Source organism: Spermophilus citellus (assembly GCF_964194105.1).
Source record: "Spermophilus citellus genome assembly, chromosome: 2".
NCBI lineage: Eukaryota > Metazoa > Chordata > Mammalia > Rodentia > Sciuridae > Spermophilus > Spermophilus citellus.
Window position 1 is genome coordinate 190,440,318 of NC_138183.1, and position 231,725 is coordinate 190,672,042.

Here is a 231,725-nt window from a genome sequence, read left to right on the forward strand (position 1 = left end):
CACATGTCTACATGTGAGGCAGGAGGAAGGAGGAAAGAGAAGACAGAATTAGGAAGGAAAAAAATGTCTCCAGAGAGCTTCCTTTTTTTCTTCCTCTTCCCCTTTTCTCCCACCCCTTCTGTAAAAATTTTCTGTTGCTTGGTTTCAGATGACCACAAACTTAGTAGCTTAGAACACAAACATTTATTACCTTAGTTTCTGTGGGTCAAGAATCAGAAGGGGATTAGGTGTGTCTTTTGCTCAGGGTGTCACGAGACTGCAGTCATGGTGTGGGTGAGCCACGGTCTCTTCAGAGGTTCCATGTTCCTCAGGTTGTTGGCAGAGGTCACTTCTTACAGCTTTAGAACTGGCAGCATACTTCTTCCAGCCCAGAGAGTGAGAATACATCTTCTTGGAGTTCTATACACTGAGAGGGCCTGGGAACACTGGTATGCATGATAATGAGATTACCTAGTGCTTAAAGTTCAATATTTAAATACCAATCCTTCCTTGAAAGGAATCAGAGCCTTGGAGAAAGAGCATATTTGAAGGCTGGCTCAAAAAAAAAAAAAAAAAAAAAAAAAAAAAGAGAGCCTTGAACATCTTGGATCAAAAGCAAAGAACTGTGCAAGGAATGATGGGAACATATCAAAAGAGCAGCAAATAACACAACTATTTAAAGAACACTCTGGTAGTTTCTTATTAAGTTAAACATGAACGCATCCTACAACTCATCTATAACACTTCTGGGTATTTATCAAGAAAAATGAAAACATGTCCGCACAAGCACACATGCACATTATATAACAATCATTGTAGTCTTTTCTTTCCTTCCTTTTTCTTTTTTCTTTTTTTTTTTGTTATGGTACTGGGAATTGAACCTAAGTGCAGTCTATGACTGAGCCATTTCCCAGTCCTTTTTTTATTTTTATTTTGAGACAGGGCCTCATTAAGTTGCCCAGGCTGCCTTTGAACTTGTGATCCTTCTGCCTCAGCCTCCCAAGTCACTGGGATTACCCATGTGCACCAGTGCAACTGGTTCATTGTAGCTTTTTCTCAGTGGGCTAAACACTTGAAACAGCTAAACAGATAAACAAATTATGGAAAATCTATACAGTGGAATATTATTCAGCAATAAAGGGAATACTGTCTAAAATATGAAACAATGTAGATGATCTGAAAAACATTATGAGACCTGGGAATGCAGCTCAGTGGTCCTATGCTCACCTAGAATGCAGGAAGACTTGGATCCAGCATGGGGAAAAAATTATGAAAAGAAACCAGACACAAAGAAGTACCTATGGTATGATTTTATTTATATGAAATTCTCGGACAAAGTTAATTTATAGTGACAGAGTAAGCAGATTGACTGAGGAGACTAACTGTAAAGAGGCTTAAGGGAACTTGCTAAACAGATGGGGTTTGCATTTACATGGTTACATACTTTTGTCATAACTCATGAAGCTGGGGCTGGGGATGTGGCTCAAGCGGTAGCGCGCTCTCCTGGCATGCGTGCGGCCAGGGTTCGATCCTCAGTACCACATACAAACAAAGATGTTGTGTCCACCAAATACTAAAAAATAAATATTAAAATTCTCTCCCTCTCTCTTACTCTCTCTCACTCTCTCTTAAAAAAAATAACTCATGAAGCTGAACACTTAAAATGGATGTGTTTTATTAACTGCTGTTATATTTTAATAAGGTTGATATTTAAACCTTGGGCAAAAGACCTGATTAGATACTTCACAAAAGACCATATCCAAATGACCAATAAACTTATTCACAGGTTTTCAACCTCATCAGTAATCACAGGAATGCTAAGTAAAGAAAGAACACAATGTCACTACATACTGCCCAGAATGAGTAAATTAATATTGATAATACCAAGTGAAAGTATAGAATAACCAAAACTTTCATACATTGCTGGTAGGAGTGTAAATGAATTAAATGATTTTGAAAAAATAGGTTTGGCAGTATCTACTAAAGTTGGTTTATAATGTGAACCTACAAATGAAACCTAACTAGTTTGTGGCAGACACTTCTGGCACTTCCACATTCCCTTAGCCCATCTTTGATTTCAGTGGCAGCTGTAGTAGACAGTTCCAGCTCTCATATCTCTCTTTACTCTGCTTGGGACCTTCTTTGGCATATGTGGTAACTTGCTAGATAGACCTGTAAGCAAAGCCACAAAATCCAGGGGAATCAACTGCCCTGAGGACAATACTCACCCAATCAGGAATGGAAGCCAGCAGATAAAAGAGCTCTCATCTTTCAGGGAGTCTATTTTGGAAGGCATTCTGAGTACTTCTCTTGAGATTCTGGCAGAAGTGAGACCTTAAATACCACAATCTCCACTGACTTTGCCCTTTCCCCTCTCTAACTCCGATTTCTTGGGATCACCTCCTAAGTAAACATCATGCTCTTGAGTATTTATCTCAGGTTCTGCTTTCTGGGAAACCCAAAGTTAGGTAACTGCTACCAGGAGAGAAGTTGGACCTCAGGATGGGATTCTGGGACTGAATCAGTTGTGATCAAATGGCAACAAAGACTCCCTTATTGATAGTAACTTGAGTAGTGATAACCTCTGACTTATTGTACAATCATAATAGCTAAAGCTCTTTACCTACTGGTAGATTGAAGTATAAGTGGGAGGAATACATTATATTATGCAATACCCTAGGCACAGGGGTTTCAACCTTATTTGTTATTGCCCTCCTAAAAATATTAAAGTCTTCCTACTTAGAGATGAAATACTAAATGTAATTTTTGTCAAATAGTACTGAGAGTCGGAGGCCACAAACCACTATACTATCTAAGGTTTCCTGCCTGTAAACTACCAGTTTCTTTTCCCTTGGGCAAGATACCAGACCCATTGAGTAATCCTGCTCCAGCACTTGAATGGTATGGGATAATGTTAATTAAAATTTCACAGACTTGACTGGATTTTGTTAACTATTTTAAAATTTTTGAAGAAAGAGAATTCTAGGCTCAGGTCATTCACCTATCAATTCAATTCAGGACAATCTAGAAGACACCCCATGAAAGATTTTTGAAAAGCTCTCCTGTGGCCAAAGAGCAGACTACACTGAAAGTGAGGCCCAGAATGTAAAGGGGTGCCAGAGATGTCATGACTGCTTTTTTTTTTTTAATACTCAGGATTGAACCCAGGGGTACTTATCCACTGAGCCACATCCCCAGCCCTTTTTATTTTTTATTGTGAGACAGTGTCTCACTAAGTTGCTTAGGGTCTTGCTAAATTGCTGAGGCTGGCTTTAAACTTGGATCCTCCTGCCTCAGCCTCCTGAGTTGCTGGGATTACAGACGAGCACCATCACACTGGCCATGACTGCTTTCTTATGCCAAAGTTAGGATCCTTGTTGGTAGGAGTGGGACTGTTAAGACATGGGATGAAGACATTTGGATGGATGCAACTTCTAGCAAGTATGCTTTTTCCACTTATTAATATAGAGCAGCCCTACCCTTGACTAGAGATTGTATTAGTTTCCTACAGTCGTTGTAACAAATTATCACACACATAGTGGCTTACAACAACATACATTTATTATTTATCTGAGTTTTGTAGCTTGGAAGTCTGCAATGGATGTCAGTTGGCTAAAATTAATGTTTTGGCAGGGATGTTCCATTCTGGAGGTCCCAAAGGAGGACTTATTTTCTTGCCTTTTCCATCTTCTGAAGTCTATTCCCAGAGCTGGGGAATTCCTCTCTCTAAATCCTTAATTTAATTACATCTGCAACCCTGTCATCGAAGACACCATACTCATAATTCCCAGGGATGAGGATGTGAACATTCTGGAGGAGCCATTATTCTGCCTACCGTAGAGATGATACAAAGAGAGTATAGATTAGAATCAATTTACTGGGTTGAGATCTTTGGTTATTACATTATCCCTTTTATGTCTCAGTTTCCTCATCAATAAGATAGATGGAAGAAGAGTAGTATCTATCTAAAAGTGTTGTTAGAAGTTAAGAAGTTGCAAAGTTCTCAGAACAGTATCCAGCACATGGAAAGCACCATATAAGCATTTATTAAATACATTTTAATAATGGTTGTGTTGCCATGTGTCAAGCACTGTTCTAGGTGCTGGAGACAGATCTAGAAATATGAGTTGTTCTTAAGGCACTGATGGAGTCACATACATAAATGCAGTTACTATACCATAAAGGCATGTAAGTACTATAGGATTACAACATTGTTAAGCTCAAGAAAAGTCCAGAAATATTAGTTGAATGAATACATCTGATATCTAATTGAGTCGAGCTTTGTAATGAATGGTGTTGGCAATGAGACATGAAGAAGTATGTGTTCAAAGAAATAAGTAGTATTTTGGTGTGGTTGGAGCAAAAGATATACAGTGTGAGACCAAGCTAGTAAAGATGGGTGTAAGCAGCTGGGTTGTGAAGTGTCAAGAAGCTTGGACTTCATCCTGAAAGAAATATAAGGTTTTCAGACTGTTTAACAGGGGAGAACATCATCAGCTTTGTGGTTTTAAAAGGCTACTGTGGTGACTAGTGTGAAAAATAGATTGGCTTTGGAGAGACTGAAGGTTGTTATAGTTGTCCAAGTGGTGGATGAACAGAAGGGCAAGGACTTGAAAAGTATTTAGGAGAATCCATAAACCTTGGCAACCAATTTCATATGGACGTTGAGAGAGGAAGAATGGGGACCTATGCCTAGATTTTTGGCGTAGGAGTCAGCTGGGTTGGTGGTCCATTCGCCAAAGAAACAAAAGAGAGAGTAACAAGTCTGTGGGGGGAAATGGCAATAGAAATTGCCAATATTCTAAAGGACCTAATGCGGCTAACTTTAAGTCATCCTTATTATGGTAAAACTGAGGCTTAGGAGATAAGGATACACAGATATTACTACGATGTTAAAATTATGGCTTATAAATTTTAAGGTTTATTACTACCATCGGATTCCAGACTTTTAGTGGATAAGGCTACCTCAGTTTTGGACTTGATGAAATGGTCGTACAGCAGGGTACGAAGAAACGCTGTTTGGGAGTTTTAGGAAATGCAGAGTATGAACTCAGGAGAAAGGTTTAGGTAGAAAGCAATTTCCGTGGCAAAAGAACAGGAAAGGGATCCCAGTTTTTTCCTCAGTTTAGGAAAGTTCAAACTTCTCCATTATCATTTTTTCCCCCAACTTCCCGTACCCTTGCTCCTAAATCCTACCCGCCCTCCCGCCCCCCCCCCAAATAAAACCCAGAATAATATATTTCTGGCTCTGAGATCACAGGAGATCCGCCAGTTTTCAAATTCAGCTCTTGGCAAAGAGCTAATGAACGTTGTGGTGCTTTGTAAGCTGAAGACCAGCGGGTTAGCGTCTTTTCCGATCGGGACTGTACCCATCTCGAAATCATCCAAAAACCTCTCAGAAGAAATGCCGCTTCCAAAAAGACTGCAGCGGGACACAGCGCAGGCGAAGGACCGAGAGGTGGCGCAATGACGTCACGGACAGCCCGGTGATTCCCTGGACTCTGGCGTCATGCGCCGATGACGTCATCCAGGGCGCCGGCATCCCTAGCGGAGTTGGCCTAGCTCACGTGGGTCGTCCAGCGCTCCCCGCCCCCTCCCACCTGCTGGAGGCGGGGCGGACAGGGCTCGGCCGGCGCCGCGGCTTCGCCGGGAGGGGGCGGGGGCTGGTGGGCGAGGCGGTCCGGCCCAGCCGCGCTGCGTACAATAGTGCGGCTGCGGCTGGAACCTAAGGTGCCGACCACACAGTAGCCGCCCCTCGCGGTTTCCCCCACACGTCCCCGCCTCTCTACTCGCCCTCACGCCTCCTGGCGCCTGGGTCCCAGGATCCACCATCCTACTCCTCGGACGCTTTCCTCTCACACTTCTCTCTCTTTTCACGGAGCCCCGCGCTCTCGAGATTCTTCCGAAAGAACCGAGTCTCCCTCGACTTCCCACCTCCTCGCGTCCCCGCCCTCGCAGATCCCAGGTCCTTCCCCAGCAACACTCCTCAGCGCGCCGCCCCGTCCGCTCCCGCGCCTCAGCGTCTCTTCCCTTGTCGATCCGTGGTCCTGAGGGGATCCCCGGCGCGAGCGGCCTGAGAGAGGCTCGGAGCGCGCAGCGGCGGCGGCGGCGGGAGGGAGAGAGTGAAGCGGCCGCTCGCGTACACTCGCGCGCTCCGGGCTCGGCTGCAGCCACCGGGGTGGAGGAGGAGGAGGAGCTGAGCGGAGCCGAGCGAGCGCGGAAGGTGAGCCGGCCCCCTGCCCGGTACCCCTGGTGTCGCTGCTGCCGGGGCTGGGACGGTGCAGCGGGCAAGCGGGGTGGGTTGGAGGCCTGGGCCCATTCATTCTCCCCTGGGGGCCTTCCGCCTCGGCGGGCGGGCGGGCGGGGACTCCAGGTAAGGTGAGGCAGGCGCCGCCCCGCAAGGCCGAGTCGGGCCAACAAAGGCCCCTTGTGCATGCACCGGTGCGACCGCAGGTCTCTGATGCTTGGGCACTTCTGGGACCCGAGAGTGGGGCAGGGCGGAGGAGGGGTCGGGCTGGGCCGGGTGCACGACAGGACCTGGTCCCGGACCGACTCCCTTCCGAACTTCGCGGTCCTCCGACGTTCACCCTAGCCGGCTCCGGCAAAGCCTAGCAAAGCAGCGGCTGATTCATTCTGCATAGAGATTGCCCGGTCCTGGCTGGGGGAATCACTTTTAGGGTTCGACGCCTTGAAAAAATAAGCTCGGTAGTACTTGACTTGGGCAGCCCCTCCCCCACCCCGGGAATACTCCGTAACTTGGAAAGTTAAAGCCAGATGGGGAAAGGAGTATCATAGTGTTTCACGTTCATTATTCCATTTCAAAAAGACATGATTATTACAGCCTTCACTCTCTTGAATCTGGGAGTGTTTTGGAAGAACATTTGAGAAGTATTGGGTGTTTCTTTGGTGTTGTGAGCAAAGTCCTCTTGGATAATTCATTGTCTTACCCTTTATTATATATCCAGCATTGTGAGATGTGAAGGGAAAGGTTATCATTGTGGTTACCAGTAAAAATTAAAGTTCATTAGTCTTGCCTTTATTATGAGTTGTTCCAGAGAGAAATCTTTCAGTTTCACCTGGTAAAACTCTGGGCTCTCTCTCAATTGTCAGGAGAGAACAAGTCAACAATACAGAGATACCTCCTTTGTCTTACCGTGTGGCCTCACCTACTAACTTTGTGACCTTAAGTAGGTCACTTCCAGCCTCAAAGCTTAAGGAGTTTGCTTTTATGCTGCAGACACTGAGGCAGGTAGCAATCATCCACTCACCTTTCAAGATTCCTCTCCACTGTGAAGTCTATGCTGGCATCCCCTCCCTCTGGGAGAGAGCTGACTTCTTCCCATTGGGGCCTTCAGAGGTCTATTGGGATTTGTACCACTGCACTTGTAACATTTTTGTTTCAATTTGGAAATTATAAATCAGTTGCAACGAAACCCATGCCACCTCACCTAGAAGTGCTGCTTCTAAGGGCTTTGGGAATGTGTACCCTGCAATATTCCCTGAAGGGAATGAACTGCATGAGCCTACATGAACTCATGGGTCTACCTGGTCAATTTGCTTTTTCAGTCATTCTTTTATCCAACATTACTGGAGTCTGGAGAGCTATTATGTTTCAAGCCTTCTGCTAAAGGCTATGGGAATTCAGTCTCTGTCTTCTGAGAGCTCAAAGTCTAGTGGGTGAGGTAGACATGTAAACAATGAAGGCCCTCTGGGGGACTCCAGTTGTCCCAGGAGTAGTGTGCAATAATTGAGGTTGCTGGACCTGTTTTACAAGTCTTGTCCTGGCCAAAGTGAGCCCTGCAGAGAAGGTAACTGGCCCCTCATCCATAAGAGGGCACTTGATAAGTAAACTTGTTCATCTCAACTTAATATGCATTTACTGAGCACATATTTTGAGGTCCAGTGCTAGGCTTGGAGGACACAAAGGAAGGATTTTGTACAACAAAACTTAATCACATCAGTGTCTCCTGCCGGACCCTTCATTGTTGAAAGATTAATTTCAGACTCCTTAACATGTAATAAGAAACTCTTAAGAGATTAGATTACTGCCTGCCTTTGCAGCCTCACTCTATATTCTCCTCTCACATCCTCTTTTTGCATGTGCATGTGGAATGCCTGCCTTCTCTTACTTGACTGTGGATAAGTCCTTGTTGAATCTCTGGAAAGGGGTCCCTTAGTCTCTCCCTCTTTCCCCCCATGGCATGAGTTGTTTTTGTATACAGCGTTTTTATAACCTTTTGTAGCACTTCTCAGCCTTAAAGTTTTAGGAGTTTGCTTTTATGCTCCAGGACAGGCAGGTAGCAGTCACCCATGCGTAGGAGTTTGTACCTTTTTCCATTAGCCTGTGAATTTTTTGAGAGCAGAATCTGTTTCGGTTTTGTGCCTAGCTAAATTCCTGGAACTTTGCATAAGTGTTTGAATGAATGTGTGTGAATGAAGAAGCAAATCAAGACCCATGAGCCAGGTTACCTAATCCTTTGGGTTGAAACAATTAATTTTCAAAGTATGGTCCCTGGACCAGGATTATCAGCATAATCTGGGCATTTGTTGGCAAATTAATGGGTCTTATCCCACACCTACAAATGAAAAACTGGGATTGGGCCTTAAAACCTCTGCTTTATCAAGTCTTCCAAGTGATTCTGATACTTGTTAAAGTTTAGGAATCACTAGGTAAGGAGATTTGATCCTGAGAAAATCTGTATCCTGCCAGTTAGCTTCCTCCTTTTTTTTCCTTCCATAGTATTTACTGCCTAGTATGACATCTCATCCCACACTATATCCATCCATCTATCCGTCCCCCATCATCTTTTACAACTAGAATGAAAGCTTTCTTTTATGTTCTTGGGGTTTGTATTCAGGGGTGCTTAACCACTCAGCCACATCCCCAGCCCTTTTTAATTTGAGACAGGGTCTCACTAAGTTGCTTAGGGCCTCTTCAGGTTTTTAAGGCTGACCTCAAACTTGCAATCCTCCTGACTCAGCCTCCCAAGTTGCTAGGATTTCTGATGTAGGCCACCACATCTGGCTTGAATGAAACCTTCTTGAGAGCAATAAGTTTTAACTGATCAAGTTCATTGTTTTAAGCCCAGTGCCTAGGATAGTGACTGCAAATAGCAAACATTCAAATATTGTTGAATGAATAATATGATTGTCCTATTTACTGTCAGCTGCTGCAGGGGGTTTTTAGTCAAGAATGATTCTCAGGAGGAACCACATTCCAGAGTATAGATCTAGGGGGATTCTAACATTTTTGGATTAATTAGCTAACATTTAGCCTGAACTTCGGTGTCTTTCTACAACCGAAGCCCGAAGGGTTTTTCTGTGTGTGTGTGCGTGTGTGTGTGCGCACGCGCGCACGCAAAGGTCCTGGAAACTGTTGAAATATCCTAAGCTAGGTTTGTTTTTTGCACCTTAACTTTTGAGTCTTTTAACTTGAAACTGTCTCTTCTTGGTCTCCTGTGTTTTTGTCTTCCTTCAGTGATACTTAAAACCATACAAGGGCCTATTTGACTCCACACAAAGGTTTCTCTTCCTTATGAAGCTCTCAAAATGCTTTGTTTCTTTCACTTTCTTATTAGCCCTAACGTACCATGCCCAGTTTTTCCTTTCCTAACTTCCCCTTGAGAGAGTGTCTTCATTTGCTCATCCATTTCCTTATGAACAGTTATTGAGTCCTTTTCCAGTTATTTGAGTCCCAGTATATGATAGGTACCAGGTCCTATGCTGGAGCAGGACGGTCAGCTGTATATAGGGTGTAGCCCAAGTCCTAAAGGAGCTGAAGATAATGCAGCATGATTTGATAAGGGTTTAAATTATGAGATAAAAGAGAAGAATATGAGGGGCTGGGATTGTGGCTCAGTGATAGAGCGGTCGCCTAGAATGGGTGGGACCCGGGTTCGATCTTTAGCACCACATAAAAATAAAGGCATTGTGTTGTGTCCATCTACCAAAAAAAAAAAAAAAAAAAAAAAAAAGGTTCTCTCTCTCTCTTGCTCTTAAAAAAAAAGAATATGATTGTATAGGAGGGAGAAAGCTGTCTTTGTATTATTTTTTTCTTAATTTAGGGATAAGTTTTTCAAACAATTATTTTGGTAAGCAAATTAAAAAAAATAATTTTAAGCATTCACTGGCTTTGTTGGGGAAAACCAAAAAACCAAGGTAGAATCAATAGTTGCCAATTTGGGACAATTCTGAATTCTACTATTGTTGTTTTTAATGAATTTTCTCTTTCTTCTTTTTTAAATCTTTCTAAGTCATAATCAGAGAGTTTGATGTTTAAGGTGATCCAAAGAATATACCTCTTCATAGATATTTTTATTAAGGAGTAATGTTATAATTCATAGTGGGGTAAAGTTAGGGGACCTTAATTTAGTATCTGTCTTACTGCATGACCTTGTAGTTTTATGTCTTTTGTCCTAACTCTAAGATGGGAATAGTAACAGTTGCTGTGGCTAGCTTACAGGGTTATGAAGCAACTAAATAAAATATTGAGTATAAAGAAACCTTTGAAAACCATAATTTATTAGCTAGTTTTTAAGTGGTAATAACTATTAAGAGTTGCTTACATTATTGAACACCTGTTCTGTTACAGACACTCTGTTAGCTGTTTAACAAGTTTTTTCTAATTCTCTGAATAACCACATAAGATGATTGCTGGTATCTTTTATAGGTAAAGAAGCTAAGGCTCATACTGGAAAAGGAAACTTGTTCAGGCTTTTCTGCAAGTAAGTGGCAGCCTATGTCCATCTGACTTTGGCAGCTATGTGCTATTTTCAGTCCTCAGGTTGCTTTCATATTTCCATATAGAGGATATAGGAATGTTTTACAAATATGTTGCTGTGAGAGTTAAAATAAAATTTCTTTCCATTTAGTCTGGTCTCTTTTGTGCATTGCAAAGATTGGTGAAGATGGATTTGTATTTTTTACATTTATCATTCACACAGGAAAAATAATATCATTCCTGGGTGTTACTTTGTTCAGTCTTCTTAGTAGCCCTGTGAGGTAGGTATTCCCATTTTATGTGTTAGGAGACTGAGGATCACATAAATGTTGGCTTATTCAAAAGCTCATAATTAGCAAGTGCCTGAATATTGATTTACAAACACATTTTAAAATTCTAAATGTAGTACTTTACTTTTGCCACTATAGACTGACTTTTGAACTCTATCAAGCTAAACTTTGGGGCACTCAAAGCATCCTTTTATATTCCTTCTTTACTTTTTCTCTCTAAGAAAACCTTAATTAAAGTCCACAGTTTAAACTAGAAAAAAAATTTGCTGATTAAACTTTTTATCAGATGGTCATGACTGCATACTTTGAAGATAACATTTCTTTACAGAAGCTATAAGATTAGGTTTTATACAACATTCTGAGTCACCTGTGACTGAATGTTCATTTCCTTTTGCCATCATGAATTTATTAGCATTATGTATTGCATTTTTCTGCCTTTAAGCTCTTCCTCTCATGAATAATTTGTTTTCTTTTACTCTTCTATCTTTGAGATGGGGGATATCATTTATTCTTCAGGATTCTCCAGATTATCCCCTCTTGAAGAATCGTGTAGTAATAAGTCTAGAAAGAACCAGAGGTTTATTGATCTCTCTTTAATTAATTTTGTATTGTATTGATTAATTATCTAGAATTGATCTAAGTCTTAGTTATGTAAGTCCATTATGTCTTGGCTCTTATTCATGGAGTCAGGGTTAAGTAATTTGCATGTAGCATTCGGAAATCTATTCTTACTTATGGGGCTTTCTTCCTTGACCTTTCCACTTCCAACCCTTTCCAGTGTCCTTTTTCCTTTCATACTGGGTAGGTACCAACTGAGGCTGACAAGAGCATTTTTCTCCTTTATAGAATCTGCCTTTTGAATCTCTGGGGATGATGAATGGCAATGCCAACATATACATGGCTTCTCCCTCATCTGTCTGCCTATACTAGATCTTCAGGCCCAGCCTCCTATTCCCTTCCTGATTCCCACAAAGCTGGGATTGATATATTTCTCATTTGAACCCTTGTCCTTATAGAACTTTGTGTATTACTGCAATATTACCTGCCATTTTCTAGAGAAGGAGATAGATGTAAACAAAAAAGCACTAAATTTGAAGTGAGGCAAAGAGCAACTTTTATACTTATTTAAATCTCTATTTCTTCATTTGGAAAAAAGATAATAATACACAGAGTTGTGAAGATTAATAAAATATGTGAATCAATGTTGAGCTATATAGATGTGTGATGGAATAGTTGTAATTTTATGACTTAAAATTATGTATAGCAGTGTTTTGGTTTTTTTTGAGAATTTTAATATTTATTTTTTAGTTTTCGGCGGACACAACGTCTTTGTTTGTATGTGGTGTTGAGGATCGAACCCGGGCCCCACGCATGCCAGGCGAGTGCGCTACCGCTTGAGCCACATCCCCAGCCCTTACAAAGGTTTTTTTAAAAGTTCAGTAGCCTGGTATCTATCTCAAATTTACTTTAAAAAAGTTTACAGGGGATTCTAATATGCAAATAAAGTTGAAAAGCACTGTCTTATAATATTCATGTCTATTGTATGAAAACAAGTGATTTCATTGCCATTTAAAGTTCATTCATTTGCTAAATGTATATTAAATATCCGGCACATTAGATATCCGGCATTGTCTCTCGCTCTGAGGAAATAGACAAATCATACCCATTTCCTACTCTTGAGTTTATCCTTTCCTAGAAGCAGACATGTATATAGACAATTATACTCTATTGAGTCAAAAATGACACAAGGTGATATGTGTGGGTGCAGTGTGGACACAAAAGAAGAGCATCTACCCTACTTAAAATGGGGGTGGCCTAGAAAGCCTTGTTAAAGGAAGTGACACCTCAGAAGTGTTCTGAAACACCAACAGGGGTTAACCAGGAACAGTGGAGGAGGGGTAGCAACAGGGGAGAGGAAGGGCCTCTAGAAGAGCAGTTAGGAGAGCCAGAAGATTCAAGAGCCTGTGTGGGGAACCCTGAGTAGTTTAGAATGCTTAGATGGTGGGACTCAAGGTGGGGAGTGGTGAAAGCAGAGACAGGATCCAGATGATGAAAGGCCTTTTGTATAGTGTCTAAGGTACTTTCACTAATAAGATCTCACATTGTTCTTCAAACAATTCCCTAGGTTATCTAGGACAGGTGTTCTTTTGCCTTCATTTTATAGAAAACTGAGAGGTTAATTTAATTGCCTGAGGCTATACATCATATTTATGATTTGAAGCCAGATCTTTCTGACTTGAACTGATGTTTCTCATTATGCCATAGCTGTCTCACTCCTTTACAGGATTGTGAGAATCAAGCTAGCTCTGTGAATTTATGTATAGCAGTTGGTAAGCTGGAAAGTGTTTGGCTGATATTGGCTCTTAGCTGGAAGTTTGTAGTAAATGACCTCCAAAGGTGTTTTTAAGTTTGGGGTTCTTAGAATTCTTAATTGCTAGGATTTTTTTTCCCCCCCCAGGAGTTAGTAAGCAGGGTCCAGCAACCTAAAATATTTTCAGATACTTTCTCTTCCAAGTTGAGTGTCTACCTAAACCATCTTGTTTGTCTTAAAGATATGTTTATATTTCTTTTAGTATGAAAGAGTAAATTTTTCTTACACAAAATTTGGAGATTAGAGATTAAAATACCTCTAACAAATTCATCAGAATTTTATCATACCAATATTATAATTTCATCTATTTCCTTCTTATCTTTTTGAAAAATGAGTTTGGCATAGTGATCTCCCTGTTTCCCAGTAACCTTTGCTCCTTAACCTCATTGTATTTTGGGGATAAATGAGCTCAGGAACAAATCAACATCATCAGCTTCATTGCCATGGAACTTAGAACACTTGCCTAGCATGCTTGGTCCTACCACTGAGCTACACCCACATCCCTTCAAAAAAATCTTTTATTTATTTATTTTTTTTCATACCGGGGATTGAACCCAAGGGCGCTTAACCACTGGACCACATCCCCAGTCTTTTTTTGCATTTTATTTAGAGACAAGGTCTCAATGAGTTGCTAAATGTCTTGCCAAGTTGCTGAGGATAACTTTGAATTCACAAATCCTCCTTCCTCAGCTTCCAGAGTTGCTGGGACTGGGTGTGAACCACCACTCCCTGCTTCAAATAGTCTTTTACTGAATGAAGACTTTCATAGTACCAAGCACTTTATATTTGATTTTTTATTGAATTCTAAAATGTGTGTGTATACTTTTTTCATTCCTGTAAGAGATTCCTTTATGCTCTTGTACAACTGAGGCAATTTGGAGATATCAAGCTGGAATTTGCAGATATTTTAATGATTATTTATTGTGTGATTATAGCGAGTCAAATAAGTCACCCTAAGCCTCAGTTTTCCTTAGGTGTCATATAGATCTGTTGACTTTGATATCAATTTCCCCAGCTCAAATATTTGTAACAGTGATTCTTAACCTTCTGCCATCACCCTTTCCCTGTAATACAGTAGGACATAGTCCATCAGTAACAGCATTTCACTATGGAAAGAATTCCCAGTGGACTAGAAGAGCACAATTTATAAATTTCCAGGTTGGGTTATGGGTGGAATGGGACTTTATATAGTTGGACAGACTCTTAATCCTCTATCACCTGTTGGATAATTACTATTTCATACCATTCTCTTTTATTTAAAATTTTTTCTCATCTGGAGTTGTCTAGCCCAGAGTATGAGGTTTTCAGGGTAGATTTTTTTTTTTTTTTTTTAATTTGGCACTGGATGTTGAACCCAGCTCATCAATGTGTTCTACCACTAATCTACCCCCAGCCCCTCAGAATGGATTTTATTTGATATTTTATTTGATAGTTAATCTCAAGAAGATATCTATAAATTTATAAAGCAACTTAAGAATAAACAAAAACCAGATGATCAAAGGAAAAATCCATAATGATATACTTTTGAAAATTTAAATTTCTTGAGTAGCCTAGAGATATTTGATGTGTGTGTGTGTGTGTGTGTGTATGCATATATATATATATATATATATATATATATATATATATACAGTGACATACATACACACACTTTCACATACAGTCTCATAATTGAATTCTGCTCTAAGATACTATATTTTTACAGATGAAGAGATGTTAGGTGGCTTGTGCATGATAATATAGCTGAGAGGTTGCAAACTGGAATCTTTAATTCAAATCTTCTGTCTCCAAATCTGGTGTTTGCTCTTCTCCTGATCATTCATTTGTGTACTCCCTTGACCAGTGGCGTTTCCTTTATTTTCCCTTGACTTCTAAATAATTCCAGGTTTAAAAAAAAATCCAGGTTCCTGAGGCAATTAGTAATTGCCAAAGCCTTCCTGCAGTCCCCCACCATAGAGAATCAAAATAAGGACACGAACCAGCACTTTTAAACATAGTGTCTTGAGAGCAGAATATTCTTTTGTCAGTTAAAACAAACACACAGATAAATATTGAGGAACAAATTGATTATTTCAAGTTTGTAAGTGGTCTTGATCCTGCCTCTGGATATCCTTAATACAATAGATCTAAGGTTGAATTCCACAATTAAAAAAAATTCTCCTTTGAGTTAACTCATCTTGAAACTTCTGTTGTAAACTTCTTTCAACTTTTATGTATGTTTCAAAGTTCTTTTTTAAAATTTTTTATTTATATGTGACAGCAGAATGCATTACAATCTTATTATACATATAAAGCACAATTTTTCATACCTCTGGTTGTATATACAGTATATTCACATCAATTCGTGTCTTCATACCTGTATTTTGGATAATAATGATCATCACATTCCACCATCATTATTAACCCCATGCCCCCTCCTTCCCCTCCAACCCCTCTGCCCTATCTGGAGTTGTCTATTCCTCCCGTGCTCCCACTCTGTATCCCACTATGAATCAGCCTTCTTATATCAAAGAAAACATTTGGCATTTGGTTTTTTGGGATTGGCTAACTTCACTTAGCATTATCTTCTCAACCTCCATCCATGTACCTGGAAATGCCATGATTTTATTCTCTTTTAATGCTGAGTAGTATTCCATTGTGTATATATGCCACATTTTTTTAATCCATTCATCTATTGAAAGGCAACTAGTTTAGCTATTGTGAATTGTGCTGCTATAAACATTAATGTGGTTGTGTCCCTGTAGTATGCTGTTTTTAAGTCTTCAGGTATAGAGCAAGGAGAGGGATAACTGGGTCAAATGGTGGTTCCATTCCCAATTTTCCAAGAAATCTCCATACTGCTTTCCATATTGGCTGCACCAATTGCAGTCCCACCATCAGTGTATAAGTGTACGTTTTCCCCCACATCCTCATTAACACTTATTGTTGTTTGTCTTCATAATAGCTCCCATTCTGACTGGAGTGAGATGAAATCTTAGACTGGTTTTGATTTGCATTTCTCTAATTGCTAGTGATGATGATCATTTTTTCATGTATTTGTTGATTGATTGTACATCATCTTCTTAGAAGTGTCTGTTCAGGTCCTTGGCCCACTTGTTATTGGATTATTTGTTTTTTTTTCGTGCTTAGCTTTTTGAGTTCTTTATATGCCCTAGAGATTAGTGCTGTATCTGATGTGTGAGGGGTAAAGATTTGCTCCTAAGATGTAGGTTCTCTATTCACCTCACAGATTGTTTCTTTTGCTGAGAAGAAACTTTTTAGTTCATCCCATTTATTGATTTTTTATTTTAATTCTTGGGCCACAGGAATCTTATTAAGGAAGTTGGGGCCTAATCCCACACGAGGGAGATTAAAGCCTACTTTTTCTTCTATTAGATGCAGGTTCTCCGGTTTTATTCCTAAGTCCTTGATCCATTTTGAGTTGAGTTTTGTGAATGGTGAGAGATAGGGGTTTAATTTCATTTTGTTGCATATGGATTTCCAGTTTTCCCAGCACCATTTGTTGAAGAGGCTATCTTTTCTCCAATGCATGTTCTTGGCACCTTTGTCTAATATAAGATAATTGTAGTTTTGTGAGTTAGTCTCTGTGTCCTCTGTTCTGTACCATTGGTCTACCAGTCTGTTTTGGTGCCAATACCATGCTGTTTTTGTTACTATTGCTCTGTAGTATAGTTTGAGGTCTGATATAGTGATGCCACCTGCTTCACTCTTCCTGCTAAGGATTGATTTAGCTATTCTGGGTCTCTTATTTTTCTAGATGAATTTCATGATTGCTTTTTCTATTTCTGTGAGGAATGTCATTGGAATTTTGGTCAGAATTGCATTAAATCTGTGTAGTGCTTTTGGAAGTATGGTCCTTTTGATAATATTAATTCTGCCTATCCAAGAGCAAGGTAGACCTTTCCATCTTCTAAGATCTTCTTTAATTTCTTTCTTTAGGGTTCTGTAATTTTCATTATATAGATCTTTCACCTCTTTCCTTAAGTTGATTCCCAAGTATTTTTTTGTTTTTTGAGCTTATTGAAAATGGGGTGGTTTTCTTTGTTTCCCTTTCTGTGGATTTGTCACTGATATAGAAATGCCTTTGATTTTTGGGTATTGATTAAAAAGTTCTTTTTAAATTATAAAATGCTAGGGTTGTGGGTATAGCTCAGTTGGTAGAGTGCTTGCCTTGTGTGCACAAGGCCATGGGTTCAATACCCACCACCACAAATAAATAAATAAATAATAAAATACAGGGATGGGGAATATGTACACGAACATCTATTATTTAGATTCTATGATATTTTGCTGTATTTGCTTTATTGCATGTCTGTTCATCCCTCAATGTGTTCATTAATCTGTATTATTTTGAATCATTTCAAAATAAGTTTCAGGTATCAGAATACTCTACTATTAAACATGTTAGCATATACATAGAGCCATACCTGCTTGTCTATGGCTTTATTTGATTAATGTTTTTTTGCCCTACTAGATCCTAAACTTCAGAGAATCATTTATCTTTAAGACATGGCTCTTAAAGAGAAAAAGTTTTAATATAGTACCCTTTTCCTTAAAATAAAAGTATCTTTTTTTTTGCTTCACTGTTGTATTTCCAGTGCCTAGCATATAGTAGGCACTCATTTTTTAAATGAATGAATGAAAGCATACACACAAACTCTGATCCACACCTTTTCTTTCTTTCTTTCTTTCTTTCTTTCTTTCTTTTTTGGTCCTAGTGGTTGAACATAGGGCCTTGTGCATGCATATGACTTCTTTAGTAAGAAATTTTTTTTTCCAAGTTTAACAAATATAAAGGAATCCTTTTAGTATCTGTCTGAGAGGATAGAAAAGAAGAAACCTCAATGTGCTAAATATATAGCTGCCTAGTGCAAGTAGGCCTAACCTGAATAAAAGTTGAAGGCATGCCCTGATGCTTTCTAAAGTGTGGATTTTTTTTTCTTTTTTTTTTGTCTCTCTAAGTTGCTTAGGGCCTTGCTAAATTGCTGAAGTTGGTTTTGAACTTGCAATCTTACCTGCCTCAGCCTCCCATGCGCTGGGATTACAGGTGTGTGCCACTATGCCTGGCCGGAAAATTCTTAAGATCACCAACCATTCTGGGTTTTTTTTTTTTTTTCATTTGAATTGAGGAATTTCACATTACTAATAAATGACATTAGATTGAGGTCCTTTGCCTTCTACAGGGTCAGTTCTTTATACCACAATTCAAGTCAGTCGAAAAACAGTGGCAGTTTTCTTTTAGATTAGTATTATTTTCTTTAAAGTGCCTCACATTTCTAAGAGTTAACAGACATAATATTCTTCCATTAAAATAACAGAACTCTGTTCTACACACTTGCTTTGTAGCACTTTTAATTCATTTAAAATTCAGTTATGATACTTTCACTCTAACAAGCTCTGTTTCTCTTTTTTGGTTTATATAAACATACATCTTTGCATAGCTATAATATAGAGCAGAGTTTGCCCTTTTTTCTTGTCCTATAATTATTCTTGTCATGTTACTCCTTCATTTTTACTATAAAATTTAGGATTACATTTCATAATTATCCTCAAACTATTTTGTCAGTTGGGGTTCTCCCAGAGAAGTGAAACCAATAGGGGAATTCTTTTTCAGGGAAACCTTAGTTTTGTTCTTAAGGTCTTTCAACAGGGTTACAGAAGATACCTAAGGTCAATTGATTCTACACATTAATTGCATCTATATTACTTTATAGCAACACCAGGATTAGTGTTGTTTTTAGTTAATTAGTTAGTTTATTTATTTTTGGATTGAACCTAGGGATGCTCAACCACTGAGCTACATTCCTGGCCCTTTTTATTTTTTATTTTGAGGCAGGGCTTTGCTAAATTGCTGAGGCTGGCTTTGAACTTGCGACCCTCCTGTCTCAGCCTCCTTTGGATTAGCATTTAATTGAATAAATGGAAACTAGTCTAACCAAGGTGACACATAAAACTATCACAACCGCTTATGCTTTTTTTTTATTATAAATTACATTGATATACACATATCAATGTGTACAGTGTACAGTGTTTTTCCTATAATCTTGCATATAGCTTTCTCCTTTCAGAAATTCCTTTAGAATACATTTCCATAGGTAGGATTATTGGATCAAGGGGTACAAGACCTAATGGGCTCTTTGAGAGGATTTAATATTTGCAAACTGAAAATAACTCTGCAGCCTTTTTTTTTTAATGATTTCCTCAGAAGTTGTTCTATTTAATTGATTCATTTCCCTTTTCCACAAGCTATGTATCTCCTTGTTTTCTAGCCCTGAAAATTGCACACTTTTCTTCAGTTTTTCCCTGATTCTTCACCTACCACCTTCTTTCTCTTCTTCTCACTTTCCGACCCCATGCCCTGCCTTGTCCTCACATATTATAGATGAAATGGTGCCCTGCATTCCCACTGTTTAAAATCTAAAGATCTACTTGTATTTGTATCCATTCTTGCCTCTGCCCCTTTGCTATGGTTTGAATATTGTCTGTCCTCTACAAAACTCATATTGAAATTTGATGGCTGTTGTGATGTTGGGAATTGGGCCTTTAAGGGATGATTAGGTCATTGAGAGGGACTAATGGGACTGGATTAGTTATTAGAAGAATAAGTTGTTTTAAAGGGAGAGTCCCTTGTGTTTTGCCTCTTCTACACTTCCCTGCTTGCCCTTCTGCCTTCTGCCATGAGTTGAAGCAGCATGGAGCACTCACCAGTACCCTGCTTTTGAATTTACTAGTCTCTAAAACTGTGAGCCAGTTAATCTCTGTTTTTTAAAAATTACCTTGTCTTAGTTATTTTGTTATCAGCAACAGAAAACAGACTAAGACACCCTTCTTTGATGACAAAAGAAGTGATCCCTTTTCTAGGAAAGGGCTCCACATGCTTTCGGATTCCTTCCCATGGTCCCTTTTTGGGAATCTCTTTATGTCTTCTTTAAATTTTGTTTTCTACAGAGTTTTTATAGCAATATTCAGACATTCTATTGAAAGGAAAACAACTTTCTTCTTCTCCACGAAACGCAAGTGTTCCTGAGATCCCATGTCAGACACTAGCTAAACCCTCTCTGCTCTCCTTCAAAGTTAGTCATCTTAAGTAGCTGTTTACAACTGCTGCTTCTAGTTCTTTACCCCTGTTTAATCCATAGCCTGTTTCACTCTACTTCTACCCCACCACCTCATTACAAGTGCTCTTGCTAAGGCCACTGATGACCCCATTGTCTATTTAAAAAAAAAAAGCAAACAAAAAAAACCATAGCTCCTCTCCTCCATACTCAGTCATTCCATAATATCATCAAAATATTCAGGTGTGCTGGGCATGATGGTGCACACCTATAATCCCAGTGATTTGGGAGGCTGAGGCAGTAGGATCATAAGCTCAAAGCCAGCCTTTGAAATTTAGTGAGGCCCTAAGCAACTCAGCAAGACCTTGTCTCAAAAAAATCAAAAAAACCAAAAAACCAACCAACCAACTAAACAACAACAACAACAAAAAACAAAGGGCTGGGGCTATCGGTGGTAAAGCACCTTGGGTTTAATACTTGGTACAAAAAAGAAATTAAGTTGTGATTCAGATGTCATGCTGATTTTTATTTATTAATCAGTTTGGAACAAAACCAAGTAAGGCCTGCACGTTACACATCTTTTGTGTCTTTAGGTATCTCTAAATTCCCTCTCAATCTCTTTTTCCCCCTCCTTTCAATTTATTTGTTGAGGAAATCACACTGTTCTGTAGGTTACTCCTGTGGATTTTGTATCCCACAATTTTACAAGTTCCTTGGTCCTACATATTTCTTGTAAATTAGTAGCTATATTTATAAGTTTGATTGCTGGGTTGCACGTGACTAAAACACTCAGGGGTCACTCGAGGGGAACTGGGCTAACTGGGCTGTGTGAAATAATCATACAAGAGACAGAAATAGCTGGGGGCATAGCTCAGTTGGTAGAGTGTTTGCCTAGCATGCACAAGGCCCTGGGTTCAATCCCCAGTACCACCAAAAGGAAAAAAAAATAATAAAGATATTGGGCTGGGGATGTGGCTTAAGCGGTAGTGCGCTCCCCTGGCATGCGTGCGGCCTGGGTTCGATCCTCAGCACCACATACAAACAAAGATGTTGTGTCTGCCAAAAACTAAAAAATAAATATTAAAATTCTCTCTCTCTCTTAAAAAAAAAAAAGAGACAGAAATACCTTTTTCTTTGAGGGTGCTGTGACGCTCTTCTGACCTTAAGGGCAGACCCCTTTTATTGATAAGTTATTCAAATGAGGCACTGGGTCAGGTTTCAGGGGGTTGAGTCTAGCTTCATAATGTCTGCTGTCAGCAGGTTGACTGCCATCTAGGTAGGCCACACCCAAGGGCAGAGTAAGAGAAGGGGACACACAAAAGGCATTTCCATGGAACATTCTATCCCAAACAGGGCAGGGATAATATTACAAAGGAATAGGTGAGCATAGCTCCACTCATGGGGATGTAGGAAGGCATGCCCATGCAGGAGACACAGTCACTCGCTGGAACCCTAGAAGACCAGGGCTATCCAGCAGCATGACCGCAGGATGCCACACCCCTCAGTAGGGGAGACTGACACGGTCACGTGCTAGTTGGCCTCCCACACTCGATCAGATTTAGGTTTTTTGTTTTATTTCATTTTGGTTTGCATGGCCACTTCATAGGCACTGATGTATTTTTTTCATCTAGAGGCTCATGGTTCTGGGAGTGTTGGCACACACTGTAATCCCAGCGGCTCAGGACTGTGAGGCAGGAGGATCACAAGTTTAAGGGCAGCCTCAGCCACTTATCAAGGCCTTAAGCAACTCAATGAGACCTTATCTCTAAATGTAAAGTAAAAAGGGCTGGGGATGTCGCTCAGTTGTTGAATGATCCTGAGTTTAATCCCCAGTTCCAAAAGAAAAAAAAATGGTTCATGGTGCCTGGGTATCCCATAGAATTCCCTTTTCATTATCATCTCACTGGACCTCTCATCAGTTTTTTGTTTTGGCAGTGGGTGGGGTGTGTTTTGACCACTGAGCCACACCCCCAGCCCTATTTTTTATTTTATTTAGAGACAGGGTCTCACTGAGTTGCTTAGCACCTTGCTTTTGCTGAGGCTGGCTTTGAACTCTTGATCCTCCTGCCTCAATGTCCTGAGCTGCTGGAATTATAGTGCCACCTCGCTGGACCTCTCATCAGTTGCCATTCTTGATTACTTCCTCTTTATAATGGTGTTCTCTGCTGGGCGTGGTGGTGGCTACTTTGAAGGATGAGGCAGAAGAATGAGGCAGGAGAGCCCAGGAGTTCAAGGCCAGCCTAGGCAACACAGCAAGATATCACTTACCTTGTTGTTTCCTCTTTATTGCCTTTTTCTACCTTGAATTTAAATGTTAGAATGCCCCAAAGGGAGAATTCTCTTCTAGTCTTCCAGGATGTTCTTCCTTCTTGATTTTCCTTGTTCTCCTACCTTTGGATGTTTGTAGATAATGACTCCTTTATTTTCTTGGATGTTTCTAGCCTGAATCTTTCTTCTTACCTCTAGACCCCTATGTTCAGTTGCCTGCTCCATAGTTTCACCCAGAGATCAATGTCTTTTACTTACTGTACTTTAAAATCACATTCTTCATCTTGTCCTATTAACCTGTTCTGGCCTCGTTATCCTGGTTTAGTAAGTGACATCTTTATTTCCTTAGTTGCTCAAACCAGAAGTTTATCATCACTGACATCTCCATCTTCCTTTTCTTCTACATGTACTACATTTCTAGTCTTGTCAGTTGTATTTATTATGCATTTTCTTATTCCATCTGCCTCTCCTGTCATCACCCCTCTGATCCAGATTATCTCAATCTTTACCCCTGGACTAGTACACTAACCTTTTAACTGAGTTTTTCTCCTTAAAACTTATTTAAGGTTTTTTCCCCCTTTCATTTAGAAGAAAATAGAACATCCTATACATGATTATAAGATTCTGAATGACCTGGCCCTTACTTTTGTTTTTCTAACTTCTTTTTGTGCTACTCTCCACCTCAGTGGCTGTGCTTCAGAGTGACTAACATTTTTTTTTTTTCTCTCTCTGTTCTACAAAGTTTGAGAAGGTCTTTCTTCTGGACCTTCATACTGCTGCTCCCTGGTAATGCTCTTCATAGAGTCTGACTTCTGCCTCCTTCCGTCTCTTCCTTTTGTGAATAAATATTCAGTATCTACTTTGATCGAGGACCTTACTCATCTAAAGAAGATCCCCTTTGTTTTCCTCTTGCAGCATTTTGTTATTCTCTGTAATGGCATTTGTAATGATTTGTATATTGTAATTGTAAATTATAATTGTATATTTACTTGACTGTTATACATCAGGACTTTCAGCTTAATGGAGTTAAGAGTCATGTCTCTTTTGTTTACTCTTGTACCCCATCACTTAGTGTAATGCCTGGAACATACCAGTATTGGAAGTACTTGCTGAATTAAACCTATAATATCAGTAAAATTGATTATTAAGCCTTGTCAGTTTAATCCCTGAAGTGTTTTTTGGAACTTCTTTCTCTTTCTTTGTTCCTTCTGCTCAGGTATAGGCTATAATCATCTGTTCAGTTGCTTTTAGTAACTTTTTTTTTTTTTTTTGGTATCAGGGATTGAACTCGGGGGCACTTAACCACTGAGATATCCCCAGACCTTTTTTTATTTTTTAATATTCTTTTTTAATATTTATTTTTTAGTGTTTTAGGTGGACACATTATCTTTATTTCATATTTATGTAGTGCTGAGGATCGAACCCAGTGCTTCGTGCATACTAGGCGAGCACTCTACCACTGAGCCACAACCCCAGGCTCCATCCCCAGACCTTTTTTGTATATTATTTAGAGATAGGGTCTCACTGCATTGCTGGCCTTCCTAAGTTGCTGAGGCTGGCTTTGAACTTGTGATCCTCCTGTCTCAACCTCTGGAGCTGCTGGGATTACAGGCATGGCCACCATGCCCAGCTTTTTAGTAATTTTTGAACTAATAGTTAGAAGGCCAGTCTTTCTGCCCTCTTATTCAACATTATTCTGCCTGGAATAATTTTTCTAATCCTGTAGCTGTTGGCTCCAAAGCCATCATTGTTGGTAGGAGAATATGCAAGTTAATTTGTTATTTAGTGAACTTAACAATTGGAACTTGTTACCCAGCTACCTCTTCAGCCTCATCTTTGCTGATCCTACTCCATCGTCTAAAAGGATTTTCTGTTTTTTTCAATTTCACATCATATCATCCTATTCCCTTAGCCTGGAATTCCTTTTCTTCTCTGTTAAAACTCTTAATTCTTCAAGATCCAACTTGTATATCATTTCTTCCATGTGCGAATTCCCAGTCTTCATCACCATTCGTGATTATAAGTTCATAGAAGAGAGTATTTTGTTTCTTTATTTCTCAGTATCTTGAACCGTGCCTGACATGTAGTAGGCTCTCAATAGATATTTGTTGAGTTATTGAATAGAATAATTGTTAAACAAATATTTTAAAAGTTTCTTGAATTTCCATAGCACTTTCTTCATCTTTTGCACTCTAATTAGATGTATAGACATTTGCTTGATATCCATAGGGACTGACCATTTATATAATTAGGTACCACTCTAACATTCCTCTGTGCTCACTGTTAGGTTCTGTCCTCCTTACTCCTTTCATTAGTAAATGCCCTTCTAATGGCAGGATGATGAACATCTAACAATATGGTACTAATAGATTCTAAAATGAAAATTGAAGAGTTTTATGAAGTTGAAATAGAGTGATATTGGAGAATGGCTTGAACCACACACAAACTATTTTAAAATTAGACCACTTTAAAACTGAAGGAAATCCCATAAATGTGTGCAATTTTTATATTTTATTCATCAGTTAAAAACTAAATTTAAAAAACTGAAAGGGAAATTAATGTGGGTAATGACATAATAGGAGGGTCAGAAGATAATGATTTAAGTAACAGAGGATTTAAGAAAGACCCTTGGGAAAACTAGTAAAGCTCTTAAATGTTTTACATAATTGATCTTATCAACATGTTTTGAAAGCCAATGTGAAGTGACAGATGTTCTTTAAGAATTACTTTAGTGGCAATTATAACTTAAATTTTGTTAAATAATTATCAAAATTGCTTTAGATTTACCTTATAAATCACCCTCCCCCCATTAAAGATGCTCTCAATTTTGGGGGATGGTTTATTAGAAATTTTGGTACCTTGAATTTGTAGGTGCAGTCCTTAGTGGCAAGTGACACCTTACTGCCTTTATGAAGGTTGTCCTTTACACTTAAAATAACTCTCTTCTTCTTGCCTGTCCCTCCTCTGCCAGATGACACATTGTTCATTTTCTCTTAATAACATCTGGGTTTATATATTTCAACAACTTAAATCCTTTTTCTTTACAGTTGTTTATATGAATTTGCACTCTTTAAAAAATATTTTTAGTTATAGATGGACACCTTTATTTATTTTTAATGTGGTGCTGAGAATTGAACCCAGTGCCTCATATGTGAGAGGCAAGCGCTCTACCACTGAGCTACAATCCAACCCAGAATTTGCACTTTTTTTTTTGAGAATTTTAATATTTATTTTTTAGTTTTCGGCGGACACAACATCTTTGTTTGTATGTGGTGCTGAGGATCGAACCCGATCCTCACGCATGCCAGGCGAGAGCGCTACCGCTTGAGCCACATCCCCAGCCCAAGAATTTGCACTTTTGAAGAATAGTTGAAGTAGTGTTTTGGGGTACTAGTTATCCTTGGATTACAAGATCCCCTCTGTGTATGCTGGTTCCCCCATTAGATTTAGCTCACTGAGGTTGGGACGGTGCTTTATTCATTATATTTCTGTGATTCCTGTAATGTACTTACATAGAGATAAAGGAAGAAGTGAAAAACAATTGAGGGGATTTGGAAAAGCTCCTCAAAAGAGACTGTGTGAGAGGCTATCCTCAGCGCCACATAATGATAAATAAAGGCATTGTGTCCATCTACAACTAAAAAATATTAAGAGAGAGAGAGAGAGAGAGAGAGAGAGAGAGAGAGAGAGAGAGAGAGAGAGATTGATTGATTGTATGATCCAGAGCTTGTATGGCAGGTGTATGGTAAATGTTACACTTTGTTAGGTTGAAAAGGAAAATGTGTCTTGTTCTTTGTTTTGCCAGTTTCTGCCTAGTGTGCACTTTAATATTCAGAATCTGTTCTCTGCCTCAGTAGCTCTTGTTCTTATTGTAATTCTTCCTGGAGATTGAGATGGAAATGAGAGAAGCTTTGGGCTGCTGCCTGGGTATCCACATTCATGAGAACTTAGAAATGCAGAGGGACCAAATGCCAGGCCTGACCTAGCCAGCACCAGGTCAGCCAATCATTGCTTTCCTGCTCTCCCTTTGTTCTCTGTGCCTCCAGCCTTCTATCTGCTGGAGGTTTGTGCTACAGCTGTTTCTACCAATTAATGTGATGCTAATGTGCCCCTTAATGAAGCCGGGGAAGCACATGGTCCCAGCTAGTGGCTAAGAACTCCACAGTGGCAGCCTTCAGAGTACCTTTCCATGAATAATTGGTCTAGGTACCTGAATATTTTTTTGTATTCTTGAAATCATAGAAACAGAAACTGAACATGACATTAGCCTAGGGTGTCTAACCCCTTCTTATATATGGAAGAGGTAAGAAAAGCCAAAAACAAAAAAGGCTCTTACCAAATTAATTCCAAACCTCATATTTCACCAAAGCTCTGTGTCATTTGATTTTATCCTTTCTATGTTGTGTAATAGTTAAACCTCTGCCTCTGACCTTTGAATCCTGTGACCCTCCCATTTACTAACTGTGTGAATTAACCTCTGTAGTTTTAGTCTCTTTATTCTTAACTGGTACTACTAACACCTACTTCATAGGATTACTATTAGGGTACATGAGGTAATAATTGTATAATACTTAGCAGATTTTGACATATAACAAGAGCTCAACAAATTTTGGCTATCATTATTCCATGGGTAAAGAAGCTAAAATGATCCTCAGCAACACGTGTTTTTAATTTACAGTCCTGTCCTTAAAACCTTTGTTCTAATTCTCCTTCAATTAGAATACAAGCCTTGTGAAAGCCAGGACCTTTCTGTATCCTCAGCACCTAGAATTTTAGTGCGTATTAGATGCATAATATTTGTGAATCAATGAATTTTAAGGGGGAAGTTTTCTCTTAATAACATCTAGGTTTAGATATTTCAACAACTTAAATCCTTTTTCTTTACAGTTATTTATATGAATTTGCACTCTTTAAAAATATTTTTAGTTATAGATGGACACCTTTATTTATTTTTAATGTGGTGCTGAGGATCGAACCCAGTGCCTCATATGTGAGAGGCAAGCGCTCTACCACTGAGCTACAATCCAACCCAGAATTTGCACTTTTGAAGAATAGTTTTTGTGTTGTGCCTTTGTTCTTTTCAGATATCTTTCCTTCAGATATTTCCTTCTGCATTGTAAGCATTGAGGGGTTTTGATCTCTGCTCTAGGAATCTTCCACGTAGCTCTTAGTGGAGATTTTTTGTACACAATTATTATTTTTTAGTAAATTCTGACTACTGGTTGTAAAAATAACTTGGATTAACCATTATTGAGCAAAAACTAATGTATGCTGTGGTTCCAATTCTAAGAAATTGTGAATTTGTAGGTGCAGTCCTTAGTGGCAAGTGACACCTTACTTACTGTCTTTATGAAGGTTGTCCTTTACACTTAAAATAACTCTCTTCTTCTTGCCTGTCCCTCCTCTACCGGATAACACATTGTTCATTTCTTCAGGGCTGTCACCTCTGTCAAGTCTCTTTTCTTTCTTTCATCTGTGATCAACTCCTCTTTATCATAGAGGAAGTTCATAACTTTTGCAAATTGGATGATTTTGAGATAGGTACTCCACACTGAAGGAAGAGCTGATGCAAAGACACGGAAAGAAAGGGCCATGTGTTATGGGACAATGATAGTAAATATTGGGTTATCTTTAATGTTGGACTGTTTATTGGTTAGAGCTCGACCCCTGCCTTTGGTACTAGGAATTGAACCTAGGGGCACTCTATCACTGAGCTGTATTCCCAGCCCTTTTTTATTTTCTATTTTGATAAAGGGTCTCACTAGGTTTCCCAGGCTGGTCTCAGACTTGAGATCCTCCTGCCTCAGCCTCCTGAGTTGGTGGGATCACAGGTGTGTACCATGGTGCCTGACTTAGTTGGGGTTCTTACTATTGGGGCAAACTGAATTCATTGTATCAGAGAGATTAAGAATCTTGTTAAGGGGCGGTGGTATAACTCGGTGGTAGCGTTTCTATCTGGCATGCATAAGGCCTGGGTCTAGTTTCCAACAAGGGGAAAAAAAGAATCTTTGTGGGAGTTGAAGAAATGAACCCAGACTGACCTTCTAGGAACAAATTCTCCAAACTATATTAAAAAAATAGCCCCTAAGGATGCTGCTGTTTTTGCTAGAATCAGGAAACTATTGCTTCAACTGCTAGAACTAAGACTGTGCTGCCTCTGCTACAGTTTGTGTAAAAATCACTTGCCACTGAGGACTGTACCTACAAATTCACACTTCTTAGAGTTGGGAATAACACCACAACATATACTAGCTTTTGCTCAATAAATTAATGTGATATCCAAATGATTTTTATATTCAGCAAAAGGGATGTCCTGTGTTCAGTCTTACCCCATATTTGGCACTTTAGTCCCCAAGCTAGCTTTCATCATGGTAGTAAATTGGCTGATAAGAACAGTTAAGAAGATAAGCTTTATGGACGAGAAGGGTCAGTGAAGAGAATGTCTGCCAGCCACTGTCTTCATCCCCCAAAATGGACAAAAAATTCTTCTCTTCAAATTGAATTTGCCCATCCCTGAGCTATAAGAGTTTCCAGGGACATGCCAGGTGCTGATTGGTTAATAATAATTACTATTTAAGAACTCAGCATTGGCAAAAAGAATGAGATTGTCATGTTTGGTTTGGATGTAGAATCGGGATTTATCCCTGGAGCTAGGGATGGGGTTATCTTTTCCACAGACAGTGCGTTTTAAAATGTGGTCACTTAGGAACTTTATGAAAATGCAAATTCTCACCAGGTGCCATGGTACAAATCTGTAATCCCAGCTACTTGGGAGGCTGAGGCAGGAGGATTGCAAATTTGAGGCTAGCCTGGGCAAGTTAGTGAGACCCTACCTCAAAATAAAAATAAACGAAGGACTATATGTAAGTTGGTGGTAGAGCACTTATCTAGCATGCTTAAGGCTCTAGATTTGATCTCTAGTACCTGGGATCGTGGAGGAGAACATCTTAACTCACATCCTAGACCTGTGGGTCAAAAACTGTGCTTGTGCATCCTAGGAATCTGGGTATTTATAAACCATCTAGGTGATTTGGATTGCTTGCCAAAATTTGAGAACCACCTTAGTTACATAGGCTGATGAGGGATGAATACCTGATGAAAATCAGGGCTGTGTTAGGAAGGAAGAAGAGAGGAATGGATGTGGGGTAGGCAGCCAACAGCATCTATTTCAAAACTGTAATTGTAGATACGGACCAGTTTATGAGGAATCTTGAATGTCTATTTCATGTTCTTGTGAGGTATAAAACTGGTTAATGTGGTCTTGTACAGTGAAGGAAATAGATTATAATAGGAATAAGAGAAAAAAGCATATTGAATTTGGAGTTAAGAGTTTGGATTTTCATCTTGGTCTTTTTATCTCATTGAATTTCACACTCCATTCTATTAAATAGGGAATATAACCAATAGGATGTTGGGAGAATTAAATGAACAAATATAGGTGGAAATTCCTAGCTCATTAAGCATATTTATAAGTAAATATTTGCAGAATCTGAATGATGATGCTTGGCTAAAGTGCATGAACTTTATTCTGGGGATTTCATTAGGAATATCTCTTCTTTTAAGACAATTTCCTGGTTCTCAGTGATTATTTCGGGTCTTGAGTTCTTGATCATATTCCACTTAGCTCTGGTTTAGCTGCCTGAATACAGGTTCTGCCTCTGGGGTCTTATCCTGCAGCTTTACATGAATTATTTACTTCAGCTGTCAAAGGGATATAGAGGTTTCTTTTTGCTTATGTCTAATATGTATTCAGGGTGTTGTGGCCATACATATTTTATATTCTGCCTTGGCAGCATAACTCATTTCTTTATATTTTATTCTGTGATATTGTTTTAAATTTGTACCACAATACCCTTTCCCCCAAATTTTGTTTTTTTATACATTTCATATTTTCTAAATATAGAATACTTATTAGGGTCTAGTGAGAAAGATGTTTAGAATCAGTTTGGGCTCTCTCTTACTTATATTTAAAGAAACTAGGACACACAGGGAATTTGCCCAAAGTTGTGTGTATTCCAATTTTACCCTTTTCCAATTTCTTGGCAGGGAAAAACTTATATCTTGGGTTAAATGTCATTGTTTTTGGTTCTGTAACATTATTTAGTAAAAAAAAAAATTTGTACATTGTTTAGATCTGATGGTATTTATATTCTGCTATAAGTGAAGCAGAGCTGATGTCCCAACCTAGGAAGAGAGATTACTGAATAAAAATATAAATCCAGCAGAGGGAGAAAGGGCCTCACCATGAACACATCTTTCACTCCTTAGTGTGCTTGAAATGTTATTAGATTTGCCAACATTGTGTTATTAGGTGACTGTGGCCTTTTCTTTGTTTACATCTTGGGCATTTGAGGAAGGAAGGCATGAAATTCAATGGATAATTTCTACTCTGTAGTGCTGAGCACTTCCTGCCTTATCTATACCATAAATACAGTCATATTATTTTCTTTTAGAAAGTTACTATTGGGTGTCAAGGAAATTAAAGAAATAGCTTCTCATAAACTTGGTACAAGTTAGATTTCCAGCTGAAAGGAACATTAGGAATGATCTAATCCAACATCCTAATTTTATGGATAAGAAAATGGTGGTTAAGATAGGAAAAATAATTCATTCAAATTATATAATAAGTTAAAAGAGTCAGGGCCACAGCTCAGACTTCTGACTTAACTCTGTTAAGTGTATTTCTGCTGCACCCCCCTGCAAGGCACAGTATAAGATGAAATGTGGAATAGGATAAAGACTACAGATTTGAGGGCAAGAGATTTATGTACAAATCATGGTTCTGCCACCTACTGACTTGTTCCTGAGAAAGTAATATCACTTCTTTAAGCATTGGTTTTCTCCTTTGTAAGATGGGATTATTATGATATCTCTTTTACCTGCCTCATAGGGTTATTATGAAAATAAAATGTGAGATGCAATGCAAAAACCAAAATGATGACTTTAAAGTGGAGATGCCCAGTTTGCTTACAAATCAGCTTCATCTCTATTAGGTATGTGATTTGGGGGAATTCACTTCATTTCTACATACTTTGTAAAATTGGGATAATAATAGCTCCCTCGTTGTTTTGAGGATGTTTAAAAATTAAGGAAAAGAAATATCTTCTCTTCCCATTGTTTGTCTAATAGCAGAGGTCACTATAACAAAAGACAGATTAACCAGCAAAAACTACACAGGTTTATTTAAGATGTTTAAAAAAATTATTTTTAGTTGTACATAACACAATACCTTTGTTTTATTTATTTATGTGGTGCTGAGGATCAAACCCAGTGCCTCACACATGCAAGGCAAGCACTCTACTGCTGAGCCATAACCCCACCCCCTATTTAATGTCATTTTTTATGTGGCATGGGAACCTTAAGAAGTAAATGAAGACTCAAAGAAACAGGTTAACGTGTATATTTATGCTTAGGTTTGATGTTATTTTTATGTGGTGCTGAGGATCGAACCCAGTGCCTCACATGTTCTAGGCAAGCGTCTACCACTGAGTCACAGCCTCAACCCTCCTATAAAGTCTTAAAGATAGCCGAACTTGTTCTTCTGTGGTTTTATTTATTTATTTTTGCAGCAGTGGGGGTTGAACCAAGGGCCTTGCCCTTGCTAGTCAAATACTCCACTACGGAGTTACATCCCCAGCCCTTTACTATTGATTTTTTTTTTCCACCCCTGGTACTGGGGATTGAGTCCAGGGATGCTTTACCACTGAACTGCATCCTTAGCCATTTTTATATTTATATTTATATGTATCTTTACTTTGAGAGAGGATCTTGCTAACTTGCTGTGGCTGACCTTGAACTTGTGTTCCTCCTGCCTCAGTCTTCCAAGCATCTGGGATTACAGATGTGTGCCACTACAATCTGACTCTTCTTTAATTTTAAAAATGAATTTGGGGAGTTTAGTTCTGGAGCTGTAGGTGAGGTAAGGACGGGCTTTGCTGTTAGTCCAGTTTCTAGTCTAAACTCCAGTGGCCCTTACTCAGGCAAACTCTTCCACCCAGGGAATGCCCACTAGAGACAATAAGTTTTATTTTAAGTGGATTGAAAAGAGGAGGAGGAAATTTGGTAACTGGAGAACTTTGGAGGGAGAATGGAAATGGGAAAAATGGTACTACTTTTGGTCACCCCTGTGTGTAGACCCCGAATACCAATATATCAGGATCTTAGTGGTAATATTTTTTTCATTATGATCTCAGTGCCTGAGAATATAAATGCCTTCCAAGTTAGAACCATGCCTGTCTATGTTCTTTACTGCTCCAAACACTATGACATATGTACACGTGTGTGTGTGTGTGTGTGTGTGTGTGTGTGTGTAGACATTACGTGTGTGTAAATATACATACACACACTTTTTTTTTCTTTTTTTTTTTTTTTTTTGGTGACACTGGGTATGAAATCCAGGGCCTTACGCGTACTGGACGAGCACTATACCACTGAGTTACACCTAGCTGTTTATTTTAATTATTTTATTTTGAGAGAGGATCTCACTAAGGTGCCCAGGCTGGCCTGGAACTTGTGATTCTCCTGCTTGAGTCTCCCGAGTAGCTGGATTATAGATGTGTGCCACTATACCTGGCCATTGTTATATATTTTTATTGAAAGAGTGTCTGTCTGAAATAGAGAACTTTGTGGCTCATAGAATTCCATTAATCCCTAAAGGTTTCTTTTTTTTTTTTAAATTGTTTTGTAATATTTATTTTTTAGTTCTTGGTGGACACAACATCTTTGTTGGTATGTGGTGCTGAGGATCGAACCCGGGCCACACGCATGCCAGGCAAGCGCGCTACCGCTTGAGCCACATCTCCAGCCCCCCTAAAGGTTTCTAATCTCTCACTTTGCCTCTGTCTTGCAGAGATAGTTGTATTTAATCATGTTTTTCCAGTTTTTAACATTATTGAACCAGGCTTTTCTACTTTTTCATGTTATAGATTTGGAGGGTTTTAGGTCTTGGATTTTTAAGTTTTATTCCACTGCTGGTTTTCCTTTGCAAACTTGGTTGGGCCAGACACTTATTTCCTATAGCCATAGTCATTGTGTGGGACCTGCCAGTTTCCTCTTTCTGGTTTTTAACACTAGGGTAGGGTTTGTGGTGCTAATGCACAAGAGCCTGAGAACATGAACATTGTTTCCTTAAGGGGTCCAAGATTATGGGAAAACATAATGCTGAGATATTCTTTGCTTCCCATTACCCTCCCAAAGGATAATCTCATATAAGCCATTAATGTGGTAAATAAACAGAGTGTAAATTATGAAGTACACATTCTGCTGGGTCCTTTAAATACATCATCTCAACAACTACTCATAAGTAACACTTTAACTTAGACTGATGATATTGCCCTCAGTTTTACAGATAAGGAGTCTAGAGTTTATTTAAAGGAAATGACTTACCTTAGCTACTAATGGGTAGATCCAGAATTTAAACCCAGGCCTTTATGACTAACAGACAATCACTGATTGCAATGCCTGAGCAGAATGGAGCTCCTTGAAGGTAGGGATTTTGACTGGTTCAAATCTGTGTTCCCTTTCAGCATAGAGGGTGAAACAGTATATCGTTTCTTTTATTTTAAAAAATTATACTTATTCAATTATATTAAAATCATATAATGGGTCTCATTGTGGCATTTCCATACAAGCACATATCATTCTTTGAATATATCCACCTGCCTCACTGTTCTTTTTTCCCCTTTCCCTTCTCTCCTCCTGTCCCCTTCCCTAATAGTCTTGCCTTCTATTTCCCAGTCATCTTTTTTTTTCTTTTCTTTTTAAGTTTCCACATATGAGAGAAAACATGCAATGCTTATCTTTCTGTGTCTGGCTAATTTTGCTTAGCACGATCGTCTGTTGCATCCATTTTTCAGTAAATGATGTGATTTCATTCTTTATGAATAAAACTCCCTTGTGTATATATACCATATTTTAAAATCCATTTATGTGTTGATAGGTGCTTAGGCTGATTCCATATCTTGGCTATTGTGAATAATGTTGCAATAAACATGGACATGCACGTATCTCTTTTGTATGCTTCATTTCCTTCTGGTAAATATGCAGGAGTAGTATAGTGATGTTATGTGATAGATCTATTTTCAGTTTCTGAGGACCCTTCATTCTGTTTTCCATAGTGGCTTTACTAATTTAATTTACATTCCCCAAAATAGTGTATAAAGGTACCTTTTCCTCCACATCCTCTCTAGCATTTGAAATATATATATATTATACATATTATATATATATATATACACACACACACATATATATATACACACACATGTATATATATGAATATATATATATATATATATATATATATATGAAACAGAATACTTAATATTGGATGTTTACTACATTGGAGAGTCATAGACAGACTCAAAGTGTAAAATGCATTTGGAATGTAGGTATTGAGAAACTTTCTTAGTCCACATTATTTGCCTGGGGAAACCCTAATCGTCTAGTGAATTTTTTTGGGGGAGGGTACCAGGGATTGAAATCAGGGGCACTCAACCACTGAGCCACATCCTCAGCCCTGTTTTATATTTTTTTAGAGACAGGGTCTCACTGAGTTGTTTAGTGCCTCACGTTTGCTAAGGCTTTTGGAATAACCAGGTTTGAGCCACATCCTCAGCCCTGTTTTGTATTTTTTTTAGAGACAGGGTCTCACTGAGTTGTTTAGTGCCTCAGGTTGCTAAGGCTGGCTTTGAACTCACCATCCTGCCTTAGCCATCTGAGCTGCTGGGATTATGGGCGTTGCGCCACTGTTCCTGGTGTCTAGTGAATTTTTAAATGAATTATGGGACCAAAAAAAAAAAAAGAATTATTCATTCCAGAAACCAATAAGGGTAACTAACAAAACCATTATAAGCTTTAAGATCTAAGCTGAATGCAGTGGCACATACCTGTAGTTACAGTTACTGTGGAAGCTGAGGCAGGAGGATTGCTGGACCTTGGGAGTTCTAGGCTAGCCTGAGCAACATATTGAGGTCTTGATTCTCAAAACAAAACAAAACTAAACAAATAAGCAAAAACTTGGGGTGGTGGGGAGTTAGCCCAGTTATAAAGTGCTTGCCCGAGGCCCTGTGTTCTATCTCCACTATCACTAAAAAACACAAAACAACAAAAAGATCTTGGTGTTGCATTGGGAAAACTAACACTTTCACTGTGTTTTCTTGAGAAAATGCAACATGATACAACACTGAACTATACAGTGTTGTTTTAGGTCTAGTTCTACCTGCTGGGTTCCCTCTTTGAGCTTCAGTTTCTCTTTATGAATGAAGACTTGTTGAATTGAATGACCTCTTTGGTCCCTGATAACTCAAGACATTTAGATGATGGTCTTGTAACTGTTCCATTTCTTCCTCCATTAATATGGTAACAAGAGTTGATGCCTCTAATGTTCTGTAGCCCCTCTGTTCCCTTTAAGCCCACTGCCTAGTTGCCTTTAAAGTCCATTGCCTTCTTTCTTTCTTTATTTTTAAAGCTGTTTCTGTGAGGGCTAGTGTTCCCTTTTGAGGTTGAATTGAGTTGTGCAAGGCCTCAGGAAGTGGAGGAAGCACCTTCCTCAAACCTGGTTACACCAAAAGCCCATCAGGTCAAGTCTTGTCCTCAAAGAGGAAGAGAAAGCCTAGGTTCCTTAGCCAGTAGATAAGAGTTTCTCTCTTGTGGTCTCTGGGTTAATTTTACCACCTACAGAGAGGACATTTCCTTTTAAATTAATTTAATGACAGCATTTATTGTAATGTATATTTTGTATTATACTGCATTATAATTGCTTATTCATATATCCTGTCTCCTTAAACATTTCCTCAAAATAATTAGCCTTTCTAATGTTACAAGTACCCAGAATGTATCAGGTGATTGATAAAAGAGGAAACTAACATATATTGAGCAGTTGCCTCACTGCTGAGCAACTTGCCTAAGAGAGATTTTCACTTAATCTTCACAACAGGTCTCTGACATAGGCATCATGCCCCTTTTACATATGAGGTCATTGAAGCCCAGAGAGATAAAGAAACTTTTAACCTGACATTCAAACCCAGGTTTGCTGACTCTAAAGCTTGAGCTGTATTTAGGAATATTCTTCTGACTCCTAGTTCAATATTCTTTCTGTACACACATCACAGACACACAAATTGAGTATATAGTTGTGTTTAATTCCGTGATGGACAAGAATTCCGTTGGGCACATGGTGGAATGATTAGCAAATAGCTGTGGCACTTGTATAATTGCTATGTATTAAGAAATTGCTCTAGAATCTTTAATGCCTTAATTGGAATTGTAGGCAATCCTATAATTTTGGCATTTTAAAAATGAATTCATTTCAGCTGGTTAGCAGATGTAACAACACCTACCTCTTGGCATGTTCTGTTCTAAAAAGGGATGAAAAGCTGCTTCTTTCACACTATCCTGGGCAAGGTGTATGAGCTAAGCTTTGACCTGAAACAGTGTTAATGCTTCTGAAGAGTTTTGCCTCCAAGCTTTGTCATAATAGAATCAGACACTTGGATTATGGTGTTCTTATCCCAACTGCTTGAGCTCTTACCAGGGAAAGTCCAACACAAAGGACTTTTTCTTTTCTTCTTTCTTTTTAGGGTACCTAGGATTGGACTCAAGAGCATTCAACCACTGAGCCACATCCCCAGCCCTATTTTGTATTGTATTTAGAGATAGGGTCTCACTGAGTTGTATAGGGCCTTGGTAAATTCCTGAGGCTGGCTTTGAACTCAGGATCTTCCTCCTTAGCCTCCTGAGCTGCTGGGATTGCAGATGTGCACCACCGCGCCTGGTACTTTTTCTTTTCTTTTTGTACTTGGGATTAAACTCAGGGGCATTTTGCTACTGAGCTACATCCCTAGTTCTGTTTTATTTTTGAGACAGGATCTTGCTAAGTTGCTGAGGGTCTTGCTAAACTGTTGAGGCTGGCCTTGAATTTGGGATCCCCCTGCCTCAGCCTCTCTAGTCACTAAGATTACTGGAATGTACTACCATACCAGCACAAAGGACTTTTAAGAAATTGGTAAAAGGAGGCCCAAAATTAGGCCTTTGGAGTCATCTCTGCCTCCTTGTTTTGTAGCATGAGCTGTTGTTTTGTCATATATTCAGTGGACCCAGTAGCAGACATGGTATAAAAAGGTAACAAAAATAAGACCCGAGTTCAAACTCTTATTAATTGTGTGATTTTTAGCAAGTTATTTATACACGTTGGGCCCATTTCTTTATGTGTTTTAATCTGGTGATTCTTTTTTTTTTTACTTTTGATAAGTCTTTTTTTTTTGGTTTGTCAATTTTTTATTTATATATGACAGCAGAATGTATTACAATTCATATTACACATGCAGAGCACAATTTTTCATATCTCTGGTTGTATAAAAAGTATATTCATACCAATTTGTGTCTTCACACATACATTTTGGATAATGATGTCCATCACATTCCACCATCATTTCTAACCCCATGCCCCCTCCCTTACCCTCCCACCCCTCTGCCCTATCTAGAGTTCATTTATTCCTCCCATGCTCCCCCTCTATACCCCACTATGAATCAGCCTCCTTATATCAGAGAAAACATTTGGCATTTGGTTTTTTGGGATTGACTAACTTTACTTAGCATTGTCTTCTCCAACTCCATCCATTTTAATCTGGTGATTCTTTCCAGATGAAATAATCATGTCATCCAGGAAGCACATATCTCTGCTCCTAAGTTGTTGACCTTGAATTTGTGATCCTCTTGCCTTGGCCTCCCCAGTAGCTGGGATCCAGGTGTATACTACTGTGCTGGCCTGGTATTTTGTTTGTTTGTTTGTTTTAATCTGCCAACCTACATTGGAACAAACTGTAAATGAAGTTAAAGGAATAGAAAAGTTGCATTTATGCCTGAAGTGCAAAAACTTCACCATGAGAGTAAATGAGATGATAATAAATGTAGCTGGTTTCCCCAAAGAAGTATCTGAGAGAGGAGAGAACAACCCAAACAGAAGCTACAATGTCTGTTATAATCCTGTTTCAGAGGTGAAATACCATCCTTCCACTGTATTCTTTTAGTTACATAGACCCACCCTTTTACCAAATGGGATAGGGCCACACAGAGATGCAGTTTCCAGGAGGTAGGAATCATTGGATACCATCTGGAATCTGGCTATCAAAATGGTAAAGAAACTTTGAGATCTCAGCTACCCACATCATTTATTAAGGAGGTAACCTAACTAAGCAAATTCTGATTTTGTTCTATGTTCCAGGCTTAGTAGATATGGGGAGAATTCTTCTATGAGTTTAAGTGATGGTTTCTGGGGACGCAGGGAACAGGAAATACTTCAGAAGCCTCTTGGGTCTCATTTATCTATTAGCAATATTTCTAAGTTAGTAACATCATCGTTCCTGTTTCTACAAACAACCAGATGCTTTAATGAAGGATGGAAGGACCAGGGGGTTTCTTTGCCACTGGTACTACCTGGTGAAATTGTCCTAGTATGTCTGAGTATTTTGACTTTTACATATAGAGAAAATTAGAGAACTGCACATGCCTCCAGCATTTAATATTTTAACAATCTCTTTAACATTCATTTCCAAGTAATTCATCTCAAAGGAGTAGTGTGATGAGGTGGGAAATTGACTAGCTTTGAAATCAGTACATCTGGATTTGGGTTCCAGTTTTGCATTGACTGGGTGATTCTAGATCATAGTCTCTCTTGGACTCCAGTTTCCTGAAGCAAAACATGGGAGTGTTACACTAGAGTCTCAGGGTTTTGAAGTAGAACATCACAGGCTACTGGAGTAAGTTTGGGAAGTGGGAAGAGGCTGAGGAAGTGAACTTACCCACTTCAATTTTAACCAGAGCAACTCTACTTTTTATCTGTTTAAATATTAGTGTTATTTTAAGATTTGATTGGAAATAGATTTTGAGGCTCTACAAAAATCTTGGAAATGGCTTGATTGATTGAGTGATTTAAATCTTAAAGGATTTCTCAGTAGAAATAAAGGGGTCATTTTTTTCTGATGCCACTGGACCAGGTTAATGGGGGTAACCTACGTAGTGTGGGAATACTTCTTTTTACATTTCTACAGCTGGAGTAGCAGAGTGGTGGACCTAGATGTCTCCTAAGAAATCTAGGCTTTCCCACTCATCCCCTAAAAAAATTATAGATTTATATAGGTGTATATATATTATATGTCTCTATGTGTATATATATAATTTAAACAGTGTTGGCTGAGGTGGGCTTTAGTCACTAATGGCTGTATCTCCTGTCCCTAAAGTGGTATAACATCTTCAGGAACCAGGATCTAGGTCCGGTAGGTCCAGAAAGACCTTCCTTGGAAAGACTAAAATCATAGAACAAGCCTGCTGGAGAAGAGTGGGCTGAATGGGTCCTCAGTGGGTAAGAAGGGCTGGTCTTCTAAGTTGGCATCTGCTTCCTTGGATTATTTAGATGTGAACATACTTTTTTTTTTTTTTTGACCTTTATGTACCCAGATCTGTCTGTCTTTTGGAGAATAGACTAGTAAAGCTGGTAGAGGTGGGAGAAATTTAGATGAATTTTTCTTTTAGCAGATTAGAAGATCTCTTGTTTTTCAGTGAATCCAATGCTTACTGTATTTTGAAATGAGGCATAGAAGGAACTTACTTCAACACCATAAAGGCTATTTACAACAAATCCAAAGCTAACATCATAGCGAATGAAGAAATCAGAAAGCATTTCCTTTAAAATCTGGAATGTCAGAGAAGCCAAGAATGCTTACTCTTATCATTTCTATTCAATGTAGTACCAAAAATTCTAGCCAGAAAATTAGGCAAGAGAAGGAAATAAAAGGGATAAACGTAGGAAAGAAAGAAGTCAAAACTTCTGCATGGTAAAAGAAAGAAGAATGTGAATAAAGAGCCTACAGAATGGGAGAGAAATCTTTGCTACTCTTCTGACATAGGATTAATATTCCCAATACATGCATTACCAAAAAATAAAAAAAACAACTAACCCAATCAATAAATGAGCATATGAATTAAACAGACACTTTTCAAAAGAAGAAATATAAATAGCCAACAAATATATGAAAAAATGTTCAAATCTTTTGTTGTTAGGGAAATGCATATCAAAACTACACTGAGATTTCATCTCCCCCCAGTTAGAATGACATTCATCGAAAATACAAATATTAATAAATGCTCGTGAGATATGGGGAAAAAGGAATATTCATGCACTGTAAAGGAACATTGTAAATTAATACAACCACTATGGAAATCAGTCTGGAGTTTCTTCAAAAATCTAGGAATGGAATGTACCACTTCTCAGTATTTATCCAGAAGACTTAAAGTCAGCATGCTACATATAGCAATATATTCATACTCATGTTTATTAGCACAATTCACAATAGCCAGATTATGAAAACCAATCTAGGTGTCTGTCAGTGGATGAATAAATAGTGAAAATGTGGTACATATACACCATGAAGTTTTATTTTGCCATAATGAAGGATGAAATTATGTAGTTTACAGGAAAGTGGATGGATTTTGACAATATTATATTTGTGAAATATGCTAGACTCAGAAAGTTGAGCCTCATATGTTTTCTCTCCTTTATGTAAGCTAGAGAGAAAAAAGGAAAAGAAAGATGGGGGGGATCTTATAAAAATTGAAGGGAGATCAATAGAGTAGAGGAAAGGGACCAGAGGGAGGTAGAATGAGAGGAAAAGGGGAAATATTGGGGAATGATATTGGCCAAATTATATTATTATATATTGTACATATTATGAATGGTAACAGTTAATCCCTCACCATTATGTACAATTATAATGCACCAATAAAAATATGGAAAAAAGCAAACAGGTCTTTGCCAGTTGATTGAAGTTCGTCTTTACTCTCTGTTTTCTTACTTTCCAGGCAAATATTATATTTTTAATTAAAAGCCTAGAAATTTATGGTTTTCTCAAAAGAGGATTGGATTTAGAATCAGTTGATCTAAGTCAGGTTCCAGGTCCTCAACTGCCTGACCTTGGGCAAGCTTCTTAACCTTTCTGAGTTTGTTTTCTCATATGTAAAATAGGATTGCTCTGAAAGTTAAAGGAATAAGCATGTTAAATACTGCACTTAGTAAGTGCTTACTAGGTTTCAGGTATTTATTATTTCTTTGTGTATCTTTGAGAATTTAGGGTTGATGCTAATTAAAATTTAAAAAATACCATTTTATATTAGAGTAATTCAATCTGTACTAGAAGAAATTTTGCAAATCTTGTCTGATATATTCATTTCACACTTTGAATTGGGACATTTTATAATTGGGTTCTTCAGCTTCAAAAAAAGCAGTGACTGGCTCATGGTCATTTAGTTTATAATACCTGATTCTCAATGACAGAGGTGGCTTATATTAGTCTGGGTGCCTGGGAATGGATTAAATATCCATACTCGATTCCTAACTTTATGTTTTGGTGGCCATTAATCTGTGTGGTTACCTTGAGTTTAGATACTGTTGGGTAGAGCATTATCTTATACCTTCCATCTCTCCTTAGATGTTTTCCCTATATGGACCTGGGCACCTACCGGCAGGTATACATAAAGATTCTTCCCATGACAATTTAACCTTTCCTTTCCTCTCCATCAATTAGAAAAAATCGTGAAAAGAGAAGGCAGGTATAACATGATATCTCTGGGAGTGAATATCTTTATATTAAGGTGGAAATAGAAAGGAGGACGACAGCAGAATGGAAAGGACCAGAAAACTCCTTGAATATTTTTTTCCCCTCTCCAGAGCCTTCTTAGGGTTATTCTTTCTATTATTGTGTACAGAGAAAATTATAATTTCAGGACTAAAATTTCCCCTTAAGAGCTTTCAACATAGCCTTTACCCCATATTTGAATTCCCTCTGTGAAGTTCCTACCAAATAGCTTACAACATCTGCTTGTATCCTTTTATGATGGAGAACTCTTTACTATTAGAGGCAATTATTTTCATGGTTGAAAATTTTTTGGTTCTTTAAACTGAAATCGGCTACTCTGTGGCTTCCAGTTACATGAGGAAACCAAGGGTTAGACAGATGAAATTATGGATGTCAGGCCATTTGGTGTGTTATGGTTTGAATATGAGGTATGCCCCTAAAGCTCCTGTGTTAATGTAGGAATCATTAGAGGCAAAGTTGTTAGATTATGAAAACTGTAACTCCATTCTACTTTACATACACTAACTGGGTGATAACTGTAGGCAGGTGGAGCATTGCTGGAGGAGGTAGGTCACTGGGAGTGTACCCTGGATGAGTTCATTTTCCCCATGGCCTCTTATTCCCTTTCCCTCTGTCTCTCTGCTTCCTGTCCACCATGAACGGAGCAAAAGTCCTCACTATGCCCTTCTACCATGATGTTCTACCTCACCTTGGACCCAGAACAATGGAGTTGACCCACCATAGACTAAACCTCTGAAACTGTGAGCCAGCCTTTCTTCCTTTAAGGTGTTTTGGTATTTCTTGTCAAATATTTTGGTCACAGTGTTGAAAAGCTGACTAATACAGGGAGTAACTCTTCCATTTTGCCTCTAGCTAAGAGTTAGGCAAGATAGAGATCTGAAACTTAGTTCTAGAACCTTAAATTCATCTTTTGTGTCTTTGTGGGCAAATGGCTTTTTTAAAGATTATTTTTTTTTATGGACTTGCTAAATTTATCAGTAAAGAAATGTACTGGTCACCTTATTTGTTCTGGTCACTATTTAATGGATTAGTAACTGAATCTCAGAGAGGTAAAGCCGTCTGATCAAGGTTACACATGGAGATTCTGTGATAGAACTGGATAGGACTCTGGTTTTCTGGTAGCAAGTCCTGAATGTTTTTGTACAGTCAGTTCTTACAGAGTTACCAGGTTCTGAAACTGTGCATTTTAAGTGTCATGTAGCCTGTATGCCATGAGATTTCAGTTGGGAGTGGCAGATTCTCTTAAAAATACATATGTTTCAGCCAAGTGTAGTGGTACATGCCTGTAATCCCAGTGATTCAGGAGGGTGAGGCAGGAGAATTGCAAGTTCTAGGCTAGCCTCAGCAACTTAGCAAGGCCATAAGCAACTTGGTGGGACCCTGTCTCAAAATAAAAATTGTAAAGGGCTGGGGATATAGCACAGTGGTAAAGTGTCCCTGGCTTCAATCCCCAGTACCAAAAAAAAAAAAAAAAAAAAAAAAAAAAACCCTCATAAATTTCATTCTAAAATTGTCAAGCTGTAAGATAAAGGGTTTCATCCACATACATTTAAGCACCTATAGAAGCTTAAAGACTTATTTTGGAGGTAGGTAAGTAAGTAAGATGCTGCATTCCGAATCCCTTCTTCCTTCTGCCAAAATATGGAAAATCCCTACCTCAAGACATAACTCATAAATCTTCACTTTATTATAAAGTTTCTTCATATCCCTCTTCATCTCCTTATCCTTTACTCCTTGTTATAATTTAGATATGAGGTGCCCCCCGAAAGCTTGTGTGAGACAATGCAAGAACATTCAGAGGTGCAATGATTGGGTATGGGAGCCTTAACCCAATCAATGAATTAATCCTCTAATGGAGATTAATTGAAAGCAGGTAAGGTATGGCTGGAGGAGGTAGACATTGGGGGCATGTCTTTGGGGTATGTATTTTGTATCTGGCCAGTGAAGTCTCTTTCTGCTTTCTAATTATCATGACTTGAGCTGCTTTCCTCTACCACATTCTTCTTCTTTTTTTTTTTTTTAAAGAGAGAGTGAGAGAGGGGAGAGAGAGAGAGAGAGAGAATTTTTAATATTTATTTTTTAGTTCTCGGCGGACACAACATCTTTGTTGGTATGTGGTGCTGAGGATCGAACCCGGGTCGCACGCATGCCAGGGTGCGTGCTACCGCTTGAGCCACATCCCCAGCCCCACATTCTTCTGCCATGATATTCTGCCTCACATTGAGCCCCTAGGAATGGAGCCGGCTGCCTGTGCAGTGAGACTTCTGGAACTGTGAGCCCCCAAATAAACTTTTCCTTCTCTAATTGCTCTTGTCAGGTCTTTTGATAAAGCAGTGAAAAAGCTGACTAAAATACTCCTTATGGAAGTGTTCCTCAGTTTAGAAATTCCCATACTGCATTGGCAGTATGGTATGGTGAAAAAAATTTAGACAGTTGATTTAGATAGCAGGCCTGGGCTGGTTCTTGGGTTGGATCAGACTGTTCAGTACCTAAAATTTTAGCTAGTGTTATTGTAATTATTATTATTTTAAAAATATTTTGTAGTTGTAAATGGACAGAATGCTTTTATTTTGTTTGTTTATTTTTATGTGGTGCTGAGGATCGAACCCAGTGCCTCATGCATGCCAGGCAAGTGCTCTACAACTGAGCCACAGCCTCAGCCCTTTTGTAATTATTTTTGTTACTCATACCTTATCTTCCCTTTTGACCTGGGAGTTTCTCAAGTTGTTTTCAAACTGTAAGTCATACCCTTGAGTTGTGGATTTAAATTGTAGGTTGGACTGGCATTTTTAAAAAGTCATATAGAGGGCTTGGGGCTGGGGCTTAGAGGTAGCGCACTTGCCTGGCATGTGTGAGGTACTGGGTTCAATTCTCAGCACTATGTATAAATAAATAAAGGTCTATCAACAACTTAAAAAAAATTAAAAGAAAAAGTCAGTAGAATCCCCCAGAGAAAATGTCAGAATATATTGTATGTGGAAAGAGCAAGGATTATTTTGCGAAACTTTTGTTGTAGTTTTATGTTTATTGATTTTTCTGTGTGTGTGCGAGCACTTGCACACCTGTGTGTACTAATTACCAATATAAAATGCATTCTTATTGTAAGTTGGAGTCAAAACAATTTAAAAAACTATTTTAAGGAATAGACTGCCTGATATTTACATCTTTTATTCTTAGGACCTAGTACAGGATCTAGAACAAATTTTCTGATGCATGTGCAGCTAAGACTTGGTTATAAGAGTGAAAGACAAGGCTGAATTTAATTGCTTAATATTAACATATGATACAGATAACAGGTATAAAATGTGTTAAAAGAAGGGAAAAATTATCTTTAAAAAAGTTGAGTATTGGGCTGGGGATGTGGCTCAAGCTGTAGCGTGCTCGCCTGGCATGCGTGGGGCGCTGGGTTCGATCCTCAGCACCACACAAAAATAAAATAAAGATGTTGTGTCCACCGAAAACTAAAAAATAAATATTAAAAAAATTCTCTCTCTCTCTCAAAAAAAAAAGTTGAGTATTCAAGTACCTAAGTAATCTTTAGAAGGCCTTCCCAGTTCTAATTTAAACTGCTTATCACTAGCTTGATTTTGGTAAAATACTAATTTACCATTATTTGCTGAACGTCCACATCTTTGGTGTGGCCTTTATTTCCATAATCTGGTCTCAATATATCCTTTTAGTATCATCTACCATAACTATAGAGACTCCATATCAGTTAAACTTATCTGCTTTCTAACTCTAACCACAACATTTCTTCCTTGATGTCCTTTGTTTTTGTTTTTTAAGATAGTCTTGTTATGTTACCCAGGCTGGTCTTGAACTCCTGGGCTCAGAAGTTCCTCCTGTCTTGGCCTGTGGAATAGCTGGGGCTTCAGATGTGTGCCATGGTGCCTGTCTCCTTGAAGTCCTTGATTAGTCTATTATTTACTTTGTCTGGTGTCCTGTACCTAGCCACCACAAATGAGCAATATTGGGCTGGGGATGTGGCTCAAGTGGTAGTGTGCTCGCCTGGCGTGCACGTTCGATCCTCAGCACCACATAAAAAAAAAAAAAAAAAAAAAAAAAAAAAGATGTTGTGTCCACCGAAAACCAAAAAAAAAAAAAAAAAAAAAAAAAAAGATTCTCTCTCTCTCTCTTAAAAAAAAAAAAGAGCAATATTGACATCCTACCACCTGAGAGACTCACTTAACATTCCCACATCAAATGTGGCCTGATAATCCCCAGTAGAAAGTTCTATTTCCCTTTCCTGCAAGATGTTCGAGCTTCTCACCATAGGCAGAAAGAGCCAGGGCCAGTGACCTTCATATCACTATAACTTTGTTCACAGGGAAGACATATGATAAATTAATCAATATACAAATAAGGTTAAGATTTTGGATAACATTAAACTTTAGGAACTTAGGAGATGAGAAAAAACAAGTATATAAGAATCATGTGTTAGATGATGTGTTATACATGAGGAAATGAGGAAATGTTGTAATGAGACTTCAATATTTAATTTAATATTTGAAATATTCCGGACCCTCATGGGTTTTAGAAGCAGAGAGATTCTGACTGTATTACCATATAACAACTCTTGAAAGTCCATGCAGTATAAAAGGCTAAACTGTGGCTAAATACCTATACTTAAAAACAAACCTGTTTCCAATAAAATTAAAAACTTTTATTTGAAACAACAACAGAGGGCTGGGATTGTGGCTTAGCAGTAGAGTGCTCACATGGCATGTGTGAGGCACTGGGTTTGGTCTTCAGCACCACATAAAAATAAATAAATAAAATAAAGGTATTATGTCTGCCTACAATCAAAAAATATTAAAACAACAACAGTTTAAGTAGTTAAGAGCTATATTCGTCCAGAAAAACAACCAGTATGATACCCCTTACCCTGTTTTTAATCACGAATATTTGGTTCATGCAGTTATGGAGACTGAGCAGTTCCATGGTTTGCCATTTGTGAGCTGGAAAATCAGGAGAGCCAGTGATGAATTTTAGTCCAAGTCTGAAGACCTGGAGAAGAGCTGAGATGTCTCAGATCAAGCATACAGGCAGGAGCAAATTCAGTTCCTAAGCAGATGCCCACCTACACACAGTCTTCTGATTCAAATACTAATCTCATCCTGAAACACCCTCACAGACATACCCAGGGAAAAAAAAAAGCAAAACAGTTTAATCTGGACAGCCTGTGGCCAGTCAGGCTGACACATGAAATTAACTATCACAGGAGTTTAGTTTCCTGATGTCTAAAACATATGGGAATAAATTTTCAGCTCTGCTACTTGCGGTCTGAGTGACTTAAGGCAAGTTACCTAACTTCTCTAATCTCAACTTTTTCATCTCTAAAAAGGGAATAATAATTGCCTCAGAAGCTGTGAAGATTAAATGAAGTACGATTACTACATTGACTGGCACTTAATGAATATTTGCTTAATAATTTCCTTTTCCAAGAAGTGGGCATTTGTCCTTGAAATACTGGTAAGAATTAAATGAGAGAAATATTTGAGATGTCCAATATGTGACTGGGAGCTCTATAAAGCCCATAGCATCTTTTCTTTTATATATCCTTTCTCCAGTGTTTTTCTCACCAAGATACAGACTTTTTTTTCTCTTTAAAGCCACTTCCTGGGGAGAAAGTCCAATGTAAGCTGTTACAACTTGCCTTTGGCCCCTCCCTGAGCTCGGTTCATTCCTGTAGGCTGGGAAAAGGAAGTTAATTCACATTGTCCAACTCAAGTTAAATTTCTCTGGCAGAACGCCTGCCTGCCTAACCTTGGGAGAGATTAGTAGCCAGGTAAGAAAGGGGACCCCTGGGCAAGGTAAGTAGGAAGGGCTTTCTGTCCAGACTGGAGCCCAGGAGGGCAGATCCTTGGGAAAGTAGGCAACTGGAAGTGTGGGGAAAGAAGTCAGCCCTGTATCTGACTTCTGATTTTGTTAGAAAGGAAATAGATATTGATTTTTTTAAACCTGTGGAGTGGTAATGAGGGGAGGAAAGGGAGAGAGGAGAGGAAATGCTTGCAAGGTAACTGAGATGTATCTTTGGGTAAACTAATGGAAGGAGCACCAGCCTAAAACTTGGCTTCCAGTCCTGGCTTTTTCCCACAAATAATTTTGTAAATTATTTGTGCATTTGGCGTCTTGGTAAAGTAAGGGGAGAGCTAAAATGTTTATACCTGTTGAATAAAGTATAGAAAGAAACCCATACACTCTTAAGAGTTCAGAGGGATTCAGAAGATAGAAGTTCTGTTTGTTTAGTCTGTATTAGAGTTTCTCTGACTTTATAACTGTTGATATTTGGGTCTGTATAATTCTTTGTTGGGGGAATGTTGGAGATGTGAGACTGTCCTGTGCATTATAGAACTTTCAGTAGCATCCGTCTCCTATCCAATAGATGCCAATAGAATTCCCCATCCTCCCACAGTTGTGACAATCAAAAATGACTCTAGAAATTGCCAAATGTCTCCTGAGGACCAAAATTGATCTAGTTGAGAACCAGTGGCCTATATGCATATAAATTGTGGGGACAGTTAAAATATAAAACTAATGATAATATAATCTCTTACTTACATAGCACATATTATAACAGTGTTCTAAGTCTTTAATTATAATAAGTCATTTAATCCCCATAATAATCCTATGAGTTAAGTACTATTATTATCACTATTTTACATAGGTGAGGAAATTGAAGGAAAGTTAGTTGAGTGAATTAATAGCAGCTAATGTTTTTATAAGTATGTGTCAGGGACTGTGTTAAGTACCTTACTTGCAAGTTGTCTGATTTAATACTTGTAGTCACTCTGTAAGATAGGTTCTAATGTTATCATGGTTTTATAGGTAGGGAAACTGTTATGTACTTAACTGGCCCCTGAGAGTTTTTTTGTCTTCCTGATAAAACACTTTAATTTTCGGAGCACTTTTTTTTTTTTTCTATTTTATCCTCAGAACAATACTGTGAAGTAGGTAGTATTATTCCCATTTTATAGTTGAAGAAACTGAGACTCAGAGAGAAGGGAACTTGTGCTATAGATTGCATGGTAACTGATGGTATACATTTTATTTGTGGTTGACAATGATGTTTTCAGCTGTACCAAGTAGCAGGTAGTCAGGTGACATAATGAAAAGGAAACACTGACTCCTGATTGTGATGGAGGGAGAGCTGAGAGAAGCTACTTCTGCTTTGTAACCTGGGATTTGTTGGTAAGGGTTTCTTCTGCATATGTACTCTCCTGCCCACGTCTTACTTCCTGATGTGGAAGTCCTTTGCACTGATGGTGTAAAAAGTTCAAATTATGTTATTGGCTTGTTCATTTACTTAATATCCGAGATCTTCAGTATTCTGTCCTGTAAGCTCCATAAGCATAGGGACTCTGTTTTGTTCACCACAGTATTCCTACACAGTGCCTGTATACAGTAGTTACTTTATTTGTAAATATTCTGAATTAATAGGCAATGTTGTTTTGTCTCTCTGATAATGAATTAAGGGAATTAAGTTAGAAGAGACTGATTTATTCAAGATTATATAGCAATTTGGTTGTAGTTTCGGGACTAGTTTTGATCTACATCCCTATCCCTTTTGATTTTTTATTTTGAGACAGGGTCTCACCAAGTTGCTAAGTTTCTGAGGCTGGCCTTGAACTTGCAGTCCTCCTGTCTCAGTTTCCCAAGTCCCTGGGATTACACCACATTCAGCTTTACTTTTTATTTCTATAGATTTAATTTGCCTACCTTGGACATTTCCTAAAAATGAAATCATATGATATGTAATCTTTTCCATATTGTTCCTTTCCCTTAGCATAATATGTTTAAGACATACCCATATTTTTTAACATGTATTTTTTGTTACTAAACAATATTTGGCTTTTTTTTTGATGATTAATATTCCATTGTATAGAATCCTGTTTATTTGTATCTATGCAATTTTCTTTATTGCCAGATAATACTGTTAGATATACCACACTTTATTCATTGGTTAGTTGATGGCTATTGAGGTTGTTTCTACTTTTTGGCTATTATAAGTAATGCTAATACAAACACATTTAATTTTATGTGGATGCATATTTTTATTTAGTTATATCTCTAGGATTGTAATAGCTGGATCACATGTTAATGCTTTGTCTAGTCTTTTGAGGCACTTCTAGAATGTTTTCTAAAGGGGTTGCACCATTTTACAACCCCACCACACTATATGAAAGTTCTAATTTCTCCACATTCTCCTAAACACTGGTGAGTTATTACTTCTGCAGGTATCAGTGACACCATTTATACACAGGAAATTTGATATTATGATGTTTAGGATCCTTTCTAGTTATAGCATATTGTGAAATTACTTGGCTTTTGAGGGACTTTCTTTACTTGGTCCTTCTAAAGAGTTCCATTTTGTTGCAGCTACATAGATGACTATTCCTTTTCTAGTTCAGAGTGGGGAAAAGATGCCTTATTTATTTCTTAGTTGGCCTTCCTTGCATTCCCATCTCAGAGAGATTATTTGTCTTCTTCATTCCATATTCTGGTGAAAAGGGATAACTCGGGAGAAGGTCCATTTACTTCGGCATGGCATAAGCCCTGTAAGGGGGAAGGACCCCTGGAGAGGGAGTTGAGAAGACATATTTTGGCATTTAGTTGTTTATTTACTCACCGTTAAGATTGGTCAAGTCGGTTTTTTCTTTTTATGCTTCCTATCAAATTGAAAGAGAATAATATTTCTATTACATAATTTCTCAATGTTTATATGAGGTATAAATGATATTGTAGATGCACGCAAACCATATACATGTGAATTATTTGCAAAAATTAAGAGTTGCAAATATTACAGCAAAATTATGTAAATAATGTAACAAATAAGGCAAATACAAGGAATAGTGCAAATTATTAATAAATGTTATAAAAGAATGCAAATAATATAGCAAATAATAGCAAATTGTGGTAAATAATATAGCAATAATGTAGCTAAATAACTGCATTTTAGGCACTTTTGGTAGGTACTTTTAACATTTTTCAGCACTTCAAAATAGTTATATAACCTCATTTGATAGATAAGAACTTCTAGTTCAGAGCATTTAAAAAACCAGCCTAAGAGGCAGAGTCAGGAATAAAAAACTAGGTCTAACTCTAGAGTCTTTCTCTTGTATTTTGCTGCCTATTAGTAAAGAGATCTTTTCCTCTATTTCTCTCCCTTGTTTTGAAAAGGTCTTGATAATGTGGGTCACATTGGTCCACTTTAAGAAAGGATAAAATTTGCTCTTGTTGACAGTTAAGCTTGTCCCCATAGCCTAAACAGTTCTGAACGCTGGAGGAGACAGTAGGTCTGAGACTAATTTAGCCAACTGGTTATTCAGATACTCATAGGTCTGGCACAAAATCAGAACAAGGACTTTTAGAATAACAAGAGTCATTATCTCAGTGTTGAAGGAACAGTTGAGATCATTAAGTTTCATACCCATCAATAGGGGAGTCTCTGGATATATTCTTCACTGGAAAGACTGGTGTCTTTGAAATCAGTTTGACTCAGTTCAAGACTTGCCATCTTCTTTTTCTTCTACCACAACCTCTGACATCTAATCATTACCAGATGCGTAAGTTTTAGAAAATGATTTTCCTTGGCATTCCATGAGCTCTATATAGTAGTAAGGAAATATGAGGTTCAGAGTCTAGTCACAGCCTTTCCTCTAACTTCATTGTGTTGCCATGTGACCCTGGAATAATATCTCCTTTCACTACTTCTACTGTTACTGCTTTATTTCAGATCTTTGTCATTTGTTTTTCTTTTCCATTAAAAATTTTTTTTTGTAAATAATCAAAAACTTTTATTTTCTGGATTATTTGAGAATGAGCTGCTGTCATAATGCTCCATCAGCCCCCAAATATTTCATGTATAATAAGAACAGTCTTATGTAAGCACAGTGAAACCATCTAAATCAGGAAGTTAACATTGATCCATTACTACCATCTAATTGTTTTTTTTTGGGGGGGTACCTGGGATTGAACCCTGGGTGCTTAACCACAGAGCCATATTCTCATCTCTCTCTCTCTCTCTCTCTTTTTTTTTTTCAGTATTTTTTAGTTGTCAATGGACCTTTATTTTGTTTATTTTTATGTGGTGCTGAGGATCGAACCCAGTGCCTCACACATGCTAGGCAAGCACTCTACCACTGAGCCACAACCCCAACCCCCATCCCTTTTAAAAAAAATATTTTATCTAGGCGCTGGGATTGTGGCTCAGCGGTGGAGCGCTCGCCTAGCACAGGCAGGACCCGGGTTTGATCCTCAGCACTGCATAAAAATAAAGTCATTGTGTTGTGTCCATCTACACCTAAAAAATAAATATTAAAAAAAAATTTATCTAGAGACAGGGTCTTGCTGAGTTGCTGAGGCTGGCTTTGAACTCACAATCCTCCTGCCTCAGCTTTCCAAACTGCTGTGATTATAGGCATGTGCCACTGCGCCTGGCCCATTACTACCATTTAATTATTCCTCAGACCCACTCAAGTTTTGCCACTTGGTCCCAATGGCTTTTATAACAAAAGAATATAGTTTAGAATCATGTTACATTTAAATTTCAGTTTTCCCTTGACTTTGATACCTTAACATTCTTGAAGATTACAGGCCAATTGGTTCATAGAATATTGGATATTTCAGGTGTTTTAAGTGTCATAAGTAGTTTCAGGTAATACAGGTTTGGCAGGAAGTATTACAGAATCGATGCTATGTTCTTCTCAAAGCATCTTTTCAGATGGTGATGGTTTCAATTTGTCTCATTACTGTTGCTATTCATTTTGGCAACTTGCTTAAATTGGTGTCTGACAGGCTTTTCCACTCTGAAGTTACTCTTTTCTTCCGTATAATTAATATGTATTTTGTAGGGCAATACTATGAAATTATGTAAATCATTTTCCTTGCCAAACTTTCAAGTATTTAGTTATTTCTATCTATATTGACTTACATTATTCAATGAGTAATAATCTTGTGCTATTGTTAGTAATTATTATAATTATTTTTTGATGCTCAAATTTCAATTTGGCTAGTAGAATACCCATAAAGTTGGTCTCTATCTGTTTTTGACATGTCCCTATCAGTTTTTGAATACTTCCTTCCTGTTATGGTTAGGATCTAGAGATGTCCCCTCAAAAGCTCATGTTTTGGGGGCTGGGGATGTGGCTCAAGCGATAGCGCGCTCACCTGGCATGAGTGTGGCCTGGGTTTGATCCTTAGCACCACATACAAACAAAGATGTTGTGTCTGCCGAAAACTAATAATTAAATATTAAAAAATTAAAAAAAAAAGCTCATGTTTTGGGAGCTTAGACCCCAATACAGCAAGATTCAGGTGGAACATTTAGGCAATGATAAGAGCTGTAACCTCATCAGTCTATTAAGCTGTTTGATGGGTTAATAATTTGGATGGACTAAGGGTGGTAACTATAGGCAGGAAGGGTGTAGTTGGAGAAAGTAGTGCCACTTGGTGTGTGTCCTTAGGGATGGCATTATATTTTCTCTGGCTCTTAGTGTGCTTGTGTTCTCTTTCTCTGTCTCTGTCTCTCTCTCTCTCTCCGCCCCCCCTCCTTCCTGGATCATGAGCTGAGTAGTGTTCTTCTATCACATCCTGTTGCTTTCATGTTCTGCTTTACTCAGGCCCAGAGTAGAGTGGGCTGACCATTGACTGAGACCTCTGAAACTGGGAGTCCAAAATAAACTTTTCTGCCTCTAAGTTATTGTTAGGCATCTTGGTCATGGTAACAAGCTGACTAATACAGTTGCTATTGTGGTTTGGATCTGGAATGCCTCCCAACAAAAGCTCATGTGTTGAAAGTATGGTCCCCAATATAGCAAGGTTTTAGGTATTGATAGGATCATGAGGGTTCTGAACTCTTCAGGGGATTATTGATTATATCATTGCTTTCCTGGACAAAATTGGGGTTTATTTGGATGAATGGTTAAACATTTGAAAATAATTTGACTTTAATGCCTTTTAAGTGTATTTGTAAAAGTGTATTTGTATTCTGTGTCATTCCATAGAAATGTATGGTAGTGCCTGTTTTATTGAAACACAGCCTTATTCTGGGCTTAGAATATAGAATATAAGGAGTGACTGATTCTGTTTGAGGAGTTCTTGGAAGACTTGGTAGAGGTTTGACATTTGAGCTGAGTCCTAATAGACAGGCAGAGGGGAAATTGATGGGAGAGTAATTTGCTGCTTCATCTTTCCTGATGGAGATGATAATATCTCAAAGATTGTCTATTTCATTACCAGACACTTCTAATTATTGTAATGTTCTTATAGAATTCTTCACTCCTTTCCTCCATAATCTCTCTTCTTGGTTCAGAGGACACAGGTAGTTGATATGCCATAATGAGAATAGAGCCACTTTTTAGGTCATTCCTTGCATATATTCTTTTCAGGTCTTCAGCATTTTCTGTTTTTTTCCCCCCATCCTGGTCTTTCCAATTCCACTCATTCTTTCCTTCATTCATCCATTATTTATCCATCACTCCTGTAGGCAAGGAATAGTTCTGAGGTCTGGAGATGAAGACAGTCTTTGCCTTTTTGGAGGCTATGTTTTATTGGAGAGAATCAGCCAACTGGAAGGAAATATGTCAGAGGATGATATGTGCTAGGAACAAAATAAAGCAGGTGGTTGGGGATAAAGCATGCTGATAAAAGCCAGGCACAGTGGTACATGCCTGTAATCCCAGAAACTTGGAGGATTGCAAGTTCAAGGCCAGCCTAGGCATAACCCTGTTGCAAAATACAAAATAAAAAAGACTGGACTTGTAGCTCAGTAATGGAGGAGCACCCCTGGTTTCAATCCCTAGTACCAACAACAACAACAGCAACAAAAAGGGCTGATAAAGAGTGGAGAGAGATTTTTATCATTTTATAAAGAATGGGCAGGGAGGACTGGGATTGTGGCTCAGTGGTAGAGCACTTGCCTCCCATGTATGAGGCCCTGGGTTTGATCCTCAGCACCACATAAAAATAAATAAAGAAAAAATAAAAGTTATTTAAAAAAAAGAATGGGCAGGGTATACTTCTGATAAAGTAATATTAGAGCAGACACCTAAAAGAAAGGTGGGAATAAGCCACGTGGCTATCTGAGAGAAATGTGTTTTCAGGCAGAATGACCTGCCTGAAAGGCCCAGAGGTGAGAGTCTACATAGCCTTTTTGGAAAGCCAGGGTTCCAGGAGCAGAGTGAGTAAAGGAAGGAGAAGTAGGAGTCAAGGTTAGAAAAGTACTAGGGTGGGATGGGGGAAGGAAGTGGGGGGATGAGGTCAGATCATATAAGACCTTCTAAATTAAAATAAGGACTTTGGCTTTTACACTCAGTGATTTGGGAAACTATTGGAAGATTTGAGAAGAGAGTGTTGTTTTAAAACTTAAATTTTAATTTATTTTATTTTTTTTAAAAAGAGAGAGAGAGAGAGAGAGAGAGAGAGAGAGAATTTTTTAATATTTATTTTTTTTTAGTTTTTGGCGGATACAACATCTTTGTTTGTATGTGGTACTGAGGATCGAACCTGGGTTGCACTCATGCAGGCGAGCGCGCTAACACTTGAGCCACATCCCCAGCCCCAAAACTTACATTGTAAAGGAATCATTCTTGGGGGCTGGGGTTGTAGCTCGCACTTGCCTTGCACTTGTAAGGCACTGGGTTTGATCTCAGCACCACATAAAAATAAATTTAAAAAAGAATTACTCTTGGAGGCAAGAGTAAATTTAGTTTAGTCTAGTAATAGCAATATTGTAGGTTAAAATTTTTCAGTAGTGGTACTATTAACATTTTGGGCTGGATAATCTTTGTTCGTGTTTGTGCATTATAGGATGCTTAACAACATCCTTAACTTCTAACTGCAAGATGCCATTTGCATCTCCCTAATTGTATCAACCCAGATTCCCATTGCATTGCCAAATATCCCCTGGGGAGCAAATTCCACCCCTATCTCACCACCCTTAGGAACCAATATTCTAGACAAAAGTTGCTGGTGATTTGGACAAGGTTTAGATATTAAAAGTGATAAAAAGTGATTGGAATATAGCTATATTTTAAAAAAATTATAGTTGTACAATACCTTTAATTAATTAATTAATTAATTTTTATATGGTGCTGATGATTGAACCTAGTGCCTCACACGTGCTAGGTGAGTGCTCTACTACTGGAGCTACAGCCCCAGCCGCAATATAGCTATATTTTTGAAAGTAGAGTTGATAGGATTTGTTGTTGAGTTTGATGTGCAGCTCCTAGAAAAATTAGAGTCAAAGATGAATCAGATTTTTTCAGCATACTACAAGTGATATAGCCACATCAATATTTATAGCAGCACAATTCACAATAGCTAAGCTATGGAGCCAACATAGATGCCCACCAATAGATGAATGGATAAAGAAATTATGGCATATATACCCAATGGAATATTACTCAGCCATAAAGAAGAATAACTATAACATTTGCTGAGAGACTATCACGGTCAGTGAAATAAGCCAAAAAATCAAAGGTTAAATGTTTTCTCTGATATGTAGATGCTAACCCACAATAAGGTCGGGGGTTGTGGGGGAATAGAAGTTCAGTGGCTTAGACAAAGGGGAATGAAGGAAAGGGAGGGGGGATAGGAATAGGAATAGGAAAGACAATAGAATGAATCTGATGTAACTTTCCTATGTACACATATGAATATACCACAGTGAATCTCAACATCGTGTGTATCCACAAGGCTGGGATCCTAATTAGAATAAGATATATTTCTTTTTTTTTAAAGAAATATTTATTTATTTTTTAGGTATAGATGGACACAACACAATGCCTTTATTTTTATGTGGTGCTGAGGATCGAACACATACGAGGCGAGTGCTCTACTGATGAGCCACAATCCCAGCCCAATAAGATACATTTCATGCTAGTGTAAATATATCAAAATAAATTCTACTGTCATGTATAACTTAAAAAAAAAAAAAAGAAAATTAAGCCAAAAAACCGATGAATCAGATTTTTGGTTTAGTAACTGAGAGTAGAATTGCCATCAATTGAATTAGAGATATAACTGAAGGAGGAACAGATTTTGGACCTGTTAAATCTGACAGTCAGTGACACAGCAGGTTTCCTATTGTCCTTGAGGATAAGAACTAGGTCTTATCATCTTTGTATACATGATGACTAGCACTATGTCTGGTGTGTAGAATATGTTTATAAGTGGTGAATGGATGATGAGATTATTTATGTAATGTGGCTAACAGGTTTGGAGGGTTTAGTCCATGGATCAAATTTGCCATCCTCTTGCCCCATCCTCGCAGGTAGCTGGAAGTACAGACCTGTGTCACCATGCCTGGCTTGATTACTGTAGTTTTGTAATATGTTAAAAAATCTGGTAGCATTATGTCTCCAACTTTGTTCTTTTGGGTCATGATTGCTTTGGCTGTTTGAATTTTTTTTGTGATTTGTTACTGCTTAGAGTATTTTTAAAATTTATTTATTTTTTGTTATTTTATACTCCACTTCATTTCAGATAGTGTCCTTAAGAGGTTAGCGGCCCTTCCATCTAATTACTACAAGAAATTAAATATGGCATATTTAAATGGTTATTTTAAACCCCAAATCATCATGGGTTGACTGACTTCCTTTATCTGCTGGTATAAGTTTTAAATTTTAATTCAATAAATGTATTGTTCTACAAGTTTCTTTGTGGTTGCAAAAGAATCAAATAAAAGCAATCATTTTCAAATTTATAGGCATTTCAGTCAAAGTAGTTGTCAAAGATATAAGCTATTAGGTTGAAAGCTGTACCCTATAAATAAAATTATGATAAGTGAAATAAGTGGTGGAGCACTTGCCTAGCACGTGTGAGGCACTGGGTTTGCTCCTTTCTAATTAATATTATTGATTATTAGCTTTTATAATAGTTAACAGGTTTTGCAAACTTATAAGTCTACAGAGGTCATATATGTTACCTAAAAGGGCCTACTTAGGCCTCAGAAGATTCCACAAACAAAAGACTACTGGCCAGAGTCCATGGCTAGTAAGAGTAATATGTGAATTATTTACTTTGTAAGCCAAAGTATTATATAAATGCAAGGAGTTGTTGCACTTAAGACAAATTAACTTGTAAAATTTTTAGCGAGTCAATTGTTAACTCTAAAATTTAATTTCTTTGTATAATTTCTGGCAAGTCAATTGTTATCTCTAAAATTTAATTTCTTTGAATGTGTGGCTTCATCTCTAAAGTCCCTTCTACTACCTCATTTGATTATGCTTTTTCATTTCTTTAGCTAGTAGTTCCTTCCTTGATTATAAGCTGTTAGCCTTTAGTAATAAATAAAATTGCTGGCATCTTACCAGTATGTCTCAATTTCATAAGTCTTGTGTTTCATCAGAGGGAGCCAAATTTAGCCAAGTTTCCTATAGCAGCACCCATGATTGGGGGAGAAAGAGAATGAGAATGTGAGGGGAGGGGTGGGTGGGGGGAAGCCTTTTATAACTAAACCAGCATTTGGATTTTCAGAACTAAAATCTAAAATAGAATATGTCTCAATTTGATCTTTCCTGCTGAAGGTATTTGTGGTCCTGCCTAACACTGTGTGATAGGTTTTTTTTTTTTTTTTTTTTTTTTTGAGGGTGAGGTCTTTTTTTCTTTCTAATTATAGTTATACATCATAGTTGGGTTTATTTTGACAAAAGCATGCATGCATGGTATTTGATTTCAATCCCTGTTTTCCCACATTTCCCTCCCCTCTTCCTATCCCCTATTCTCCTTCCTCTACTGCTCTTCCTTTCACTCATTTATTTATTTTTGATTGGTATTTTCTACATATACACAAAGGTAAAATCCCCTGTGTTATATTTATATATGCATATAATGTGATTTTGTTAAATTCATCCCATATTTCCTCCCCTTTCCTGTTCCCCCATCTCTTCTTTCTGTTCCATTGATCTTCCCTTCTGTATGGCATCAGATCTCCTCACTCCACATCTGCCTTCTTTCCCTTATTTTGTTCTTGGTTCTACATATGAAAGAAAACAATCCGAATTTTCTGAGTCTGGCTTACTAGCTTGGCATGATGTTCTCCATTTTCTTCGATTTACTGGAAAATGCAATAATTTATTAAAAAAATCTTTAGTTGTAGATGGACACAATACCTTTATTTTATTGATTTTTATATGATGCTGAGGATTAAACCCAGTGCCTCTCGTGCTAGGCAAGTACTTTATCACTGAGCTAGAACTCCAGCCTGCCATAATTTCATTCTTCTTTATGACCCCATAAAACTCCATTGTGCATTATACCATATTTTCTTAATCCATTCATTTATTGAAAGGCATTTGGGCTGATTCCATAATTTGTCTATTGTGAATTGTGCTGCTATAAACTTTGAAGTGCTTGTATCCCTATAGTATGCCAATTTTAGTTCTTTTGGATAAATACCAAGAAGTGGAATAGCTGGGTCATATGATGGTTGCATTCCCAGCTTTTTTTGAGGAATCTCCATATTGCCTACCAGAATGGTTGTACTGATTTGCAGTCCCACCAACAATGTATGCATATACCTTTTCTCCTGCATCGTCCTCAGCATTTACTATTATTTGTGTTCATAATAATTGCCATTCTGACTGGAATGAGATTAAAATTTTAGAGTAGTTTTTATTTGCATTTCCCCAATTACTAGAGATATTGAACTTTTTTTTCATATATTTGTTGGCAACAATATTTTTCCTTTTTCTTTTTGTTACCCACCATTGAACCCAGAGACACTTAACCACTGAGCCCCATCCCTAGCCCTTTTTATTTGTTTATTTAATTTTGGTGTTAAGTTTTTTGAAAACTTAACACTGAGGCAGTTCCTCCTGCCTCAGCCTTCATAGTTGCTGAAGTTCTTTTTATATTCTGGATACTAATCCTCTGTCAGAGGAGCAGCTGGCAAAGATTTTTTTCCCACTCTGTAGGCTGTCTTTACATTCTTATTTCCTTTGCTGTGTAGAAGCTTTTTAATTTAATGCTTCCCCTCTTATTGATTCGAGTTTTTTATTTCTTGAGCATCAGGGGTCTTGTTAAGGAAGTTGATACCTGCACCTGAGTATTTATCATATGATTTCTTTGAGCAGTTGCAAAATCTCTAGTCTAATTCCTAAATCTTTGATCCATTTTGATTTGATTTTCTGTGCAGTGTGAAAGATAGGGATCTAGTTTCATTCTTTTACATAGGGAAATCCAGTTTTCCAGAACCATTTGTTAAAAAGGCTATCTTTACTTGCAACATATTTTTTGGCACGTTTGTCAAATATCAGATGATTATAAATATGTGGGTTTTTTTTCTCTGTGTCCTCTCTTCTTTTCCACTGGTCTTCATGTCTATTTTGATGCCAATACCATGTTGTTTTTGTTACTATAACTCTGTGGTATAATTTGAGATCAAGTATGGTTATCATGCTCAGGATTGCTTTGGCTATTTTGGATCTCTTATTCTTCCAATTATTTTTTTTTATTCTGATGATTTTATTTTGAATTAGCTTGAGTAACATATTATTTTTAAAATGTCCATTTCATGAGAATTTTTAGATTAATTTCAATACAGTTGTTCATCATATTTATTTATTTATTTTTTAAAAATTCTTTCTTCCTTCCTGCCTTCCTTTCTTTCTTTCTTTATACAGGAAATGGAAACCAGGAGTACTTTTACCATAGAACTACATCCCCAGGGGTATGTAAGAAAGGAAATATTTAGAAAAGTAAATAAGTTTATTTACTTACTTATTGAGAGTCTTGTTAAGTTGCTGAGGGGCTAACTCAGTTGCTGAGGCTACCCTGGAACTTGGGGTCCTCCTGCCTCAGCCTTCATAGTTGCTGAAATTATAGCTGTGTACCAACATGCCCAGAAACTTACATTTCTAATTCTCCATAACTATTATACTACTTCCCTCTTTTACTCCTGAATATTAAGGACATCTATCCTTTCTGCTAGAGTTTATTAATTTTCAAAATATTTTAAAAATTAGTTGTAGATTTTAATTTTCCTTGTTTATTATCAATTTTATGAATTTGTGATTTTATATGATTATTTATTGTATTGTACTTACTTTGGCTTTAATTGTTCTTTTTTATTTGTTTGCTTTTTTAGCTTTGTGAAGTAGTTTAAATAATTGCCCTATATGTATATTCCCCCCTTCTTATGTAGACATTATTAAAGCAATAGTTTTTCCTTCAAGTAGTACTTTGCCTGCACCTAGACACTGTATATTTTATATCTACATTATCCTTCAGTTCAAAATTTTCTTTCATTATATCTTTTAGTCAGTAGTTTTTAATAATCTGACATTGATCTTCCAAATAATTTAAAGATTGTTTTTTCCAGTTCTTTGAAGAATGTCATTAGTATTTGATGGAGATTCCATTGAATCTGTATATTACTTTTGGTAGTATGGTCATTTTGACAATATTAATTTTGCCTGCCATAGATATATTGTTGCTTCTTTTACCTTATCCTATTTATTTTATTCAGTTTTCTAGGGTAGCACTTTGTAGTTTAATATATACCAACCTCCCCTATTAGTGGTGATTTCCTGGAGGTATAGGTCATTTTTTGGTGATCTTTAATTCCCAAAACTTAGGACAGATAAGAGCACATGATAAATGTTTAATAAATACTTGAAGAATACTTACTAGATTTGCAGGTGACATTGTTTAGAAGGGAGAACTAATATGCTAGTTGGCAGAGGGAGAGGGTAAGAGCTTGAATAGATGGGCTAAAGCTAGCAAGATGAAATTTAAGAGGATGAGAGTAAAGCTCTGTATTTTATGGGTCAAAGAAATGGCAACATATGAGCGGACTAAGAAAACTTAGCATGATTCTATTCTTATGAAAATGGTGATTTTGGCTGCCTAAGCTCAATGTCAGACAAAGGCACTGCAGTGGTTAAAATTCCAGTGCAGCTGCAGACTGAGTTATTGGAAATACTAAATATAATTAAAGGAGGTGATTGTCCTACTATATTATGCTGGGGTCAGAACAATCTCAGAGTTTTATGTTCCTCTTAGGGGTACTAGACATTGAGAATCATTAAAAGAGGACTCTGTTTAGTGGAGGTGGCCCTAAAACACTAACTTCCCAGTCTGCAGTGCGATAAGCATAGAAATTGTGAGGTATTTAGAAATGTTTATAGCAATTTGACAGAGTAGCTTTATGTCTAATGAATCTAATAAAAGAAAGTAACCTTCATCTTATCCTTTTTTTTCACTTGATATTTTCCCTTTGTTTATTTTATTTTAATTGACTGTTTTTCAGAGGAGTTCTGGGTTTATAAAACAATTGAGCAGAACATACAGAGACCTCTGTGCATCTTCTGATTTCCTTTAATCAACATGTTGCAATAGTATAGTATTAATGAACCAATATTGATGTGTTATTATTGATCAGAGTCTGTAGTTTATTTTATAGTTTATTCCCTGTGTTGTATAGTTCTGTGCATTTTGACAAATGCATAATGTCACGTATCCACCATTATAGTATAATACAGAATATTTTCATCATTCTAAAATGTCCTGTGCTTTACCTTTTTATCCCTAATCCATTTTTCAGATTGACTTCTTTCACATAACATTCTACATTTAAGAATTTTCCATGCCTTTTTGTGTGGCGATAGTTTCTTTTTATTGCATATTCCATTGTATGGACTTACCACAGTTTATTCACTCACCTATTGAAGAACATCTTGGTTGCCTCTAGTTTTTGGCAATTATGAATAAAGGTGCCATAAACATCGATGGGCCACTTTTTATATAAACATAGTTTCTATCTTATTTGGGTTAAATATCTAGAAGTGCAATTGCTGGATTATTTAGTAAGTATATTTTGTTATGTAAGAAACTGCCAAATCATCTTTCAAATTGGAGTCCATTTCCATTTCTTTTTTTTTTTTTTTTAAAGAGAGAGAGAGAGAGAGAGAGAGAGAGAGAGAGAGAGAGAGAGAGAGAGAGAGAGAGAGAGAGAGAGAGAGAGAATTTTTTTTTTTAATATTTATTTTTTAGTTCTCGGCGGACACAACATCTTTGTTGGTATGTGGTGCTGAGGATCGAACCCGGGCCGCACGCATGCCAGGCGAGCGCGCTACCGCTTAAGCCACAGCCCCAGCCCCCATTTCCATTTCTATTAGCAGTGAATGAGAATTCTTGCTGTTCCATGTCACATAATCATTTGGTGTTGTCAATATTTTGGATTTTAGTCATTCTAATAATATCACATTGTTGTTCTAATTTGCAGCTCCCTAATGACTTACTTACTATGTTGAGTATCTTTTTACATGCTTATTTGTCATGTGTATATATTCTTTGGTGAGGTATTCGTTCAGATCTTTATGTAGACCATTTTTTTAATTGGGTATTTGTTTTCTTATTGTTCAGTTTTAGGAATTCTTTGTATAGTTTGGGGGCTGGGGCTGTAGCCAGTAGCAGAATGCTTGCCTAGCATGGGTTCAATTATTTTTAGCACTACATAAAAATATATATGTAATTACTTAAAAAAACAATAAAAAGAATCTTAAAATAATTCTTTTTATAATATGGATACAAGTTCTTTATTAGATGTGTTTTGCAAATATTTTCTTCTGGTTTGTGCCTTGTCTTTTCATTCTCTTAACCTTATTTTTTGCAAAACAGAAGTTGTAAATTGTTATCAAATCCAACTTGTCAATTTTTTCTTCCAAGGATCATATTTTTGGTATTATATCTAAAACGTTATTGCTAAATTCGAGGTTATCCAGATTTTCTCCTGTGTTATCTTTGAGACATTTTATAGTGTTGCATTTTATATGTAGTCCTATGATCCATTTTGAGTTAATTTTTCTGAAAAAAATCTGTGTTTAGATGATTTGTTTATTTATTTCTATAATGCTAGTGGAAAGTGATCTCCCTGTTCCTGTGTATATTCCAGCAAAGCCTGGATGACCATCTATAAGAGGATGCCACATGGGGTGGAAAGTTGAATAAGATGACATGGTGTGATTATTTATAGTTTAGTTTGAAAAACTGTGTCCAAGTCAGAGAACTTTTTCTGTTATTTATTCTGTAAATTGGTATGAAAGATAGTGTAAAGTCAAGGTCTTATACTATCTTTCATTTCAATTTATAGAGTGAATAGCAGAAAAAGCACTTTGACACTGAGTTCTCAGAATGTAGTTGATCTCCTCATCTTTATTATTGTGTCAGTCTAGGTGTCTTCAAGAAATTTCCTCTACTAAATTTGAGATCTCTGTTGGTTGGAACAGCACATGTCCTCAGGGCCTAAGAAGGGTGAATAAATACTTTTAAAAGTTCCTTCTTTATTCATGGAGTTCTTCCCTAACATCCTCTTCAGTTAGACTAATTTGGGCATACTGAATGAAACTGTAGATGTCTGTCAAGAAGATTGATTCATACCATAAAAATCAGGCTTAATGCTGGTTACCTGCTCTTTGCCAGGCAGTAAAGAGAGAGATATTGCAGTTAATAGAGGTCTCATGTAACACAGTGATCTCATGTAAAACAGCATGGCAGACATAAATAAATAAGCAAGAGAAATAAATTAAGCATAGGTTTAGGAGTTAGACCAGGGCATGGATACTTTAATCTTTTACCAGATGTTTGATCTTGGTTAAGTCACTGCTCTCTCTTATTTCATTCTGTCTTATACCCATTCTGCTGCTGTTTCTACTAAGCTATATCTTTAGAATGAGGTTATGTTTTCATCTTATTTTACATTAGTCTAAATTATTTTCTATCACCTGAGCTCTATAGGAATATACTAAGTTGTTTTCATGTCCCCTTCTCCATGGATCAGTCAGTGATCTTTTTAAAATATTAGATCTTGTCATTCTGCTTAAAAACCTTCCAAAGTCTTCCTGTTGAAAAGGGGAATGAAATCTGAACTCCCAGTTATGACCTGGAAGAGATAATCTGTGTAACCTGACTCCTGCCTTGTCTTTCAAGAGCAAGGGTGGGTTGGGTAAGAGGGGTGAATAATTAAGTAATACTGCCTCCTAAGGAGCATTTGACAAAGTGTGAATGTGTTTTTTTTTCCCCCCAGTTTTTGGGAGACACCCACTAGGGGTGTGTCTGATCTGTAGTGTGTTGGTGAATAATTTGTAGTGTGTTTTTCAGCTCAGGTTCCATCTGCATGCCTGATACACAATTAGGTGCTATAGAAATGTTGTATGAGACTACATTTTCCTTGACCTCATTTTGACATATGTGATTTAATATAGTGCCTCCTTTATAAGATAGATGTGAGTTTTATAAAGCATATGGTACACAATATAGCTCTTAATGACTAGGTAGCTATTGAGGTGTTTTTTTGTTTGTTTGGTTGGTTTTTTTTTTTTTTTTTTTTTTTTTTGCCTACAAGCATTTATGAGAGCCCACCCAGCCTTTTCCTGGGACATCATTTTTAGGAGAATAGAGTAGGGGGATAAGGTGAATCTGCATCTCTTTCCGGGGGCTAACTGTGATAAAGAGTTCTGAATCTGATTTGAGGTCTAGAAGACTCCTTTGTGCCAGCTGCAGAAACTAAGGCACCCAGGAGCTCTGGTTCTTTTTCCTTGACTCTGGGTCTCACCCAGGACTCTGGCAGGCCTTGGAAAGCTTGGCCCTAGAGAGAAATTACCTCCTACCAGAGAAGGGGGTGGGGTGGGGGGTGGAGAAGAGGCAAGACGTGGGAAGGGAGCCGTCACCACCCTCAGCACTTTGCAGAAAGGAGAAGCGGCGGCCTCATCCCGCCTCCTCCCTCCCTCCTTCCCCGCCCCTGGTCCCTTCCTTCGTCAAACCGCCGGGGCGCCTCTTCTGCTGCTGCCTGCGAGGGCGCGAGCGTGCTGCACCTCGGGAGCTGGGCGGCTGCGTTGCCAGAGCCCGGCCCAGACAAATCAGGCGAGCTGGTGGAGCCCGGGCTTTGTGCGCACCGCTGGGCGGCTAGAGGGAGAGGTGCGGCTCTGCGACAGAAACAATCGCTAGAGATGCCGGGGCCGGCTCTCCGCACCAGGTAATGCCGCCCCTGCCTGCGGTTTGCCCAGCTGGGCTGTGCTCTGATCGGGTCTCTGCTGGCTTCCGGGAGTGGAGATGTTGGGGGAGTATTACATTCCCCTTATCTTAAGGGACCCTTAATGAAAGAAAGGGCGGAGGGTGGAACCTTCACTTGAGCCCACCCAGGGTTAGGCCTTCACTGGAATCAGAGATCTGGCCAGGGAAGGGTGTGAAGGGGAAGCTGGGCTTTTGGGGAACTGTTCCGCTTTAGGGGGCCCACTCCTTTGTAAGGACTCCTCTGCTTGGTGGCCAGGCTGATGCTTTCCTTGCCTTGGCTGACAGCCTGCTTGCTGGGACCCAGGCCTGTGGGGATTGTTTTCTGATAAGAAGTGGAGGGAGCTGGGAGATGGGAGACCTGGGTGCTGGTGGCCTCTGTGAACCTCAGTTTCCTTATCTGCAACCAAGGGCATGACATTCTGTTTGGAACTCTGGCTTTCCCAGGCTGTCAGTCTTTTGGAAAGGTGATTTAGTTAAAGGGTTTGAATAGGTTGTACCGATGTCCCCCAACACTGCGGGAGACCTAGGTGAACTTGGTACAGGCAGACACTGGTATCCTGTCTTTCAGCCAGCCTTTTGTATGGCATCTTGATGGTCTGTTTAGAACCCAGTGAGTTCAGGGGCAAGACAGAGGCTGAGAATGCCAATGCTTATATTAGGGTTGACTGTGGGTATGTTATGGGTAGGGAGGTGGCGTTGAGAAAAAACAGGTCAAAGTATGTTAATGTTTTTTCTTTGACCTGGCCAATTCTTCAATAATTAGATATAAAGCTGCTTTAAACTAGGCTGCCTTCTCTAGAGCACTCTATTCTGCTAAGTAAATGACAGACCTTGAGACTGGGTAATGTCTAGATCACTATAATTCTTCCCTTCTTTATTATTTGGCACCAGGAAACTCATGTCAGGCCTGATACTAACCTGCTTGATAATTTTGAACCTCCTTTCTTTTCCCAGTTTTTCTGTGACTCTTCTATCTCTCCTTCCTTTTCTTTCTTTCTCCTCCTGGTCATTTTTCCTGTCCCTGCCCCCACCTATCCACCTCTCTTGTTCCCTTCTTTCTGCTCTCCTCTTGTTTTCCTTTTCTCATCTCTCCACCTTCATAAGCTTTTTTTCTCTTGGGTCCTCTGCCTCTTGTTTAGACTTTCTTCTCTTTTCCTCTTAGAATTTTTGGTTACAGTTTCTCATTATATAGGTTGCTTATTTATAGGGTCCTTAGCTGTGGTGTTTGTGAGGCCCAAACATTCCTTGTTTTCTACCCAACCCCCTGCTTTTAGCTTTCACCTAAATTTTATCTTCCCCAAATGTCTGTCTCTCTTTACTGCCCCCATGCTTTGCCTTGTGCATGACAATAAGCATTCCATCTTTATGGATTTGTTCCCCACCTTCTTCCCTTGAAGTGTGGAGGGCAGCAGGTGGACAATGGGGGAAGAAGTAAGATTGGAAGTGGGCAGCTTTTCAAAGCTGGAGTTGGAGGTAAGCAAGAGTGTCAGGTAGGGCTGGGCAGAGGCTAAAATTCCCTTTGAGATAACTGACTGGGAAATGACCATTGATTCTTTGGCAGTTCAGAAGAACTGTGACTTGGAGGAAAGGAGGTTGACCTGTGAGTCAAGGGAGAAAAAGGGAGGTAGCAGGAGTGGGTGGAGAGAGAAGAGAAGGAGCAGTCCTGGAGGAGAAGACAGTGGTTTTTTGACGAAGAAGGTGACATGGGTACCTGGGTGGATGGGGTGGGCATAAAAGGAAAGATTATAGGCTTGGAAAGGGGACCATATAAGTTCATTCTCTCTACTCTTAAGACTGGCTATTAGGGCTTGTTTATATTTTTATTCAGCAAATTTTTCTTAAGCAGTGGCCCCAAAGTGAGGGGTGAGAGGGGAAGCAGATAAGAATGACAAGACTGCTGTTTTATTGGCACTCACTGTGTGGAATGTGGAATGTGCATGTTTCAATGTGGCACCCATTCATTCTATGAATCATCATCTTTATACTAATTATACTAGTATTGGGGATACAAAAGTGGAAATTGATCTCAGTTACTACTTTCAAATTCAGGTCAAGGATTGTGGAAGCTCATGTGATAAGTTTTGTAGAGGGAATCTCAAGGGGGCTGTGATAATGTAGGGGAGGGAATTTTAAATTCAGCAAGTCAGTGGCAAAGCTGGGATCCAAACTCAAGTCTACTCTAATGGTGATATCAATGCGCTTACATCATGTTATCAACCATGTATGTGCATAGAGTGTGCAAAGAGTAAAGTGCTATACAGATGTTTTTATGGATGTTCCTGAATGCATTCTCAAGCAATGAAAAAAATGTTCAGAGGCTATAGCCTGAAAGCCTAGTGATGCCACTGACTAGTCTAAAACTGAGCCTCAGTTTTCAGTGAATAAGGGAAAAAGGACTACAGAAGGTTTTAGGACTTGATAATTGAGCCCATGTTTAAAAAAGCAGTCCAAGAGGTATATAAGAGTGCTTTTTTTTTTTGAGTGGCAAAATATAAAAGATATTATTTTTAATGACAGTGATATAGCAAACATAAAAAAATAGATAGGGAAGAGATTAAAGTAGATTTGAGTTCAATTCAAATCCTAATTTTACTGTTTACTAGTTATCTGAATGTTAGTTTCTCTAAGCTTCATATATAAAATGGAAGATATATCTATCTTGAAAGGTTATTATCAAACTTAAAAGTAATTATATAAAAAAGAAATAATAATTGTATTTATATTTTTAATAGTTATTCTTTTTTTTTTTTAATAGTTATTCTTATCTTATAAAAATAAACTCTCAAGTCACCTCTGAAGAAAGTCTTCCTTGACTCCTAGACTTTTAAGGGCCCTTGTCTGGATTCATTTAGCATCTTTGTGCTTTTTCTCAACACTCATTACTGGCACTTTTTAAAAAATACCTTTATTTTATTTATTTATTTTTTATGTGGTGCTGAGGATGGAATCCAGTGTGTCTCACATGTATTAGGCAAGTGCTCTACCACTGAGCCATAAACCCAGCCCTTGTGACACTTATATTTGGTGTAGTTATTGTGATTTATGTGTCTGCTTCTTCTTGCCTGTGAGTTTTTTGAGGGAAGAGACAGGGTCTAGTAAATCTTAGGGTCTACTGAGTGCCTACTTTTACCAACTTTTATTTAGTTGCTAAGTATATTTGGTAAATATAAGAGATTTAATTGTTACTTTGTAAAAGCTTATTGTCTATTGAGGGAGATGAATCATAACAAAGCAAATATAATTAAAACTCATGACAGATACTGTGAAAACCAGGAGTTCCATTTGGTCATGTTAGGTTTAACCATCTACTGGACAACTGCACCTGCATTTCTCACCAGTACCTCGATGTGGGTGGAGTTGTCTAATAGATAGTTATTAGTTTGAAAGAGCTGTTTGGCAAGAGAACAGGGGCATCATCACTATACCTATGGAATGTATAGCTATGGGAATGGGTGAGGGCATCTTGGGAGTGTAGTGTAAGAGTAAAGGGGATTCTGAGCCTTAAATGTGTGAGGATAACTGGAAGAGGGTCTACAAAGGAAAGAAGAGCAGACAGAAAAGTGGAAGCAAAGCCAGGAGAATGTGCTTCCCTAGAAGTCAAGAAAGTGTTTGAAAGAGAAGGGAAGGCAATTATGTTGAATGTCAGTTCTCTGCTCAAAATCCTGTAGTGTCTTTTGGTGGAATTGTAAATTAGTACAACCACTATGGAAATCAATATGGAGGTTCCTCAAAAGACTAGGAATGGAATCATCATACAACCCAGTTATACTACTCCTTGGTGTTTATCCTAAAGAATTAAAGTCAGCATACTATAGGTGATACATACATATCCATGTTTATAGCAGCACAATTCACAGCAGCCAAACTGGAACCAGCCAGCCTAGGTGTCCATCAGCAAATAAATGCATAAAGAAAATGTGGTATATATACACAATAGACCACAAATTTAAAGCCATAAAGAAAAATGAAATTATGTCATTTTCAAGAAAATAGATGAAACCTGAGACCATTATGTTGAGTGAAATAAGCCAAACTCAAATGTTTGTTGTATGTTTTCTCTCACATGTGGAAGCTAGAGAGGAAAAGAGGAAAAGAAAGGGGGGTGGGCAGGGATCTCATGAAAATCAAAGAGAGATCTGTAGAGTTAAGGGACCAAGGGATGAGAAGAGGGGATAGAGAGGGGAAGTGCCAAGGAGTGATATTGGCCAAATTATATTGTTATATTGTGTGCATGTATGAATACGTAACAACAAATCCCATCATTGTGTACAGTTATAATGTACCAATAAAAAATGTGGAAAGAGAAAAATACCTCAGTGTCTTCCTATACTTGCTACTTATTGTCTAGTCTTATCTAGACTTCTTATTGTTGCCTATGAGGCCCTGCATTATCTGAGCTCTGACTGTATCGCTAATCTCAGTCTCTTACAACATTTCTCTTTGTTCATTCAACTTTAGTCTCGCTGGCCTTTTGCTATTCTAGGTGCCCAGTATATTCTCATGTCTTCTTCTAGATATTATTATGATTTGTTGTTTCATTTAATTTAGGTCTTACATGTCACTTCCTCAAAGAATCCTGTCCTGATCAGGCCATCCCTGTGTTCACACATACGTATGGACTTGACATCATGTATTTATTTGTTCATTTCTTTGTTTACTTCTCTTACTAGACCATAAACCTAGTGAGCAGAAAAATTTTTTCTTGTTCACCTAGATTAGTAATGATGAGTTGTGTATTTATAATAAATACTTGTTGTGACAAAATTTATCAAATGACTGAATATATCTAACAGAGAGAGAAAGCATGATATAACTGAAAGAGATCATTCCAGGTGAGAAGGAGTGCAAATGAAGGAACACAGGGAGAAAAAGAGAATTTTTTTCTTTTTTTTTTGTGGTGCAAGCACTCTACCAACTGAGCTATATCCCCAGCCCAAGAGAATGGTTTTTGATGGGAGGAAGGACACCTTTGTTACAGTTAGAGGGAGAAGGAGAACAGAGGTACAGAGAGGCATAAAGATTTGGATGTGTAAGATGCAGTTTCCCTGCAAAAATTTCTGTTTTTTCCTTGAAAGTAAGGTCATCAGCTAAGGGGAAGGGTGAGTGGGAAGTCATAGGAAGTAATATAGGAAGTCAACTTTCAAGGGAAAGCAGGAAACCAGGTTTTGTTATATTCTCTAAGACACTGGCTGCTTCAGTATAGAGACAGTTTAAAGCACCAAGTTCAGCTATCCTAAAACTGGAATTTTACCAATTTAATTTTGGAAAGGGAGAGAAGGGCAAGTATTTGTTTTTGTTTTTTTATGTTTGAATAATTTTGAGAGACTATGATGAGGTAAAGAGAGAAATGATGGCGGGGCAACTGATGGATAATTTATTAAAACTCAAAATGAAATCTAGGAATTGTAATAGTTCTTAGCAAGTGAGCTGCTGTATTTGGAATATATATATAATTCATTTGTGATATTGGAGTTGATGGACATGTTAGTGATCAGGTCCAGGAAGTGATCATGGGACTATTGGCTAAGTTGGGCCTAGGGTCAGAAAATGAAGTGGTATTGATAGAATTGTCATTGTGGCTGTTAAAGTCAGCTAGAGTGATAACTAGACTGGTACAGAAAGACTGAGCCAGGAACTTAAAGCCTTTGAGTGGGAGTGACAAGGAAATATAAGCAGCAAAGAAGTATGGTAGCAGTCAGTGGGCTACTCAAAGGAAAATAGAAGTTTTTAGAAGAGGAAGGTAAAGACATCATTTGCAAATGGCACCTAAAATTAAGTATAAAGCTGTGACATGACTGAGAGAGAGAAGACAGCCTGCAATTGAGAAGGCTACTAGAGAAGTCTTTTCAAGTGATAGCCAGGTTCTTTTAAGGCAAGAAGTCAAAGGGGAGTTAGCCAGTGACAAATAGGAAGTTCCAAAGGAAATAATGAAAAGGGTTCCAGGGTCAGGGAAGAGTTAGCAAATTTCGTCTGAATAGAGGCTCTACAGAGAAGACTGGGGATGAGAGTTTGAGTGATCATGGATGACTGACATAAACAGTCACAGGAGGATTGATTGGCTTAGTCCTGATTATTTTTAAAAGAAAGAAGGGTGGCCCATTTTCATGCTGTGGTTATCAACACTTCAAGAGAAATTATTCCTTTGAGGCAACATGTAGCAGTGTGGGAATTATAGGACATGTTCAGGCAGAGATTAGCTGTAAGTTCAAACATCTAGGAGACAGCAGAATAAGAGTCCCCTGTTTCCTGGGAGGGACTACAGAGTCATGCCACCACACCTAGCTTAAATTTGAATTTTTTTGCCTTAACTGTTGGGAACAACTCAACTGGGGCTAATGGTCATGAATTTCCCAAGATAGTATGGAGAGGATTATAAGACATGTAAGTACTATTTTCTGCAAGTACTCTAGTTACTATCTGCAGGGATGTTAAAAGTGAGAAAGTGGTGTTTGTGGGAGGGGTGGGTATATAGGATTGGGCCAACCTATGTGAATTTAAATCTCTCCAAATCTCTCAGCCCTTTCCATCCCACTTTGTTCTCTCTCACATTTCTCTAATTCTGTAAGCCTCCCAGGTATAGCCCTTTGCTCACTCTATCTTAAATTACAGTTAATGTGGAAAGAATGTTTCTAAGAGAATCAGAATAATTAGAGACTAGTTATGTCTTTATCAATATTTCTTTTAGTGATCTTAGATAAATTATATACCCCTATGGGTTTCAGATTCTCATAAAATAAAGGTTTGGAACTGGCTGATTCTTTAGGATCCTTCCAGCTCCTTTGTTTTTTCCATGAAAAAACAGGTTGCCTTAGAAGATAAACTGTTGTTAATTACCTATTGTGTGCCATATCTGTGCTGGGTGGACCCTGGGGACATAGAGATTAAATAGACTCAACTTCATCCCTTGAGTTATTCATAGCCTGGTGAGGTCATGAATTATGGTCAATAAGATGAAATTTGGAGATTGCTCCATAGAAATATAAAGTGCTCTTAAATTTTGAGGAAATGAGGAAGGGGCTTCTGCAGAGGTTTCATGGAGAAAGTGAGTCAAGTTGGGGGGCCTTGAAGGATGAGTAGGAGCTTGCTTGGCAAACAAGTTGGGACAATTATGCAGATAGAGCAGTAAGGGAAAGACAGGAGCATGAAAGCATGACCACATACTGATGGCCACCTCTATTCTAGGGACTAGTACAGATGAACCTAGAATAGGTGGGGAAGGGAACAGATATTTATTGGATATCTATTTTGTGCCAAGCAGCATGCTGGTACTGTGTGTGTGTGTGTGTGTGTGTGTGTGTGTGTGTGTGTGTGTGTGTAGGCTTTTGAATTCTCATAACTCTATAAAATAGTTTAGCCTGGATTGTATTTTACATAAGAGGCAATGGATGAGGAGAAATTAAAGTAGTTTTTCTGAAAGCCCAGAAACAATCTACGATTTTCTTCTCTGCTGCCCCAGCAGTTATTTTCTTGTTGCTAAAGCAGAGCAAGTGGCTGGAGGTTGCATAGTGGGGATGTCTTTGACGTGTTAGAAGGACATCCCTCAGCAAATTCTAGGCTGCGGCATTCCAGTCTCCTGCCAAAGAAAACCTCTTGGCACAGATTAATTAAAGATCAGATTCTCATAACCAGGCGTCAAGGGCGTATAATACTTCCTAGTTCTGGGAGGAGCGTTGGTCGTGCCAGTTGTAGCTGCCCTGGGTTGTTCAAAGTAAGAAATGTGATTAGTATGTGCAGTAGGTCTCATTTCTTCTTTTTCCTTTCCCTCTTTCATTTTAAATAATGGCCTGAGAAATTACCTAGTGATATTAGAAGTGATCTAGTCTACTTCTTTGCCTCTCGAGGCAGCAGTGGTGTATGGTGTAGAGTTCTGTCGCCATGTAGACATCATTTCAGGTCCCTGCCTCTGATGCCCACTTGGTGTGTGGCCCTGGGTGACTGGCAGCATCTCTGAAACTTTGCTTCTTCATATTTGCTCACTGTTTTATTCCCTGCACTTAGTCTAGCCTGGCAAACAGTAGATGATAAATATTTGTTTTAATGAATGAGAAAAATGATACCAGCTAAATAGATTTCCAAGTTTTCTGTAAACTTCAAAGTGGATCTGATGTTAGTGATTATTAAAATATGAGCTCCAAATGATGACTGAAATCTTAGTTGTAAAGGTAATTAATCAAGGAGATTCTCTAGGAAAACAGTTTCTTAGAATTTTAGCAACTCTGTTAGGAAGTTTTGAGGTCCGTCCTAACTCCCTGTCCCATGCTGTGAGCTCAAGGCTCAGAGTCCTCAGTACAGATGGATAGCAACTGGTGTCTTTCCCCAGGCTCACTTCTTTTCTCTTATTGTTGTCTCTCCACAGCCTTGTTTTTTAATCAACAATGTCATCTATTATTTTTAAGATTGGGCATTTATTGCCCAGCTCTAGAATATCTTAGAAAAGATCATTTTTTCTGACCCATGCTATGTGTGGTACAGTACAGAAAAGACCCGTAGTGATATGCTGTGTCCCACTTTTTCAGTTTTTCACTGTAGTTAGCCTTTATGTTGCATTCTACCATACTGTACTCTCACATTCATGTTCTTCTATTCTCTAGGATGCATTTGCCATCTTCTTTCTGCATCAATATTATTTATGTATTTATTACCTGTTTTCTTTGGGCTAGGTATGATACTAATGATTGGATCTATCCCAGACCAATTAAATCAGACACTTAAGATCCAGATCCAGCCCAAGCATTAGTGTCTTTCCTACCAACATTATATTAGGAAAAATTTCGAACATTGAAAGGGGTTTATAGTGAATATTTGTGTACCCACCACCTAGATTCTGCTACCATTCACATTTTAATACACACTCATGTATTGCATAATGAATGACATTTTGGTCAACAAAGTAATTATGTGTAGTACATTATATTTGTTAATGATAATAAACAACTATAGTTTATGTATTTGCTATACATTTTTCCCTATTATTTTAGAGTGTACTTATACTTATAAAAATAAGTTTACTGTAAAATAATATGCTAGGTTGTGCTGGCAGCAGCCTTATACATCTTGAGTTTATCACATGTGTCACTCTCTCTCTTTTTGTGGTGCTGGGAATCTAAACCAGCTTTACACATGCTAGACAAGCACTCTACTGCTAAGCACATCCCAGCCCTACCATGTCTCTCAATTACGGTAAGAAGCCATGAGTGATTGACCCATACCATCTAGATTTGTATAAATATACCCTGTGATATTCATACAGGGACACATTTCTAGGACATATCCCTATTGTTAAGCAATGCATGACTGTACTTTATCGCATCAATTATATCTTAAACATTAACTCATGTATTACGTTATATCACATCCTTGTACTCATCTATTAATCTTTTTTTAAAAATGCATTTCAAAGTAAATTGCAGGTATTAGTACACTTTCTTCTAAGTACTTCAGCATTGGTGTTTTAAAAGCTCACAGGGAATAATAGTCCAAACCTGATAGTCAAGAGTTGGAGACGTCTAGGCTGACCTATTTATTTGTTAAGTTGCTGTACTTAAATACCACTTTTTGTGAAACTTCACTGATTATCCCAGTTCAATTTAGTCTTTCATTTCTGTGCTTGGACATTTTACTGTTCTACAGCATTGTTCATAATTGGCCTGGCATTGTGGTTTTCTAGGTCCTGCTTCTTGGCTTACTAGACTGTGAAAGCCTCCAGGGTTGGATCATATCTTATTCATTTGTTTATTTGTTCATTCATTTATTCATTATCTATTTATTTATTCCTGGTTTCCAACATAGCACCTTAAATGTAAATATTCAGTAAAAGTTTATTGATTTGAGGAGCTGGGGCTATAGCTCAGTGGTAAAACCCTTGCCTAGCAGGTGTGGGGCACTGGGTTCGATCCTCAGCACCACATAAAAATAAATAAATAAAGGTATTGTGTCTCTACAACTAAAAAAAAAAAGTTTTTTTCTAATGTTTATTGATTTGAACAGTACTCGAATGCAAAATCTGGAAATGCATCAAAGGTATACATAACTTTCACATGTCTTTAGTCACAATACTCACATTTATGGTTTTTTTTTTTTTTTTTTTTTTTTTTTTTTTTTTTTTTTAGTTTGAGAAGCATAAGTTCATTTACCTTTTATGGAATTTAGCTCATGTTAAACATTTGGTAAATATTAATCAAGTTCAACCCACATATGTTTATTATATTTTTATATCTCCCATTGCCAGTATAGTTGGAAAATCCTTTGGGAGAGAGTTTAAAGATGAGGTTTGAAGGGCTGGGGGTGTAGCTTAATAGAAAAATGCTTGCCTAGCATGCATGGGGTCCTGAATTTCCAATACTGAAAAAAAATTGAGTTTTTCTGTAAAGAATGAGTAAAAGATGAGTAACATTTTTATTTGTTTAGAGATGGTTCTATCTATCTTCAAATTGCTGTGTGACCTTAGTGAATTTCTTCCTATTCTTTGGACCTTAATATTTCTACCTTGAATATGAAGTGTTTTCATTAGATGATCTATCTCTAAGGTTGCTTCTGACTTTGATGTTAGGTACATCTTAAAATCTTTTTTTTTTTTTTAAAGAGAGAGTGAGAGAGGAGAGAGAGAGAGAGAGAGAGAGAGAGAGAGAGAGAGAGAGAGAGAGAGAGAGAGAGAATTTTTAATATTTATTTTTTAGTTCTCGGCGGACACAACATCTTTGTTGGTATGTGGTGCTGAGGATCGAACCCGGGCCACACGCATGCCAGGCGAGCGCGCTACCGCTTGAGCCACATCCCCAGCCCATCTTAAAATCTTTGATTTCCTTGTTCTGTTTAATAACAGTGGCTGTGGAATCCAGAGTTATAAAATGCAAAGAGGTAGTTGTCAGTGAACACACTCCTTCCCTAAATTCCTACCCACTTTTATTCAGTATGTAAAGTTGCTTACATATGGTGGCTACCTGAAAAGTGTATTCTCCTTTTCTTTATGTTTTAACATTGTACCTAGGCTTTTTATAGTGTGCTCAAAAGAGACAAAAGTTACTATCCCTCCTTAGTTGCCCCTTGACCAGTGTAAATCTAGAGATAGCACAGTGGGAAATCAAATAGCATCTTGTAGTTGTTGAGACTTCTGTAATAAATAACAGAGCCAGTACTTAAACCCAGTACTTAAATCTGCTTTTATATAGTCATCTTTTTACATATCACCCTACTAGTGGCCCTTTTGAAATTTCACAATGATCCTACATTTATTAGTCATTCAATGATTAATAATTAATTACTTCAGTATAATATTTTTCTCATAAATTATTAGGTTCCCTGAGTCTCTGGGGCATTGGTTAAATGTGGTCCAGTCTGTCTTTCTCTCTGTTGTCTGTTCATTGTTTGGAATGGATAGAAGACTTCCATCTACACTTTCATTATAAATGTTGTGGGGTCTAGCTTTATACTGCATCTTATCAGAAGGCATTGGTTTCTCATCCTACCAAGCCTGTTGCTTACAAGGATTGTTAGAAGACTTAAGATGTGTTTGCTATCCTCATTCAAGAGTTGAGTGTTTTTTCTTCTCCTTTCAGGACCTGTTTTCCTGTAAACAAGTTTTAAAATGTGCTAATCATTGTGCTGAGCATAGATGAACAAAATGACCAGTGAGGAGATCCGTGAGTGTAAAGACAGGAAAGACTGTGGAGCAATTATAGGAAAGGGCTACTTGGCCAGCTGCAGGGAAACTGGAAAGTAATGTACAAACCCTGAGTTCAAATAAATTCAAAGGACAGTGTTCAAGAAAGTACAGAATTGTGTTCTGGGGGTGTAGTTTGAAGGTGCTAGAAAAGTTTAGCATTCAGAATAGATTTTGGAGATCTTGAAAGCTTATTTCAAGTATCTAAAGTTCTATCTGGGGGAGAGGTAATAGACTTTTGTGAGTAGCTCTGAGAAATGGGATTTTTGGACTAACAGATGGAAGTGATTATTTTACTTTGTTTATTCACTTGTTTTTCTATTTCACCAAGTTTGTTCAACAAATCTTTATTGGTTGCCTGTTCTGTGCCAGGCCTGGAATTGGGGATTGAGAAATACATAAAATATGAACTTTATCCTTAAGGAGTTCATAGTCTGTCTGCCAAGGAGGAGAGTGAAAGGAGGGGCAAATAGAAAATTGAGATGCAGTATGAGATAGATAGAACTTAATGTATGTGAGAATTCTTTAAATGAGCAGACAAGATAGACAAAGCTATCTTTTGAAATTGTAAATTTCCTGTCATTGAAGTTTTTTTTTTTTAAGTACAGTAGGATAACTTATGCTGGAATGTGATAAAAGTTTGAAACATTAGATTTCAACAGATTTTAAATTATTAGTAAGTTGGAATCCTTTTGAAAATGAAGCTATAGCCCTGAGAATTCTCCAAACAGTGAAAGACTAAGACGTGAACAGCCTGTAAGGTTGATAAAGCCTTTCTGGCATACTCCTGAGCTGTGGGCCTGAAAGGAGTTACATCAACAAAGCCATTGACTGAAGGACCTGGAAATCCAGGGAGGGCTTGATTAGGGTATGAGGTGGCTGCAGGGGTATAATTTTTATACTGGCAGTTGGAATGGGAAGGTATACTTAAGAAGTGAGATAGTAGATGCTCTCTTTGGGTCGGGGCTGGGAGGAAAAGCAAAGGCAAATTTAGGAAGTGAAACTGGAAGAAATTGATAAAAACCACACTACCCAGAGAGTCAATCTAGAATAACAAAACTGTCCTTGCTTAATTGATTTCTTTTGCTCAAAAACAAGAGTAAGGAACAGTTGGTTTGCTAATGGTGGGTTTAGATGAATTATACAAATAAATGCATCTGAGTCTGACTTTAAAAGGTGAGTAAGATTTTTTTTTTTTTTTTTGGTGTTGGTGCTGAGGATTGAATACAGGGCCTGCTGCAAAAGATGAGTAATATTTTTATCAGTCAGAAGAGAGAAATCATTGACAGGAATCATGATGGTGTGTGTGTGTGTGTGTGTGTGTGTGTGTGTGTGTAAATGTATGTAACTAAGACTATTTGATGGCCTGGATTATATATTTCAGTGGTATGGCACATTGAACCCAGGTTCAGTCCCTAACACCACAAATACACACACATATACACACACACACACACACACACACACACACACACACACCTTGGAAAGTCCAGGAGAACAGATTTCTGAGGTGTAATTTGAATGTAGATTGTGTCTAGGTATGGTGGCTTAGTTTGTAAGGCAAGTGGATGTTGATTGTGAAGGACCTTGAATTTCATCTGTATTACTAAACTCCTTAAAGGCAATTTATGTGTGTATATACACACACATACACCTGTACAAGCTTTATTAATGAAAATATTCAGTATATTATAAATTAGATACTATATAGGGCACTGTTGGATTGTAGAGATGGAAAATTGGGTCCAATATTTGAGGGACATTCTGGCTTCTGGGGAAGACATACCAGTAAACAATTATAACATAGTAAAAAGAAATTTGATAACCTGGAAATGTACCCATTGTCTTGGAGCATGGAGAAGAGGACACCTTACTTCTTTTATTGGGGGTTACACAGAGACACTCGACCACTGAGCCACATCCCCAGCCCTGTTTTGTATTTTCCCAACTCTTGCTGAGTTGCTTAGTGCCTTGCTTTTGCTGAGGCTGTCATTGAACTCACTATCCTCCTGCCTCAGTCTCTTGAGCAGCTGGGATTATAGGCATGTACCAGGTATAAATTTTGACCTTAACCCAGCCATACTACATCAAACTTTATGGGGCCAGGCCATAGCATCTACATTTCTAAAACATCTTATATGATTATTATGGTTTTTATTTTGGAAGACTTTTATCTTTAAAGTACCGTTTGTTTGAATCCAAGGAGCTTATATTCTAAATAGTCATAATTAAAGATATAATTTCTACTTTAACACAAATAATGAGAAACTATGAATTCTGGATACATGTATGTTTCTCCACTGTCAAGGACAATTGCTTACTTGAAGGTAATAGTATTTGTCTTCCTTAAAACTATTGGTATCGTGTAATAGAGATTTTTTCCTTTAATTTAGATTTTATTTCATTTCTCAGAAGCATTAGAGATTGCCAATATATTCAGCAGGATGGTTACTACGTTGACAAACATATATATAGAATAAGATAGAATTTTAGAGGAGGGAGATACAGTCCAGGGAAGCAACCTTTTCCTGTAAAGGGCCAAAGAGTAAATATTGTAGGTTTATGAGTATACAGTTTCTGTTGTAAGTATTCAGCTTTGCTAGTGTAACCTAAATAAGCAAGAGACAATATATAAATGAATATGAATGATGTGATTGAGTTCCAATAAAACCATTTACAAAAACAGCAGTTTTGCTGCATCCTTGATGCAGTCAGTTCCAAAGAGGGAAAGTGTAACTTGCCTGAGGGTACAAAGTTAGAGGCAGTCAGAGAATTTACTTTGTGAAATTCTGTTAGCAATTGTATTTAACCTTCATATAGATGAATAAATGGAACCCAACAGTTTAAGACATTTCTCTAAAGCTAGTAAGTATTTCTGGGTTTCCCACTTGTTGTTGTTGTTTTTTTCCCCCAAGAATTTAACCTTTATTTATTTGTTTGTTGTTCTTTCTTTTTTTCTTTCTTTTTTTATGTGGTACTGAGGATCGAACCCAGACCCTCATCCATCCTGGGCAAGCGCTCTACCACTGAGCCATAACCCCAGCCCTTGCACTTGATTTTTTTTTTTTTAAAGAGAGAGTGAGAGAGGAGAGAGAGTGAGAGAGAGAGAGAGAATTTTTAATATTTATTTTTTAGTTCTCGGCGGACACAACATCTTTGTTGGTATGTGGTGCTGAGGATCGAACCCGGGCCGCACGCATGCCAGGCGAGCGCGCTACCGCTTGAGCCACATCCCCAGCCCTGCACTTGATTTTTGCTAGGACAAATTTCTTCTTTTCAGCTATATCACAATGGTTATCTGTGTTCTCTAGTGTTTTAGGTATGAGGCTGCAGAGAAAAGCAAGATACTAGTGAGTTTTTAGCCGTGGTTAGCACACAGTAGGATTTATATATATGAATATTATTGACTTGGACAGGCTGGAAATATTCGTGGTGAACAGTGGAAGGGCTGTATAATTTGGATTCTTGAACATTTTTAACATGCATTTCCTTTTGCTCAAAAATAATAAAAGAGTTATGTTCTTTCTTTTGATTCTAGTAGCTGCTGCTGGTGGTGGTGACAATGTCAAATAACGGCCTAGACATTCAAGACAAACCCCCAGCCCCTCCGATGAGAAACACCAGCACTATGATTGGAGCTGGCAGCAAAGACACTGGAACCCTAAATCATGGTTCCAAACCTCTGCCTCCAAACCCAGAGGAGAAGAAAAAGAAGGACCGATTTTACAGATCCATCTTACCTGGAGATAAAAGTACAGTATTTTCTTTCTTTCTTTTCATTTGTATGCTTTTTTAAAAAATAACTTTTTGTAACTTGGATAAAAGATCTGTCCTTCCTTGACTGAATTTTCCTTTAATACCTTTTATTTTCTTGTTAAATATTTCCCTTGTCTTTCCTTCCTTAAGTGGCAAAAAATGGAAAATAGTCCCATTTTGTACTGTTTAATTATATTTGAGCAAAATTCTAAGAGAATAATTATGCTTTTGCCAGAGGTTGTACATTCTGAAACCATTTGTGTTTCATAAACAATTGTCACAAAATATAAGGTATTTTGAAATGTCTATGTTTTTCCAAAATTAGTTTCATTTGGAATGCCTTCTTTCCAAATTCTTGATTGCATCTTCTTTATTCAGATCTCCTGGTCTTACACCCAGATTTGGGGATTAAATATCAGTAAGAATAGCAAGGAATGGCTGAGAAAAGGAAGCAGAGATAAGTAAGACTCATTGTGAGTTCACTATGAATCAGTCATACTAAGCAGCCTCATTTCTTTCTTATGAGTAAAACTTCTAGAAGAGTAATCAGGATTTTAACAATACATGTGAAAAAATTGTTGACATCCTTATGGATGAGGTGGTGAAAAACAGAGTTTTGGATATCCACATAGATAGCTTTTTGTTTCACCCTAAAAATGTTAACTGAGGTTTTGGTTGATCTGAAGTGAAGTTCTCAGTTATGCTTGCAGGTCTTTGTTCTTGTGGCATACCGAAGAAATTGGCTTTCTACCTGTAAATAGTTATCATGAACTTCAGATTTAGATAGACCTGTTTCACCACTTAACCAGCCTTATGACCTTAGGCAATTAGTTAACCCCTTTGACCTTTAGTTTCCAATCTTTAAAACTGACATAATATCTCACAGAGTTGTTCTGAAGATTACATGCAAATTTTCTGATATAGTACCTTCTGTGCCGAAAGTACTCAAATGCTAGTTCTATCTTTACTCCTTTATTGATGACTAGAAGCTGGGAGACACAGCTATGGATTACATGACAAATCAGAACTGGGATTCCGAAACAGTGGGGCAAATATAAAAAGCACAGTGATAAGATGGAGAAAATATCCCACCCATGTTTTAGACAAATATAACTGCATAACTGCTGATCAAGGGAGATGGTAGTTATTAGAATCATTAATCAAATGAGGAACATGGGGAAGAGGAACAAATTAGGATTGGTGGTTAAAGAGCAGAAAAGGTGATGTTTCAGAAGTCTTTATATTGACATGTCTAATAGGCATATTTTGCATATGGTAAATGTTTGTCGATTAACTTAAATGAACTGAAATGAATAACTAAACTTGAGGACTTTTAATGAGTTACTGTGGGATTGTATCTATGTGTAGGTATCCCTTCCTCTACTTCACCTTCATTGTGGGATTTTTGGAGGTCTAAACAGAAGAGAAGGTATTTTGATTTCTTGACTACTTCACTTATGAAGTGGCTGTCCGTGTCTTTAGTACAGGTGCTAGGTAATTTTTCCAAATTATATATTTTATAAGAGATTTATATCTAGGTAGTGTTACCCTTCCCTGAAACCTTCTCCCATATATATAGACAATTTTTTAAATCTCTCAATGTAGGTATGTGTTAATTTTAATATTGTACTTTATCAACCAATATTTTTGACTTCTGTAAATAATTAGGCTTTCAGCCCAAGTTTCCACAGTAGTGAAATAGGACTTTTTAAATTAAAAAGTTAAAATTTTTCTGACTCAAACTGAGAACTAAAATTTCTGCCATCATCAAAATCAAAAGTATTTGTGTTTCAGAGGACACCATCAAGAAAGAAAAAAAGGTAACCCATAAAAGAGATATAGTTTTCCCAAATTATGCATTTTAAAGAGACTTGTATTTAGAATACATAAAGAACTTTCATACCTCAACAATAAGAAGACAAATAACCTAATATAAAATTAGACAAAGGATCTGAAATATCTCTCTAAATATGTAAATATCTCTCTGAAGAAGATATGCAAATGGTAAATAAGCATGTGAAAAGATGCTTAATGTCATTGGTTATCAGAGAAATATAAATCAAAACCACAATGACATATTCTTTCACACCTACTACAATGGATGTCATGAAAAAGACAGATTATATCAAATGTTGGTGAAGGTGTATAGATATTGTGACTCACATAATTGCTGGTGGGAATATTACATGATGCAGTCACTGTGAAAAGCAGTATGGCAGTTCCATAAAAGGTTAAATGTTGAGAGATACTATAATCCAACAGTTCTGCCAAAGAGAAATGATACACAGCCACATTAAAAAATTTTACTTAAATGTTTGCAGCAGCATTAGTCATAATAAGCCAGAAATATAAACAACTTCCATATTCATCAACTAATGAATAGATAAATATTATTTGGGAACAAAAAATAAAATAAAATCCATGGTATAACATGGTGAAACTTAGAAATATTGGGTTAAATGAGATAAACCAGTCATAACGGATCATGGTATATGATTCCATTTATGTGAAATGTCCACAAAAGGCAAATTCATAGTCAAAAAGCTTATTAGTGCTTGTCTAGAACTGCAAAGGCCAAGAGGCAGATGGGATTATGGGGTGATAGCTAAGAAATGTGGCTTTCTTTCTGCCTTCTTTCCTTTTCTTGTGGTACTGGGGACTGAACCCAGGAGTGTTCTGTCTCTGAACTGTATCTCTAGACACTCTGCCCCCTTTAAAAAAAATCTTATTTTGAGTCAGGCTGCCTTTGAACTTGTGATCTTCCTGCCTTAGCCTCCTGAGTTGCTAGAAGTACAGTGTGCACCATTGTGCCTGGCTCTTGGGTTTCTTTCTTTTTTTAAATTTTTTTAGTTGTAGATAAACACAGTACCTTTATTTTATTTGTTTATTTTTATGTGGTATCTGGGATCGAACCCAGAGCCTCACACATGCTAGGCGAGTGCTCTACCACTGAGTCACAACTCTGGTCCCTTGGGTTTCTTTTTGAAGTGATGAAAATGCCTTAAAATTGATTGTGGTGATGATGTTTTCCCAGGTCTGTGAATATACTAAAAACCATTGAATTGGGGCCTGAGATCATGGCTCAGTGGTAGAGCACTCGCCTAGCATGTGTGAGGGGCACTGGGTTTGATCCTCAGCACCATAAATAAATATATAAATAAGTTAATTAAATAAAGGCCCATTGACAACTAAAAAATATTTTTAAAAAATTGAATTGTGAACTATATATGGGTGAATTGTATAGTGTGTGAATTATATCTCAATAAAGCTGTATATACATTTTTTTAAAAAGAAGATTACTATCTGAAACAACAGATAGGAACCAAATCTTCATTGGAATTGAAGAGACAATGTTGTATGTTGAATGGGGACGTGAAGGTCTACATATCTGGGCTGTAGTCTCTCATACATTGGAGACCTAATTTGGGTCAGTTACTCCTCTGTATACTTCAGTACGTTCATCTAAAAAATGAGTCAGAATAGCAGATATGCACAGTTTCTTTTAGCTTTGAAACCTTTTAATTATATAAATGTGGAATTGCAAAGATCATTGGATCAGGATTGTCTGTAAAGGTGAAAAGAAACTAGACCATTGTAAACCACCTTAATCAGTGATAGAGTTGTAGACCCAGAGTTCTTCTGGAAATTGTAGTTGAGTAACCCTGTGCCAAATCTGGTCTGAAAATAAATCTCATTGTCTTAAGATCAAAGCTGCATCTCTGTAAGTTGAAAGCATATAGTAGAAAACACAGTTATAAGAATTCTTGCAAAATGATCTATCTAGCAACTTCTCTTTCATTTCCTAGTTATGAATTTTATGTAAATTGAGCACATCGGTTTCACTCCTTTGTTTTAAGACCTTTGATGGCTATTATTAATGCATACATGGAAAATAAATATTTTTTTTCTTTTTGTTTGGAGCCTTTGCTTAACCAACAAGCTATTCAGCTTAGTCCTAGCAGGATACACAGCAGTGTTGGCAGTGTTGTAAGTGGTATGCCCTCCATATAGTGTTTGAGAATTTATACCAGCTTAAAAAGAAATGGTCTAGAACAGGACTTAGAGAATCTAGATTGAATCCTGCCCCTGGTATTTAATTCTATAATTTACTTTTAAAAAATATCCTTTAATTCCAATATCATCCTCTGTAAAGTAGGAATAATCCTAATTCCTGTATACTCTATGTCATTAGTAGGCTTTTGTCACTTGACATAGTGAACATAAAAATATTCTAAACTGTAAAACAATACAAATATGAAGTTTATTTTAATGAAATATTTATTGCTTATCTGATATCTACAATAGCTTTTTTGCTCTTGGGAAGGCTGAAGCTTAGAGAACAGTAAATTCCTCAAGGTCTTACATGTCGAAAGTGGTAGAGATGAGTGTGGAACCTATTTCATCATATTCTACTACTTATATCTCTGTTAATTGTTTTTTAACCCTTGTTATACATTGGACTCACTAATGGTACTTCAAAAATACAGATGTCTGGTCCCACCCAGACTTTTTAGAGTTAGAATTTCTACAGGGATAGTGTTATGTCTCTAGGGAGATGAAAAAAGAAGAGTTCTCTGCAGGCATAGTTGAGATTTGAGCTGGCAGTGGGTAGAATGTCTGTAGGCATTACCTAATGCTGACCTCCAGTATGGCCTCAATGTGTGCCTGGGGGTACATAAATGATTGGAAGGAGAAACTGTAATTGAAGGCCTGTAATAGTGGCGTTGAGTTGCAGAATTCCTTGTGGGAAAGTCTGGTTTCTGTGGTTAGGATCTGGAGCCTTTGGTTTATTCTAAGAAGTCTTGCAGCATTTAGTTTGGATCTTTTTCTGGCTGCATTTTCACAACCAAAGTAGAATTCTCTGAACTTGGGAAGAGTTTAGCAAAGTTAATTTTAACACTAAGTACGTCAGTGTTTATCTCTCCAAGTTTGGAATGTTTTACTGTCTTGTGCTCAGATTAGCTCAGCTAAGCCAATGAGAGGTATGGCTTAAAAATAATTAAAAAAAAAATAAGGCCAGTGATTTGTGCCGAAACTTTAATGGCTGTACTGAAACACAGGATTTTCCAGGCTCAATTTATTTTCTCAAACTATGAGAAATCCAAATGGACTAGGCCACAGATAGGGCTAAAGTTGGGATGGGTGAGGTTGCAAGCCTCTTTTCACTCTTTATTTCTGTAAGCTTAAAACCTTTAGTTGCATGAAATCAGGATGAGGATGATTCTTCCTTCTCTCTATCCTCATCCACATTTCCTTTGTCTTGATGAGTGGATTGAGAAATCTATTGACAGTTTCTTTATTATTATTATTTTAGTTGTAGATGGACATAATACCTCTATTTTTATTATTTATTTTTATGTGGTGTTGAGGATCGAACTCAGCGCCTCACATGTGCTAGGCAGGTGCTCTACTGCTGAGCCACCACCCCAGCCCCCTACTCTGACAGTTTCTAATAGTAATGATAACTCATTTTTGTGAGGTTTAGTTTGCAAAGCCATACATTTTTTTTTAACTTTTAAGATAACAATAACAAAAAATAGTCATGGAAATAACAAATAATAATAAAATAGTAATAACAATAATAGAGTAAAATAACCAGTTACTATTTATTGAATGCCTATTAGGTGCTACAAGTTAAATTAAGAGCTTTAATATTTGTGAAGTACACCAGTTGTTTCAGGTAGATAAATATTTCACTTTACTGACAGGTTCACAGTGATTAAATAACTTGCCCAAGGTAATCTAGTTAGGAAATGGCAGAGCTGGAATTAGACCTCTATCTGTCTGATTCCAAGGTCTTTTCCTCTATATGACACTTACACTCTTGGGCTTCAAGTATCAGTGACTTGTCAAAGGTCACATGCTGTGTAGTTGCAGTTCATGAATTCTGAATTTGAACCAATGTCTTTTGACTTCTGAACTGTAGTCTTTCATTCTTTGAAGCATTTGGATACCACATTTGATTTGAATTTAACTAGCCTTGGGTTGTTCAGACTAGTGCTTTCAGTAGAAGTTATTTGGCTGGTTCTTTGAACTCTTTAAAAAAAAACAATTTGTATTTAATAGCATTCATTTTGTCACTTACTGGCATATTCAATTAGTCTGTTCTATGGGGAGGGCACAGTACATATAGAAACTGTGAAACTAGGCACAGTGGTATGTGCCCAGCTACTTGGGAGGTTGAGGAAGGAGGATTACTTGAGCCAAGGAGTTTGAAACCAGCCTGGGCAACACAGACCCCATCTCTAATAAAAGTGAAGCTGTGCCAGGAGTTTGAGTGCTTGAGGTTGTCACCAGTCCTATTACTGATTGGGTGAACTTTGGTAAGTTGTTCTACCTTTAGCCTCAGTTATTTTACCTGTAATATGTGTAGATAATACTATTTATTTCATGGAGTTGATTCAAGGCTTATAAGATTACAAATGTGAAAAGTGTTGTGTAAACAGGTGTTTTTAAGAGTTGGTAGTAGTTTTGGTAGTATGGTCATGCATTATTATTTCTTATTATTGCTTGGAGTCATTATTTTCTTTTGGAATCTGTTATTAACACTTTAGAATTGTTATATGATTTACAGAATAACAAGTCTTAACAGGATTCTTCCAAGATGAAATTAAAAATGGTCTTTTTTTCACTGAATGCCGTGGTGCAGGCCTGTAATCCCAGTGGTTTAGTAGGCTGAGGCAAAGAAAATCACAAATTCAAAGCCAGCCTCAGCAATTTAGTGAGACCCTGTCTCAAAATAAAAATAAATAAAAAGGGCTGGGGATGTGGCTCACTGATTAAGCACCCCTGGGTTCAATCTCTAGTACCAAAAAAAAGAATGGTCTTTTTTTCCCTCCCCAAATATAGGTTGTATTTCCTGTTGGTTTAGACAGAGGTAATGGGAAAGACAGATTAAATAATTTTGGGCACTAAGACTAAGCAGACCCAGAAGCACATTTTGCCAAGAAGTTATTCAGAGTTCTCTTCAGTGTCAGAAGTAGGATTGTAGCTCTGGATGAGCCTGGAGCTCTGGGATAAAGTGAATCTGAAGCCCCCAAAATAATCACATCCTCTTAAAACTCAGATCTCAAATACTGTTCATTTACTTAACCATTTCCCATTTCCCTTTTCTTTCCTTTCTTCCTCTGTACCTTCTGTGTTCACATAATTAATTTATTTGTTATCAGTAAGGATTGGAAACACTGATATACATATGCTATACTTGGAATTAGATTTAGTGACCAGCTTTGTGTTGAACATTTTCCAAGGAAATACTCAGTGAATCTCTCTGGGCTTCAGTTTCTTTCTCAACCTCATAATTAATGGACTAACTGCTCTGTAAGATGTAAGTTGAACTAAATGCTCTGTAGTATCACATTGAGCATGATTCTTATGTCTTCCACTAAATTTTTAAATCTTTGTATAGAAAATTACATATCTTGGAAGTATACAATTCAATGAATTATCACCACACCTATGTAGCTACTACCCTGATCAAGAAATAGATCATTACATTCCTTGAAAGACTCTGCATTTTCCTTTCCAGGCATTAACATCTCTCTCCTTTCCAAAGATAAACATCATACTGAGATTTTTTTACTTTGTCCTTGACTTACATAGAACCATATAATGTATATTCTTTTGTTTGCTTTCATTTGATCAACATTATTTATGTGATTATTCAAATATTCTGTCTCTTTCTCTCTCTCTCTCTCTTTTTTTTTTTTTTTTTTTTTTGGTACTGGGGATTAAACCCAGAGGTGGCTTTACCACTGAGCCCCATTTCCCAACCTTTTTTATTTTGAATTTTGAGAAAAATTCTCACTAAGTTACTTAGGGCCTTGCTAAGTTGCTGAAGCTGGCCTTGAACTTGCAATCTTCAGCCTCCTGAGTCGCTGGGATTACAGGTATGTGCCACTGCATCTGGTCCAAATATTTTCTTATATAACTATTTCCCATTGTACTGTTGATAGACATTGGATTAATTTTAGTCATCAACTCTTATGAATGTTTTCTGATCTTTTTTTTTTACATTTTTAAAAAATTGTTGATAGACCTTTATTTTATTTATTTATACACGGTGCTGAGAATCAAACCCAGTGCATCACACATGCTGGGCAAGTGCACTACCACTGAACCATAGCCCTAGCCCTTTCTGATCATTCTTGTACATACCTTGTTACATATATGTACAAATTTCTACTGGTTATATGTACATAGTAAAACTGCTGGGTAATGGACATGCTCATGTTACACTTTGCAGATAATACTAGAAGTTCGAATGGTTGTTTCAATTTATATTACCAGCATCTACCAATGGTCCTTCAGAATTTCAGTTATTCTACTACTCTGTCACCACTTAGTACAACAAATCTTTAATTTTACTGATTCTGTTGTGTATGTAGCCTGGTTTCTGATTACTGATGAGCTTGAGCAACTTCTCATGTGTTAATTGGCCATTGGATATTCTTTCGTTGTGAAGTTCCTTTTCTCAAGTCTTGCCCATTTAAAAGTGTTTTTTTTAATTGATTTGTAGGAGTTTTATCTAGATGTAGGGTTTTTGTCCATTATATGTTACAAGTACCTTCTGTTATTCTCTTCATGGTATCTTTGCTAGATGGTTGGCACAATGTTTATAGACTTTTAGTATAGTCAAATTTATTAATTACTTTCTAATGTTTGTTGTTTTATTTTTGAAATATTTGCCCACACTAAGGCATGAAAATATTTCTCATTTGAATTTTTTTGCATTCATGTACTTGAACACATTACCTACAAATTATAATAGTTTTCTTTTTTTCAACTTCTCATCTTTTTCTTATCTAATTGTACTGGCTGATACCTTCAGTACTCTGATGAATACAAGGACCTACAGTACTATGATGAATACAATTAACTTACCTTTTTTTAATTGTGGAGGAAAAACTTCTAATTTTTTAAAAATTTTTTTAGCTGTTGATGGTCCTTTATTTTATTTGCTTATTTATATGTGGTGCTGGGAATCGAGCGCAGTGCCTTATGTGTACAAGGTAAATGCACTACCGCTGAGCTACAAAACTTCTAATATTTTATAGTTAGTATGATGTTTGCTTTAGAGGTTTTTTTTTTTTTTTTAAGTTGTATATGGACTCAATGCCTTTATTTGTTTTTTGTGCTAGGATGGAACCCAGTGCCTCACACTTACAAGGCAAGGGCTCTACCACTGAGCTATAACTCTAGCCCCTGCTTTGGAGGTTTTGATAATTAACTTTTGTTAAATAAAATTCTTTGTAATCTTGGTTTGCTAAGAGTTTTTAATCATGAATTGTATCACATTTTAGCAAAGTGTTTTCTACATTAATTTAATTCATTATATATATGCATAGAAACTCCTTTTTTATTAATATGGTCAATTACATTTACTTTTTTAAGAAATTGAAATACAATTTATATACTATATAGTTTATCATCTTAAAAACCATAATTCTAAAAAACATAATTCAATGGTTTTAGTAAATTCACAAAATCGCACAATCAAGGGCTAGGGGTGTAGCTTGGGTATATGTCTAGCATGTATGAGGCCCTGGCTTGGAGCCCCAGCCCTGCAAAAAAAAAAAAACAAAACAAAACAAAAAAGTATGACTGTTATAACTAATATCAGAACATGTTTATCACTCCCAAAAGAAACCCTGTATTTGTTAGCAGACACTTCATTTTTCCCTTTTCTCAGCCCCTTAACAGCCTCTAATCTACTTTCTGTCTATGGATTTGCCTGTTCTGGATATTTTATATAAATGGAATTATGCAATATGTGATCTTTTTTGACTTATTTCTTTTCACTTAGCATAATGTTTTCAAAGTTCATTCATTTTGTAGCATAGATGAGGACTTTTTTTGTCTGGATTTCATTATAGAGATATACCACATTTTATCTGCTCATCAGTTGAGGGACATTTGTGTTATTTTCACCTTTGAATACTTTAAAGTTTTTGTGTAGATACATATTTTCATTGGGTTTCTCTCTAGTCATCATACAGGCACACAAAAAAAAATTGTTACGGCAACCTTCACCCCCCAGGGAAACTAAAGTTTGTGGGATATGGGACCATCAGGATCCTGGGTTTGCTTTATTTTTTTCCCACTGTATCCTTAATCCCAAATTCAGAGTATATGCCTAATAAGAGATTTTGGAATTGGGATGGCATGCTGGGCAGGTGGAAAGCCAGAAGAAAGATCATACTCTTTACTCCTATGGCCCTTTGCACATTCTGTTTCTTTCTGGAATGATCTTCCCCATTTTTGCCTAGTTAACTCCTATTTATCCTTCATGACTTTTTAAAAATATTATCTTCTCCAGATAGTAACTTGTTGCCTACCTTCATCTCTATTCTAAGCATAGGTCATTGTCCTGTTTTGCAGATTGAGGACTAGAAACTCGGAGACTTTCTCCCAGGGTTACACAGTGAGTTAACAAAAATGATAATACTGAATCCCTCTTCCCCCGACTCCTATTTCAAAATTATTCCTACTAACAGTCTTTGGATTCCCTCACCTTAGGCTTTTCAGCTATAAAATGTTAATCCATATTGTCTGGCTCCTTGAGTTTGTTGTGAAGAATCAGGGAGACAGTGAAAGGGCTTTATAAAGAGTTATGCACATATGAGGGTGGTGGTTGTTACTTCTAAAAAGCAATTAACTGAGTTCCAAGTGGCTATGGGACTACATAGCTTTTTCTTTAGTTCTGTCTTGCCTTCCTGACTCAGGAACCCTGTTTCCAGCTGGTGGTCCCCAGCTAGTGAGTATTTGGCCAAAATCGCACAGCACCCAGCCTCCATCTGCCAGCTATATTTCCCTTTTCTCCTTATTTTCTCCTTCTCCTACTTTAGCCAGGGTCTTCCTCTTCTCAAGTCTGGTTTATATTAAACCATTATGCAGTTAGTAGTTGCTTTCATTCAAATCAATCAGAAGGGATCAGGGGTATAATGAAGGGTAAAAGACTTGATCAGGTAGACTGAGTCTTATCACCATGTGCTCTGTGACTCAGGGCAAGTCAGTTTACTTTTTAGGGCCTCTTCCTTCAGGGAGTGGAATTAGATGGTCTCTAAAGTCATTTCCTAGTATTTTATGGGGTTTTCATGAATTAAGTAAACTCTGTGCTGGGTTTTGTTTGAGATTCAGAAATATAATGGTCATAATGAGAAACCATGATTTTTTTTCCTCAGCTTACTATATTTTGCTTTTTAAAAATTCATACAAGGGATCATTACAAGATAGGAAATGACTAGATGGATGGTGGTGTAACAGACTCAGTGCCTTGGGAATTCACAGGGAGAGGAAAGGTCAGGAAATCCTTCCTGAGAGAAGTCTTTGAAAGACAGCTGAGACAGAGAGAAGGAACATTCCAAACAAGGATATTAAAAAACATAAAATGAGCACAAACGTGGAAGTAGGAATATGTGAGGTATATTCAAAGGTCATGGGGTACCTTATTTCCATTTCACAGACTTGGAGAATGTAGGAGCTGGAAGGTCCTTAAGTCCATCCTTCTATGATTTCATTTCCCCTGGCTTTTTCCAATTAGCTAGTCATCCTCTGAGCCATTCTCTGAATCTTCATTACCAGTTTCTTCTGGACTTTACCATCCATGGTTATGGTATTATATTGTGTAGTCTTTTAATAATATGCAACAGAAATAATGCATAAAATATAATAAAATATATAAGCATAAAAAACCAAAATAAATAAAACATTAATGTAGTTTTACTTCCCTAAAATCTTTTAAGTGATTTAAGTGATCAGAACAGAGGGAATTTAGAAACAGAAAGCAGTTTAGAACAGAAAGCAGTTCTAAAGCCCTGCCACATGTTCTACATATTCTAGATGTGAGACAGATGGAATTATGTCTTAAATGACTGCTTGACTTGGGCCCTGGTATAACTCTTAGCCTTCTCTTTCTCAAAGCAGCTGCTTCTGGAAGAGAAATTGCCAACTACATAAATAGCTTAAACCCTAGCAATTGGCATGTGGGCAAATGGTTCTTATAATGACACTAAAGAAAGACCTTTGGAATCAGACCTGGATTCAAATCACAGCCTCATTAGAGGCTAAGAGTGAATTATTTAGTAGTAATATTTATTAGTAAGATTGTAAGAATGAAGGAAAATAATGTATGTCATGGTACATATACATAGAAATTTCTTAATGTTATTTCTTCTCATTATATCAAAGTATATTTTCTTAATTCAACTTGAAATTCTTTAGGGGAGACAAAGTAGTAGAATGTAAAAGACCTTGCTTTGATTTCATTTACTTAAGATGCTAGGCAAATCTGTACCACAGTTTCCTAATCTACAGGTAAAAATTGCTTCTCAGAATTATGGTGATTATGTGAGATAGTATATATAAAATGTCTATTAAAAACTGTGGGAGGGCTGGGGATATAGCTCATTGGCATAGTCCTTGCCTAGCATACATGAGGCCCTGGGTTTGATATCCAGCACCACCTCCCCCCATTCCCCTGCAAACAAACAAACTGTAGGATGACATCTAAGGAACAAATATAGAGCTTTGAGAGTACTTATTTTTCTGGTTTCATAGACTCACCAGATATGGGAGTTAGAAAGGCCCTTAAGATCATCTAGTACATTGTAGCTGGGCCCAATGGTGCATGCCTGTAATCCCAGCTATTAGGGAGGCTGAGGCAACTGGATCACAAGTTTAGGGATAGCCTTAGAAACTTAGCAAGACTCTATTTCAAAATAAAAACCAAAAAGGACTGGGGATAAAGCTCTGGGTTCAATCCCTAGAACCAGGAGATGGAGATCATTTAATTCATCCTCCCCATAGTCCACTTGGGAAAGCAGAGATACTGGACTGTATACTATGATGAGGTAGAAGTAAAACTGACTTGTACTCTAGATCTTGTTTTTTTTTTTTTTTTCCCCATTTTATTGCCTTTAATCAGTTTATGCTGGTTAGTGGGAGGCATGAGGACTTCAGAATTTCTTTTGGTTGGTGTGCTGGGCTGCCAGCTGCTTTAAAATAAGGTTAATGAGGGCTGGGTAATCAGTTTCATAGAAGTTGGCCAAGCTGGTGAAATGAAACTTTTATTCCTGTCCTGGAGAGAATTTGCATATCTTAGGCAGGTTCCTTAGACTGCTTGACCAGTTGAGGTAGGTGTCTGATCATTTGTTCCTTTCTTCACTCACTATCTTGGCACCTATTTTGTGCCAGGTATGTGGTAGCCCCTGAGAATTGGTGATGAATTGGACATGGCCCCTGCACCTGGAATTTAGTCTGGTAGAGAAAATAAGCACTTAAAATAGTCAATCACTCTGTTGGTACTGTGGGAACAGAGGAGAAGGTAAAGAACTGCCCAACCTGGAGATCAAGGAGAACTTCCAGAAGAGGACTTGCTCTATATCAGCTGGCTAGTTAGTGGTAAAATCAGGACTAGTAACTATGACAAATGTTCCTTCTGCTCCTTCCTTGCTTTAATTCAGGAAGAATTCAGTTTTTAGACATGTATCTACTCTAAGTCAGGTTGTAGTTAGGCTCTGTAAATACAAATGTAAGTTGGGACAAATCTTGTTCTCTAGGGGAGCCTACAGCTCAGGAAAGAGCTGAAATAAGCATTAAAAACCTAGTAATACCCCTCTTCTAAAAATTTCCTCTTCCCTATTTCTCTCACAGCAAATAAAAAGAAGGAGAAGGAGCGGCCAGAAATTTCTCTTCCTTCAGATTTTGAGCACACAATTCATGTTGGTTTTGATGCTGTCACAGGGGAGTTTACGGTGAGTCCTGGTTTACACAAAGCCCTTTGGACCTTTAGAGTTCTGGCTGTGTGCTGTTAGATTCAATTTTTTCTCACCTTGCTGATCCCTTTTTCTTTGCCTGAGACCCTTATTACTGTCTTCTTAACATTCACAAGAGGAGCACTTTCCTATCTCCAAAATTGTATATTCAGAGAATCCTTTTGATTTTCATTCCTTATATAAACCTTTACTGAGGGACCCCATGCAGGCTCTGTGTATGACATAGAGGATGTAGGAGCAAATCAGACATGGTCCTTGCTTAGAAGGAGGTATAAAATGGTAAAGGAGCAAACATATTAAAAAACAACTGTTAAGAGAGGTGTTACAGAAGAGGCTTGTGTAAACTTTAAGGGCACAGAGATGAAGGAATGACTAAGAAGCCCATCTTTATTCAGGGTCCCCTGTAACTGTTTCTTCCTGAAACCCTTGCATGTCTGTCTTACAGGGAATGCCAGAGCAGTGGGCCCGCTTGCTTCAGACATCAAATATCACTAAGTCAGAGCAGAAGAAAAACCCGCAGGCTGTTCTGGATGTGTTGGAATTTTACAACTCAAAGAAGACCTCTAACAGCCAGAAGTACATGAGCTTTACAGGTAGGAGGATTATGTCCACATCAGTTGTTGCAAAAGAAGGTTTTAATCTGGGTGGAAAAACTCCACATATTTATTGGTCTGGAGTGAAATAAGAAAGTGGAAAGAGCAAAAGATGGTATTCTCACTAAGATGGGATTTGGGAATTTGACAACCAAGATGAAGTTTTTTTCCCATCAAACTTGTCTTATTCCAAAACTGCATGTTTTTTAAAAATAGCATGGTGTTATGTAAAAGGAATACTGGCTTTGTGCCAGAGGTCTCGATTTTGACATTCACAAGATTCTATAGTCATTTCATTTCTTTGCGCCTCAAAATGGGAATAATCATTCTGTTTTATTTAGGTTTTTGTTCCTGTGACCAAAATACCTGACAAAAAATAACTTAGAGGAGGGAAAGTTTGTTTCATAGGTTCACAGGTTTAGTTTATGGTCAACCAACTCCATTGCTCTGGGCCCCAGGTGAGGCAGAAGCTTATGGCAAAAGGATGCAATGGAGAGGCACTGCTCACTTCATGGTGGCTGGGAAGAAGACAGATGGCACAGGAAGGCATCACAGGAAGATGAATCCCCAGTGATTCACCTCCTCTAGCCACGCCCTTCCTGCCTACATTTACTACCCATTCAGTTCATTCAAACTAGGATGGACTTATTGGGTTTCAGATCTCATAATCTAATCATTTCACCTTCAAACATGCCTGCATTAACACAGTTGCTTTAAGGGGGACACCTTATATTTTAAACCATAACAAATTCCTATCTCAAGAGGTTGTAGTGAGAAGTAAATGAGCTCATTGATGTAAAAGTTTTTTATAAGTTATAAAAGCACCATAGAAATGTGGCTATCATTGTCATGATTATTGTTAATATCATTAGTTATTTAATAACATTAATCTGTATCTTTTAAGTTGGCAAAGCCAGTTTCTTCTTCAAGGGACTAATTTTTATCTATCAAATGAAATAAAGCCAACAATTTTAAATGATCCTTAGATATACACTCTTTATAAGGGATTATGTTTTTTATAGCAGAATTGGGATTAGAATCTAATTCCTACACCAGCATCTTTTGAATAACTAGTTTTCTTTAGTAATTTTATTTGGAGCCCCTCCTTCCACAGCAGAGAAAATTTTCTTTTCCTAGGATAACTTATGAGAAGTCTATATTTTTGGAAACTTGCTTTTTATAGCATCTTAGAATGTTAGAGTAAGAAGTACCTTTGTACATACCAGCTCCCCCTTGTTTTTTAGTCACATTAGGAAGACATAGGCCTTCCTAATGTGGCTAAAACAGTAGCAGTGCTAGTCCCTTAGTTCCAAGCCTGGTGTTCTTTGTTCATGCTACCTTCTTCAAAGGGCAGTATTGTTGGAAAAGGTGAGAATGAGGATGAACTTGCTGATTTTGAAGGATGCTTCCCCTGCAAGTATCTGGCTTGTATCAAAGGGCACAGATGGTGGAGATGACAGACTGCAGCTTCTCTCATTCTGCCATAGTGGTACCCAGGAGAGGGCCATGCATCTACCCAGCAGTATTTCCTTCCTCGCGTCTGTCACTGCTGGGTCTGTCTCACTTCCTCACTGGGTCATTCCAAGGAGGAATTGGGGTAAGGGGATTCTGAATGGGAAGGTTTTCTGGTAGTCAGGAAATTAAGGAGTTTATCAGAGACATCAGATTATAGACTATCTTTGAAATCCTCAGTAGTAAAGTCTTTGGAAGAATCTATTTCCTGCATGCATGTATGTTTGTGTGTGCAAGTTATAGTATGCATATGGAGACATTGCCCAGTGGGTTTGCACATGTTTGAAATTATAGTCTATGTAAGTATTCATGGATGAATATGTATATGGACATGCAAATTCAGATAATTATGTAACTTTCATCTGTACATGCATATATGAACAGTATTTAATATATATTTATAAATATGTGTGCATCTATTTTTGTGTTTGAACCAATATACACATTATTTATATGTATGTGCAAGATTTTAATTTAGTTGTAGTTGGACATAATACCTTTATTTTATTTATTTTTATGTGGTACTGAGGATCGAACCCAGGGCCTCGCATGTACTAGGCAAGCGCTCCACTGCTGAGCCACAACCTCAGCCCTGCAGGATTTTAATTTTCTAGAAGTTGAAGATGAGGGCCAAGTCTAGGCAAAACTGTATATTTGGTATACTTTAATTTTAATGTCATATCTCTCCTTTCCCTGTTTCTCCTTCTCATACAGTTAGTTATAGTAACACTACCTCAATTTGTGTATTATCTCATGTGAATCTCATAATGCCTTTGGGAATTGGCAGGGCAAGGACTATTATCCCCATTTTACAGACTCAAAGAAGTTTATTAGACTTAGAGAAATTAAATGTCTTACCCAAGGTGACTCAGCTGATAGATGATGGAAGTGTGTTTTAAACTTGGGCCTTTAAACTCAGTGCTGTCCCTAACCCAAGCACAACTCTCCATGTCATTTGGGGGTGTTAAAAATCCTATTTTTCAACACTAGATTTTCTATTCCAATTAGTAGCTGATGTGTTAGAGAAAAAGTAGGTTAGATTTACAACTTAGTTGAGTATTAGCCCTACTTTGCCACTTATTTATGTGACTTTGAACCAGTCTCTTTCTTACTCTCAACCTCAGTTTCCTCATTTGTAAAATGAAGAGAATGGAATACTTTCATCCTGTCATTCTGTACTTTGGAATTTGATTTTGAAATATAGAAATTATATCCATGATCTTTAACAAAAGCAATGTTTACTTGTTTTTTATGGCAATAATAAGTATGTTATAACCAGAATACCCAATCCTCAAAAATACTAGCAGCATGTAAGATTAGGGGCAGTGCAGTGAAGGCATGGTGTTGCACTCCACCTAAACTGATACTCATTTAGATAAGAGAAACAAATGGATTATGTTTAAATTATATCATGAATTGATTTCTTCAAGCCATAGCAGATGATTCAGGGCTTGTTTTAAGAACATATTGCTAGGACTGGTGTTGTAGCTCAGTGGTAGAGTGCTTGCCTGGCATGTGTGAGGCACTGGGTTTGATTCTCAGGACTACATATAAATAAATAAAACAAAGGTCCATCAACAACAACAAAAAATTTTTAATTAATTTTTTAATTTATATATGACAGCGGAATGCATTACAATTCTTACTACATATATAGAGCACAATTTTTCATATCTCTGGTTGTATACAAAGTATATTCACACCAATCTGTGTCTTCATATATGCACTTTGGATAATAATGTCCATCATATTCCACCATCATTTCTAACCCCATGCTCCTTCCCTTCCCCTTCCATCCCTCTTCCCTATCTAGAGTTCGTCTATTCCTCCCATGCTCCTTCTCCCTACCCCACAGTGAGTCAGCCTCCTTATATCAGAGAAAACATTCAGCATTTGTTTTTTTGGGCATTGGCTAACTTCACTTGGCATTGTCTTCTCCAATTCCATCCATTTACCTGCAAATGTCATGATTTTATTCTCTTTTATTGCTGAGTAATATTCCATTGTGTATATATGCCACATTTTTTTATCTACTCATCTGCTGAAGGACATCTAGGTTGGTTTCACAGTTTAGCTATTGTGAATTGTGTGGTATACCTGTAGTATGCTGTTTTTAAGTCCTTTGGGTATAAACCGAGGAAAGAGATAGCTGGGTCAAATGGCAGTTCCATTCCCAATTTTCCAAGAAATTTTCCATACTGCTTTCAATACTGGCTACACCAATTTGCAGTCCCACCAGCAGTGTATGAATGTACCTTTTTCCCTACATCCTCGCCAACATTTTTTTTTGTTTATATTCATAATAGCTGTTATTCTGACTGGAGTGAGGTGAAATCTTAGAGTGGTTTGGATTTGCATTTCTCTAATTATTAAAGTGATGAATATTTTTTCATATATTTGTTGACAGATTGTATATCCTCTTCTGAGAAGTGTCTGTTCAGGTCTTTGGCCCATTTATTGATTGGGTTATTTGGTTTTTTTTTTTTTTTTTTGGTGTTTAGCTTTTTGAGTTCTTTATATACCCTAGAGATTAGTGCTCTATCAAAGATAATACCTTGTCTTTAAACTTATTTTCTTACTGAAATTTCCATTGGGTTTGTGTTTTATATTTTGGCAAGTCCAAGATATCATTGATTGAAGGAGGCACTATTCTTTTATTTACCAGTATGGCCGGGGAGGGGACCTGCCAACCAAACCATGAAATGCCTTTAATTGTAGGAAACCCCTCTCCATTTTAGAGCTCTTAATGTGAAAAATATATGAATTAGAATCAGTGAAATCTGATAATTATTTCATTGGAGGCACTTGATTGTATTCTTAGGAAATAAGTTTTTGCTTTTAATTAGACTTCACATGATTAATCTCTCTTTTCTTAGTCTTTCTGGCCCTGTGGGGAATGGGCTTGGATGTACAAGGATCCTTCGTGAAAGCTGAAGCTGTGGGTTGACCATGATTTTGCATAATGGCTCAGGACTGTGCCTTGGATTCCTTTCCTTTGGAACTTCTCTCTACCATTAAAGCCTGCTGATGATATAGCTGATGATGTGGATACAGTTCTAGCATAGATTTAGAATTAAATCATAATTCGAATCTTGAATCCTCTATTTAACCTATATAAACCCCAGGACAAATCACTTCCCTGAATTATAAAATTGATAAAAGTGGATATAATGATAATACTCAGAGCCATAGTGAGGATAATATGTATAAGGTGCTTAGCATGTTATGTGGCCCATACTATCATTCATATTATTATTATTCTGTGAACCTGAGAAGTGCTTGATCAGGTAGACTTCCTTAGCTCTCAAGAAAGGATTAACCACAATTGTTTACTAAGTCTTTTGTCTTTGTTCCTTTGCAGATAAATCAGCTGAAGATTATAATTCTTCTAACACTTTGGTAAGTCTTTTTTTTTTTTTTTCTCTCTCTTCTGAAATAGGCAGGTTCAGAAGTAAGGGTCAAAAGATATGATAAGGATAAAGCCCAGACTGGGAGGCACTCATCTTGGTCACTCCTACATTCAGCTTCAGAACGTCTGTCTATATAATAAAGGAATTGAACTAACAAAAATTGTGCATCCCTTCCAGCTTTAATGCTCTAGAAATTGAAACCTGGGAACCAGAAGATGTGATTTCTAGGCTGTTTTTCGTAGGTAGCTTTGAACATTGGGAAAGCCAGTTTGTCTTTCTGTGCTTTAGATTCCTCATTAATAAGATGAGATATATCTGCCTTGCCTGGATGTGTTTTTAGACACTTGAATTTAGAAGAGTTCCCTCTTTTCAGTAAGGTCTGCAAAACTAGGATTAGAAATTAATTGTTGAAGGGAGCAGATTCTTTTCACTTAAGGTCATTTATTCTGCCTTCTGAAGTTGTAGTGATGTCCTGTAATTTGAAGTGATATTATAGGAATCATTGACAAATTGACTGGGAAGTAATACTAGCTTAACTCCACTTTCGGATTGTATTTTCCAGGGCAATTATGAGTATGAAATGAGATGTTGATGTTTGAAAGGGTCTTATTATAATTGTGACACATATAAGAGAATGTCACTATTCTTTATATCTAATATTTTCTCTTATAGAAAAAGGTGGTTGTGCCATGTTGATTTACTAAATATTTACAAGAGCCCCTACTTTGTGCCAAGTCTTGTATAGAGTAGTGGTGATACAGAAATGATACATCGTCTCAATGCCTGGGAACCTTTCAGTCTTATGGAAGACATGAAAGTACAGACAGTTATATTTTAGCATGATAAACTTCATAAGGCCAGAGGCTATGCCTATCTTGTTAATTGCTGTATCTTTGGCATCTGACAGGTTCCATGTTCAGTAAACATTTATTGAATGAAAGATTGGATGTGTCAGAGAAAGCTTATTGATGGTAAATTCTGCACTGAATGAGTTAAAATTAATTCTAGGGCATAAATTAAGGAGGATGAGGATATTCCAGACAGAAAGATAATTGTATGTGCATGGACTGGAAGTTTATAAGGGAATTGCAAGTGGTTTAATACTGGAATGTGAAGTGTGCAGGGAGTACACGTGGGTGGTGAGTAGGAGTGGTAAGTAGGCCACATCCTGTAGGATTTTGACTTCATCTTAAAGGTAATGAGAACTTAAAGACTTTTAAGCAGGAGAATAGTAAGGTCTAATGCAATACTGAGTCACCACCAAAATACTTTGAACCATGTTGCTAGCACTGAGAATTGATTGATTCTGAGTCATTTATACCCTTATCAGTTATACTAAAAAAATGTTGACAAGCTGCCTTGTAACATGACAGATCCCTTCTTATTCAGTATCTCTTCATATTTGCTGAAGCTTGATGATGTGGGTTATTACCTATTATTTTATAGGTTATAAAACTGAAATAGAAAAGGTTTAAGGCAATAGACATCTGATTTTCAGTCTGCACTGCTTTCCCTTGATTCATGCTGCCTTTCATCAAATGGAAGAAATGTGAATAAAAGATGGGAGAATTTGCAAATGTAGGTGTTTGAACAGTAAATCATTGAAGAAAGGGCCTAACAAAGTTGAGTTGTACCTTGTGATTCAAATATCTTTATACATATATAGGAAGAGTGGTAGCTATCGTTTATTAAGTGTCTATTCTGTAATGAACACTGTGTAAATAACTTTCTATATGTTAGCATAATTAGTCCTCACAGTTTGCCTCGTGAAGGAAGTAGTATCCATCCCCATTTCACAGGTACAAAAACTTTCCTGAAGATTCCTAATTAGTGGGACTGGGGTTGTGGCTCATTGGTAGAGTGCTCACCTAACACATGCCAGGACCTAGGTTCAATCGTCAGCACCACACAAATAAATAAATAAATAAAATAAAGGTATTGTGTCCAACTACAACTAAAAAATAAATATTAAAAAAAAAGATTCCTAATTAGTACCAGATTATAACTGGAGTCTTCTGAATCCAGTCCAGGGTTCTTTTCATTGTGGCAAGGAACAGAGAAAGATGTCAGAGAGGTCTTATAAAGGAGAATGCAGTGTGTTGTTTGCTAGTGTGGAGGAAGTGCCCTGGGGCTCATGCCATATGGCAGAGAGGATAACACCTGCTTGGTTAAAAACCTGTACTGGTTTAGTATCTACAAATAAAACCAGTCAGGCTCTCAAGGACATTTTCTCCCCCAATTCAGAACATTTGTCCCTCTAGTTCATTGTTCTATCTTTATTTCCTAGTTTTATAGAGAAATAGGATTTTTATTGTGGTAGCATGTCATTGTTCTCCATTTTGGATTCACTTAATTTGTGAAATAATCAAACAGAATTATTATCTATATAATAAAGATTTTAAAAATTGTGACTCAGAAACATTGACTCTGTCCCCACTGTTGATGAGTTAGTAGTAGAAATCCGTTCAAAATTCTGTTCTCCTGAGTATTCATCTGTTCGTTTATACTATAAATATTTCCTTAATATCTTTTTTGTGCCAAAGTATAGGTGACACAAAAATGAATGTGTGCTACCTTGAGAAAAATATTAATGACAGACTAGGAGGATAAAAGCTCCAAGATATGGCTGCATGAATAATGTGCAATGAGGTCATATTTGATGGAATGGTTTATTCTGCCTGATAGTACAAGGAAAGTTGCACAGGGTACTGGGTCCTGAAGGATTATTCATTTAACAAACATGATCTTTAAGGTTCTTTCCTGCCTAAAATTCTGTTATCTGGGTCTGTGACTTGACTCTAAGATTTTATGCTATTTTAATGCCTTATTCTCATTCATAAAAAGAACATCTACCGTATGGTAGATTCTTTGGGTGCTAATGAGTCAAGGGCTAGTAGGGTCTTTGCTCTTGATCTCACACGTTAGTGATGAATCAGAACATGTAAGCAAACATTTACAAGATAGTTGTCAGATAAACACAAGTAATTAGAAAGGGGCAATGCTTTTCTGTCTAGGGATAGGGTGAACAAAGCTGTACTGTTAAGTTTCCAGTATATCGGGCAAGAAAATTTGAACTTTGTTGTTAGAGTTGAACAAGTATTGTAAATAAAAGACTGAAATAGTTGGATGTGCATTTTAGTCTAAACTAACGTCTCAGAAATATTACTCTGGAAATTTATTCATGCTCATGGACTAAATTCATATGCCTATCTCTCTTACTAGCCTAAATTTCTTAATTTCAGAAAGACATATTAAAAAATAAAAGCAGCACTTTAGAACTAAACATGACATAAATCAACCATTGTGAGGAATTTGTGGAAGATAAAAAGTAGGTAAGGTCAGATTGATCAGAGCAGAAGCAGTCATAGCTTAAAAGTAAGTGGAAGAGAAAAAAGTAACTTCACAGAAAATGAACTAAAAGAATCTATACATGAAGCAGAAAGTAGTCTTCGATCATCTTCAAGAGTATTAATTAAATTCTACATTTGAAACATCAGGGGTAGTCTCCTTTTTACAGTGAGCAAAAGGCAGCAGATGTATTTGTTTCTAAGCTAAAATCAGGTAATTTTCTAAAGAAAGCTGCTGCTATGGGCGCAAGGGCCTGAGAGAGAAGCAGAAAAAAACCCAAGTTCATTGCAGATTTCTACCATAGATACAGAGGAGGAAAAAAGTAGCTTTTGCAGCAGAAAAATACATTAAAATTCTCTATACCAAGAATTTCTCATACTTTGATACTTGGGAGGGAGGACTCTCTACACATATCCTTTTCCATACCTACGTATCCTACAGTAACACTTGCTGGTACCTGCCTATATGTAACCACAGACTGACTCAGACCTGCCATTCAGAGAGTACAGTGGAGAAGCATACTTACATAGTAGCAGGAAAAACTCATGTTGATTACTTACATTGATCAGTCTAGTCCTTCACTTGTAAATATGACCTCTAGATACTTGAGGGAAACAAAACTTTAGAGAGGGACTAAGATAAAGAAATAAAACTAGCCTCAGAGGAAGTAGATAATTCAGGAAAGATAATTGTTCACAAAAGTTCTATAGATGTTACATCCCCCAAAACACCTGCATTGGAGCTATCAGGGGATAGAAGAGAGTTCTTAGAAATTAAAAAATGTAGTCAGGCACAGAAGCCCACACCTGTAATCCCAGTGACTCCCAGTGACTTGGGAGGCTAAGGCAGGGGGATCACAAGTTTGAGGCTACCCTGGGCAATTTAGCAGGACCCTGTGTCAAATTAAAAAATAAAATAAAATAAAAAAAGAGCTGGGGATATAGTATGAGGCCCTGCATTCAATTCCTAGTACCACATGCACACAGAAAAAAAGTGTTAAGAAATAAATTCACAGGGCTGGGGTTGTGGCTCAGGGTTTGATCCTCAGCACCACATAAAAATAAATAAATAAAATAAAGGTATTGTGTCCAACTACAATTAAAAAATAAAAATTTAAAAAGAAATAAATTCATATAAATTAAATGCATATAAGAGAGAATTAATGATATAAAGTAGAAAAGCAGGTGGAAATTTGAAAATAAGGGATAATTCAGGGTTAGTTAAGGAGATTTAAGATGACAAATTAGAGAACAGAGGCAGTGAAGTGGGAAAAAAATAATTAAAAGAATAAGAGAAGAAAAGCTCCTCAGCTAAAAGAAAGTCTTGGGTAAAAGGTCTATCAATCACCAAGTCAGACAACTGAAAGACACCCAAAGATAAAGAGAAAAATCTTAAAAGAGTTTCCAAAGAAAATATACAGCCACTGTCCAGAGGAACAGTAGCATCAGATGTCTCATTAGCAATAGTAGATAGAGGAGCAACATTTTCAGAAATATGAGGAAAATTATTTAATATCAGGAATTCAATACACAATCAAACTAGCATTCAAGCACCAAGTCAAAATAAAAACATGTTTGGACATGTGAAGATCAATGTTTACCATCCACACATCATCTTTGAAAGATACCAAATGGTAACAGTAATTACCTCTGGGGTTGATGGTGATTAATAATATTCACTTAAAATTATTTTTTTCAAATTCAGATTAAAAATCAAATAGAACTAGAAGTCGTATAATACATAGATGTCATTCTGAGTTCCTCCTTTGCCATTGTCTTGGCAGTCTCTTTGCTTTTCTGTGTTGGTATTTCTATTTTCTCTACCCCAGGCCTCCCTTTTGCATTTTGGTAGTATATGTCCTCTAGCAGTTTTGAGGAAAATAAATGGGAAATAAATATTAAATATCTTTCAGGTCTTAATATGGGAGTTTCTCCATTTTGCTCTCAAATTTGATTAATACTGCTGATTATAGAATTCTAGACTGGGAATAATTTCCCATCAGATATAGAAAACATTGCATTTCCTTTGTTTAGCTTTCAGTATTGTTAAGTCCAAAGTTATTTCTGCTTTTTTGTATATGACCTACTTTTTGCCACATGGAAAGCTCGTAGGATCTTCTTTGTCATTGTTTGGAAATTTCATAATTATATTCCTGTCTTCATCTATTTATTGTTCAAGGAGCTTTGTGAACTCTTTCAACCTGGAAACTCAAGGCTTCAGTTCTAGGAAATTTGCTTGAATTATTTCATTGTTTTCTTCTCCTACTTTCTTTATTCTGTCTTTCTAGAGCTCCTATTTATTTATATTTTGGACCTTTTAGACTTATTCTTAATTTTTCTTACATATTCTCTGTTGTCCTGTTCTTGATTTTTGGGAGACTCCCTCATCTCCATCTTTCAATTTACCTATTGACCTTTCACTTCAGTACTCATGTTTAATTTCCAAGTGCTCTTTCATTTTAAAAAATTACAGCATTGTTTTCTTGTTTCCAGAATTAGTATCTTCTCTTATCTCTGTGGACATTTTGTGGGTTGGGTCAAATCGTTTTCTTGAGGGGATTGGAGGTTAAGGAGTTAGTACTGTAGTGCTGAAAAAGACAATAAAACCTGATGTCCTCTGCAGGGCCAGAGAGGACATTAATGATAGGCTTTCTTTTGATGTTTTCTTCTCCTTATTTATTCTGTCCTCACTGCCACCCCTCCACCACCATCTTTTCCCTAGTTATTTTGATTTCTTCCATGTTTGTGGGAGCTCTTCCTCATATATTTAGCAATCTTTGGAGGTCTACTCATACTTGGATTATATAAGAAGCTTGCTAGAATTTCTAGCTCAGTAGTGTGGTATTCAGTTAAGTGATTTTAATAAATTTATAGAATTGTTCAGCCATCACCATAATAAAGCTTTTTTTGTTTGTATCACCATAGGATAATTCAGCTGGACTATTTGGAGAAAACTCATATTTTTGACTTTAGAACTTTCCTGTTAGGCAGGTCAGATCTACAGAAGAATCTTCTAATCTGCTTTGATAATGAAGATCTGACTACAAGTATTCTAGGAGCCTAGTAAGAGAAAAGGTCTAGAAGTCCCAGCATTCACTATGTTTTTTGCTTTGGTACTTTTATGTTTGTGCTTGGCATCCCTAATCCAGAAATCCTTTTTTACCATCTCCAGGGACTAAACCTCTAATCTTCAACTAGGGAAGGGAAGGCAGTCACCTACTGGTTGTAGAGCAGGGAAAAGAGATTTAGAGCCTAACTGCTGCTTAAATAGCTTTCAAGGACTCTGCCTTTAGTATTCTTCCCTCTTCTCCACTTTATCTGTAGTTCTGGAAGTATATTGTATTAGCATTTTACTTTAATTTTGAGAATTCTGCAGGCTAGACATATAGATTGGTTTTCAAGCTTTGCCCACTTGCAGCTTCATACACAGTCTCCTTGAGTCCTTTCAGCTCATGCCATCTGCTTTGCTTCCTTTTTTGCAGTTCTTGCCTTCTTTTCCTGTTGCCCCCATCCTTGTGAATATAATGTGTTTAAAGGACCATTCCTGATGTTAGTTTTAGTGAGATTTCAGGAATTAGATTACATATATCAATTCCTGGAATGTTCACTTTTTGCTCCATGTATTTCTGTATTTTATTACCTAGAATTTATAATGAGAACCTATTGGTTTTACATATAATTTTTTAAGTTTACCTTTTATTCTTTTTTATAATTTTATTTATTTATTTTAATTAGGTATATGTGATAGCAGAATGCATTTTGATTCATTGTACACAATTGCAGCACAGCTTTTCATTTCTATGGTTGTATACGATATAGCCTCACTCCATATGTGCAGTCATACATGTACCTAGGGTAATGTTGTCATCTCATTCCACCATCTTTCCTGCCCCCATGTATCCTCCCTACCCTCACCCCCTCTTGCCCAATAAAAATTCCTCCATTTTGCCCAGCCTCCCTGCTCCCCATTATGGGTCAGTATCCACTTATCAGAGAGAATATTTGGCCTTTGTTTTTTAGCATGATATTCTCCAGCTCTATCCGTTTACCTGCAAATACCAAAATTTTATTCTCTTTTTTAAAATATTTATTTTTTGTATAGACACATACCTTTAATTTTTTATTGATTTATTTGTGGTGCTGAGGATCAAACCCAGGGCCCCTCATGTACTAGGCAAGCACTCTACCGCAGACCCCCAACTCCAGCCCCTTTATTCTCTTTGAATGCAGCATAATATTCCATTGTGTATATATACCACAGTTTCTTTATCCATTCATCTATTGAAGGGCATCTAGATTACTTCCACAGTTTAGCTATTGTGAATTGAGCTGCTCTGAAAGTTGACTTGGCTGCGTTACTATTGTATGCTAATTTTAAGTCCTTTGGGTGTGGAGCGAGAAGTGGGATAGCTGGGTCATATGGTGGCTCCATTCCAAGTTTTCTAAGCAATCTCCATACTACTTTCCAGATTGGTTGCACCAATTTGCAGTCCCACCAGCAATGTATGCGTGTGCCTGTTCTCCTACATCCTCACCAACATTTATTGTTGTCTGTATTCCTGATAGCTGCCATTCTGACAGGCATGAGACGAAATCTAAGAGTAGTTTTGATTTGCATTTCTCTAGTTACTAGAGATGTTGAACATTTTTTCATATATTTATTGATCAAGTGTATATCTTCTTCTGAGAAGTGTCTGTTCAGGTCCTAAGCCTATTTATTGATTGCATTGTTTGGTTTTTTTGGTGTTAAGTTTTTTGAGTCTTTATATATCCTGGAGCTAGTGCTCTGACTGACGTGTGTGTGGCAAAAATTTGCTTCCAAAATGTAGACTCTCCATTCACCTCATTGATTGTTTCTTTTGCTGAGAAGAAGCTTTTTAGTTTGAGTCCATCTTATTTATTAATTCTTTTTATATTTTTATTTTTTAGTTGTAGGACACAATACCTTTATTTATTTATTTATTATTTTATTTATTATTTATGTGGTGCTGAGGATCGAACCCAGTGCCCCATGCATGCAAGGCAAGTGGTCTATCTCTGAGCCACAACCCTAGTCCCCCTCACTTATTTATTTTTTTATGTAATTTTTTTATTTATATATGACAGCAGAATGCATTACAATTCTTATTATATAGAGAGAGTACAATTTTTCATATCTCTGGTTGTATACATAGTCTATTCACACCAATTCATGTCTTCATACCTGTACTTTGGATAGTAATGATCATAACATTCCACCATCATTAATTACCCCATGCCCCCCTCCCTTCCCCTCACACCCCTCTGCCCTATCTAGAGTTTGTCTATTCCTCCCATTTTCCCCGCTTCTTATCCCACTATGAATCAGCCTCCTTATATCAAAGAAAACATTCGGCATTTGGGTTTTTTGGGATTGGCTAACTTCACTTAGCATTATCTTCTCCAACTCTTATCCATTTACCTGCAAATGCCATGATTTTATTCTCTTTTATTGCTGAGTAATATACCATTGTGTATATATACCACATTTTTTTTATCCTTCATCTATTAAAAGACATTTAGGTTGGTTCTACAGTTTAGCTGTTGTGAATTATGCTGCTATAAACATTGATGTGGCTGTGTCCCTGTAGTATGCTGTTTTTCAGTCCTTTGGGTATAGACCGAGGAGAGCTAGCTCCCACGCCCATTTATTACTGATTTTATTTCTTGCACTTTAGGAGTCTTGTTAAGGAAGTCAGGGCCTAATCCAACATGATGAAGATTTGGGCCTCCTTTTTCCTCCTTTTTCTTTGGACTAATTTCTAGGTCCTTTATCCACTTTAAGTTAAATTTTGTGCATGTTGAGAGATAGAGGTTTATTTTCATTTTGCTGCATATGGATTTCCAGTTCTCCAAGGACCATTTGTTGAACAGGCTATCTTTTTTTTTTTCCCATTGTATATTTTTGTCTAGTATGAGATAACCGTATTTATGGGGGTTTGTCTCTGTGTCTTCTATTCGGTACCATTGGTCTACATGTGTATTTTGGCACAAATACCTGTTTTTGTTACTATAGCTTTGTAGTATAGTTTAAGGTCTGGTATTGTAATGCCTCTTGCTTCACTCTTCTTGCTAAGGATTGCTTTGGCTATTCTGCGTCTCTTATTTTTCCAAATGAATTTCATGATCGCTTTTTCTATTTCTATAAGGAATGATGGGATTTTAATTGGAATTGCATTGAATCTGTATAGCACTTTGGGTAGTATGGCCATTTTGACAATATTAAGTTTACTTTTTAAAGCTGTTCTATTGAGGTATGATTTACAATTTAATTTTAAATATAAAATTCAGTGATTTTAATAAATGTATAGAGTTGTATAGCCATCACCCCCACAAATTTTCCTTGTGCCCTTTTACCAAACTCCCATGCTCAGCTACCAGTTGCTTTCTGTCTATAAATTTGCCTTTAGACAGTTTATATAAATTCATATATCGTGTAGTCTTTGTGTACAGCTTTTTTTTTTTTTTACTTAACATAATGCTTTTGAGGTCCATCCATGTATCAGTACTTCATTCCTTTTTATATTTAAATAGTATATCATTGTAAGGATATCTTACATTTTATGTATCCCTCATCAGATGATATCCACTTTGACCTGTTTCCACATTTTGCCTATAACGCATAATGTTGTTGTGAACATTTATGTTCAGGCTTTGTGTGGATAAATGCTTTTGTTTCTCTTGGTTATATACCTAAGAAGTAGAATTGCTGTGTCATAGGGTAACTTTATGTTTAACTTTTTGTGGAATAGCCAGACTGTTTTCTATAACATTGGCATCATTTTACATTCCCACCAGCAATTAAGAAGGTTCTAATTTCTCTACATCTTTGCCCATACTTGTTATTTTCTGTTTTTTGATTATAGTCATCTTAGTGGGTGTGAAGTAGTATCTCATTGTGGTTTTATTTACATTTCCTAGTGAATAATGATGTCAAGCATCTTTTCATGTGCTTATTGGCCATTTGTGTTCTTTTTTGGAGAAATGTCTTTCCCATTGTTGATCTCTAGTTTAATTCCATTGTGTCAAGTAATATATTTGAAGTGATTTCATTTCTTTTAAGTTTATTGAGACATGTTTATGGCCTAGCATATAATATAGTTTATCTTGGAGAATGATCCATATGTGGTTAAAAGGAATGCTTTGTTTATGTCAGTTATATGTAGAGGTCAGATTGATTGATGGTGTTCAAGTCTTATATATCCTTGCTAATTTTCATTCTTGTTCTATTAATTATTGAGTATAGAGAACTGAAATCTCTAACTGTAATTGAAATATCTATAATGAAATTGCTTCTTCCTTCAATTATGTCATCTCTTGCTTTATATTGTTTTATATGTCTAACTATTGTGAGGTTTTTGTGTGTGTGTGTGGGTGTGTATGTGTGTGTGTGATTGAACCCAGGGCACTTAACCACTGTGGTACATTCCCAGCCCTTTTTTATTTTGAGATGGTCTTGCTGAATTGCTTAGGGCCTTGTTAGATTGCTATTGCTGCCTCAGCCTCCCTAATGGAATTACAGGTATGAACCACCGCCTGGCTTGTTTTGACTTTTTTTTTTTTAATATTTATTCTTAAACTTTAGGTGGACACAATATCTTTATTTTACATTTATGTGGTGCTGAGGATCAAACCCAGTGCCTCATGCATGCTAAGGGAGCACTCTACCACTCTAGCCACAACCCCCGCCCCCGCCCCTTTTGACTTTTTAATTGTTGCTAAATATCCCTCTTTTTCTCTAAAAATATTTCTCTTAACTTTTTTTTTAACTTAATGTAGCCATTTAGTTCTCTTATGACTACTGTTTTCATGGTACATATTTTCCCATTGTTGTTCTTTGAACTTATTCATGTCTTTGAAAATGTAGTGTCTCTTGTAGATAGCATATGGGTAGATCTTGTTTGTCTTTTATTTTCCTTCCAGTCTGACATTTTCTGCCTTTTGTTGGAGATGTTTTGTTCACTGATATTTAACATAATTATTGTTGTGTCTCAGTTTATTTTTGCCATTTGCTAGTTGTTTTATTTATGGATCTTGATTATTTTATTGGAATTCATAGTAGTATTAAATCAAATTTCAATAAAATATAGAAACTTTGCCCAGTATACCTCATTCCATGCACCTTTTTTTGTGCTATTACTATCATTCATAAATGTGTTGTTTATATAAATATGTATACCCTATACGTACATTAAAAGCCCAACAGTACAGTGTTATAATTATTGCTTTATACAATCTTATTTTTTTAAAGAGATGAACAGAACAAATCTAAAAAGGTATATTTATAGAGTCATGTCAATCCATATGCTTACTATTTCCTCTGCTTTTCGTTTTTACTTGTGGATTTGCTATTTTGGTATTAATTTCCTTTCAGTTTTATGGACCTCTTTTAATATTTTGTTCTGCTAGTAATAAATTCTCCTTTTCTTTTTTTATTTTTAATTTTTATTTTTGCAGAACTGGGGGTTGAATATAAGTGTGTTCTACTACTAAGCCATATCCCCAGACCTTTTTATTTTTATTTTAAGACAAGATCTCCCTAAGTTGCTGAGGCTGGTCTTGAATTAACAGCCCTCCTACCTCAGCTTTCCAAGAAGTTGGGATCACAAGCCTGCCCATCATGCCAGCCTCCCTGTCTTTTTCAACCTGGAATGTTTTCATCATCATCTTTACTTATAAAGGATATTTTTGTTGGGTATGGATTTTTATGATGGCAATTTTTAGAAGCGTTAGCTCTTTGACTATGCCATCACAGTGCCTTCTGACCTCCATTATTTCTAATAAGAAGTTTTAACTGATTTTTAAAGTATACTCAGCCCTTTATATCCAAGGATTTCACATCTATGATTCAACCAACTATAGGTCAAAAATATTCCGGTGGAAAACTGCTTCTATTTTGAACATGTATAGACCCTATATAATACAGTATAACACATTTACATAGTGTTTGCATCATATTAGGTATTATAAGTAACCTAGAGATGATTTAAAGCAAAGTATATCAGCCATAGGAATTATGGCACATGGAGCGTGATTTACTTGCAAGGCCTTGCATTACAAAGAGTAAAGAAAGTATGCTGAAGAAGGTATTTAGGTTATATGCGAGTTCTGTGCTGTTTTATATAAGGCACTTGAACATCCACAGGTTTTCATATCCACTGTGGCTCCTGGAACCAATTCCCGACTGTTAACTTTGAGAGAGAACTATATTCTGATCAGAAGTCAGCTATTAATCATATTGATTTTGTGCATGATGTCATTTTTCTCTTGCTGTTTGGAGATCTTTATTGTGTCTTTGGCTTTTAGCAGTATTATCATGTGTCTAGGTTTGGATCTTTCTGTGGTTATCCTAGTTGGGATTTATTGAGGTTCTTAGAACTGTACCTTACTTTTTTTTTTTTTTTTTAATACCAGAGATTGAGCCCAGGGATGCTTAAACACTGAGCCACATCCACAGCCTGTTTATTTTAATTTAAAATTTTTAATTTTGAGACTGTGTCTTGCTAAGTTGCTTAGGACCTTGCTGTGTTGCTGAGGCTGGCTTTAAACCTGTAATCCTCCTGTCCCAGCCTCCCAAGCCACTGGGATTACAAGCTTGTGCCAATGTGCCTGTTATTTCTTTTTCTTTTCTTTCTTTTTTTTTTTTTTTAAAGAGAGAGAGAGAAAGACAGAGAGAGCGAGAAAATTTTTTTAATATTTATTTTTTAGTTTTCGGTGGACACAACATCTTTATTTATTTATTTTTTTATGTGGTGCTGAGGATCAAACCCAGCGCCCTGCGCATGCCAGGTGAATACGCTACTGCTTGAGCCACATACCCAGCCTTGCCTGTTATTTCTTTAGATATATTTTTCTGCTCCATCTTCTTCTTTACCAGGGATTCCTGTTTTATGTGTATTGGTGTGTTTTATGTTGTTCCACAGTTCTTTGATGATCTCTTAGCTTTTCTTCAATCTTTTTTTTTTTTCCCTCCTCTGTTCTTAAAATTGGATAATTTCTATGGGCTCATTTTCAAATACACTTATTCTTTCTTCTGCCATATAGTCTGTTGTTTATCTTCTCTAGTGAGTTTTTAATTTATTACTTTATTCTTAACTCTAGTATTTTCATTTAGTTCTTCTAAAGGAATTTCAACTGAGAGTCTGTTAATACATTGTTATATTTTCTTTTTAATTCTTAAAACATGGTTCCTTTTAGTTCTTTGAATGTATTATTATATCTGATTTGAAATTTTGTTTCTAAATGCAACATCTGGAGAGTCAAAAAATTTTTGTTAACTGCTTTTTTCCCTCTGAGTGTATTCTGCACGTGTCTTGTAATTTATTACTGTAAACTCAGCATTTTTGATAATATTCTGTACCAGTTCCAAATACTGGTTTTTTATTCCCTGGAGGTTGTTGGCTTTATATTAATTTTATAGGAATGAATCTGTAAAATATGTCTCTATTGGTGTATGTATATTGATGTTTCTGCTCAGTTTTTTGGTTTGGTTTTTAGTATTATTTTAATTTTATAACCTGGTTTTCCTAGCTTAATGGCTAATTACTGGACAGTTGTGCTCAAAAACTTAAAGTAAATAAAGTTTCTTTACTCTGCTGATGGATTTGTGTTTAGGTAGTAGCGTATTCATTATTCAGACGTGTCATTTCTGTCCAGTTTTTATTTTATGTTGGACCCCTTTGAATCTTTTAATTGCATGTATATAGCCAGGCTTGTGTGACTGTTGTGGGACCTTTCTAGTGTCTGCTGTGTCTGTGAGCAACCTCAGCCAGAAATTTGTTTGTCCTACTCAGGATTGCAGCTTCAGGCTAACAGAGCTGAGCAGTTGGCCCTCCTCTCATGCTTTCACATTTGGAAGTTGCCTCTGCTGATAGTGGCACAGGGCACAGCTCAAAATGAAAGTAAGCAATTTCATACCATGCCAAGATAGCCTACAGTGCCCTTGTGGAACACCTACATTGCTGGAGCTGGAGGTGTGGTGGATGGGAGAAGCCTAAACCAGAATTTCAGACATTCTCACCATTTCTACCAGAAACACAGCAGTTTTTAATCATTGACACTTCTCAATATTTTGTATTCTTTTGTTGGGTTTCCAGTGTGTTGAAATGTTTTTGTAAATTTTGACCAGATTTATAGTTGCCTTTTGGGGAGAAGAATTGCTATCTCTCTGTCATTTCTGGCAGTACTTTAATAATCTTTTAAAAATAACAAAACCAAAAAGCTGGGCACATTGGTATTTGCTTGTAATCACAGCTACTAGGGAGGCTGAGACAGGAGGATCACAAATTAATAGCCAGCCTGAGCACTTAGTGAAACTCTTCTTAAAGAGAGAGAGGAGGGGAGGGGGAGGAAGAGAGAGAGAGAGAGAGAGAGAGAGAGAGAGAGAGAGAGAGAGAGAGAGAGAGAGATTGGCTAGGGGACTAGGGATTTAGCTCAATGGTAGAGCATACTGGGCTTAATCCCCACTATAGATGATAGATAGATGATAGATAGATAGATAGATAGATAGATAGATAGATAGATAAGTAAATAAAAGAACCAAGAACTAGAATCCCAGAGTTATAGTTGCAAATTTTCTTTGGTGCTTTTTTACTGTTTTGTTATAAAATAGGAATTTGGATTTTATTACCTATGATAAAGAATCTTTCCTCTTTATTTGTGATAAATTAATAAAGTACTTTAAAAAGCAAAATATAGGGTTGGGGCTGTAGCTTAGTGGTACAGTGCTTGCCTCACATGTGTGAGGCATTGGGTTCAATCCTCAGCACCACATAAAAATAAGTAAATAAAGATATTGTGTCCATTTACAACGAAAAGAAATATTTTAAAAAGCAAAATATATATAGATTTCATCACTATTCTGCTTGTTATCATCCAGTGGCTTCTTATTCTAGGCATACTTTCCAAAGTTTTTATCATGGTTCCAGTGACTTTATGTAATCTGGTTCCTAGCTTACTTTCTGGTCTTGTTCCTTTCTGTTAGGGTCTATAAACAAGTCAAGATGGCGCCTGGCATTTTGCCAGAGGGAGTGGTTTGTGAAATAATGCCAACGAGTCATTAAGTGTGGAGATTCCTTATTGGTTGACTGCTGTATCTAGTTTATGTTAATTAAGATAAGCTGTGTGGAATGTATATATACCCCTCCTGTCCTACAATAAACGGCTCCCACTCCTGCTGTATCAATGTACACAAGTTGTTCGTCACCCCCCGGTTATTTTGCTGCAGCCGGACTGTGGCACCTTTCCTTGATTCCTCTTGCTTATTGTTACAGCCACTTAGGTAGAATTCCTAGAGGTTGTGGGAACATAGGCAAGCATGTTTTTATCTCAGGTTGTATTTTCCCCCATCTCCTAGGAATCTCTGTTTCCCACAGAGCTTATGGCTTGCTTTCTCAATTCATTCAGATCACTGCTTACCATGGCATCTCATTAGAGTGGACTTTCTATGACTGTGCTTTCTAAAGTAGTGTTTTCCCCATCCCTCAATCTCTACTGCCATACGTTTATCTTATTACCACCTCATACTATAGTGGCTGTTTTGACTGTATTCTCTTCTAGAATGTGAGTCATAGAACCAGGGACCTTGTTTATTTTTTTCTTCGGTAGAGATCCAAAACCTAGAATAGAACCTGGCACACAGCTAATGGATGGATGGATGGATGGATGGGTAAAGGTGGGTGGATGCATGATGAATTGGACTTTCTGATTTTGTTTAAAATAGAAGTTTGTGGTTATTGGATATAGTAAGTTTTAGAAAGCCAGCAAACCTAGTGTTTATAGTATACACCAGTAGAGTCCCAGGCTTACCAGATGATGAAGATGCTGCTGAGTTAATTTTATTCCCACTTTATGTTCATCATTAATTTTTTTTTTTTTGAGTACTGGAGATTGAACTCAGTGCCAGTTGACCACTGAGCCACATCTCCAGCGCTATTCTGTGATTTATTTAGAGACAAAGTCTCACTGAGTTGCTTAGTGCTTTGCTTTTGCTGAGGCTGGCTTTGAACTTATGATCCTCCTGCTTGACCTTCCGAGCTGCTGGGATTATAGGCATGCACGACCACACCCAGCTTCTTCATTAAATTTTGCTTGGTGAAATAGTAAGGAGAAAAGGAATTAGAATAGAAAAATACCAGAATATATGCTTTGACAGGGATGAATTTTAGAACTGAAAGTGACTTATATTCCCTTTCAAAATTACACCGCCTTCAATTTATAACACTCTTCTTCCTTCACATTGCTCAAGTGATAAAACTTCAGACCAAGAAGATAGACCACATTGCCTGTGGTCACCACAGTTAATTGGTTATGTGTCCTGCAACTGTCAAATTTTAAATTATGCCCCATACTGGAGGTCCTGTGAGAATCTATGAGATTTCCCATTTCCCTTAGTATAACAGATATAGCTCTAGTCCAATATTCCTTATTTCTTCCATTTATCCCATGTCTTCCTGACTCTTGGGTTTCCTTTCTCAGAAGCCCATGTGGTAGGTAGAAGGGGAATTCATCCTCTTTCTGTCTCTTATACCAGATGGACATGGACCATCTTTTTTATCTTGTACTTTTATGTCAACGGTGTCCATCACAGTATCTTACTGAGTACAAAGTATATGCCCTGAAAATATGTGAAACTTTTGAATTATATCAGTATATATTAAAGGGTTCCTATTGCCTAAATGGTTCTAATTCTAGAAAATTTTTATCACTAGTTTTGGAATCACTTTGTCTCTTGAGACTGTGTGATAAACAGTAATAGTATATTACTTTTGCCTGTATCTGACCTAAAATCTTCTAGTTCTGTTATGGTTTGCAAAGAAAAATCAAGTTACTACAGATTTAAAGCAGATCTAGTCCTTTTTTTTTTTTTTTTTTGTACTGGGGATTGAATCCAAAGGTGCTTAACCACTGAGCCACATCCTCAGCCCTTTTTGTATTTATAGACAGGGTCTTGCTGAGTTGCTTAAGGCCTCACTAAGTTGCTGAGACTGGTCTTGAACTTGTGATTCTCCTCTAACAGCCTCCTGAGCTGCTGGGATTACAGGTGTGTGCCACCCCACCTGGCTCTAGAACCTCTTAAAAATTGTTTTTCCAGTGCTGGGAATTGAACTCAGAGCCTTGAACTTGCTAGACAAGTGCTCTACCACAGAGCTACACCTTCAGTCCCCAAAACTGATCTAATTATGGTACTGGTAAAGTTCATCTCAGGGCAGGTGAGAGGCTTAGTGAAGTAGATAGAATCCAGTTTATGGATTCGATCCTGATGTTCTGTATCTTGAGACTGAGGCAAGGGCTTCTTATGACATAATGGGTCCAGGAGGTTGGTAAAAAGGAGAGGACAAAAGTCTGTTCAGAGAAGTGACGGCTTAAGAAAGAAAAGCTGACTGAGTACCTGAGACTGGCTACGCAAATGTGGAAAGTTTAGAGGCCAATATACATTTCACAAGTGGTATCAGATGAGGTTTCTTCTGGGGAACTGGCAATCCTGATATAAACGGAACCAGGTAAATTTGGCCTTTTTTCTCTACATAGAATGTGAAGACTGTGTCCGAGACCCCTGCAGTGCCACCAGTTTCAGAAGATGAAGATGATGATGATGATGCTACTCCACCCCCAGTGATTGCTCCACGCCCAGAGCATACAAAATCTGTGAGTCTGTGGGGACCTGAACAACTTTCTGATTTATCAGAATGAGAAGGGGAAGAGTGGATTAGTATTGAGACCTAGAAGTTTAATATTCTTGTAGGGATCCTTAGATTTTGGAGATAGTGAAATCATTTAACACCTTTTCTGACAGTATTTTTTATGTGATTAAAGACAAGAAGGTATATTTATTTTTGGTTTGCAGATAGTCCCACCATATCCTATTTAATTGGTGTTTATGTCAACCCAGCTTTGGTATACTGTTTGTTCTCCACCGATAGCACAGGAAGATACATAGAATTGGTGTAACTTAGTTCAGAGCTAAAATAAATTATTCCAGTCTCCTGGGAAGTAACAAATTGTCTTGCCACAGATCTTTTTCTTCTCTGTTAAATGTGCAGTGTTCAGCCTCTTACATCAACATTGATGATACTGACAGACCCAAGAGAATTTATAAATACATTAGTGCTATTAATATACTGTACATCAGGAGTGCATTTTGATGCCGGATGTTAGCAATGATGTCTTTTAACTTCCTTTGAGGTTCTTGCAGCTCAGAATAGTCAAAGTCCCTGTGTCCTCACTTTGCAGTCTAGTTCCTGTGGATTTTACTTGATTTAGCATCATTGAGCACTGACCTGCCATCAGATGATAGACTACAAATGTTTCTTTGTTTGGGCTTTTTATTATGAGAGTTCCATAAGGAGAGAAACATCTAGGACTTAAGCTCTCTGGTAATGCAAAAACAAAAGGCTCTCTGAAAGAGAGCATTCAGAAAGTGTTCAGGCAGAAGTTGGTTGAATGAATTTAGGAAATATAGTGGAAGAAATTTGAGGGGGTTAGATGACCACTTAGAGTGAGAAATTTGTGAACAGAATCTGCAGAATCACCTGTCTATAGGTCACAAAATCACCTTAAGGAAAAATGGGCTTTAAAAGTAAATGTTGGGGAATCACACCCTTTGGGACAGGAGTCTCCTGTGTTTCTCTTTTGCTAGCAAAACAATAAACTGTCTTTTTCCTTTTTTTCAAGGAAAAAAAAAAGTAAAATTGTCAGAATATGTCACATTGAGCTAATTGGTTTACAAGCATGTTCATTTAAAACATTTTTCCCCTCTATACCTTGAACTCTTCTGAAATAGAGGCAATCTAAATATATGTACTTTTAGTGCTTAACATAGTTCTTGACAGATTTCAAAGTGCAGTAAATATTGAATAAAGGAATGGATTGATAAATTTGATTTCATGGCATTCCTTTCTGAATAGGTATTGTTGACTACTAATTTATAGAAGAAGCAACTGAGATTTGGGGAGATAAATTGATATATCCACAACTACTTAGTAAGCAAATGAGCCAGGATTTGAAAGCAGGTAATTAACCCCAAATCCCAGTTGTTTTCTACCATAACACAGTGGCATTTTTGTGTGTGCTGAAATCCAGATAAGGAGAATATTAGAAAAGGAAAAGTCAGGGTTTTACTTGTTGTTGTTATTGTTTTGTTGTTTTCTTTTTCCTCTCAAGGAGCCATATCAGGAGAAGCAGAGATATAGGACAAGGAGTATAGTTGTAAATGCCTGGAATAGAGTTTGTCTACATATACGAGAATAGGAAACTGAGAAATCATTATGCTAGAGTAGTCAGGAAGTCAGACCAGCTGAAGGATCTCATTTATTTATTCATCAATTCCATCAAACATTATCTTCATGCTTACTTAGGTAGGTAAGTGGTTAGATAGAAGAACTCAGAATAAGTAACATACATTCTGTGTCCTCATAGGATAAACTATCTAAAAGATAATTATGATATTTTTCATGACAAAATCTGATAAATACTTTGAAGCAACTCCTTGGGAAAGGAAGTGTAATTTAGGATTGTTTCTTTTGAAATAGTGTACAGTTTCTCATTTCATGTTACTTTTATCTGTTTCTCCTGTCACTTTCTTACCTCCTTTACCAGAATGAGAGTATATGGGCAGTGTTTTATATGAGATTAGGCTTAGAGTAGATTTGCAGTAAATGTTTGTTAAGTAATGAATGAATAAGAAATAGTATCTTCAGAAGCTAAATTTTAAGTGCTTAATTTCTACTGGGCATATTTCTAATCATTTCACTCATCAATGTATTTTTATAACAAAGGTGTAAGATAGGCATCATATCACCATTTTACAGATGAGGGAAATCAAGTACAAAGAAAAGTAGCTTGCCCAAAGACATGCATATGATAAGAATAAGAGTTGGGATTTAAGCCCAGGTAGTCAAGTTCGTGAGTCTGTTTTCTAAATCACCCTACTGCCTCTTGAAGAACAAGAGTAGTCCTTCTCTGTAAGGGTTCAGTCTAATGAGGGAGTAACACAGTGGCAGAAAATGTTAAGTGTTATTAGCAGTACAGAGTGCTATGGGAATAGAGGATTTCATTTCATCTTGGGAAAACATATTACAGCTGAGAAAGATTCCCATCTAATGATGGAATCTCCTCTAGATAATTTCTACTGAGTGTTGTATAGCCCTTTCAAGTGTTGTCAGTGCTGAAACTCTCACTAATCCCTGTTATATACATTGAGAGCAAGGAAGGCTATTTCACCCCAAGCAGATGGGCCTACGCACAGAGGAAGAATAATACAGATTTTGAAATATGAGAAAGAATGAATTTGGGGCAATTTGTTCTGTGGATATTCTAACTGCTCATGTGGAAGATGTTTCCCTATGCTAACAAAGGCTGGCTTTGCCCAAATTTTACACCAATAATGCAGGTATACACACGGTCCGTGATTGAACCACTTCCGACTACTCCAACTCGGGATGTGGCTACATCTCCCATTTCACCTACTGAGAACAACACCACTTTGCCAGATGCTTTGACTCGGAATACTGAGAAGCAGAAGAAGAAGCCTAAAATGTCTGATGAGGAAATCTTGGAGAAATTACGTAAGGACTTTGTAGTTTTCTGAACCTCCCTTTTGTCTGTGACTGGTCAAACATAGAGATGGCATTCTATTACTATAAAAGATCTTGATCCTAGGTTAGGATAGTGTAACTGGCTGGCTATACTTGGTGTCATAACCTTGCAGATTGTGCTTGTCTTCACCCTGCCCTTCCACCTCACTTTCCTGTCTCATTAGCTTTGATTGGATACCATGTTAGGATGGAGATGTGATAGGAGAGAATGTGGATAGCTCATTTTGAGGGCAAGGCAACTCTTATCCCTAGGCATGTCATGGAGATAAGTAGCTTTTATCCAGTAATAATGTAGGAAAGTGTGTTGAGAAAGATAGATACCTTGCCTATACTTGATGGAAAGCGTGCTATGATTAATTACAGATGTTTATCATTGACTTAGAAGAAGACAGATCTGCCATCATGATTGCAGGAGAGAAAGGAAGAGAAGCCCAACATTTGTGAACTGTACTATGGAATCAAATCTTGATTTTTATTTTCATTTAATTCTCATATTAACCCTGTGAAGACAGGCATTATGGTCCTTGTTTTTACAGTTAAGGTTTTTTTAGTCCCAAAGAGGCCAAATATCCTGACCCAAATCACACCTAGGAAGTGGCAAGGCTGAGATTAGAACACAAGCACGTAAGACTAGGCACGGTGGCATATGTAATCCCGGCAACTTGGGAGGCTGAGGCAGGAGGATAGCAAGTTTGAGGCCAGCCTGAGAAATATAGCAAGATCCTGTCTCAAAATAAAAATAAAAAGGGGTAGGGCTAGGGATATAGTTCAATTGGTAGAGTGCTTGCCTTACATGCATAAGGCCTTGGGTTCAATCCCCAGCACCACAGGAAAAAAAGTGGGGTGGGCTGGGAATGTGGATCAGTTGTAAAGTGCCCCTGGATTCAGACCTCAGTACCAACCAAACAAACAACAACAACAACAACAAAAATGGAACACAAGCTTATATTCTTATGAATAGAGCTCCTTGCCTCTTTCTGTGAGTAGACACTTCCATTTCACTTTATTTTAGCAGTCAGAAATGAGGGTAGTCTGTTTCTGTGTTTCCATAAAAGGCAGAACTATACTAAGGGAAGGACTAGGTTAATCTATTGACTTGGAAAAATCATTTGACAAGGGCCTTGGATTTATTCACTGTACCTTCTTACATCCAAAGAGGCTTTTGTATGACTTATTTGGCCAAGTTTGCAAACTGGCATTGCTTTCTAATGCTCTGGTTAAGCAGCTCTTTACTTCTTCCTGATAATTGTTTGACTTTTTAACAAATTTTGCTCTTAAAAATTGCCCTCGCCTGGGGCCCTCATCAAATGATTAAGTAAAAGCCACTTACCTAGTCATTATTTTACTCCTATATAGATCTTGTTCCCTAAACCAACCAAACACACACACACACACACACACACACACACACACACACACACACGGAAAAGCATACTGTGGACAGAGACTAAAAACCAAACTCCTAATCTTATCTCTGACACCAGTTTGCTGTGTGATCCTGGAGAAGGAGGTTCCCTTCCGTGGGTCTTAGTTCCCCTCTATAATTCAAGTTGTGAAACCCACTGAGTTCTTTCATACCACTGTGTCTTTGCACTTGAAGTGTCCTGTTTTAAACTTCTCAGCTTTCTCTCCCTGGCTGGCCTTCTGCTTATCCTGTAAAAGTTGGCCCAGATGGCACCTTTCTGGAGTCTTTCCAGTCTCTTTTTTTGTGTCTCTTTCTATATCCCATTGGCATTTATCATAGCAATTATTATGTTTTATGGCATTTTATGCTTACTTGCCTATCTTTTCCATAAGATTGAGCTCCTTGAGAGACTTTCTTAACTGTGCCTTATCTGTTTATTCCTATGACTTGGTACATACCATGAATAAACATTTATTAAATGAATTAAAAAATTAATATGAATGGCTCTTAGGAGTTTAGAAATGGAATAGATGACTATGAATAAAAGCAGTCAAGGAGATGAAACCTCGGGTTGGGCTTCATTGAGGAAAAGCTATGAGCTTGCTTAGTATGCTTTTTGGGAATTAGAGACACTTCTTTAATCCTTGTCAACTCCAGGGGTTGAGGGGCACATGGGGTCTGTTTTGTGTCTTGATCTGGAAAAAAATGATTCATGGTCTCTGTTTCTTTCAAAGGGAGCATAGTGAGTGTGGGCGATCCTAAGAAGAAGTATACACGGTTTGAGAAGATTGGACAAGGGTTAGTAGGGGCATTTTCTTTTCCTGGAGAAATGACTTAAAACTGTGTATGTTAGCATATAAGATTCTGCTGTGTTTTGCCTCTCATGAACTTTGTTCTTCTTTCTTTACCTCCCCCTCTGGTGGTGTTATGTCAGGCTGACATCAGGTTTGGTACTGAGAATTATGCTTAAGATGAGAGATGTGCTATTCGTTGACCATATTGCAAAAAATTCCCCTGCAGTGAGAGTAAGAGAACCATTTTTATTTAACACAAAATTAGTTTCCTAAATTATACTTGGTGCCAAGACCTATTAGCACTAATATGAAATGAAAAACCCAGAACTACAGATCTTTCTGCTAGTGTAGTAGCACCTGTTTTTCTAGGTGGCTGTCAGAATCCATGACTCTTCATCTGGGTTCCTTTTCTGCAACTTATATGCTGCCCTTAGTGCCCTGAACTCAGCAAATTTTAACTGAGTTCTTTTCATGTGCTAGGCTTTATGAGTACAGCTCATCATCAGTGCTGAAATCTCTGCCTTTAAGGAACTCAGGTCAATAGAAGGAGATAGACAAAGAATTATAATATATTGTGCTAAGTCCTTTAAAGTATTTGGCCATTGAGGCTAGGGTTGTGACTCAGTGGAAGAGCACTTGCCTAGCATGTGTGAGGCACTGGGTTCAATTTTCAGCACCACAAATAAATAAAATAAAGGTCCATCAAAAACTAAAATTTTGGGCTGGGGATTTGGCTCAAGCGGTAGCGCGCGCTCGCCTGGCATGCGTGCGGCCTGGGTTCGATCCTCAACACCACATACAAAGAAAGATGTTGTGTCCGCTGAAAACTAAAAAAATAAATAAATATTAAAAAAAACTAAATTTTTTTTTTAAAAAAGTATTTGGCTATTATTTTGAGCCCAAAAAGCAATACATAAAAGGTCAGATCTGGTATGACTTTATTTATATGAAATCCAAGAACAGGTAAAACTACTATATAGCAGTGGAAGTCAGAATAGTGATTACTTCTGAGGGAGGGACAGTGGGAAAGAAGTATGAAGGAACTTTAGAGGAAACTCTTGGCAGTGAACAAAAATCATCAAGTGTTACACTTAAGATTCGTGCAAATTACTCTAGGAAAATTACATCTCTGCATGAAAATAATGAGATTTCTGCATATTACCAAAAGAGCTGAAATTTAAGGAAAAAACCCCGTAAACCTGACTTATTGTAGGCTCTGAATGTTAGTGGAACAGAAGCATTGTTGCTAATGAAGTATTGAAAATTTTCTGTTTTAAATTCTTTCTTATAATTTTCCTTCTGAGAATAGGAGAAGAATTGCATAATGTAGGAATGTTATGATTATGTGTCATTTCTATAAGGTACATATGTTATTTACGTATAATGTTTGGTTTAATCCTCAAGACAACTTAGGGTTGAGTGGATCTCACATATTTTTTCCTGATCCCATTGTTTTTCCTACTAGATATGCTTTTGTGAGTCTGAACTGGTATAAGTTGAGAAGAAATCATTTTGCTTGCTTCAGGGTAATATAGAAGGCATTTCCTTTAGGTAGTTAAACGGAGACCTTAAGAGTGTAGGCAAAAAGGTACATGGACAAGTGTGGACAAATCAAATCCCTTCTCTGAATTTGAATTTCTTTGTCTGTAAAGGAAGAAGGAATTGAAGGATTGTGGATTAATGGATTTTCACTTTCACATCTGTAAAAAGTTTTTCTTTTTAATAGCTGTATGAGATCTATTCAAAACTTTCTTTCCTGCTTACTTGATAGATCTGTTATAGCTAAGGCAAAAAGAAAATATTTATGAAGCACCTATGCTAATGTTTCTGCATACCATAATTTAAAAAAATATAAATGCCACCCCAGTATGTTGAATTTGTGCTATAATAATTTTTGCTTTCTTCCCCCCCCCAGTAAGACCTGAAGTTTACTATGCTTCAAACCTGGTGTTCATATGCCTTGACATATGAGAAATAATTTATGACTCAATATGATTTCAAGGTAGAAATAATTATGTACTAACTGGTGAGCTTAGTAGCTTTCTAGAACTTTGTAAACATGGCAACATAGTCCAATCTCCTGAAACTTGAGCATGTTTGTCCTTTAAGAATGGTGCATCTGGGGCTGGGGTTGTGGCTCAGTGGTTGAGCACCCCTCCTAGCATGGGTAAGGCACGGAGTTCGATCCTCAACCCCACATAAAAATAAATAAAATTGTGTCCATCTACAACTAAAACAAAAAATCAAAAAAACAAAAGAATGGTGCATCTGGTCAGGTGCAGTGGTATATGCCTATAATCCTAGCAAGTTGGGGGACTGATGCAGGAGGATTGCGAGTTCAAGGCCAGCTTCAGCAACTTAGTGAGACCCTCAGAAACTTAGCAAGATTCTGTCTTAAAATAAAAAATAAAAAGGACTGGGAATAGTTCAATGGTAAAGCACCCCTGGGTTTAATTCTCCATATGAAAAAAAAAGGAAAGAAAGAAAGAAAGAAAAAAGAGAGAGAGAGAAAGAAAGAAAGAAAAGGAATGAAGGAAGGAAGGAAAGAAAAGAAAAGAAAAGAAAAGAACATCTGATAGGATCAGGAGGGGTATGGGAAGAAGATAGATACCCACTTTGTGGCAGAGGATGGCCAGGGATTGGATGATAAAGCAGTGAAGAAATAACTGCCAGTGCAAATAAGCCATTCCTCATTTGATAATCAATATCTTATGATCACAGTTTTCCAGTTATATAGCGGGACTCCCAACTAAAGAGTGGTGATTAGGGAGCTGGTGATCATAATTTCTAGCTGGAAGGCATACTTAAAAGTGTCCTGATTTCTCTGGGAAGTATAACCTCAGGGCTTCAGTGAATGCATTCTTATAAAAGATCAGAATTCAGAATGTCTTCAAATTACATCATGTATATCTGACATGGCATGCGTAGCTACAAATATATGTTGTAATTACTCACATACAGATATGCAGGATTTGTGTTTATAGGCATAGAATGAGGGTTTTAGTTCTTTCAAATGAACACAATTACTTTCCTAGCATTATTTCTAGCATTTCTTTCTCTTACCCCACCCTGTTTGTGTGTGTGTGTGTGTGTGTGTGTGTGTGTGTGTATATATATATATATATATATATATATATATATATATATATATGTACATATATATATACACACACACACACACACACATGCATGTACATATGTGTGTCTAGTGGGGTTATTCTTATCTTGGGGTGAGGTAGAAATATCAAATTTTCTGTGAATATGTATATTTGAACAAATATATTTAATATCATTTTATGGTGAAAAATGAAAACTAAAAATTGATGTTCTCTTGGCAGGAAAAATGATTGAAAAGCACAGTTTCAAAGGGTCATAATATCATAAACCATCAGTGGAAAGGGTACTTCAAGATTATTTTAGAATATTCAGTGTGGTTTTTCAAGTTTTATAGTTTTTTGGTGTAAATTTTAATTGAAGATAACATGCATAAGTAAACAAATCAATGAATTTTCAAAAAATGAACATACCCATGTAACCAACATCCAGATTAAGAAAGAAAACATTACTAGCTGGGCATGGTGGTATATGCCTATAATCCCAGCTATTGGGGAGGCTGAGGCAGGAGGACTGCACATTTGAGGGCAGCCTCAACAACTTGGTAAGACCTGTCTCAAAATTAAAGGGCTGGGGATATAACTCAGTGGTAAAGTACCTCCCTAGCATGTGTGAGCCCTGGGTTCAATCAGTAGTAGAGAGGGAGAAGGAGACAGCTGGGGGGGGGGGGACCCAGGAAAGAAAGAGAACATTATTGACACCTCACAAGTCCATATACTTTTTTGATAAATATAAATAAGCCATCTACTCTGCCTCATTCTGAAATTCTCCCTAGGAGGCTTTCCTGTCCCACCTCACTCCCAGTTGAAAAATCACAGATTTAATTCTGTCCTTGTTTACAGATGAAGAGTTTAAAGCCACAAGACATAGCAACTTGCCAAGGGTGGTAAAGAAGAGGAAGGCAAACAGGAGCAAGAAACTTATGTACTTGACACCTATCATATTTTATTTTAGTCACGTGAACTAATTGATTTAAATTCTTATATTCATATTATGAAAGAGAAAAATGAAGCTCAGAGAAGTTACATAACTTGCTCAAGATCGGATAGCTAGTAAATATTAGGTAGAAGTTCTAGATTGAAACTCAGGTCAGTTGACCAGTAGAGCCTCTGTTCTCTTTACAATCACATATTGCCTGTCAAATATGAGGATTGGGAGGGCTGGGAACAGGGCGGAGGGGATTATTTTTGCTGTAATTATTATTAACTTAAACTGCCAGATTGTGTATAGAGCTACATTTAACAAATGGTACTTTATTAGAAAATCTGTATTTTTCTCTCTCTCTCCCCCACCTGTTCAGTGCTTCTGGCACTGTGTACACTGCAATGGATGTTGCCACAGGACAGGAGGTAAGTAGACACCACCAGTTCTTTCGTTTCTACTGGGTTTTTTTTATGTTTTTTTTTTTTTAATTTTTAGCCTTTCTTAGCTCAATAAGGACATTTCTAGTTTCTATCTATACCATACTAGAACCAAATAGCATGAGGAAACAAATATTTTGGAAGTTTTCTGCAGTTACAATATGGAGAACAGGTTGGAAAAGGTAAGAGAGGACCAGGTGAGTCAGGAGGTACTTCCAGGTGAGAGATGATTGTTTAGAGTAAGTTAATAGCATAGTATAGAATGATAGAAGTAGATGGATTTGAGGGATAATTTACAGGTAGATTTGATAGGATTTGGTGATGGATTGAATGAGAGAATGTCTTACAAGTGTGGTATTCAAGGACAAAGAAAAGGGGTATAAGTGTAGTTAGGAGGTTGGATCCTGCCTGAGAAGCTTTCTTGTAGCACTGCCTAGTGGATAATTGCTTATACAAACTTGGTGCTTGAGGGAGAAATCTATTAAAGGAGATTTTAGCCCATGTCTATTGCCTCCTCATCTAGTGGTTCTGCTGTTACTCTGTGCTCAGGATATGACTGGATACTAGAGTCCTCATTTATCTGGAGGCACCTCTTTGTCCTCATTTCATTAAGCCAGGAGAACCTGGACCTTATTGCTTAAAACTTACTGACCCAAGATATAATCTATAGCAGAAGAACAATATGAAGGGAATATAGAGCTCTTGGGATTTCTTCATAGTTTAGTCTTTGGCTGAAGATCAGGAATGTTGGCAGGTAGTCTGGGAGAATTTCTTAGTCCAAAGAGTGCTGGAACCCAGAAATTGAGAGAGGCACCTTCTCTTCCACTGAAAGTAGAGTTGGCCTCCTCAGAGTGAGGCTTCTAGAAACACACTTGTATATTTTTTTCCATTAATCAAATGTTTTCTTTTTAGATATACATGACAGCAGAGTGTATATATTTTGACATACTATATGTACATGGCCACGTGTATAATTTTGATGATTGAAACATTCTGGTATCCTGGAAAAGCAGTGTCTAATAGGGGAGCACATAGTTCACTAAACTCTTGTTAGGTTTTTGCAAGCGTTAAAGCTCCATCTAGGGTAAGTCAACTTTAAAAATCACCATTAAAGATAAAGATATATTCATTGTTCTTTGAGGTGAGAATCCAAAGACATAGATGCTTATCTTAAACTATTTATATTACTTTGGGTAAATTCATTTGATCTCTCTGAGCCTGAATTTTACTTATTTATAAAAAGTGTGCAATAACATATACTTGACAAAAGTGTTGAAAGAATTCAGTAAAGGAGTGTTTGTGAAAATACATCATAAATTTAAGAACCACTATCTTTATTCTACAAAGTATTTACTGAGCTTTTGCTTTATGCTGTACCTTGTGCTCAGAACTATATGAAAGATTCAGTCTTGTGCAAGCACTGCAACATTAAGATCATAAGTAAATGTAAAACACCATAATTTCCATGGTATAAATATATAAGTCTTATGGAGTTGACAGAATCTGCCTTAAAGTAAAATAGTGGTGAGGAAAGGAAGTATTAGCATGCCAGTTTTAAAGACAGTGAATTTGATGCCAAGATGGAAAAAAAAATTAAAAAGATTGTACCAATCCTAAAAAGAACCCTATGAGATAGGTGATGTTATCACCTTTTTATTGGTGAGGAGTGTTCCAGAAGAGTAAATAACTTTTTTTTAATAGGTTGTGCTAACAGCAATTAGCAAGGACTGGATTATAATCTTTTAACTCCTGGGGCTGGGGATGTGGCTCAAGCGGTAGCGCGCTCGCCTGGCATGCGTGCGGCCCGGGTTCGATCCTCAGCACCACGTACAAACAAAGGTGTTGTGTCTGCCGAAAACTAAAAAATGTAAAAAAAAATCTTTTAACTCCTAGTTCTATGCATTTTGGGCTGCAAAGCCACCACAGAATTGAGATTAGATGCTAGGGTCTCTTCATGTCATGTTTCTTAGGCATTATAGCCCTTGATATGGGAGACAGGCAAGTGATGGGGCTGGGGAGGCAAGGAGAACTCCTAGAAGCCCTGGAAGCTGCCTGTGTGAGGAGCTGGCTATAGGAAAAAGAAACTGGACTTCTTTGTATGCCTGCCTTGTGGTTACAAAACTATGAATGGAACAAATCCATTAGGTCGGCTAATGCAGTGTGATGAGGAAGGCCTTATTTCCTGCCACAGGGAGTATAGATCTTTAGTGGAGCTAGAGGGATGCTCTTAGTCTTTTTGAATGAGTGGTTATTGGAGGTTATCCAGCTGGGAAAAGCAGAGCTACTCTGTCACATATAGGAAGATTAGCATGTTGGTGCTGGGAAGTCTTCCAATTACAGATCAAACAATTATATTTCAAACCTGTTTTTAAAGTGAATGCATATAATAGAAAGATCAGACTGGAAAAGCCTTTAGAGTCTCATAGAGCTGAGAGCATTGATTATGATTTAGGCAATTTTCTTGTAAGTCTCAGGCATAATTTCTTTCCTGAAAAAGGAAATCATGGTTTTTGCTTTGTAGGGTAGTTAGGTATTACTAAAATAATATAAATAGATACTTAGCACAGAGCCTGCACATGGTAACCATTCAATGAACAGTAGCAGTGAGAGGAGGTTGGTTGGTTGTTGCTTTGGTAACTACTGCTCCTGTTTCATTCTTGCTATGCCAGGTACTTATCAAGTGCTGCCATTATTACTATGACTACTATTTTCATTGTTATCTTCCTTTATCACTTAAATCCTTTACTTAAATGAGTAACATGTTGGCCATTTTCTTACCTAAAACTCAAAACAATCCTTAGAGGAGGGGAATCAGAGTTGAGGTGATTATCCTCAATGTATTGATGGGGAGACTAAGAGAGAACTTGTGATTGGTCAAAGTCAGTAAATGACAGTTAAGCCTAAAGCTTTGGTTTTTGGAATTCAAGTCAAATTATGCTAGCCTGAATAGGTAGTGTTTGACTAGGTAATGGCATTTAGCCTGGACCATAGTTAGTCAGTAGCAAATGGAAAGAACTCTTGGTGTCCTGCTACAGCGTCCATATTAGCCTCTCCCTACTCTCCCTCACTTTCTGCTGTCTGCAGTGATCACTGTGAGGTCCATAAGCACCATCCCATCCTCTCTGAGGCCTGAGGAACTCCAAGGGCACCTTTCTGATACCAGTCCTAATTATAAGGATTTACTAAATGTTTTTAGATCAACATGTTGCTTTTCAGACAGGAAAACCTAATCCTTAGCTGTTACAGAAAGCTGCAGCAAAACCAGATACCTTACCTATTTGGAAACCCGCTCCAAAGTGATTTTTTCTAACTTGGGATAGGGAATGAAAGTGGCCAAAACGTTTTAAAGGATCATTTTTTTCTTTTTAATGATTGATTGGATCCTTTTTATTGGATGATTTTTTTTAAGGATTAACTGCAGCAAACTGTTTAACTTGAAAAAGTAATAGGGTTTGTTTCCATAAAAATTTGAATCATTCTTTCTTTAGATTTCTTGCTTCTCTGGAAAGACAATGTAGTTCTATTAGATGCTCATGTTCTTGTCCGCTAAGCAGGAAAAAGGGAAGACATCTCTGGGGAATGAATACTTAGCAAACAACTTAAAGCATATATATGGGATGTAGTAACCTATTGCTGACTTTTATGGTTTGAAGACAAAGTACTTTTCTACCCACTGGATTCTCTTTCCCTCTTTTCACATTCATTGAGCACCAAGTCTGTGTGTCAAGCACTATGCTTGGCACTGGGGATTCTGGACTTTCAGTCAAGTTCACAAACTTCTAGATACACACAGGTACATGTGTGCATGTGCACACATGCATAAACACACATACACAATTTTAACTAATCTTCATACAAGGTAGCATGTCATAAGTTCCAAAAGACAGGTAAAATTACGATCATATGGGACTTTAAAAAAGGGAAAAGTATAATTTGGTTTGAAAATGAGGTTTTCTTCAGCCTGATAAAGAGCATAAGTGTTTTCCAAATGTATGGAATTGATGCAGGATATTCCAGATGGAAAGGAGATCCTGAACAAAGGCAGGGGGAACATGGAGAGTATGCAGGAATACAGTGGGAGTAAGATAGGGGTCAGAGCATGAAAATTCTCAGTGTTGGGTTAAGGAATAGTTCTAGGCAATAAGGAGCCATTTATGTTTTTGAACAGGGAAGTTATCCAATGTGTGATAGGTAAAATTAATCTGGTTATATGTACAGAGTAAATTAAGATAAAATATGGAGGGCTGGGATTGTAGCTCAGTGGTAGAGCGCTTGCCTAGCAAGTGTGAGGCACTGGGTTCGATTCTCAGCACCACATATAAATAAATAAAATAAAGGTCCATCAACAACTAAAAAAAATTTTGTTTTTAAAAGATAAAATATGGAGTTATAATCTCGACTTTGCTATTGAATAGTGCATGCAAGTCACATATCCTGTATGATCACATTTTCCTCATCGTTTAAAGAGCTAGTGATACTTAACATACAGATGTCTCTGAGGATTAAATAAAATAACAAATTTCAGAATACCTTATATAGTATCAGACACAGAAAAATGGATGCAAAGTGCCTGGGAAACTGAAGTATACCTTATATTTGTGTTATGTGGAAATTTGTTTTACTTATACAAATACACTGTCAAGATCTTTTTCATACATAGACATTAGGGATCTCATTCCTCTTTTCTTTCTGCCCTACACTTCAGTACTAGGAATTGAACCCAGGGACACTCAATCACTGAACTATATCCTTAGTTTTTAAAAAATTTTATTCTGAAACAGGATCTCCCTAAGTTACTGTACCTAGCCTTGTACTTGTAATCCTCCTGCCTTAGCCTCCCAAGTTGCTGAGACTGTCAACATGCACCACAGTGCACAGCATCTTTCCCTTTTTTCTTAATTTGGTCAACTCTCATTTATTTTTACATATTACATTTTAAAAAATAACCTCCCCACTATGTGAAATTTCTGTACATCACCAGATTTGGTGTTCCTGTAGCTCTTTGCTTGAACTTCTTTTATAGCATCTTTTTTATTTTGTGATTTTAAAGTATTTTTTTTTACATTTATTATTAAACTTTGATGTATAACAGAATGGCATCTATGGCTTAGTTTCTGATTCAGTAGGTTTGGGGTGGAGCTTGAAAATATTTATTTCCAATGAGTTTCCTGAAGATGTTGATGAAAACCATTTGTCTGATAAATTATGAATTAGTTGAGGGCCCAGACTGTATCTGAATCTTATTCATCTTTGTTTCCTTAGTATTTAAGTTTTGATACTGAGTAAGTGCTCCGTAAATGCTGAATGACTAATTGCACGTCAAATATATTGGATTTCAGGTTGCCATAAAACAGATGAATCTTCAGCAGCAACCGAAGAAAGAACTGATTATCAATGAGATCCTGGTTATGAGGGAAAACAAGAATCCAAATATTGTGAACTACTTGGATAGGTATGGAGTGGTGGGTCCTGTCAAAAGAATGGGAACTTTGGAACCAATGGGTTAGAGGAGAGGGCAACAAAGCATCTGAACTGCTTCCATTTAAGTATTTATTGTGGTGCTGAGCTCTCCGAATCCCATCTCACATAATGCTTGATATCTCTGATTGCTGGAACATCCTTCTGGGTGAAGCTGAACCCTGCCATCCTGTATCTTCTAACAGTTGATCCTACTACTTCTTGTTCTGCATCAGGGAAACCCTATAGCTCATCTGCCTCTGTCAAACATCTGTCCTTCATTCTATATCCCAGACCTTTCCTTCCTTATCCTGCTCACCCTTCTGACTAACTCCTAGTTTTTCTTTATTCTTTTAAAATGTGATGCTCAGTATTAGATGTTTCATTTGAGATCTGACCACTATAGAGAGAGTGGGACTCTTTCTAAACTTAATACAATTAGATTTCATTCTTATTTTATTAGGATGCCTCTTTCGTTGTTGACTCCTGCTAAGTTTGTGGTCAACTAAAAATTTCTGATTTTTTCTTAAATGTAAGTGTGCGTTAAACTCTCCAGTTTAGAATTTTTATTTTCTGGTATAGAACTTTTAAAGCTATCTCCATTAAATGACATTTTTATTATTTCAGCCTATCATCCCAGACTGACAAAATTCTGTTTCTCATTATAGTAGCTAACATTACTTTTACCAAGAACTTTCACGAATGACACCTCATTGTGAGGTAGGACTTAGTCATATTGTACAGATCAGGAAACTAAGATTGACAAGTTAATCGCTGGTCTAAGACTAGTAAACCAGTAAATAGTAAACTAGGGTTTTAAATTTGAATATTCATAGGACCAATATCCATGCTTTTTCTATCACATCATTTTTCTTTTTTCCATAACTGAGAGTAAAAATTAAACTTCTTACCCAGGTTTTAGAGACATCATAGACATCTAAGCTGACAGTCCTGAGGAAGCACGGGGCATCACATGGCAAGAGATAGGGAGATATGTGTCTATGTCTGTATGTCTATTCTCTGTCTCTCCTGTCTAAGTACTAACCAGGCCCAACCCTGCTTAGGTTCTGAGATCAGATGAGATTGGGCACATTTAGAGTGGAATGGCAATGGACTTTGTCCCTTATAAAGCCACCAAGATTCAATGATGGGGACTATATCCTAATGAGTTTATCTAAATCCAATAACGTTCCAAAGACATCAAAACATCATAGTTGTTTAATGCCTTTTTAATGCCATTAACATATAATTTTAGGGATCAAGCCCTAGCATGAGTTTAGTGGGACAAACCATGTTAATAAATAACCATGATAGCTGTAAAAAAGGATATTATCAGTCTTATAAAACAGTGTGCTTCCCATTACTACTGAAATATAAACAATAAAATTCAAGACCATGTTATTGAAGGAATTTGTATTCTGGGAATGGATTAGAAGATTTATAGATTTACGTTTCATACCTTTACTGGTATTCCAGAGGCTTATATGTGGAATCAGAAGTAAATAGCACACAGTCTTTATCTTCAAACAGCACCTGATTTTGTAAAGGAAAAAAAAAATCTCTGTGTAAGCACAGAAGAGCACACCCTTAACCCAAGCATTCAGTGAAGGTGTTGTAAGTGAGGGTCTGTGGTTTTTTGTGAGATGTTCCATAAAATAAGTGGGACAAAATATGTGATATTTTTCCCAAAATGTATGTGTTACCTTTGAAATGGGATTTTTGAAGGCACGTTGACATAGCATGTAGCCACAAAGTGTTTGAGATAACCTGAATGTGGTTTGCATTGTCTTAGCTTTAACAGTGATATGTCAGAGCCAGGAAAATTGGCTGTGTTTGTCAGTACCCAAATATAGTCACTTAGACCTTCATATTCTTCTCCCAATTAGTCTAAGCTGACAGTTGTCTTTTCAGTATGGGTGAGAAGCCATAAATATGTGTTCTTCGTCAGGGAATGAATAGGCTCAGGCAGTGGAGGGTTTTTTACACAGTCTTGATTTTTTGGTTCATGTCTTAATTCATTTGGGATACCATTACAAAATTCCAGAGACTAGGTAACTTATAAACTACACAGATTTATTCCTTAAAGCTCTGTAAACTGGAAAGTCCAAGATCAATGTGTCAGCAGATTCACTGTCTGGTGAAGGCCTAAGGCTGGTTCATAGATGGTGCCATCTTGTTGTGTCCTTACATGGTGGAAAATGTGAGGCAACCCTCTGAGGCCTTTTATAAAGGTGTTAATTCTTTATGGGCCTTAATACTTAAGACTTGGGCTGGGGATGTAACTCAGTGGCAGAGTCTTTGCCTAGCAAGGGTGAGGCCCTAGGTTTAATCCCCAGCATTGCAAAAAAAAAAAAAAAAAAAAAAAGGAAGACAGGAAAAGATTTTAAGACTTAATAGTTAAAAGATCAAGAGATTAGGATTTTAGGATTCAATCATACCTTTTGCTTGAGACCAGTTTATCAAACTTGAAAAACAGTTTCTCCTTCTGCCTGGCAGTAATCCTGTTATCAGGAAGAAAAAAAGATGACATACTTCACAGCTCAAGCCAACCCAGGAAATGTTTTTCCAGCCTAGTTTCTTTGTCCAAGACTAACAGAAGAGTTTGTAGGGCTCTGAGCTAGCCTTGTTTTTATTTGTCCTATTCTACAGGTGAGAAAATATTGATTAGATAGGTTAAGTGACTATCACATAGAAGTGCTGAGTGACCCAATCCCTGAGAACTATCAGTTCTAACTCATGTCAGCCCATAATTTCTCCAGGGAGATGTTAATAAACTGTAGCTTGGTTAATCAGACTGGAATTTTTTCTTTACAGATAACTTTTTTTTTTTTGAAACTCAAAAGTTGAAGTCATTGGCAGCATAATAATGACTATGTGTACAACACTATAGCTTTTAAAATAATTATTACCATTATTTCATTTAATATTTACAATTATCTTATTGTACTCATGGATTTTTTCAGTAAATATGGGTATCTGCTGTGTTGGACTCTGGGGATAAGTCTTAGACAAGACCTAGTACTTAATCTCATGGACCTCAGATCTGGTAGAATTCTTAGGAAGGTTTAGTGGTTCTCCCTAATGTTGGTAACATGGACTCCAGGTTTCATCTTTTTTGAATATTTGCATACTCCCTATTTTTTGAATATTTGCATACTCCCTACTTGGATGCTTCTAGAGATGTAGAAATCATGCCAGTCCTTTTAATTTTAGTAGGTATTTGTGTTGTGCTCAAATGTAATTTTATTGTCTCTTCAACCTGGTTTCCTTAGTTCTGCCTTTCGGGGCTTCATAGAACATGTATACTTTTTTTTCCCCCTCCATGAGCATTCTTAAGAGATTTAAAGTTAATGATTCTGACTCCCAGATTCCTCTTTTCCCCAAAGTAAAGAACCCTAAACTTTTCCAAAACTGAGTGAGGTAGCATCATTGTCCATGTGCTTAGCCTTTGAAACCCAATGCAGTGGCTCTTTGTACTCTGACTATTCCTTCTCATGTTTTTTCTGTATTCCTACAGTTACCTTGTGGGAGATGAACTGTGGGTCGTCATGGAATACTTGGCTGGAGGCTCCTTAACAGATGTAGTAACAGAAACCTGTATGGATGAAGGTCAGATTGCAGCTGTGTGCCGTGAGGTAAGGCCAAGATCCAGCCTTGAGCAGGAAATAACTTCTATGATTCTGGCCATGAAAGTTCCACACCCAGTGAGATTTCAGCCCTGACTATGTGGAAGCAGAAGAAATTAATGTTGACATGATTTATCATATTCATATAATATCTGTATAGTATCTATCATCATGATTTTTTTCTTTACAGATAACTTTATTCAGCCCATTGTAGAAAAATGAGAAAATACCAGGAAGTATATATTCAACCACTCAGAATTTCAGTCTTTAAAGATAACTACTATAAACACATCATAATAGTTTCTTTATTTCTTCTCTATGGACAGATATTTTAATCATAATTTTATTCTGCTTTTCTGCTTTATATGTGTGACATGAAGAATATAAAGCAGGATAAGAAGGTAGTGGTAGGGAAAGTACTATTTTATTTTTTCCATATCTTATTGGTTTATTATAATTAGACATAATGATGGGATGTATTGTTATATATTTGTACATACACACAATATAAAAATATAATTTGGCCAATATCGTTCCCCAGCAGGGAAAGTACTATTTTAGACAGAGCAGTCAGAGAAGGTTTCACCATAGATGTGAGTAAGCATCTGAATGGTTTGTAGAAGCAAGCCAGCAAAAATCTAGAATAAAATACTTTGGAACAAAACAAATCAAAAACAAAGCTTAAATATTCTCCTTTCTCCTTATTGCTATTACATGTCTAGGGTTTGTAATATGCTGGTGTAGGAGGAAAAACAAAAAGCACTCCACAAGGCTTCCAAGAGAAACAGTGTTCTCAGAGGATAGCCAAATCTTTACATTTCCATTAGAGAAAGAAGATGAAGGAGATATTCAGAGATGTTGAGGATATTGGGTGTTTTGCTGTTGAGAGACTGGAACTTTCCAATGTGCAATAATAGAAAAGTTAGGAAATTGGGGAAAGAGTAAAGGATTAACTGAGTTCCAAAATTTTACGAGTCTGAGTATAATAGGTATGATAGATCTGATATTGTATATTTAGTTAATGTTAAGAAAAATATGTGAAATCAATACTACCCTAGAAAATATGATCACTTTTGCATTAATAACTTTGGGATATGGAATGCACATAAGTAAATTAGTGGAATTCATATCAGGCCGGAATTCTTTTTTTTTTTAATTTTTTAGTTATAGTTGGACACAACACCTTTATTTTATTTATTTATTTTTATGTGATGCTGAGGATCGAACCCAGGTCCTCACATGTGTTAGATGAGCATGCTGCTGCTGAGCCACAACCCCAGCCCCAAGGCTGGAATTCTTGAGAGTTCTTTCTTTGCTCTACCACCTAATGCAGTGTTTCCCAACCTTCCTATCTCCTCCTTCAGGAGCCTTTTCAGATGTTTTTCCCCCTCAGTCATACCCTCCTCTCATGAAAATTTAATACCATAGATGTACTGTATAATTGTGTACATACTATGACCCTCTGCAGGGTCACAAGACATTATAATATCCCAGAAACCAACTTTCACTGGTTCAAAATGCATGCACGTGTGTACTTAGAGAAGTTATTTTGCTTCAAATTATTTTATCTGTAAAGTGGAAATTGCAAAACTAACATTGTATATGAATCAGAAAACATTTTGAAAAAAGTTTAAATGTTTAACATAAGTAGGTGGTATTACTTTCCTTAAAATCTAATACACATTATTATCCCCTTTTTTAAACTGCTTATTGAGTTTTAATTCATATCTCATATTACTCAACCATTTAAAGTATATAATTCACTAGTTTTTAGTATATTCATAGTTATACAACTATCACCATAATGAATTTTAGATCATTTATCTCTCTCCAAAAAAAAAAAAAAAACCCTTCAGGGGCTGGGGTTGTAACTCAGTGGTAGAGTGCTTACCTAGCACATGTGAGGCACTGGGTTAGATCTTCAGTACTACATACAAATAAATTAATAAAATAAAGGTATTGTGTCCATCTACAACTAAAAAAAATAAATAAAAGAAACTTCATACCCAGTAACAGTGTCTTCCCATATCCTAACTGCACCACAACTAACCCTTTGCAACCACCAGTCTGTTTTCTGTTTCTGTTGTTTCCCTGTTCTGGAAATTTCATATAAATGGAATTCTATAATATGTGCTCTTTTGTGACAAGTTTCTTTCACTCAGCATGTTGAGAAGATTCAGCCATGTTGTATTATGTATCAGTACTTCATCCCCAGCCCCAGGAACCAACTGCCAAGTAATATTCCATTTTATATATCCATGCATAGATATTTACATTATTTTCTCTCTTTTCTTCTTCTTCTTTTTTGCTGTTGGGGAAAATGCTGCTATGAATATTCATATACCGGTTTTTGTTTAGACATATGTTCTCATTCTCTTGGGTATTTATAAGTAGAATTGTTGGTCATATGGCAACTGTATATACTTAACATTTTGAGGAACTGCCAAAATGTTTTCTAAATTGGCTGTACCATTTTATATTTCCACCAACAATGTATGAAGGTTCCAATTTCACAAGATCATCCTTTTGCTCCTTAATTTTTTGGTACTAGGGATAGAATCCAGGGGACTTTACCACTGAGCTAAGTTTCTGAGGTTGTCCTTAGATTTGCGATCCTCCTGCCTCAGCTTTCCAAGTCACTGGGATTTTTATGGGCACCACTGCACCTAGCCTTGAAGCCTTGCTTAAGGAAATATCATAAGGTGAAAGACAGCATGGAATGTAAAAAGTACGCTTAGCTGGGAGATAGAAGAGTTGGTTCTAGATTTGGCTGTGTCTCTGATTTGGGGCAAGTCCTTTTATTCATGGGCGCTTATTTCCTATATCTTAAAATGAGGAGGATGGATTAGGTGGTTTTTCTCAACTAAGTTTTCTGTATTATATATTCTTCTTTTTCTCTTTCTTTACACTACTTAAATAGTGTCTGCAGGCTCTGGAGTTTTTACATTCAAATCAGGTCATTCACAGAGACATCAAGAGTGACAATATTCTGTTGGGAATGGACGGCTCTGTCAAGCTAAGTAAGTAGGACTCTGAGGAATAATACTTCTCTCCCTCTGTGGCCCTGTCTCCTGTAGGATGGTATCATATAATAAAGAGAGTCTATTATTTCATGGGAACTATGGCTTTTTTATTATTCAGTATTATCATAGAACATCTTTTCATTATTTTTCCATCCTTTTATATCTTTAGAAAGGAAAAACAAATTGCTGAGTATCTACTCTGTGCTGGGTCCTGTGTCAGCACCAAGGGAGCATTTTCCAACCTTCAAGAATTCTCAGATTACTAAAGAGACTTGTAATGAATAATTAGAAAAAAAGTTTTGTATAATTTCATCATTCATTTATTTATTCAGCAAACTTTTTCTGAATGTCTATTATCTTCCAGCCCCTCTGTGGGTACAAGATGAATAAGAATACAATCTTTTTTTTTTTTTTTTTGTACCGGAGATTGAACTTGGGGGCACTGGACCACTGAGCCACATCCCCAGCCTTATTTTGTATTTTATTTTGAAATAGGGTCCCACTGAGTTGCTTAGTGCCTCACCATTGCTGAGGCTGGCTTTGAACTTTCAATCCTCCTGCCTCAGCCTCCCAGGCTGCTGGCATTACAGGCACACCGCTGCGCCCAGCAAGAATACATAGTTTTTACTATCAAAGGCCTCCTGATCTAAATGATTTTATAATTTCAATATAATGTGAAAAGAACACCAGGCAGAACAGTTTGTTCAAATATGTAAAGAGAGTTTTCTAGACAAAGAGGTTGTGTCACAGGTAGATGAGAAGTTTATGGAAGGACTGTCAGCAGCCTCTGGCCTAATAAGGAACTGATGTTTTAAAAACCAAGCCATAACTAATTGTAGGTGATTGGGGCTCCTTTCAGGGACTTATGTTCAGAGAGTAAGGCAAGATTCTGGAGTATGGGAATGGTTTTCAAGAATAAAACAGAATTGGGCTAAGCAATTAGGGCCAAAATGGGCTACTTTGATTTTAATGTCTAGTCCTTCTGGGTTGAGGAAAATGTAGGAAACTGAGATGATGTTCCTGATATTCTTCCTGCTTCTCTTCAGGGGTGATCAGGAAATAGTCTAGGAATTGAGCATGAAGGCGGCAGTAAAGTAATTCTGATTTGGTGAGATAAGGGGTTACAGAGCTGGGTGGCAGAATGACCCTGACACCTATGGGGAGGCACACTGTCAGCCCTTATTGAAGGAGTACCTAAATGCCTGACTTTCTTTAATTTTCCTTTTCTAGCTGATTTTGGATTCTGTGCACAGATAACCCCAGAGCAAAGCAAACGAAGCACTATGGTGGGAACTCCATATTGGATGGCACCAGAGGTTGTGACACGGAAAGCCTATGGGCCCAAGGTTGACATCTGGTCCCTGGGCATTATGGCCATTGAAATGATTGAAGGGGAGCCTCCATACCTCAATGAAAACCCTCTGAGAGTAAGTGTTAGCAATCCTATTTCAAGGTATTTGTGCTATTGTCTATAGTGCCTGGAAATGGGACTCAGGCTCTTCTCTCTCTATTACTTTAAACTTGAATATATCTTTTTTGAATAAAAGTAGGCCCTGTTGAACTTAAAATATAAATGCTGGGGCTGGGTATGTACCTCAGTGGTAGAGCACTTGCCTACCATATGCAGGGCCCTGAGTTGATCCCCAGTACTGCAAATAAAAAAATAAAAATAACTATATACATTTATATGCTGAAGAAAAGGATACTAAAAGCAATTCATTAATTTATTCAATGATTGAGTTTGTATCACATGCAAGAAATTGTTGTAATGATAGAAAGACAAATTAATGCATAGTAATTGATGATAAGTATGTGAAAAAAAGCAGAGTGAGAGGTAAGAAAGCAATGAGGAAGGAGGCAGAGTATGCTGTTGTATTTAGAGTAGAGAGAGAAATTCTCTCTTATAGGTTATTTTAGCAGAAACCTAAAGGAAGTAAAGGGGTAAGTCATGAGATTAATCTTAGGCTAGGACTTGATTTGAAAGTGTGCTTGTGGTATTCTGAGGATAACCAGTGAGTGAAAAGGATGTAAAGTGGTAGCCAAAGTCAGGGAACTAGTAGAGGAACCAGCAGGTACCACCTTGTAGACCCTTATGAGAACTTGACTTTTATTCTACAGAGTTCAGAAATCATTGTAAAGTTTTAGCACTTTTATAGAAAATAGACTGTGAAAGACTATTGTAGTAGATCAGACAAGAGTAGTGGCTTAGACATACTCAGGAAATGTCTTGAAGGAATAACTGACAAGATGGATTCTATATTAGAGAAAGTGGAATTCATAATGGCTCTGAGGTGTTAGGCCTGTATTGCTGAAAAATTCAGTTGCCATATGTTGAGATGGGGAAGAACACAGTAGTAAAGAGTGGCTTTTTTTTTGTGGTAGCGCACACCTGTAATCTCAGCGACTTGAGAGGCTGAGGCAGGAGGCTCACAGGTTCGAGTTCACCCTTAGCAACTTAGTGAGGCTCTGTTTCAAAAAATAAAAAGGGTTAGGAATATAGCTCAGTGACAAAATGTCCCTAAGTTCCCATTACAGAGAGAGAGAGAGAGAGATGGCATCGAATATCTTGATTAAAAATGTTCATTCAGGGGCTGGGGCTGAATGGGGCTCAGTGGTAGAGCGTGCGCCTTGCACGTGTGAGGCACTGGGTTTGATCCTCAGCACCACATAAAAATAAATAAAGGTATATGTCCATCTACAACTAAAAAAAAAAAAATTAAAAAAATATTCATTCAATGAAATCATGGCTTTGCTGATAAATGGATGGAACTGGAGAATATTATGCTAAGTGAAATAAGTCAATCCCAAAGAACCAAAGGCCGAATGTTTTCTTTGATATGCAGATGCTAATTCACAATGGCGAGGTCAAAGAATAGAGGTATTTTGGACTAGACAGAGGGAAGTGAAGGGAGGGGAAGGGGGATGGGGGTAGGAATGATATCAGACGTTATTACTCTATGTGCATATATGATTACATGACCTGTGTAACTCTACATCATGTACAACCAGACAAATGAGAAGTTATACTCCAATTATGTATGATGTGTCAAAATTCATTCTACTGTCATATATAACTAATTAGAACAAAATAAAAAACATTAAAAAGTGTTCATTCAAGTGGAAAGGTTGAGTATAGTTGGGTGTAAGAGTGGAGTTCAAGAGTGAGAAGTCAGGACTAAATATAAATATAAATTTATTTAAATTGCTATTTTTTTTTCAAAGAGAGTGTGAGAGAGAAGAGAGAGAGAGAGAAAGAGAGAATTTTTAATATTTATTTTTTAGTTCTCGGCGGACACAACATCTTTGTTGGTATGTGGTGCTGAGGATCGAACCCGGGCCGCACGCATGCAAGGCTAGCGCGCTACTGCTTGAGCCACATCCCCAGCCCTTTAAATTGCTATTTAAGGTCAAAAGTAGTTGAGATCATTCACTTAGGGGGTGGTGTAGTTAAAGAAGACAGAGGTTTGAGTACTGAGTTCTGAGTTATTCTAGTGTTTCAGAAAGCAGCAAAGAAGACCAAGGGGTGGCCTTCCTAGTACGAGAAAACTGAGAGAAATGTATATGGGAGGCAAGTGAGTGTTTACTCTCTTAAACGGTGAATGATAGGTTGAGTATGGTGAGATTGAGAAATGAACATTGGATTTGCAATAGAGGTTATTGATGACCTTGACAATTCATTATCAATACAGTGATGGGGATAAAAGCCTAATTAGAGTACATCCCTGAGAGTAGCAGAGGAAATTAAGATGGCATTTATAAAGCTTATTTTTTCTCTTAAAGGAGTATTGCCATGAAGGATAATAGAGAAATGAAACAATATCTTGAAGTGGAGTCAGGTAGGGATGGGTTCAAAGATGATGTTTGTGTTTTAATGGCAATCATCACTTGGAGAGGAGAAAATGAGTGAGAAGTGACAATGCAAAAGTGATGTCCTTAATTAGATGAGAGGGATTGCATCAAAAGACATTAGATTAGATCATGGACAATCTATCCATCCTAATAGAAGAGGAAGCAGCAACAAAGATGCAAAGTAGGTTGGTAATTTTGGTGGTCAAATGTGAAAGTTATTCTGGTTGCTTTTATTTTCACATTTAACCCATACTCCTGTCCAGTGCAGGAATTCCCTATACATTGCTGCTGGTAGGTCCATATCTACCATTAACTACATACTCATGTCACCCTTGGATAGCTCTGATTCTTGGAAAGCGTTTTAGTGTTATCAAACCAAAACTAATATCTACAGATTCTGCCTTTTGGTCCCAGCTTTGATCTCTGACTCCACATATAATAAATCCTTTTCTATTTTAGAAAATGGTCTTACAGATTTGAAAATGTCGATCAATGGGATGTAACGTTTTAAAATAAGACCAGGGTCAAATCAGAGGACATGCATTCATGAACATTGTGATCCTACACAAATAGCTTTATTTCTGGACCTAATATGTGAAATGGGGATTATCTGTCTTGTCATCTTACCCAGAGTTATTGTGATTGTTAAATGAAGCAGTGCTATTTAAGTACTTTGTAAGTTAATGTGTTGAGTGCTTTTAAGGTTTCCTACTACTGTTTTTCTCTCCCTTTCCCAAGAGATGCTTCATGTTAGGTGGTTGGGGAGGCAGCAGTGAAACAGTTTAATGTTTGACCAGACATTCCTTTTTATCGTTCTTTCCTCTAAGAAGAGATTTGCTCTTGGATAACTGAGGTGAAGGAATCAAGAATAATTTCTGCCAGTTGCTGGGGCACCTTAGATCATCAGGCTAACTGAATTATGAACCCTTTACATTTGTAATCAAGAGTAGTAAAAAGCCTTTAGATATGTAAACATACTTTGTAAATTTACAAAGTTCTTTCCAAGTATATTTATTTAATTTTGAAAAAATGGTACTATTTTTGATAGATGAGGGTGGAAATTCAGTAGCATACACATGGTTACATGGGTTTGAGTGATCCTTAAGTCATATTCTTTCCAGAACACCACAGCTGCTGCTTTGTATCCTAGTTCATATAGCAGTTAACTATATTTTTAGAGGGGGTTTCTGGGGAGCCAATCGAGAACTTCATTTGGAGCTCAAAGTAATTCTTCACTTTTGTTGCTAGGCCTTGTACCTCATTGCCACTAATGGGACTCCAGAGCTTCAGAACCCAGAGAAGCTGTCATCTATTTTCCGGGACTTTTTGAATCGCTGTCTTGAGATGGATGTGGAAAAGAGAGGTTCGGCTAAAGAGCTATTGCAGGTAACTAGCCCCTCTGCAAGTAATCACCTAATTTGAGGAATTATTGACCAAACCTTTGAACTTTTTGAACTTCATTTTTGTCTGTAAGGTTTTATTTATTATAGAAGTAGGTTTTTTTCCTGCTAATTCCTATGCTCACCCTAGCCTTATTCTTGGGTCTTTGCTTATGATATTCCCTTAACCTCCTCCTCAGCCTATTAAAATTGTAGACATTCTCCTAGCTCAGCTTTAGATCTACTTTATGATCGCCTATTGATCTTTGCCTGTATCTTTCTTTAGCTCTTCCTTCGTTTTGTTTGAATTTTGAATTTGTCTTGCAGAATTTGGGTCTGTGAGAGAAGCAGCTCTCTGTTATTAAGTCTTACACAAGTTAGACTTTACTGGAATAAATTCAAAAGTATATTTTCAACTAAAGGAATGTCAGTTTAGAGGATAGTTAGTGAATACAATCTTTGGAAATTTTCAGTTTCTTCTTTGGAAGTCCTCTCAGATGGAGGCAGGGACATTCTAGTTATTGGAGTGAGACTTTACAAGGGTGTAGAGAAACTCAGAGCTAGGTTCACTAAGCTTTTTATAAGAACTCCTACCTGCCTAATCCTGAGATTACAGTATAATTTTTTTACATGGTAGCAAACTGCCTTTAGCAGGCCACATCATTTGTACTTAACATTTATTTTTCAAATACAATTTCTTATTTCTAGTGTCATTTTACTAACTTGCCTATTGGTAGTTTAATAGGAAGTATCATGATACTTTATAATAGTGATTGATCTGAAGGCATGCACTTTCAATTACTTTTGTATCATGAGGCCCAGGAGTGACTGAGCAGAGCAGGGCAGGACCTAGCACAATACCATGTGTTAAAGTTAGTTATAAAGCTGGGCTCATGCCTATAATCCTGCCACTTGAGTAGCTGAGGAAGGAGGATTACAAGTTAGAAGCCAACCTGGGTAACTTAGACCCTGTCTCAAATAAAATACAAAGGGCTGGGGGTATAGCTCTGCAGTAGAGTGCTTGCCTAGCATGCTGAAGACCCTGGGTTCAATCACCAGTACAAAAACAATTTATGAGTATGTCTGTTTTTACCCCACTGTATTATAACATCTCTTTTATCAATCTCTGAATTTTTTCTTGTACCTAACTCTGAATAGGTACTCAAAGTATTTATTGAATTGATTATTTTTAGCATCTCTTTGTAATTAAGGCTACTGATTAAAGAGCACTGGCCATTATATTACATATGAGATCTGGGTTCTGCCAAGTGTAAACCATTAGTCTCTAGGATCCTTTAGGACTACAAGACTCCTTATAGCAAATAGTACAATATAGAGTCCCTTTTGCCTTTCGTTGACTTGTGTTCTGGAAACCCTGGATATTGGGATGTACAAATACTATGCTGAGCCTGTGATTCGTGAAGATATTTTTAATTAAGTAAAAAAATTATAGTTATTGAAAGGTTAGTGCCCTCTAGAGTTTTCTTCCTGATATAACAATATAGCTAATAATAAATTCGTTATTAGATCTTTACCACTAGTAGTGTTTTATATTTATTTATAGTGTTTTATATATATATAGTAACATATTATACATATGTGTGTGTATGTATGTATGTGTATATACACACACACACACACACACACACACACACACACATATGTCGGGGTTTTTAGCCCCCATCTCCTCCTGACGGGTGAGAGAAGTGGGGAAAGCACGCCCTGACTAGGATGAGCCAAGAGAGGTAAAGGTCGACTGGCGGCCTGCACCTAGCCCCCCTTCGCTGGAGGACAATCAGACGCACCAGGGAGACAATCAAGCAGGATCTCGTTTATTGAGGAAGTACACACAACTTATATACTGCATAGGAGCCAATCAGGGTAAAGGTCAGAGGGGTGGAGCGAGTTCACATCACCCATCCCATAGTCAGTAAGGGAAGGCACAAGCTGTCCACGAGGGAGGAAGAGTCCTGGACTTATCCTGGAGGTGGTCCTCCTTTTCCATCACCACCCACCCACAGCACCGCGTCCTGGCTGATTGCCAGGAGCCATCCCAGCCACATGTGCGGCCCCAAGACCTGGAAGCGGGCAGCCATGTCCTACATATATATATTATACATATATATTATAGTTATAGGTCCTGCTGTTCCCATTTTTTACAGGTGAAGAATGGAGGTTTAGTAACTTTTCCATGATTATATACTTGACAAGTGATAGATCGAGGATTTCAGTCTATATCTGTTTGGCTTAAGTGTACAACCCCTTGGCCACTGTTCTTGCAGATTCAAAAAGTGTCAGAACTGGAAGGTCTCACATAGGGCTTATCTAATTTACTTTATTCAGAAGAGAAAAACTGAGTTTTCCCATTGGGTTTGGACCACATTGCTCTCTTACCTCAGAGAAGAGCTGTAGAAAATGTGATCTGAGAACACTGGTTCTTTAACTTGCTAGTATAGATTGTAAGTACTCAAAAACAAAACTTTTAGACTCTTAAATCATGAAATTTTTACATTTATTTCTTCTGTGAGAACACATGTATGAAAAGAAATACATAGGATGATATATTTTCATGATTTAACCAATGTCTTCTATTCCTTTCATAGTTATAATAATGTCTTCTCAGTACTTCTTTATACCTTATCTTTGTCTCTGTAGAATTTGAATCAATTTTCAGCAAAGAATGTTTGTATATGTCCATATACAGTCTGACTAAGCAAGGGAATTAAGTTTAAGTGTGGCAATTAGATGTTATAATTGAGTTAAACATCACATTAGGTTATCAGTTTCCTTTGCAGATAGGACAGAAATGAAATCTGGGGCTGGGGTTGTAGCTTAGTGGTAGAGTGCTCACAAAATAAAGTATTGTGTTCATCTACAACTAAAAAAAAATTTAAAAAACAAAGAAATGAAATTCTGATAGTTCCTTGTATTTCTTATAATGAAGAAACATTCTACATCCTCAAGACACAAAACTTTTTCCCTACTAAATATAAAATTTAAAAATAATTAGATAAGAGTCTCTGAGTTACATAAAAACTGTTTTGCATTAACAGTTTTACTGAAAATGTAGATGCAGTTTTTATATGATGTTCCCCCTAAATGGTCCTATTTAAAAGCTGAGGGCATGACCCAAAACACAGCACAGTAAAAATGATTTGAGAAAAGACTAAGATGCTGAAATCCTCACTGAATTAGTTAGCCTTACTGGATTCAAGGATAGAACATTTTGAGCCAGACATGATGGACAATGCCTGTAGTCCTATCCACTTGGAAGACTGAACAGGAGGATCCCTTGAGCCCAGGAGTTCAGGGCCAGCCTAGCAACATAATGATACCTTATCTCAAACAAAACCCTGCTAGGCATGGTGTTGCAAGCCTATAATCCCAGCTCTTCAGGAGACTAAGGCAGGAGGGTTACAAGTTCAAGGTCAGTCTTTGAAACTTAGAGAGACCCTGTCTTAAAATTTAAATAAATCAATCAATCAATAAATAGATAGATAGATAAATAAATAAATAAATAAATAAATAAATAAATAAATAAATAAATAAATAAATAAAATGGGGCTGGGATGTACCCTAGTCATAGAATGCTCCTGGTTTCAATCCCCAACATAGGGGGCAGGGTGGAAAGAGAAAGTATTGCTTTTAAAATGAAATATTACATTGTACCACTAGGTCATAATCAGTCAATACCTTTCCCAAAGATAATTATTATTCTCATTATGACTATTGTTTAGTCTTATCTAATAAGAAATGAAATCATTTAATATGAATTATCTTGTTGGGATGGTACTGTGTGCCTGTAACCCCAGCCACTCAGGAGGCAGAGGCAGGAGGATCACAAACTTGAGGTCAGCCTTAGCAACTTGGTGAGATCCTTACAACTTAGCAAGACCCCATCTCAAAATAAAAAAATAAAGAAGGCTAGGGATGTAGCACAGAGGTGAAATGCCTCTGAGTTCAATCCCTGGCACCAAAAAGGAAAGAAAAAAAGATAAAACTGTTGTATCTGACCTTTTTTATTCAACATGTCTGTGGGATTCATTTTGTGGTCAGTTCATAAATTATTTATTCATTTTATTGCTGTATGATTTTTTGTATAGCATCATATGAATGTAGCACTCTTCATTCTTCCATTCTCTTAAACATTTTGGTTCTTTCTAGTTATTGGCTTTTGTAAGTAAAACTTCTTTGAACATGCTTGAATGTGCCTTTTGATGGTTACATAAATTCATTTCTCTTAGGAATATGCCTAGGATTGGAATTGCTTGAGTATAGGGTAGATGTATGTTTACGTGTAGGTAGTTACTGGCAGTTTTCCACAGTGGTTATCTCATAAAGATAACCTTCATTTGGGGATGATCTGAAGCTCTCCCTCCAGGCAGCACCTTGCATAAACATGGATGCCTCTATGTCTTGTAATATGCTAAGGAAGAACAGTTAATAGTAATGTGGTTTTTGCTCTTTATGCCTCTATGTCTTGTAATATGCTAAGGAAGAACAGTTAATAGTAATGTGGTTTTTGCTCTTTATCTCCTTTCTAGCATCAGTTCCTGAAGATTGCCAAGCCCCTCTCCAGCCTCACTCCACTGATTGCTGCAGCAAAGGAGGCAACCAAGAACAATCACTAAATCGAGTTCACCCCAGCCTCATTGTGCCAAGCCTTCTGTGAAATAAATGCTCATTTCAGAAATTCCAACCCCTGATGCCCTCTTCTCCTTGCCTTGCTTCTCCCATTTCCTGATCTAGTGCTCTCAAGATTTTGATCCTGGAAACCATGTGTACAGCACTGAAGGGAACTAAATTAGTTGACTTCTGATGATGACCATTTCTAAATTGGACTTTCTTCTGATTTCTGGACATGAGGGTGGTTTATGATAGTTTACATGAATAAACCTTAGACCCCTATTTCTAAATAGCAAAATCTCAACCACCCCCACTTCTTGCCCCCCACAATCAGTTCTTGCCTATATAAATTTAAGGTTTGATAACATTATTAATTTGCAACCTTAAGATTTCTTTAGTGCTTGCTTTTCTGTGACTGAATTGCTCAAACACCTCATTGAATTTGAAAACTAGAACAGCTTGGGAATGCCATGGGGTTTGATAATTTGCCAGGGTCATGAAGTGGCTCAGCTTCCTGGACCATGACTTTGGTGCAGCTGATCCTGACATGGGAGAACTACTATGTTTTTCTTTGTGTGTGCTTCTAGCAGCTGTTTGGGAGGACCTTGACTTAGTAGTGCTCCCCATGCTGTTTCTTGTGAAATGGCCTTGGCTATGTAGCAGCTTTTGATTCCCTGCATCCCCTAGGCTGCTGCCCCCAATCTGTCCTTGTTTATAACACTGAGAGGTTTCCTAGGGCACATGCTGAATGAGAGCAATGAGAAGTCAAGAGGAAAAAAATGTAGCTACTTTTAGAGCAAGGCTGGGCATGAGCACCTGTCTTGCTATATTTATGTGATGTTTCAAGAACTCAGCTTCTTTTTCTGTCTGGGATAAAGAACTGAAAGGAACTCAGATCTTCTGGTGGCCTAAATATTTGGGTCAAAGGAAAGGGTCTGCAAATCTGAGACTAAACATTAGTTTGGGATGGATTTGATGACCTAAGATGATATCCTACCAGCTATAAAGGGACCCTGTTTTTAAGATGCATGGCCAATCTCTCTGCAAACAGAAATGCTTATACTGGGTGTTGGGGATGTATGCTACCTCCTGCAATCATTGTGGTTTTGGTCCTCCCACTATGGTAGGATGCCTGGCCAGCATTGTGGCTTGTCATGTCGGCCCCACTGACTACCTTGTCATGCTCTGAGGTACTACTGCCTCAGTAGCACAAATTTATATTTCCTTCAATAAAAGGAGATGAAAATATTCTACTTGGAGTATGCCTTCCTTTCTTCCTGCTTTTCCTTTTTTCTTTTCTGATTTTGTACATGAAATAATGAATAATTATTCTTCCTGAACCATTTGAGAGTAAGGTGCAGATAGGATGCCCTTTTACCCATCTATAATTCAATGTATATTCTTTCTTCTTGGTACTTACAAATTAAGGAAAATGGTACTTTTTAAAGAATAATTATAAACACATACGTATCCACCACCCAAATTAAGAAATGGAACATCATCAGTGCCCCAGAACCGTCTGGTAGTCCATGTGAAATTCATATTTATAAAGAGCTTTAGTAGAAAGTATCATGGAGATGAAGTTCCACAATCTTCTCCCTGTAAGCTGGAGACCTAGAAAGTTGGGGCACATAGTTTGGAGGCCTGAAAGACAGAGCTGATGGAATGAGTTCCAGGCTGACTCAGAAGGCCTGAGAACCATTAGCACTGAATGCATATGAATGTTCCAACTCAAGCAGCCTGGCAGAAAGCAAATCAATCTTCCTTTGCCTTTTTGTTCTATCTAGGACTTTAACAGAATGGATGCTGCACACCCACATTTGGAGGGCCATGTATTTTATTGAGCCCACGAATTCAAATGCTAATCTTTTCTGGAAACACTCAGAAATAATTTGTGTTACATGCCTTACATGGGCTATCTGGGCAGCCCATGGTCCAGTCAAGTTGACACATAAAATTAATCATCACCTTCTTATCTTTACCTCCTGGTGAAGGAGATAACCTTAATTGGGACCAAGTAGCTAACAGCTCTTACAATTAAGGTGATGATGACTTTTAGATTAATGAGTCAAAAGTGATGAGATGGATGCCCCTGCTGTTGTTTTATGGAGGAAAAAAACCTAGCAGCACAGGAGTTCCTCCATGCAATTGCTGAAAGGACAAGTTACAATTGGTTTGCATTTGTATGAGATAGAAAGCTAGAAGATGGTATAGTCCATCCAGAAGAAAGGGGTGATAAGAGTCCAAAGGCTGTACCCCTTCACTTGGAGGTTGTGATGGTAATCTGATAAGTGTGATGAAACCTGAGGAATTGTTAATGATTTTCCCTCTAGAATCTTAAGAGTTGTCCAAGTATTGGTTGTCCTATGGACTTCCCAACATACAATTTAGGCTTTATAGGGATGACTGTTTACTGGGATAGCTAGACAACCATTTAGTCAGTAGAAAATTATTCATGTCCAGCAGCTTAACACAGTACATTTCTGTGCCTTTTACTGCCTGCAGAGTATAGAGGCAAGAGAAACCCTCATGAAAATTGCTGCTTGTCTGATTCTACATATGTCTTGAATACATCTATCCCCAGGGTATTAGTTTTCTATTGCTGTGTAACAATTCCTACTAACTTTGTGACTTAAAACAACACAAATTATGTATAAGGCCTCGGATTCAATTCCCATCCTGCACACACACACACACACACACACACGCATACACATGTGCGCGCGCGTGTGCGCACAGACACACCCTACAAATTATCCCACGGTTCTTATAAGTTTGGCCATGGCTTGCTTGGATTTTCTGCCCAGAGTATCATCAGGGTGCTGGTTGTGTCTATGGTTTACATGGTGCTTGGAGTCCGATTCCAGGCTGGCTAATTGTTGGCAGAATTAATTTATTTCCAAGTAATATAATATAATTGGAATCAAATGGCTGTTTCATTTTGGTTCGGTCACAGTATGTGTATCCTTGCAGAAGCTATTTGCAGGTTTCCAGATCTCTATAATGAATATAATAATTGTATCTACCTCTAAGGTTCTGAAGAAATAATGTATGTAAAACATTGAATACAATTCCTGGAACTTAGCAAATGCAGTCCTGTTTTGAAATGCTTACAATAAACTGGTTTGTCAGGAGACTTTATGCCAACTATTGAATCTCACTAGCACTAAAGTGGGGGGTCTTATAGAAAAATCAATAACTGGGAGCCTAAGCTGTACTTATATATCTTATCCAATACTGATTTCTGGCCTATCAAACATTGGTTAAAAAAACCTGTATCTGTCTGAGGCTACTTGAAAATACTTTGTTCAAAAGACTGAGCTTTTCTTTCCTCCGTAAAGTTGCTAAGGGATAAAATGCCTAATATTAGTATTTAGTATCTCAGATTTGTTGTTCCAATTTTCTTGTGATATATTAAAAGCCAGAGTATTAATTTCAATGAACTTTTGCTTTAAAGGAGATTCACTGCTTTCAATAAAAGGAATATTTGTCAAACAGGAATGCCATGTACATTTAGCAAAAATAATTCAAGCTTTGAGCCTGATTCACTGTTGCTGCATGGCTGACTATGGTCTTGCATCAAGCCTCAGCATGCCTCTAAGAAAGAGAAGTCAAGGGCTGGCACTTGACAGTGAGATAACATATGTACCTACAGGTCCTAAATTTAACCCATTTTTATGTCACATTATCATTTTGCAGGTTTAGATAACTGCCACTTAAAACAGCCCTTTACTATATATTCATTCTTTTATAAAAATATATATTTTTTAAACTGTAGAGGAACACAATACATTTATTTAACTAATTTATTTATATGTGGTGTTGAGGCTCAAACACCATGCCTCTCACATATTAGGCAAACGCTCTACCACTGAGCCACAACCCCAGATCCTATATTCATTCTTTTTATTTATTTGTTTATTTTTATTTTTTAGTTGCAGTTGGACACAATACCTTTATTTATTTATTTATTTATTTATTTATTTATTTATTTATTTATATGTGGTGCTGAGGATTGAACCCAGGGCCTCGCATGAGGTAGGCGAACACTCTACTGCTTAGCCACAACCCCAGCCCCTATATTCATTCTTTAGTCTAAGCAGTGAGTAATTAGATTGCTCTTATGGTAACAAGAAAGCTACAAATGGTAGGGATAGCTATTTTCTTGACTTCAGGCTGCAGGGAAGTTAGGAATTGGTTATGTTTTATGACATTACTGAAATATTTTGCTGAGACACCTGTACACAAAGGCCTATTCACAAAGGCCTAGGTGAACATGTGCCACTCTAAATGTTTAAATAACAATGGCTGTGTGTTTCTGTGAATATGTGTGTGTTAAATATTTGAAACAAGCCTTAGAGATTGCAAACTCTTTTGTGTTGTTTGTAGAATTATCCATAAGGGGCTGGGATTGTAGCTCAGTGCTGGAGTGCTTGCCTCACATGCATGAGACGCTAGGTTTGATCCTTGGCACCACATAAAAATAAATAAATAAATAAGCAAACAAACAAACAAATAAATAAAGGTATTGTGTCCATCTACAACTAAAAAAATGTATAAGAAAAGAATTATCAATAAGATAATAGTGCAACAACAATCACTAGGAAAAAATAAAAAACTTTATCTGAAGTTTGTTTGCCTCTTGTGGAAACTATTTGACTAAGTAGAGGATCTATTCTACAGAAGAATGGTGGACTTTTAAAGAAAAGACTCCTAAACGTTCAGTTTGTAGCTTCAAAAGTTTTTTAAGTTTTCTGTAACACAATTTTATTTGAGTTAATTTCTCTCTCTCTCTCTCTCTCTCTCTCTCTCTATCTCTATCTCTATCTCTATCTCTCTCTCTCTCTGGCCTAGGATTAGACAGGGCCAACCAGACTTTGAATATTCACTGCAAAAGGGCAGTTTAATTAGATAAATGAAAAATCTATAAATTGAGTCAATTCTTTCAGGAGGGGAAAAATCCCTCCCAGTTATCAATAGGAATCTGTGGTATGAAACCACATAAAGTCCCCAACTCTATTTTCATTACTGATTTTTTAAAAAATATTTTATTAGTTGTTGATGGACCTTTATTTACTTATATGTGGTGCTGAGACTCGAACCCAGTGCCTCACACATGCTAAGCAAGTGCTCTATCACTGAGCCACAACCCCAGCCCTCATTATTGATTTTTAACCATCAAATTTTAATCCTCCCACAGAAATTTATTAAATACTTATATTCATTGAAATAAGAATGTTATAATTAAACTTATTTAGTAAGATCTTTTTACTATTCTGTTCACATGCTTTGGGTTTGTTTTGCTTGTTAAAACCAGGAGTAATAGGACCAGACCTGTGTTGCTCAAACCTGGGAACAAACACTTCAGTTTATTTTATTCACTGTTGATAAAATATGAGGGAAAATGTCTCTCAAGAAGTAGTCACAGCCAGGTGCTCTGGCACACACCTGTAATTCCAGTGGCTCAGGAGACTAAGAGAGTAGAATTGCAAAATCTAGAGCCTGGGCAATGTAGAGAGATTCTGTTTCAAAAGAAAAACAAAAGAACTGGGGGTATAGCTCAGTGGTAGAGCAACATGGGGTTCAAGTCCCAGTATAAAATAATAATAATAATAATAATAATAATAATAATAATAATAATAGAATTGGAATTTTGGAAAATCTACACATAACAAAAGATTATGTAACCCTGAGATTGCTGCCTAATTTCACGGGGTTCCAACTGCTGTGTGAAGGGGAAAGCAAGAATTCCAGATGGGAGTTAGGAAGAAGAGGGTAAATACCTCAAGGCTCAATCTGTTTTTCTCCCTCTAAACTCTCATCATCCCACCCAAGTCATCCATTTTCTCTTTGTACAGTGTCACATCTTCCCAGCTGGTTACTGGAAAGCACACTCCAGAGAATTCTTCGAGGTCAGAAAAGAAGCAGCCCAACCACCTTATTCAAGTTAAGGATTGATGGGTTTGTAGCTTCTGGGCACTTATTTAACCAACCAATTAACTGATATATGTCAAGTATTTTACTAAGCATCAGTAATAAAGAGATGAGTTAGATGTGGTCTGGCCAGCAGCAAATAGATTATAAAACCTCAGCAAGACAAAATAGGTAATTGTCATCAACGTGGCTATTACAGTAATAGGAGGTTTATTTGGAGGGAAATATGGGAAACACAGCAGGAGATATATAACAGAGTCTGCTGGTGAGGAACAGGGATGCCCAAAGGCTTCTTGAGCTCTCAAACCAATAAAAGAGTTTGGGGAGAGCAGGCTATGACCTGCTTCTAGTTATTCCATTTTATAAAGCAGTTTGCCATCAGTTACTCCATTTCGTATATAAGTGCTGGGATACAGTGACTCCACACCTTATTTGCACAAGTAAACAACCACCATCTGCCTAGTACAACCATGAAGCAGAGACTGATAAATTAATTGTGGTACCTGTGAATGTACTAAATTAATCAGAAAGACACAGATGCATGGTGCATCAATCCCATATCAGAAACACCAAGCCCGTGAGTTTATCAAACACACCAAGATCACCAAAGGAAGCAAACCGCTCACATAAGATCCATAAAAGCAGGAATACCTTGGGACCAGACTTGGTGGCACACTGATCCTTTCTTTTGGTTACTCCTCATGAAACTTGCCCAGGAAATCTCCATAACAATGAACCTTCATTTCTGTCCCTGGGCTTCAGCTCAGCATCGTTTCTCCTGCCTGTGATGAGGATGCATGGCTTACTCCAAGGTGATATCTCAAGCTGACACTCTGAAACTGCTGTCCATCTGGACACTGGCCTAGAATAAGTTCCACTCTTTTGACAGCTATGTGCCCTGAACAAGTTCTTTAGCTGGTTCATATTCTTTTCTGACCACCTATAGCGACTCTTTGCGTTCATATCTGTTCTTTCTTTGCTCTCTCAATTCAGCCTCCTAAAACCCTTTCTTAACCTCTCTCTCTCTCTCTCTCACACACACACACACACACATACATATTTTAATATACTAGGTTTATGTTTATGTGTGTATTTATATTATATACATGTTTATATTTATATAAAAATATGTATCATATATATAATTGTGAAGGTGTGATATGTGACTTGAGTGTTATAGACATTAGTAGTTTAAATTGAATGGAATAAAAGAACTTGTAATTGCCCAGCTTATGACTGTTAGGTGCAGGACAGGCTGAACTAAGTTGTCTGCAGGGTAGGTTGAACAAATGTTGGCTGCAGGGTAACCCATGCACTCAAACCCCCTCTGTCTAGTCCTCTATCACCTGTTTGCATCAAGTCTGAACACTCAACCCCACTCAAGGCTGAACACTCAATCCCTATTGGTCTGGTGCAACAGAAACCCACATCTGACCCCTGCCTCATCTGCCTGAAGACAGAAGATGACACCCTTAGAAACTACTGTATAATCAAATCACTGTACACCAACAAGGCAGCTTGCAGACCCAGAGACCCCATTAGATCTGGGCTAAAAAAACTCCCTCCTGGCAGGCCCCTCTTGCTCTTGGTCTTGCTCTCTTTCTTCTCTTGATCTCTCTTCTCTTGCTTTTGCTCTCTCTTGCTCTCTTTTTCCTCTCTCTCTCTCTCTCTGCCTCTCTCTTTCTCCTCTGTTGCACTGCTGCAATAAAGATCTCTTGGTTGCTCTGAGTGTTGTGGTCACTTTCCTTTCAATGACTATCTGCGGACTCACAAGTATTTGGTGAACTGCAGTCTCTAAAAGATGTATAGCTTGTGAATTTATTATTATTAAATAAATTCTAACATTGTGGGAAGACACGAGCGTGTTTGGTCTATGTTAATGGCATAGCTCACTCACAACCAGTTAGCCAGGTAAAAATTGTGAGTGGGAAGTGGGTAAGTCTGCCAGTCGGGACAGCATGAATAAAGATGTATATAGCGTAGGGAAAGTAGTACAAGAGGTTTGGTTTTGCTGGAGTTTTAGTATTAGTGGGAGGGGGCGGGCAAGAAGCTTAAACATTTTAAAAACTTTTTAAACTGTGGTATGGAGTTTAAGCACAGTCAGATCTGCATTTTTAAAAGACGACAGTGGCTCTTTCAAAGAGTTTGGGAGAGGTAAACCGGAAGTAGTGAGATTCTTTGGAAGTTTGCTGGAGTAACTACCACAATATAGCAGTACCAAACTGGTATGCATGGAGATGTTTAGGGGCCTAGAGGGCATTGAAATGCAATAAGAGAATGATGGAATGATTAGGAGAAATGGATAGGAAGTATTATAATAGGCAAAGTTCGGTCAGGATCTGAGATAGATAGATTACAACAGAAAGGGAAAGGTCAAGAAGATGACACTTATTTCCGACCTTGTCACTTAGTGATTTGGAGCCACAGGAGATAGAACAGGTTTGAAAGGAAAGATAATGAATTTAAGCTAAAGTTCATTGAGTTCCAGGTGTCCATAGCTGGACATGAAGATGGAGACAACTAACCGGAAGTCGGATATAGTGATCTACAGTTCAGGAATGAGGTCAGAGTTAAAAGAAACATCGTAGTCAAAGATTAAACAAACATAATCTAAAACTGGCCTATTTGTGGCCCTTCAAATATTTGAAACAGGCTTAAAAAAAAGCCAAGATAAAATAGTTTTTTAAAAAAGGTAATTTGGGGCTGAGGTTGTGGCTCAGTGGTAGAGCTCTCGCCTAGCATGTGTGAGGCGCTGGGTTCGATCCTCAGCACCACATAAAAATAAATAAAATAAAGGTATAAATAAATCACATCAATCTTTTAAAAAAGATAACTTATGAATAAGTGGGTTACAAAAAATAATTACTGCAAGAATGAATTAAAGTAGTAACAAGAACAAAACCTTGCACTTACGTTATATTTATGCAAACCAAAGGCTCTGGCTTCCATTCCCAGAACCACAGGTCTTAGACAACCTTGCTCTAGGAAGCCACATCCCTAACCCCGCCTCGCGTGGCCACGCCCCCTCACCCGGCCACGCCCCCCGCAGGCCGTCTGGAGGCTGCCTGCTGCTGCTAGGCCTCCATCTTGAGAGACGCTGGTCTACTCAGGCGTGAGACTTAGATTTGCGTTTGGGACTGCGAAGGCACCGTGAGTAGTTTGGCTAGCTTTACTTTCCCTCTTGAGCGTCCCCAGCAGTAACTAGATTACATGAGGAAGTTACATTGGGACTTATCAGTTGGCAGCCAAACCCGAGGCCCTGGGCCACAGTTCGCCCACGATGGCTGAGCCTGGCCACCACCATCCCCACCGATCGAGGGAGGGGCTTCCTCCTCGCACCCGCACCTGCGGCCCAGGAGGGCAGGCGCCTATCCCCAGAGACCTGCGGGCGTGAAGGCTCAGCACCTTTGCATCTCCTGTCGTGTTTATCCCGCCTTCTAGTTGATCTAGTCGAGGGATCAGCCCACGGATATGCTCAGTGCGCTGCCACCCCTGGCTTTTGAGCTTCCATTATGCCCCATTGTCCTGTGCACTATGAAATGGCTCCATATAAGTTTTCATAGGTGTCCTAGAGATAGGACGATGGGCATAGTGGATTCAACCCAGCGAATGGCAGTGTCCTCTAATGAGATAGACAAACTTCTTGAGGAATGTAGGTTTTGGAAGGAAAATCAATGGTTTACTTTTGGCACACTAGTTTTGAGGTGTTGGTAAAATCCAAATGGAGACTTGAGATGTATTCGATGTATGAGTGTGAAAATCCGAAGTCTGGAAGGGAAACCTCGTTTATTGATCCCTTTCTTAAATAGTACGAATTATGTGAACTTGGCTACCCTGGCTAGTTCAGCTAGTTCATTGACACAAAGTAAAGGTCTGTAGGTATGTGGAAAATTGTGGTAGTAATGACTGTGGTTAAAGAGCTGCCATTTGCCTGCCAGATACGTTGGCTCATGCCTGTAACTCAGCTATTTGGAAGGGCAGGAAAACTCAAGTTGGAGGCCAACGTCAGCAATGTAGCAAGATCTGTAAAGAATAATAATAAAAAGTAGACAGACAGACAAGGTACAGAGGCAGGGAAGGTGGCAGAGTGGCTCTTTGGCCAAGCGGCCACGTGTATTTGTAACTATAGGTAATTAGTACCATAACCACATGATTGTTTAGAGTATCAGTAAGGTTGCTTATTCTGCAGTTATACTTCGTAGTTACAATATTGCAATGTTAGGAGCTTTGTGCAGCCTCAAGAAGGTCCATTGTCTGAAGTTACTGTTAGGCAGGCAGCTCCAGGAGCACCAGAGCTTGGTGAAACATTGTAGTTATCAAGCAAGCAAATTCCTTTATTCCCAGGAGTTATGTGCCTAAGATTAAGGTAGAAGCTGGTAAGACTTTAGCATGGAGGGCATTACCATAGCAACTGGGCATCCTATGCCTTTACACAGAAACTTTCCCAGGCACCAAGCATGTCACAGCCATGAAGTCATCAGGGACCCCCCAATTCCAAATACAGAACCCGTACAAAGACCCTCTTTCAAAATAGAAAATAAAAAGGACTAGGGATGTACCTTAGTGATAAAGTGCTCTCAGGTTCTGTTTCCAGTACAAAACAAAGCCAAACAAAATCCTATCTTTTGAGTATCCCAGAATTTTACCCACCTTCCAGTCATAGAACCTTTCTTTCTTTCCTTTTTTTTAAAATTTAAATTGAATTTATATTTTATTGGTGCACTGTAATTATACATAATAGTGAGAATCATTATGCCATATTCTTACATGCACATAACATACTTTGATCAGTCTCATTCTCTGGTACCTTCACATTAGCTTTCTCTCCCTTCCTCTCCCCCTCTGCTTTTTCTACTCTACTGACCTCTCTCTTATGGTCATTATTACTGTTATTATTTAAATTAGTGAATTGTGGTATATGGACATAGCACAATTTGGTAGATTTCATTTCCAGTAACTCCTCATTCCTCCCTCTTCTGATTTCCCTTCAATCCCCTTTCTCCACTCTATTGGTCTTGCTTCTATTTTCATAAGATCCCTTTTATAGTCCCTTTTTTCCTCTCTCTTTAGAGAAAACATTGAATCCTTGAATTTCTAGGTTTGGCTTGTTTTACCAGCGAATGATCATGATTTCATTCTTCTTTATGGCTGAGTACAACTTCATTGGTTATATTTACTACATTTCCTTTATCTGTTCATCTGTTGATAACTACCTGGTCTGGTTCCACAAGTTGGCTATCGTGAATTGTCCTGCTGTAAATTTTGGTATGCACTTATCACTATAGTATGTTGATTTTAATTCTTTTGGGTAAATACCAAGGTGTGGAAGAGTTGGCTCCTATGATGGTTCCATTCCTAGTCTTTTGAGGAATCTTCGTACTTCTTTCCAAATTAGTTGTACTGATTTGTACAGTCCTTCCAACAATGTATGAGTATACCTTTTTCTTTTCCCCACATCCTACTTAGCATTCATTGTTATTTGTATCCTCTATAATTGCCATTCTGACTGGAGTGAGATGAAATCTTTTTTTTTTAATGAATTTTTTTAATATTTATTTTTCAGTTCTCGGCAGACACAACATCTTTGTTTGTATGTGGTGCTGAGGATTGAACCCGGGCCGCATGCATGCCAGGCGAGCACGCTACCGCTTGAGCCACATCCCCAGCCCAAGAGATGAAATCTTATTGTAGTTTTTATTTGAATTTCCTGATTGCTAAAAGTGTTGGACATTTAAAAATATGTTTCTTGGCCATTTGTATTTTTTCCTTTTGAAAAATGTCAGTTTGAGATCATTTGCTCATTGATCGGGTTATTTATTTGTAAAGGATCACCTGTGGAGGAATACCTGTGGAGGAGGTACACAAAGAACAGACACAGACGCAAAAGTATAAGCTGACAGACAGATGAGTGAAGAGGAGTGATGTAAAGTGGTGAAGAAGAAATGCAGAATTGAAGTGTCTGCTCCTCCCTGCCTGGGAGTTTATTAACTCAAAGAACACATACCTCGTGTTACCATGACTATATTCTAATTAGTATTTCTTTAACCTGAGTGTTAGCTAACTGAGCTAAGTTCCAGGTTAATACAAACACAAAGCCCCTCTCTCCAAGGACATTGCTAAGGAAAACAGATAGTGTCTGCATAAACTTATAAAGGACAATGCTGTGGCAGTCAGGCATCCCGTGCTTTTGCACAGGAGTTTCCCAGTCACCAGGTATTACCTAGCAGCCAGATGTTCTGTATCTTTGCACAGAAACTTCCTAGTCACCAAGCATGTCACAATCACGAAGTTTGTAGACCCCAATTCCAAACACAGAATTCCTATGGCTCCTCTCTTTTGTTTTTTAAGGCCTCTTGGATGAATAATATCTGTTTTCTTCTTAATACTGGTGGGGGCAAAAAATAGAGCAGGCAATGACAGTAGCAAGTGCAACATAACAATCCCAATAGCAACAAACATCCACCTATGAATAATTGTTTGACCCAGATGAAACTGGGTAACCATGAAGTTCCAACAAGTCTAAACCTCCATCATCTTGTTGGATTTTATTAATAATATTGTTAAGGCTTCTAAGTCCCTTGAAATAGAATTACTGTTATCACTTAAATTGAAGCAACATATATTATTAAACTCCTAACATCCTTTATGATGTAACAACAATAGATAATCAATAGCAGCCCGATTTTCAAGAATGGCTTGACAGTGCTGTTTTTGTTCTTCATTAAGCATATTAATGGCCATAGAGGTATGATTAATACTTTTTACCATAGCACAGGCCAGCTTCATAGTGGCTTAGTAATCCCTGACAGCTAGTCCAGGGATACCCACTAAGGAAAATGTCTAAGCGTCAAATTCCACCTTAGAAAGAAGATGTACTGAATCATCACAGTTTTCATCAAGGGGAATAGACCTTGTATGAATATGTTGTGCAGGATTGTGGCCCATTAAATCCTGGGAGGATGGTAAGAACACAGTTAATCTGCTAAAACAACAATGGGTACCACGTGACAGGTATGTAACAATTTTGGCAAGTATATAACAATTTCAGCCAAGCAAACTCAGATATTATAATAGGTTCTAGAAGTCCAGGAGTCTGACTGAACTAAGTTTCCCACAACCGGGGTACAATAGCAGAGTAACATTATCATAAGGATCAAAACATTTACAAAGTTCTGTGTGAGGTTAGCAAACAAGGCAGTAACTAAGTTTTCCAGAGTACATTTTAACCCCATTTGAGCCAACAGCTGTTGAGCTGAGGCTATTAATGATTTTATATTTTCCCAAGTCACTGGAAGTCTAGTAGCTTAGGATCCTCTTTTAATGTTTTTTATCTGTCCTCCTTTAATGTTTCCTCTCTTTCGAGGAGAGTGATCATTGTCCTCTTGTTTGGTGGAATTCTCTTCATTCAGGATCAAATGAAACTTGGGAATTGGGTTGTGAAGTCCTTGATGTCCATTCACAATTGATAGATCTCATGCATTGAGCTCTAGTCCAAACAGGACCAGTTGGTGTAAGCATAGCAGACTATCCTTTCCCATGTTATCAGAGGCATAGGGTCTTATCATCCTGGGTCTGGTGGAACCCTCTATTTTACATATATTTTTAGTAATGGCTATTTGGGAATAATCTCTATCCAAAGCAGACAACCAATTGTGACTATTAACTTTATATTGCATATTGAGTGTATTAACTGTAAATAAAACAATATTTAAAGCATTATTAATGTGGGAGAGGCTAGATTCCTCCTTTGTTTTAGTTTTAAAAGGCATGTTTTAAGAGTACCATGCACTCATTTAACCAAAGTTTGTCCAGTAGGAGTATGAGGAATTTTATGACTTAAAATTATATTTCATTGATTACAAAATTGTGCAAAACCACAAGATGTACACGTAGGGGCATTATCTGTTTTTAAATAAGAAGGTTTGCTCATGATGGCATAACAAAACAATAAATGGGAAATGCAAGCAAATAATTTTTTAGACCTGTAGACACTGGCTTAAATAAACCCAGAATGAGTATTAATAAAAGCATGAAGAAAGGAGTAAGGATGAAAATGAGGTAAATGAGTAACATCTACTTGCCAAAGTGCATTGGAATGTAGGCCCCATAGATTTATAAATTTTTATACAGGGCCCATAAGAGAACACAGTAAGAACAGTTGTTAACCATAGCATGAGCCTGTTGAGAGGAGATGGAAAACATTTTCATTAGTGATCAAGCATTTTGATGAAAAAAATCCATGAGATTCCACAGCATTTGGAAACAAAGGATAAAGGGATTTCACTGTGTGATTGTCACCCTCCATCAAAGATTTAGAAATCCTGGGGTGGCTATATACAAAAGCAAGGAAGATAGGAGATATACGATGCTATAGAAGAGTTTAAAGGGTTAAAAAAGAGACAGTAAATTGGAATCCAAACGAGGGTATAACACAACCATGGGAATATGAGGCACAAGCTTAGCTATATATTGAGAATTTGGAATAACATTTAAAATAGTAGAAGATAATATTAACATCAGGATAATGGTAGCTAACTTAGCTCACTGTGGAGAAATTTGAGGTATGGTATGAATTTGAGGTAGGTATTAATTCACCATTAATAAAAACAGACATTACTCTTCTTTGTTTACCTCCACCTGTATACACTGTTATTTCATCTATAAGAGGAATAGTAGAAATTAAGGAAAAGGGATATAATTAAAGAACCTGATATAACAAAGAGAATTGTCCATCATGAGGCATGTGAAAATCAATAGGAACTAAAAATTTAGTTAATACAGCTTGATAATAGGATGAACTATAAGTATTAGAGATATATAAAGTTTTTTCATAAGTAAACTGTAAAACATGAATGCTCATGCCTGTTAAGGGTAAAATTTTAGTATGATCATTAGCAATTAATTGAGGATACATGTCAGTAAAAGGCAAAATATTACAGCCTGAAAAATGAGGCAAATATAACCATTTTATTATATATAATTTTTTATTATGAATAGCAACTACTACTGCAAAAGCATAAAGTTTTCCAACAAAAACTATTAATGATAATGGCACATTAGATACAGGAAGTCAATCCACCATCACTGTCGATAACTTTTCATTAATTCTCTGTAAATAAAGAAAGGAGGCAACATCTTGTTTCTTTAACAACTGGAAACAGAGGGAGAGATCAGTTTGGCATCAGCTATAATTTTTAATTTATTTAAGAAACCATACTTATGAAGACTAATCCCATTTATGTTAAATTTAATTTACTCATTTTAATTGTAACATAAAGACATTAGAAAAACATGATTAATATTATTTATCATCCTTTTTCTGTTGAAGAAAAATTTTAGAAGTAATTAATATTACATTATATTTCAGATATTTTTTAGAAATTAAGACTTTATTGTTTGGCCACCTAGAAAAACCCACAATCTATAACCTTAAAAAAAAAAAAAAGAAAAAGAAAAGAAAAACTTTTTTGAAAAAAGAAAACTTGCACATTTGAAATCTTTCTACTTTTTTCTTTCCATTTGTGCTGCAACATTAAGAAGGGGAGGAGATGGCTAAGAAAGCTGGCTGAAAGCAGGTAAGATAGCCAGCCAAGTGGCTTGGATTTAAAAGACACACTTTTTTTTTTCAGTCTAAACTGTTTTTTTTACAACCCTAGTAAATTGTATAGGGGCTGTAATTCACATTTAAATATAAGGCTAGGAAAGTTAGAAATCCAGCAGATGTTAAAAAGTAAGGAAAACTCTTGTAACCATACTTTCTTTTATAAGATTATTTCCTTAGAGAACGGTGTTGCAGTTTATATTCTTTCTGGAGAGTTGTTTTTTCTTTTTTCTTTTTGTTTTAAACCTTACAATTCTTATAACAGTTTCCACATATGGTTGAACATAAGCAATGATTTGTTGTGGATTGGAACAGGCAAAGCATGGTAGCCATAGGGAGATTTTGGACACTTGTTTATTTTTGTTTTCTTTTTCCCAATCTGGGATGGACTCTTGACTTTAGTATTTGTGTCTGATGATCCTGTAATTGACTGCTTATTAAAACAAACAGTTAATTCAGGTCTACTTTCATTAATTAAAAAACATGTAACAGTAGAGTCTAGCCTTTTATTTTTCCTTTCTTTTCAAGGTTGTTCCTGGGGATTAGAACCCAGGACCTTGTCCATGTGAGACAAACACTCTATCAGCTAAGCTATGGCTCCTGGCCTTGGGAGGCTTCACTTGGATGTCTTTAGTAGTAATCAAACCTATTCCAGTGCTCCCTCTAGTAGCATGAAAAGGTTTGTGAAATGAGGTTGTGAGGTCTGTGTATTAGAAACACTTGCGTCATGGGATCCTGAGGGGGCTGGAGAAATTAGTTCTTTCTTCTTTTGTCCTGAATGAGGGGTGGGGAGGTTAAGGCAGTGGCAAGCAAGGCAACTTTATGAGTTAACATTTTAGTGATTTTGTAATTTTCTAAAACAGTACATTGCAACTCATTAAATAGAACAGAAGGTAGTTGCTTATGCTCTGGCTGACCAGCGAAATTTAACCCAGTGGAACAGACAGCTAAATCATAAAATTCTCATTCCTCCACAGCTTGTTCCAAACTCTTAGTTAACTTGGATTTAGCTGTGGGTGGGGCAACTTCTAAATCACCTAGGGGAGCCGCATGTCCAGAGCAGCTGCTGGCAGTGGCAGGTCACTTAAAGGGACCACACACCAGGCACAGAAAAGAAGAGTGTGCAGTTTGAGAAACTGAGGCTTTATCAATTGCATCCCTACACAAAAAAACAAGTTTGCAACATGGGTATACAAAAATGTGTCTTTTCATGAATTATTTCACCTACCTTCTCCCAGTCTTTCAAATTTAGTGATCCACTTTCTAGATAGAAGGGACAGCAAGAGCTTATCTCTGACAGCATGGCAGTAATATTATTATCACTTACAGTATGTCCAGCCTTGTGAAGTAGGAAAGCAAGCTCAGCCTGATGACACATTTGCACGTCTGACAGAAAGTTTATGTCCGAAAGAGAATTTCCCATGGCATCACTGATTAGGGATCAGTACCAGCCGATATAAAGATGCATCAAAGGCCCTCTCCAGGCCTGTGTGAGACACTCCCTTTCCCCTTTACCTCCAACGTCCAGAAGGGTCTCTGCCAGGGCCAGTTTTGTTGTCCCAAACTCTGTGGACTGGGAGGACATGTGGGGTCTAGTGCCCCACGTTGGGCGCCAGCTGTAAAGGATCACCTATGAGGAGGCGCACAAAGAACAGACACAGACACAAAAGTACAAGCAGACAGGATGAGTGGAGAGGAGTGAAGTGGTGAAGAAGAAATGTAGAATTGAAGTGTCTGCTCCTCCTTGCCTGGGAGTTTATTAACTCAAAGAACACATACCTCGTGTTACCATGACTATATTCTAATTAGTATTTCTTTAACCTGAGTGTTAGCTAACTGAGCTAAGTTCCAGGTTAATACAAACACAGAGCCCCTTCTCTCCAAGGACACAGCTAAGGAAAACAGTTTCTGCAAATATGTCTTATTACCTCAAAGGGAGGAGGCTGGGCATCCTAAGACTGGGAAGTAGGGTAAACTTGTGAAGGACAATGCTGAGGCAGCCAGGAATCCCATGCTTTTGCACAGGAGTTTCCCAGTCATCAGGTATTATCTAGCAGCCAGGCATTCTGTATCTTTGCACAGAAACTTCCTAGTCACCAAGCATGTCACAATCACGAAGTTTGTAGAACCCAATCCCAAACACAGAATTCCTACAGTTATTTTTTTTCTAGTGTTAAGTTTTTTGAATTCTTTGTTATTCTGGTTATTAAACCATTGTCAAAAGAGTTGCTAGCAGACTTCCTCTCATTCTGTAGGCTCTCTCTTCTTCTTCTTTTTTTCTTCTTCTTCTTCTTTTTCTTCTTCTTCTTCTTCTTATTATTATTATTATTATTATTATTATTATTATTATTATTATTATTTTGATGGTGCTGGCAATTGAATCCATAGCTTGAAGCATGCTAGGCAAGCACTGTGCTATTGAGTTACACACCCAGCTCCTCTCTTCACTCGTAATTATTTCCTTTGCTCTGCAAAAACTTTTTACTTAATTTGATGCCATTCCACATATTGATTCTTGGTTTTATTTCCTGAGCTCTAGGAGTCTTAGTAAGGAAGTAAGTATCTGTGCTAATACATAGGAGTGTTGACCCTGTGTTCTTTTCTAGCAGTTGCAAAGTTTCTGGTCTAATTTCTAGGTCTTCTATCTACTTTGAGTTGACTTCTGTGCAGGGTGAGAGAAAAGAATCTTGTTTCTTTCTTCTATGTATGGATATCCAATTTTCTCAGCCATCTGTTATAAAAGGCTATCTTTTGTCTAATGTGTGTTCTTGGCACCTTTGTCAAAGATTAGATTATTAGAGCTATGTGAATTTGTCTCTGTGACTTCTATTCCATTTGTGTTCATGTCTGTTTTTATGCCAAAACTATTTGTTTTAGTATGGCTCTGTAGTATAATTTGAGATCAGATATTGTGATACCTCCACCATCTTTTATTGCTTGGATTGCTTTGACTATTCTGGGTTTTTTATTCTTTCATGTGAATTTTAGGATTTTTTTCCCTAATTCTTTGAAGAATGACTTTGGTCTTTTGATGAGGATTGCATTGAATCTGTAGGTTGCTTTTGGTAGATGGCCATTTTGATGATAGAGAATCTGTTCATGATCATGAGATGTTTTCCCATTTTCTAAGGTCTTTTTCAAGTTCTTCATTCAGAGTTCTGTAGTTTTTATTGAAGAGATCTTTACCTGCTTGCTTAGATTTATTCCCAGATATATTTTTGAGGCTATTGTAAATGCAATTGTTTTTTTAGGAGATATGTTATTGGAGTATAGGAAAACTATTAATTTTTGTTTATTGATTTTTATACATTTTGCTACTTTGATGAAAATTATTTTATTACTCCACCAGAGTCTTCTGATGGAATTTTTTTGGATCCTTTATGTGTAGGATCAAACAGATAATTTGACTTCTTCTTTTCCTACTTGTATCCCTTTAATTTCCTTCTTTTTCCATATTGCTTTGGCTAGAGTTTCAGGAATTATATTGAACAAGAGCAGTGAGTGTGGACATCTTGTTTTTTTTTTCTTGATTTTAGAGGAAATGCTTTGTTTTCTCTCTTCAGTATGATGTTGTCTTTTGGATTTATCATATATAGCCTTTATGATGTTGAGGTAAGTTCTTTCTGTCCCTAGATTCTTCAGTGTTTTTATCATGAATGGGTGCTGAATTTTGTTAAAGACTTTGTTTGCAACTGTTCAGGTGATCATGTGATTTTTGTCATTAATTGTCTATGTGGTGAACTGTATGTATTGATTTATGTATGTTGAACTAAGCTTGCTGCTGCTTCTGCTGCTGCTGTTGCTGCTGCTGCTGCTGCTGCTGCTTCTTCTTCTTCTTCTTCTTCTTCTTCTTCTTCTTCTTCTCTCTCTCTCTCTCTCTTTTGTGTGTGTGTGGTGCTGATTGTTGAACCCAGGGCCTTGTGCATCCGAGGCAAGCACTCTGCCAACTGATCTATATCCCCAGCCCCAAACTTGCTTCTTAATGTGTTTTTGAATGTGTATTGCTAATATTTTATTAAGAATTTTTGCATCTTGTGTTCATGATGGATATTGGTCTATAGTTTTCTTTCCTTGATGTGTCTATCTGGTTGTGGTATGAGTGTGATACTGGCTTCATAGAGTGAATTTGTGAGCATTTCCTCCATTCCAGTTTCTCATCTGTTGTATCCATCTAGTCTGGGATTTTCTTGGTTTGTAGGCTTGTGATGGTGTCTTCTATTTCATTGCTTGAAATTGATCTGTTTAACTTGTGTATATCATCCTGATTCAGTTTGGGTAAATCATATAAATCTAGAAAATTGTCAATATCTTCGATATTTTCTATTTTATTGGAATACAAATTTTCGAAATAATTTCTAATTATCTTCTGTATTTCTGTAGTATCTGTCATGATATTTCCTTTTTTCACCATGGATTTTAGTAATCTGAGTTTTCTCTCTCCTTCTCTTTGTTACCATGGATAAGGGTTTATCGATTTTGTTTAGTGTTTCAAAGAACCAACTTTTTGTTTTGTCATTTTTTTGTTTATTTGTTTCAATTTCATTTATTTTAGCTCTGATTTTAATTATTTTCTGTCTTCTGCTTTTGATGTTGATTTGTTATTTTTCTAGGGCTTTGAGATGTAATGTTAGATCATTTATTTGTTGAGTTTTTCTTCTTTGAAGGAGTGAACTCAATGCAATGAACTTTCCTCTTAGTACTGCCTTCCTAGTGTCCCAGAGATTTTGATATGTTGTATCAGTGTTCTCATTTACCTCTAAGAATTCTTAATCTCCTTTTTGATGTCTTCTGCAATATTTTATTCATTCAGTAGCATATTATTTAGTCTCCAGGTGTCGGAGTAGCTTTTATTTTTTATTTTATCATTGATTTCTAATTTCATTTCATTATGATCTGATAGAATGTAGGGTAGTATCTCTATTTTTTGTATTTGCTATGAGTTGCTTTGTGGCATAATATATGGTCTATTTTAGAGAAGGATCCATGTGCTGCTGAGAAAAAAGTGTATTTACTCATTGATGGCTGGAATATTCTGTATATGTTGGTTAAGAATAAGTTATTGATTGTATTATTGAGTTCTATAGTTTTGTTGTTCACCTTTGTTTGGAAGATCTATGTAGTGGTGAAAGAGGTGTGTTAAAGTCACCCAGAATTATTGTGTTGTGGTCTATTTGAATCTTGAACTTGAGAAGAGTTTGTTTGATGAATGTAGATGCTTCATTGTTTGGGGCATATATATTTATAATTGTTATGTCTTGTTGATGTATGGTTCCCTTAAGCAGTATGAAATGTCCATCTTTATCCCTTTTGATTCATTTTGGCCTGAAGTCTACTTTATTTTATCTGAGAATGGAAACCCCTGCTTGTTTCCAACAGTCCATATGAGTGGTAAATTTTTTCCCAACACTTCACCTTCAGTCTGTGGATGTCTTTTTCTATGAGATGAGTCTCTTAAAAACAGCTTGTTGTTGGGTCTCCCTTCCTATTTTATGGAATAATTTGAAGAGAATTGGGATTAGTACTTTAAAGGTATGAGAATACACCTGGTCCTGATTTGTTTTTTTTTGGGGGGGGGGGAATAGGGGTACTTTTTTTACTGTTTTAATCTCTTTTTATTACTGTTTAATCTCATTGCTTACTATTGATCTCTATATCTTATCTTAATATTGATTTCTATATCTTAGTTAAATTTGACTTGGTCGTATATATCTAGAAATTTTGTCAGTATCTTCTAGATTTTCCAGTTTATTGGAATGTAAGTTTTCAAAATAGTTCCTAATGATTCTCTGGATTTCAGTGATGTCTGTGGTGACATCTCCTCTTTCATGTCTATTTTTGTTGACTTGGGTCTTCTCTATCTTTTGGTTAATTTGGGTAAGAGTTTGTCAATATTGTTTATCTTTTCAAAGAACCAAATCTTTGTTGCATCATTTGTTGAGGCTTTATTTTTTTTTTATTCTTCAATTCATTAATTTTGGCCTTGCGATCTTAATTATTTTTTATCTTCTTTTGGTTTGGAGATTAGTTTGTTACTGCTTTTCTAGGGCCTTGAGATGTAACATTAGATTGTTTATTTGGGATCTTTCTGTTTTTAAAATGTAGGCATTTAATGCTATAAGCTTTCCTTTTAGAATTGCCTCATGATGTTCCAAAGTTTTAGATGCATTGCATCATGATTTTTGTTTGATTCTAGGAACTTTTCGATTTCTCCTCTTATTTCTTGTACAATTCATTCATCTTTCAAAAGAGTTCAATCTCCATGTGTTTATGTGGTTTCAATAATTCTTCTTGCTGTTCAAAGGAAACAGTCATGAACGTGAACAGAGAACCTATAGAATGGGAGAAAATCTGTGCCCCCTGCACTTCAGATAGAGCATTAATCTCCAGGATATACAAAGAACTCAAAAAACTTAACATCAAAAAAACAAATAACCCAAAGGAAACGAACTTCACAGAAGAAGAAATATTATTAGTAAAAAAAACTCTTCAACATCTCTTGCAATTAGAGAAATGCAGATCAAGACTATACTGAGATTCCATCTCACTCCAGCTTGAATGGCAATTATTAAGAATACAAGTAACAATAAATATTGGCAAGGATGTGGGGAAAAGGTACACTCATACATTATTGATGGAACTGCAAGTTGGTGCAACCATTCTGGAAAACAGTATGGGGATTCCTCAGAAAACTTAGAATAGAGCTACCATTTGATCCAGTTATCTTGTTCCTCAGTTTATACCCAAAGCACTAAAATCAGCATACCACAGTGATGAGATCACATCAGTGTTTTTATAGCAGCTCAATTCACAATAGCCAAGCTATGGAACCAACCTAGGTACCCTTCAACAGATGAATGGATAAAAAAAATGTGGTATATCTACACTATTACTCAGCAACAAAGAAGAATGAAATTATGGCATTTGCTGTTAAATGGGTGGAAGTGGATACTATCATGCTAAGTGAAATAAGCCAGTCCCAAAACATAAAGGCTCAGTGTGCTCTCTGATAGGTGGATGCTAACCCACAACAAGGGAGGGTAGGGAGGAGAAGAATAGATTCATTTAAATAGACAAAGGGGAATGAAGGGAAGGGGTAGGGAGGGGACTAGGAAAGACAGTAGAATAAATTGGACATAACTTTCCTTTGATCGTAAATGAATACATGACCAGTGTAACTCCACATATGTACAACCACAAGAATGGGATCCTAATTGAAATGGGTTGTATGTACTCCATATATGTATAATATGTCAAAATATACTCTATTGTCATATGTATCTAAAAACAACAAAAAATATTTTTGTTGTGGATTTCTATTTGCAGATTCTAATTATCAGATCACTCCATATGATCTAATAAGATACAGGAGATATTTTGTGTTTGTTACTTTGTGAACTAAAATATTGTGTTTTCTTGGAAAAGTTTCCATGAGCTGCTGAGAAGACAGTAAATTCAGCTCTTGTTCAATGAAATATTCTATATATATATATGTGTGTGTGTTAGATCAATTTGATTTATATATTATTTAGTTCAGAAATATTTGTATTGATTTTATTGTCTGGATGATTTGTTTGATGAAGAGACTGATATGTTGAAAGCATCTAATATTATTGTATTGGGTTCTATCTGAGACTTAGTGTTTTATAAACATGGTGGTGCACATTTGTAATCCTGATGACTTGGGAGGCTGATGCAAGAGAATCACAAGATTGAGGCTAGCCCTAGTGAGGCCCTAAGCAACTTAACCAGACCCTGTCTAAAATTTTTTAAAAAGTTCTGGGGATGTGCTCAGTGGTAAAGCACCCTGGTTCATTCCTCAGTACAGGGAGAAAAAAGTTGGCATCCTTGTTTTATATAATTGTATTTACTGACATTTGGGCCATAAATATTTACTATCATATCTTCTTGTTGAATTGTTTCCTTCACTGATATGTAATGACCTTGATTGCCTTTTCTGATTAATTTTGGCTTGAAATCTGCCTTGTCAAATATGAGAAAAGTTACTCCTGTGTATGTTGGACTCCATGTACATGGATTATCTTTTTTCATCCTTTTACTTTCAGCCTGTAGATGTGGTTGCCTATGAGCTGAATCTCTTGCCAACAGCATATAGTTAGGTCTCTTTTTTAAAAAAAATCCATTCTGCCAATCTATGCTTTTTAATTGTAGAGTCAAGACCATGTATATTCAGAGTTACTATAGAGATGTTTATTTTCTACTATTTTGGTTTGAATATTTAATTTGGTCTTAATTTTCTTAACTGCTTTTCTGGTGAGTTTCATTCTTTCAAGAGCTCTGGAGTTTGATTCTGAATTCTTCTGTATGTAGTACTGAAGTATTTTCTGTAAGACTGTATAGTGTAGACTTAGAATCATGAATTCTTTTAGTTTATCTTTATCTTAGAAAGTTTTTAATTCTACAATTCTGAATGGTAGCTTTACTGGATATATCAGATATAGAAATCTATATTGGCAGTTTTTTTTTAGAGCTTGGATTATCTCATTCCAAGTCCTCCTGGACTTTAGAGTCTGAGCTGAGAAGTTAGAATTAAACCTTACTGATTTACTTTTAAATATGACCTCATGTTTTCTCTTGTGGCTTTTAATATTCTATCCTTATTTTCTGTATTAGGTGTTTTTTAAATGTTTTTTGGTTATAGATGGATGCAATATCTTTATTTTGTTTATTAATTTTTATGTGGTGTTGAGGATAGAACCCAGTGCCATGAGGTGCTGAGGAATGAACCCAGTGCCTCAAGCACTCTGCCACTGAGCCACAACCCCAGCCCTGTGTTAGGTATTTTGATTATGATGTGTTTTGGAAAGGTTTTTGTTTGTTAGGGTTCTATATGCCTCCTTTATGTGAATATCCAGCTTATTCCTGTGGTTTGGAAATTTTTCTGCTACTATTTCACTGAAAAGGTTCTGAATGTCATTAGCCTTTATCTCCATGCTTTCCCCCCCTTACCCTCTTCAGTTCCAGGTAGTGACAATCTTTAAGTTTGGCCTGTATGTTTATCTGGAGTTCTTGTGTATTCTGATCATGGTCAGAGTGTGTGTGTGTGTGTGTGTGTGTGTGTGTGTGTGTGTGTGTGTATTCTTTATTGCTTACTAAGTGTTCAAGTTCATATGCCATGTATTCAAGGCTTGAAGTTCTGTTTTCTACATACTCTATTCTGTTGGCAATACTTTCAACTTAATTTTTTGGTTTATCATGTCTTTCATTTCCAGGAATTCTGTTTGTTTTCTTTTCAGAATCTCTCCTATTTCTTCATTGAAATTGTCTTTTGTCTCCTGTGTTTTCTCTCCTAATTTGTTCCTTTGATCTTATTTTAGCTCATTAATTATTCTAATTATCAATTTTGTATAGTCTTTTTCTGGAGTTTTATCCCCTTCAATATGTGGATTCTTTGGGGGATTGTAAATTTAGGGGGCATACTTGTTTGCCTGTTTCCTCATGTTTTCAGAGATCTTAGACTTTTAGTCTGATATTTACACATTGTTGCTGAGACTGCAAATGACTACAACCATTTTGAAAAGCAGCATTGAGATTTCTTGTAAGACAAGGAATGGAATGAACCACCATATGACCCAGCTATCACAATCCTTGGTATTAATGCAAAAGAACTAAAATCAGCATGCTATAGTGATATGGGTGTATTGATGTTTATAGCCGTGCAATTAACAATAGTCATATGTATATAATCTATCTATCTCTCTCTCTCTCTCTCTCTCTCTCACTCTATCTCTCTCCCTGAGTTTTACTTAGCCATAAAGAATAATGAAATTACATCATATTGTAAGGGTCCGGCGAAGCGTCGGAGAAAGAGACCACACGAGACTAGCTTCATGCAATGGCAAGGGGGATTTATTAGGGATCCGTTCCAGCGCGCTGGGGCTCCATGCTCACTCAAGAAGGGAGAGCAGCCCAGAGCCCAGAGCAGAGGTCAAGCAGAGCTTAAGTACACTTTTTGGAGAGGGCGGTGGGCTTTGCATACATCAGAACAAATCATCATGAGGCACAGGAAAATTGAACAACAATTCTGAGACATGATTAGTCCATTCATTGGCGGGAACAGTTTGGGCAGGGGTGATTGGTCACTTCTAAAAGGGATACACATTTAAACTGATTGGTTCTGGGGCCTATATGCTTACGTGTCATGCTACCTGGAGCCCTTAGCTATTAAACAACCAGGGAATCAATGGAGATATTTACTGGGCAGTTCCCGCATTGTCCTAACAACTTTACAGAGATTACAGGTTCCGGGGATAGCAGAGGAATTGTAACAATAGACTTTTACCTTTTAGCCCAGGCCTTGTAATCTAGAAGCTTTACAATGCCCTAGTCTTTTACACTTTAACTCAGACTTTTGCAGCTTAGAATCAGCTTAGAAATTTTACCTTTACAATATTCTGGTAAATGGATGGAACTGGAGAACATCATGGTAAGGAAAATAAGCCAGACTCAGAAAATCAAGGGTCAAATGTTTTCTCTCGTTTGTTGAAGCTAGAAAGAAAAAATAAATAAAAAAGGGAATCTTGTGAAAATTGAAGAGAGATAGTAGAATAAAAGTGGGAGATCTCAGAAGAGGGAGGAGGAGTGGGAAAGGGGAAGACTTGGGAAATGAAGTTGACCAATTATGTTATTTGCATATATATATCATAATTAATTCCAATTTTGTGTATAATCATAATGTACCAGGAAATAAGTAATTACATAAATAAATAGAAGGTCAACACGTAGAGGATAGGAATTAGGGGGAGGGAGGAAGGGAGGGAAAGAAATAGTAGTACTGGGATTAAAATGGAGAAAACTACATTATATGCATTTATGAATATGTCAAAATGAATCCCACTATTACATATAACTATAATGCACTGAAAAAAAAGTCGTGTATCTATTGAAATGTATTCCTCTTTGTCTTATATGAGGGGGTTCTTTTGTGAGTAGGTATGTACTGTCAGTTTATTTTAGCTTCAGCACATAGGTTCAGTATAATCCACCTGTTTATTTCAACCTCCAATGCCTTTGAAAGGAGAGAATGCTCAGTTTGCTGTGTCAGAACTGCTAATTCACTCTCAGAGAGCTGCTGCACCATTGTGGATTTCTCTGAGTTACTATCTTTTTTCTTCTTTCTTTCTTACTAATGGGATTTACTGCAGTCTTTTTTAATTATAGATATGCATAATCTTGGGGTTCTTTTGACATAATTATACAAGCATGGAATATTGTTTATTCCATTCAGTCTTTAGTACTTCCCCTTTCCCTCCCCACCTCCCTCCACCTGTTCCTTTTCCTCTCCTAATCTTTCTTCTGTTTATTTATAGTGTTTTTTTAAATCAGTGCATTATGAATTATGCATAAAAATGAAATTCACTATGGTATATTTACATATGTATGTAGGAAAATTATATCAGATTCATTGCATTGTTCCTCCCTTTTCCTCATCCCATCTCTCTCTCCCTCAATCCCCTTTACTCCACTGATCTCTTTTGTTTTCATGAGATGCCCCTCGCCTTTATCTTTCTTTTTTTCTTTTCCTTATTGTGATCTAGCTTCCACATATGAGAGAAACATTCAACCCTGAACTTTCTGGGTCTGGATTATTTCACTTGGCATGATGTTCTCTGGTTCCATCCACTTACCAGAAAATGCCACAATTTCATTCTTCTTTATGGCGGAGTAAACTCCATTGTGTATATAGCACATTTTAAAAAATTCCTTTATCTGTTGATGGGCATCTAGACTATCTATAACTTGTGAGCTGCCATCTGGATCTCCCATCTTTAGTATAGGATGATAGCTATTCTTTTTTTAAATTTTTTTATTTGTTTTAATTAGTTACACATGACAGTACAATGACCATGACATATCATACATTTGAATCAGATGAGGTATAATTTCTCATTTTTCTGAGTGTACAGGTTGCAGAATCACATTGGTCATGCAGTCACGTATATACACACAGCAATAATAATGTCTATTTTATTTTACAGTCCTTCCTTTCCCCCCCTCCCCTCCCCTCCCATCACTTCTCTCTACCCAATCTAAGGTGACGTAATTCTTTTTTTCTTTCCTCACATCATCATACATGTATTTTGTACAATGATGAGGGTCTCCTTCCATCTACGATGATAGCTATTCTTACTGGAGTGAGGTGATATATCTCATTGTGGTTGTTTTATTTATTTATTTAGTGGTATCAAGGATTGAACCTGGAGTGAGCTACACCCCCAGTCCTTTTATATATTTTTTAAAATTTTGAAACAATCTCACTTAGTTGCCAAGGTTGGCCTCAAACTTTTACTTTTCATGCCTCAAACTTTTGTGTCTCTGGAATAATAGGTATATACTTCCATGTCTGGCTTTCATTGTGGGCCAAATTTGCATTTCCCTGATCATTTTAGCCCATCCCTCTTACCCATTGTATGCCTTCTTTGAGGAATGTTTATTTATTTAGATCTATTTTAAAATAGCATGAAAATAATAATATAAAATAATAAAAAATAATATAAAAATGATATTTTACAATGTGGTTTATTTTTACTATTGAATTTTTTGAGTTCCATATATAGTCTACATAAAAGGAATATTTTTATTTTTTAAATTATAGTCATTTTATATAAAGAACTCAAAAAACTTAACACCAAAACAAATAACCCAGACAGTATATTGGCAAAAGAACTAAACGGACACTTCACAGAAGAAGAAATATGATCAGTCAAAAAAATATGGAAAAATGTTCAACACCTCTAGCAATTAGAGAAATGCAAATTAAAACTACATTAAGGGGCTGAGGTTGTGACTCAAGAGGTACAGCACTTGCCTAGCATGTGTGAGGCATTGGTAAAAATAAAGAAATAAAGATATTGTGTTCATCTACAATAAAAGAATTTAAAAATTAAAAAATACTGAGGGCTGGGGATGGGGCTCAAGTGGTAGTGTGCTCGCCTGGCATGCGTGCAGCCTGGGTTTTATCCTCAGCACCACATACAAACAAAGATGTTGTGTCCGCCAAAAACTAAAAAATAAACATTAAAAAATTCTCTCTCTCTCTCTCTCTCTCTCTCTCTCTCAACAAAACAACAACAAAAAAACAACAAACAGATTTCATTTCACTCTAGTCAGAATGGCAATTATCAAGAATACCAGTAACAGTAAATGTTGATGAGGATGTGGGGGAAAAGGACTCATACATTGCTATTAGGACTGTAAGTTGGTATGACAGTTCTGGAAAACAGTATGGAGATTCCTTAGAAAACTTGGATTGGAATCACTATTTGATCCAGTTATCCCACTCCTCAGTTTATACACAAAGGACTTAAAATCAGGATACCACAGTGATGAGATCATATCAATGTTTATAGCTGCTCAATTTACAAGAGCCAAGCTATGGAACCAACCCAGGTGCCCTTCAACAGATGAATGGATAAAGAAAATGTATATACACAATGGAATATTAGCCACAAAGAAGAATGAAATTATGGCATTTGCTGGTAAATGGATGGAAGTGTAAACTATTATGCTAAGTGAAATAAGCCAATCCCCCCAAACCAAAGGCTGAACATTCTCTTCAATATGCAGATGGTAACTCACAATAAGCCAGGGTGGGAGGGATTGGGGGTGCGGGGGCAGATAGATTAATTAGATTAGACAAAGAGGAATGAAGGTAAGGGGGGAATGGGAATAGGAAAGAAAGTAGAAAACATCAGGCATAACTTTCCTTTGCTGGTAAGTGAATATATGACCAGTGTAACTTTACATCATGTACAACCACAAAATGGGTGGTTATACTCCATGTATGTATCATATTGTTATGTATAACTAAAAAGAACAAATAAAGAATTAAAAAAAAAGTATAGTCATCCTATTGTGTGTGAAGTACTATATCACTGTGGGATTTTGGGGGGTGGGGTACCAGGGATTGAACCCAAGGGTGTTTAACCACTGAGTCATATCCCCAGCCCTTTTTATTTTTTATTTTGAGACAGAGTCTTACTAGGTTGCTTACAGCCTTGCTAAATTGCTGAGGCTGGCTTTGAACCTGCAATCTTCCTGCCTCAGCCTTCTGAGTTGCTGGGATTACAGATATGTGTCGCCATGTCTGGCATCTCACCATGGTTTTGAGTTGCATTTTCCTAATAACTAGCAATGTTAAACATTTACATAGATATGTATAGATATCTATATAGATCTGTATCTGTGTATTTGGTCATTTGTATATCTCCATTGAAGAAATGTCTATTCTTTGCTTTTTTTTTTTTTTTTTGGTGGTGGTGGGGAATGAGTAGGGATTGAACTTGGGGTCTTGTGTGCTAAGCACATGCTCTCCAAATTACACTCCTATGCCCTTTTTAGTCATTCCATCCCTCCCCATTCCCAGCACCTGACAACCACTGATCTGTTTCTATTCCTATAGTCTTGCCTTTCCCAGCAACTGCTACATATATAATATAATCATACACTATACCCTTTGATTGTGGCTTCTTTCATTTGACTTCATGCATTTGAGGACTCATATTGTGTGTTCAAGCAGTTTGTTCATTTTGTGCTGAGTTTTTTGGTTATACTATAGTTAGTATATCCATTGACCTATTGAAGGACATTTGGGTTGTGTGTAGTTTATGGTGATTACAAGTAAAGTTTCTGTGAACACAAACATGGATTTTTGTGTGAACCTAAGTTTTCATTTCACTTCGTAAGTTTTCATTTCACTTGAATAAGTACTAGGAGTGGCATTACTGCATCATACCATGTGCATTTATTTAATTTTATAGGAAAATGCTAAACTGTTTTCTAAAATGACTATATTCTAATTAGTGGAAGGTGGTATTCATTGTGGTGTTAATTGGCAATTTTCTAATAATGGAGATGTTTAACATCTTTTCATGTGTTTGACCTCTGTAAATGTTCTCTAGTGAAATTTCCTTTCAAATTTTTTTGCCCTTAAACTTTGGGGTTGTTTGTTTTATTATTATTAAGTTTTTAAGTTCTTTTTATATTCTGGATACAATCATTTTCAGATACTCATTTTGCAAATTTTTTCTCCCATCTTTGGCTTGCCTTTTGATTTCATAGGACATCTTTTGAAGAGCAGACATTAATTTATAAGTTTTTTTTATGGATCATGCTTTTGGTGTATACCAAAATCTTTGCCTAAACAATGGATATAGATTTCTTTTCTTTTATTCTAAAAGTTTTATATATTTGGGTTTTATGCTTGTGTTTATGATCCACCTAAGTTAATTTTTGTAAAGATTACAAAGTTGTTTTCATTTCATCCAGTTGTTTCAGAACCATTGTAAAACAAAACAAAACAAAATGATCATTTTTCCATTGAATTACCTTCCTACCTTTTTTGAAAATCAACTAATCTCTGTGTTTGGCATTTTGCCAGTTTGATGTTATTTTTAGGTTTTGAAGTTGGGTAGTTTGAGCCCTTCAAAAATACATTAGTTTTTAAATAATTGTTTTGGACATTCTATTTCCTTTGCATTTCAGTATAAATTTTACAGTCAGTATATTGATTTCTAAAAAAGACATCCACAGAGATTTTTGTTTGAAATTGTATTGAACTTGTGAATTTGTTTGTTTGGGGAAAATTGAGATTTTTGACAGGGGGAAGTTGATCGATGAGTACTAAATTATAGTTAGATAGAAGTAAGAGGAGTGTACTATTGCACATAGGGTGATAAAGGATAACAAGAAGCTACTATATATTTCAAAAAGCTGGAAGGAAGAATTTTTGGATGTTTTTATAAACATATGATAAATGTTTGAGGAGAGAGATTTAACCTGATATAAGCACAATGTATTTATGTGTCAAAACATCACATGCTAACCCTATAAATATATATAATTTTTATGTTCTTAGCTATCAGCTAAAATAAGTTTAATTTAAATTAAAAAAAAATAACCAAATTCAACCCATTGTTCAGCTCTTTGTAAATTTAATACTTTTTAAAAAAATTTGTTGTAAACTTACTATTCTTGAATGCACTTCTATCAATGAGAAAGACCAGTGGACAATTTTGGAAGCAGACACATTTTTGTCAGCCACTGGTCACTTAAAAAAATATTTTTGCAAGCCTTTTATGTATTTCAGGCAATTGAAAACAAAGAATTCTTAATTCTTTCAAATTATCACAACTAAACTATTTAATTTTTTAAATTTTTTAATTTTTTTAAAGAGAGAGAGAGAGGAGAGAGAGAGAATTTTTAATATTTATTTTCTACTTCTCGGCGGATACAACATCTTTGTTGGTATGTGGTGCTGAGGATCGAACCCGGGCCGCACGCATGCCAGGCGAGCGCGCTACCGCTTGAGCCACATCCCCAGCCCTAAACTATTTTATACACTCATTTTAAATGACCTTTGAATTCTGGGAAAATCAATGCTTGTCAAAGACATATTTTTGCAGGTGTTAAAGTGCAGGTATGCACAAAATCCAATATTCATGACTAGTGAAATGGTGGGTTTGGAGGCTGAAATAAAAATATCTGAGTTGTTTTTCCATGAATATGTGGCTGAAACACATAAAGAGACGGACTTTAACAAGTACATTTTACAAAAAGAATTGTTGGGGGCTGGGATTGTGGCTCAGAGGTAGAGTGCTCGCCTAGCACGGGCGGGACCCGGTTCGGTCTTCAGCACCACATAAAATAAAGGCATTGTGTTGTGTCCATCTACACCTAAAAAATAAATATTTAAAAAAACCAGAATTGTTGGATGACTCTAAACTAGAAATTCTTGGTGCAATGGCCATATGCTTTCAGTGGCTGATTAGATTCAGAAATCAGGATGCACGATAATTTTATTTATGGTTAAATGAAGTAACACATTTGAAAATGGTTATTTCCCCAAACTCAAACTCAAGATTTATATATACAACATCTTCCTTGACAAAAAGTTTAATGGAATGTGTTCACCTGGGTTAATTAATCTCATTTTACCTTGTCTTTCAATTAAGGTGAAATTCTGTAGTAGAAATTGAATTTTTTTTTTTTTTAAAGAGAGAGTGAAAGAGGAGAGGGAGAGGGAGAGAGAGAGAGAGAGAGAGAGAATTTTTTAATATTTATTATTTTTTAGTTCTCGGCGGACACAACATCTTTGTTGGTATGTGGTGCTGAGGATCGAACCCGGGCCGCACGCATGCCAGACGGGCGCGCTACCGCTTGAGCCACAGCCCCAGCCCCTTGAATTTTTTTTTTAAAGAGAGGGGGGGGGAGAATTTTTTTTTAAAACTTTTAAAAAAGATTTTTAATATTTATTTTTTTTTGTTTTCGGCGGACACAACATCTTTGTATGTGGTGCTGAGGATTGAACCCAGGCCGCATGCATGCCAGGCCAGCTCGCTACCGCTTGAGCCACAGCCCTAGCCCATAGAAATTGAATTTTAATTTATGCTTATCACTACTTTTTATCACTACATTCTCAAAAATATTTTTATTTTCTTTAGATATAATGACAGTAGAATGTATTTTGACCTATCATACATACATGGAGTATAACTTCCCATTCTGTGGTCCTACACACTGTGGAATTACACTGGTCATGTAATCATATATGAATGTAGGAAATTTATGTCCTATTCATTCTATATTCTGCTATTTTGCTGAATTTATTTATTAGTTCTAGAAGTTCTCTGGGGGAATTTTTTGGGTGTTCTAAATATAGAATCATGTCTTGGCAAATAGGAGTAGTTTGAGTTCTTCATTTCTTATTCATATCCCTTTAATTTCTTTTGTCTGTCTGATAGCTCTGGCTAGAGTTTAAAGGTCTATGTTGAATAGAAGTGATAGAAGAAGGCATCTTTGTCTTATTCCAGTTTTTAGAGGGAATACTTTCAATTTTTCTCCATTTAGAATAATGTTGGCCTTGGGCTGACTTAGCAATAGATTTTACAATGTTGAGGCATGCATGTTCCTACTATCCCTAGTTTTTCTAGTATTTTGAACATGAAGAGGTACTGCATTTTGTCAAATGCTTTTTCTGCATCTATTGAGATGATCATCTAATTCTTGTCTTTAAGTCTTTTGATGTGATGTCTTATGTTTATTGATTTCCATATGTTGAACCAACTTTGCATCACTGGGATAAACCCCGCTTGATTGAGGTGCACTGTATTTTTGATATATTTTGGTATGCAATTTGCCAGAATGTCAATGAGAATTTTCACAACTCTGTTCATCAGGGATGTTAGCCTGAGATTTTCTTTCCTTGATGTGTCTTTGTCTGGTTTTGGTATCAGGGTAATATTAGCCTCATATAATGAATTTGGAAGTATTCCCTCCTCATGGAATAATTTTGAGGAATATTGGCATTAATTCTTCTTTGAAGGTCTTGTAGAACTCTGCTGAGGGTCCATTTGGTCCTAGGCTTTTCTTGGTTGGTAGGCTTTTGATGGCATCTTCTTTTTCATTGTTTGAAATTGATTTGTTTAAATTGTGTATGTCCTCCTAATTCAGTTTTGGTATATCATAGGTCTCTAGAAATTTGTTGAGATTTTCTAGTACATTTAAGTATAAATTTTCAAAATAATTTCTAGTATCTTATGTATTTCAGTAGTATCCATTGTGATATTTCCTTTTTTCATCACAAATTTTAGTAATTTGAGTTTTCTCTCTCTGTAAGTGTAGCTAAAATTTATCAATTTTACTTATCTTTTCAAAGAACCAACTTTTCATTTTGTCAATTTTTTGAATTGCTTCTTTTGTTTCAATTTCATTGATTTGAGCTCTAATTTTAATTATTTTCTGTCTTCTGCTTTTAGTGTTGATTTGTTCTTTTTTCCCTAGGACTTTGAATTATAATGTTAGGTCATTTATTTGTTGACTTTTTATTGTTTTAATGAATGAGTTCAATGCAATGAACTTTCCTCTTACCACTCTGCATTCATAGTATCCCAGAAATTTTTTTAATATTTTATTTTTTAGGTGTAGATGGACACAACACAATGCCTTTTTTTTTTTTATGTGGTGATGAAGATTGAACCCGGGTCCTGCTGGTGCTAGGTGAGCACTCTACCACTGAGCCACAATCCCAGCCCTATCCCAGAGATTTTTAAAAATTGTTTTTAATTTGTTTTAATTATTTATACATGACAGTAGAAGGCACTTATGCATTTTGATATATCATGCATAGATGGGATATAATTTCTCATTTTTTCTGAGTGTACATGTTATAGAATCACATTGGTCATGAAGTCACATTTATACACAAGGTAATAATGTCTGTTTTGTTCTACTATTCTTCCTATCTCCACATCCCCTCTGCTTTCCTTCACTTCCCTTTACCTAATCTAACATAACTCTATTCTTCTCTAGTACCCAACCCCCTTTATTGTGAATTAGCATCTGCATATTAGAGAAAATATTCAGCCTTTTGTTTTTGGGGATTGGCTTATACCCAAAGGACTTAAAATCAGCATACTACAGTAATGCAGCTACGTCAATGTTTATAGCAGCTCAATTCACAATAGCTAAACTATGGAACCAATCTAGGTGTCCTTCAATAGATGAATGGATAAAGAAAATGTTCCAGATATTTTGTTATGTTGTATTGGTGTTTTCATTTACATCTAAGTATTATTTTCTTCTTGATTTCTTCTGCTATCCATTCAATAGCATGCTATTTAATCTCCCCGTATTGGAGTAGCTTCTTTATTTTATTTTATCATTGATTTCCAGTTTTATCCCATTATGATCTGATAGAATGCAGGGTAGTATTTCTATTTTTTTATATGCTAAGGGTTGCTTTGTGGGCTAAGATTTGGTCTACTTTAAAGAAGGACCTATGGGCTGAGAAGAAAGTGTATTCAGTCATTGATGGATGAAATATTCTATTGTGTCTGTTAAGTCTAAATTATTAATTTTATTATTTAGTTCTATGGCTTCTTAATTTAGTTTTAGTTTGGTGTATCTATCCAGTGGTGAGAGAGGTATGTTAAAGTCACCCAGTATTATTGTGTTGTGGTCAATTTGATTCTTGAAATTGAGAAGAATTTGTTTGATGTACATAGATGCCTTATTGTTTGGTGCATAAATTTTACGATTCATATATCTTGATCTATAATTCCCTTAAGCAATATAAAATGTCCTTCTTTATCCCTTCTCTTTAACTTTGGCTTTAAGTCCACTTAATCTAATATGAGAATAAAAACTGCTGCTTGTTTATGACATCCATGTGAATAATATGTATTTTGTCTGTGAATGTCTTTGCCTACATGGTGAGTCTCTTGGAGACAGCATGTTGTTGGGTGTTGTTTTTTTAATCCAATTTGCCAGTCTATATATTTTGATTGATGAGTTTAGGCTATTTACATTCAGTGTTATTACTTAGAAATGATTTTTATTCCCTGTCATTTTGATATATTTCTGGGTTTTAATTTGAATTAGTTTCTCCTTTGTTGACTATTCTTCTAGTATAGTTCCTTCCTTTACTGATTTTCATTTCTTCTACATGAAATATTTGATTATGTTTTGTAGTGCAAGCTTTCTAGTTGTGAATTCTTTTAACTTTTGTTTATCATGGAAGGTTTTTATTTCATCATCAATTTTGAAGCTTAATTTTGTTGGGTATAGTATTCTTGGCTGGCATCCATTGCCATTTAGAGCTCGGTATATATTATTCCAAGGCCTCCTAGTGTTGAGGGTCTGGGTTGAGAAATCAGCTGAGATCTGGATGGCTTCCCTCTAACTGGGATCTATTGTTTTTCTTTGGCAGCCTTAAAAATTCTATCCCTATTCTGTATGTTAGCATTTTCATAATAATGTGCCTTGGTGTGGGTATGTTGTAATTTTGTGTATTTGGAGTCTTGTAAGCCTCCTGTATTGATTTTCCATTTTATTGTTTAGTTTTGGGAAATTTTCTGATATCATTTCATTGAACAGTTTGTTTATTCCTTTGTTTTATATCTCCAAACCTTCCTTTATCCAGATAAGTCTTAAACTTGGTGTTTTCATGTTATCCCACATTTCTTGGAAGTTCTTTTCATGGCCTCTTAACATCTTTTCTCCATGTTCAGCATTATTTTCAAGATTATATATTTTGTCTTTATTGCCTGAAACTCTGTCTTCCAAGTCATCAAGTCTGTTGGTGATACTTTCCATTGAATTTTTAATTTGGTTTATTGACTCCTTCATTTTGAGGATTTCTACTTGATTTTTTTTTTCAGAATCTCTAATTCTTCATTAAAGTGTTCTTTCACTTCCTGTATTTTCTTTCTGATTTCTCTTCTTATACCATCCTTTGTCTTGCAGATCAGTTTAACTATGTACATTCTAAACTCCTTCTCTGACATTTCTTCCACTCTGTGGTGTCTATGGATTGTGTTATTGAAGTATCTTGGTTTGTTTAGTGTTTGGTTTGTGCTCTTGCTTTTTCCAGTTGTTTTGTGCCTACCCATCTAACCAAATGGATCTGAGGCAGTAGAGTTTCTACCTTGTGAACTGATAGTGTCCCTCAACATTTCCAGTACCTCACTGCTTAGGGATAGCCAAATTATAATAACAACCAATGCAAACAATTTATAGTGTTAAACCAAATAATTCCTGCTATGATGTATACCATATTAATTGTCACAATAAACAGAAATGATATGGTCAGTTGTTGCCTACAATAAAAACAGTAAGTTTGCAAAAGTTTTTACAATTTTGAGTGGAGGACAGGGAGAGAACAGAAATGATGTAGGATATGATGTTTATGAGAGAGGAGGAAAGAAGATGGAAGGAAGAAAATAAAGGAAGAGTGAAAGAGAACAATAGAGATTGGCTGTGAGCAGAAGTAAAGAGAGAGAGAATCAAGGGAAACAGGTAAGTGATGTATATATATGTGTGTGTGTATATATATGTATTTATTTTATATTTTTATATATACACACACAATTATATGTGTGTATATATATATACACACACACACAATTTTTTAAAATAATTTTTAGTTGTCAATGGACTTTTATTTATTTATATATGGGGCTGAGAATTGAACCCAGTGCCTTGCACATGATAGGCATGTGCTCTGCTACTGAGCCACCGCTCCAGCCCCCACACACAATTTTTTAAAAATTAAAAATATAAATAAAATAATACAAAACAAAACTGAAAAGTACTAATGAAGCTTCCTAGTCTCCAAAATACTGATCCATGAAAAATAACTGGCTTCAAAAATGCTAAAAATGAGAAGAAAAAATATGAATAAGTATAAATGTCCGTGAACCATTAAGGTCACAAAGAAAAGAAAAAAGGCAAAAAAAAAAAAAAAAAAAAAAGAAAAAGAAAAAAAGAAACATGTCAATGAAAAGTTAAAGAATTGTTTCCAGTGGAGTACAAAAGATTCTCTGCTTCCCTTCTTAGCAGTTAGGTGGGGCTATCTTGAATGAGTCTTGCCCCACCTTCACGGTGGGGTTGCTAGAGTGATAGAGGTAATCCTCTAGGCAGAACTCCTGGAGGCAGGGTTTAGGTTTTGGTATGCTCCATATTCTTTGATAAATGCAAGTTGTTCTGGAGCTTTTAAATCAGTCCACCTCCAGGGCCCAGCAATTGCTGGTTCATGCTGGAAGACTGTACCCCAGGGATCTCCCCTGGGTTCCACTTGTGTGGTGGAGGAGCCTATTCTTAGTCCATTACATCACCTGTGGATCCCACATTTCCTGCTGTGGTGACTCTGGCCACAGCAGCAGCTGTGGTGCTGGGAATTTCTTCCTTATTTTATTATATCCAACCTTCTGTGTCTCTGATCTGCTTTGAATGTCCAGTATTAAATTCCAGTAAAGCCCTGCCTGCCTTTATTGTACACCCACCTTACTGAGAAGCTGCCTATCTGCTTTCTTGGTTTCACACCACGGAGTAACCAGGAAAGCAACCTTCTTTCTTCTGCCATTTTATGATCCCCAAATTGAGATCTTAACAATTTCGAATGTTCTACCCCAAGAATATGGTGTAGTTTTCTATGTATTTGACTTCTTTGATTTCTTTCATCAGATCTTTATAGTTTTCAGCATACAAATTCTGTATGTATTTTGTTAAAATTTACCATAAGCTTAAATTGTTACCTAATAGTTATTATAAATTACCATTTTAATTTAATTGACTAAAATTAATTTTCATTTATTTATTTTTATTTATTTTATTTTATTTTATTTTTATTGGTTGTTCACAACATTACAAAGCTCTTGACATATCATATTTCATACATTAGATTGAAGTGGGTAATGAACCCCCAATTTTACCCCAAATGCAGATTGCAGAATCACGTCGGTTACACATCCACAATTTTACATAATGCCCTATTCATAATTGTTGTATTCTGCTACCTTTCCTATCCCCTACTATCCTCCCTCCCCTCCCCTCCCATCTTCTCTCTCTACCCCATCTACTGTAATTCATTTCTCTCTCTGTTTATTTTCCCATTCCCCTCACAACCTCTTATATGTAATTTTATATAGCAATGAGGGTCTCCCTTCATTATGCAATATTCCTTTTCTCTCCCTTTCCCTCCCATCTCATGTCTCTGTTTAAAGTTAATCTTTTCTTCCTGCTCTTCCTCCCTGCTCTGTTCATAGTTGCTCTCATTATATCAAAGAAGACATTTGGTATTTGTTTTTTAGGGATTGGCTAGCTTCACTAAGCATAATCTGCTCTAGTGCCATCCATTTCTCTGTAAATTCTATGATTTTGTCATTTTTATTGCTGCATAGTACTCCATTGTGTATAGATGTCACATTTTTTTAATCCATTCATCTATTGAAGGGCATCTGGCTTGGTTCCACAGTCTAGCTATTGTGAATTGTGCTGCTATGAACATCGATGTGGCAGTATCCCTGTAGCATGCTCTTTTAAGGTCTTCAGGGAATAGTCCGAGAAGGGCAATAGCAGGGACAAATGGTGGTTCCATTCCCAGCTTTCCCACGAATCTCCAAACTGCTTTCCAAATTGGCCGCACCAATTTGCAGTCCCATCAGCAATGTACAAGTGTACCCTTTTCTCCACATCCTCACCAGCACTTGTTGTTTGACTTCATAATGGCTGCCAATCTTACTGGAGTGAGATGGTATCTTAGGGTGGTTTTGATTTGCATTTCTCTGACTGCTAGAGATGGTGAGCATTTTTTCATGTACTTGTTGATTGATTGTATGTCCTCCTCTGAGAAGTGTCTGTTCAGGTCCTTGGCCCATTTGTTGATTGGGTTATTTGTTATCTTATTGTTTAATTTTTTGTGTTCTTTGTATACTCTGGATATTAGGGCTCTATCTGAAGTGTGAGGAGTAAAAATTTGTTCCCAGGATGTAGGCTCCCTATTTACCTCTCTTATTGTTTCTCTTGCTGAGAAAAAACTTTTTAGTTTAAGTAAGTCCCATTTGTTGATTCTTGTTATTAACTCTTGTGCTATGGGTGTCCTATTAAGGAATTTGGAGCCCGACCCCACAATATGTAGATCGGAGCCAACTTTTTCTTCTATATCAGACGCAGAGTCTCTGATTTGATATCAAGCTCCTTGATCCATTTTGAGTTAACTTTTGTGCATGGCGAGAGAAAGGGATTCAGTTTCATTTTGTTGCATATGGATTTCCAGTTTTCCCAACACCATTTGTTGAAGATGCTATCCTTCCTCCATTGCATGCTTTTAGCCCCTTTATCAAATATAAGATAGTTGTAACTTTGTGGATTAGTCTCTGTGTCCTCTATTCTATACCATTGGTCCACCTGCCTGTTTTGGTACCAGTACCATGCTGTTTTTGTCACTATTGCTCTGTAATATAGTTTGAAATCTGGTATCGGTATACCGCCTGATTCACACTTCCTGCTTAGAATTGCTTTTGCTATTCTGGGTCTTTTATTTTTCCATATGAATTTCATGATTGCTTTATCTATTTCTACAAGAAATGCCGTTGGGATTTTGATTGGCATTGCATTAAACCTATAGAGAACTTTTGGTAATATCGCCATTTTGATAATGTTAGTTCTGCCTATCCATGAACAGGGTATATTTTTCCATCTTCTAAGATCTTCTTCTACTTCTCTCTTTAGGGTTCTGTAGTTTTCATCGTATAAATCTTTCACCTCTTTTGTTAGGTTGATTCCCAAGTATTTTATTTTCTTTTGAGGATATTGTGAATGGAGTGTTTTTCCTCATTTCCGTTTCAGAAGTTTTGTCGCTGATATACAGAAATGCCTTTGATTTATGCGTGTTGATTTTATATCCTGCCACTTTGCTGAATTCATTTATTAGTTCTAGTAGTTTCTTTGTAGACCTTTTTGGGTCTTCTAGGTATAGAATCATGTCATCTGCAAATAGTGATAATTTAAGTTCTTCTTTTCCTATTTTTATGCCTTTAATTTCTTTCGTCTGTCTAATTGCTCTGGCCAGTGTTTCGAGAACTATATTGAATAGAAGTGGTGATAGAGGGCATCCCTGTCTTGTTCCAGATTTTAGAGGGAATGCCTTTAACTTTTGTCCATTCAGAATGATGCTAGCCTGAGGCTTAGGCATAGATAGCTTTTACAATGTCAAGGTAAGTTCCTGTTATCCCTAGTTTTTCTAATGTTTTGAACATAAAGGGACACAGTACTTTGTTGAATGCTTTCTCTGCGTCTATTGAGATGATCATATGGTTCTTATCTTTAAGTCTATTGATGTGGTGAATAACATTTATTGATTTCCGTATATTGAACCATCCTTGCATCCCAGGGATGAATCCTACTTGATCATGGTGCACAATTTTTTTGATGTGTTTTTGTATTCGACTCGCCAGAATTTTATTGAGGATTTTTGCATCTACGTTCATTAGAGATATTGGTCTGTAGTTTTCTTTCTTTGAGGTGTCTTTGCCTGGTTTCGGAATCAGGGTGATGTTGGCCTCATAGAATGAATTTGGAAGAGCTCCCTCTTTTTCTATTTCCTGAAATAACTTGAAAAGTATTGGTATTAATTCTTCTTTAAAGGTTTTGTAAAACTCCGCTGTATACCCATCCAGTCCTCGGCTTTTCTTGGTTGGTAGTCTTTTGATGGCTTCTTCAATTTCATCCATTGATATTGGTCTGTTCAAATTGTGTGTATCCTCCTGACTCAGTCTGGGCAAATCATATGACTTAAGAAATTTATTGATGTCTTCACTATCTTCTATTTTATTGGAATATAGGTTTTCAAGATGATTTCTAATTGTCTTCTGTATTTCTGTAGCATCTGTTGTGATATTGCCTTTTTCATCCCGTATGTTAGTAATTTGAGTTCTCTCTCTTCTTCTCTTCGTTAGCATGGCTAAAGGTCTGTCGATCTTATTTATTTTTTCGAAGAACCAACTTTTAGTTTTGTTAATTTTTTCAATAGTTTCTTTTGTTTCAATTTCATTGATTTCTGCTCTGATTTTAATTATTTCTTGCCTTCTGCTACATTTGCTGTTGTTTTGCTCTTCCTTTTCTAGGGCTTTGAGATGAAGTGTGAGCTCATTTATTTGTTGTTTTTTTCTTTTTTTTGAGGAATGACCACCAGGCGATGAATTTTCCTCTTAAAACTGCTTTCATTGTGTCCCATAGATTGCGATATGTTGTGTCTGTATTTTCATTTATCTCTAAGAATTTTTTGATTTCCTCCTTTATGTCTTCTGTAACCCATTGATCATTCAGTAACATATTGTTCATTTTCCATGTGATGTAGGATTTTTCCTTCCTTCTTTTATCATTGATTTCCAGTTTCATTCCATTATGATCAGATAAAATGCATGGTATTATCTCCACCCCTTTATATTTACTGAGGATTGCCCTATGGCATAATATATGGTCTATTTTTGAGAAGGATCCATGTGCTGCTGAGAAAAAAGTATATCCATTTGATGATGGTTGATATAGTCTATATATGTCAGTTAAGTCTAGGTTATTGATTGTGATATTGAGTTCTATGGTTTCTTTATTCAACTTTTGTTTGGAGGATCTGTCCAATGGTGAGAGAGGTGTGTTGAAGTCACCCATAGTTATTGTGTTGTGGTCTATTTGATTCTTGAACTTGAGGAGAATTTGTTTTATGAATGTCGCAGCACCATTATTTGGTGCATAAATATTGATTATTGTTATGTCTTGTTGGTGAATGTTTCCTTTTAACAGTATATAATGTCCTTCTTTATCCCTTTTGATTAACTTAGTCTTGAAGTCGATTTTATTCGATATGAGGATGGCCACCCCTGCTTGCTTACGAGGACCGTGTGCATGGTATATTTTTTCCCATCCTTTCACCTTCAGCCTGTGTATGTCTTTTCCAATCAGATGTGTCTCCTGGAGGCAGCATATTGTTGGATTTGTGTTTTTAATCCATGATACCAGCCTATGTCGCTTTATTGGAGAGTTTAAGCCATTAACATTCAGAGTTACTATTGATATATGGTTTGTACTTCCATCCATGTTTGATTATTTATCCATTTTTTAAAAAATTTAGTTTGTTTCTCCATGATTATCTTTCCCCTCGCCCTCTGTCTTTACCGAGGCACTTCCCTCTGATGGTTTTGGTTATTGTTTTTCATTTCTTCCTCATGTAATGTTTTGCTCAAAATGCTTTGCAATGCTGGTTTTCTTGCTGCAAATTCTTTTAACTTTTGTTTATCATGAAAGATTTTTATTTCGTTGTCATACCTGAAGCTTAATTTTGCTGGATACAGAATTCTTGGTTGGCATCCATTGTCTTTCAGTGTTTGAAATACATTGTTCCATGACCTTCTTGCTTTCAGTGTCTGTGATGAAAAATCTGTTGTTAACCTTATTGGTTTACCCCTGAATGTAATCTGTCTCCTTTCTCTTGTAGCTTTTAATATTTTCTCTTTGTTCTGTATATTGGACATCTTCATAACAATGTGTCTTGGCGTTGGTCTACTGTGATTTTGTGTGCTCGGTGTCCTGTATGCATCTTCAATTTGTATATCTGTTTCCTTTTTTATTTCTGGAAAGTTTTCTGTAATTATTTCATTCAGCAGGCTTCTCATTCCCTTCGTTTGAATCTCTGTACCTTCTTCTATCCCGATGATTCGTAAGTTTGGTTTTTTTTATGTTATCCCATAACTCTTGGATGTTTTTCTCGTGATTTTTTACCAGCCTTTCTGAGTTGGCTAGACTCTTTTCAAGATGATATATTTTGTCTTCATTATCTGACGTTCTGGTTTCTACTTGCTCCACTCTGTTAGTGATACTCTCAATTAAGTTTTTAATTTGGTTTATCATTTCCTTCATTTCTAGAATTATTGTTTGATTATTTTTATAATCTCTATCTCCTGATAAAGATGCTTAACTTCTTCTTTTATCTTTTTATGTAATTCATTCTCAATGTGTTCTTTCGCTGCTTGAATTTGCTGTCTTGTATCCTCTTTAAGGTTCCATTCCATCTGTCTAAGGTGTTCCTTGAGTTCTTTATATGACCATTTTTCTGATGACTCTAGGTCCTCCTGAATATTTAGGCTGTCCTGCATTATTTGTACTCCTTTTCTTCCTTGCTTTTTGAAGCTCCTCATGTTACTTCTTGTTCTTTTTGACTGCTGAGTTACTGTTTACTCCTATAAATTTATTTGATGCTTGGGAGGAAAGGTATTAGAAGGGAAGGGAAGAAGTCACTAAAGAGAATGAGAATAAGCAGGTAGAATTCAAGGAAGGGGGGATAAGATAATTGAAAAGAAATGAAAAGACAAAAGAAGAAAAAAATAGGAAATAAAAAAAGAAAATTTTTTTAAAAAATAATAAAAGAATTAAAATTAAAATTAGAAGAAAAAAATTTTAAAAAAATTTTGTAAAAAAAAATTTAAAAAAACACCAAGAAAGAAAAATGAAAGAAAAACCCCAATCAAAAAAAAGAGAAAAGAAAAAAAAACAAACTCACACAAAAAAAACTAATAAATGCAGTCTTAGAGTTTGATTAACTTCTCTTCCAGTAGGTGGCGCGTGCCCACCAGGCCAAGTTTCTCCTGTCAATATGCGAGAACCAATCACTGTGCAGCAGCTCCTCCCAGACTGGGCGAGTCTCCAATCCTGAGTGCCTAGGGCCTCCTCTTGTGTCTAGTCACTTCCTACTTTTCCTCTAGCCAGGCCCCTCTCACGGGTGCCGCTCACCACAATACTGGCTACACGCCAGGTCTGCTGCTCCCGGGAGCCCTGTTTTCATGAACGAATGGGCACACTCTTCCAGTTTGCCATTCCCTCAGACCCTAAGTTTGTAGAGCTTGGGGCTGAGAATCCTCAGCGAATTTTACTTGCCCTCCGGTAGCCACGCCTCCGGTAGCTGGTGCAAGAGACCTCAGCTGTCAGCACTGGTGGGAGCGGTAGTTCCGAGCCGCGGGTCCCGCGCCACCTCTGATTCCCTCGGTCTGGCTATCGTGCTCACGGGAGAGCTGGGAGGGGCCCTTACGGGAGAGCTGGGAGGGACCCTTAAGGTTTCCCCGATGTGTGGAGAGGGAAGGCTAGGGAATTACACACCTGAAGCCGCAGGTTTCAATGAAGTTATCTCGTCCGCCGCAGTCTGATGACGTCAGTTCTCTGCCATGGTGGTATCTCTTGCAAATGGCGACAGTTCGTTTCCCTTTGCCGGGTGACCAATGCAACGGGTGGGTCCTTACTGTCTCTCCCAAGCCCTGTTTCAAACCTGTGGCCACTACCTATGAAGGCTCGGTAGGCATTTACCTCCGTAGGATGAGAAGGGCTGACCAGTTGTTTCAGCTGGATGGATTAGTGCTGAGTCACAGCTGTTTGTCTGCGGGAAGCAGGCGAACGGGAGCTTGAATTCAGCCGATCCGGGCTCAGAGTGTGTTCTGAGAGGCCCAGACTGTTCGCCCCAGATCCACGTCAGCTCAGCATTGCCTAGTGATCCCGAGCAAACAGATTTAGGTTGTTTACGACTCACTATGCCTGCACAGCTGAAGAGGTCAGAGACTTGATCTCTCCGTGCCCGCCGCCATGTTGGAATCTCATTTAATTTTTTTAAAGTAAACTTTTTATCTTGAAATAATTTTAGATTTACAGAAAAGCTGAAAAGTTAGTACAGACAGTTCTTATATACATCTTTCTCAATTTCAGTTTCCCTTTATGTTTTTGTTTATATGAGTCTGGTTCATTTGTCAAAACTAAGAAACCAAAATTAGTATATTACTATTCACTGAACTCCAGATGTAATTAAGATTTTATTTAATTTTCCCATTAATGTTTTTTTTCTGTTCCATGATATAAAGGGTGATTTAAGAATTGTTTTTTTTTTTTTTTTTTAGGGGCTGTGGTTGTGGCTCAGCAATAGAATACTTGCCTCTCATACGTGAGGCACTGGGTTTAATCCTCAGCACTACATAAGTAAATAAATAAAATAAAGGTATTGTGTAACATACAACTAGAAATATTTTTTAATATTTATATTTTTTAGATGTTGATAAAACTTTATTTTATTTACTTATATATGTGGTGCTGAGAATTGAACCCACTGCCTCATACATGCCAGGCAAGTGCGCTACTGCTGAGCCCCAGCCCTAGCCCATGATTTAACAATTTTAACTTCTTGTTCATTTATAGTATATAAAAATTCATTTGTTCATTCATTTTTTATGTATTTTGGTAATGAGGATTGAACCCAAGGAGTTTAACCACTAAGCCATATCCCCAACCCTTTTTATTTTTTGAAACAGGGTCTCTCTAAGTTGCTTAGGACATCACTAAATTACTGAGAATGACTTGCGATCCTCCTGCCTCACCCTCCTTAGTTTCTGGGATTACAGATAAGCACTACCAGTCCTGTCTAAAATTCTTTATTTTTACATAGGTCTTTGTATCCTACAAACTTGCTTAACTCACTTACTAGTTCTCATAAATTTTTATAGGTTCTTTGGATTTACTGCATAAATAATGGTGGCTGCATATATACTTTTGCTTCTCCCTTTTAATTCTGCATGCTTTTATTTTCTTTTCTAGCCTTATTGCACTGACAAGGGCTGTTAATTTAATGTTGAACAGGACTGGAAATAACAGATATCCTTGCTTTATTTCTGATATTAGGAGAGCATTCAGTCTTTCACCATTAAGTAGTATATTGGGTGTTGGTTTTTAATATAGTCTCCATTTAAAGACATAATAATTGTCTGTAGTCCTTGTTTGCTAAGTTTTTTAAAAATAATAATTGTGTTGAAATTTATTTCAATGTGTTTCATGCATTTATTTATATGACCATGTTTTATCTTCTTTAATTGATAATATGTTGAATTACATTAATTGATTTTTTCAAAATGTCGGATAAGCTTTTAGGTCCTTAGGAAAAATACCACACTTGTTAGAATGTATTGTTTTGGGTTACCAAGTTTTGCATCTGTGTTCATGAGGAACATTGGCTTGTACTTTTGTTTTCTCATAATGTCTTTGGGTTTGGTATTAAGGTAATTTGGTTACATAAAATGATTTTAGAAAATCTTCAGTTCTCTTCTGATATAAGAGCTTTTGTAGAATTGGTGTTAGTTCTTCCTTAAATATTTTGTAGAATTTATCAGTGAAATCCCAGTATTATTTTGATGGGAACTATTTTAAACTATAAGTCAATTTAGTAGATATGTGGTGATTCAAGTTGTCTGTATCTTCTTGAATGGATTTTGATAGTTTTAAGGAATTTGTCCATTTTGTATATCTAGAATTTATAGGCATTTATAGGCATGTTCAAAATACTTCATTGTTATCCTTTTGATGTCTCTGGAGTTTGTGGTGATGCCCCTCTTATTCCTGATATTGATAATTTGTGTACTTTTTTCCCCCTTTAGAGTCTAATTGGAAATTTATCAGTATTACTGATATTCTTCCAAGAACTACCCCCACTTTGGTGGTACTAGGCATTGAACCAAAGGCCTTTATCATGCTAGGCAGATGCTTTGCCACTGAGCTACTTATTAGATTCTGCCTTCACTTATTAGATTGTACCTTTAAATAATAAGTTACCGCTTCTCATATACTATAAGAACTTTCAACAGCATACTTTAATTTCCTTGCTCCTGATCTTTGGGCTATTTTTGCATATTTTACTTCTACAGTTGTTATATATTGATATTCTTTGTTATTCTTTTTGTTGCAAATATTCAATTATCTTTTGAAATAATTTTATAAATAAGAGGAGCATTATTTTATTATATCTACTACATATTTACTATTTCCAATGAAATTCATTCCCTTATGTTGATGCATATTTCTACCTGATATCTTTTTGTTTCATACTGAATGACTTACTTTAACATTGTTGTATAGGTCACCTGGTAATTAATTTTTCCAGTGTGAATATCTATAAAGATCTTTTTTTCACTTTGTAAATTTTAACTTTTTTCTAAGTGTTGAATTCTGGTAGTTAACAAGTTTTGGTTTTCTTTCTTCAGTTCAAGTTTGTTACTCAATAGTTTTCTAGCTTTTAATTGTTTTCAACAAGATATCATTGTTCTTGAAAGGAAGTGAAAAGGTCATTTTATTTGTCTCCATGTACTGTGTTTTATTTTCCTGTCTGGCTGTGAAATTTTTCTCTTAACCTGTGTTTTTAAGCAACAAGTATATCATGTGTCTTTTAGTTTCCATATCTGTCTTTTCCTCAGGGTTTGTTGTGCTTCTCTAGGTCTGTGGGTTTATAGTTTTCATCAGAATTGTAAAATTTTTAGCTATAAACTCTTTGAATATTATTTTTAATCCTTTATTGTTTCTCTTTTCTGTTTCAGGGGGTCTAGTCATATTTATATTATGTTAGCTGCTCTCTTATTTAAATTTTCTTCAGTATCTAATATGCTCTTAGTACATATTCTTGACCTCTGATATTGTTTTTTCATTTCTAGAAGATAAATTTTAGAGATATCTTCCTTCTCTTAACACACTTATTTTCATTTTCCGGTTCTTTTTTTTTTTTTTTTTGGTACTGGGGATTGAACTCAGGGGTGCTTATCCACTGAGCCACATCCCTAGCCCTTTTTAAAAAATTTATTTTATTTATTTATTCTAATTTGTTATATATGAACAGAAGAATGTGATTGAATTTATATTACACATATAGAGCATGATTTTTCATGTTTCCGGCTGTATACAAAGTAGAGTCACACCATTTGTGTCTTCATACATGTACTTAGGGTAATGATGTCCATCTCATTCCACCATCTTTCCTACCCCCATACCTGCTTCCTTCCCCTCCTTCTCCTTTGCCCTATGTAAAATTTGTCTATTCCTCCTATGCCCGCCCCCCCAATCCTCATTAAGAATCAGCATCCTGGGGCTGGGGATGTGGCTCAAGCTGTAGCGTGCTCGCCTGGCATGCATGCGGCCCGGGTTCGATCCTCAGCACCACATACAAACAAAGATGTTGTATCTGCCGAAAACTAAAAATAAAATAAATAAATATTTAAAAATTCTCTCTCTCTCTCTCTCTCTCTCTCTTAAAAAAAAGTTATAGGCAATCAAATGTTGTTTATTTATAAATATGTAGATTAAAAAAAAGAAGGTGTTTCTGTATCAAATTAAGAATACAGAGAAGGAGGCTGGGGCTAGGGTTCAGTGTAGTGCCCTTGCCTGGCATGTGTGAGGCACTGGGTTTGATTTTCAGCACCATATACAAATAAATAACGGTTTATCAACAGCTAAAAAAAAAAAAAGAAGAAGAATCAGCATCCTGATGTCAGAGAAAACATTCGGCATTTGATTTTTTGTGATTAGCTTACTTCATTTAGCATTATATTCTCCAACTCCATCCATTTACCTGTGAATGCCATGATTTTTTAAATAACTTTATTTATTTATTTATGGTGCTGAGGATTGAACTCAGCGCCTCACACATGGTAGGTGAGTGCTCTACTGCTGAGTCATAACCCCAGCCCCGAATGCTATGATTTTATATTTTTATAATGCTGAGTAATATTTCATTGTGTATATATACCACATTTTCTTTATCCATACATGTACTGAAGGACATCTAAGTTGGTTCCACAATCAGCTATTGTGAATTGTACTGCCATAAACATTGATGTGGCTGTGTCCCTGTAGTATGCTGTTTTTAAGTCCTCTGGGTATAAACCAAGAAGTGGGATAGCTGGGTCAAATGGTGGGTTTCATTCCCGGCTTTCCAAGGCATCTCCATACTACTTTCCATATTGGCCGCACCAATTTGTAGTCCCACTAGCAATGTATGAGTGTGCCTGTTTCCCCACATCTTTGCTGAATTCATTTATTAGTTTTAGGAGATTTCTGGTGGAATGTTTTGGTCTTCTAGATATAGAATTATATCGTCTGCAAATAGTGATAATTTGAGTTCTTCTTTTCCTATCTGTATCCCTTTAATTTCTTTCATCTGTCTGATTGCTCTGGCTAGAGTTTCAAGAACTATGTTAATTAGAAGTGGTGATAGAGGGCATCCCTGTCTTTTTCCAGTTTTTTGAGGGAATGCCTTCAATTTTTCTCTATTTAGAATGATGTTGGCCTTGGGCTTAGCATAGATAGCCTTTACAATGTTGAGGTATGTTTCTGTTAAATCTAGTTTTTCTAGTGTTTTGAACATGAAGGGATGCTGTATTTTATCAAATGCTTTTTCAGCATCTGTTGAGATGATCATATGATTTTTATCTTTGAGTCTATTGATGTGATGAATTACATTTATTGTTTTCTGTATATTGAACCAACTTTGCATCCCTGGATGCACCCCACTTGATCCTGATGTACTATCTTTTTATATGTTTTTGTATTTGATTTTTCAGAATTTTATTGAGAATTTTTGTATCTATGTTTATTAGAGATATTGGCCTGAAGTTTTCTTTCTTTGATGTGTCTTTGTCTGGCTTTGGAATTAGGGTGATATTGGCCTCATAGAATGAGTTTGGAAGTGTTCCCTCTTTTTCTATTTCATGAAATAATTTGAGGAGTATTGGTATTAGTTCTTCTTTGAAGGTCTTATAGAACTCAGCTGTGTATCCATCTGGTCCTGGGATTTTCTTGGTTTGTAGGCTTGTTCCATTGCTTGAAATTGATCTGTTTAGTTTAAGTTGGTGTATCATCATCCTGATTTAGTTTGGGTATATCATATGATTCTAGAAATTTGTCAATGTCTTTGATATTTTCTATTTTATTGGAGTACAAATTTTCAAAATAATTTCTGATTATCTTCTATATTTCTGTAGTGTCTATTGTAATATTTCCTTTTTCATCACGGATGTTAGTAATTTGACTTTTCTCTCTCCTTCTCTTTGTTATTAGCATGGCTAATTATTTATCAATTTTATTTATTTTTTCAAAGAACCAATTTTTTGTTTTGTCAGTTTTTTAATTGTTTCTTTTGTTTCAATTTTATTGATTTCAGCTCTGATTTTTTAATCTTTATTTTGTTTATTTATTTTTATGTGGTGCTGAGGATCGAACTCAGTGCCTCACATGTGTGAGGCAAGCACTCTGCCACTGAGCCACAACTCCAGCCCCATTTCAGCTCTGATTTTAATTATTTCTGTCTGCTACCACTTTGGGGGTTGATTTGTTCTTGTCCTTCTAGGGCTTTGAGATGTAATGTTAGGTCATTCATTTGTTGAGTTTTTCTCCTTTTAGAACTGCCTTCATAGTGTTCCAGAGCTTTTGATATGTTGTATCAGTGTTCCTATTTACCTCTGAGAATTTTTAAATCTCCTCCTTGATATCTTTTGCAACCTACTGTACATTCAGTAGCATATTATTTAGTCTCCAGGTATTGGAATAGCTTTTATTTTATCATTGATTTCTAAGTTCATTTCCTTGTGGTCTGATAGAATGCAGGGTAGTATCTCAACTTTTTTATATTTACTAAAATTTGCTTTGTGGCATAACATATTGTCTGTTTTAGAGAAAGATTCATGTGCTGCTGAGAAGATAGTGTATTCGCTTGTTGGTGTATAATATACTCTATAGTCAGTTAAGAATAAGTTACTGATTTTATTGTTGAGTTCTATAGTTTCTTTGTTTAGCTTTTGTTTGGAAGATCTGCATAGTGGTGAAAGTGGTGTGTAAAGTCACCCAGAATTATTGTGTTTTGATCTATTTGACTCTTAAACTTGAGAAGAGTTTGACTGATGAATATTGATGCTCTATTGTTTGGGGCATATATATTTATAACTGTTATGTCTTGTTAGTGTATGGTTTCCTTAAGCAGTATGAAATGTCCATCTTTATCCCTTATGATTAACTTTGGCTTGAAGTCTATTTTATTTGATAAGAGGATAGAAACCCCTGCTTGCTTACATAGACCATTTAAATAGTATATTTTATGCCAACCTTTCACTTTCAGTCTATGGATGTCTTTTTCTATGAGATGAATCTCTTGAAGGCAGCATATTGTTGGGTCTTTTTTTTTTAAATCCAGTCTACCAGCCTATATATTTTGATTGTTGAATTTGAGCCATTAACATTTAGGGTTATTACTAAGATATGATTTGTATTACCGGTCATTTTTGGTATTTAGCTTGACTTGGCTTCTCCTTCGGTTGGCTTTTCTTTTATTGTAGTTCCTTGCTTTGCAGATTTGCATTGTTGTTTTTCATTTCCTCCTCATGGAACATTTTGCCAAGAATGTTCTGTAGTGCAGGCTTTCTTGTTGTAAATTCTTTTAGCTTTTGTTTATCATGGAATGTTTTTATTTCATCATCAAATGTGAAGCTCAGTTTTTCTGGATATAAGATTATTGGTCAGCATCCATTATATTTTAGAGCTTGGTATATGTTGTTCCAGGATTTCCCAGCTTTGAGAGTCTGGGTTAAAAAATCTACTGAGATTCCAATTGGTCTTCCCTTATAGATAATCTGATTTTTCTCTTTTTGTGGCCTTTAAAAGTCTATCTTTATTCTGTATGCTAGGCATTTCCATTATAATGTATCTTGGTGTAGATGTTGTCATTTTGTACACTTGGATGTCCTATAGGCCTCTTGTTGGGCTGTAGAGCCATGCTTTGGTGAATAAGGAATCCTAGCATGGGGTGGCTGTCCGCACGGGGTGGCTCCCTGCACGGGCACAGGGTGGGTGGGCTTTCCCTCTGGTACTCTGGGCTGAGGTGGTGTTTTATTATTGAGTTCTCTAGTTTCTTTGTTCAGCTTTTGTTTGGAAGGTATATCCAGTGGTGAAAGAGGTATGTCACCCAGTATTATTGTGTTGTGGTCTATTTGCCTTTTGAACTTGAGAAAAGTTTGTTTAATGAACATAGACGTTCCATTGTTTGGGGCATATGTATTTATAATTGCTATGTCTTATTGATGTATGGTTCCCTTGAGCAGTATGAAATGTTTTTCTTTATTCCTTTTGATTAACTTAGGCTTGAAGTCTACTTTATTTGATATGAGGATGGAGACCCCTGCTTGTTTCTAAAGTCCATGTGAGGGGTATGTTTTTTCCCCAACCTTTCACCTTTAGTCTGTGGATGTCTTTTCTTCTGAGGTGAGTCTCTTGGAGGCAGCATATGGTTGGGCCTTTCTAAAAAAATCCAATCTGCTAGCCTATGTCTTTTGATTGGCATACATTAACATTCAGGGTTATTATAGAGACATGATTTGTATTCCCAGCCATTTTTGTTTATGTTTGGTATTTAACTTGACTTGGTTTCTCCTTTGATTAGTTTTCCTTTAATATATTACCTCCCTCTGCTGATTTTCATTGTTGTTTTTATTTCCTCGTGGAATATTTTGCTGAGGATGTTCTGTAGTGCAGGCTTTTGAACTGTAAATTCTTTTAACTTTTGTGTATCATGGAAGGTTTTTATTTTGTCATCAGTCTAAAGCTTAATTTTACTGGATATAAGATGCTTGGTTGGTATCCATTTTCTTTCAGAGCTTGGTATATGTTGTTCCAGGATTTTTTTCAAGTGGGTTTACAGTTTCTGATGGTAGACATAGAGCTGGGTGTGAGGTATAAGGATGAGATGTTGAGGGGATAGGAGGTGAGGATACAGAGTTATTAGATCTTAGGAAATGTGAAAGAGGAATCTAAAGAAGATAGTATAAGACAGGGTATAAGTTTCAGAGGTTTTCCTTGGACTTGCTGTCCTCCTCCTTCACCCTCTGCCTTTCTAATTCCTAATCGGGACTTTTCTCTCCAGAGGTCTTGTGGGTTGCACTCTGGGGGCTGCGCTTCTATCTTGGAGAGCTGTTTTGCATTGGGCAGTCACTCTGAGGAGTTAGCGGTGCCAGGGGGAGGAGGGAGTTGGGGACTACTGGTACCTGCCTAGCCTGTGTTCCAAGCTGGGAGTTGCCCCAACTAAAGATGGTGATGAAGGTGTCCCAAGCTGATGACGGCTGATTTCCGTGATGGAGTGTCTGGTCAGGTGGGGGTGCAGGGTGGGGGGCGTTGGGCAATGTATTCAAAGATGCAGCTCTGTGGCATGCAGTGTTGTGGCTGTCAGCTGTCTCCAGACTGAGTGTGGGGATCTGTTGATGCCAGCGGGGCTGTCCTGGTCCTGCCTATATACCACTGGTGTGGGCAGGCTGTCCTGGACCTGCCTGGGCTCCGCGGGTGTCAGTGGGGTTGTCCTGGGCCTGTCTGTGCTCCTCCCCAGCCCTTTTTAATATTTTATTTAGAGACAGGGTCTCCCTGAGTTGCTTAGTGCTTTGCTAATCTTCTGAGGCTGGTTTTGAACTTGAGATCCTCCTGCCTCAGTCTCCAAAGTTGCTGGGATTACAGCATGTGCCACTACGCCCAACTCTTCTGCATTCTTAAACAATGAAATGTAGTTAAATACTGTTTTTATGTCCTTATATACTCATTTTATCATTGGAGACATTGCTGGACTATTTTTTTGCTTGATTATTTTCCTTTTTCATGTGTGTTGTATTTTTTTTGTGTGTGCCTGGTAGTTTTGAGTGTGTATATAATCACTGTAGTACTGGGAATTGAACCTATGCCCTTGCATATGCTAGGTAAGTAGTCTACTACTGAGCTATATTCCCAGCCCTTTTTTATTTTTTATTTTGGGACAGGGTATAAGTTTCAGAGGCTTTCTTTGGACTTACTGTCCCCCTCCTTCAGCCTCCTGAGTAGCTGGGATCATAGGCAGGTGTCACTTTGAATAACTAGAAATTTTTTATTAGATAGATGCCAGATAGCATGAGTTTTACTTTGTTGGCTGCTTCTATTAAAAAAAAAAAAAGAATTCTTGGGTTTTATTTCAGAACAGTAAAGGTACTTGGAGACATTTTTTATTCTTTTCAAGGTTACCTTTATACTTCATTAAACAATTATAGTAGCCTTTAACATTTCCCCCACCCCTTATTTTTTAATATAGGGACTTACTGTATTGTCAATGCTGATCTTGAACTCCCAAACTCAATCTGTCCTCCCACCTTTGCCTCCTGAGTGCTGGGACTGCAGGCATGCACCACCATGCCTAACTAAGGCTTTTCCTTCTCCATTTCCCTCCTCTACTGCCTGTTCTCTAATGCCTAAAAACTTGTTTCATGTTCTCTCCTAGTTTTAATCACTTAAGATGAGATAGTAAGTATAACCCTTGTTATTCTATGACAACCAAAGTTCAGACCATGTATCCTTAATTACAATAATAGAGAATGCCATTCACAAAAAGCATAGTGGAACATGACAGTTTTTTGGAGTAGAGACTAATTGCCTAGTATCAGGTCCTTTATAACTGTTATTTACTTTTCTTTTTTTTTATTAAATTTAATTCATACAATCTTTAAGTTGGTATGAGAACAGCTTTCTCTTATCATAATGGGGCAAGAAAATTTAGTATTCCTTTAATATCTATTCTTCCCCCTTTTTGCTAACCAGAAAAATCTCTGTTATTGAAATGTCATATTCAATTTTCTATATATATTCTTGAAATAAGAGAGAGTAACCTGCTTTGTTCTTTCCTCTTTTCTGCTAGCTAGAATTTGGGGTGATAGTTATAGCTTAAACAGCCATTTGGATCCTGACAAGGAAGCCTTGTATTGGGAATGCAAGGTGGAAGGTCCCTGGGTTCTTAATGCCATTGTGAAGCTACATACTATATATTTCATTTTTTCTGTTTTTGTTGCTGTTGTTGGCCAAAGGAAAAATTAACTTTGTCCTTTTTTGGCTGTTGCTGTTGTGTCGTTGTTGTTGTTTGTTTGTTTGTTGTATTGGGGATTGAGCCTAAGGGCACTTTATCACTGAGATACATCATCAGCCCTTTTTATTTTCTGTTTTGAGACAGGGTTATACTAAGTTGCCCAAGCTGGTTTGGAACTTGGAATTCTTTTGCTTCAGCCTTAGTGTCTGGGACTATAAGAACATGTCACTGTACCCAACTAACTGTTACTGTTTTAAATATTCCTTCGTTCATGATTGACATTAACCCTACTATAAACTTGTGTTTATAGCAGTACAATTTACGATAGCCAAACTCTGAAACCAGCCTAGGTGTCCATCAATAGATGAATGGATAAAGAAATGTGGTATATGTACACAATGTAATTTAATTAAGTCATAAAGAATGAAATCATGTCATTTGCAGGAAAATCGATGTAACTTGAGACTATTGTGTTAAATGAAATAAGCCAAACTCAGAAGGTCAAGGGTTATATGTTTTCTTTCATATGTAGAAACTAGAGAGAAAAAAGGAAAAGAAAGGTGTTGAGGGTGGTGGTGCTGAATCTCAAAGGGCGATTAGTGGAATAAAGGAAAGGGACCAGGAGGTATTAGGAAGGGATAGAGGAGGAAAGTGCAGGGGTGTGATATTGGCCAAATTATATTGTTATATTTTGTGCATGTACAAATATATAACAACATATCCCACCATTAGGTACAACTATAATGCACCAGTTTTAAAATGTGGAAAAAATTAATTGAAGCTAACCCTAACTGAGTCCACAAGGAAGAAGTAAGAAAGGAAAGGGGCAGCTATTGAGTATTGTATTTTTCATTTACTCTCCCAGGCCTATAATATCTCAAGTTATTTCAAGAGAATATTACAGTTTTATTTATTTATTTTTAAATTTTTTTTTTAGTTGTAGATGAACACACAGTATCTATTTCTGTGTGGTGCTAAGGATTGAACCCAGTGCCTCACACATGCAAAGCAGGCGCTTTACCACTGAGCTACAGCCCCAGCCCCGCATATTACAGTTTTAAAATCTCATTTTATTATCTAGTTTGATGCCTTTAGCATCTATTAGTGGGTAGGCTAAGAGTATGGTCCTATTTTAGAGATGAGAAACCTAAACTTAGAATGGTGCATTGACTGAAAAACAAAAGCAAAAAAACAGCTCAAGATTGGTATAAAAGGTAGAATCTTCTATTCCAAAATACAATATATTATCCTTGATTGTAAATAGATTTTCTTATCCATTTGCCTTTTATAGAATTTTCTGTAGAATGATGGGATAGGATATATTAAGGAGCTATATTAGGTTCTGACTGTTTTATTTGTCCTTCCAGCAAAAGGGTGAATCATGCCTAAGAAGGTTAACAAAATTAAGCCTGTGAGAAGGAACACAGGAAGGATCATAGGAAGGAGCACAAGAAGGATTACAAGAAGGAGCACAAGAAAGAACACAATACAAAAACTGAAAGACTATAATAGTAGGATTAAACGTATCTTCAATCACAAATGCTATGTCACCTTCCTTACTGGCTGCTACAGTTACGACTGGGAATACAGACATTGGAAAAAAACTGAGATTGGATCCTGTTGCTGCTCTCGGGTACAGAGAGATAAGAAGGAGTTGAAGCATACTTTCTTTAAAGTGGGAAACATGGGATACCCCCTGGCTGTAGATGACTCTTTGGAGTCTTCAGAACTGGGGATGCTGAGGAACCAGTTCTTCCAAAAAAGTCCTATGCAGATTCTGGAGCCAAAGTTTAACTCGCTGAAGCATGTACTTGCTGTCTTCTTTTTCTTTCACTTTTGTTCTTTTTTTGGTTTGTGCTGCTAGAGATCAAACTCAGGGCCTCCCACATGCTAGGCAAATACTCTGCCCTTGAGCTACATCTCAAACTTTCACTTTTATTCTTTATTTTCCTTTCCTATATTCTCTTTTTTATGCTATTCATTTATTCATTCATTCACTTTTACATTTATTCATTCAGTGAACTTTGAAGAAAAAGTGAGCTTTGGGTACAATTATATATTTTTGGCTAGAGATTACAGGAATGCCTGAATCTTTTTTTATTTAATTTTATTTTTCTTATTTATATATGACAGTGCAATGCATTACAATTTTTTAATTGATTTTTTAAAAAAATAAATGACAATGGAATACATTACAATTCTTATGACACATATAGAGAACAATTTTTCATATCTCTGGTTATATACAAAGTATATTCATACCAATTCGTGTCTTCATACATGTACTTTGGATAATAATGATAGGAATGCCTGAATCTTTAATTCTTTTTTCTCTGCAAATTTCCGAGGGGAAGTATACTCATGAGAAAAACACCCAGTAAGTAGGAAACCAAAGTGCTTCTTTATTATTGGTCAAGTTAATGCTTTATTTTCCTTAATGAAGACCTCTAGTAAGGCTCAGTGATAGCTTGTGGCCTGGCCTCTTGGAAGGCCACATTTTTCCCCACTTTTATTTCTAAGTCATATATTTGAACCCTTTGGTGGACTAAATGATATAGGAGATCAAATGATGAGCATATTGAAGTGAGAAAAGGGCCAGATCATGTACCTTCATTTGCTTGTAAATAAGGTTAAACTAGGGTCCAAGAACCTGACCAAGGGATCTCTAATTTGATCTGCTTGGCATGTGAAGCACAAGGAAAGAGGTAGGAAATTGGAGACATCCCTGGAGTAGATTGGAAGTAGGTTCTGTCCCCTGTATCTTTCATACCCAGATACTTGGCTTCCACCTAGTCACAGGGGATACCAAAAGTACTTCTGACATTGTTACTACTCTCAAGGAATTCATATTCTAATGGGGGAAAGTCAAATATACAGAGTTTTGGTATAGCAAGATAAGTGCTACAATTGTGTGTATATGTACTTAGGCATATTATCAAGGGAGAGACCAATAATTTTATTTAGAAGGCAAAAGTGATTAAGAATTGGATAGGTGAAGAATTGGAGATTATAGAAGAATGGATATTGAAGAAGGAGTCAAAGGACATGCTGAGTTTGCAGATTGATAGATTTATTTTAGGTGGATCAGAAATGTATGGAGAAATGATGGGAAATGAAATTAGAGAGGAAGATGGATCAGATGTTGTATGGTTTTAAGAATTTGACCTCTATCATATGGAAAATAAAGAGTGACTAAACAGGAACTGGGGTATAGTTCAATGGTAGAACATGTGCTTAGCATGCCTGAGACCCTGAGTTTGATTCCCAGCACCAGAGGGGGAAAATAACCTTAAAATTTTAACCTGATAATGTGTTATGAGCTATATTTTTAAATGACTATTTGCATGTTTGAAGGGCATATTAGAAGGGACAAAATTAATACAGAAAGGCTCTTCACCTTCAAAGAAGAAATAACAGCAATATTTCAAGTAAGAGATGTTGGCAGCCTAGATTAGAGTAGTGATGATAAAGATGGAGATAATGGGTAGAGCCCTACAAATATTTATTACTTCGAAGTGAGGTAGAAATTCACATGAGAACTATAAAGAAGGACATAGAATAAAAAATAAGGAAGGCTTCATGGAAAAAGTAACATTTGAGGCTGTACGGTATAATAGAAAAATCCCTAGACCAGAGTCCAGGAGTGTGTTATGGGTCCTAATTATGATTCTGTCCTTGGATTGGTTATCTCTGAGCTTCTCTTCAGCTAGGGAATTGAATTAGATAACTATCAAGATCCCTAGATGATTTATAAGTTCCTTTTCTCTCAGAGGAACAAATATAGCATATAGAATGAGTGTAATAAGATATTGTATCCTAAGGAAAGATTCTCAGATTCAGTTTATGGTTTCACTATTGAGTACTCATCTCCAGATTAGAATTCCACCATTGTGGGAATGTGAGCAAGTTCATTAATATCTCAGTGCTTCAGAATCTTTCTTAGAATAATGAAGATAATAACAATAGGATCCACCACTAGAATTTGTTTTCATAGTGGAAGAGGTAATAGGTGGGAAATATTTCCAGCTGGGCTTGGCACATAACACTTAGTAAGTGTTAGTTATTATTATAGCTGTGATTGGAGTCATTAGCTTGTGGAAGTGACATATAGAAATGATGGCACAGGGGATTCTGAATGAAGGGAATAAGATGAGTAAAAGTCCAGAGATAGAGAAGTATAGTGATGTATTTAGGGAAAGAGTGACTTTCTGGTGTTGAATTTAGAGATGTATAAGGGAGTAAAAAGTAGGTGTAGAAAAGAGTATTTTTTTAATGTCCAGCTAAAATACTTGAACATTATCCTATAAGTAGTGGTGAGCCTTTGAAAAGTTTTGAGCCAGAGTGGTCACATTGAAAATTTAAAAATGGAAATAGATTTATTTAACAAAAAATTATTTAACACTTTCAATAATTGAGATAGCGGGGCTGGGGTTATAGCTCAGTGGTAGAGTGCTTGCCTAGCATGTGTGAGGCACTGGGTTAGATCTTCAGCACCACATAAAAATAAATAAAAGTAAAGGTATTGTGTCCATATACAACTAAAAAAAAAAAAAAAGAAGAATTGAGATAGAGTAGGCCCCTGGACCTCCCTGCAGCTTAAATCTCAATAGAAGAATTAGGTAATAAACAATAAGTGAAGAAGAATGCTTTAAGATAGTATCAAGAGCTTTCAAGATGCCACAGCAGGACATTGTGTTAGAAACTGGAATGGAAGGTGGTTGAGTCAATATTGTATATTGTGGTTGTATTTGGGTATTAGGGAACAAAAGTATCTAGGCAGAGGAACTATTAAGTAAAAAGCTTCTAAGGTAGGAACAAATTTGGTTGTGTGAGAAACATGCATCTAGAAGGAATCAGCATGTGTAATGGGATGAGGTGGGGAATGGTCAAGGGCTTATCAGGTAGGACCTTGTGGGCCATGGAGGGCAGTTTAGGTCATACTCTTTTTTCATCCCCCATATGAGAGATTGAACTGAGGGCCTCATTTGTGCTAGGCAAGTGCTCTACCACTGAGCTACATCCTTGACCCTTTTTATTTTGAGACATGGGTTCACTAAATTGCCCAGGCTGGCTTTGTGGCCCTCCTGCCTCAGTCCCCAAGTAGCTGGGATTACAGGTGTGGGTGACCATGCCCAGTGGTGATACTCTAATACAATCGGAAGCTCTGGGAGAGTTTTGAGTTGGTGAGTGATGTTATGTTTTAACAAGTTTTTAAAAGTCCATGCAAGATTGGTGTAGAAAATGTGTTTAGGACCAAAGTCAACTCCTGTGTTGTTCATCCTTTTACACTTAGATACCCCTAAGGTCTCACTTCAACTTTTTCAAATGCCCTTTCTGTTATCCATTTTGTTTTATTTTTTATTCTTACTCCCTCGGGTTTTAGAATTATTATGTTTTCAACAGATTAAACACAGAGTTAAAAGAATTGGAATTGCTTACTTATTTTATCAGAGGCACTTAAGATTATAACTCAGCAATCTCAGGAAGGATTTAACAGTCTGTGGCTGCTGGTTTGTAATATGGTTTTCAGTGTTGGGAGTTGCCTTCAAGACTTAGTTTGGATCCTCCGCTATAAAGATAATCCTCAATTCTGGCTTTGAGCTCACACAAATCTGGGTTCTAGTCCTGCTCCTGTCACTTCTTAGCTATTTGATCTTAGCTAATTATTTTACCTCTCTGACCTTCCTTCTGTAAAATATCTAATTTGTGTGATTTTTAGGAGAAATAAATCAAGTGAAAGTAGCTTATGAAGTCCTAATGATCCTCAAAAAAGTACTAATTCCCTAACTCTGATTTCTTTATTGCACTCCAGAGTGGGTAGATAAATGACTACATGCAATGATGAATAATGAATGAATCACCAAACAAATATTTGGTAGATGGAGAGGTGACAAGCCTCTGAAAGATGATTGTGGAGAGCCAGCTACATTCAAGAAACTATACTAGATATTGGCAAAACTGAGATGTGTTAGAAAAGTTCCTTTTCTTAAAAAAAAAAGGTAGTATAACATCAGAAACAAAAAATAAGCATGTAACTAAAGTTCAGTGTGATAAATGTTATAAGAAGGTGGAGGTAAAAATCAAAAGGGTGGTTATTCCAACCTGGGGTGGGTAATACATGACACTCAACTATACTTGACCTTTGTCAAATGTATACAGAAATCACTGAGGTAATGGAGCTAAAGGACTTTTTTCTTTTTCCAGAGAGAGCAATTCTTTCACGTGTTCCTGATAATTTCATTTTTATTGTCTGTGATTTTGCTGTTCGTGTGGGTAGAGACCTCCAATGAATACTTTAGCTTTGACTGGTGAGTTTTACTTTTTGTACTTTTACTTATGTAAGAGCTCTTTGATCTGATAGCCAACTGGATTCTACCTTAGGTTGAAAACATCTGACATAGTAGGGAGGGTGGACAAAATTAGACTTCCTCATCTTGTGGGTAAGAGAACTGACTCTGGGACAGGAGTAGGATGCTTAATAGCACCCTAGCCTATTCTATTTCCCTTCTACCTCAGTCTCACACTGAAGACCAAATCTGGCTCAGTGGGAACTTTTCTCTGTGCTTCCAGTGTCCCTAAGTCCTTCTCAGATAATGATTCTCTGTCATCTTAGTCTCTTTGTTTGGGTTACTGAGCTAACACTATTGGTCCTCATGATCTCCGCCCCTGAACCCTGCCTTCTCTTCTTCTCCTACAGCCTCTCCCTCCCTTAGGGACCTCCTGTAATTCTGAACACAGGAAAAAGTATCCCTTCTCAGTCCCCTTTCATGGTTGAACTCCCACTCCTGGACTGCTCCCAGATGAGTTTTTCTGGCCTGCTGCCTTCTAACATTGTAGCGAACATTATCCATTATGTGGTATTTGAGGGAGAAGGTTGTATTTAGGTATGAGGCTTTAAAAAAATAATTTATTATCTTTTTTATAGAAGGAAATATGGTTTTTTGTTTTAAATGTTAAAAATGCAAAAAATTAGAAAATATCTGCTCAGCCACATTGTTGAATGATAGGCATTTGGTATATATTTTCTAGCCTTTTTTCTGTGTTTATTTTTATATTCTTAGGTTCATACTATTTATATAATTTTGCTTTCCTTTTTCACTTAAAATAATTGTAAACATTTTAACAAATTATTAGAACTTTCAATATACATCATTCAAAGTGGTTTCAGAATATTTCATGACATGAAGATGCTAATATATTTATTTAGCTATCTGTTGTTAGGCATTATGAATGTTTCTAGTGTTCTTGTCTTGATAAAATAATAACACAGAGAAATTTTCATATTCTGACTAATGTTCTTAGACTAGATTTCCACAAGTGACATTATTAAATCAAAGACAGTGTTTACTGTTAAAATTCATTATGCCCATTGTGAAAGTGTTTACTCAAAAGGTTATAGCTTATTCCACTTAAATCAGAGGTATATGACAGTTTCTTTTTTCATCTGTCAGTGGCAGTTTTAAATAATTGAATTTTGATTACTTTTAATTTTCTTGATGGATTTATTTCTATTTTGCTTTAATTTGAATCATTGAGTTTCAAAAACTAGTTTATTTAACTTCTTTTGTTTGTTTGTTTTTGTTTTTGCAGTAGTGAGGATTGAATCTAAGGCTTCAGGCTTTCAAGGCAAGCACTCTACCACTGAGCCTTTAAAAAACATTTTATAATTCTGAAACAGGGTCTTACTGAGTTGTCCAGGCTAGGCTGGGATTTATGATTTCCTGCTTCAGCCTCCCAAATAGCTTGGATTACAGGTGTGTGACACCATGCCCAACAATACATTTTCTTTTTATATTTTTCTTCCTTTGCCCAATTATTCTTTAGGGGACTTCAGTAAGTTTGTTTTTATCAGTTTATATACAATCTTCACTTATGAACTAGTTCTGAATTGTTCCCCAACACTTGTTTTTCAATTTTTATTTGTGCTTATAAATTTAAAAATATTTGGCACTGAGATCTATGCATCCATAAATGACAAAGTTTGTACAAAATATAATATCCAAAATTTTCTGATTCTCTTCCCATCCTTTGCATAGAATCTAGGTCCTGAAGCTTTGCATAGCAAAAATAGTATGACGGTGGTGAGAGGAACCTCTGGTCATCAATCTACGATGTTCACTTTTGGTCATTGTTATTTTTGTTACACAGTGCTCTAGTTAAGAACTAGTCCATAGACAATTTTTGGAATTGCTATTCCAGGTGTGGTATAAAATTGTTTCTTACAGCAGGCTTTTCTATTGACCATAAACACAAAGGAAACCCTCACCCAAGACTGAGATGCTCCTTGGCCAACTTCTATAATTTTCCTTGCCATCATTCCCACTGTGATCATCTACCTCCAGAATGCAAAGTAAAAGTTGGGAACAATTAAAATACTAATGAAGTCTTCAATCTTAGTGAAGTTTATTCTTTGTATTTTTACAGTAGGCATATTCTTACTTTCTTCACGTTTTTATTTTGAAAGTAGTCATTTTATATGATACTAATTTATCCATACTAGCTTTGCATGGTTATTTTTTCTAAATTTTTGCTTTTTAACTTTTTTATATTCTATGTTTTAGAATTTTCTCTTATAAATAGTATATGGTTAAGTTTCTCAAATCTAATTTGGTAATATTTATCATTTATGTTCCAAATAAAACAAATCTTCGTAATAATATTTGAGCTTATAATCATAATCTTCCTGTCAGTTCTGTATTATTTCTTTCCTCTTTTTTGTGTTATTTGTACTAAATATTTATTTTATGTTTTCCTTTTTAAGTTGGAAGGTATATCCACATTTTTACCGTATCCACTCTTAAAGTCTTTTTTTGTACTTACCTTAAAAATTATAACGTATAGTTTTGACTTATTGAAGTATAATATTTCTAGTGTTTTAGCCTTCTTATGGATAGTACAAAGATCTTGAAACAACTTAACCTCATTTGCCTCCTTCTGATTTATAAGCCATTATCATCTTGTATTTTAATCCTACAATCCTACCTACATTTTCAACAATATGACATATTCACTTATATCAGTCTATGCATTTACCTTTTTATTGCTCTTTATTTCATTGTGCATCTCTGGTTTTTTTTTTTTTATTTTTTTGGTATTGGGGATTGAACTCAGGGGCACTCAGTCACTGAGCCACATCCCTACCCTATTTTGTATTTTATTTAGAGACAGGGTCTAACTGAGTTGCTAGTGTCTTGCTTTTGCTGAGGCTGGCTTTGAACCTGCGATATTCCTACATCAGTCTCCTGAGCCACTGGGATTACAGGTATAAGCGACTGTGCCCAGCTGTGATCTTTTGTGTAAGCTTTTCTTTCTTTTTTTTCTTTTTTTCCTGTATGAAAAACATCCCTAGAATTTCCTTTAAAAAGAATTTTCTGGGGACAGTTTTTCTTAGTTTCTGTTTTTGTGAAGATGGCTTTATTTCATCTTTATCCTTGAAATATATCTTAGATGGGTATAGAATTCTTTGTCTTCTTTTCTTTTTTTTTAATTTTTATTTTATTTTTTGCAGTGCAGGGGATTAAACCAGGGCCTCATGCATGCAAGGTTAGTTCTCTGCCACTGAGCTATCACCCCAGCTTGTGGGTATAGAATTATAATTTCGCAGTTTTTGTTTTTTAGAACTTTGAATCTCTTATTTTGTTATCTTTTTGCTTTAATTATTTCTCTTGAGAGATCTGCTCTTAGTTTATTTTTGATCTTTTGAAGGTAATCTGTTTTTTATTTGCTCACTCTTAAGAATTTTCCTTTTAATTGATTTTTGCCAATTTTACTATGATGTGTATAAGTGTGGTTTTCTTTCTTTTTTAAAATATTTTTTTTAGTTGTAGATGGACACGATATCTTTCTTTTATTTATTTATTTTTATGTGGTGCTGCGGATCAAACCTAGTGCCTTACATGTGCTAGGCAAGCACTCTACCACTGATCTATAGCCCTAGCACATGAGTATGGTTTTCTCTGTTCTTATTCTGCTTGAAATTCTCAGAGCTTCCTAAACCTGTGGTTTGATGTCTGTGATGAATTTCTCTTGTCAACTTAGCTATGCTGGACCTTCATTTATCTTTCCTGTATAGTTTCAATTTCAAGAGAAATTGGCACAAGATTTGGAAAGAAGAAGCAAGGCAGCAGCCATTTTTTATATGCTTAAAGATCGAAGAAGAGTAATAAGCATATGGTAGCACACGTACATTATTTCCCACATCAGAAATTGGGGTGGGAGAACATCTGGATTTGAAACTTCCCCAACTTCCTCCATGTCTTTTCTTAAGCCTGAATCTTGGACCAAGTTTTCATCCAACTTCATCCAAAGAGTGCTGGATTCTGTAAGTTGCTCATGCCTTTGAGGCTTGAGATGGTTAAGAGTCAGTCACCGGGTTGAATTTGTCCTATGGGTTCCAAGTCATCTGTGGAGATTCAGTTTTTCCTTGTTTTCCCCAATTTCACATCCAGCTTTTCTTCTGGAGTGCCAATCTGACTAACATATAGTGACTTAAGGCCCAACACCAAATGTAGGGATGACTTCTGTAATACAGATTTCTCTGTAAATTCTCAAAATTGTGTTAAGTCTAATCCTTATAACATCTTATTCTGTATTACTCATAGTGGCTCTGTTTCTCTGATCAAACTCCTAAAGATATAGAAATTGTGCCGGGTGAAGTGGCACATGCCTGTAATCCCAGCAGCTTGGGAAGCTGAGGCAGGAGGATCAAGAGTTCAAAGCCAGCATCAGCAACAATGAGACACTAAGCAACTCAGCGAGACCCCGTCTCTAATAAAATACAAAATAAGGCTGGGGATGTGGCTCAGTGGTTGGTTCAAACCCAGTACCTCACACTTGTTAGGCAAGCACTCTACCACTGAGCCACAATCCCAAATCCCAGCCCTCTAGCTCTTTTTATATTGAGACAGGGTCCTGCTAAGTAACCTGAGCTGACCTTGAACTTGCAATCCTCCTGCCTCAGCCTCCTGAGTAGCTGAGATTATAGGCATGCACCACTACACTCTACAATGTTTATTTAAGTTGTCAGGTATAGACAATCTTTAATCAAGTAGATGGGGGAAGGTTTGGTTGACAAAGCAGTTGCTTCCATTGAGCATTTTAGTGATAATGAGGAGTATAATGAGCTACTTTCAGTAGTAAAGGGATGACACAGAAAAGTATTGCCATCAAACAAAGCTCTCTGAATTAATAGGGATGATGGGATTCCAAGGTTATGTGGAACAAATTGTAGCACTTAATTGCCAAAGGTAAGGTGAGTATTGTTACTGTAATGGACACCAAAATTGGCACAATGATAAGAATGACCTGACTTGAGGATTCATATGATATTAACTAGTTGATTCCAGGGTCCCTAAAACTGAAATAGATGAGCAGCCTTCTAAAATCTTGGTTAGATTTATTCCTACGTATGTATTTTTGAGGCCATTGTAAATGGAATTTTTTTTCTGATTTCTTTCTCAGCAGTTTCATTATTAGTGTATGGAAAAGCTATTGATTTTTCTATGTTGTTTTTGTATCCTGCTTCTTTGTTGAATTTATTTATTATTTGTAGCAGTCTTCCAGTGGAACTTTTTGGATCTTCTAGGTATAGGATAATACCATCTGTAAACAGTGGTAATTTGACTTCTTTTTCCTGTTTTTATCCCTTTTATTTCCTTCTCTTGTCTAATTGTTCTCTTGTCTAATTGTTCAGGCTAGAATTTCTAGTAATGTATTGAGGATGGACATCCTTGACTTGTTCCGGATTTTAGAGGAAATACTTTCAGTTTTTCCCTGTGCACTCAGATGCTGGCTATGGGTTTGTCTTATATAGCCTTTATGATGGTAAGTTAAGTTCCTTTATTTCTAGTTTCTTCAATGTTTTTTTTAATCATGAGTGGGTACTAAATTTTGTTGAAGGGTTTTTCTGCAGCTGTTGAGATGATCATGTGACTTTTGTCCTTAATTATTTCTATGTGGTAAATCATATTTATTGCTTTGTGTATATTAACCAAGCTTGCATCCCTGGGATGAAACTAACTTGATCATGGCGTACAATCTTCTTAATGTAGTTTTGAATGTGGATTGCTAATATTTTATTAAGGATTTTTTGTGTCTTATGTTCATCAGGAATATTTGTCTGTAGTTTTCTCTCCTTGATGTGTCTTTATCTGGTTTTGGTATGGGGGAGGTACTGGCTTCTTAGAAAGAATTTGAGAATGTTCCCTCCCTTTCTGTTTCATGGAATAATTTGAGGAATATTAGCATTAGTTTTTCTTTAAAGGTCTGATCAAATTCAGGTCAGAATCCATGTGTGCTTCCTTTTATTGGAAGACTTTTTATTACTGCTTTTATCATGTTGCTGATTACTGGTTTTATATGTCCTCTTGATTCAACTTTGGCAGATAATATGTGTCTAGAAATGTAGCCATTTCTTCTATGTTTTCTAATTTATTATAATATGAGTTTTCAAAATAGTCCCTACAATCCTCTGGATTTCTGTGATATCTCCTTTTTTATCTCTAATTTTATTAATTTTATTCTTCTCTCTTTTGATTACTTTAGCTAATTTTGTTTATTTATTTAATTTATTTTGTCAATTATGTTTATCTTTTCAAAGAATGTGCTGTTTTTTTCATTGATCTTTGTATTTTTTTATTCTCTATTTCATTGATTTCAGCTCTCATCGTAAGTATTTCCTTCTTTCTACTGGAATTGGTTTATTCCTGATTTTTATATTATATGGAATTAGTTCTTGTTTTTCAAGGATCTTGAGATACATCATTATGTTGTTTATTTGGGATCTTTCTGATTTTCCTATATAGGCACTTATAGCTATAAAGTTTCCTCTTAGAACCATCATTATAGTGTCCCAGAGGTTCTAGTATATTGGTACATTGTACCACTATTTTCATTTGATTTTTAAGAATTTTAAATTTCTCTGATTTCTTCTATTACTCATTCATTATTCAAAAGAGTATTGTTCATATAGTTACTGCAAGGTTTTATTGTGTGTTGATTTTTAATTTCATTCCATATGATCAGATAAGATGCAAGGAATTAGATCAATTGTTTTGTTTTATTTGCTAAGAATTGCTTTGTAGCCTAAAATTTCGTCTATTTTGGAGAAGGTTCCATGAGCAGCTGAGAAGAAAGTGAATTTAGCTATCATTGGATGAAATATTCTATAGGTTTCTGTTAAGTCCATTGATTTATATTATTTTTAGGTCTATAGAGTCTTTACTGAGTTTATGTCTGGATGACAGACATAAACCATTCAGTATTATCGTTTTATGGGCTATCTGAATATTAAACTGAATGGTGTCTGTTTTACATAATTGGGTTCACCAGCATTTGGGGCATAAGTTTGCTGTCACAATATCTTCTTGTTGGATTGTTTCCTTTACAAGTATTAAGTGACCTTCTGTGTTTCTTCTGATTCATTTTGGCTTGAAGTCTGCTCTGTTGTATATGAGAATAGCTACGCCTGATTGTTTTGGGATTCCATTAGCATGATATATCAGTTCCCATCTTTTCACTGTTATCCTGTGGCTGTATTTGTCTGTAAAGCAGTTTCCTTGCAAACAGCATATAATTGGGATTTTTTAAATGTATTTTCGTTGTCTATGGACCTTTGTTCTATTTATTTATATGTGGTACTGAGAATTGAACCCAGTGCCTCACATATGCTAGGCAAGTACTCTAACACTGAGCCACAACCCCAGCCCTTAGGTCATGTTTTTTAATCCATTCTTGCCAACCTATATCTTTTTTTAGTATACTGTCATTCTAATTTTAATAAAATACATAATTTCACATTACATAGACAGCAAGTCCATCCACTCATCATTGATAAAATTTTAGAAATATTTTCTATAAAAAGTTCATATTTGGTTGGGAATTTGTCCATTATAGCATGATTTCTACAAGTACAGAGTTCCTAACCTCACCTCCATTCTTAATAACTTTGAGAAATTTTTAAAAGTACATAAAAGTACAAAAAATAATATATCCACATACCACAATTCAGAATTAGCTAGTATCTGCATATATTTACTTGCAACCTTTAAGAGAAATGGATGTTTATATATAAAAAGTTGAAGCCCATTCCCCACCCTACCCCCCATACTCATTCCCTTCCCCCTTCATTCTTCATAGGCCACTACTATCAAAAGTTTGGTCTGTATTTCTCCAATTCATTTAAGAAAATTTACATACACATATATATTCATTACCAATATAAAGTGCTAAATTTCATGAAGTTTTAATTCAAATTTACAAAAAGTTACTATATTATATGCATCATTCTGCCACTTTTTCCCCCCTTAATGTGATTTTAATTTTAGATCCTTCCATTAGTAGCATGTGGATCTCATTTGTTGCATTTTACAGATGTATAGTATCCCATCATAAGAACTTTTCTTCTGTTCCTAATGGGCTTTTGTTTCCAATATTTGACAGCCACAGCAAATCAAGCCACAGGAAAGTTCCCAGTACTTATCTCCCGAGCATATACATTTAAAACTAAAACTGCTAAATATTTTAAAATTTGTTCATATGAAAGAATGTTTCCCTACTCCCGAGGTCACAGCCATTTTAGTACATGGCTTTTTTATATTTCTCTCTTTAGTCCCCATGAATTTTGCTTGTGTGATCATGGTTTCTTTCCTCTCCTCTTCAGAGAACAAATTACCTCCGAATAATTTTTTAAATTGTCCCATATTTCCTCATCTGACAGATTTCTTTAATATTGCAAGTATTACTAAATGCATAGGTCTCTTTCTGGAATCTCTTGCCCTCTGCTGAATCAATACCACCAGGGTTTCATTTCTTTTAGGTGATCATACCATCTGTTTTTGGTCTATTCCTTTCTAACATAACTCATTTTTAAAAATTACACTGGTGAAGAACTTCACATCTATGTTGATGGAGTAGCAGGCCTGTTTTCTGTTACAATTTTAGTGGAAATACCTCCATAGTTTCAACATTACCTATACCATTTTGACTGTAGGATTTTTGTTGTTGGCAGAGTCTTTTTATCACACAAATTTCTTCCTCTTCTATATGAATTCTCAGTGTTCTGAAAGTTGTTAGCATTTGTACAAGTTCATCTCATTTGTGGTGCATTGCTTCAGAATGACTTTCTGATGCATTATGAGATATAAATTTCTGATGCACATGTTCCCAGATATTCATAGGGTTTTTAATAAGTATGAATTTTCTGGTGTCTAAAATGGTGTGACTTCTGGCTGAAAGCTTTCCCCACATTCACTGCATTGATAAGGCTTCTTACCTGTATGGACCTTCATTACATTCATAGGGTTTCTCTCCAGTATGAATGTTTTGATACTTTATAAGGTACTTCTTCTGTCCACTCATTACATTTAAAGAGTTTATCTCCAATATGAATTTTCTCATGCTCAATAAAATCACTAAAGGTTTTACCACACTTTTTACATGTAAAAGGCTTCTCTCCTGGGTGAGTTCTCTGGTATCTGATGAAGTTGGAATTCTGAGTGAAAGCTTTCCCACAGTCTTTACACTCAAAAGGTTTCTTTCCAGTGTGGATTTTCTATGGGTACGAAGGTTTTTCTTCTGGCTCAAGGATTTTCCACAATCATTACATTTACAAAGCTGCTCTCCAGTATGAGTATTCTGATGTTTAATGATGTACTGCTTTGGGCCAAAGGTTTTCCCACAATCGTTACATTCAAAGGGTTTCTCTCTATTGTGAAAATGCTCATGCTTAGTGAGATTGAATTTGTGGCTGAAGACTTTCCCACATACCTTATAGGCAAAGGGGCTTTCCCCACTATAAATTTTCTGCTAACTGAGGTGTGAGACATCTTAATGGAAGCTTTACACATTCACAAGGTTTCTCTCCAATATGAACTCAAAAAAATTTTTTTGGAGTTTTAGATGGACAGAATGCCTTTATTTTATTTGTTTATTTTTATGTGGTGCTGAAGATCAAACTCAGTGCCTTACACATGCGAGGCAAGTGCTCTGCCACTGAGCTATAGCCCCAGGCCCAATATGAATCTTTTGATAAATGAGGATTTACTTTTGTCTGAAGATATTTCCACATTTCTTACATTTACGAGGCTTTTCTGTATGACTTCTCATATGCAGAGAAAGGGATAAATTTTGGGGGAAAATTTTATCATACTCAGTTCATTCAGTTTTCTAATACAAATTTTCTAATAGTCAAAGGTATTTTGCTGTATTCACTGTTTTCTCTCTACCATGAATTTTCTGCTGCTCGATGAAATCTGTCATCTAGCTAAAGGCTTTTCAATATTCCTTAGAAGCACAAGATTTCCCTTCAGAATGACTTCTATGTTCAGTGAAATGTGACATATGCATAAAAGTTTTTGCACATTCAGTAAATTCATACGGTTTTTTCCCCAGTGTGAATACTTTGCTATTGGAGGGGACATGCTTTTTATACTGAAGGAATTTCCAGAATGATTTACACTTACAAGGGGCTATTATCATGAGAAATAAGCAGTGGTAGAGGACTTTCAGCTAGTAAACTTGGTGACTCTACTACATACCTTCCCTCAAGGTTAAGTCTAAATGGTTTCAAACTCAAAACTTCAAAAATATGTTGCCTTAAAAGAAATAAGGTCTGTGAGCAAAGGAAGGATTTTTCCAATTTTCTTATATTCACATCCTTTTTTTTCCTCAGTCTGTAATTTGATGGATACAACTTTGCCTCTCAAGTCTTGTTGCTTCTCTAATCTGTTCATCTTCTCAGGCTTCTACTGACAAGACTTCCTTTCTGTGTTTTTCCTCTATCCAGTTTTATCTTCTTGCTTCAAAGGAGGATCAAATAGTTTGGTCTCTTTTATCACCTGCTTTCAAGGTAAATGACAGGACTAGAATGTTAATGCTGAAGCCAAAGTACCATCTAGAACTCAGGAGGAGTTCTATGGGGTCTATGGCCTTCTGAAGGATGAAGAAGATGTAGTTTGTAGGGATGCACAAGGAAGCAGCCCCACTGGGCAGTTCCACTTGGAGAAATCTATTTAAGAGATAGTCCTGCATACTGGGATGTTTGGAGTGGAGACTCCCTCCTTAATACCTCCCACGTGCAGTCTCAAAACAGGCCAAGCCAAGACTCGGAAGCAAGACTCAGAAGAAAACTCCATCTTGTCCATGGCTAGTCTGGCACTGGACCACCCCTATGTCTTTTAATTGGAGAGTTGAGCATTTACATTCAGTGTTATCGTGGAGAGAGATTTATTAATTTCTACCACTGTGATTTCTTTTTTTTTTTAAAGAGAGAGTGAGAGAGAGAGAGAGAGAGAGAATTTTTTAATCTTTATTTATTAGTTTTCGGCGGGCACAACATCTTTGTTTGTATGTGGTGCTGAGGATTGAACCTGGGCCGCACGCATGCCAGGCGAGCGCGCTATCACTTGAGCCACATCCCCAGCCCTGTGATTTATTTCTAACATTTAATTTGGTCCTATTTTTCATTTGCTTAGCTATTCTTCAAATGAGATTTGTCTATTTGAGAGATCTGTGGTTTCTGATTTCTTCTGTGTGTAGTATTTATTTTAAGTAGTTCCTGTGGTATCAGAATAGTAGTTATGAATTCTTTTAGATTCTGCTTATCATGTAGGTTGTTTTTTTTCTTAACTTTTGAATGTGGCTGGAAAATAATTAGGAAAAAAAGTGATCACATTGAATAGCAAATCTTAGGTTTTCTTTTTTACTTGGAAGGAAAACCAATATCACTATTTAAACTGATTAATTCTTCGCTGTGTCTAGACCACTAGTAGCAATCATTTATGATTTTTTTTAAAGAGAGAGGAGAGAGAGAGAGAGAGAGAGAGAGAGAGAATTTTAATATTTATTTTTTAGTTTTTGGCGGACACAACATCTTTGTTTGTATGTGGTGCTGAGGATCGAACCCGGGCCTCACGCATGCCAGGTGAGCGCGTTACTGCTTGAGCCACATCCCCAGCCCTCATTTATGATTTTTACTTCAGTAAAATTTTTATGATCCATTTGATTGTTTTGATAACCACATGGGCTTATAGTAAACTATCCTATTCTTGTTTCATGGATGTCTTTTCTTTACTTCTCTGAAGATCTTAAATATATTTATTTTTGTGGAACTTTTCTGATTATTCTATTAATTATGTTTTCTTTTTTTATATTTATTTTTTAGTTTTTAGTGGACACAACATCCTTATTTTATTTGTATGTGGTGCTGAGGATAGAACCCAGCGCCCTGCACATGCCAGGCGAGTGCCCTACCACTTGAGCCACATCCCCAGCCCTTAATTATGTTTTCTTGGATATAAATTCTTCTTGTTGGCTTCATTGGGTTCCTATGTTGACTTTCCTTACATGTTTTCTGATTCCTGGTTGAGAGCTCATCTATAGAGTATTCTTCTTCCCAGTGTCTTGATCTGGGATTGCTCTTACTTGGAAGGGTAGTTGCCTGTTTCTTTGTAGTATGTCTTATAGCCACTCTAAGAGAGGAATTTCCTTTTCTTATTTTTAATATGTTTGTATATTTACTAGAACTTACATATTTAAAGATATAATTTCTCCAGTTTTTATTTGGAAAGGAGGTAATTTCTATTATCTTGAAATGAAAAGTCTAAATTCTTTGACATGTGTAATCTCTAGACCAAGTATAATGTTGTTTTTAATAAATCATTACCAATTTTCTCTTATATAGTACTTTAGGGATAGAATAATCAGGAATGTTTTTAAAGGACCCAAATCTCTTACACAGAGTAGAGCAATTAACATGGCAGTTCGTATTGCAATTGTGTAAGAAAATATTCATGCCAAAATGTAAATTAATATTTTTTTTAAGACAGAAAACTTATGGGATAAATTTTTCTTTTCTTTCTTTCTTTTTTCTTTTCTTTTTTTGGTATTATGGATTTTATATATTTTTAAAAAGAAGATATAACTTTTGAATTTTTATTCTAAATGACTTTTAAAAAGTTCTGCCTTATAGAGGCTGCATTAATGTACCCTATTGCCTATAGAATGAAGTTAAAACTCAAGTAAATATCACCAAAGCTCTCACAGATCTATTCACAAAGGGCTTCTCCTATCCCTCCATTATCTTGTGCTCCATCTGGTCTTATTTTGTCCCCATATTTTGATGCAGTTGCTGCTATGGATTTCTGCTGTATTTTAAGGATTGAAACTAATTTTTTCAGGGTTGTTTATCTAGGAACAGGATACTGGCTCTTCTGGTCCATTTTTTTGCTGAGTTTTGCTGCAGTCATGGTTGCCTATACTTCATTGCTGTTGGTGAGTAATGCTTTCCCTTTCTCTGTTAATAGCCTCATGAGGCACTCCTGTCAGTGATAGTATCTAATTGGTGTTGGAAACCATTACAACCTTTGATCACTCTAGTCTTAGTATGAGTCATGCTTTATATCAGCCATGTGAATTTTATGCACAATGGATGAGGGAAGAAGCTTATGCAATTATAGGATGTGTCTAACCAATTTAACCCTTTGAAAGGGTGCAGAGCATTCTTTGTCTATTCCACATTTTCATAACCTATCCTGTGGTTTACTCAATAATGTCATTTTTAGATACCCATGCTTCATATCAGCAGTCTTTCTGGGCCTTGTAAATTAAACCTGTTCTAATGTGTAGAAACTAGCCTCCTAGCCCACATGCAAAGCACATTTTAGTTAGTCTGGTTTTTTTTTTTTTTTTTTTTTTTTGGTGCTAGGGATCAAACTCAGAACCTCATGCAGTGGACATTTTAGCAAGTCTGGGTAATAGTGTGACTGCTTTTGTTGCTCACCATGGTAGTGTTGTGTAGTGAGGCAAATTTATACTGTGCAAGAGCAAATGGAGAGCTGAATGAGAGGATAACTTTAGTAAGAGTTTCTTAGAACCTATTTATACATAGGGCAAATACCTTTCTCTGATTTCAATATTCTGTGTTCTGACGGATTTCCTGTCTAATAGAGAAACCAACCCCTAGATCTATTGCCATTTGTACTGATCTTTCTTCCATCAGAATTTATTAATTATTAAATGAGGAAAACACTGTGATAAGTAATGAATATACAGAAATTAGTAAAATAATCAGTTTCTGTTTTTATGCAAAGTACTCCATAAAGATGGGTATAAGACATAAAGTTACCACTGTTCCTTCATTCGGTATTCACAATCTAGTAGGGCAACTAAGTCATAGACAAAAATAACATAGAACATTATAATGTTATGACTTAAGAGAGGTCTAAATGAAGTTCTGCAGAGATTCTGAGAAAGAAGGGGTTACTTCCAGTTAATAAGATTAAATAAAATTTCTCAGAGGAGGTACCATTGGAGTGGGACTTTGAAGGGATGATGAATTTGGACTCATGGATATAGGAATAGGAAAGGACATTCTCAGATGAGTGAATATATCATAAGAAAGTAGCAAGACAGGGGCTGGGGCTGGGGCTCAGTGGCAGAGTACCCGGCTTGCACATGTGAGGCACTGGGTTCAATCCTTAGCAAAACATAAAAATAAATAAACAAAATAAAGATATAGCATCCATCTATAACTAAAAAATATATTTTTAAAAAAAGAAAGTAGCAAGACAGAAACGAAATGAGATGTCTCATTAAAAGCAACAGTTCCTTTCTGTTAGTGTGTAAGGCATAATGAAGAATAATGGTAAAACATGGCTTAAGATAGATTTTGGAAGGCCTGGAAAGTAAGGCTATGACATTTGGCATATATCAAGTTTGTATTTTAAGAAAATCATTTTTGGGCCTGGGTATAGTGGTGCACGCCTATAATCCCAATGGCTCAGGAGGCTGAGGCAGGAGGATGACAAGTTCAAAGTCAACCTCAGCAACTTACAGAGGCCCTGACTCTAAATAAAATATTTAAAAAAGGGCTGAGGATATGGCTCAGTGGTTAAGCACCCTGAGTTCAAGTCCCAATACCAAAAAAGAGTATTTTTTTTCCAGTTTGAAACATATTTTATTTTTAACATAGCTAGAAATATCCAATAACTATATATTTTTAAGCAGAAAACTTTCTTTTCCTTCTTACAGCATCATTAGCAGAAAAAAAGAACATTTCTCGTTTTTAGAAATGATACTGGGTCTCTTAAGAAAATGAAGACTATCTGTTGTATTTATGGTACTTAAAGTCTAAAAGCACAGGACATATTTTCAGAAGAGTAATTTACTTTTACCCATTTATATTCGTAATATTCGAGTATAGTTAGGTCATGTATAATTAAGTCAATCAAATCAGGAATCCAAGAAGAAACTGTTCTTCTTGAGATAAGCACAGCACACATGAGATTTTGAGAACATACATGAACAACAACAACAAAAAACACCGGCAAGCCCAAATCCAAGTATAAATGGTGTTTTTTCCAAGGGTTTTAAAAGCATGCTCCATTAGCATACGACTTTTTCTCATTTTTGTAACAGATGCAGTTCTGTTTACTCATGTACAGTAAAGGGTTAGAACCTGTATAAATATATTAGAAATGTACTACTTTATAAATGTACTCCAAGGAATTTATCATTTCCTTTATCTTTGCAGGGACAAAAGGGAAAAAGAGGTGGGGGTATGGTCGCAGTATTTAAGGAAGAGCTGAATACAATAATGAATCTTCATGGTGCCAAGAACTCCATAATGAATAACCAGGCTCTCATCTATTTTATAATTCATGTTAGATCAAGCAGTTAATTCCTTGTATGGTTACCAATAACTCAAACCATATACTCTTCAAAATACAAAGATCAATAGGTACTTCCTAAATAGAACACCAAACACTAAAAGGAATCCTTCCTTCCAATGTTTTTGACATCACAAGATTTTGCCAGAGTGGAAGTCTAATAACATTTAAATAAGCAATCTCATGGCTAAGAAAGAACTACAGCTCTTATGGGTATTATTCCACAGCTAGGATATGTATTACATATTAAATTAACCCCAGCATTAAATATGCTTTGCACAATTATGGTATGATAGCAGTGATGATGCTAGTGAGAAAAGATTATCGTTAGTTCAAGAAGGAGGGAAATACAAGAAGCAGAAAGCAGACATAGTTGGTCATTTTCTGATGAGAAAAGATAAGTTTTAAACATAGAATATAAAAAGAAAACTACTCCCTTATTTCCCCACGGTGGAAATAATATGAAACATTTATTTGATATATTGAACAAAAACAGAGCTAAGTAATCCAACTCCATTGCAGCATAACAAAAAAAAAAAAAAATCACCTCTTCAACATAGTGTTAAGATTTAAATGCAACCTGCATAAGGGCACATGTCATATAAAATAGTAAGACTGCTGCTGCCTTACCAAGTACTTCCAGTCCCTATCCAGGTTAGAGTGAAATACTGGTGGTCCCAATAGTTTTATCAAAATTAATCATTTAAAAAATATTTTTAAATGACAAATCAAAATGCCTCAGTCTCAGTAACCATATATTCAACTGAAACTTTTATCTATGTAAATGAGATTTATTTACTTCCCACTAGTAAGTCTTTATTTCACTCACATTACAGCTATGTATTTTCCATACTTAGTATCTGCTTTGCCCAATATCAAAGAAAAAATCCAAAATGATTAGTAATTAAAAATGTAGGAAATAACACCCCCTTGAGTTTTAAATATTTTTAAGGTTTAAAAAGTGTTTTAAGTTTGTAATTCCTAGTAGGAAAACATTATATGAATGAACACCCTAATGGCAAATCATTGTAAAATGCTTCAACTGGATTTGCTGCAGAGGGGTAGGGATTGTCTTCAAAGCACCCCAGCTCTCCTGATGAGGTCAGAGGTACACTGGCCATTAAGTGATCTAGGTTGCTTTTCCTTCAGTAAGGGTTTTGTCAGGTGGGCATTACGCTTGACCTCCAAATTTGGCTGACAATTTACTGATGAGATTCATAACCTTTGGGTTGCTTTGATACTTTGACATATTTGCTGGGTTCTGGGCCACATCCTGGAAGGCCACCATAACTTCTGGATCCTGCATGGCTGCAAGAACCTCCGGATCACTAAGAATTTCATTGAGCCCAGGCATTCCTGCCATTCCAGGCATGCCCCCTCCCATTCCAGGCATTCCTCCAGGAAAGCCACCTGGAAAAGAGCCAAACTGAGCTCCTGCTTGTCGTCTGGCTTCTTCCTCCCTCTGGACTCTCTCATGTTCTTCTTGAGCCTTCTTAACTCTTTCTATTCTTTCTTTGATCTCTCGCTCTTCACGTTTTCGCTCATATTTTCTCCGATGTTCAGCAATTTTCTGGGCCCATGGTTGAACTTCTTTCAGCATTGCACTAGTATCATCATCATAATCCAGTTTACAGGCAAGAGCAAGATCATGGGCTGCTTCTTCCCAGTGGCCCAAAAGTCTGTGGGCTTTCCCTCGCCACTTGTAAGGCTGAGCTGAATCAGGATTTATTTCAATGGCTCTGTCACAGTCTCGAATGGCAGCATTTAGCTTCTGTAATTTGATGAAGACACTGGCTCTCTTGGCATACAGAATGGCCTAGCGAGGATTTAGCTTGATAGCATCTGTGAACAAGTCAATGGCTTTCTGTAGTTCACCATCATTCAGGGCTTCAATGGCAGCCCCTTTCTTTTCATTTGCTTGATCCATTATCTCCTCGGTTATCTCTGCATTTTCATCTCCCATTTCTTGAGGAGCATCAGTGTCTGGTTCAATTACACCTTCATTATCAATTTCTAGATCACTTTCCTCACTTGATGGCTCATCTCTCTTAATGTTTTCTTCCGACTTCTTGCTATCTGTTTTTTCTTCCTTGGTATTTTCTTCTGATTTAGGTTTATGAGTAGCAGGTGGTACTTTACTCCCCATGCTCTCCACCCACTCTCTCAGGAAGCGCATCTCCTCGGTGTGCAGGACGCTCGGATCCTGCTTACACATTTTCACGAAGGCCCGCAGCTCGCTCACTTTGCGGAGATCCATGGTCGAGGAGAGGCAGGCGGAGGCGGCTGCGGCCAGTTCCCAGGCCCGGGCGCTGGCTCAGCGTGACCGCGCAGAAGGGGGCGGATGCCGCGAGGCCCAACAGACTAGAACCTCCCAAAAAAGAGTATTTATGAGGCTGGGTGTATAAGATCAGTGGCATAGTGCTTTCCTTGCCTAGTATCAATCCCTTGAGTTCTAACCCCAGCAGTACCAAAAAAAAAAAAAAAAAAAAAAGAAGAAAAAAGAAAAAGAAAAAATCATTTTGGAAGTTTTGATGTGGAAAGTGGCTATGAGCAGAGAGACTAGCTATACACTTTTCTTTTTACTAGGAAAAATGCATATGATGTATGAGCTCTAGGCCAAATTCTGGCCACTGAATTGTGCCACTTTCACACACAATTAACATAAAACGGTATTGTTTGCTTTTAATGTAGAATCAATTCTAGTGTCCAATAAAGGTCTGTATATTAACTAACTTTCCACTCTAGCCTTTATGGGTGCATGCAATTGTAAGAGCAATGAAAAAGGAAGGAGACCTGGATTCTATTTCAAGCTCTGTTATTAGGTTACACTGTAATCTTGATCAAGTCATATAATTCTTCTAAGCCTCAGTTTCCCCTTTTCAAATGAGAATAATAATATTATTTAATAAAATGACATAGGAATGGGTAAAGAATAAATGAAATCATATAGATGAAATTATTTTGATGCATTCAGACTGTCATTAATATCCTAGCATCTGAGGACTCTACTTTTTAGTTTCCATCTCCACACTGACTTGATGACTGACTGGATTTAGATTTAAGTCTAGAATTTACCAGTGTAGTTATATCATCAGCCTGAGACCCTTGGAAGGGCTGATTTCTGACTTCTATTCTCTTACAGGTGAGTGTAAATTACACTGCTAGTAAAGTCCATCATAAGGAAAAGAAATGGGCAAGAATTCAGAAAGGGTATCAGTGTGGTAACTTATGAAATCCAAGAAGAAATAATAATGAATTCTTCCTGGGGGTGCTGGCAAAAATTACAAATAGGTGACATTCGAACTGGATTGAAGTGTCAGTAGCATGGAGAGGGAGAGCTTGCAGGTAGAGGAGCAGCACCACAAGCTCCTAGAGGCTGAAAAGTACAGGAATAGCATGAAGTAAATATGTTGCCAGGATCTGAGAAAAACTTTGAGCTACAGAACAGCAGGTTACACAGTAATTTGGTGATTTTAACCCCCTTTTTCTTTTTCACTTTTGCAGATACTTGGATCTTTGTTGCTTTGGGAAAGGATAGAACTGTACCTGCACACGTGTCATAAGGTAGGATGTTTGATCGTCATGGGGGACTTGAGATCAGGACTGAATGTGCTCTTTGGCATTTAGTGTTATCATACATGATTGCCCTTCTCTCATTATTGCCCTAGAGAAAAGAGATCTATTGATACAATTTTAACTAAAAATTATTAAATTTCTTAAAGTTGTAATCAATTTACTGAAGGAACTGAACCCAAACTTTATTCTTTCTCACTACTTCATGTTGAACTCACTCTGTGGCCCTGTTCTTCCCAACCTAATGAGATCTTAGGCAAATTTCTTACTTTCTCAGTCCTTTTTAGTCACAAGAACATTCTCCTTTCAATCA

At 36.9% G+C, this 231,725-nt stretch overlaps 2 protein-coding genes and 1 pseudogene across 5 annotated transcripts in view; 2 read left to right on the forward strand and 1 right to left on the reverse strand.

The window, feature by feature from the left end:
- The first annotated feature begins 6,078 nt into the window (after positions 1–6,078).
- Positions 6,079–151,898, forward strand: PAK1 (p21 (RAC1) activated kinase 1). 3 transcript variants are annotated; one of them, XM_081282009.1, is made up of 15 exons: positions 6,079–6,202; positions 81,545–81,758; positions 95,416–95,516; positions 95,983–96,130; positions 101,004–101,041; positions 118,947–119,063; positions 121,807–121,981; positions 124,151–124,214; positions 128,625–128,673; positions 134,025–134,137; positions 137,660–137,777; positions 140,689–140,788; positions 142,022–142,218; positions 145,889–146,026; positions 150,564–151,898. In XM_081282009.1, the coding sequence occupies exons 2-15, from the start codon at positions 81,569–81,571 to the stop codon at positions 150,648–150,650; spliced, it is 1,635 nt and encodes a 544-aa protein (XP_081138135.1). In that variant the 5' UTR covers positions 6,079–6,202; positions 81,545–81,568; the 3' UTR covers positions 150,651–151,898. The 3 variants fall into 3 exon arrangements, with proteins under 3 accessions (XP_081138135.1, XP_081138134.1, XP_081138133.1); XM_081282008.1 differs by lacking the exon at positions 6,079–6,202 and adding an exon at positions 65,983–66,309 and having other exon boundaries at positions 81,548–81,758; XM_081282007.1 differs by lacking the exon at positions 6,079–6,202 and adding an exon at positions 65,984–66,309.
- Positions 151,899–207,858: 55,960 nt separating this feature from the next.
- Positions 207,859–231,725, forward strand: part of GDPD4 (glycerophosphodiester phosphodiesterase domain containing 4) — a gene marked incomplete at both ends in the record, with an annotated part of 116,225 nt that continues 92,358 nt past the window's right edge. The window contains 4 exons of the mRNA XM_081280317.1: positions 207,859–207,981; positions 212,379–212,482; positions 225,350–225,443; positions 231,344–231,403. Coding sequence (XP_081136443.1) covers positions 207,859–207,981; positions 212,379–212,482; positions 225,350–225,443; positions 231,344–231,403 — 381 coding nt within the window. The remainder of the gene's footprint in view (positions 207,982–212,378; positions 212,483–225,349; positions 225,444–231,343; positions 231,404–231,725) is intronic.
- Positions 228,962–230,206, reverse strand: LOC308642754 (hsc70-interacting protein-like; annotated as a pseudogene). Its single transcript, XR_014024390.1, has 2 exons — positions 229,373–230,206; positions 228,962–229,249 (listed from the first exon to the last, which is right to left on the reverse strand). The product of XR_014024390.1 is annotated as a hsc70-interacting protein-like (transcript).

Coding starts and splice junctions, on each gene's coding strand:
- PAK1 (XM_081282009.1), top strand. CDS start 81,569: ATGTCAAATAACGGCCTAGACATTCAAGACAAACCCCCAGCCCCTCCG. Junction 81,759..95,415: donor CATCTTACCTGGAGATAAAA/GTACAGTATTTT, acceptor TTTCTCTCACAG/CAAATAAAAAGAAGGAGAAG. Junction 101,042..118,946: donor ATAATTCTTCTAACACTTTG/GTAAGTCTTTTT, acceptor TTCTCTACATAG/AATGTGAAGACTGTGTCCGA.